The sequence below is a fragment of the Bactrocera oleae genome, chromosome 4, assembly GCF_042242935.1.
Source record: "Bactrocera oleae isolate idBacOlea1 chromosome 4, idBacOlea1, whole genome shotgun sequence".
Taxonomy (NCBI): Eukaryota; Metazoa; Arthropoda; class Insecta; order Diptera; family Tephritidae; genus Bactrocera; species Bactrocera oleae.
Window position 1 is genome coordinate 72310278 of NC_091538.1, and position 237380 is coordinate 72547657.

Sequence of the window (237380 nt, forward strand, 5' to 3'; positions counted from 1 at the left end):
CCTCGCTGCAAAGGGAACGCAGGATCCCACTTGGTCAGCGCTAGTCCTTTCTGATTTATAAAACTCCTACATCAACAGGCTCCTATAGATCGCGAAGTGTTTTTAACTTACCAAAAATTTGTTAAGGCCGCTTCCGAGATGTTTCTATCTCAATCTAGCAAAAGTTGGAGACTTGAGACGAAAGTGTTTTGGTGATTCCACCTCGTCTTTTTTCATACAGCTTTGGTATTTTGCGGTCGACAAGATATGCAACCTCACCGCATGTGAGCCTATTGGATAGTCGCGTCAAATCATATATAATGATGGTGAGATGAACCTTGCTAGGAGCAAATAGAAAATACCATTGCAATACCACTACATGAGAGATCACCCCTTGCCAAACTATAGCTACCAAAGATCCAACGTTAGAGGGAGCAAGAGTACAACGAAATACCGACTCGTAGCCAATATAATAAAATTAGGGTAAGTGTATTCTTCCAAGCAAGCTCATTGGCTTTGCAGTTTCCAGCTATTCCTCTAAACCCGGCACCCGTAATCGAAATTAGTATTAATGGAAAAAGCTTTCACAACATTAAAATAACGTAACGACGTCGTGCGTGGATAACACGAAAGGGCTAAGGATAGAAACGTATGGGATATGTACAATATCATTACAATTAAAAGTCCGCGGGTAAATGACATATCCGAAAACAAATTTATTTTACTAAAATGAAATGATAAAACTGTGAGCATATACTCCTAGTAATAGCTAAGAAATTTGTTATCAGAAGGCAAGTCAAGTGAGAAATTCCCCAATGATGGCAGATATAACTTTTGATAAAATATTTTAGAGCTATAAACAGTGCAGTTGGTAAATACTTCTAAAAATATTCTACGAAGTAGAAAATATACAAAATGAAAAGCTGTTCGATGAAGTTTGATTCGAAAACGCTAGTAAATTTTTTTAATTTTCCTTAGGCAAAGACTTTTATATTAATTTACGTATTTATACTTAACCCGAATTTGTGCGCTGCTATTCCACCTGCAGCCGCTTGCCGCGTAATTGGCAAAATGATGCGAAAATCACATGCGAAATCCTATTGACCCAGTACCACAGATCCAACACGCCGCATGCATGGAAACATCGAATTCCAGCGCACGCGCCGCTAATCCCACCACACCTGCTCTCTCAAGCGCGCTCACCACACACACCTACCGCTCAACATTTCTATTCACCACACCATATAACAAATGCAACAAACAGCGACAAAACAAAAGAAGATGCTTACTGATAAGCGAGTGATAACGGCGCAACACAACAAACACGTGCTTCACACGACCAAGGAGCCATGGACAAGTGCAACAACAACAACAATAAACGCTACTAGGTGAGATGTTAAATGAGAAAAGCAAGAGCAAGAACAAATGAAACAAAATGCATAGCAACGCAGAAGCTAATTGTGTTATTATAATAATTAAACGAAAGTGTACTTGTGTCTGTGTGTATGTCGACTGAGTGTGTGTGTGTGTGTATGCTCAAGTGTGTTTATAAGTGTGTAATTACAGTGATGAAGTGTCTACGGCGTTGCACTTAAAATAACGCTGCAATTGCTAATTACCCGATAAATGTGCACCAACAACAACGACAATATGTGGTTAGTATCCAGCAAAATGGGGACATTGCCGGTCCCAGATAATTAACGCAGACACAAGCATGAATTCGCATCGCATTTTCAGATGGCAGGGTGGCCCGGTGGTCCGTTGGTGGGTAGTCGGGTGGTCGGTTAGTGCGCCCCGCGCATTTACTAATTGAATTCAATTTGACGATTTGGAAATTTCAATAATGAATATGCCACCGCAATGAGCGTGCAATTATCAGTAGCTTTGGCAAATCACATTTCGCGAGCAATGAGCCAGACAAATTTTATGATGTAACGTCACGGTGCACAAAGCGGTTAATTATCGTTATTCCCATTCAAAAATACGGCAGTGTAATTATATTTATTGCAATTGCAGTTGTTATTGTTATTGCTATCGCACAACCGCACACACACATACATATGGTAAATGCTCAGCGACTCACCAGTGGATGCGCGAACGCTTAATACATATAATATTTTCCTCACTTTGCACGGGAAGCGGTGGCGGTCGCCCTCTAGCATAAATTAGCCGACCAAATTGACGATCTGCTGGCTGAGCTCAAATTACAAATATTCAATTATTCCGTGTGTATTCGTCCACATGTGTATGTTAGGATTAGAGGCACTAATTTTCCACACCGTACTGTAATAAGGTAAACGGTCTACAACAAACGGGCCAAGGTGTCTCTAATTTAAAAACAAGCAAATTTATAAATGTATATCCCGTTATGCGCACGTCCTCGGCAGCCAACAGCACTAATCTCATTTTGGAATACTGTATTTCATAGCAAACAGATGAAAGAATTAATGAGATAATTTGTCGAAAGATTTCGCCGATTAGTTACACTAGCAGTTCTTCAAAAAAATAAAATTTTATTGTCTCTGCCACGTTTCATTCACGAGATGCAACAATTCGAAATCCTCTTCAATTAAATACGTGCTACTTCTTTTTGGAAGGTATTGTCAAACTTAAGGTGGTCGTCTACTTTCGCGGTTTGAAAAATTGATTTTTATTTGCATTTTTCTTATGTTCTTGGTTATGAGTTATGAGTTCTTTTCTAATTTGTGTTTTCAAAGTGGCGGCGTGACGGTGTAGAGCATCTCAAAGGATAATTGATGTATGAATTTGATAAAATGTAAGTAAGTTTGAATATTTTTTAACATTAAAGAACAAAGCGATTAATTTGTTCCGCAGAGATATGATGTTGCCTTTCTTAGCTGACTACCAATATAATAGAACAGTTATTGAGAAATACATATGGTTTGTTGAACCACTCTGCCAAGGTTGAACTGAATTAAAATCTGTCATAACAAACATGAGTACAGCACTCTGGCTTCGCGTTCTATGTTCTATACCGGTGAATAGCCGTAAACACTTAACCCATTTACTTTTTTTTTTTATGCTTCAGCATGGCGTCCATCAGTGCTGCAAGCTCTCAACAATATTAAAAATTTTACATCGACAACAATAATTTGGAACCATAATGAACGCTGAATTTTTTTCGAACTTTCCGAAATGCAGTTAGTACAATTCAATTTGCAGAAAACAAAATCGATAACAGCAACACTCAGTCATCCACAAATCGACTATGATCGTGTAAAATTTTAAATGTATTTTTTAGACACTAACAAAAGGCGGAAAACAACACGAAAACAAATACCATTGTTCGCAGTCGAAGTTTTTGAAGCATACCACATAAGGGTGTTAAAAATGTATGAATTCCTATACACGCACATACACATATTTTATCGCAGTTATTAAGCACAACGGATTTCAGCGCTGCTAAAAAATACTAAATGCCGCTTCACTAAGCGGACGCTCCGAAAATCTAGTTTTAAGTGAAATTTTATTAAATACTAACTTGCTTACCATAAAAACAAATACTTTTTACAACCATTGCGTTTTGAAATCTGTTAATGGTTCTTCTAAATGCAACGCTGTTAAAGTTTACTCTCTCTGTGAAGTAAACCTCCATGAATTAAAAGCTTTTTTGGGAGGAATATTAGCTATATCATGCAATACTCATATCTAGGCTTTAAGATTAATCTGTCCAACTCCAGCTAACCAAATATCTAGTAACCGTTCAGTAAACTGAGTAGCATAACTAGTAGAGATATAGCACAAATTGGTGTGAAAGCTTGGCTAAAACCCTGTTAAGAGTGAAGTGACAAATATTATAACTGTTGCTGTATTTTAAAACTTACAATATCATATTGCCTTACCCGAACTGCGTGCGATAGGCTAATCAGCACTTCGCCAATTTTTGCCCAATATACAAGTATGTAGCTTAAACTCCATAGGAGCACTCCCAACGCCCATGCACACATACATACATATATACATGCGAGTGTTTGCCACTGCAATAAAAATTATTTCAGCTGACTGTTGAAAGCAAAAATTTTATTTTTTACCTGCGCTTTGATTACATCAACTCCTGTCTCCAACTGCCTCCACGGGCTAGCGAAATATTGGAAATTGTTCAAATAGAAATCGCGACCAAATGCAAAATTGGAAATAGGAAACTCCTTGAAAGCAATGGTTGGTACAGAATTTTCAGCCGGCGCACTTTTCGCATGCAAATGATTTTTAAATGAGTTTCAGTACTGTTACTGAGATTTTGGTATTGGAAATTTGGATTTCCATGTAGAAAGCTTTTATTGGAAAACCAAAATTTATTTTTACACATTTATTAGATCGCAGCAGTGTGCTATCCTAGCTATTGTTTCTAGCACTTAAAACTAATCGAAACTTTATCTACCAAATTCAGAATGACAACTTGCCCGATGACTGTACGTACTCGTATAGTGTAATCAACCTTCAACAAAAGATATAGGGTTATATTTATATAAATGGTCAGATTGATGAGATGAGTTGAAATACAGGTGAGTGTCTGACCGTGCAAGCTGTAACTTGAGTAAGAATTGAGTTATTGTAATGAAACTTTGTTTGTTTGGTAAACAGGTAAGATCGAGTTCGTAGATGGGCATATTCAGACCACTGCCACGCCCACAAAACGTCATTAAGCGGGGGCCATTCCACCAGAGGGTGGTGGTGACAAGGTGCAGGGGTTTGCACCCTCTTGTCCCTAGATCAGCAGGATTGTCAGCACTGGCTACATGTCGCCAAGTGGCTGATCCTACTAGGTCAAGTATTTGAGACGTTCGGTTCGAAATATACGTCTTCCATGCATATAGATATGGATACAGAGATGCATTCCACCCCAACGCCAACAATGCGATCGGCCATCACGGTGCCTCGCCTTGGGATTATGCCAACCGCGGCGCCCCGAACACCAGCCGCAACTGCACCGTCAACCACCGCTCGTACTAGTATTCGAGCCTCCGCAGCCGTTCCGTCTCCACCAGAGGCGCCCCATCGCATCCGATGCCCCCTTTGTTGCCGTTCACACAAGTTGCAGCACTGTGGGCTCTTCAAGGGCATGTCGCCGACACAACGCCAGCAGGTTGCCCAGGCGCATGGGCATTGCAACAATTGTCTGGCGCATACACACACGACGCAGGAATGCGACTCCGGTGCTTTGTGCCAAATGTGTGGCAGGCAGCATCACACGTTGCTTCACCGTACTCCGAGGCGAGAGGTCAATCGGCAGCCTGCCCCACGAATCCGCGGTGCAAACCGACCGCAGCAAACCAATCGTGTGGCACGTCGCCGAAGAACGGCACCCCGATCGGAGTCCCGTCCATGGCGTCAGCACAACGTACCATCGACTAGGCGTAGGCCGCACTATCGTCGCACGTCCGGACTCAGCAACGTTGTGGCAACGTTGCAACAGCTACAGCGACTGCTAGGCTGAACATTCGCCTAGGGGGGCCGGGATGGCTAAATGAGTTAAGCTTCCCGCCCCGAAAAACACAACACACCACTCACAAGACAACACTGGCACACATCCCATACCTGGAAACATCAAAACACCTATACACCACACAACACATACAAATGCATTACACTATTGGAAGCAGCCGCATACACACACACAGTAGGATCTCTACACAACAAAACAGTACAAAATTATCTGTCCGCGAAGCGGACAAGCTTTTGCTCTCAGCGATTGTCGTCGAAAAAACACCGGACTTGTCTTTGGCGCGTAACCGCATTTTCTTCATTTTTTTATATTCTTTTAATTACCTCTCCACTGGTATGCGACCAGGGAGTGATTGCGTGAAGATAATCTCGTCATAATTATTAATAAATAAACAGTTTTGTAAACATTTCCAAACCGGAAAAATATACAATTTTTTAATTTACATACGCGGAATTATAAAGTGGCAAGTAAGTGGTGAACTTAACACTGTTAAATGCCATAACTATTTTAATACTACACCGATAACTACCGCCGCTGACGAAACCATTGGGGCAAATTATCTACGCTTTGAAAAGCTTATTCAATCAACTAATCTATACAAAATAGCTTTCGACTGTCCTTTTTCTTTATTTCAAGATAAGCGCGATACCATTTCAATGCGAAGATAGAAAATAACATTTGTTTTTTGGAATCGAAATAAATTTTTAAAAATGGCTTGTCAAAGATCTAACATCTCTAATTATTATTTTTCAAATAAAATAACCTCCACGATTTTTTTACTTCCAAAAATATTTAGAGCTTGCGCCACCGCACTTGGGATCTATAGACCAGACCCTAACACTACGAATAATCCAAAATTATTTCAGTGCCTAAACTTAATTTTACAAAAGCTTTAAATTCTAATTAAAATGAATAATGCACTTATAGATTTTCCAAACTTTTTTTTTCAAATAGCTGAATTTTCACACTTTTCTGCTAAAAGCAGATATTCATAAATAAACCACAATTTATGTTCTGGTATTTCTAGCAACAAAACTGTTAGCGATAACAGCTGCCAGGCGGGCTGCATTCGCAACCGCCTCATTTTCAAGCCAATATTAGCTTAATTGACTGCTAACTGCTTTGAAGATGAATATCGCTGGTGCTACAGATTCACATAATTTCTGAATGTTATGCGCCATATTACCGTAATAAAGCTGAAAGCATACTGATAATGAGCAACACACACACACACGCATGGTATGGGGATGCGGTACACGCGCGCCGTAAGTAATTGCGCTTTGTCAGCAAACCGAACCGGTGAAAGCAGTGCAACAACAAGAACCTACACCAACAAAGGCATGTCGACTGTTGTTTACATGAGGAGTAAGAGGAACGCAGGATGCATATTGACAGAGCGTGGCGCGCGTCTGCCGAGTGATGGAAGAGGGTAGCCAATAGGCTGATAGTCGTTCGGGCGCTCGGCTAATATGCCACTAGACACTTTGATTAATGATGCACACATTAACGTTTTAGTTACAAGTATAGCGAACGGCACTGCAACGATGCCGTGGAATATGCTGCAGCTAAATTGGGAAAGTAATAACAACAAATTGGTGGCATGTGGCAAGTGGCGACTATGGTTGCGTCGAGTATTAAGCTTTATTGATCTGCCACTGCCTACACGACGCTAAAGTGTTATGGCTGCAAATGCTTTCCTCAACAAAGCAAAGCGGTAATTAGCATGCCACAATAGTAGGCATCCTGAGCAAATCATGCCACACACTCGCACACTTGCCACACAAAGTTCTATACTTAAGCTTTGCACGTTAACTCATAGACGAAGGCACCTCATCTGTGTTGTTGTCATTGTCATTATTTATGCACGTGGCGGCGGAGAATTAAAGAGCACTCATACGCCATGGTGGTAAAATACAGTAAACAACCGTGGAACGTTTACCTGTTTTTATAGTAAAAGTGATGAGAATAAATTTAATGAAAATCAGCCAAATTGCAAAACGGAAAGTCACAACAAGTAGGTTACCATATTATGTAGGCCAAAGCTCCGACATTCACTAGTCTTACAAATTATGGAAATTTGAACATATTGTTAACCTCTATATTTATATAAAAAATTGATACATTTTAAAATATCGGGGACAGAAATCGATATATTGGTAATCGCCGGTTAAAGCAAGTTTGTATGACAGCTATATGCTATAATGGTCCAACTAGTTTGCGTTTATACAGACAGACGAGTATGGCTAGCGCGTAAGGCTGATCATTTATATTTATAATATAAACATTTTATATGGTCTCCGACGTTTCCTTCAGTGTGTTACGAGCTTCGTGACATTAATACACCCTTTACAGGGTAAAAAATATATTATATATAAAATATATTTATAAATAGAGATATCAGAATTTTACCTACATTGAAAAATCATCCTTATACCTAGTTTTTATTACTACTTTTATTTTATTATTCGCGTATTCTCCCACAAACAGTCGATCATGGTAAATAGGTCAATTCGGTCTTTTTGATACAGTCTTCGACGCTAATGTAACCTGTTCAGGTTATAAAAATCAGTAATTTACACAAAATTTTAACTTTCTCGTTCTTAAAAATCAATCACTGTGCCACGTCAAGGCACCTTTCGCCGTTTCATAATATGGTTGATTGTGGTTCGTGTGCGCTTTATACACAATAGATTCAAAATAATTAAGCTGTTACAGATTTTCCATAAATAAAAATGAATTTATGAGTGTTTTGCCAATGGAAAAAAATTCAAAAAATTCCTATGAGACAATGAAAACGCCAAAAATGCAATCAAATGTTGAGTCAATGAAATTCAATAAATTTTCTTGTTATTAGAGACGTATGCAAGTATTAATATTTGCGATGTCTTGAGTTAACCAACGGAGAAGTTATTGATAGTTAGCCAAACGGGCCAGAATATGCACAAATGTGTGTGTGTAAGTGTTTTCTTCACATTTTAACGGCAATCGATTAGCCTGTTTGAGCTCCACTGAGCTTATATGCACACACACAGAGACACATGAAGTTTTATTCAATTGATAATCCGTTTTGTGCGCGCTCTAGCTATTGCTATTCAATAAACTTCATACAAGCACTATTTATTAAAGATATGGATAATGTGGAAAACATAAGCAACTAGTAATGACTGCTTTTTCATTATTCTTAAGTTCAAGTTTCAAGGGAATATTTAGCCCTTGAAAAGCTGGTCATGAATTTTCACATATTTTATAAGGACTTAGAGGCTTGAATAGTCTGTTTTTTATTTTTTGGGCTGCAAATGATGTTCGAAAGCTTAATTTGTATTTCAAGTCACAATAATTGTTGTTGTTTAAATATAGTGCTATTTATATCGTCTATTTTGAGGAGGCACGCTGATTTTTCTTTCCTTCTCAAGTCTACAAAAATTATGAAATTGTATTTTTATTTCTCGAGAAAGAACCAGTCGGCAGTAGAACAATAAGGATTTATAAACCAAAATTGCTTTTCAAATTGTCCATAATCTCAAAGTTATTACGGAAAACAGTTACATGGGTGACTGGGCGTCATGGTGTTGACCATTTATTTGCATTCGCTCGAGGAATCTGTCTCTTATCTAAAACCTTGCTCCATCTTTTCGTTTGCAAGGGCGTGTACTAAAAATATGCATTAGGGTAAGGCTCCGTCACAAAATAATCGTTTAGCAAGTAGTCTTCCGATTTCCCTGAAACCTTAGAATAATAGTATAGTATAAGTTACATTTAAAACTAAAAGGCTTTTGAAATCACCCTTACTCTGCTCACATCGGAATGGGATCGAGTTGAATCACTATAGCGATCGGAATCAAGTACTTGTAAAGAATATTTTGTATTTATGAATGGTATTATAGTTTCTGTGCAACCAAAGTTAACGTTCATTTTTGTTTGTTTCCTAATTAACAAATATTTCTTATGATTTCACCTTTTATTAAAACAAAAAAATAAAAATATGGAGTCCTTAAAAGTTCTCAAGATATTGCGATTTTAGTGGGAGCGGGTAACGCGGAATTATACTCCGTAGAAAAGACTTTAGAAAACACTTACTGCATGTATTTTGCACAACATTGTATTCAAAATATACCAATATGGTAAGTGTGAAAGGAAATGGACTTCGTTACTATTTAATAAAGCCTCGAATGGCTAAACACAAAATCGAATCAAATCAAGAGAAAGTGTTTATTTTTTATTTACTAAACGATAAGACATTAAATAGCTTTGACAGCTTTGTACGACTTACTGCGCCTTAGTCGCTACTAAGTCCATGTATAATCTAAAACTCATCCCACACACATACACACATTTCTTGGCATACAAACCGAAAAGGAGCAAATAAACAAAGGCCAAAGTTGAACAGAAAGGAAAATGTTTCAAAATAAATGGTCAATAAATGATAAAATTACGCACACACAAACGCGCAGCGCAGATGACAAGCAAATGTGAAAATATTAAGATAGAGAACAACAGTTAGATTCGTGTAGCGACAAGAAGACAGGAAATAGGCTGGCTGATCGACGACCGAGCACACAGCTGTGCCGGCAGTGCTAGCTGAGAGGGCGAAATAGAATGCAAACAACAACCACAGCAACAGCAACAACAACGCATATGTTTGTTTGTGCGCCTGTGCAAACATATTTTCGTAAGCAGTTAAAACGATAGACGTGCCAATAACTGGCAGCGGCCCAGCACGCCAAAGAGCGGCGGCGATAAGACGGAGTAGTCAAACAAGAAAATGTTGAAAAAATTAAGTAAACGGAAATAAATATTTATGGCGGTCAAAGTGGTCGTAACGAGGTAAGCAAACAGCCAAAGGCAGGGGGTGAGCAAACGATGCCATTGAAATATATACATATGTTTGTGGCTGTGTGTGTGCCGGCATGCGTCCAAGGAAATGCCTTATTTTTAGACAATATCCGCTTGGGAATTGATTTGATTGCGTTCGAGGTCTAACGCTGGCGATTGAATTTATTTATGCACACATACAGTTGTGGCAAATGTGTGCAATGCTGGATAATAAATTATTATTTAACAAGAAACCAACACATGTTAGAGTATTAGTTAAACGGAGCGAGCAAATATATGCATATGTCTATGTAAAATATATTGTTTATTCTAAATAAATTGTGCAACTCGAAGAATACCTGTGGTTAAGGCCACATGTGCTAAAATTAAATTTCTTAACGCATTTTCCAAAGAATTGTTTTGTTCTTACAGTAAATAGAAATAGTTTTGCTTGAATTATGCCGAAGCTTTTTGTAATATTTTAAACACTTTTGCATATTTGAAAAACTGATATTTTAAATAACTAAAATGTTGAATTGTCCTTAACAAAGAAGGTATTTCATTTATTCTCAATAAAATCCAGTGCATTTTGCTTAAAATAAAGATACTTTCAGTTTCGTGCTTTAACTCACACACTTTCATGCCTAATGCCTCGTCAATCCGAACGTTTCATTCAACGTTCATTAGCGCTTAGGACAAGCAGCATTCATCAAAGTGTTATAATGTGCAACTAAACCACTCATCACTCACTCACTCAACTATACTGCATCATTAACATCAAATCACAACGCACTCATAAATGTCTCCTTTCTGCGCCTGCCCACCGCCACTCACACTCTCCTGCCCCTTGGCTTGTGGGCCTATTGATGGCAACTGTCACAAGCTTCCGCTTTGGTCCCAGGCACTTCCAGGTTGCACTTAAGATTGCTACAGCCGGTCGCATGTGCGCATTTGCTTGCCTCGTCACATGACCGCATAATTATCCCGCGCGTAGTCATTACACTATTCGAATATCCGTGTGCGTATGTTTGGTGTGTTAATTGCATACCTCGACTTACGACGACTAGCGCTTTGGCCCACCCACTCACTCGGCTGCCAGCTAGTAAATCGCCAACAGTCACTCGCACTAATCCTTCTTGAAACTTTGTGAGTGGTACTTACTTTTGCTTTTTTGTGCGCCCTGTATGTGTGCGTGTGAAGGAATGTGGGAATATATGCAAATGTGCTTAATTGTCAGACTTCTTAGCTCATCCACAACTCAGCTGGCACTTGTGGTGTTGATTTCTCAGTGCGCATTTGTATTTAATTATACTAGTGCAAGTGGTGTTATACTGCCGAAAAAGTAGCCGAGTGTGATGAGTGTCTACTTTTCAGCTTAAAAGTTGGCTGTTAAGGCAACCACTCCATTCTGGGCAACCAAATGTAGGCAAATACCTGTGACTTACAAGTATAGTTGGAAAATTAGCTTTATCCTATTCGAATCATTTCAAAAGTGAAAAATGGAATTACTCACATAACTGTACACGCGTATTTAACCAGTTTCCGCTTCTCACAGTTAATTACATTTCTCGCTTTAATTTCGCTTGAGCTAGATATGAAAAATGATACTGAAGAGAAATGTAAAAACACATTTCTATAAAATTGGTTACTTAAATCTTATTGATGAGCAATTTTTAAAAAATAAGCTAGAAGCCAAGACAATTTTAGTTAGTATATCCCAACTAATCGACAAAATGAATAATATTCCAACTTTCAAGGAATCATGGAAACATAATTATTCATTATCAGTGCTATGAAATTTTTCTAGGGGAGTTGGTTGCTCTTTTCATTCCTTTATTCGGGTTGAATAAAACTGTGAACATAAGTAGATTAAAAGGGGAACATTTCCTTGTCATAATGAGAACCGAACAAGATGAAAATAGAAAATATTTGAAGTATTGCTTCACTTGGTTTAAAGGGTCAAGGCGGAGAGTGAAAATTCAAAGAGTACAAGGCCGGGTACTTATTTGGCAGCTCGATACATATCATAGTCAGGTTGGCACTATAACTTGGTGTTGGTCTTTACCGCGTCAATAAGCCATCGCCCGACTGCATTGCGCATGACGACGCCAGTGGCGAAATTTTAAGTTTCGCCAGGTCTGCATCCATTCATCTTAGTTTGGGTCGTTATTTTCTTCGTCGACTACCAGGGAGCATCGTATCGAACATTTTGCAAGCTGTAGTGTCTTTTTTTTAAATTGACATCATGGACAAGGCTGCGTAATATTTATATGCGTCACACTATGTTTATATCGCCGAAGACTTCATTCAACTAATCATTCTATCAAATCCGGTACTACCCTTCACCCACGCGTAGAGGCCGAAAAGCTTTCGGAGCACTTTTCTTTCGAACGCTCCTAAAGAATGTCTTATCACTGTTGGCAAGAGTGATTCTCAGATTGAAGGTGGTAAGATTCTTTCGTTATTTTGAGTGTTCAATTTCAGATTAAAGTGTTTTTCATAATTTGATTTTTATTTTTATTAGTAATAGATTATGAAGTCAACGTGACGTTTTCCAATGAGAATTAGTGCGGAGATATGTAAGATCTGCTTACAAATAAGAAAACTTCGTCCTTTTGAAAACTTACAGTGATCACACCGTTACGAAACGAATCTCCAGTTAGGCTCTTGAATGAGAATGAGAGCTACCATTTTTATTATTCTCCTCGAACATAAGCTGAGCGGAACAACGCGATATTTCCGTATTTCTAATTGTTTGATGCAGATTATATTATTTGAAATAACCTTTTCGAGGCCGCATGCATATAATATATACATATACGGTGTCTGAAGGTTTTTTTTTCATTTTGATCAGAATATTCGCTTACAAATCGCATAAATTTGAGCTTTACCTTGCACATCCATAAAATATTCCGACCATTGCCGCCATATATCGCAATCATTTTTGTAGCAACTTAAAATTCATGTGGGTAAGTCGCACCTCCGCCGATGCACAGTCGTCACGTGTCTTAGTCTCATTTACATACTCGGCGTTTTTAATTGATGGGGCTGAAACGGAATCGCTGCAAATCCAATTTTATTGAAACGGCAGCACTCTCCATGCAACAACACATAACAGCGCTGATTTGACACCGCGACATGCTCATCACTTGACACGGCATGCCACACATGTTGAAAGCTATTTACACATGCACACACACACAACTTTGTTCTGTAAGCGCGTCGCAAACAGCGTTGATCGAACTTACAACAACGCATAAATTGATTCCAATGGCTGGATCAGCGTTAAGCATACACACACTCATGCGAGCGAGCACGCACATTTCTGTTGGCTGGCAAATACAATGCATTTACGCCTGAAAGATAAATGTTTACGCTCATCTTCGGGCAATTAAGGTAAATGGATTCTGCTGGTGTGAGGGCGCGGACGCGTACGCTGGTGCACATGCGGAGACACGTATACGAATGTGTGTGCACGCAGAGGTAATGTTTGCGGTAGGCGATGTGTCATTGTAACGGCGCATAGTTGATGCAACGAAATTTACGCCGCAGTTTGTATTCGCAAATGTGCTGTTCAGTGCCATTTTCAAGCAAACACGCAAAATATATTCGATTGTTGGGACGATTTAAAGGCAAAGTTGGTGAAAATATTCCAAATAAATACCGAAATATAGTTAGTTCCTAATAATTTAATACTGACGTTAGTGTCCGAAAATAGCCCAGCTTATTTAAAATCGTCGAAAGGAATATGTAATGCCTAAAAGTATGCCTATGAAATAAATAAAATATAAATTTTTTAAGGATCTGTGAATGGACGCCCTACCAGTTTCAAGCTATATCCTTTTTATGATATTTTTAGAGGTAAAAGGTATCATTCCACTAATCAAATAAATATGAAATGGGGTCTGCTTTGATCCTCAAAAGAATATTACAATATTTTAAGAAAGCTTTCATTTGATGACTTTTGTACTTATACTTATACAAACATACATATATATGTACAAGTATATTTAAGAGCTCACTTTCGTTGAAGCATGATAATATACCATACATCCTAAAAATTCATGTTGCTGCTTCGTTTCGTTTTACAATGGAATCTGAAACGAAAGCTAAGAAAGTCCACAGTTGGACATTTTGTGAAAGGGTTGCCAGCTGTTTTAAATCTATAATCCAAAAAATTTTGGAAATAGCCAAATTATTATTATATTGATATCAGTTTAAGATGTTGCAGGTATTATATAAAATATTGCCACCAGTTTAATTTTTTTACTCATCTAATAATAAGCGTCACTGATATCAATGAAAAACTATTTGGGAAATACTTAATATTTTTATATTGTACTTTTGCAACATGTTGCTACAGAGTATAATAGTTTTTTTCACCTAAAAATAATCGAGTTAGATATAAGGTATACGGTTTTGTTAAAAACTACTAAAAGCATGATAAATCAACAAATAAATGCACCAGAGACATAAAATTTTATACTTCGGATGATACATGAGGACTTTATAGGAACCGATTTCAAAATTGGACGATTGGCGTGGCACCGCCCACATTTCGGTAAAAACTCATATCTCAGTATCTATTAGACCGATATCCATCAATTGTATATAATGGTATGTAATATTATCTTGACATTCATATGTTATATAATCGGACTAAAACCACGCCTACTTCCCATATAACACAGTTTTAAATTCCATCTGATTCTTTCACATTCCAATATGCAAATCAAGCACCAATGAATGTATCGGGATAAAACTTTGCACAAATAAGGCACTATTTGTCCTTATTACCAAAAATTTTTCAAATCGAACAAAAACTATTCAAGGCCCCAGATACTGAATTTGTGGACCCCAGTTCCTACAGCGAACAATATCGTTCAATTTGTGAGATACATATATTATAATATTTAAAAATTACAAAATAAAAGTTATAAAAAATTGACATTAAATAACTGAAGAGCTCTTTGAGGTGTCCACATAAAAGAACTTTTTAAATATAATATTTCTTCTTTTCAATCAAATAAAAGCGCTTCTCCGGCGTTGCCTTGCCTTTACGCAGACATTGCCTCAAACAGCATGTGACCATTATGTACATTATTTGAAATTTAATCGCGACTTCATCATTGTTGTTTGCTTGCCAATAGAGCGTAAGTGTCATCGACGATTTGCTGCCAATTTGATGGCTTTTATGCGCGCGGTGATGTACACTCCGTCAGCAGATCGATGTTATTGATCAAATACAAATATTTTAGTACTTTGGTTTTTGTTTGCGATGTTGCATCGGTGTTTGTGGTCAGCAGAAAGTATGTGTTTTGGCAAAAGTTTGCAGCCATTATACATGATAAGGAATTTTGTTGGAATTTTGCTGGAATTTCGATTGCGAACATTTCGCTGTCATTCCCAGGGCAACTTTCATTAGCGCGCGCTGATAGAATTTCGGCAAATTGGCAGAACGGCAAGAGTTTGTCCAATGTTATGGAAGGAGTGTGCTTGTCGAGGCCTTACACTATTTTGCATTCAATTAAAAGTTTTCGCGCAAAAGTCTCGACGCGTCACATTCACTCGAGCTGGCCACCTGCCGCTTGTCCGCCGCCTGTTGAGCACTTTCCAAGCACTTAATGTTTAAACATTAGCATTAGGAATGCGAAATGCATGCGTTTGACAGTTGGCATTTGGCATTTGGCTTTTGGCTAATTTATTTGCTAAAATTTACTGCGACTAACAAAGAAACGGGTGAATTCAGTTCCCAAAATAACTACTTTATTTATTTCTTTGTACGTTTAGTATTTTGCAGTCGTGGCTAGTACTTTTATCATGTATTCTAAAACCTGTATCAATTTCATTAAAATCTACTAGGCGGTTGCGAGTTACAGTTGTCACCAGTTCAAAAAACATAGTTTTGAGAAAAACATAGTTTTGTTATTTGTCGAATAACTCAAAAAATAATTAACGGATCAACTTGAAATCTTCAGATAATATTTTCAAGATATTACACTTAACGAAAATGCAAATAAAAATTGATATTTTGAAAATTCTGACTACCCCTAATCCCTGAATATTATACTAAATAATATTAATTAATAAATTAACTAAAACTGTTGTTGTCAGGCATACCAGTAATTATAAATAATATATATGTAAGTTTATTAAATTTGCAAACCTTACCACCACTAATGTTGAACTGATGAATCAAACGATTACACTGTTAAAAAATTATTTTAATACAGCATAAATATTGTTTACAAAATACATTTTAAATAAATCAGCCAACCATGAAACCTGTTTTTACCTGTGTTTACATTTGATACAAATATCGATTAATATTTATTCGGTATATAAATAAAAAGGTAGTTTAAAAACAAATATATATATATTAAAAAAAAAATTAAAAAACCGCAGCCGGTAGGATTCGAACCTACGCTCCCAAAGGGAATCTGATTTCGAGTCAGACGCCTTAACCACTCGGCCACGACTGCATGTTAGTGTTAACTGCCAAAGTGTACACACGAACACCAATACACACACACAGGCACAAATTCGACACAAAAGTTATAATGAAATTTAAATCAGCAGCAAAAGTAATAGTCTAAAATCGCAATTGATAACAGCAATAAATAACTACTACTATATAACTCACGTACATGTGAGCCAAGCGATAAGATCTACCGTTTTATACATACCGATAATGAATGTACATACATACCATATGTAAATAAATAAGAACGCTTAAACAACCATAAAATGCGTGGATTAAATATGCGAAATCCAATTGTTGTTGGTCAATGGGCTGCAAAAATACATGGCAACAAATACCATTGTGCGCGCCTAAAGGTATGCAAAAAAATTTTTCCAGGCGGATCTCATATTATCTAAAAATATTAAAGTTCTTCTTTATACTAGCGACAAGTATTTATTTCAAAATAAATATATATTTGTTCGTTGCCTCTTCCACGCGGCTTCAAAATCGGCTATCACACCTATAGCTTTTCAGAATTTCTATGCCCTCAAATATTTTATACATATGTATGTGTGTATTACTTCTGCAGAAATTAATCATTCTAATCTTCTGATGGATGGCTTGAATGCAAATATAATCATTATCATTAATTTTTTGCTTATTATAATCGCAAAAAATTCACCAAAAAGCGCTTTTTTCATGCCAAAGTGAGCATATTTACACAGAGTACATTTCATGGAAGTTTAGTCCTAATCAGCTAAATAATAAAACAGCTTTTTGCTTCATCAACATTTGGCGGTTTTCAATAATCAAAGAAATTTTTGGGAAATGTGCGAAAAACCTGGTTAAGCTCATTTGCATATTTGTACATGTGCACATACACCTACTCGTATTAGTCAAAAGCTTGCATGATTTAAAGCTGAAAACAAATATGTATATATTAAAGTTATTTATGTGATATTTATAAATTAATTATTTAGTTTGAAACACTTCCACATTAATTTTTTTTTTTTTTTGTACAAAAAGCATTATTTCCAAGCTATTGAATAATAATCCTCAAATCTCCTAAGGAACTGTTTCGAAGGAAAGTTTAAACGGTAAGATCTTCAAATCACAGGGTCGTATGTGATTTTGTAATTAGGCAACATGGAGATCCATTTAAAAATTTTTCCATTCATCTGATCAAATTTGACTCGGACTTATCCCATTAAACTTCGCGCGCAAGCCAAACCGATAAACTTTTTTATGCATTTTTGGTACAACAATTTTTTATGTGTGTATAAAGTTTGATCCGCCCATATCAATCAGTGAAGGTCATGAAGTCATCGAAAACTTGCCTCCTGAGTCATCCAGCTCTGCTAATGACGATAATATAGAAAAAGTTAAGGAAATAGTCCTTGAAAATTGTTCTGTTGGAAAGAGATAGCAGACGCAACACATTTTGGTTAATGTTTCAGATATGCAGCGATTCAATGCTAGACTCATACCAAAAGACCTGACCAAATTTTCGAGAACAAGTAGCTTTTAAACACAATTTAATATTAGCTGATAAACTGTTTGAAGAGAGCTCTTTTAAGGCCCCATAACTCACTCTCACCATACCTTGCATATTCATTTTACAGAAAGTATTAAAACAAAAACACAGTATTCCCCAGAACTATTTTTAGATTGTGTCATCCTTCGTCTCCGAAAAATTGCTGGTATCCTTTACGGAGAACTTACAATGCCTTGGTTGCGTATACGCTACGTTGCACCGGATGAATATGTTAAAAGTTTCCACATATGAAATATTACAATAAGTTTTATTTCATTTGCATGCGAGTCTGAAGTTTCGCTTGCTGTATAATTTGCAGTCATGAAGATTTTCTTTGCAATTTTTCAAACTTCTGGTAAAACCAAATTGGAAATTCACTTTTCAATGTGCATGCGAAAACTGAATTCCGTGACAAAAAATGCATCCGAAATGAATAAAGGCACCACTAGAAATATACCAATGTGTATGCAGATATAATTTCTTTGCGGTTGCGTGCGCTAAAGTTTAACCAGAAAAGTCGCAGCAAGCGGCGTGACCTTGCAAAGCGGCCGCAAATTTGTATGAAATACTAAACGCGGCGATATACAAAATACCAAAAAAATTGTAGGTTGTTGTTGTTGTTTTATAGGAATGAATTCATGAGAAGACTTGTTAAGCGATTTGATGTCATGCAACAATTTTAAAGCAATTTTGATGGCCATCCAATCAAACGAAGAGCGGCGAAGCGGACGCGAAGTAATGTCACTAACTAGCGCCAAAAATCAACAACACAACGGCGGCCGACTATGTTGTTGTAAAGATTAAAAGCGCTGCTTCCACAATTCGCGTGACGAAGCACCGCATCAACGACAATAACAATAATAACAACAAAAAACCAGTAAAAATTAAAAAAATTACAAAAAAATGCTCGCATCCAGCTTAATTCTCCGGCTTGTGACCTTTGTATGCCATGTAACAATGTGCGTGTGTGTGTGTGTGTGTCATCAAGTCAACCACATTGAGATGAACGCGATGATTTACCGCGCTGCACTTATGCTCTACGAATTTAGCTCGCTGCCATATTGCATTGTGTATGTGTGTGTATGCGTGTGGCTATTTACATATTTAGATCTGCGTATTACGAGCGTGCAAATACATTTTTGGCGCCAAACTGACAATGGTCGACAGCTGGCGATACAAAATTCTACACTTTTGTCAGCAAACTCATTCAGCGAACATGTTTGTTGTTCTTGTTGTCTGCTTGGTGGTTTGATGGTTGTGCGCGTTGATGACTGCGACATGCAATATTGGCCACAGCAACAACAAAAATGATAGAAAACATGATAAGCGCGTGACAGTGACACCAAAAGCAATTTTAATGAGTTCCTTGAGCGAACTTGATGAGCAAATAATTGGTTTTTCATTAGTACATATACCAAAATTATGTCACACATGCCCATCTGCGAGGGTGTGTGCGTGTTTAAAAGTTAATTTTCACAATTTTGTGGAGAATGTAAGTCAAGGCTCTGCAAAACGACTGAAAAACGTAATAAATTTTATTAATTATAATAAACGATATAAATTAATTGAGTTCATACAGTCTGCACTTTTTAGGAGAACAGTTGAAAGTATGTGTTATATAGTCTAAATACTACGGTGGTCTATGAGAAGCTTATTCCAAACTAAAACACACGCGGTTTATTTCTTAATGCTGTGAAATTCTTTGGCGGACAGATGGGAAGAAATCAGCGCAAGCTAGCAGATGATCGCACGACGTGTGTGAGAGTTTCAAAAACGATCTTGTACACAAAAATGTATACCCTGCCTGCGGCAAATCTTGACCTTCCTGCAAACTTCTCTGAGTTCGGATATGTCTGTACGTTGACTTTGATTTTTTTTATCAGTTTCCAAATTCAACACTAAGCAAGGTGCATGCATCTGCTGCAAATACGATACACTAAGAAAGACACTTTCGACTACTGCGCGTTGAAATATTGACTGAAAAAATATGTGCGTCCAGCTGCGACTCTATTAATAGCCGCTTGGAAATTCTGCCAGACCACAGCACGCAAGTGTTGATAATTGAGCTAAAGTTCCTTTAGAATGTGGCATGAAATATGTGTGTGTAAGCACAGATATGAAGGCATGCAAACGCGACCACTTAAACCTCCACACATACGCAATAACACGCCGCAAACCTTAGATATTGCTTAGCAGCATATATGCATAAGCAAGTATATATTTGTTTGTGTAAAGATATTGCCTCCAATATCCGCTTTACGCACACAACCGAAATCAATTTCTATCCAAAGTATCAAAAACAAATTCATACACCCACTGCAAACATTCTCTAATGCATACAACTAACTACATTTGGGTTCACAGTAAGCCTCGGTCAAAGCTGGCACGGCTGGTCGGTAAAGCCGCAATATGTTTGCTACTCAACGTTTGTGTATGAATACATTTTATCCCATCCATCAAGACCTGGGCCTAAGGCGATTTTCAAACGGCTTCAAATCGCCGCGAGCTAATACCGTCACGAAGCAGCTTGGCTTGGACCCTTTAGTCCGCCGCCGATAGGGCATTCAAATTTTCAAACAGGTGTGTGTGTGTGTGTATATGTGCTGTGAAATAAAGTCACGTATGCATGAACCAATTACAAGCCTATGCAAACGGCGCTGCTCTCTTTTTTGTGTCTCCTTTAGCCTTAAAGCGATAGTAATGGAAATATTGATAGTTGTTGCTTTTTTGCTGTAATGCTTCTATTACCCGAGAAAGATAGCACCAACACTTTAGAGGCGAATTCAAATTGGGTTTAGTTTTGCAAAAACAAGAGAGATGTAGAAAAATGTAGTATACATTTATGCAGCGTTGCCCTAAAATCGGCGTATAAGTTTCATTAGTATCCTATAAACATAAGGTGTTAACCACGAAAATATGTGATATAAGTATGAGAACCCTATTATTTATTCGGGCGATTAGACAAACGGACATAAAATCAATTCGCCTGGGTCACCGCAAGCATTTTGCTATATTTAACTCCATTTTTAGGTGCCACAAGCACCCGTTATATGAGCCAAACTAATAAAAGCGTTTTATAATTTTCATAATATGAGTATATATGTATGTGTGTGAGTGAAAGTGTGAGTGCTGATATGAGTGCACTCTATTTAAAATTTTAGCTTTGGAAGTGCAATAACTACCGACGCAAAATTTATTTTAACTATTTAAAACACAAATATGTAAATTATCTCTATTGTCGAGCTAATGAGTAATGCGTGTTCTTTTCATAGGCCATTGGTAGCCCAAATATTATTGTAAGCATTTTCCGCTCCATTTGATATTGAGAGTAACTAATTTTGCTGTGGAAGCAATTAAAATTCTAACAACAAATTTTCAAACCTCCAAACAATTAAGTATATATCATCCGGAAAAATGTTATAAAAACAATGAAAATTAAGCAAAATCTTCAGTTCCTTGGAAACTAGGTGAGCGCATGTGCAAAATATTTCGGAGCAGCTTTCAAAGTGAGAACCCAAAAATAATTCAAAAAAAAAAAATTACGATAAATTTCGACCCCACTTATTTTATATATAATATTTTGAATAAAATGTAAGTAATAAAGTAATATGCAAAAGCTATATTTTACATCATAAATAACTAGGTATAGTGCTGTGAAATCTTTTTGTGAAAAATACTCAACGATGTATGCAAAATTCAAGCCAGAATTAAAGTTTCAAAAGTTGTTTTTTTTTTGCTGTGATAGAAACACATTCAAGTATTTTGCTATAGGAGGGCATTGCTAATCATACAAGCTCCAAACTGACCATAATCAAAAATGGTTGAAGTTGTTTAAAACTCAAAAAAACATAGTTTCGTCTTAGTTTATTATAATTTTTTTTTTTGTCTTTTGTTGCATTACTGTTATTCATTTGAGCAAAGCATTAAAGGTTAATTTTTTTTTCTTCCATCAGTGATATCCATATTGTTTGAATATTCTAAATTCTACTAATATTTTTAAATAAAAGCTTTTTGTACACTAAAGTGTACTTGTTTCACTAACCTAATTCAAAGCTCGATCGAAGTTCGAAGCTCAAAGGCGTTATTGGCAATTGCCGATAATATATAATAATTATATGCAATCATATATATATATATATAACTTGCAGCTGGAAAACTTACTTCAGGGGAGCTTTCAGAACTTTTGAAACTATCAGTGACGTGAAAGCACAAATCAAACAATATACTTATCATTGATTAAACTTCTTCTTATTTGTTTTAGTTAGCAAAACCCTGTTTGGCTTTGACAGTCTAATCCACCTACTACATGGTATATGTATCTATCATCTAGTTTAGCTTTGAACTGTTTTGTTTATAAATATCTCTTTAAAAGTGGATTCTTATATAAATATGGGATTATTTTGCAAATATTTACTATTTCCGCTTTATGTCATTATGGCTCTAAAGTGGTGTATTCAAAAAACTAATAGCATTCAAATGCAAAAGTAAAAGTCCAGATATAGATAAACGAGTTGCGTGCTTTGCTTTCCAATCACTTACGATGTGTTTTGACCAAATTAAATGCGGCGCTTTTGACGTAAATGTAAACGTAAGCAGTATGGCATTACATCCTACATACATCTTAAGCGCTAGCAGGCGCGACATGTGCATACGGCGAACAGGTTTGAGGCGAATTCAAACTCAGCCGGCGATAGCAATAAACATTCTTTAATACACCGTTACAAGAGAGTACATGCACACACACACTGACATATGCATGTACATATGTACAGTTAGGCGCTCAGATGCTGACTGCAAGCGCTTATCGGCTACTGCGGCGCTAATCAGCTGTTACGCTGCATACTATCATACCAAAGACTTATAAGTAGCTACTTAAGCTGTTGTTGTTTTTGTTGTGTTCGTAGAGGCGAACGTGACTGAAGCGCTCGCTATACTATTTTTAGTTGTTTCAAGCTGACTCAAGCCAACTCCGCACTGGTTTATCACTGTAGCAAGTAGTTTGTATGGCAAAAGTGATTGGTGTAAATGTACAAAAGCAACAGCAAATACAATGTAAACGTCGGAGCTGTTATTGAAAGAAGCTAAAGCGTTTTTTCCAGTTGACCGCATCGCTTAAATGCGGAAAAGAAAGCTGATGTAACAACAGGTCGGGATAATGGACAGCCTTAGACTCAAGAAAACATGTTCATACAAGTATCTACTTGCTAGACTTAAATATATCATTATATTCTGCGTCGGTTTTAACACTCCCACAATAGAAGACTAATCTAGCGAATTTATTAATGGATAGTAAGTACTACTGAAAATCGTACACAAAATCATACACGTGTATTTCAAACTGTATTTATGCTCAGTGAATTCTATTCGAATCCTTAAATCGACGCACTTAATCTCTTTCTACTTTTAAGTCGACAAAAAAGTTGCTCACTTGAAATTTGCATTTTAATCAGACGGCTGTGTTGCCGAGCACCTCTTTGGAATCAGGCAATGTCAGCACTCACTTCCTCTATTACTGTTTTTTCAATAATATTTGTCGACATATTTTCATGTGCACTTAACTAGTGAATGAAATATGCATATAATTCCATTGCCACAGTGAATCATACCACCCACTCGGGGTGTATAGAGAGGTGCTGTGGACGAAATTAAATAAAAGGATATTCCAGAATGCAAAATACTCTAGAACAAACCCCACTAGTTGGTATTTATTCCGGACCGGTTGGCTAGTATTCCGGTCTAGTTTGTTTCCTGTCCGAAAATCATACTTATACTTAATTATACTTGTAGTTATAAACTAGCCCTTTTCTGACCAATAATTCACAGCAACAAATTTCTGTTCATGTTTTTTCTTCTCTGCGGGGTATCTATATACATAAATTTATTACTTGCCAGTGGAGAGCTTATTCAATTTATGCACATATTAAAGTAGGTAATCAATATACACTTTAATTTGGATTATTTAGTCACGTTCTAATCTACTGTGTTCTATTTCGGCATTCGTTGAAAGCGAAAATTAAATTTGTACAAGAAAAACCTAGCATAAAAATAATTATATAAGAAATCGGAAGATATTTGAATACTTTTACCTTAGCATTAAAATTTCAGTTTGAGTTCAGTTCAGGAACAATAGGAATAAACGTTAATTATACGAAGTGAACTCGAGCAATCTTAAATGTTCACACTGCTGTTGTTGTTAATATTTAAAACTAAGTTTGACAATATTATACTCATAAATTGGAACGATGCAAAACACATAGCATTAAATTTATATATACTCGGTTCATCTCCTTGAAGCAATTCAGTGATATTTACGCGTTAGTTGGATATGTATAAATGTTGAATTTCATTTCATTACATTTTCCTTTTCTCCACCACTCTTCAATGTGCAGTATGCTCTGGCTTCCAAGACTATCACCCTTGAAAACTCTAGATTGTTAAGTTAAAGCGTTTATCAGGTCGATTTTTGACAGAAAAATTATCTAAAAACAAAGCAATGTTTTTCATATTGTCACTAGAGAGATTTGTCGTCAACCGCGCTCCATTTATTATCTCAATTCCGTTTGTTAAAAACGTTAAATAGTTTTATCATTATTCTTATCAGGTGGTTCCAAATATGTGAATGACGAGTTATATATCGCTTTTTGAGCCAATAAAGGTCTTTTTATAAATATTGGAGTAATAATACTATTGAAAACAACCATCATATACTAAAAATTCACAAGAAAAGCTAACTCTCACAATTGCACATTTTGAAGCCAGAATGCTGAGCACGTTGACAAACAAGCCCTACAACTAGTTCACACATTTATGGATTTGTTACATAAACGAGTGTATGTAAGTAGATATATACTCATTTAATTAAGCTGGTTTCTCTCGGTCAGAAAGTATTCTACTTTTCACGTAACGGCGAATTGGACATAAAGAAGTGTAATAAATGCGCGAGTGCTTTGCTACGCAGCGAATTACGACAACTGCTCACAGAGCCAAAACAAGTCCAACCTTAACAGAAAATGAGTTATGCGCTATGTACTACGTGACGCCGGCAGGTAGTTGTGTCGTGCCAGCCAAACGACCAGGTGATCAGGCGATACAAGACAGACGATTACAGCGAGAAGTGGGCGCGCACGCGTACTTCTTCAACTCATTAAACGCGTTTCGTATCTGGCGGTGTCGCGCCGCTCGTTCGTTTGGCGCCTTTCGTGCCGCTTGCCGTTGTCCACTGTAACGGGGCGGCTGTTTAGTGTTGGATGCCGTCGCCGCGCCACACATTTCGCCTACTTGGGGTTTTGCGTATATTTGAGTGTCTGTGAAACACGTTTGCGCATTCAGTTGCGAATTTAATTTGAACCGAGGCGGTGCTCGTTGCCACTGTCTGCTTTCAGCCGCTTTCAATTGACTGTTTTCGAATTTCAATTTTGTTTTGCAACGCCATGCAATTGAATAATAAAATTTGAGTAGTATTGAGTGGAATTTGCGGTCGCATAAATTATTTGTTTGATGTGCAACCAAAACAACACAACAACAAGCTGGATGTCACTGCACACGGTGTAATTTGCGGTATCGCTGAGCTAAAACAAATAAATAAATAGAGAAAATAAACGAAATGAAACAGATTTAGATGTGAAAATCGAAATTTGTACGATTTGGAGAGCGAAAACTGCAGCTCACGCCAAGCAAACAGCCTGCCGCTTAGCCGATTTTCACCATTTCTCGCTCAAGTAAATAAATATCGATTATATCAGAAACAGCTTAAAAGCCGTTTAACTGTTCATACAAATTGGAATTTCGACGACTTTTATATTTTTGTTGTGTATGCTTAACTTGTGTTGCAGTTTTGATTAAAATAAATCGCGAAAATATTCACCTTCTAACCAACTTTCAGCACGAATATCAAAAGGCAGTAACAACATGTTTAATCTACGAAGCCAACTTGATAAGGTAAGTTGCAATTCATTGTGGCTTCTGGCTTTCAAACTCCCGAGTTGCGATATTTTATCAAAGTATTTATAGTAAGTTCACACCCATTCCACGCAACGCAACTTTGGGCTTCACTAAGAACTGTGTTCTTAACTGTGCTTAAATAAAAGCCCTCTAGGAAATACCTGCAGGAATTCTATAATTTCACAAAGTTCAAGACGGTTTCGTGTGGTCTATTCTCTGATTTGCTGAATAAAGTATGATTTGTACCAGAATTTTAAATGATGATTAAAGAGTTGTTAAAATATTTCACTATAATGAGAATTGCTTACATAAAGTAAAAAAAAAATATTGTAAATACTTACTAAATAAAGACTATTGCTTGTATTCAGATAAGGCTTAACACATAGTGAAGTGAGCGAGCAGCATACGCTGCGAGGTGAATTTGAAAGCTGAGAGTCAAAGGCATAGCTATAATAAATCACTATATATATTTTATAAAATGGAATTATAGTTTTTAGCCGAAATTCACAAAAATATGTATTATATTTCACATAATATTTTATATTGTGTAATTTTTTTGTTTCGGCTAAAAAGTATTATTAAATAATTCATAGCATATACTAATTTAATACATGTTAAGCTTGTTTAAGATTGCTTTTAATTAAATTTAGTAATGACACCTTTATTGGACACTCAGTAGAGCTTCCCACGTGGTTTTAAACATCTCTGTTAGATGACTAAAAGATATAAAAAAGTGGTTTTTAGCAACAATGTCGCTTTCTCATATTTTCCAACAGGGATTAAATACCAATCGTTGGAATGTATGTGAACGTAGCCGCATTGGAAAGTTTGCAAAACAATGCACATAACCGCTCAGCGGCAAACTTACGCGACTGGTGAAAACTTTTCGCGTACAAACGTTTCAACTCTCCAGCGAAATCAATTAGGATTCTGTTGACTGTGTCTCATATACTTACGTGCCACTACAACGTTATATAAATTATATACGTCATGTTCATATGTTAATGGTTTGCCGATAGCCTTTCAATTGCTGTTAATTACTTTGTCTAATAAAACCCAAGCATTTTATTAGCTACACACACTAACTAACTCTTGAAGTTACAAATTATTTTGTTGTTATTGAATAAACTAACATATAATACTTGTTGTTATTCAATGGTCTAACAAAAAGCCCTCTTCGATTCGCCACTTCTCTGCACGCTATATTTGAGCGCTGCTCTCTTGTCGACCTATTCGCATGCGCAGGCAACAACAAAGCTATCCTCTTTAATTCTACACTGGAGAGTTTGTGTATGCCAGACAAAAGAGGAATTGTATGCATTCAATATACTATAACGCCTAGACAACCATATATAGGTATAAAAATATACATTTTTATAGAACGTTTAAAATATAATATATAAGATACTTTGAAAAGGTTAATAATGAGGAAATTTAAAGAAGAAAAATGTGTTGAGAATTAGCAAGTCTAAATGAGCCAAAAAGGGGAAAAACTCATATAGATATTTACAAAATAATTTTAACATATTTTGAAGTCGATCTGGCGATTCGAGGTGCCGCAAACAAATACCCCTCCCTCCCGACTGTGAGGGTCACAAGAAATCACCAAATTGAAGAAAATAACTGTTTGGCGCCATTTTAAAGAACGCTATCAAGAATATCTGCATTTTTATCACAGGTTCTACAACTAGCTACCCAGTTACCATTTAATGCTTACGGTAAATCGAAATCATATTTTTGGAAACTCGTTAGTTTGACGTGTAAAGTCATTGGTATTCAAGTTCAAATTTATAAATTCATTAAGCAAATTCGTTTTTTAATGATTTTCCGCTATGTGCTTTTATGTTGTTTATGTTATGATTTCTGCTGTGTTTTATGGAATATACCGTTGGCTTTAAGCGACAACGTCTGAAACACTGAACTTGGCCTTGATTCGTATATACATATACATATACAATGCAGTAATGCAAATTATACAAGCACAGATGTTTATTACTATGCATATATACATATATATGTATGGGTCTGCACAGCTCCAACATAAAAATTTATCGAAGCATCTTTTAGGTCACAATTCGTTCGAAATTGCGCAATATTTTATTCAACTCACGACACAAATTGATTGTGTATGAATTTTTCATATTTAGCGATTGGCGAAATAAGTCCGTTTAATTTAATTTATGCATTTCGACAAAGCACGACAACGCAACAGCTTTCTCTTCTTATGTTATGTGTTCGCCTACGAATTGTGTTCACAAAGCAGCTGGGAAGGAAATGGCAATGTTTTGCTTTATTTCAAAAGCCGGCTTGCATGAGTCTTTCGTCACTTTTGATTGTATAATTTCTCACGCATTCCATCAAATTTCGCGTTAGTTTCTTCCGCTCCGCAACAGCTGAGCGAAAATGAGCACACCTAGAATAGCCGAAAACAGGGAATCCCAAACGCAAATCTAAGCCATTCGCTATTTGTTTGCCAAAGTATAGGTCCATAGATGTAGAGACTAAGCTCATTACGGCCTCAAATAGTGCATATTAATTATTTTACTAGACCTCTGGTAAAGTTCAATCGGAAATGAAATTCTACACATAAATCCGCATTTGGCGACCGGTAAAGTGTCTCATTGCCAACTCGGCTACCACAGTTTACTAATCGCTTGTGCGTACTGAATATTCGTAATATTTAATTTTTGTACTTTCAAGTGTGTTGACGTACATATTTACTCTGCACCTAGTTTCTGCGATGAATGAATTGAAAAAAAATTTAAAGGAAAATTAGTAAATTTTTCGATTACTTATTCAGATGTAGGAATACGTGTATATTCGAAAAAAAGATTCTTAACACTTTTGTTATATTTTTTTGTTGTGAGTGGAGTTTATTTTATCAGAAGAATTTTTGGTGATTTGAAAAGTAAACAAATAAGCTTCGCCCGAAATGACATTTGGTGAAGTCAACGCTTGAGCGCATATGAAATGGTGATTTGCTATTAAATATTTGATATTCACGATTGAAAGCGTTTGTAGAAATATACATATGTATCAACATAAATTTACGTTACCTAAATTTCAAATAAAAAACCATAAAAATTAGTAATATAGACAAAATTTTGACCATTTAATGTTGGAACAGTATTTCAGAAACACAACCACCGCGACAACGTCTAATAAAGGTTCTCTTGTTCATTTAATTTGAATCACTTTCACTCACCATAGGTCCATGTTCAACCTTAAGAAGAAAAAGTGAGCATAGCCAAAATTTACATTTTTCAAGCTATCAATCATTCTCTCGCGTATACATGCTACCACATGTAAACATATAAACATACATACATATATGCCTTGACAAATGCTTTGCTAATGAGTGCCGGCTCTTTAACATGTTTAAAAGCGTTTAGCTCATCATGTTTGTTTTCACATATTTTTGTTTGCTTTCAGTCTTCACTTAATTTTTGTTACTTTTCCGGCCAAATTTGCTTAAGTGACGTCATCACATAAAGAGCACACACATTTCGTACGACAATCTTAAAATTAGCGCTGCTGAAGACTGTAGAAAAAAAGTAATTGAAAACTCACTGAAGCTACTTAAAATTACCTCATTCCAATGTATAAATGCGAACAAGTGTAAAAAAAATTAAATAATTTAAAATTGCTGTTATAAGTGGCTTTCCTAAATGTTTTTAAGAAGAGCTTAACTTTTTGCTAACTCCTCATATTTGTGCCAATGAATTATACTCAATAAAGCTCATCGGCACTGTAATATAACTGTTTACGGGCGCGCGCCTGGGAGGAGCAACGAATAATCTGATCTAAAGTTTTAAGGTTTCTGCCGTCCTGAGTCTTTAAGACAACCAGTTTGATTCGTCGAAGCGAAAGAGTTTCGTCTAAAGGGTTTTCTATTAAAAAGTACTAAAACAATGACCATGCATTGACCAATCTAACCTTTGTCCACGTCGTCCCTTATAGCTTAAGTTCCATCGTGAGACTGCGATACATTTATCTCTGCTTTAAAATTTGAAGTTTGTTTATTTATAAATTAATATTATATAATATAAAACTCGGAAGGAAGGTTTTCACAGTAGACAAGTTTGAAAGGAAGTAAATTCAGAATGATGCTCCAAATGCAAATACTGAACGAAATAACTTATAGTTTTATTAATATTATTTATCAATTATCTCGCTATCGCTGCCACCTCACTTCCCAGCGGTCGCCGCCATCGCCAGTCCATTGCATTGACGTCGGCCCGCGCATGTATGGAATAACAATTAACGACTCCAGCGCCAACGATAATTAACAATTAAGGTAGATTTTTCATCACCATATAAATACAATCGAAAACAATAAAAAACACGTGCCCAAAACACACATGACCGCTACAGTAAATCCAGTCAAATTCAAATTTTCAGTGGAATTGTGGAACATCTGAATTTACTCCGCTTAATGCATTCAAAAATATGCATTTCGACTCGTTAAATTCGATTTTTTTTTTCATTTTCTTATTTTAGCGGCATTCGAGAAAGTGTTACATGCATCTGCAATCAAGTAGTTTAATCTGACGCACAACTGTAAATGTATTACGAGTATAACAACTGTTCAAAATACTACTACTTAAACTGAACTCAGCTCAATTCAACGCAACTCCATCAAATTGGTTTTCATAATGCAAATCATTATAATTTTTTTGCTCGTATTAATTAAACGAAGTTGAGGACTTAATATTAATTCATAAGAGAGGTTTATTTTTTCTTTGTTGTCAAGCGAGGAGTTTTGGTATACTATAGGTCGCGGAAGAGGATCGTAGTAAAACTTATATGTTACAAAAAATGGTCAATTCCTGAAAAGGAAACCGAAGTAATGTCGGCCTTCAAAAATATCTATCATTCACTGGCACAAAACAGCGGTTTTTAGAACTCTTAACAGAAATAACTTCCAAAATAAAAATGCCACACATTTCCACAGACCCTTGATTTAAAGACAATAAATGGCGATCGATTTTGCCCGGCTGACTGATATTAATTATGCATACGTTTTCATTATGAATCGATTGATTGCAATAATATATTATTAAGAAAAAAAGCTCTATGTATTAAGCAGTTCGGTTGCCAGGTTATCGCACTGAATTATTTATAAATGAAATGAAAATTATATATTTTCATAAATGCGTTGACCCACAGCCATTGAATGCATTCAATATAATTGCAGTGATTAATTTATAATCGGCCAAATATCAAGCGTGTGGCAAAGTGATTGAATGTAATTGTAATTTCAGCATAAAAAAGAACACACAAGTGCGGACAACTTTCCGCCGAACGAGGCGTGAATTCGTGCAATTTGTGCTAAAAGGCGCAAATATTTTAATTAGAATGAAAGAAGTAAAACTCGGTGTGATTAGCTGGAATTCACACTTGACAATTTTTCAAATAGTCACCGCTCAATTTTCTTAGCTAATGCCAACATAAAATAGATTACACATACTTACATTTGCATTGTTTAAAAAATTCCCCGCAAATTTGTGTAATCCAGAAAAACCGAAATAAATAATTTAGATAACAAAACTAAAGGCGAGTTTGACGCTTGCAAATAGTTGATTACTAATTTTTTACTAATAGTTCAGGACACAAGCCAACTAGTAGTTTCGCAACCATCTTCCAACAACGTTGTTCGGCGTATACAGAATGTTCGTGTCATCAAATATTTATGCACATTTGATACAAATATTTGTATTCAATTTCAAGTGTTTTCATTCAACAATGATCTCTCGATGGTCAGGGCAAACGTGTGTGTTTCCCTCAGTTCAAATACTTGCAGTGTCAACGAGGCAAGAAAAACTAATTTAGCAAATAACTACACAACACTTCTAATAAGAAAAACACTTGCCGCAATTACAAAATTATGCAAGTGTTTTAAGGTTGGACTATAAAGTCTGCGTATACTTCGATCTTGTTGGTATTGATTGCCGAGTATCTGGGTTGTAAGCAAACAACTGGGCTTTCAAGCTGATTATCCCAAAATGTATACTTTCAGATAATCAGAGTATTTAAAGAGTATTTGCCTGCGTCTGATTTCAGATGCTTTGTGCTAGAGCTTCCTTCAAATAAATAGTTTATCTTTAACACTGGCGCGTGATGTATTTTTGTAAAATACCAGCAGTGAGTTTCAGTTTTAGAGCAGCTCGAAGTTTATCATACTTTTTGAGGGAATGAGCAACCGTCCCAACTTGTGATGGGAAGCGTTGGAATGTAACAGTTTGGTGCGAATTTTGGTGCGTTGACGTGTTTGGCTCCTTGCTCACTCCTTTTAAAATCTGTCTGTTCCTTTTAAAATAAAGCTGTAAAGGCATTATGCAAAATGTTAAGTACAAGAGATGTTCTCATACATACACATAGCCAATAAAGTCTGCGTTTACCCGACACATTTTTTTAAGTGAAGTAAAAACACAATGTAAATAGGTAATTCAGTTCAAACTTGCTACATGTATTTCTTCTTTACATTTTTAAGTTCAAAATGCAAAAACAAAAATGTATATTCCTATTTTAATTTTTGTGATAACGGGATTTTAGTGTAAGAGCAAGTAAACATAGGCACCATTAAGTCTGCGTTCAGTTAGCTTGAATTGGAGATACAGTTACTTCTCATGAATTTGTTCGTTCTTTTTGCGTAGATTATATTGTGTTTTTATATAATTAGTCGTTTAAAGAGCTCGTGACGCGTTTTAATAATATTTAAAAAAAAATGGAAACCAAAGGAAAATAAAAAAGTCTGTCGGAAAGAAAAATAATCATTAAGTTGTGGAAAGATGGCGAAAGTTTCAGAAAAATTGGGCAATATCTGGAAAACTGAGGGACTAGTTCACGTTTATACAGACGGGCATGGCTAAATCAACTCAGCGCGTCACGCAAACATCGTGGCAAACTTATTTTACATTGTTCATGCTATAAACATACTCATGTTTACGAACATTCTTTCACTATAAATTCCCTGCAGTGAACCAATAAACTAGTTGGGAAAAATACCAGTCAACAACTAGAATTTCCTGACTAATTACGAACTAGTCAGAGAATCATATCAATCTTTTGAAAAGTTAGTTCAGAAAGAGAGCAGAGTGAAATTAGCTAATAGTTAGTGTATCTACATATCTAATTAGTAATGCATGGTATGTAACCAATATTTTCGACCGAAATCTGATAATTTACACCAATTTTAGACTGTCAAGTGACTAATTGCCCGTGTGGTACTAGTTTCAAAGTAATTTATAATTAGTTGGTTTTGACCGCAGAGTACTAGCATCACTATGGCACAATAGTAACAACGTCTGAATACAGACCACAGTCGTTAACGGCAATGCTAATACATATAACTATATGCTACTACTAAAAAAAATACTATGCCGGCAATTTTTCATTTCGGCTATTTCATCTTCATAAATACATTTGTATTTGGCCGACAGCCCTGACATTGCTCAGGGTCAGCTCGAAAAGCGCCACCACACTTCGAGCCCTATGCGGCGTATAAGGCTTGGTGTATGTGTGTGTTGATAGACGGCGGCGCAATTACTGGTTTGACGCTGGCTAAAAGTAGTATGCTTCTTAATATGCGACAGGTGATATATTAACAGCGTTCGTCTGTATGTTTGTGTGCGATAATGAATTAGCTTAACCCAGTGACATTCAGAAACAATAAAATGAAATAACTAAAAAAAATTATTTTTAAATATTTTGCTTGTAGGTAAATATTTTTTTTCACTTTTACAGGGCGCACGGAGGCAATCCTGTTACTCAGGTGTTGCTGCATTTCGGGATGAATGTATTATATGTACACCCATACATAGATCAATATTTACACTCGTGCACACTGCGCTCACCCTTTGCCGAATTTGTTCGCTTTTGTCTACGGTACACGTGGTGGCAAACATAAACAACAGCCGTCAACCAAATTAATTAGCCAAATGCAAAGCCACAAGAAAGAAAAAATACACAACAAGAGATTTAATAATAGAAGAGAACAACAACACAATTTAGAGTTTGGACTTTTTTCTTATTCTTGAGATTGTCATTTGAATTAGCCTTAATTGGCTTTAGGAATAACTGCTTTTTCAGGTATTGGAATTTACAGTTTGTTTATAGCCACGAATATTTTTCGGTTTTTGCTTAAATTTTGGTTGCAAGAAGGTATTTATGTTAATATAATGCGGCTTCACTTAATCAACCACAAGACAATTTATAGCATTTTGGCGTAATTACTAAAATACTCGTTAGAAAAAGTCATTTTACCCCAATTTTACCAATTTAGCTAATTATGTTGCCCAAAACGCACTGGAATTGTCCAATGAAGTGAGTGCGCAATGTCAATAAGTACTTATTATACTGTTATTTATTATGCCATATAATATTTGCAATATCGTTGTTTGCTCTAAATTAATTGCAAACAAACACAAAGGCAATTTAAATAGTTAAGTTGACCATTATGATAATATTTGCACAATTTATGCGTTGGAATGCACCGAGATTTGTGTATTAATGTGCAGTTAAATAAACAAGTACATACATACTAACCCCATTGAGAGCGCCCCTCGTGCATGGATGACAAAATGGATTGCCAAATCAATACACAATACAGACATAACATAATATATTAATTTACTTAGAAAATTATAGAGAGATCTGATGTTCTCTAAATTAAATATATTTTGCCCCAAAATACATAAGTATGTATGTTTGAAAGTAGATATATTTTTCATCTCATTAATGATTCAAGCAACTCACAGCAAGAATCAGCTCGTGGGGTCATGTTTGTACAAGGCCATTCACTAAAGTCTACTCTCTTCCAAAAAATTAATAAAAAGTAGTAAATAAGATTGCATATCTTAAGCAAGTTATAAATGCATTTAATTGGGCCCTCATTTTTAACAATGGAACATTAAATGTAAACTAGTAAAACTACCTTTAAGCCTGTTGTATGATATATTTTAAATTAAAATATGACAACCTACTAAATTACAACGGATTATATACTCCATATAATGAAGTCGGAACCTTTAGGGGGAGTATTGCATCGCACACCTCAAGAAATTGCTGAAACTAGCGAATAACAACAGTGCCTTTTATTTCCGACCCCTTAGTTGCACCTCAGTTCTAACACTAATTTCCTCAAAAAAAACTCGTTGACAATAGCTGTCGTCAAAATCGTCAGACAGGTGCGAATCGCACAAACTATTACAGCTGTTCAAACAAGCTGACAGCACATGCGATGCCACTTAGCACAAACATAGTCTCTGGCAAATGTACCCTTATGTTGCGCTACTGCATTTGATGATGGAATACTTCTTGTCACGTCAGATAATATTTTAGAAACTCCATAATTTTCAACAGCGTCCATGTCTTAAGTGCTCTTTACCTAATTATATATTCGAGTCTAAACTCTTTCAATTTCAGCCATTCACCATAGAAAAACTGGTCTAAAATATGTAAACAAAGGCATGCTTTTACCAGATATACGATTGTCTCTGTTAGCGAACTGTCATAAGTTCAATTTATGCAGTTGTTTTACGTTAGATTGTTTGTTTGTTTGTATCATGGTTAAAATATTTTTACTTATTAAAACTAATTCGCGATCTTAGTAAATTAGACTAGACTATAACAAAGTCAAAACATACTTACTTAAGCGCCAACTTAAATTGTTTAGCATATCAATCGAGGCTCTAGTATATATCTACATATACGAATGCTCGCTTTAATTATATTGTGTATAAATGTGAATCGCAGATAAAGCTAAAAAGTGAAAAATTATTTCTCTACGTCTGTATTTTTTGTTGCTAGTGGTCATTTTCTTCTGTTCGCGGATTTGCTGCTATGCACAGTTATACTGTTTGTATTATTTGTATTTGTAAGTGTGTGTATGCGTGCTTGTGTTTGGTTAGGTGCGGCGTTTCGTGTTTCTGGTTCAAGTTTAGGGTCAATAACACTCGATAATATGAACTAGCGGCTGTTAAATACATGCAAACGTTCATATGCAATTGACTGACGTCGCAAATCACAAAACATTAATTCCCACTTGTCTATAATTTTACAAAATACTTATTAAGACACAACACACAAATTACACGCTTTTAACGGCTAATCGCTTTCTATTACTAATTAATGCTTTGCTAATTTGGTTCCTCCTACTAAGCTATAGTATCCATATATTTATTATTATACCCTGAATAGGGTATATTTAGTTTGCCATGAAGTTTGTAACACCCAAAAGGAAACGTTGTAGGCATCTTGAGGCGTCGCACTCACTTTTAAAGTAAATTTCGAGTTAAAATTTGTTTGGACAAAAAACTATTTTTTTTGGTTTAAACTCTTCACATTTAAATAAAAATTACCGAATTTGAGTGTTTTTGACTCAAAATTTATTTTAACGCTTAAGGAAAGCATGTTGTCGTTTAAGACTTTTCTTTTAAACTCCACTTATGACCACAAAAAATGTTTAAGTTGATAACTTTCAATTGGCCAGAAAGAGGACTCTCCATAGCTTTTAGTAAACTTATCAACAAATTTTTATGAAATAAAAATTGTAACTCAAAATTTACTTTAAAAGTGAATGGGCCGTTTCTAGTTATTGAAAAAACTTTATTTTTTTCCAAAAATTTTCTTTTTTTATAATCGACAGATTTTCCTCAGGCTAAGCAAAACAAAAATTTTTGTCGCTCCACCCTAATACATATGTACTTTTATGTATGTTTTGTAGATTTTTTCTGATCAACTCTGCTTGTTCGTTTTTCCCCGAAGTGTGACAATTAAAACTGCACATAAGTCAAGTTGAAAAGGTTAGAAGCTTGCAACCCCGCTCTTTGCCTTTTCATGCATGTGTTTATGTATTTATGTGTCTAGACGACAATGACAACTATAATATCAAAGTAAAAATAAACGACTTAAAAATTTACAATCAAAAATTGCATAATACGAATAAAACAGCGCGAAGTTGGCGGAGCTTGCGAAACCGCATATTGCCCAATTGCCCCACTGCCCTGTGCCAGCTGTCATTGTATTAGCTAAGCATGAAGCTGGCTTCTAATAGCTGTGACATAGAAAGTCAATTCAAATGCAGTCAAGAGAAAACGAGATCCAAAACACTTAGAGATGTTCCGTAATTAACTCAACGTCAATATTTCAACAACTGCCTTATTCGTTGGCTTTGTGAGTGTGTCGGTACGATTATGCCATCAAAGGGGTAGACCTTCTTAAGCCTGCTTCATAACCGAAAAACGCTCCACGGTTTGCTATATAAAGAATCTTCTTTATATTTATCGAGAACTGTTATCGAAAGCTGTACCTGCGATACACTTGTAGTCACTAAAGCACGCCATTGGTCAATATTTAGAATGCCTTAACACATTTCAGGAGCCCTTCAATTAGAACTGTGGGCTCAAACAATATGCATTTTCGAAATCAATTTTCTCGATTTTCTCTCATCGCCTGTTTGGTTTATTTGTTTGAACGGCGCCTGTTAATGTCGGCTGCAACTGAAATAGGAAAAACACCATATCGATAAATGAAATTAAATATTCTATAAATGCGCTGAAGCGAAATGAAACCCAAAAACTTCTGACATGTGAAATATTTCGAAAAATCTTGACCCACTTTTTTCAAGAACAAGGCTATCGCGTTCGAAAGGAATAATTCTCGCAAAGGAAACGAAATACACAAAGTCATTACATAAAAATCAACAGTGTGTACAATAATTAAGTGGACCATGAGAAAATGAATTGCAGTGCTGCGAGCACAGTGCGTTAACTGTATTCGTGTATATACTTGTATATAATGGGTTCATATTGCTGTTTATATTATGCAGTTCAGTGAACTTGCGGCGACGACTTTCCAGAATGTGGAACTGTATTGCATTCATATAAATATGATACTATAAACCTTTGTATGTATAAGTATATATCTACAAATGTATGTATGTATATAAAAATCCTATATCATTACGCTGCGCATGCAGTGGGTGAATAAGTGAGGCATTTACAAAAAACTAGAAAAAGTTTAAATATAACCTCAATTTAAAAAATAGCCAACAGTTCATGGATTAAGTGTGAGGTGTAAAAATTAAAAAGCCAGGAGGATCCTCGAGTTGCATTCAATTTATTTTCATTTTTATTGTTTGCATTTTTTGCTTCACTAAAACCGCACAGCCGCCGCTTACTTAATCAACAGGCCGATTAACGATCGATACAGCCACAAGCACATATTAAGCACACCCTGTAGGAAAATAAAAATGTATGTGAAATGGTCTGGCAAATTGTTCCAAAACTTGAATCGCGCCTATAGAATCGCCTATAAAAAATCAGTAATTAAGGTTAGGTTGTGTCTGTTAAGTTGAAATCCGCTTAATGCCGCTGGAACAATTTGATACAAATTTATTATGCGATTTAGTTCACATTTGTAATACATAAATATTGAAAGGCGTCACACAAGATTGAATTGAACAATTTTTCGTATTAAAAAAGCAGAACCTTGAAATAATTTCGAACACCAAATCGAACCAATTTTGTAAAATTGTATTTTCCTACAGGGCATTCCATTTATTTAAAAAATATCAGAGTGCAGTAGAAGCTTGTCCTCCTTTATTGTTGTTATTCAATATTTTGTGTTTTCATTTTTTCCTGTCTTCAATTTTCGCCTGCAAAATAAGGCAAACAAAGTTAAAGGTTTAGCAAGGAAGGAGTATGAAAAATTGTATTAAATACACACCTCAATTAAGCTTTACTTGCTTTATTTTATTTTGCTTGACTTCACCTAGTTGGAATACAGTCAAGAGCAGTGTCAGCCACGACACACCGGAACCGCCTTGAACTCAAAAATCGAATTGGCGCTTGACAATTCACTGCTTATCAACATGAAGATAACGAAACTGTGATTCACTTCTACAACTGCTCATATAGCCACTATACATATATATTAATACTTGCTTGTACCACCGATAGTAAGCTAAAAGGAGATACGAATAAATAAGCTTAGCAAAACACAATGCAAAGTATAACAGAAGTAGCATAAATTTATCATAATAAGCGACATTCGAATACGAGAGCGGCACAAACAGCCTTGACAGCTTTTGGCCGAGCTCTCGCAATATTATAAATTAGTTTCTAAAAAAAACTTTAGAACTGTAAGTACACCTTTTTAGTAGGGTACCATACTTGTAAAGTTTATGAACCTCGAATTCCTGTACTATAAAAGGATTGCACTACATTCTTATCAATTAAAATGCTTTTTCCTCCAAACATTTCGTAGAGAACTATCAGGAACTAAGTACTTTAGAGCCTCTCATTTATAGTAGAAATTGTATTTGTTATAAATTGGAAAACAGTTTCGCTGTAATATCACAATTTTCCACACCAAAGAACTAGTCTAAAAACCTTTTCCTCAACAATAGTCAACACACCCAGTACTCTCGACTGATAGCCACTTACGGCAGACACTTTCGGCTGCATTTGGAAATATGTGGTTGCAAAAGGAAAACAGTAAAGCAAATCTTGATACTTTTGCAAATGTATCGAAAAGTTGGCAGCTGCCCAGAGTAACAAGCAAATACTAGGCAAACTTTCTAAAGATTTACCGCTATTCAGAAAAATGCTCCACAGCATTTTCTCTTGCTGACAGCTAAAAGTTTTCATTTTGACACTTTTCATAGACTTTTTCGTGGGGGTTATCATTATAAGTTTGTTGCGAAACTTTTTATTGCAACTGCAAGAAGATCTGTGCAATAGTATGGAAATCTTCAAGAAATTCCTGAAAAACATCACAATATCACTTTTCCATTTCCGATAGTCATTCAAAAATTTTTTTTTTCATCTACAAAGCGAAAGCAATATAAAGCGCTGAAGTATTTAATGAGTCGCTGCAATAAAAAGGGCTAAAAGGCTTTCTTCGCCCACCAAAAACCAGTTACAATCAACCCACACACACACCTTTCCACAGTCTAACAACACAAATTTCTCTTTACGCTGAACTGACAATACAGGCATACAAATTTTTAGGTACAAATGTACAGTTGCAGTGACGAATAGTATGATAAATTGAAATTGGAGAAAGCTTCACTATAAAAAGTGCATTGTGCATAAGATACTACAGGTGAGCAAAACACAGTTTTTTTCAAGCAATATTCATTGATAGTACTCTACGGTACTTGAATGATTTCGAACAGACAAAGCAAGCATCTCTTGCAGATCAATTGGTAAAAGTTTTGAACTTTTGTTATTCAGCTTAAATTAGATTGAATATAAAGACTAGGTTACATAGCCTCCGCTTCTTAGTGAAGGTCCTGCAATGCGGTATACCATTGTAAACATGATGTCTTTTGACGCTCGATAACGAGTTTTCGAAGGAGCTGACGTTCACTTTATTGTTTCTGTCGAAACCAAGACCTTCTAGACGGTCCTTTATTAATAGTTTTCATTCACCAAAACTATTAAGCCAGTTGCGCATGAGCATCTGTGCGGAAAGCCGCCGTTATGAGTGTGCAAATAAACAATCGTACGCACACACAAACGCAAAACGAACGCGCCGCATAGTCACGCCAAAAATCACCAATTCATATAACCAGCACAAATCATTTGTAAACGGAAGCGAAACTACAATAATTGAAAACAAAAAGCGAAAAATCCGCAAATCAGCTGCAATCATGCCAACGGCAAAAACTACAACAGCAATAACAGCCGACTAAAGCGCAGGGAATTCTCGGACGGACATAGTAAACTAGCCGTAAATAGTCGAAATTGGAAACGAGCGATTAAAGTGCTTGACCAGAGCAATGCGACTGATCAACGATTATAAACTCAAAAATGTTCACACACACACACGCGCACAGCATATGTGCATAAGCGTGTTGCAATGCCATGCAAGTTTGGAGAGGAGAATTGTGTGTGTGTGAGCGCGCTGAAAGTGTTGCATCGCCGCGGTGAGAGTCACTCAAAATGAGTGCGGCTTCCACAACAACACCACGCAACTCAATTTGAGTGGTGATCGCGCTTTTCTTTCGCGCGCTCATTTTACCTTTCTGCTTCGCTTAGCAGTCTTCACATGTGAAGCAATTCGGTGACTTTTTGTTTTTGGCGTTTTTTCGCGTTTTCTTTTCTTTCCTTTGCTTTCCAGCGTTTCGTCAACGCTATTGGGTTGTTGGCGTTATTGTTGTTTGCATAAATTGAAAGTGCACGCGCTGCAAATGGTTTAGTTTAGTTTGATTCCGCAAAGACATTCGACGCTTCGCCGGCTCCGAAACTGAGCCCAAGTTACCTTAATTGGCGTCGAATCAAAATACGACTTCGAGTGCTCTCGTGTTTTTTTTTTAAGTGGACGAATGATTTGGTATCGCAATCAGATTCTATAAATATTAATCGCGTTATTACCGGCATCTGAGTGCGTCATCTTGGCAATCAAGTTTAAATTCAGTTTAATTTGGTGTGTTTGCCTTTGTGCGTATACGAAATTTTAAAACAATAAATATTCCAGAATGGCTGCATCACATATAACCAATGAAGTAAGTGGCTTATGTGAGAGGTTTAACCAAAAACGGCTTTAAACCGAAAGTGAAAGTGCTTAACGATTGCCACAATTCAAAAGCAACTTCCCGTCTTACCAAAAAAGTGTTTGAGAAATTACTAAGTTTGCTTAAGGAATGCCTTAAATATTACGCTTTAATTTTAATACGAGACACCGCCTGAAAATAATACCAAATATGGCTTGATTGGTGCAAGAACCGGCAATCAAATGAAATTTCGGTGACAGCGTCTATTTCTATTCCATTTTTGGTTCATCCATTTATGGCTTGCCACTCTTTTAGTGCAACAAACCAGTAATGGATGTAGAAAATGTTGGAGTGTAGCAATATGCAAAACTACCGATCGATATAATTAATTAAGGCTTGAATGTTTTATGTAAATTTTAAAAATCTTTTAAGTTTGCGTTTTTCTTAGTTAGTTAGGTTATCCAAACCATATATTGCAATAACAACAACTATGAAAGTTCTTAGAAGCAGAGTGATCCTGAATCGTCGCAAAGACTGATTAACTCTTACTCTCAGCACAGATTTAAAAAAAAAGCTTTCAATAAATTCTTATGCTTACGAGTGTAGTCAATAAATCCAATCAAAAACTATTTCTATAAGCTTAGATACCCTTCACAAATACAAAAGGTTCCATGGAAGAACTTGATTCCGATCGTTTAGTTTGTATGACAGTGATTCCATAATTGTCTTAGACACTAACCAATGCCAAATTTCATTAAGATATCTCGTCAAATGAAAAAGTTTTCCATACAAGCACTTGATTCCGAAATGAGCAGCTTTTTAGTGAGAAAAGGTCAGGTGCTAAATTTCAGATCGGTATTTCAAAAACTGAGGGACTATATCGTATATATGCAGACAGACTGACGAACAGACGGATAGACAGACGGGCATGGCTAAATCGACTCAGCACATCATGCTGATCATTTATGTATATATTTTATAGGCTGTTAATTTCGTGGCAAACTTAATATACCCTGTTCTGAGTATAACAATCTGCTTGAAAGAATCTTTTGAAACATATCGACGAAAGAAGTGAAATATATTAAAACATATTTTTTAGCTCCAACTTCCGTTCTTATCTTAATATGAATATGTAGCACCAAACTATGATCCACTAGTACATAGTTGTGTAATTAAAGAGCTTTCATATATCATTTTCCGTTCACAATTTCACTTCCGGTATCCAAAACGGTAATGGATTCTTGATATCTTCAAATAAGCACTTACGGATTTTCGCACTTCCTTTAAAGAGACCGCAGCCACGAGTCTGTACTTGTAACACGACATCTTTAAAGCTTTCAGATGAAAGCTTATGCTCTTTTACCCAATAATATCTCAAGCAATATTTTGTGTACCTTGCGACGTTAACTTTAATATCCTCTTCAAATATTGGTCATTATATCAAGCAAATAAGCAAGCTCTTCGAGCTCAAAAGTTTAATGGGAGTTTAATATAACACTATTTCCCAAATTTCTCAAAAACTTATCAATTTTGGTGATTTCTTTCGTTTTCGCAAGTAAATCAACCGATTTTGACCCGGTTTGCGGCAAACGATGTGTTTTTCAAGGTTTAGAACTGATTAGTTTTTGGTGTTGACCGGTAAATTCGTTTGGAAGAAATTCGAAAAAAACGATTTTTAAAAATTTTTATTTTTGAGATTTCTCGAAATCTACTGGTCCAAACTTACACGAAATTCAAGTGCAATGAAACCCTTTGGAATGCCGTTTAGCTTATTCAAATCGGTTGAGCCGTTTAAGAGTTATAAGAGGTTCACATACATCCACACACACACACATACATCCGCACATACATACAGACATACGGACATCATCGTAGAAATGTTCGGGGAAGCTTCCTCGACCCTCAGAACGTCGAGATCTGTTGAGAACTCGATTTTTGCAAAATGGGGTGAAACCAAAAACTTCCCGATTTTTAGAAAATTTTCAATTTTCCTCCCCAAAAATAAAGTATGCAATATCTTAATTTTTGATCTGCAATGCTGACAAATGAGATTAAAGGGAATAAATCACATTTTTTTTTATTTTAAGAAGCGAGATTCTACAAAAGAGTTTTAAACTACTAAGCTGATTTTATTTATATTTAATAAAGCCGCAGTGTGCTGGTTCGCATGCACTGCCAGCATATTTTGTGCCGATAAGCGACTTGTCGACAGTTTCCGCTGCTTTGGTTATACTTATTTCCGTTTTAGACAAGCGAGTGCGTCTGCTGGCAAAAAAGCTTATCGCTACCTGATCGCCCCATGAACGCGTTATACGCGTTATTTACAGTTATCTAGCGTGGAAGCAAAGCTATAATAACAAATATCATATTGTTGATCGATAGCGCTCATTACGCTTCACGGGCTCGACAGCTACAGCTTATTTATGTAATACACTTATAAATGCATTCAAATATTTATATAATCACGGAAATGTCTTCGATGGAAGTAAATAAGTGACGTCGTCTTGACCGCAAAGAAAGTGATAGTGAGCCATGCAAAAGCGGCGAATATTAAACCAAAACAAAAGCGAATCGCATGCGGCAATGATTTTTGGACGCTTCAGCTTGAACGAGTGCCAAAAAAATGAAATAAATACATACAAACACACAATATGTAATGAGCCATATATGTGCATATGTATTTATATATATAATATATATGTAGGTGAATAAGTGTACGTATGTGTGCATTCGCGAAAAAAGTGTGTACAAAAAGACTTAAATTACAAAAATCATTTTGCTTCACTCGGGCAAAAAACCGCAACAACAAGTACAACAAATGCATTCGCGCACTTTCATTTTCAATTCCTACAAGTTGTTGTTGTTTCTACAATATTTTGGCACGTTTCCTAGCGTTTACTGCTATTGTATGTACATCACATCGCTGACATTCATTTGTTTTTCATTTGTGATGGCCATTGTTTTTGTTGGTTTTGCAATTTATTTTATTTTTATTTTCCTGCGCTCTTTCATCTTTTTTTTTTATAAACTCATTTTTTTTCGTTGTATTGGACTTCATAAAAACTGTTCAATTTACAAACGAATGGCTGCACAGCAACAATGCCAATAACAACAACTACAACTGCATATCACTTTGTTACTGGCTTGTCACTTTTATTATTGCTTGCTCATTCATCTACAGGGAGTTTCACTAAATTCGTTTGGGCTAGTGTGTGTGTGTGTGTGTATATAAATCAATGTATTGGGTGCAAGCATGCATGATGATGGTACCGTTATTCGTAAGGTCAATTAACTCTCATTAGCTTTAAATCACTATTGGCACTTTTTCATTTTTCCTCAAATTGATTTTTTCCTAATGTAAACATACAAGCATACATACATATGTGCATATATGTAATATGTATGTAAATAAACAATATATATTATATGTATGTAAATAATACCTAACACAGTAGGTGAAAGTATCTGAACTAGTCTAAAGTGCTAAAATATCGGTAATTAATTCTCCCAGAGTTATTAAGACCCAAATGTCCTCAAAATTAAAATTTCAACTCAACCAGCTTTTATTATTGACAATGACCAACTCAAAAGTGGTTCATTGTAATTTATTGTTCAAAATCAATAGAATCCTGCGACAACATTTCAAAAGAACTCGTTTATTCCGATGACATTTGTTAACATTTGCTCGACATAAAAATGTAAACAACTAAAGGCTCATAAATTTATGGGCAAACTTTTTCACTTCAACTTCCGTACATTTGTTGTTTTGTCTTCACTTTTTTTAAACGCCAATTGAGCTGCTACAAAGCGGACGTACGCAAATATATTTACGACAACATGAAAAATAAATTTTATTGTCCGTCAGCTAGTCAGTTGAGTGGGTTTGTTTACACCAAACTAATATGAAAACTTTGCGATTTGACAAGTGTGTCAAAAAGTAAATAAAATTCGTCACTTAGAATTAGGTACAGTTAAAAGCAAAGCAAAAACAGAAAAACCAACGGCAAAGCAATAAAAGAGAAAAGTGCTCGTAAGGAATCGGTCATTTAATTTTACATAAAAACTGTAATTTTATGCTGTCAAATTCTTTTGTGAGGCAGTGAATACATACTTACATACATACTATACATGCATACATATGTACATATGTATACTATTTGTTTTCGAACTGACAAAAATTATATTCTTATATATCTAAGGGGTTATATTCACTTGCAAGTCTGACAAAACGTGTTCTGTCGTAATTTTTTCCAAGAGGCATTTTATTTATTACAAAAAAAATAATTTACAAAATTTAATGTACTTGTATTATCCGTGATTCATTCTGAAAAAAAGTTGTCTGGCGATGAGGAAAACTATTTTAAATCTAAAAATAAAAAAAAATAAAAAATTGATTACTATAGATGAATTCAGGTAATGATAATATGAGTAGTGAAAATTTTGCAAGTTTAACTTCTGTGGAGGTTTTTGTAATACATATATTCACCAATAAAATAATGCAAATCAAAGCGATGTTATCTTTCCTCACGACAAATAAAAGTAAGAAGCTGTACGTAGAAAATTTAAGCTTATCACTCATAAAAATCAGTTATCAATCGTAAGGTATAGCGAAGTGCTCACAGTTTTTACTCAGCAGAGAAATACTCATTGAAACAGCTAAGAAAGTGTAATAAGATATTCACATTTAAGGAAAATTTATTCAGAGTTATATATCACATATCACTTAATTACTAACTAATAGACATTCAAAATGTTTTAAAAGTTAGTTCAACTCACAATTTATACTCAAACTATCCAACACATATACTGAAGTTCGGAAAATGTTGTTTCTTACCTCTCAGCTGAATCTGCAAGCACTCAACAGTAAATGACTGATTCGCCATAAATACATATATACATACATATACGTGAGCTGCTGCACCCTTGGCTTTCTGCCAAGGCAATTAAAAACTTAAACTTTTATCTCTAAAATATCATAAATATTTCTTTTAAATTTTTTTTTTAATTATTACTTGTATAAAAAATATATTGCCTGTAATAAAATTGTTTGCATAGGCAAATAAAAGGCAAAAACTGCTATTTATTATTTGTCCAGAGTATTTAAGTACCATACCAGCATTGAACACGTGACCCGTCATCGATCACTGCCAGCGTTGACAAGAGGTTAACACAGTGCTGACATTCAATTTAAATACACACAGTGTGCCGAGACTAAAATTCTTCATTTTACATTTACACATACTCACTCGTATAGAAAAAGGCACATCGCACTGCTAAATGCAAAGCGCTTAGTGTAACAGTTGTGTGATTCTAGCCATGAACTTCTTTGAGAAAACCTCGAACAAGTGCTGCAAATCCAGTCGAGCGTAGAATTGTTTGAGTTCTTCAATTTAAATCCCATCTCAGCGTCAATGTGTGTAAATTGTTCATTCGTATAATATATTTTTAAACATTAAACATTTTTATGTGATATTTTGCTATTCCACTTAAGGTTGTATACCCTTAACATTCTGTGACAAGGTTGCCTTTGACTCTTTGCCAGCAACAAATCTAGGTGTGGAGCAACATAAATGATTTTTACGCGCTTGTCAGCGTACATTAAGACGCTCCGAGTTACTGTGAAAGATAAGTAGATTTAATCCAACTGTGCGTGCGAGCGTTCTTTGATCGCGAAGTTTGTCTGCAACATGGCAATCATTACTCACTGCACTATGGTGCCGGACATAATAGTTTGTGATTAAATTTCAAAGTGTTTTTTCCTTGAGAGATAATTACTGGCGTTTGTGCTCGTGCATCGAAAGTGGCTTTAAGTTATGAGAACAGATAGTTTTAGGGAAGATCTTTAAAATTGGTGTAAATCAAGAAGTGGTGTAGTGAAGCAGTTTCATCTGTTTTCAAAAACAAGCGCTATGAATCGAAAACTCTCTACAGATCTTCTAGAGACTTACTAAAACTCTTAGAGGACATGGTTTCTGTAACTCTCAGGATTCGAACAGTAACCTCGAAAATAGTTGTGGTAAAACTGAACCGTTTCCATTACCGATATAGGAATCAAAATATCCATATGCGATATTCTAGAAGGTAATCTATTCTCGTTTTTTTGTCGTATTTTTCTGAGGTGGCCATGAATGCAGTCTTTTTTATATTCTACAGCGAAAAAAGACCTCACTAGTGTGGAGTCTGGTGAAAATGAGTGATTTCGGCTTAGGCAAAGAATATGCAAATAGAAAAAAATTATTGTTTGACGAAATAAAAAATGTATTAAGGAAATTTTCAGTCAATTAAGTAGGCGCCTTTACCACAGTGCCAAAGCTGCAAATGTGACTTGTTATTGTAGCTATGTTTGGCCATGAAAACGAGCACACAGTAGCGCGACAATTAAAAGCGTACTTGTAGAAGTCCATAAAAACACGAATCAACTCATTTGCGGCTACAAACGGCAAACTGTTATTTGCCAACTTGACAGTCATGGCCGAAGTGTTGCACAAATTTGCAGCCACCACATGGTCAGACGACTTTGTATCGGCTCTGTTGTTGCAAGTTGTACGGCATAGAACACAAAAACAATTTACAATGACCAAGCGAGCGCGAGACGCGAATTCCCAGGCTGAGAAGCTAGGCAGCTCGAACGTTGTGCAGCAAAAATTTGGCTAAAATTCTAAACAGATTATATTGCGCACAAAAATCCGCTGGCGATCAATAAAAAATATATTTTTAATTCAAAAAATGCAAAACAAACGAAAACCGGTTTGGACTGAGTCAACTGCATTTGCTGATTCTTAATTTTTTTATTAATATTTTAGAGTTTTTTGCATATTTTTGTTGTTGGTTTTGTGTGTGTTCAATTGCAACGCTGCGTGCGATCGTGTTGGCCTTGTGCTAATCCACATTTAAGAACACAACCCCAGCGCGAATGTAGCAACGAACAATAGACAGCGTCGGCCTACCGCGCAACCGCAAACCAGCAACACCTTCAACACCTACAGCAACAACAACAGCGCACAGTAGCAACATTCGATATGTGTTGTTTGATGGCGGCAACGAAAGCGCAACAAACAGCTGTAAGTGGTGCTTGTACGCCCTCAGCGCCCGACGAACATGCGCATTCGGCGCGTTTGTGTCTTAAGTCTTTTGTTTCGTGATTCTAATTATGACTTTTTTGCTACGCTGATCGCCAAAAGCGCTACCACTGACCGCAGTCACTGCGCTGCAATGCTAACGATTGTTGTTGCTTAATTTTTTTTTTTTTTTGCTATTACTTTTATTGAATTCATTGTGCAAAATATTTAAAAAGCAATTGACTCAATGATACTCAAGCATTCTATTCTAGACAAACAGCAGAGTATTAGCAAAAAATTTAAAAAAAAAACATATTAAAACAAGAATTCGTTTTTTGAAACAAACCTGAAAATAAATCCACAAAGACCTACTAAAATTACCAACAACAACAACGACGAAGCTTCACTTTGAAGGCAACAGCAGGCCGATCGCCGCATTCTGCTCGTTTGGCGCTTTTCAAATATCAATTTAGCAATTTTATTTACACAAATCGGCAACGCAGCGTTCAAGTGCTTCAGAACGTTTTCAGTCATCGTTGGGTGAAGTTCGAAATCGAGTTGAAATCACTATCGGCAATAAATCGCTTAGAGCGCTGATTGAACTTGACACACCGGTCCATGCCACAAGTGGCGCGCGAAGTAAACGTGCCGCAAACGAGTTCAAAGCGTTCTCGTTGCATTTAGCTCGCCCTCCTTGGCAATCACATTCAATTTTAAGCATAAATTAAATGTTTCTGTCATTGTGTGCGGATTGTTGAATTTCGAGTGCGAAAATATTTTTTAAGGATCTTAGACCAACTATTACAAAAATGAGTTTTAACAATGATGTGCGTGGCTTTTAAGTATATTATATAATATTATATATAAGCGAGTTTTCAAAAAATTGTAGACATAAATATTTTCTTAAATGTAAACATTTTGGAAAAAAGAATTTTTTTGGTTTAAACTCTTCACATTTATATAAAAATTACCGATTTTGACGGTTTTTGACTCAAAATTTATTTTAACGCTTAAGGAAAGCATGTTGTTGTTTAAGACTTTTTTTAAAACTCCAATATTGACCACAAACATTTTTTTTAAATTGATAACTTTTTATTGGCCAGAAAGAGGACTATCCACAGTTTCTAGAACACTTATCAAATTGTATTTAGGATATAAAAATTTTAAATCGAAAATTTACTTTAAAAGTGAGTGAGCCGCCACTAGATTAAAAAAAAAAATTTTGCTCCACCCTAATACATATCTCTTTACAATTTTCCCAGCCTCTGCTATTATTACCAAATTTGTAATGCCTCAATTTTATGCTCTTGTACTTGCAGATCATCATCACGGCAATGGATCGTTTCGTGTGGTTCGTTCTGCTCGTCGTCATGTCGCACTTGGTGACAGAGTTCACACGCGTCACTGGGTATGCGCGCGGCAACCGACACGACGTGGTTCTACTCAATGATGTAAGTGCCCACTTGAGTGCAATCGTGAACGTTTTGAGCAATTGTCTTTGTTTTATTTTGCCACTAAGTAATTGCAAGGGGGCGGTTGCAGTCATAAAAGGTTTTTTAAAGCCCGCAGTAAATATATTTTCCTATCGGATTTTCAATTATTGCCCGTCAAAGTTTACTGCTAATTAATTTAGCGATATTTTTAGAGGAGGCAGCAATATTAAAAGGGTGGAAACAGTTATTTTAGCAATGATTACTGTGTTTTTTAATGCAGCAGTAAATTAGTTCGTGCTTCATATTGATTTATGTTTGATTATTTTTATTACATTTTATGACTAACTTTGATTAAGACCGATGCACTTATATACCTCAATGAATAACTTAAAGCATAACTGCAACATATCTAGTGAAATACTTTTGACTTATTTTGGATAAGCCGGCAACTCTAATAATAGTACAGCTACTTAACGGGATTGTTTGTCGTTTGTCGTATGCGATACTTTTTTAAAGCATACATTACACAAAATTTATTACAATTACCTTTTGAACTTGACAAATTCTTAGTAAATATTTAAATCCCCCCCTCGGAGTTGCGATAAACATATTTTTCGTATTAATACTTTATAACTCTAATCTTAATCTTAATTAGCATTGAGACCACAATAATTCTTTTCTTTTTTCACATGCGCTCTTTTATAGTCTTCCGTTCGGCCGATGGCAGTGGCGAACATGATTTTTTACCCCGGCGAGGATTACGGTCTCTACGACCAACAACTATCGCAATACAACAACATATATCCAAATAGCAACTACAACAACAGATACGGCAACAATAACAATTACAATAACAACAACAATCCTAACAATCAACCAAACTCGGCCGTTATGTCGGGACCATCAGCAAATGCGGATTCCGCCGCAGTAGGCTTTCCCTTCAGTTTTCGCCCGCTAATTGACAGCATCTTCGAGGTAAGTTCGCTGACTGGAGCGTAAATTCAATAAACAACCGCCAGTTCTCAATTAAATATAATGTGCGCACAATATTTCGGTAAATTTGCTACGAAATGATAGGCATAAAGTAGTTGAAAAAACTACAACAACAACGAGCATAGTACACTCACACTGGCACCGCAAATCACTTAAAAGATTTCATTATTGTTCTCTTCCTTACAGATTCCGATATCCACTCTACGAGCTGTCAACAATCTGGTAGGGCGTTTAACCGGCAGCTATCAACACCAGGTGCCATCAATGACCGCAGGCGTGCTCAAGTCTGCGAATGACAACGCGAACCTGGACGCACTGCAGGCTCTTCGCTCACTGCCAGGCGACGATGGCGTTGAACGCGCAAGAGCGGCGAAAGCGACAACAACTCTCTACGGTTCAGCCGCGATGCCACAATCACAGCCAGACAGCAGTGACAATGACAACACCAACAATAAGGAAAGCAATCTTACTATAAGGCAGCAAAGGTCGCTGCTGCGTGAGGTGAACGCGTAATTCGGAGCGCTATTGTTGGCGCACAATCACTTGCCCAAATGAAAAAAAATAAAGGGGGAGGAAGCGCAATAACTGCCGCCATGTAACGGAGCCAGTGACAACGCATGTCAATTTCACGCCTGCCAATAAGCACGTTCTTCCAAGCAGCACGCGTTCTCCTCCCGCTCCCATCCGCGCACTTAAGCGACCTTTGTCTTAACTAGTTCATTTGCACTTCTTTCCGTCCGCCACCGACTCGGCGACTCCATCACATTCATTCATTCATTTCAGTATTCGCTCATTTGTTTGCTCGTGCCCTTGTCTCTGTATGTGTTGGGTGTTTCGTCAGGTGTTTGTTTGTGTTGTAGCTGCTCTTTGCGGCGGTTCCTTCGCGATTCGGTGTGCACACATTTGCATAAACTTGTTCTAAAGTTTGCAATTAGTTGGCAGTTTTTTCTTCGCACCTTGTTGTTGTTTTCGTGTACCGTCTTTAAAAGTAGGGAATTAAGCCAAGTGTAACGTTGTGGGGGCAACGCTGTCTCATCAACCGTTAATTGCTCCTTCTTTCACATTTCCTTCGCAAATTGCTGTACATTCACTCGGCTCAATTAAACTTTCACTTTCTATTAGCCATTTTCCTTTTTAACAGCTTTCGCACATTTCTTTCATATCATTTAATTGTTGTATTTGTCATTCGAGTTAATTGTTAAGCGCAGAGGTGCTCAAGCATTGACACTGTCTTTGTCTGCGCAGCTTTGCTTTGTAAAGTAATTTTCCGTGTTTATTTTTACGTTTATTTCTCCCAAGTCGATGTGCTCTTTGGCATACTTCTGTTCTAATAGTTGATGTGATATTACTTTAGTGACACTTTAAGTTTACCTTAAGATAAACAATGTTAATATTAGTTATAAGTTATATTTTTCATGTCGAAATAAAATATTATGTAAAATTCTGTACCAAAATAAAAGAAAGTATACTAAATTAATAAAAAATATCGATTGTTTTGATAAAATGGAAACGCTTGGCAATTGGTAAACATAAAACCAGAAAAAACGTTGACTTCGGCTGCAGTGAATATGCTAAAGGGGTCCGAACTGACAAATATGTTTCCATACGAGAACATGATTTTTATTAGTCAGTTTGTATGGGAGCTATATGCTATATGCGTTCCGACAAGCAGCTGCTTCTTAAGGAGAAAAGGATGTGTGCAAAATACCAGAACAATATCTCATCAGCTGTGTGATTAGTTTGCTTATATACAAACGCACATAGATAAATCGGCTTAGCTCTTTACGCTGATCATTTCTGTATGTATATATATATATACTTTCTACGGTCTCCGAGTGTTTGAATAGGTATGTAATTTGATCAACTGTAGATCATTTGGTCAACTGTAAAGGTGATAGGTCTAAAGCTGCTCTGACTAGATCCAATCAAATAAATAATATGTTCAATGGAACTTCTCAATTCAAGACTTTTATACAAGTCCCAGTGATACATAAGTTAACTTCAGATTTGCTGTAGTAGGAGATGTGATGTTAAATGCTGGCTTTCTCTACGCACATCATTTTTTCTTCCGACAAATAGTTCTCTATTCTGTGCCTACTAATAGTCGCTTATTTTCAATCATATTTTGCGTTGAACGCACAGAATGAGAAACTATAGAGAGCAGGGTAAGAAAGCAAGCGTATTTTATAATTTGACTTTATTGTGCGGTATTTATGCATTATACAAGAAATTGTGATCTTCAGTTACTGGCTTCTGAAGCGCCTGTAATTATGCAATGAAATATAACGATAATAAAAACCGGAAAGTAACTCAAGTTTGAGCAACGCGATTATTTCACTTAATCATAATACGCTCAGAAACATATTTTCAGGCTGCAATTTATTAATTGCAATCACTTCTTAGAAGAACGCTTTGAAGCGCATTAAATTCACAGACACGGCAGATTTAATAAAACGCTTCAAACTGTCCATAGGAATATAATCAGAGAATGTTAATGAATTATTAATATTCACACATACACACCCACATACAGAATAAAAATATATTCACTGGCCGCTTCCACAACGCAACATGCTTAGCAAGAAAGCAAACGACCTCCGATCATGACAGCTAAAAACAACAAATCAAATTAACTTCACTGAACTTCCTTCGCGTTTATTTCGCAAATAGCGAAAAACAGCAACAGTAACAACAAGAACAGCCGCGCTTATCTGTGCAGCGTATAACGTGCAGTTGTCAGAAGTTAATTAAAAATTATTAATAAAAGCGCGTAGATTTGATGAGAGCGTTGGGTGCTACGCAGCTCAACTGCCAAGTGCATCCAACAAATTGCGCATTCAGCCGTATGGATAATATGTAGGTAGACATGACATGAATAGACTTATGTTTGGGTGTGTGAAGCATGAGAGAAGCATCTAGTATGAAAGGATACAGACTACAACAGCGAGCAAATACATTCCCTGTTTGCTATTTTTGTAACCTGATAATATAATAATAATAATAAATATAATAGGAATACCAGATACCGGTGTCCAACACTCTGAGCTTTTTGCAGACTAGTAACTCATAAAAATGTATTTGATGTTCAGAAGCGCTTTTGGGAGCGGCATTATTAATTTTAATTACATTATAGTAATTGCATGCACATGCGCACATATATTTTTCATAATATTTACAACTTTTTTAATTTAAATATTCAGCGCGCATTTGTTTTTGTAAATATCGTCATGTACCGGTTGAATCGCAGTAGTCGCTGCTGTTACCACCGACGCGTGTGTCTATTGAATACGAAATTAGCTTGTGTTTAATTAATTTTTCGGCACACAAATCGCCTCAGGTCAGTAGGCCCAAAAAATGGAGATCTATGGGTATAGAAATAGACAGAAGCAAGAAATCCCCCAATAGAATAAGCATGTGTGTGTATGTAACCAGATAGGAATATTTTAGAATAAATTGACGCTCTAAATTGTAGGTTAAAAGGGGCTTTCTTTGGAATAGTTTTGAATGTTAGTACACAAAATCAGAATATGATAGCAAATATGTTTATGTTTATTTCTTTTTATATTGACAATAATGGGTTTTTTAAAGCCTATTATTCAATTCAAAATTGCTTAAAAAATAAAAAAGTAGAGAACAATTGTTTAATTATACAGGGTTTTCCAATAAGACTATTTTTATTAAAATAAAAAAAACTCTAATTGTTAAGAAAACTCAAACGTTTTTTATTTGAAGCGAAGGGCAATCGATACAATTAAGTTCTGAATATAATATCATTTAAATGGCCTCCACGACTACTTTTGCAGGAACGAATTGGATGAACTCAATTTTCGACTATTTTTCCACCAAGTCGTATGTCAGGAAAGCATGTTCAATATTGACTTCTAAAGCTTGAAGAGAGTCTGGTTTATTGCTAAAGAGCAATGACTTCAAATAACCACACAATAAGTAGTCTAATGGTGTTAAATCACAACTTCTTAGAGGCCATTCAACGTCAAAATTTCTTAAAATATCGAATCTACAAACTTTTCTCGCGATAATTCGGTTTTTGCACGTGTTGTGTGGCACGTCGCCCCGTCTTGTTGGAAACAGATGTTGTCAATATCAACTTCTTCCAATTGCGGCCATAAAAAGTTGGTTATCATCGATCTATACCGCTCTCCATTGACAATAGCGGTGTCACCAGCTTCATTTCGTAAGAAGTATGGGCCGATGATTCCACCAGTCCAAAACCACACTAGTCAATTTAGGTGAATTTAATGGTTGTTCATGAATAATTTGTGGATTTTCTTCGCACCAGAATCGACCGTTTTGTTTATTTACCCCACCACTCAGATGAAAGTAAGCCTCATCGAAGAAGAATATTTTTTTAAAAAAGCGCACGAAAAGTTGCAATTAGAGAACGATTATTTTGATAATAAATTTGAACAATTTGTAAACGTTGTTCTTGCGTATATCTGTCCATGATGAAATGACATGACATGCTAAAAATGGCCGAAATGACACTTAGAACTCATATCATCCCTATTGGAAAACCCGATACTTTGAAATTTGACTCGTTCTGACAAAAACAAAACATTTTCACATATTTTAATACAAATATTTATTTTCGCATTCGAAATAGCTACCAATTTTCCATACACTTCACGAATCTCGGCTGTGACGGCTTCAGTGCCTTCAGCAAATTTTGTTGTTTTCAGTTTCAGCTCATTTTTGAAGCGGCATTCACCTGATTGTTGGACAATTTCTACGCCATATTCATAAATCCATGTCTCGTTACCAGTTGTGATGCGTTTGATAAAAGTAGGGTCGCCAGCTAGGTTGTCAAGCATTTTTTTGCGAACTCTAATCGACGTCGTTTTTCGAAAAAATGCAGGTCTTTTCGTAGAGTCTATCACTGACACGCTTCATTCCGAAAACATTTACAAAAATGTGTTGAGTCTGATATCTCTCTGTTGTCAACACAACTAATTTCAAGAACAATTTCTTTAACTTTATCGATCGTCGTAAACAAACAGCCGCCAAGCGCACACTAATTAACATATGAATATCAAACTTCACAACAACTTAAAAAAAAGGATGTACCAATAAAGGAAAACTTTTTTTTAATTTCAGTTTAAATTGACAACTCCGGGTCAAATTTCATCATATGACATTATGGATAGACTGTTGAACTAATAATATTCATCGCTTGTTTTTTCACAAAATCTGTTGAAATTTATTGTAGTAAATTAAATTGGTTTTATCTTATTTTGACAACCGTTAGTTAAAAAAGTCCTAGCATGTGACATAGAGCGTTCTAATAATTGATAATTCATGTGCTATTTTCGACTTTTGTATACATTTCAGTAATATTATTAAACCGGAAAAGTCCTAGGGCGTAACATATACTTTTCAACTTATTTGCTTCTAAGAACGGTAGCAGTTCAGAAGGCTTAAGTATGTTATGCTAGCTGTTCGAATTTTATATAGTTGTCATTGGGTTTATTAAACCGGAAGAGTCATAGCATATGACATTTAACTCATTTCGACTCATTTGCTTCAAGAAATGATAACAGTTGATAAGACATATCATTATGGGCGCTTGGTAAGATAGGGAAAGTTCAAAAGTTCAGTGACAGACAATAATGTCAGTGAACAAACGCTGAAAAGTTCATCATCGCAGCGTAAAATTTAACGAACGATATGTATTACCAGATTAAAAAAATAAATTTTTATTTTAAAAATAAATGCCGAAACTCACCGTAACTTGAAGACTGAAAATATCAGGAGGTTACCGTTAGTCACCCAAAATGTTTACTAAAATTAGCAAATAATATATTCAACAAAATAGTTTGTCGCAGTAATTTTACGATTACTGGAGTCTATATGTCTTTGACAGTAGTAATGAGGTCATACTTGAAGATACATCATGTCTGAAATTCTACATGTAACTCTTTACATTAATCCCGAATCACCAAATTATTTATGCAAAAATATTTATAAATACTTAATTAAACAAATATCAAATCGCTTTTGCTTAAGTTTATTGTTCTTCAAGTAAATTTATTTTATTTTATTATTTATTTTGTCATTTCATTTTGTAAGAATACGGAAAAAATGTGCACCTTGAACAGTAACGTAATTTCTCGTTTTGCAAATTTAAATTCAAAACAATGCGCTTAATTCCAACTGAACCAGAACCGGATCGGCCAAGCAAAGTACGAACTTGGGATTCCAGCGTAGAGCCGAAGCGCTGATGCTTTTAAATGAGTCAAGATTGTCGGATTACATCTGATCTACATGCAAAAAGCAATAGGTACACACACACATACACTCTTCTAGGGGGCAATGGAAAAGTTGGCGAATTCAGTGTGTTTTTATGGCAAACCGGCCAAGTTTCAAGCGAAACATACAAAACACGATCTACAACCTCAGCAGCCGCCGTAAAGATAGAAACAATAATAATAACACAATAAACGTTGTAAAACAACAAGAACATGTTAATTACTTAAAGCTCTAAGCTGTGTGCAGTAGAAGCTTGAAGCTGCCGCGCCGATTCCAGTTGAAGCGCGACCAGCAGCGCCGTTCACATGTTGTTGTTGACCAATCGCCAGGAAAGTTTACAACAGCACAACCGCGGCTTTAAATCAGTGCAACACCAGCGGCCACCGGCAACGGACTTGAAACTTGAACAGTTATTCGAATGAGTACAACGCGTACGATTACAAACAATATTTGAGGAACAAATATTATATAATAGAATACTCATTACAAGTGTTTAAATAAAATCGATTGAAGTGTAAAAAGTAACAAATTATATTCGAGCATTATTTTTTCCAAAGGCGCGCGCATACAAATTCATTTTATGTATCCGCAGGAGACGGCCACCAAAACGGAGAATTGTTCGCCGCGCAGTGAATGCAAAATCAGTTGTTCAATTGTTGTGCACAATTAAGCGAAACCATTGAATTTAAATAAATATAATTCAATTGCGCAAAAGAATTCCTGTATTTGCTTTTTGTATTTGCTGTCAACGAAGCCAACAAATTAATTCAATCCGCGCATACACACTTGTCCCACCAACGAACAAACTCTCACAACAACAACACGAACGCACCGAAATGTTACTGAAATTCCTATCTCTGGCATATGTGCTACACTTGGCAACCGCCGCACCGCAGGTGAGTCAGACAATTTGAGTTTAATGAAAAACACAAACCAATTATTTAAGTTAACTTAATTGTTACTGTGTTGGTGTGGCAAAAGAAATCCAGCATTTAAGCCATTTAAATATTTTTCTTGCTTAATTGGCTTCAAAGTTGTGATTAAACAGTTTCGGTATATTTTATATCGCCTTTCCCTTGATAATTAGAGGCATACCTAGTGTTCTGTTCGATTCCAAATAATCAACAGTAGTAACCACTTAGGTTAGTAAAGCCCAATCTCTTAGTCAGTTGTCAGTAGTCAAATGGTTAATGCATTTCCGAAACATGCGAACACGAATACGGAAATCGTATATCCGTACGAGTCCACCAGCCTAATATTGCTGCTGCTATTAAATTATACCAATTAAGATAAAGTTATGGATATATAGTTGACATATGATTGTTACGGATTACCAGAAAAAAATGTTAGCCTAGATATTAGGTCTAGTAAAAATAAATACATTATTTTTCAATAGCTGGCTTTGGGAATCAATGTTACGCAATAATGCGTTAAGAAGATAAACTTTCGTACCAAGAAACCCTCTCAGATAGTTTCTCAGATTCAGTATTGTTTGAAGACGCATCAAAGTTGAACAGCTGCAGAGAAAAATACGCCATATTTTATAGTATTTTAAAGCCGAAAACGTAAGCCAAGCGGCTGAAAAGGTAAATTGTGTTTATGGTACCGTTACTGTAAGAGTCAATCATACATAGTTTTGGTTTCATTAACTCCCTTCTAAAAATGTTTATGTCAATGATGAACTACACTCTGGAAGGCCAATTTTCGAAAATATTCACCATATAAGCACTGTCTCGATTGCCCAGGAGTTGAACATGGCGCCAAAAACCGTTTAGTACCATTTAAATAAGGCTGGATATATAAAGTAACTCGATGTATAAGTGCCACACCAGCAAATAACCTCATGACTTGAATTTAATTCTGCCAATCCCAACAAAATCAAATTACTGGTGATGATAGGTCATTTATAACGATAACATCGATCGAAAACGGTCTTGAATTGTGGAGTCGGCGCTAACGGTGGCTAAGCCAGGTTTAATGGTCAAGAAGATATTTCTATTTGTTTGGTGTGTTTGACAGGGACTGTTATTATCGACTGTTTGTGCCAATAGAGACAAATTACGTTTAAAATGCCAACAAATTGTTGAATAAAACCACTCATATTTCACCTGAAACGGATAATTCTAAATATGCTGAATAAATTTCTTATCCAAATATTATTCAACGTAGAAATAATGGATTTCTTTTTACTAGACCTAATACTATTTCAGAGCCTTTTAAAATAACGAAATTGTTCCCCTTCTTCTTCTAAGTCGAGTACTTATGGAGTTTATGGAAAAGCATTTTTGAGCTATAAAGTCATTTTGAGATTATGGTTCCTTGCAGCCGAGGTTAGTCCATCAGACCGATTAGCAAACCTGAGCCATAAAACTACAGAAAATTGAATCACCAGTGGCAGTGACCGCAATATGCACAAAGATACATACCATACACATACACACATATTAAACCATATTAAATTTTTAACTTTAAAATAATTGCATTTACTATAATTTTTACACTTTTTTACAAAAACATTAAAATAATTGAGCCGTAAAACGCCAAATATTTACAATTGAACACACAAATTTTATTTTTTACATCACAGTATTACGAAATAATAGAGTAATTTATGTGAGTGCGCGACAGTATGTGTGTGTGTGTGAAAAATTACATGCTTGAGGGAGTGTGTGTGAGTATATCGCAACTTCATAATGTGAATGTAGAAAAACGGATGAGGCAAAAACAAAGTCAGCAACAACACAACCACAAACCACGGACAATTCATTATTACAATAACATAAGTTAATTAAATTTGTTCATTCGCCATTTGCAAATTAACATCGCTTCTGTCTGTAGGCAAGCAGATATTTGCAATAGTTAAAGGTATATCTGTTATTAAACTTCAGCCGTGCCAATATATATGCGCAGTTGCAATCGGTATGTGTGTATGCATGTACCTCTACATGCGTGAGTACAGTAACTCACAAAAATTATCGTGAATCAAATTATAATACTGGAGAAATGGTTTAAAAAATATCGGGTTTGTAATTAATTTTCAACGCGGATGACTCATTATCCACAGAAATTGCTTAAAAAAATTAGACAAAGAAACTTTTAGAGAGCGCCAATTATCGAATAAGATCTAGTGCAACCATAATGTTCGGAAACCTCTATAACGATTGAACCGATTTTTTCTAAATTTCGAAAAACCCGATGCCATTCGAAAATTTCCTTAAACGAATAAACGGAAGTAAACAATTTTATTTCTCATAGATGAAGATTTTATTATAAATCGCGCATTATTTATGAAGATTTGACAGTGGGATTTTTGGGAACTAAAAAAAAATACTATATGAATTGTTTTAAAATTTAGTTAGTAAACTGTTTGAAAAAAAATTTAATACTTTTCGAAATACACGGAAGACGTCTGAGACAGCAAAAAAAGGACCTTCACTGCTGCTGTGATTCAGGCTTTTTCCGTGGATGAAACCTGAAAACAAAATTCTTAACTAGAAAATTTTGTGACAAAATTTTCAGCGTTTTACACAAAAAAATTGAATTTCAGCCAAAGTCTATCTACTATCTACTAAGATTTTGGTCTGACAAAATCGATTTTGATCAGATTAAAAGACTGCTGAGTACTTTGATAGTGATCAGATCACTTTTCTCCGAGTAATTACTCAACAAATTTGGGAAATTTAATTTTAACAAAAACGCATTCGAAGTTAAGCTGATGAAACTGATTGAACTGACCGCCTTACCTTTGGAAGGCTACAACTCAAAAACTATTTTTTTGAGTTATCGATTTAGTATGTTATTTTTAAGGATATAACTTATTTTTTTAATTCTTGCATTAGGTGTGTCCTTAAAAGAAAGAATATTTTTAATTAAACTATGTTTTACTTTACTGTAGGTATTTGCTAAACACTGTATTTGCGTGTGTCTTCATAAATGTTTCAACACGGCTTTTTACCAGAGTTGGCTACCTCAAAATAACGGCTGCAATTAAAGCCAATCGACGGGCAAACACTCAAAGTTAATTACGGAAAACAAAAAAAAAATCTATATAAATAGGCATGCACAGTGCGTGCATAAAAACTTGCAAAAAACTAGTGAGAGATGAGTTTTAAATACTTCATACACTACTACAAAGCAAATTAGTAGCTCGTGTGTTTGTACTTATTTTAATTAGTATGTAGAAACAAGCGTCTGAATGCGAATGTGTGCCTGATATATACAAAAGCTACATACACACATACATACTTACAGAACGCCATGTGAAGAATAATATAAGTCCATGATCTATCCCGTGTGCAAATACTACTATGTAATTAGACATATGACACATGCACGTGCACAATTAAAACAAAACAAAAAGCATCAAAATTATGCTTATTTGTAAACAACTTAATTTTAGCGTTTCGAGTTTACACCTGTTAGACTTTTTGTTTTAATTAAATATAATTGTCACCTTTACACAGTTACTGTCGTTATTTGTTCTGTTATTATGTCAACACTGACGGCAGATATTTTTATTGCTTACCTTAGTTCATACCTATTTATTCATTATACGGCTCACAATTTTATTTAGGGTCTTTGAAGATTTAACAATAAAGATAAGTTATTGACTATAATAAGTTGACGCAGCTCTTATATCTTTAGCGACTCGGCTGTATGAAAAAATTATAGTTATCTTTAATTCTCTAAAACTTGGGTCCACTTCGTCTTTCATATAAAATTCAGCGGGAGAACTTCTTCACTGCTAATTTTTTAATAAATGAAAAGAACTCAAACGTAACGAGCAGTGGAGTGGCGTCTCAAAAATGGCTAGTGACTGTTTCTAGACGTCAATAGGGGTCTTCTGCTATGCATTGAATTTATTAGCAGTGAGTGCCACCCATACACGCAGCGCATTTGGCTACCGGGCTACCTACTGATAACTAATTGAGTTGCTCGTGCTAACAACTACTCATTCGCCTGTATATGTATATGTAAAGCTTCTGGACTGACTTGAGGGAAGTTAAATGAAATGTAAATAAGAAATGTGAAATTTCGCATGATCTTGCGAAATGCCTAAGGGAACAGAAATAAAGAGTTCTAAAAATATTTTGCGACAATCCAACCGGCAAGCAACACTCGACCTTTGAACACTCTTAAGTTAGAACCATAAATCAAGCAGCCAAAACGCTGATTCACTTGAGTTACAAAAAACCCACTACAGTAGTTATAACACATATGCAAAATGATCTAACCAGCTTACTGAAGCATTGCGTAAAATCATATACTATAAGGATGTTTAACGTGTATGTGCAATTAAAGTGAGCAAACTGGCTTTTATAGTGGTTAATTACAGAAATTATCAGTAAATTAATGCAAGTAAGCGGGGTGCTAATGCACAATTCGATTATCAGTTGTTGTAAGTAACGATCATTTTCCGTTATGGAAATTTGTGACCTAATTGCCAGGCAAGTTAATGAGAGGGAGATAATCTATACCACCTCCAGCTAACTACTACTTGTATTCTACTGGCTAACGAAATTAAGTAACCTTGGTCACCTATAATCTGATGCTAGAACCTATAAATAGTCAAGGTATTAATAGATTAATAGAGTGACGGCAAAGTCTACACATACTCCATTACAAGTTTAACTCTTTTAGACGCACATATGTATTTCGTCTTCAGTTTCACTTTCTGTATTCCATTTATATGTTGGTATTTTGACATGTTTTTATTTCTCATAACAGAATTTGTACACTCATCTTATAATGTTTACAACTCTGTTCATTCTGAAATCTCTTGAAGCTGTATATTCTCTTGCTATTCTGCGTCAATTTAATTGTGCCAGTCTATTTAACTTACACCAGTTGTTTCTTCTATTCGCCACACTCCAAGCTTTGCCAAACGATGGTAACCATTTGGTTATCTTCTCTATGCTTTCCTTGTAATAAAAAAATTGATGGGGATTGTGCGTAACCAGAGGTTTAATTTTGTGAAAGCTTTAAGAACATTAAAAGTCATTGCTCATCATCAACTTTTTTATTAGTAATTACAGCTTAAAGTCATGCACTATCTGTTCGCATACAGCAAATCTAAAAAAAAAACTTCTGAATTTATGCAAATTTATGTATATGTATTTAGATTAATAAATTTGTCTACAATTCTGCTTTCGTAATTAAAATAATTTCGCACTTTGGCTCCAGACAAACAAACATTCCATTCCAGACAAATAACAAATGAATAGTTCAAAATGTAGCCATTAAAATGCAAATTTCTGCAAACAGTCATACAAACGATTACCCGTTAATCCATAGGATGTTGAACGTATATACATATATACGAATATTAAATTTGGTAGCACATTTGTCACCTGCGGCCACTTTTTAACCTCTTTTTATGACAACTTTTTGCATCTAAATTTATCAAACAAAAGCTGAACATTAGACGAAAATTATTGCAGATTTGGCAAATAAGCTCAACTCAAACTTTGTGATACATCTGTACGGGAATAGGTCCTTGGCCGCTGTTGATGACATTTGGAGAGAGTTTTATCACTACTCGTTAGGAAAGTATGCTTGCTTCTGACCGTGTCTAGGTTTTCTCAACCGAAAATGTCTGAAATCTTCAACACCAACAAGTGTTTTATTCTTTCATGCCATATTCTTTAAAGTTTTACTACTGACGAACCAAATTATAAATACTGTAGCACTAAATTTTAATTTGAAATCATAGTAAAAGTCGTTTCGCTAAAAGCTTCAAGCTTCTACAATAGTAACTAGCTCACAAACAGGAGAAGAAGCTCCGCAAACATAATTGTATGTTTCTCAAAGACAGTTGTGAAAGTATTTCTGTGTTATTGGTATTAAATCCTATGCAGGTAACATAATATATTTTGAGAGGATTTGTAGTTAAAAGTGAGACACTACTTTCTATAAATCTGATATAGTGGATTCCACAAAAATGCAAAGCCATTTGAAAAGGTGGAACAATAATAAACTTCTCATATGACCACTTCGCATTTACTCTGTTGATTCAATTGTTATTTTATGCGTTTTGGTAAACTGAATTACTTTTTATGGTTCAAAATGTTTAATACAGTTAGTCGCATGGGTAGAGGAGCAAGTTTTCGATCCACAATACTTTGCCAGTTTTTGTCTGACTACAAAAATTACTATAAACTCATGGAAAGTGTTTAGAAAAAGTCATGTAGTTCAAAGAGTCCTTTTCGAAATAGCTGTGCACTATGTATTCAAGATCTAAGGCACAGCTTTCTCCATTTTTTGTACGACTATTTCTCACCGTTATAACATAAATTGATTAAATTAACAGGCATTAACGATTACCTCAACAGCCCTCTAAACTTGATTTGCATAAATTTAGTCGGGAAATGTTTTCTTTTCTCGTCTCATTCAAATGGAATAAAATATCTGATGAGAAAAACTGCCAACCCTATGATGAACAACCGAAAACCGAACCGCACAAACCGACAGTGTCAGTGTCAAGGAGCAAATTTATGCAAGGCGTGAAAAAGTATGAAAATGGCGACCTTTTTCGTGGCAGTCTAAATAAACACCGCTTATCATCAACTTTACGAGCTTAATTTCAATTTCAATTTAACTGGACAACGAAAAAAAAGCCAACGAAATCACCGATAAACTTTGCACCTGAAGAAAATAAAGGGCCAACGCGATTAGTGAAAATAAGAATTTCATTTCGGTTGTTGTTGTTGTACCGGTCGGTAATACACCTCATCGCAAAGCGAAAGGAATCAGAAAAATGGCCACACTATTTATAAGATCACACACACGCACATACACATGAATCACAACCTTTGCAAAATGCTAATTTCAAAATAAGTTGCGATAAAAATCTATTTGTTCGAAGAAGAAAGGTAAAGGAAAAAGCAAGAAACTCGTGTGACATCGCGGCAAGGTCAGAAAACTCAGTGTTCGCACCAGCACATAAGCAGGCACACACGCACACGCGCTGCCGCCAAAGCATGGCAGCCCAAATTGGCCGAGAGTATTTAGTCACACTTGAGCGCACTTTGAAAGTGAATGCCTGCCGCCTTGCTCCCACCTCCTTGCCACCCTTGCATCAGCACTTGCCGTTCTTGTTACTTCTGTTATCTGGTTGTTGTAGTTTAACAACAAGTAAGGAAAGATTAGGTTTCAACCCGAATAAACACTACTTTTTAGAAGCTTTGCTGAGCGAAGAAATATACCGACTGAACCACTGTTTGTGGTAACTCTTAAGAACGTTATACCATCTGATGATTCACATATTTTTATACAAATTTTTGTTATCGCCTTGTCATAAGCCGGGGCTGGATTGTCCTTCAGTGCCTAGAGCGAATGACTTTTAATAGCATAAATGGACTTATGTAGCGTGCCCGGAAACGTATTTTTGAATTAAGAAAGCAGAAAAAAGTCACAGGAAGAGAATTCTGGCTAATACGCTGGCTCAACAATGACTCTCGGTTCGTGTTTGGCCAAAAAGTCGGTCTCAATCATGCTAGAATGTGACGGTGCATTATCGTCGTGGAAAATCGCCGGAAACGCCTCAAAACGGGCAAGTTATATTCCTTATTAACCGTTAGACACTGCGGAACGAATTCATCATGAACCACACCACGGCAATGAAAGAAAACTATGATGACTTTAATGTAATCTTTTCGGCTTCGGCTCATTTTTGGAGTGCCATTCACTAGTTTGTTGAACAGTTTCGACGTTATATTCATAAACCCACGTCTCGTCCATGTCGTAACAGCTGCCAAATACACACCAATTGACATATAGAGATCAAACTTCACAAGAACATCAAAAATATTGTATGTTGTAACAATCTAGGCAAAACATATATTGATTCGGCTTACGCGGGCAGTTTATATGAACCAGTCCAAGTCATATTTGATCGGATGGTATTGGCAGTGGGCATGTTTGTAGTGCGATTGCAACCATATCCAAGCGGAAAGAAGAGAACATGATAGGAATGATATGAAATTTGATTTATATACATTAGTTTTTGAGATATTAAATTGCACCTACATATAGGGGGCGGTGCCACGCCCATTATCCAATTGTTGAAATGCATTTAAATTGTTAAATCTCATCGTTAAATTTTACTTTTCTGACATTGCTCTTTAGAAATGTATCGCGCTTTTCGGAGTTTCGAACATAACTTTATAAGAAAGGTGGTTGCGATTACTATCCGGTTTCACTAGCACAGCTTAAATTTGTTCTGTAGCTTAACTGTTGACCGAGTTATAGCACATAATTTTTTTTTGTTTTGTTTGGATCATTTACAATATCAACTCCTAGTGGACAAAGCTATTATACCCTATGCAACGTGTTGCCAGTGTATGAACAACAGTCTGTCAGAGGAAAAGTGTCACATCACAAATTAAATAAAATGTATGTATGTATGTATATGCTTCCTCGTAACTTGAAGTGCCGAGCAGAGTCTCGAGCACAAAGCCGCCGCAACAACCACGACAGCCGCTGTAAAAACTTGGTGAAAAAGTAGCAAGCAAACAATGTCATAGGTGTAAGAACATACCTATAAGCAGACAAATGTGACCCTGCAGGAACTCAATAAGCTCTATGTAGTTCAGAAACTACTCCAATTTCGCCATAAATTTCGCAGGTCGTCTACAAGTAACCTGTTTTGGTCTGGTAGTTAGATGGATTGATCATGTAATAATGCTTTTGGCCAGTTTAAAATCATGATTTTGAAACAACAATGAAAGGGAATGCTCTAACCTGTTAGTAACTTCCTAAGTGTCAGTGTCAGCCGCAAGCGCTAATGTGCAAAATGTTCATTTCTATTCATCGGCTCTCGGTGGTTTCACTACATCCTACCAGTTCGCGGCTGTGGAAAAAATATGCAGAGGGTGTCAGTTGAGAACTCATAGGACATCAAAATGTCAAATTCGTCAAAATGTCAATTTCTCTACTGGGTATGCGTATACTATTTTTGTTTGTACTATTGGGTTAATGGTTGTAGGCGTTAGTTTCAAATAATTATTATCTCTACAATGCACGAACAAAGACACAATTAATTGTATATTGTCTTTGTCTTTGCGTATGTAGTCGGCAAAGCGAAAGTGAAGAACAGGTGAACCCCCATGGCAGCGCCATTCGCTTCGTTTGATTTGATCTTGGAAATTCCAACGCGGCTTTTTTTGGTTTTCTTCTCATTTAGTTTAAAAATTTCTCTCCCTTGTTGGCAGTTATTTGCGAAATTTGGTTGCATTTAATGAAAAGCAAAAAACTAAATAAAATATTTGAGATTAAATCATTATTTAACTAATTTCATATATATGATTATTTGAAATGAGAACCGAAGAATAATTTAATAAATTAAGTTTATTTATGCTATAAATCAATGCCGTAAATAACAAGCTGATAGTGTGCCCGTAAGTTATTACCACGCCTCGCAGCGTTACCGCCATCAGGGTCACCGCCAATGCTCGGAGCACTGTCTGCAGCTGATAGCTGATAAGCGGGCGTTGGCATTTCAAATTGTAATGTTGTGTAATTAAAGCCAATGCCACCGCGCAAAACCGTTACCCTTGCAGAATTCACGGTTGCCAAATGTGCATCGGCGGCGCGTTCAGCGTCTGCTGTCGTGTACAGTGGTGTTTTTGCGTCGAATGCGTGTATTGCGGTTATGATGTACTGATTGGTGTCACCCTGTGGAGCAAAGATAGAACACTGTTAAAAAAAAACATTACATTTTATCAAAATCTGAGGTTTACAAGAGAGCGCGTTCTTGCACTAATTAACGCAAGTTCTAAAATTATAACTTTTTCGTGCTTACCTTCACAGTCTCTCTATAGATCAGATACGAATGAGATTCGTCCTTAACGGTGCTTCATAGCAAAGTTGTACGTAGGTAAGCTATTGACTTCGCTGAGATTATCAGCTGTGACTATAGGTTGTTGAAACCAAAGTTCAACTAAAGTCATGTCTATAACTCTCTGACACAAAAAGCTTCTTCAAAGAAAAATATGCCAAGAATAAAGGCAATCTTAAATATATAACAAATTCTTACATGATCAAGGAAAGTTCTGTCTGCTTGTCAAGTAGCCGTACGACGTGTATTTTGAACTCTATCAAGGTTAAAACTTCTATTTATAAGTCAATTCGACCTTGTGAAGGAATCGTGGACGTCTTTGCCCAAACTTGCCAACACACACACTTCTGAATCTCAGTAGTGGAAGCTTACATATACACTCAATGACTGTGCATTGCAAAAAACGTTGGGAATTTGTTATTCTGTTTTCACTTTCGTTATTGTAAATAGTACACATGTAACTCACCTGTTGTGGATATGTAACTTTAACTATCGGTTTGTTATCAGTGAGCTTAATTTCTTCATCGTAAATAGGTGAGGCATACTTGCCCACATGACCCCACGTTAAAGATACCGCACTAGATAACGCTGGCAATGTGCTGAGTGTGCAGAGAAAAAGTGAAAGCAACACAAGCTTTTCGGTGTTTTTCGAATGTTTATTACTCATTATCGCTACGCCGAAAATATCGAACAACCGCAGGCCAAATTAACCATGCACGTAGAACTGTGAACACACAACTAATATCGCTATCGCCGTCGTTTCCGTCAAGCGCCTACTACCAACCAATACAGAGCATTCAAAACACACAAACCCTGATTGAAAGTGTCTGCGTTTAATACGTCGAACATATGTACGGGTATTTGATATAACATTTGATCGGCACAGTTGAAAATATAATCGTGGGACTACTGTTGACCTATTTTTTAAAGAATATGAAATAAAGGATTTCCTGAATGCCGGTGCAAAGTGGTGGATTAGGTAGAATATACTTTGGATTTTAATGCAGATATATTGCAGTTAAATCAATTATTATTCAATCACTTAATAACGGTGGCTCTTTCAGTTATTCTTACTTTACGAAGTAACATTATGGTTTATAAACCATATATTTTTCCAATGGTGTTGCCACGCTGTAATAATATATTATATGAAATTAAAAACGACAGGAAGTATGCCATGAAGTTTATAATATTTACTAAAATATAAATCGCTATTTCGATATAACTGTACATAGAAATATTGAGGTGTCTGCCACCACCCATTTACGAACATTTTCTACTATCATTATTTGTAGCTTTGCATGCGTAACTAATAGTTCCAATACTTGCATTGTCCCATTTTGTTTAAGTATAACTGTACGCACCTCTTTATAATGATAACGAATTGATAGATCGACAATATCGAACCAGCTTATTTACATTTATTGTAATTGACAGAGATAAGATCTAAGTCGTACACTCATACACACATATGGTATACATATGTACAATACTATCTTTAAACATATATGTTCCTATACTGGTGCAAGATATCGCTGTAAAGCTTTCAGTCTTTTCGGCCAGTTAAGTGTGTGCGCATGTCATGACGAACTCATAAATGATAACAGTGCCCAATTTATGTTGGTCTGCTATGTACGCAGTTGTTTTGATGACAATACACCGTTAACTATCTGAATTTGTTTATTTTTATTTAAAAACTGTACAGTATTAAAATTGATTAGATTCCATATTTTTATCTTTTACTTACTGTTATATGTTTCCAGCTTCTCACCTTTAAAGATGGCAAATTTGGCGTCAATTTTGGTGGTTATCACGCTGAGGCGGGTCTAGGTGGTCTACTTACTGGCAACGCAGCGCATGGCGGCCTAAGCGCTTCGGCTGGTACACCGTTCGGACAAAGAGCTGGTGCTGGCTTAGGAGGCAGTGTAGATGGTAATATAAATACTTCATATATATTTCTTCTAACAGGACGAATTTGGTTTTTCTCGCTGAAAAAGTGATAATTCTAGTTCAAATTATGAACTGATATATTTACTTGCTATTCAATATTCAAAGCATTATTTCACCACACTCTGCCTATTTTGTGGCGAATTTCTGTATCAGCGCCCTAATGCTGTAACTGATGCCTTTCCTTAAGGAGTAATTTGTGAGTTCAAACTTTCTCGGCGGCAATTAATTATTATGTAAGCATTCTATGGCAACAGTGTGGCGCTACACATTTTATTAAAACGTTTCATGTGAAAGCAATACTCATATTTACCACATTAATTTCACGGGAATTAATGTACATGTGCCACCCATGAAGCTCCAGAAATCAGAGGCGTTTGAGAGATTTTAATTAATTTTTCTTATTAAATTAACTACTGTGTGTGCGAATGGAGTTCCATTTTATATTAGTTTTCGCATAGGAATTCGATGAGCCTTAATTATTATACAGTTTTTTTAAATGCTTCAACCACTTTCCAACCATCAGGTGATGCCGCTGGCGTACTGTACGCCGGTGCTGAGGCCAATCCACAGACCGGTGCTGGAGCCATTCTTGGCGGAGATACCAGCAGAGGTGGTTATGCGGGTTCACAAGCTTTTTCCGGCGGTAGAACTGTGGCCAGTACGAAAAATCACATCTTTCCGGGAGCTTTCAGCAATCAAGTTGACGCAGTGACTAGTGGCCCCAGTGACTTTAAGCCCGCTGGCAACTCTGCAGAGTATGATGGCATTCAAAAGGTCCGACCACCGAAGAAGTATCTCATTAAACCGAGTGTAAGTATTTGCACTGATATGCCTATCGCTAAAGCTAAACACACAGTGAAGTGAAAAACAAAATAAAACTTTAACAGAGACCTACCGAAAGAAAGCAAGCCCCTGTGTTTTTTTACCTACTATCACCTATTACTACCGGCGCATCAAATTTTCTATTTAATTCTGCTATCATCTCGTTTTTGCTTTACGCTGCAATGTGTGATGCCAAAAATGTGAAAATTTGAATATAAATAGAACAAGGCTATGACATAGTCACTGTAAGTCTTATTTAGCTCAACTTTCCACAATTCTAAACATTTGAAGACTGTCAGTCGCTAGTTAACTCAAAACTAATGGAATCCGTATCTACGTTTTGACATGAAATAAATATAATATTATTAAAGTTACTTTCTCTTCAAACATTGAATTATTTTTCATAGTAACAAATGATAGATACATATAATTGAAGAAAGAAACTGTTATAATAAATTTTCGCTTGAATCACACCTCCTCTCTTATATGTAGTCATACAGCAATAACGCAAATAAGAATCCCAATAATTCTGACCGTAAGACCACTGTCAACCGTCATGCCCCCAGCACCGACATTCTTAATCATGCTGATGAGATTTCAACCGCTACATCAGGCAACCAGAATGATGACAGCGATGACGGCACCGCCGCTGCCTCCACTGCCAAAGAACAACATAACTACGTCATGAAATCAATTGCTGCACTTGTACCCGTTGTACAACACCCGGCAACAGCCCCAAGCGCCCGTGGCACCACAGAGAGCGAAGGGAAAGCCGAGAGCCCACAGCAACTCAGCGACACTCCACAGCGAGCCGACGGTGCCGAACATGCTGCAGCGCCACCCACCATCGTAGTAAGCCGGCAACGCTTGCGCCAAAAGTCACGCACCCGACCCAATAAACGTGAACGCCATCTGCAGCGGCAACAGGAGCGCCATCTGCAAACACAGCTCGTGCGTTGGACGACGGAGGCTAGTGTTAGCGCGGTAGATACGTCGCCTACAACAAAAACCAAATACCAACAATCAGTTGTTGCTGTGCAGCAACACTCGCAGGTAGCCGCTACGAGCGAGTGGAAAACAAATCTCGAAACCACAAAAAGAATTTGATATAAATGAAAATTAAAATGTGTGCATGGGTGCTGAAGAAAGAAAATAATTACTGAAAAACGGTGATGCACGTAGTAGCGCAGCGGTGTGTCTGCTTAATTTACCGTGGTATTGGTGGCAGTCAAGTTGACTGGGGCGGTGTAGGCATTGCTATTTTAGTTGCTCATACGTCGCGTACAACCAGCGCTCGTATCGCTTGTTCCTGCCTAAATGCGATTCCCTCCTTCCCGCTTCGCCTTCCATTATCATGCATAGCGGTGCAATGTGTCAACTGCTATGTGCTCACACGCGCGCATAATGCAAAATGCAAAAAAACGTCCCTACACTTGTCATTTTATGCAAATTGTGCGGTTAAATACACGCGGTTGCCCCGCATCCGCAAGCCCCTCTCACCAACGGTGAGGCAAGGCATTGTACATGCATTTTGTGGCGTGTCGCTGTTGCAAGCAGCTTTTATTGTTTCCCTTTTTGTGTTTTTTGCTTTGTTTTTGGGTTTTGTTTGCTTAATTACTCTACTCAGTTATTGCTCACTGTTTCGCTTATTCGTTGAGGGGTAACTGTAGTTATACTTGGTGTGCTTTCAGGCTAAAGTCTTGGTATATTTTTTTGTTTAAATAACACTCGAATATATTTTTATGTGGTTATTTGGTTGTGGTTGTGCGAATAAGTCGATATTTATAAATTTTAAATTAAAAAAAAATATTATAAATTATGAAATGAAATTGACCCAATTTATCGTTATTTATTAATTTAAAACACTACTATAAAGAAATAAAGTCATATAATCAGGATAGTATTAAGCCCAATTAGCCATTTGGTGATAATTAAAAAAAAAATTAAGATATGTTTATACCCTTTACAATGTTAACGTTAACTGAAATTGAGCTCTAATTTGAAATGTGGCATAGAAGAATTTGATTGAAATTCGCTTTGCATTACTAATTATTATTGTTATGCCCTGATATATATAGGGTTTGCCACAAAGTTTGTCACACAGAAAGAAACTTCCGAGATCCATAAAATATATATATATATATAAGAGAGGGTCAAAAAAAACGAATGTTTTTTTTTCGCTTGGTAGTCCGAAAAATTGGTTGCTAAACACGTCCAAGAAAGGCTCTCCAAGTATCAGCTTTTAATTGTAACGGGAAGGTCCTCCTCTACACCGTTATCTATTTTCTCTTATGATCAGATAGAAAGATTCATATCTCGCTCTCAACTACCTGAAAACATATGAAAGGTTGAAATTGGACTATTTTAGAGCAAATCAGTTTTTTTCTTCTAAATTTTATAACTCAATTAAAAAATAGAATTTTTAATTAAAAAGTTCATAGTCTTATAGGAAATTTCTGCTCTACAAATATAGATATATATATGATCAGCGTGACGAGCTGAGCCGACTTAGCCATACCGCTCTGTTCATCTGTCTGTATATACGCGAACTACTCAGTTTGTGCGATTCCGAGAAGCTGCTCATATATTCATACAAACTCACCCATCAAAATCAAAATAAAGATGTTTTTATACCCTTTTATGCTATAAGAAATGCACCAGTGTAGGGTATTTAGCTTCGGTGCGATCGAAGTTAATGATTTTTCTTTTTTTTCTTGTAAAATTAATCTGTAGTTGAAGTTCAAAGCGCATCTGAATTTAAGTCACCGTAGCAAAATAAAAATATTACGTATACGCCGTGTACATGCAATTGCACTTGCCAAAGCCCGCTTGACAAGTGAAAATATAATAAAAATTTAATACCTGTATGTTTTTAAATATATCACAAAGTTACATAAATTTTAATAACTTGGGCAATAATAAACAATATTTACTTTTATACTTCATCCAATTATTTGAAATATGGTAATGCTGTAAAATTTAGTGTTTAATTGGGTATGTTATTAATAGTATTTTCCCTAAATATATACACAAGGACCCATTTGGGCACACATATTAGCACAAGTATATTTAGCAAAGCTTATTCACTTTTAATTTTAACCAAAGCACACAATATTACAAATGGCTTGAAAGTAAACAGACAACTACGACTTATGATGCTTTATTTATGTGAGATGAAAATAAAACTAACCCGCTCTTTATATGTTAACATAAAAACTACACTATTTATATAAATGCTTTTGATTCCGCTCTTGCCTCAGTATGCTGCCCAAGCTAGCGCCAGCGCCAACGCCAACGCCAACAGTTACAACAATGCTGGTGCCGGTGTCGCACATTCGAAGCATTTGACCAGACAGGTGGAGAAGAATAACTTCAATTTTGCCACTCCATCACCGCTACCCGACATCAACCTGAACGTCGGCCCAGCGGTAGTGAATAGTGCTTTGAACGTAAGTTTTTGAAAGAGACCTTATAATAACAATTATAAATATATATTTTTCTTTTTAATTCCGTTTAGATACCGATAGGCATTTTGCGTTCACTGCAAGAGTCATTGGGTGGACTCGCTACTGCCAAACAAGGAACGTCTGCAACATTTCACTAAATGACGAATTTCACATTTATTTATACACATGTGTATTAAAGAATTATCGATTTTATTTTTATAGTAGTTTTGAACTTCAAATAAAATGGAAAATTAAGCAAGAAAGTTATAGCCGTCGTTTTTCGACCTGGGTTCGCCTCATTTATATGTTTCACAAGTTCAGTAAAATTTTTTGTACTAGTACAACAGATTTCTACTGTTTTTTCCATATGTGTACTTGTGAGTTTCATAATTTTTTAAGAAATGCAGCCTAATGCTTTTTCAGAATAAATTGTAACGCTCCTTTTCTATACTTCGACGCTATTTAATAAAACAACCTCGAACTTTAGCCCAGTTTGAGAGTAGATAATATGTGACCCAATATGCTATATATTTTTGTTGTTCTCTCATGTTGAAGGTTTGCATTATCGCATTAAGTTTTGGGTCAAACATTCTAAGCAAACACAACCCATAAATTAGTAAATTCATAAAGTTCGGCTCAAGTGTTTTCGCAATTAATATTGTTGTTGTTAATTGTATATATCCCACATGTGTTGGTGTTATGAATATGTTTTCTTGCTTAAAAAGCATCAAAGGCAGACTTTTCGCATTCAAAGTAAATATTTCCAACACATCCAACACATTTGAAACCGAATTCGTATCCACATTGCGGTTAACCAAAATCATTTTGAATAAATAACAGCTGGAAACATCAGGATTTTTGAATGCTTTCTGGATAACAATAAAGCTCGCAACGACATTCAGCTCATTTATTCGTTCTCACAATCACAACTTAGAAATGTGGTCGCCATTAAGAGCCGCCTTAGATGCCGGCAGAAACTCCGAACCGTCGGCGCGAAAGACGGTACCCAGGAGCACTAATAGCTTCTAATACTCTGTAATGTATTAGGGCTAACATTACCACTTTCAGTATTTAGTAATCATTTTTGCTGACAGTTTCTGCCGTGACGAGCTCTCTTAGGCGATAAAGAATGCTCAAGTTGTAAAACTCACCAGCCGATGGGCGATTATATTAAAGCACATAATTTTCACTATGATGATCTCAATTGACTACTGACCGGTCACTACTTCGCACTTTTCCTACAGGCAATGTAACGCCTTTGGAATGTTTCGGTCACTTAATGCAAATATTTTTCATTACCAAAATAATAGAACGCCGCATGTGTGTACTCATGTGTACATCATTTTCATTCATTTGCCAACAACTACAAAATGTGGACAGGACATTTAAGGAAATTAATGGAGCCGCAAAACAAATGACATTCGTTGTAAGTATTGTATTTTCCACAAGCCCAGCAGAAAAGTCGGAAAAGTATTGGAAACACCCTCAGTCTAAAACAGCATCAAATTGTCGAAAAATGCCGTGAAAGGCACTAAATAAATTATAAACAAAAAGGCTTTCAAAATCTTCTTTACCAGGAAAATTTTGTACACTAATAAGTTGAAATCTGTATGTTCGATTTGGTTTCGTCACTGAGTTTTCGGCTTTAAATCGGCTAACGTCAGCTAATATAATCACTAACTTTCAAACACTCTTTACTTGGTTTTCATTCGATAAATAGCATTTAATTACATTGTCCAAGTGTTTCTCTGCTGACTTTGCACTTGCAGTTAAGTAAAAGTTTGTATTAGTCTCTTCAACTGATTTGAAACGGCCAATTGAAGCTGACATATTAAATCGATGAGATAAGTTATATTTCTTCTGTCTCCACAGGAAATAACTGTTATCAAATAAATTAACATTTTCCGACAGAAATTTTGTTTAAAAATTATAACGTCTTAGGAACGTGTAAGTATAGCTAATTTTATAATAAAAATTATTAGCAAATATATTTATATATTTTATAAATTTTATGATTAGCTTCTTCAAAATTCTAAACACTTCAAAGCTCGAACATGCCTGCGCGACACTATTTCTATAAAACACTATAAAATATTACCGAAATATAGTTGGCAACAACTAATGTCCGTGTAGTCGGAGGGTAAGGTTAAATTTGCGAGTTTTTTAAATTAATTTATGTAGACTATTTCTCATTATATTAAGAAAGCAGAATTTTCCTTCATGTTTGTGTGGAAAAAAAACGCTGTATTTTTATTAAATCATAAGAATTTCAGCAAAATATTTTTTTTTTTTGCAAAATGAACATATTTTAAGTATGAATTAAAAAAAAAAAACGACTTTCTGGATCGCTCCCATATATAGAAAAAGAAGATTTTTTTCTGAAGTATCCTTTCTCATAGCATTTTAGTTGGACAGGTCTACTTTAGCCAGAGAAACAAAACTGTTTCAAATTAAGGGACACACTTGATATCTTAAAAAGGGCGATGTTTGAGAATTTAAAAAAAGTCTACCGTGTCAATTTTTCCGAACAATGACCTACGAAAAGATTAATGAAATAATACCAGAGAATGTAAATGAATACATTTCATCAGAGAATCAACATTCTCTGATTTCATCAACATTCTCTGATACCAGATACGAATTAACAAGTATTGTTCTCTGTGAAGGTAAACTATTATACAGTAGATGTCGCTGTATATATTTCTCCAGATGCCAAAGTCTCTACAACGACTGCATTTATATGGAATTACAGCAACACTTAAAATTGTCATAATCAGCTGATTTTTGTTTTGTATTGCAAAAGCCGCAAATTGTTGGCAAACACAATCGTAAAAAAGGACATGCGCCTTGTACCATTAAATGCGAGAAACACAATTGAGGACTTCGAGAAGCGATTATAGGTTCGGGCTGCAACTTGATAGGACGTGAATTTGGAGCGGATAAGTTTTGAGGTTTTTTTCGCCAACACAACTAATCATTATAGCAAGAATGTGATTTTTCTTGTAAAAAAGTTAATTTTCGGCACAATAACTAAAACATTTTTATAGAAACTCTAACAAGTAATGGATGAATTCAAGAACATAACAAACGCATCGTCGGTAGTAAAGATCTCAGCGTGCCTGGAAAAAATTTTCAAGAAAATCGCCGAAAGTCGCGAAAAGAAAATATCAGAACAAAATATTAAAGAAATCGAGTTTTTAAAAACACAATGCAAATCGGATATTGTACAGCTGAGTCTATTAAGCTCACAGACATTTGTAAGGCTAGTGGAGGGTGGTGTTTTGGACGCCTCCAATGTGCTAACCATGCTAATTTCCATGCTGCCGAACTCCAGGTAAATATAAATTACACAAACAAAAAGCGTGCTGTCATACAAACACACAACGTCCTTAGTTGAAGTGGCACCTGGTATTCTCTTTTATATCGTGCTTGCACCGGAAATGGGTGCGAATCAAAAGCAAATGACTTCAAGGCTCTGCGCATATTTTACAGCAGTTTAATCGCTTTCATAGCATAGTTGCTGCAACTTTTTGTAATTTCTTGCAACACAATCTTGCTGCTCCTTTTTCTTCCGTGCAATTGTTCTTCCGCAAAACTACACCGCAACGTTATTTCGTTATTTCCGCTGCAGCTATGGGCTAACAGAAATGGCTGCACCTTGTGCGATTACTTTACTCATTATCGCATTGATCCGTTGCATGTCTGTTTGCATAGTTAAGAAATTTAAAGAAAGAAAGAAATTAAAAGAAGTACCATCCGTTGGGTATGGGCTAGCCATATATGTGTATGTATAAAATTATTGTTGCGAACTTTAAATGAAAAAATCAATCACTTAGAATCGACATAGAAAAAAAAACAGATAACGTCCTGTTAATCCTTTTTCGACGATCTCAGCGTTTCGGTGAACATTTTTTAATTTCGGATATTTATAATTTCCTTCACCGATAATTATTAATTTTCATAAATTTTATAGTAAATAATCATTACTTTTGAGCAAAAAACAATTGTAAATAATCATTAGATGTAAATTTTTTTTTGCTCAAAATAAAACTTATTTTTAGTTCACAGGTTTCTTATAAAGGTTTTTGCTAACTTTGTTGCAGGACTTTTTAGAACACATCTCAAGGATCAAATTTATGGTATGTTATTGCCACGCCCCCTTTCGCCCCTCAGAAAATTTTACAAATTTCGAATATCATGCGTAATTATTGAGCTAAAGCCTTGAAATTTCACACAGGAAATATGTATGTCCCGGTTTGCATGACTATTGCAAATTCTATCGCTATCGTATCCAAAGCATGCAAGTTATTAAAAAAGTAATTTTTATCGGCAAATAGGATTGTAGCTGCAACGAGCTTATCGAAATAATAATATCTTACCAAATTTTTATGGTATTCACAAAAGAGAAAAGTAAAATATATTTTGTTCTAAAAGAGCTTGAAAAGACGTTAGCAAAACACTTCATAGAAAATTGTGTTCTAAAAGTGAGTTTTATTTTGAGCAAAAAAAAAAGATTATTTACGATTTATTATAATACTTATCAAAATTAGCCATTATCGGTGAAGCAAATCGTAAAACTCGATATGTAAACATTAATACGTGATTTTTAAAATAAAACTTATAATGCTTACGATCTCTGGTATCAATATTTTTTTATTATTTCTAGTTTTTAGTAGAATTGAATGAAGAAGAAAAATTTAAGGGAATAAAGTGTATTCAGAAAAAACTAAATTCGAATTCATTTTTCAAAGAAAGACTACTGCAATTACTAAACACAAGAATAATTCTAACATAATCTTACGGCATAATTTTTTTTACAATATTCGCCAACTATTTAATATTAAAGCTGCTAATTTAGTAATTGTTTCAATTTTCTGCTCAATGCCAATAGGTACGTCATATTAAGCTTCCGTTGTAACTACTAAACACTTCGTATTACGTTACATAAATTATTGCATTACTGAACATTAGTACAATAAATGCTAAATATCAAACATTACGAAGCGACAACATTAATTGTAGAATACTGGACAGGCCGTGCTATGTCGGCTGCGCCGTCAAATTTCGACTTTATTTTCAAGTGTGTTATTAAGTATTCTGACACGTGGCATTGACTTGCCCGCTGACATGGTGACCCCATTGCAATATCCTACCACTAGTGGTATGGTCGATGACTCCAAAATACCGTGATGAATTGCCAACTCCGAACGGAAGACTAAGGATATGCATACATACATACATTAATTCATTCATACATACATACATACATACATACATATGTACATACGTATGTGTGGATAAGTATGAATATATTCATATGCTAGTGCATACATACATACACACCTGTGAAAATATAATCAAAATAATTGTCACACGGAGGGTGGTGTGTTTTGAAGAATGTTAATTCATGGGGGTGGGGAAACATAAATTAAAATAAATAAATGGAGCAACTTAATCTGATAGCCGCACGCACATTTTCTGAAAATTGAAATAAATATACATATTATACATACTTATACACTTTTTCTGTTTCTTTAAATGTTGATATTCAAAAAGTTATAACCATACAACTGAACTTTTGCGCAGAAATGCATAGTTACCATTAGCATATAAAAATTGTGATTCCATTACCAATTATTCATTCCGATTTAAAACGATTACTTTTATTTACCACAGGATATTTTAATTTTAATATTAGAACTAATTTAGATGTGTGTATTTTCTTATGCTAGTATGTGTGAGTATTCGGCCTTGCTGTGGGATATGCAATCAAAACACAGTTATGTGCTACTAACCAACTTCCGTGTATAAGAAATGGCACTGAACTTGAATTTTAATGACCGTTAAGTCAAGTTGTTAGAGGAAGCATAGAAAAAACAAAGGCAAATGCATTCAATGGAAAAACCTTCACAACTTCCTGGAGTATTAAAAAGTTATTGTAAAATAATTGTGTGTAATAAGAATAACCCCAAACCCTTCTGGCAGAAACCTATAATTTATTCATTGGCAGTAGCACAACGCCCATATCTGAAACCCGTTTTTATATATTGCTGATGCTTCGGCATCGAGATGTGACTTTAAAAGAGTTTGGCTTTATTGCATTGGAAAATATTTGAAATAATTGATTATAATATATAAAATTTTCATTTTATAGTTCCACGCAGTACACGACTATAACGGAAGGAATTGTCAGTATTTTATTGCTTGGCCTGAAGAGGAAAGTCGCTCTCTTGAAGGAAAATGAAAACTTTCAATGTCAATTTGGCTTGAAAACGCAACAACATCCACTTATAACCTTGTTGCAAAGTTCCGCTGTGAACATGAACGATGTAGCCAATAAGATTGTAGGCATTTGTAATCATCATGATCAACAGTAAGCACATATATATATACAACGTTTCAAATTAGATTTCGATTACCTTTGTATGTTTTTCAAAACAGGGTTAAAGCGCACAGTGTTGAGTATTTGCGACCGGTCTTCCTTTACATACTCTGCAACCCACAAACACTGCCCGATTCAAAGAGCATCTGGACTGGTCTATTATCTCTAAGTAAAACGAACAACGCTGCTAAACAACTCATGCAAGAAATTTTTTCTTGGAGTAAATTCAACTCGTCGACAGCGTGCCTATTCACCAGCATATTGTTAATAGAAGCTATCGAACACTGCCTAAACTGTAATGATTTTGCCACCGTTATTGATTTGAGCATTTTTCAAGCGTTAATTGTGAACAACCTCACAAAATATGGCATTGATCCACGTCCCAGTCTTCACTGTCTCCTGCTTGTGTTGCATAGTACACGCGAGCACACTGTGCACCATTACAATGTTCTGCTCATTTTGCTCGCCGAGAGTCTACATTTGCTATCTCCGAATTATCTACATGATTTGCTACGCATAATCGCGTTCATTATTGTGCAGGAATGCTGTGGGAATCAATACATTCTGAACATGTGTCTCGATGGTATCATCCAGTGGATGTCTCAGACTGCATTCATACCCGCAGAAGGTCTGGCACTAGCCCATCAAGTGGTACGCAAAATACTTGAGCGACGAAAAGAAACGGATTCGGTAGAAAAAACGAAAGTACACACGAGCGACTTGACGCCGGCACAAGTACGCTACTTCCATCCAGATATTGCAATTGCCTTCGATTTGGCTAAACTTGTCGAATCATTTGATGAATCTGAATTCAAAGATGTTTTCACCTTTGTAGATGCTCTTAATGTAAAAGCGAACTCAATGTTTTGCCAGCGTTTGCATTTGTTTCTGCGCGCACTCTTCTTGTCGCAAGAACCGTCCATAGATTGCTGGTTTAAGATTTATGAAGCTATATTAGAGATAATCAAAGTTAATAGTGGCATTGCCTATGATTTTTTAATGACATATATATTTAAATTGGCTGGTGAGCAACAACCGGAAATTCAAATGGAGTTGCTTCGCGGGCTACCAAGTTTTGCCGTGTCTAAGGTAAATTAAATATTGAAAACTTTAAACATAACATTCCTTATTGATTCCATTTCTTGCAGGATAATATACCAATGATTTTAAATACAGTACGAAATCTTACAACCGAAAATGGCACATTTTGTATGGATCTCTATCTGCGATTATGGCGCATTGAGCCACGTACATATCCCTTTTTAATTAAGTTGCTCTCAACACCACAGAAAGACCCTAGCAAGCTTTGGGAATTCGAAATAGCTAAGACACATACCATTCGAGAAATTTGCTATGAGAAGTAAGCAACAAACATATTGAACTCTAATTGCTTACATAAATGAAATCAATTTATGCATTCCTCAGACCTGCACAACACGGTTCCGATTTGGTTTCAAAACTCTCCGACACACTGAACTCGTGCACTGATGACTCTGGTGATCTGGCCACATCGTATGCCCTGGACGCTATTGTAGCGCTCTGTGATAGTCACACTGTGAATATAATTTCTACTTGGCGTGTAATTAGTAGTAAATTTAGACACGAACGTCGACCAAGGGCTCTAAAATCGCTTTATCGTTTCTTCGCACACATACCGTTGCTGCATACACCTACCCTCGAGTATGAGCAATTAGTTGACGAGGCGTTGGAACAACTGTGGCTGACTGTGAGTCGCTCCGATTCCGAACCGGAATTGCTGAGGGAAGCACTGGCTGCTTTAAAGAATTTTGAAATCGGTTCGCTACTTTCCATGCGTCACATACCTATGCAATATCGTCAAGATACACCAGGAGTTCGCGAGTTCGTTGGAGGTCGCGAGGTGGTTGACCTGCAGCAGGAAATGGTGCCAGGCGAAGTTTGGGTACATCTTCTGCAAAAAATACGTCCCGAATGTGGTGCCGCAGCCGCCGATTTAATTGCCCATCATATATACGCTGAAATAAATGGCTATCGCAGTGGCGTTTACCGTTTACCTGAAGGCAAGCCGGAACCGCGCAAATTGCAAGGACTCTTCCCACAAAGTCCATTGCGTGCCGTAGTGAACTATTTAGTGGGTCAAACACGATTCGGCGATCACGTAACAGAGCCTCACGTGGTAACAAATGCACTAAGAGCAATATCAAAGAAGTTTCCAAAACCTATTCCACCACTCGATTGGTGTTTCCTTCACGGCTTTTTTCACCTCTCATTTGAGGCAAGAAAATATTGCTTACTGATCGCCAAGAATCAATTGCTGCACTCTGGCACCGCTCGACGATTGCTGGAAAATTTCTTGGTGGATTTCGAACCGAATTGTTTTGAAGAAGACTTGTTGCTATTATTCTCTTTGCTCCCAGAGATTTCGAATGGCGTTAGCTTGCAAATTTTAAAGAACTTCGCCGAAAAAATAGCCATATACAGTTTCAAGGAATCACAACTAAGTGGTTTTACAGAAGGTAGAATCAAAAAATAAGCTATGCTAATATTTTGAATTAAATAGAATATTTATGCAGTGCATGCTAATACCATTGGAAAAGAATTAAAAAAATTAATAAATATTTTTCAGGCTGCCTTTTTGAAAAGTTCATAGACAGTGTGAAATACATATTCTTAGGCAAATGTGACATCCCAGAAGTGCTCGATATATTCACGCTGATTATTGAACGTTATATGGACTCTATGGATCTGGATTCGAGGGTAACTAGTCTTTGTCTTATGTGAATGTTTTAATAAGATTATTCTACTTTTATTCGTAGTTATTTGAGCGATATACAGAGGTAGTATCCGTTTTACATCCCAATTCCATTGATGGTCTCACATCGCCAGCCAATTGGTGGGAAACGCCAATTGGTAAACTGAAAAAGGCCACCATTATAAGGTGCTACTTAGTGTTATATAACACACAGTTGCCCAACCCATTAAAGTGGCTTGCACCTATCATAGATGCTTATTCCACTCGTCGCGAGGAGCAACCATTCTTCTTCCGTCACCTTGTTTCAACTTTATATGCCTTTAAAGGCGACGAACAGTCTTGTAACTGGATTATGGAAATGTTTTTGCAAATTCAAGCGCTCTTGGCTGAATCGTCCAACAAAGAAAAATTAGATAAAGTTTTGTATCTTTTAGATATTTTCATTTTAGCTGTAGTTGTACTCTCCGGCTGCGCCATTCTTCTTGGTAATTTGGATTCTGTAGCCACACAACGCAAAGATCGCTTTGAACTTTTCCCAGAGAGTATGCAATTTCTGTGTGAGCATATATTTTGGAATGATCAGGAAGCAAAAGTAATTTATAATAGTTTTTAATAATTTGTTAACTTTTTTAAAATATTTCTTTTCAGATTTATGAGTTTCTATATAATCTGTACAAGAACAGTGCTATTCCAGAAGCATATGCCACAATTTTTAAGAATGCTATTATCTGTTCCCGCAATAAATCATATTTCGACAACAAAGGCATTTGGACAAAATATGTTGGAATGCGAAAATGACTTTTTGAATTTTGCACATATCAAAAAATGTATGTAACTGGTGCCTAACATCTGTGCCTTACTGATTTTTACCTTTTGCATATTGCATTGTAGCAGTATTGATATTGGTATATACATACATAATACAAATGTATATATGTATGTGCACCATTGTGGTTTTTTCTACATATGTATGTTTTAATTAATATTTTTCTTAAAAGGTTTTGACAGTGTTATTACTCTTTTATGTCTGTCAAACTCAGTGCAAAATAAAAGTAGAAAGGAAAAAGTATATTTTTACCAATCCAGTTATTTATGTTTAAATTCTAAGATCGCTAAAATAACAAATTATGTTTAATGAACGCTACAAACACAATTATTTGTAGCGGTTGAAGTTAAATGAAGGGTTCGACTAAATCTAAGTGTTACAGAAAGATTGAGTAGAGGTATGCACCGCGACCTATGGTATTGTACCCTACGTGTTACAAACTCGGTGAGATCGGTATAACGTGTTCTTGACCAGAAGAAGTTGGAACTTTATACGGCTATTGACATGGAACCAGGGTGTCGTTGGGAATCACTTGTTTTAGTTTCTTCAACAAATTTTTCACCTGCTGAGGCAATTAGTCCAAATGTTAGCAATTGCCTAAAAGAATTTGTTTTTAGAGTCCTGGTGTATCTCGACAATATTATCAAGTAGTAAGGCAAGTTTGACATTGTCATATACATTGGAGATTTCCAATGCTATCTGACGCTACAAAGATAAAATTAAAGGAAATGTTATAAGTTTCAAGGTCCAGAAGCTCTTTAAAATCCCACTAAGGGAATTATTCAATTTGAATGTTAACGGAAATTTTTTGGAATAATGATGTGTAACAAAATAAAAATTCATTGCACTTAGAAGTAGTGTTGCCATATCAATTGAAAAGTTGAATTCCTGCAATAATGCTGACATATGAAACGTCATCCGTTTTGTTGTCTTCCGATTATTCGTCGCTTATTGTTTGGTTGAACTTGTCGGGATCTAAATGTGATGTGATAAAAATGTGATAAAAGCTTTCATTAGTCCAAACTACATATATATTAATGTGAGAAGTTCCCTTTTTTTTACCGTTCTAAAACGCGTTTTCAAGTGAAAGTTCTTGGTGAAAAAAACTTGTATTTCAACAGCTGGAAGTGTAAACCCCAAATACATATACTGTGCTGTAATATTACTATTACTCTAATACACTCCCAAGTTCAAAGACCATGGATGACATTAAATTAGCCAAGGTACAGATAATAAACATTAAAATATTATTTATATATGTAGGTACATATATCTATTGTTTAATGTGCCGCTCCCAAGGTTTTTTGATCTGGATGCATTTGTTAATGTCCTGTGACCAACACCGGTTGGTTAGTTGAGTCATCATTTGTAGTCTTTTAAGTATATAGGAAACTAAGTTATGTCTTGATTCGTATAAACAATTTTACAGTAATCTAGTGTGTATAATCGTTATCTACAGGTGTTGTATTAGCGTTTGCTGCAGCGAAAATCTAATAAAATCAATAATGAATGTGACAGTTATGGTACAGATGTGTTTACATTGGTATATACATTAAAAAAGGTAATAAAAAATGATAGATAGTCATTTAATCACAATTAATAAATTCCATTTTGAACTAATTTAAGCGTTGGGTCTAAACGTTTTAATACAGAGTAATGCATTCTCAAAGGAATAAGGCATACATTTCTTCAAAAACTATTATTATTTAAGATGTTTTTAATTTGTGTATGAAGTTGTCTACCACTTCGCATATGACTCTCGTTACGGTTTTCTATGTAACCAATCAATATTCCTTGAACAATGTATATTAAGTTTTCAAAGAGGTTAAAATCTCCCAACAAATTGTTCAGATCAGTCCACCATAGCATATATGTAACTGCCATACAAACTGACCGTTCAAAATCAAGTTCTTGTATGGAAAGAAAACCTTTTTATTTGAAGATATACCGAATTTGGGGTAGATTATGGTACAAGACAACGCTTCCATCTCCGAAGAAGTTATTCAAATCATTATAATATATAGCTGTCATTGTTGTTGATGTAGCGGTAGAAAACGTCCCTTAAGTAATTTGTAGGACTGCCACCGTGTTGGCTGTCGTTCCGGTAACGTAGACCCGCCGATAAAACCAACATAAAGATATTTATAAAGGATCTCTTTTCCCATATTAACCAACCTTAGTCCAACTTAAGGGTTACTTGGAGCAAAAGGCTAGAAAAAGCTATCAAAGCGTCTTCCGTTGGATGTAACCTTTGGCCGGTTACGGTTTCGGATCTACATAGTTATACATTTAATTACGATAAAAATGAACCCCTGCAAGGATTTATCTAGAGAGCGTAAAAGCACCCACTATTGTACATAAAACATTTTTTCACATGTTACCCCGTTTTGCCCATTCTAAGACTTTGCCCAAAAGACAGACTTAGTTTATTCGTTGTGATATGCATTTGTAGATAGCCGTTATAGAAGCTATTTTTCGTTCCCGTTAAAAAGTTTCGAAACCTTAACTTTAATATTGCGATTACAAAAATCTTGCGCGATTTTGGCACACATTTCTTGGCATAAATGTGGTCAGTTCCACACCTATAATCAAATATTTTAAAAACATAAGAATTGATTAATATTTCATTGGAAATGTTATTTATTTTAAATTTTGTACAATACTATTATACTCTGTGCCACATGTTGCGCTCTAGTATAAAAATTTGTTTTTACTGTTATGCGCATGTCCTAGTTTGCATATTCTATACCTCAACTTTCCATGGTAAAACAGTATTTGTTAGCAATATAACACTTACCTTTACTTGTTATGAACTTGAATTACATAAAAATTTTCTTTATATTAGTATTACAATATTTTATTCATAAAGGTATTTATGGTAAATTATTGGCAAAGCAACTGAAATATTTAAATGGTTTTTGTCAGATTCCGCTTCCAGGAGAGATGCCATTTCGACTGGAAATTTCCCACTTCTCTATAGAACTGGCGCCTCAGCGACTTTTGCTTTCCATGTAATTATTGAGTTCGAGTTTACCGTTACAAGATGACACAACAGTCATCGGAAAATCGTGCATGCTTTTCATTGAAATAAGTTCGTTTGTTCGCTCCTCTCCCATAATCGGGTATTTCAATTTAAAATAACACCCAAACCGACCAGTGCAATCACTCCCACCTCCACAAAAGCTGTGCCGTGCTTGTGTTTTCAAAAGTGAAAGTACTTAATTGATTGAATTGGTCGATACTTACGTTTTGTTAGCTTAGTTAGCGCTTATATTTTGACTACTCCAGCGGTAATGCCCTCGGTCATTCTTGCCAAAGTTGAAGTGAATTATCACTTGTGTATCTGTAAGCAACTTTTTGGCTTTAACTCCTCTCTATATACACATGTATGTACATATGTATGTTAATATAATTATTGATTAAATAAACTGCTGACCAAAGTGTGTGCAAATATTGTGAAGACGTGCAAAAACATTTGGTTTCTGTTACCAAATTGTATCCTAAATTGTATACGGACAGTATGGATTTTACGAAATTCATGAATAAGTTTAATGAAGTTGAACGCTCACTTTCACCAACATCTTCATTACGTCTAAACTTTGACAACATCTCGCCGGAAACTGAAGAACCGGAGGAGAATAAACGCATCTGGGGTGTGCCCGTACCCCCCTTTGTATCTGAGAAAGTCGTCTCGTGGATTGAGGAAGAGTTTAATGAGCCGCCTATTTATTATAATGGCAATGCAGTGATTCGAAAGGTTCGTAAAGGCATTTTTTTGATTTGTTTGAATGCTTAACGTATCGATTATAAGGATCTTGATTGAAAATCATCTAATATTATTGATTGATCGATGCTGGATTATCATTATATTTGATGATTTGAGTTTAAAATCAGCTGTAATCAAGATGAAAATTTGACTTAGGAATCCTAAATTTGAAGTCATAGTGATCGAAAATATAGCATTAGTACTGAAATATGTTCGATTTAGTAGTAAAATATTTTATTATTTAAAATTGGGATTGATCATGGTTTTTATAGCACAGAAATCATTTCTAAATTTATATGAAGTTTAAAGCTTTAATACCAATAACTATAATTCCTACCATTGAATATATGAACATATGCGATAGTAGAGCAAATATTCAAAGAATACTGATAATAAGTGAATTCCGTCGCTATTTTAATGGTAGACCGAACCTGTCGGTTTATTCTCTCTAAAAGCAAAAATATTTCTAGTACTAGTATTGTGGTAGAAGTAGTACTTTTGGCAGTTATTCATGGTCATTTTGAAATTGTGAGCAATTTGCATGCAGCTTGTGTGCCAACTGCAAATACCATACTTGACCGTTGCGACTGAACATTCTGTCATCAAATTTGCATTTTTAATCCACTTTTACCATTTGCACCAACATTTATCGCCGAACACGAGTACTAACTTTGTCCATACACTAGTATTTACATATCTTCTCACGTGCATACGCACATACTACACACACTTTTCGAACCCACTTCCATATTCATATTTCTGCCGAGTATCCTTTTGCAGCTTTCATCAATAGCTTTAAAAAAATTGAATCACTTTTTTTGATAAAAGGCTCATAAATTTTCACTGCAAATATTTTGAACCATTTGAAGTATTCTGCTAGTATACAGCTGTAGAGGGGACTTTGCATATACATATATACATATGTATATAAATCATACTTGTATAATATAACAATATAATAGTATAACTACTAGATACTTTCACTTGTAATTTTACCTTTCTATTCTATATTCTGAACTCCATTGTACATATTACTATTTTCAACACCATACTAGTTATGTCTTCTTTTATACTCACGAAACATGTTGCTACAGAGTATTGTAGTTTCACTCACCTAACGGTTGTTAAGAGCTCCTAAAACTGAATGAGATATCGTACATATGTATGTATATATAAATAATCAGAATGACATGACGATTTAAATTCTGAGTGACTGTCTGTCCGTCGGTTCGTACAAGCGATAACTTAAGCAAAAATTTAGATATCTTGACGAAACTTGGTCCACTTGATCTTTTGCAACCAAGGGAGATTGGTATTCCAAATATTGGGCCTAATCGGAGAATAGTCACGCCCAAAAAATTAAACGAAAACCTATAAAGTGCCACAACTAAGCACTTAATTAAAATACAAAACTGTGTGGTGTGCAGATCATCGAAATATGAATGGCCATCTATGGCTTAAACTTTTTAAAAAGTAGGCGTGGACCGCCCTCTAATAAGGTTTAATGTATCTCACATACCTCACAAACTGCCAATGCTTCGCCAAACTCTGTAAAAACTGATGACTGAATTTTTACTAAAAATACTCCAGTAATAATCATAGCCCCCCAATACCTTATAAACGAATTTCAAATTTCCTTTTAAATTTATAGCGTATATATCAGTCAATAAGAAAGATGTCTTAGCAAAATCAGGTGAATGTATAATATTGGATATACTACAGCTTTATTCTGAAAATGTGTGAAATTGGTCCACGAATTACCCTAAGCTATACGCTATATATAATGATGTTCGTTATTCTGGCAAACTGTATGCCACATATGTCGGTTATGTGTGAATGAACTTCATAAAATTGCTGCAAACATTTTCTTGAGTATGCTTGCGTAATGGCAAAGGTTAATACAATCACTATCCCCATAATAGAAGATAAAGTGATTTTCAGCAATTTTGAATTTCCATCAGCATGTTTAAGTTGGTGAAAATATAGGATGATATCTTAACCATAATGTGGTTTAGCGCTGAATATGAAAGAAATTAGTCTAGACCTTGCTCTAAACTTCACCTCCAATTATTTGGTTGATTTTTTCCGCATATAAACAGTATATTAAATTTAACGCTTTAGATGTTAATTTAAATACTTGCGACATGAAGTTAAATGTAGTAATTAGACTAAGTGAGTCTATGATATATAATATAAGCAATTTCTGCTTAGATCCTTGCAAATTGCAAGTGTATAAAATGTTACGTTACATTTGAACTTAGCTCTTCCTTACTGGTTGAAGTTAAGTTCTTATGTATTGAAGGCCTGAAAGAGTTTTATGAAAAAGTTGTATTTATCGTCCAAACTTTTAATATTTAATTTGAAAACTTACTTATACCGCAGAATTCTCTTTTAACAATTTGTGCTTTTGATTATATTTTGTTTTAGGTGGAAAATGTGCGAATGATCGACCGTTACAATGCCAAAAATCCCACCGTCGGCACGCTCTACTTGACGGCAACTCATCTGATCTTTGTTGAACCGGATAGCAATAAAGAAACATGGGTATGTATATGTATATGTATAAGGGTTGAACTTATTAATAATTATTTTAAAATGTATCATAGTTAAATATGGTCTCTTCGAGGCTTCATTGTACATTTTAACATTCGGTTTGTTGGCTAAATAAAAAACATTTTGAAAATATTTGAACAAAATTTTTTCCTAAGCAGAGCTTTTGTGACCCGAAAAAGTTTGTGATTCGAACTGAAAAGTCACATCTTAATATCAGCAATCAACTACCATATAAAGATGTTTTAAACCGTTGGTTGTTGTTAGAATTTGAATCAATAGCAATCATTTTAGATTAGATCTTCATATTTTCAAGATTTCCAAGCAAGTTGTGTAAAATAACTATAGCATGAAGAATCTAGAGGTTGGATTATTAGCAAGTAAATTAATTACTTTTTTATGTTTTCCGGTGATTTCATTGCATTGTTTACAAATAAAAATGTAAAAACAGGAAACTTTGTGAAATAAAAGACTCAAATCGTTGCATGTTTCCTTGAATATGTGTGTGGCGGCCACCACTACACTCACACGTCAAATTCCCATTGTCCTTGAGGCCACAAAACTCAAGTGTACTCAAATGGCGGGCGAAAATGTTAAAGAAATCAAATTGTAGAAACAATGAACACGGCATGTGTAGATTGAGTGACGCGTCGACGTCTCTCAGCTGTGGCATAGCCCCTTCTACTGAGCTCACAACTTTTCGTTTGGTTTGTTTTCTGCTGCGCTAAGCTTTTTGCAACAATTTTCTTTTTGTTGCGGTAATTCTAGTGCCAAGTTTGATCGTAATGCTGCCAAATAGGTCAGCAGCAACATGCATTGCAGGACGAAAGTAATTTAAAGTGCTGCACAGGACACTCTGGAAATCTTCGCAAACGAGCGTTGTGCTTCTTACTCTTGTATTTGAATAATTTATCTGCTTGTTGCGGCCACTGTTATTGTATAAATAAATGCGGTATTGATTGGAAGGCATTGATGACATCAGATTTAGGGAAGGAAATACAAGATTTCCAACAAAGTCATTAAAAACCACCAGATAAAGTTTTCGCGTCCTAAACAAACAGCTGCCGAACGCACACTTATTGACATTTGGAGATCTAGCATGACACAAACAAATAAAAAGATTGTAAAAATCTAGGGAAAAAAATATAGCTACGGTTTTCGCGCGCAATTTATAGACAAGTCTGGGTCAATTTTGATCAGATGGTATACCAAAAATACACATTTTCTAATGAATTGCAGATTTCGAATTCTCCTCTTGTGTAATATTTTGGGAAAACTGTTATTATTTTGTAATTTATATTTATGACATTGTATTCAACCGCGTTTCGAGGATAAACCTAATTAAAAGAATTCATGTTTATTGTTGTTGTTGAAAGGCTCAAATGTTCATTTTAACTACTTTTAACGCTTGAAGCCATGAAATGGCACACAATAGTGCTGCTTTTTGAGCAAATAATACAATAATACAAACAATATCCCATAAGCGCATGAATGGAACATTAATACGACGCAACAACAAGTGGGTGCATATGTGCATACGCTTGAAAACATACTCAGCACAAAATCGTTTATTTGCGGACGTCATTAAATCCTGCCGCTTAGCTGGTTTGTAATTTTGCTCAAAAGCAACCTGAACTTATGGTATTTGCTCGCTGCTTTTAACTATTTATGTTACGTATACGCGATGGCGTTCATTGTTGCACTTCCACCAGAGGTGATGATAAAGCAAGCGTTTGCTTTTGGTGTAAGAATGTACCGTTGCGACCAGATTATATGATTTTTTGTGTTTTAACATAAATGAAATATTTATTAAATGTATTTGGATTGTATTCCACAAAGTGACTTATAATATCGACTGATTTGGAATTTCCTGAATTTGTAGGAGAATTACGAGCAATATTTTGAATTTTTTAAAATACAGATTTCGTTTTGGATTGCTGTCTTTAATCTTTTATTATTATTTTCAATATAGTTTGTATGATATTTTTGTAGAATTTTTGAAATCAGCTCCCCGAAAAATTTTCTAAATAATTGAAACTGACACAATTTTATATTTTTATCCATGATTCAATAATATAAGGTTGTGCCGATAGCGCAAAAACAACAATTTGTCAAATGTAATGGCAGCCATAATGTCAAAATTAGCAGTTTTGCTTTGTATTGCTTTGATTTAATGAATCAAAAATACATCAACCAATAAAAACCGTTTTTTGAGTGATAACCGAATACATATAGATTGTAAATCACATACAATTATTAAAATGCAGTTTTTTTGACATTATGAATACAAACACTTCTTTCGTAAGAGTAAGCACGCTCCGCTAATTGAATCATGATACTATCTGATTCTTACTTTAAACAAACTTTTTTCTTTTAAGTGAAGAACAATTACTGTTTATAAGTATAAAAACAAAAAATAAAGATTACATTATTACTTGGTATTTATTATTGTACATACATATGTACTCGTATGTAGATAAAGTTATAGATTTTTGTTTTATCCACCATTCACAGATTTTACATATGCACATTGCGAACATTGAAAAATTACCCTTGAGTACAACCGGTTCACCACTATTGATACGTTGCAAAACTTTCCTATCGGTGACATTTGTAATTCCAAAAGATTCTGAGTGTCACGATGTGTACACATCATTAATGAAGCTCTATCAACCCGGTAAGTGACATATACATACATACACACATATACCTACATACATATATATATATATATATATATATATATATCACGCTATAAAGTTTTTATTAAGGCAAAGCGCAAATATGTGTTATGTGCTTTTTATAACTATATTTTTTTTTCTACAAAAGACACAAACCTTGGCTTTAACATCCGATATCAAAAGTAAAATTACTACTATAAAACAGTATTTTTTAGTTTTCCAGTACTCAAAATAAAATATATGTAATCTAAAGCTTTAAAAAAGCTTGTTTTCTAAAACAAAAATCCCTTTAGAAAACGAATCAGAATTTATTTGCGTACTCAACGCACATCCTTAATACACAAGTCAGATATTAAACGAAGTGAGAGTGGTTTCCAGTTGAAATATGAGCGATACCACCGTAATATGTTTATATGTGTGCATGCTTACAGTTACATATACATATATGTACGAGTATATGTATAACGGTTGTGCTTTGCTAAATTCTCGCATTATGGTTCATTAATCTAAATAATGAGTTTTTAATTGCAGTTTCCATTAACAAATTATACTGCTTCAACTATCAGCCAACCAAAGATGATTTTCCAAAGACATCCGGTTGGGATTTCTTCAAATTGGAAAGCGAATTCAAGCGTATGCGAGTGCCAAACGAAATTTGGACATTATGCACATTGAATATGAACTATGAGTTATGTGACACGTACCCACGGCATATTTACGTGCCACAAGAGGCCAACACAGCCATGTTGATCGGCAGTTCCCGTTTTCGCTCCAAAGGTCGTTTACCCGCACTTACCTATTTGCACTCGAATAAGGTGAGTAATTATTGTTAAGCAATGTGTGTATAATTTTAACTAAAATAAGTTGCCATTAAATAAGTTACTATTTTTTATACTCGTTAAATTGACATGTAGAAGAAATAATATGACATCAAATTAAAAAAAACATCTCGTTTGTCCTTAAAGTGCCACCACAGATCACTTTGTGTTGCAAGATGTGTGATATGGGTCACCTAACCAGAGGACAAGTCACGCGTTTGTGGTCCAGTTCTGTCATTGGTCAATGTGTCTGCAATTGGATTCGCCTTGCTCTCAGTTGTGCTTTGACTCATTTTATTTCACTTTGCTTGTGGCTAACTAATAAATTACTATTAAGGAAACCAATTTGAGATGAGACCTACCCTATTTAGCCATACATACTGCTTACAACCGTTTTCGAAATCTGTAACTTACATACATACATATGCACATATACATGCATAATTGTTTATACATTTAAATAATAATACAAAAATGGCAAGCGATGCTAATTATATATTTATAAAGCAATGAAAATTTGTGCAACTACTGGCCTTGAAAAATTTGTAATTAAAAAACTAACAAATTCGCACCATAAATATTAATTATATATTCAGCTTTTGAAAGAGTTTTGTATGTATGAATTTATATATATACGCCTGCAATGGCGATATCCCAGCAAACTTATTGCCCACATCTCAACTTCAATGTGAGCTAGAAGCAATAATGAAAAGCTATAGGCCCGGTTGTTGTTATTATTATTGAAATTGTTGTTGTTGTAATATAAAACATTCATAAAACAGCAACAGGGAAACTCTGCCGAGTTTAGACCTTGGTAGAAGGTATTAACCGGGTTCGTTCTCCTTACGTGGGCAGGGCTGTTTAGGGACCGCTTCTCAACTTCCTCAACAAGCACAATCTTAATAATAAAATTATTACAACGTTTAAGTTCACGTTATTATAGGAATCACTACTAAACTATTTTATTGCTTTTTTGTTGTATTGGCTTTGCTGGTATATTTTAGCACAGACAACTAAGTAAATATTCGTTGCGGAACTAACTTTTGTGTTATTTGCTTTTCCTCTTCTTTTTCTCTTTCTGTTGTTCGCATGCAGGCTTCAATCTGTCGTTGCAGCCAGCCGCTTTCGGGTTTCAGTGCACGCTGTTTGGAGGATGAGCAGATGCTGGAGGCAATTCGTAAAACAAATCCAAACACCGACTATATGTACGTTGTGGACACTCGACCCCGTGTAAGTAGCCTTTGTACCATTGTAAGTGTACTTTTGTATGTGCATATTCATGCTAGAAGTGTTTAATTTGCGGAACATATTTCAACAAGCAATCACAAGTGCAGACAGACATGCGCCATTTATGTAGCTACCGCGGCGGTTGGTGCATCAAGTGCTCCCTGTAGGATGTCGAGCACTTAAAACGTGTTCGCTTCGTCAAATATGTATGTACATGGTAAAATGTACAAAATTTTTATTTCGCATTTGCAAATAAATTATACATATGTATACGAGGTCTCGGTCTCGTATATATATTGTATATGTATCAATCTGCTCGCTTATTCAAAAGATGCAATACTATTAGATATTAGTTTTAAATGGATATTATTGTTGTGGTAGAGCATAAAACTTTACTCATCATAGCTGAGAGTCTCTATCAGATATGTTTCTGGGTATATTCCCATCTCTTAGACCTAACTAATGGCCTTCACTTGCATATAGAATATCAATGGCTTTGGATAACATAACATTTTCTGAGATCTAATGAGTGCTATGTCTATTATAACAATATTTTTGGGAGAGGTCTTGTTTAGAAATCAAAACTTGATTATGCAGCTATATAAAAATTTCACCAGAATATTTAATCAGGCACAGAGTTTAGTTGAATTGTTTCAAACACAAACAGTCGTGAACTGAATATATGCAAAACCGTAGAAAGGATCCGGGGAGGATAAAGTACGCAAGCCCCCTGATCCATCAATAGTTGCAGCAAAAAATCTGCAAAAATTGTTGCTGAGCACCGGGCCGCCCTAAAAACTCCGGACACGGGAGGAATTCTCCCGATCTTCCTCCTCTCTCTCAGACTAGAGATGCGACTACCAGTGCGCTTAATTTCGATCGCCTCTGAGCTGAGTCATATTGTTAGCAATGCTATTATTATCCATCATCATTCTCCAACAGATAAACGCAATGGCTAATCGTGCTGCTGGCAAAGGCTACGAAAACGAAGCTTTTTATGAAAATATCAAATTTCATTTTCTCGGCATTGAAAACATACACGTACAGCGTACCAGTTTGCAGAAATTGATTGAGGCTTGTGAACAGAAGACACCCACAATGAGCGGGTTTCTTAATTCTTTGGAATCATCTGGTTGGTTGAAAAATATTCGCTCCATTTTGGATACTTCCAGGTAATTGGAATATTTTTGAACCCACTGCTACATCCGCAGTACACAATTCACTTAATCCAACTAATGCAAAACTATTTTTCCGAAATTTCCTAGCTTTATTGCGAATGCGGTTGATAAAGGTGTCTCGGTTGTAGTTCACTGCTCGGACGGATGGGATCGTACAGCACAGGTTTGCTCATTAGCTGCGTTGATGTTGGATCCTTATTACAGAACTATTAAGGGATTTCAAGTAAGTGTTGAATTTGAGAAATATACCTCTATTGGGTTTGTTTTTTATCATATATATTTTAAAGGCTCTAATTGAAAAAGACTGGCTAGCATTTGGACATAAATTCAGCGAGCGCTGTGGTCACGTGCAAACTGATCCGCGTGAGGTCTCACCTATTTTCACACAATTTCTAGATTGCACTTGGCAACTGATGAGCCAACGTAGTGATGCTTTTGAGTTCAACGAACGCTTCCTGCTTATCCTACACGATCATGTGCACTCGTGTCAGTTTGGAACATTTGTGGGCAATTGTGAGAAGGATCGTCTGGATTTAAAACTATCGGAACGCACATTTTCCCTATGGGGCTTCATGGCTAATCATTTGAACGAATATATTAACCCACTGTATAAACCTGATGTCGATAAAACTATTAAACCCAATCTGCAACCGCAATGCATCAAGTAAGTAATGGCCAATATTCAAAAGCGCAAAAGTATGTATGAATATCGCTTAAAAAAAACTCTACCAGATTCTGGCGCGGCATGTTCAGTCGTTTCGAAAGTGGAGTACATCCACGTGAACCGCTTAGCGACTTGCTGCTTGTGAGCAAGGATCACTGTACTTCATTGGAGGATCATGTGCAACATTTAACAAAGGTGAACATTGCATTTGCCTACACATGTGATTGTGTTGCTCTGACATTTGATATATTTATATATGTTTATAGCGCATTGCAAGCTTCAAAAACTATATTTCTAAATCCGCAAAGAAATTGCAGGATGCCACAGCTAAATCCTATAAAGAACCTGTTTCGGAGATCAATGACAACAAGTGCGTCAAACAGTTAGATACAAGTAATATCTAAAGATAATAATTATATTTGCAATTTCTACAGATACAATTACGACAAAAAGATGAGCGAGCTATCTTCGGCTGATGACGATCATCCGCTTAAACCAGCCGGAATGTCATTTGCAAATCTTTCGGTAATCATTTATTTATATATATGAGACTTATATAACTCATCATATAATCATTGATTTCAATTGTGATTAGTTGAATGAACGCATTGACTCCACGAGCATTAAGGAGGAGCTCAATTCGGTGGCTGTGGATTGGAAATCGATGCGCAGCGTGACGGCCTGCTCATGCTCAACACCATTCGATCAGTTCAGTAAGAAGGTATGTACATATGTCATGGTCACTCAATGTTACAAGTTCTCACCTAAGTATATTTCGTTTTTACACTTTGCAGACCCATTGCTGGAAGTGTGGCGATATCTTTTGTGAACGTTGTATTGACAAGAGCATACCTTTGCCTGGACAGGACAGCGGGAAGCCGGTGCCAGTGTGTCGTACTTGCTTTCGGCTTGTTCAAAAGACCAGTCCATGAACTCTCAGTGAAGCGCGAGGCTCAGTTTACAGCTAGAGCGAGCATTAAATAAGTATATAAAAATCCTCGGGTGTGTTTTGTGCAATGAATGTTGCTTATATAGTCGAGACTTCTGTGTGTAGCTTAGTAAGAGTGCGTGTTTGTGAAGATACAATATTTGAGCATTAGGCAATTCAATCGTAAGCAAGTCGTGAAAGTACAAGCGTAATTAAAATATAACATAAATTACTAAAAATAAAATAGTTGAGGAATGTTGCGAATGAAGCAGCGCAAATACTGTTTAAACTGAAGGTAAAACGGTAAAAGAACATTTGAATTTTAAAGTTTGTTGCATTTCTAGATTATCGCAATAAAATATATAAATCAAAATTAGAAAAACAACCATAATCTGTTAAACGTTCGCCTAAAAATTCCAATATATACATGCATACATATACATATATGTTATAAATTGTAGAAGTATTATATCTAACCGAACGCGACCACAACACACCCTATGACCAGAAAAAAGAAATAAGAATGTGTGGAATTTAGAAATAAGAACCCAAGTGCTCTCTATCTCCAATATTAAAAAGTGTATGTAAAATAGATGTATTTTCAGTTTAATATGTTGGGTTCCACGTGAGGCTGATTTCAAAGCATTTTACAGTTTTACTGTCTTCCAGTATCATCCGAACAAAAATAAAAATTTTCTAAAATAAAAACGCATAATTTCAAAAGTATTAAATATGCAATTTAAGAATATTCATATAATAAATACCTTCGGCATGCCTGAATCTATGCAAAAATCAGCGCTCAATATAACTGAAGTCATATTTTCTTTTTATTAAATTTCTTATATTTTTAATTCTCACCTTAAAAGAATTTAACCAACACCGACATAATCAAAAGTGCACAATTTTGTAAATGACGACAATTATTTTAAATTCGAGCATAAATATTGTGTATGGTAGAAATATACGAATAGCATTTTTAAGTTCCCATAGTTCGATTACAAAGCTCCTATGCACATGTTATGGGACAAAATATTATATTGTATATGCATTTATGCATAAGACAAAAACAATCAGTCATTACTCATTGTCTATCACATGATTGTGTAGTTAAAAAAAATTGTATTATATTGAAAATTCAAAAAGAAACACAATAAATGCTTAAACGCCCAAAACAAAAATTTTAATTTTACTCATAACTTAAATAAGTTTATTACAACATTATTTTACACAAGTGTGTATTTAGTTGTGTGTTAGATGAAAAGCGATTAATTTTAACAAACTGTTTAATAACCGATTTCAGTTGGTTTTATGCGCAATATCACAGGCACACTAGTACAGGGTAGTATGGACACTTCGGTGACCACTGCACTGACTAGTTCAGGTGGAGTAATATCGTACATCAGATTCAAGGGTGACATTTTGCCCTTCGTCTGCCAATTCGCCAGGCTGCACTGCGCGCTTCTTATTAGATCATCAGGATTGCCCAGCTCATTATAAACTATCGCATCTGTTTGTGACCGTTCGCTGAATTTATGCGTTTCGCAGCACACCAACACAGGCACATTGAATGAGTGTGCAACTAGTGCAACTTGTGCGGTCCCAGTACGTGCCATAACATATCCATTAGCCAGCAGTGCATGCGCCCCCAATAACACTTTAGTTGATTCCGGCATAACGAAGCTAACAGCATTGATAAGCACATAACTGCAAGGGATTCCTTTAACAGTGAGACGCCGCAACAGCTCTTGACCCTCACAGAATGGACGCGAATCCACTACGATGACACGGAAATCAACACATCTTCGTAGTGCTTCCTCAAAAATATACGTTATCAACGACGAACTGTAGATAAAGAGAGATTATGCGTAATACAAACATAAACGCATACAAGTATTATTCAATTTACCAGCCAAATGTGAGTATAACATCGCCATTTGAGATTTTTTCCTGCACAGAATAGCTAATCGCTTCGGCCGCTTTGCCAATTTGATTTTCTATATAGGTGTCGATGAAACGGCATAAATTCTCTTTTAGCTGTAAACACAAGACATGTAAATGTGTAAATGTCAATGTAGAAACTTGTATATACAAGTGTATGTTATTACATCTGTTTCGGGTTGATCAGTTGGCAATTGCGTCAGCACATGTTTAATGTGTTTGTATGCATTGCTAACGGACACTGCAAGCGGTCGGCATTTTTGCAAATGTTCCACACTGTTCGTGATTGTCGTTTCTAAGCTACGTGCAAACTCTTTTTTTGGCGGCGTCTCAAAGTCTCTAATAACCTGCAACACAATATTCAATATAACGATATGCTAAGAACATACATACAATAGCTCACCATTTTCAGCGCATTGAGAAATCCAATGCAGCGTGCATTTGAACCGACAATTGTGCGTTGAGCGTACTGCTCTCCCAGACGAGCGATACTCGGATGTATGTGTGGATTGTTGAGAAACAAATTGGTCTCTTGTCTTGATTTTTCCAAGTGATTGAAGAGGCGCACCTTGCAATCATTTATGCGACGAAGCTTTGTCATAGGACTAATGCTTTTGGTTGGTGAAACACTAGTAGTATTTACTGTGGCCTTTACTGACGCATCTGTTGGTAGTTTAGTAGCTTGCTTGGCGTTGACGGATGTTGGTTTTACTTTTGGCGTCATGTTTTTTTGTGCGACTGCCTGTGCTTTAGCTGCTCTCTGAGCTTCCTGTATAGCACGTCTTTCAGACTTACTCAAAGCGGATTTTTTCTAAAAATAAAAAATATATATAACCATATTGAACTCCAAAATCTATAATTAAAAGTGTAATCAAACCTTATCGTCCTGCAAGGTGTTGGTAGATAAGCTTTCTGTAATTTTAGTGTCATCCAATTTCGCAGTTATCTCAGTTATGTTGGATGCTTTAACCTCCTTCAGTGCTTGTTTTGCTTTCTTCTTGGCCTCACGTTCAGCTTTGATTTGCTCACGACTTTTTTCAACAGCAGCAGACGGGCGAGTCTCAATTACATTTGAAGAAGGTTTAGGAATTGTATCCTGCTCTTGACTAACAACGTTTGTTACGGACCTACTTACAACCGGTGCAGTTATTTGTGCAGCTTCTGAGTTGGTGCCCAATGTCTTTGCCTTTTTCAGTTGTTTTGCCAATTTTTTAGCTTCACGTTCGGCCATTATCTCCTCACGAGATTTTCCAACAGAAGAAATATTGGCAGGAGCAGAGTTTGCTGACATTGCGATTTTTATGATGGCTTCCTTTCCAAGTCCTGAATTATTTTTATTTTGTGAATTTGTGTTTTGAATATTTGTTAGGGTTGTAGTTTTTATTTGTGGTTGATATAAAATATTTGAGGTATCTAGAATGATTTCTTTTATTTCATTATTTGGAAATTCATGAAACTTCTTTGTTCCAATTTTTTCAGAAATCTCCACAGATACGGATTCAGAAGATGATTGAGAAACTTCTATGGGAGATTTACTATTTCCATTAGGTATTTGATGAGCGCTTAACTGTAGTCCTAATTGATTATCTAGAGTTCCGTTTGCCTTCTCTTCAACTGCTCCCAAATATTCAGCTTTTGATTCAGAACTACTTATATATTTTTTATTTCGTTTACGAAGACGCTGACGAGGTCGTTTCTTCTTTTGGTTTACAGTAATTCCTTCACTCGTCTTATCCTGGTTTGCAAGTAGTACCTGCGAATTTTTCTCATGTTTAAAAACATCGCAAATATGTATGTGTGTGTGTGTAGTATATGAATTGCAAACAATGAATAAAATTGAAGTAAACAAATGGAAAATGAAAATTTTTGCCAAAATAAAAGCTGTGGGCTAAATGTGGGAAGAGAAAGTAGTATGGTTATGTGTGTATGTACCTTATGATCCTGAGTACCGGACATATTTAACCCTACTCGTTTAAACGACTTAGCAGTGAAAATATATAAAGAACAAATAAACAAATATTATTTTTTCATTTTTATTGATGAAACTCTCGCAAAATTTTTGTCAAATCAAGTCACCAGTGATTGATCAAAAATATATCCACGCCTTGGTGTACCCACAATAGGCACACAGTCTAAGTTAAATCTAAATAACGCAAACGACAAACTTACCGTTCAATTTGCAAGTATATAACAATAATTGCTTTATTTATTAGCAATTTATTTTTCCACCAGTGATTTTAACTTATAAAATGTAAGCAATTTGCTCACGACAGCAAATGAAAATGTCAAAATTTTATCCCTGGTCAAAATATACAATTTATAAATCTCACAAAATCTACAGGGTAGTCCTCCTTATAAAAGTTATTAAAAACAAAGATGCCAGAAAAATATTTTCAATACTTAAGCAGCTAAAAATAAAATTAAACGTTAAAACCTTTTCTGCAGTAGAATTGGCAATATATTTATATAGATGAATGCGTATTGTTTTATATTTTAAGATAAACTTTTAAAAAGAAATATAACCCGAATATTCTTTGCCATCATCGTTGTTGAGTATAGAGGTGAATTTTTTTGATCCTATAAAAATAAAGTGGCAACTCATACGGTTGTCAGCTGTCAGTTGTCAGAAAAGTCAAATCGATTTAATTAAAAAAACTTCATTTGTGTTTGGATTTTACGATTAAAGCCAGAAAAATGTCTGCAATTCTCTCACAAGTTTTTCGTCGTCAAATTGCTATTAGCTTAAATAGATCCCAGGCTGGAGTTACTGCCGCCACCGCTGGCGACCACTCAGGTAAATTTTTGGATTTTTTTTGATTTAGTTCAGGTTACCAAGTAGGAGGTTATGTAATTTTTCTAATATGTAAGTTAGTAGTTTATAAGTAAAAAATTTTTTCTTCTAATAGGTGGTTACAAAGTTTGGAAGCGTCTCTCATTCCTCGTTGCAATTCCTGCTGTAGGTCTTTGCATGTTGAATGCATACCTCAAGCATCAGGAAGAGCACGACCATCCTCGCGCGGAATTTATCAAATACGAGTATTTACGTCGTCGCGAGAAGCGTTTCCCATGGGGTGAAGGCAATAAAAGTTTGTTCCATAACCCCCATGTCAACCCACTGCCCGATGGTTATGAGCATTAATTTATAAAGCACAATAGCGCGTAGCAAAACTAGGGAGGAGCATACTACCGTATATCTTGAATGGACCAGCTCAATTTACTCCGGGTATATTGTTGCTTTGGCTTACTGTCATTTTATGAAAAATTGTATTCCATCAATGATTTTATTAATAAAAAAATAATTCCATCGTAAATTGGGATGAAAAAAGCAATAATTTTGTGGCAATCACCGCGATAAACACTAATATATATAATATAATATAAATTTATAAAATGGAAAAACCCACCATGCATACCAATCATTCATAAATAATACAAATACCAATAATAATTAATGTACTTAGTGTGTACAAATGATATTGTGTAAGTATATATTTACCATATTTCATTTCATAATATTTGAATGCAGAATATATTACATTTTTATTTAGACGACTTGGGGAAATTTCCATCCTTAATTCGTATGAATTTTCCTTCATTAATCCGTATGCGACTATCTTTAGCCATATCAACTGCTTCAGCTTTTGTTAAAATTTTTTGTATCCGAACACTTTTTGCACCTGCCTTCGTTCTGACAACAATATTTTCGACGCTTTTTACTGGATATACTCCATCTTTCTTAGGTATTATAGCTTTAGAATCAGTGTGTTTGCTTCTTGAGCTTACATTTTCCAAGCTTTTTGAAATTTTGCTAGTTGTAGGGGTATCATTTTTATAATTATCATCGCATGGCCCATTCTTCTTATTTGTTGTAAGAGAAACTGAGGTAGGCCTACCTCTTTTGACCACTAAATTCTGATTTTCAATAACCCTTGTAAGAGATTTCTGAGATGTGCTTCGCTTCGCATTCTGAGGGTTTCTGTTGGTGGCTTTACCGCGCATTGGAATGATTTCATTTTCAAGAACTTTCACTTTTTCCTTGCTAGGGTTAACTTTACTTTTTTTTATAACGGGTTCTTGGTCTTCGTTTATCTCAGATAAGACTTCTGCAACCATCTCCTCGTCAGCACTTACGAATTCTTCTAATTTTAGATACTCTGCCTCATACTGTTCCTCGTCTTCTGTTTTAGCCATTTTGGTTTCATCAAAGTTCTTCTGCTTTTCATTATTTAAACCTGAAAAATGGATCAAATTAAATACATATACAGTTGTATATAAAAAATAATAATTTTACTTTTATTTGTGTTAGTATCCAAATTATCATCGTCATCATAAAGAAATTCTTCAATAGTTTCTTCAAATTCTTCATCGCTATAATTTTTCTCTCGTTTTGTATTCTTTTCATCTTCGTTATATGCTGCTACATCAGTGGCGTGTGCGCTTTTAACGTGATAATTTTGTTCATTATATGTAAGGAATATCAAATCGCAGAATTCACAAGGGAAAGACTCATTATTGGCATGTTCCATAATGTGTGATGTCACTGAATTTACATCCTCAAAGGCTTGTTGACAGAGAGGGCAAATCAAAGTATCGGTAGCATGTACTGTTGAATGCATAACAAGCTCGTTACAAGTCCTATACACCTGGTCACATTCGTTACATGAGTACATAACAACACTTTCCTTGTGGGTGCGCATGTGACGCGACAAATGATGTGAAAGCAAATATGATTTCGGGCAAAACTTGCAGGGAAAAGGTCGGCTACCTGCATGTGCAACCAGGTGACGAGCCAATTTCGATTGTGTGCAGAAACTTTTATCACAATATTGGCAAGGGTAAGGCTGTTCCCTCGAATGAACCACCTGAAATACATACATATGTACATACATTACATTTACTGAGTCTAAAATGGTACGAAAAACAATTTAAGTTACCTCATGACGTTCCAAACCTTGCTTGAAGGCAAATGCTTTGGAACACACCTTACACTTAAAGGGACGATTTTTCCGATGTCGCTCGGCGTGCTTTTCCATAGCATCCTTCGACAAGAATGCTTTCTCACAGAATACGCAAAGAAATTTAGGTATATCTGTGTGTATTTTTTCATGCCTTTGCAAAAGTGCTGGTCTAGTGAATCCTCTTTCACAAACGGTGCACTTGTACTTTCGTTCACCCGTGTGTATAACTGTATGTTTTTGAAGATCATATTTAGAGAAGAACGAACGGTCACAGTCTGTGCATGGATAATGTCGTTCACGTGTGTGATTTACTAAATGGATATCACGCAGTTGCAATAGTGGGAATGTACGGGAACAGTATGGACATGGAAAAACATTTGTCTTTACAGGTGCTGCGTTTTTTATAGGATCAGATTCATTTTCATACGGCTCATTTGGATCCAATATTTCGGTAACAATGGAAACGTTACCGTCCTCATCATGCTTTACTTCCGGTAGCTTGAGCCGTGGTTCGGCATCTACGTCAGCTTCTTTATTGAGTATACGCATCGAGGATTTATTTAGAAGTTTAGGCTTCTTTTTTATTATGTTGGTAGAAGTACTTGCTGGAGTGACTTCATAGTCTTCAGTTTCCAGTTTGGTAAACTCGCCATCTTCAGAAGCTATTAAGCGTTGTACATCGTCAAATGAAATCTCTTCATTGTTCTCTACTTTTGTAAGAAAGCTAAATGTTTCTACATTTTTATTCTTTTTCAAACGAGCTGGAACTGGTGGTTCTGGTAGCGGAGCCGGGTTTGAGTTAAGAATTTTTCTGGGAGTTGATACTGACAAACTTGATGATTTAATATTTGTTACTTTCGAAATAACTATAGCAGTACTTTGTTGTGACTGTGATGGTTGTTGAGATTGCTCCTTACTAGCAGGGTTTTTCATTTGTTGAATGGGTTTTTTATTTTCCTTGTGCGTAGTTAATTGTTTTTGTAAAAGTTCTGGCGGTATTATTGGTTTCATTAAAGGGGAAGGCCATTCGCCCAAAAGTGGAACTTGACTCAACAGATTTTCCGCCCTTTTACACATTTGTTTAAAACGGTAGCAATAGTCAAATGTCAATCGGCATTTCAAACACACTGTAGAGGGCATCCCGTCATTGAGAAAAACCTAAAATTATTTATTACCATTATTTAAGATAGGAGGAAGTTGAAATTAGGAGAATATTATTGGTGTGCAAAATATTGCCCGAATAGATTTGGATGATGCTGTTATGGTGAAATTTGTATACTGGATAAAGATCAAGTCCCGTTTCGGTTATTTTACGTTTATTCAACTTATGTTAACTTTTTTACAGTTTATTGCAATCTCAACATTTAAATATAATACAATACCGGATATTTCACTTAATCTTTTTTTATTTGCAGTTACAGAATGAATCAAATGAATTGAAAGTAAAAATAAAATGTGTTTCCTATATCATGCGGTAAGCCCCAAATGTTGGAATTGCACTAAGTTTTGTATATTACATTAATATATACCAACATATTATTATACGCTAGGGTTTTGTATGATGCGTATAATAACGTTTTTTTTAAATTTTAATGTAATATACGAAAGTTAGTGTGCTTCCAACATATGGGGCTTAACGTTAAAAACTACGTTATTCTACCAGAGAACTTAAACAAGTTTGTTGTTTTAAGTTCTCTGATTCTACGTTCTCTGGCATTGTTTTGTTCTGATTCCAAGATTGCGCGGCGTCTCACGTTTATCAGCTTTTGTTTATTCTTCTTTGGGTTTTAAATTCGCTTGCAGTATGCAACGTTCTCTGTCTGCATATCAATACATTTGATTGCATGTAAACGAATAAGAATAAAATGAAAAGGTCTGACATATGTCTGTAATAACAATGTATATTTCTGAGCATTTAATGCTCAGCTCTGTTCGCGCGCCACTGTTAAAAACTCTTCTTCCGAGCTAGCTGAGGTGAAATCCACTCAGCGAGGTTTGTGTGGTTGGTCGACGTTCACATTGTGACTCTTTTGTCGTTTATTATCGACACATTCTCGAGATCAACTCGAATCGATTTTTTTCAGTCATTCCATTTCACAAAATTGTCGCAAATGATTGTGCGGTTCGACTACGCGACACTTAGACCGTATCGCATATTTTATTTGTATGTTGGAATGGTGGTATCACATTTTGTTTAGAAGGAATTACCATGAATGTATTACAAAATATTTATGAATTAATTATATCTTGTTTTAAATAAATTGATATTCGACTTCAATCCTTTGCGTTTAAAAGAAATATAAAAATATAAACGCCTCTTAATATATTTAGGTAAATGTAAAAAAGTAAAAGTAACTCAATTTTTTTATATATGAAATATATATTATTATTTTTGAGTTTCTTACTTTTATTCTTATTTAACATTTTCCAAAATATTTCTATTATTCTATGCATAATTGCATATTACATACAAAAAATTGGCAAAAAAATTCAAATCTCTGAACGAATCGTATATATTCATTTGAAAAAGAGCACTCTGCCAATCTTGAAAAGTATTTCAAAATGAATAGGAGTGCAGCTGCTACAAGCACAAAAGGAGACAAAAAAAGTCCGTGTGTGAACCTGCACTTAGATTTTGACAATTCACACGCTTATCCGCAATTGAACCTTTTCTATATTTCTACGTTCTCTGTCTGCTATTGCTTTTGTTTGTAATTTTGACTTTTGAGTCAGTTGAGTAGTGGAAGTGCAGTTTAGTGATAAATTTATCCCTGTACTGACCTCAAGTTAAATTACGTACGGTGATGATCGAAAAGTGGTATATCCATTTTTGGTAGAGAATTGTTTTATTAAGACTAATAGTTGACTAAATATCTCAATTGGGAATGAATTAAACGAAAATCTTTCATCAAAGCAACAGCTGCCGCGCGCAGGAGCAAAATACATCGAATACAATAAGTGCTGCAGTTTTGCTGAATGCATTACCTAGCTTTAGGTCACTCAACTATAGCTTGCCTACAAAGGAAATATAAACTACGCAGATTTTTAATATCAATCAAAATTAAGAAGTAGCGCTATACAAAACGTTAGTCAAAGGAAAAACCGACTAAAAAAAAATATCCCTACTGTTCTAACAATCGTATCGAAATAACGTGATGACGGACGAGTGTATTGCCATAAACTACGAATACATAAGGAGAAATGAAAATACAAGCATGTTGATGCAAAATATAGATAAAATAGATGCACAACCAACGGGACGAGAAAAACCCACTGGCAGTGCAATTAATTCATTTGGAGTCAATAATGGCAGCAGTGGAGTAGGTGAAGATGTTAGTGCAGGGTATGTATTAATAATGCAGATAAATAGTAATCTCAACAATTTTTTGAGCGTTATGTGTTAGTCAAAATAGCTATTCAAATTTTTATTTTAAAATAAGTTCAACATTTTTTAAATGTTGTCACTGTTTTGTGCCGCGTGTAAGATATAGTTTGCTGATATGTTTATCTAATAGTATATTAAAATTAAGTTTTTTTTTTATTTATAGTTTTTTCACTATAAAGAAGTTATTGCACGCTTTTGCGATCTAAATTGAAAGTAAAATATAACTATTAATCGCAATTTTAGCAAATATTAAATTTTCGGTTCACAATATGATATAAAAGTAAAGAACCAAATTTTTTGTCTGCCAAAACTATTGCAAAGCTAGAACTTGAACTTTGTATCAATAAATAATAATAATATACGTGTGATAAGCCTTGTGGTCTAACATTTTTTTTATATTGTTACAGATTCCACAAATATACTGCGTATATGCCTACTGAACGTCACGCTAGCCAATATAATATGAATCATAAGAATCGGGGTCTTGCTCTAATTTTTAATCATGAAAGTTTTGATATACCATCTCTGAAACCTCGTCAAGGTACCAATGTAGACTGTGAAAATCTTAGTGCTGCTCTGAAGAAATTGCATTTCCAAGTTAACACTTTTAAAGACTGCAAATTGAGAGAGATTCTAAAGCATGTGGACCATGGTAAAAAAAAAATTGTTACATTTATTTTATTCAAATCTTTTATCAATATCTTCTTTTCTAGCTGCCTCTCAAGATCATACTGATAATGACTGCGTCGTGGTGGCCATATTATCACATGGTGAACATGGATATCTGTACGCAAAGGACGTTCAATACAAATTAGATACCATTTGGCACTATTTTTCGGCTCATACTTGCCCCACTCTGGCCGGAAAGCCTAAATTATTTTTTATTCAAGCTTGTCAAGGCGACCATTTTGATCCTGGGGTTTTGATGTGTAGAACCGAAACTGATGGCGAAACATCAATGAGTTACAAAATTCCTGTACACGCTGATTTTCTCATTGCCTATTCTACCATACCTGGCTTCTACTCATGGCGCAATACTACTAATGGCTCGTGGTTTATGCAATCACTAGTGGAAGAGCTGAATAACAATGGCAAAAAACATGATATACTGACATTACTAACATTCGTTAATCGGCGTGTTGCTGTCGATTTTGAATCATGCGTTCCAGATTGTCCGATAATGCATCAGCAGAAACAAATTCCATGTGTTACTTCGATGTTAACGCGTATATTGCGCTTCACAGACAAACCATCTAAAACCACATAAATTACACATTAACATTTGGACATCTGCTGCAAATAGCGGAGTGTGCATCTCGATTAAAAGAAGAAAAGTATTTTTGTAGTAATGTACAGATGTTACATTACTTTCGAACTGAAAGAAGTGGATACATACATAATCATTTAGCAATCATTAATTTATGCAACTGCATACAAACACCTCAAAAGTGTATTAAAATGCAGAGACTGAACTGCTTCCCATATTCATTGCTTTAATTTTGCCATTTATTGAAATTTATTGTATTTTGAATAACATACAAATGAGAGTAATTGTATTTTTAATATAAGATTGAATTGACTTGAATTAAGTAACGGTGTTTTAGCTATGCAAAAGTTTAGTTGATCCGTTTGATAGCAATATTTTATAGGTGTGCGTCTTTGATACAGAGCAAATTATTGAATGGTAAAATATAAAATGGCTAAGATTGGCAAAATATAATTTTTTTAATGTATTAAAAAAAATTTACCAAAGTTTGCGTATGAGTGCCACTTTGTTTGGAAGTGTTTAAGTGGTCTCAGAAAGCTCTGTTCCTCACGTACGATGACCTATTCATGTCTCGGCTGCTATATTTACCACTTCGTATCTCTGGATTGAAACTGATTTGCAATTTTTAGCATATTCATCAAAATATTCAATATATAAATATGTTTTGTTTTCAAAATAGTAACTTAAAGCGCGCATGTTCTGCATTTTATACTTCTATGAAGTTGTGTTACACTAGCACAGATCAAAACAAATCTAGTTATTTAGAAACAAACCAAAGGCTCTAGCTATGATTCCGAAAAATATATTTTGCGTACCTATGATGTTCGCTTGTTCACTTTATTGAAAAATAGATTACTTACTTCAATAGAAGCAACTGCCATTATTTCCACCGACAGTGGGAGTAATGATTTAACTGGAGCGTCCTTCGCGTAAATGTTAGTTAGATCGTCTACTCCTTGAGTAAGGCAGAAGCGACAAATGGCTTTTGTTTTTAACTCTGCTGTTAGAGCTTCTCGTTGCACCTCACTGGTTGCCATTGTTGTAATACAATTTTACTGAACTTCACAGGATTAACTTTTAAAGAAAGTGATATTTCGAACAAATTATTTACAAATTAATGCAATTTTTGTTCATTCACAAAAATGGTGGATGTTGGCTTAGATGCAAAAACTTGTCAAAGTGTGGCATTTCGAAAAGTCTTCGAAAATATTCGTAGACACAAAATTTCGATAATATGAGTTTAAATCATTACTATTTTCTAAATTATCTGTTGTATTAATATGCATAACATTGTACAACATTTAATATCTCAAAAGAATTTTGAAATTCAAATTACAAACTGTTGTATTAAAAAGTTTAAATTTTAAAGTAAATATTATTATTCTCTGGTGTATAATGCTTCATTGCACACAGCCCAATCGAAATGAGTTATTTCACTCATGGATGGCGCTGTACTCGTTATCCGATACAAATACTAAATTGCCAATATATTAAGGAATAAAGTGCATTAATTTGAGGTAACTCAAGATCTCATAAAATACAATGGGACAATACTGATATAAAATACAATGGGATATATACATATGTAAAGTTAGCTTTTATTATTTTGAATACCTTGATATACAACTAGCATTAAGAATGATTACTTTTGATTACACTCCTTAAATGTATTCCAACTGCTGATGTTGGAATCAACTCTGATTGCTCGTTTGACAATACTGCGGATATATTTCTGACATTAGAGCGGCATTTGTTTGTTTGTTACATTACATATTAGTGAATAATATTAAAATAAAAATTCATAATGTACAATGGTGAATGTAGCATACTTATAAAGGATATTAAACCTGGATTAAAAAACATCAATGTCATTTTCATAGTATTAGAAATTGGAACCGCCACTGTAACTAAAGAAAATAGAGAGGTGCGGAATTTTAAAGTTGGTGATCATTCTGCTTGCATCAATGTGTCCATTTGGGATGAGCCAGGCAAACTTATAGCACCAGGTGATATCATCAAGTTAACGAAGGGATATGCATCAATTTGGCGTCACTGTTTGACACTTTATTCTGGAAAGAATGGAGAAGTTTATAAAATAGGAGAATTTTGTATGACTTTCAACGAGCAAATAAATATGAGTGAACCCAAACGACCCGATCAACAGCAACAACAATCACAGGGTCTAGCTGGTATTGTTGGGAATCCTCAGTTATTGCCAAATACAGGTGTCGCCACGGGTCCAACAGTTGGGCCAAATACTACTAGTGTCGTGGCATCCACGCAACAAGTGTCTCAAGCCGGCAGTAATGGTAGTCTTGTAACTTCGAGTCAAGTAGGGCAAAGATTGATTGGAGCTTCTTTGGGAGGAGGCATTCAACAAGCGGGGGGTACAACTACTGCGAAATCAAGCAACATTCAGCAAATAGGACAAACACCTCAAAAACAACAGCTTACTAGCGGATTAAGTGGCCAAATGCCTGGTAATACAAACGTCAGCACCTCAGTGCAACCAACAACACAAGTAGTGACTGTAGCTACTACAGGCGTTCAATCACAAAGTAGCAAGCCAAGCCGAGGAGGACGCACTGGAGCAACACGTTCTAGTAACCTTAAGAATGAACGCAGATGAAAAATACTAATATATTTATAAACGTATTTTTAACTTCTAAACTTGCATTCATATACATAATGAAGAACAAAGTTAATACTTATTCAATAAAATATAGCATAATTTAATTCTTAAAATTCAATCTTCACATATATATAGTTTACGACAGCACTGGGTTATATATTTGGGTAGTAACATTTCTGAAAATCCACATATTTTTTTTGGACGAATGAGATAAGTCAACAAATGTAGACTGAACCAAGTGTGTTGAATTTTCGGATCTTTTGGATTAGAGCCCATAGCAAACTTATCGTTAAAGTGAACTACATCTATTCCTTCCTTGATAAAACCTCGCAAAGTATCATTTGATATAATGCTGTTTAGGGTATTGGTAAATGTATCTATGCATATCCTTGTTATATATTGATCTAGAGCAATGTAAAAAAATAAATTTGTGAAAACAATATTTCGAGTATAAATATATGGATTTGGAATATATACCCCTTATAAGAAAAATTAATTTCGGCTTCTCTTTTTCTTTGGTCCAAGAAAATGCAGTTACAGTAATATGGGAATCTTCTGACATGTCTATCACCGTTGGTTTATTTTCTTCTAGTTCCCTGATACGTTCTGGTGATGTCGATTTAAGTAACTTAAATTAACACAAATTCATTCTTTATTTTAGATTGCACATAATTTTACCAAAGTTTACTCACCAAGAGTTCTTTTGATTCGTTAATAATTCGGAGGGTAGAATACACAATTCCACACCAATCTTCTGGAAAATTGCTTAAACATTTAGGGCTGGCCAGCAATAATGGTGATTTTCGATCCTGTATAAAAATGAGATTAATTAAAACAAAAAATATATTAATATAAATATGTATACCAAATGTTTTTCCGCGAATTCCTCCAAAGCTACTGGTTCACCGAAATTGTTTAATAACATGATTTCTCAACTAAATATGAATACAGTAATTCAAATTATATCAATGACACTGTAGCACTGAGCACCCGTGCTCAGCACACTGTTATTCACAATATTCGTACGAAATACTTTTAAATACGAACTTTTTTATTTATGAGTATTTCCATTTATATAAACTTTCGAAATCCAATACAAAATGAGTGGGGTTGGTAAAATTTCCGTAGTTATTTTTAAAATGTTCAGTACATTTACATTAAACGTATTAACTATGCGTTGTATTGAAAGTAAAAATATTTATGTACATGACATTTGTGAACTATTCTTTTCATATTTGCGAATGCGATGCTCATATATATGGATATTGTTTTGTTTACGTGTAGCTTGTGAACAGTTGAGTAAAATTTTTTATTACATTTTGTAAACTATGCGGCTTTTGCTTTTAATCGCTTTATTGGCTTTAGTGCCAAAAACTTTATCAAAAAAGGCAGAAGTTGACAAAAAACCTGAGTGGGCAAAAAAGGATATTCGTGATTTTACGGATGCTGACATGGAGCGTCTGCTAGACCAATGGGAGGTTAGTAAAATTTTTATAGCTTTTGCAAAAAAATATAACTTTGGCTTTGGGTGAAATATTTTCAGGAAGATGAAGAACCATTAGAACCCGATGAGTTGCCTGAACACTTGCGCCCTCAGCCAAAAATTGACTTATCTAATCTCGATAGCAAAAATCCAGAAGAGTTCTTAAAAGCTTCTAAAAAGGGGCGTACACTAATGACATTCGTTTCTGTGGATGGAGATCCAACACGGGAAGAAGCTGACACAATTACAAAGTTGTGGCAGACAAGTCTATGGAACAATCACATACAAGCTGAACGATATATGGTGGATGATAATAGAGCTATATTTCTTTTTAAAGACGGTTCTCAAGCTTGGGACGCAAAAGATTTTTTAATAAAACAAACGCGTTGCAAAGGAGTTACAATCGAAAATAAAGAATATTCCGGTGAATGGAGCACCAGCAATGACTCTGCAAAAGAAAAACAAGAATTATAAAATTATATTTTCCACTTTCTTTAGAGATTATCTTATTTTAAATAAAAGCTGTTTTCAAAATACGTTTAAGCTAAAAATGGAAGTTCATATTTTTGCAAATTAATAAAAATGTATTTGATATCATTAAAATTACGGTAATATGTGCTATAGATATAGTTCTGAGTAGATTTTGTCTTCAAATTGGTTTTATGTATTTTTTAAATAACTTGTAGTTTCGTTTTCCAACTCTTGACTAACACTATTGTGAATCTGTCTTTAACTCAATTGCACGTTTTAATGACAGTTTCGACCCTTAAATTTGACCGATCCGGATTTATTTTCTTCCACTAATTCAAAACCATTCCGTTTAGAGAATATATATAAATTAATAGTTATCATAATGCCCGTTCAAGCGAAAATAGGTCCATCAATTTTGAATGCGGATTTGGCTGACCTGGCTAATGAATCGCAAAAATTGCTAGATAATGGTGCAGATTATCTCCATCTTGATGTAATGGATGGTCACTTTGTACCGAATCTAACTTTTGGTCACTCGCTAGTCAAGTGCTTAAGGAATAAAATTAAGGTAAATCCAATTATTATTAATGATATTTAATTTTTATACTTGCATGTGTTTCTTATGAATAGAAAGATTTTTTCGAAACTCATATGATGGTATCCCGCCCTCAGCAATGGATTGAACCTATGGCTGATGCCGGTGTAAATCTTTATACATTCCATATAGAACCAGTTATGGAAGAAGTTTCAAATGTTTGCCGAAAAGTACGTGAATCAGGAATGAAAGTAGGATTAGCTTTGAAACCAGGTACTGAGGTACGTTATTTGCCATGTATATTTTTTCAGCAAAGTATATATATATATACAAGTCTTATGTTTGTTAAATATTAAGGTCCAAGTTGTTGAAAGATACGTTGACATGGCCGATTTAGTTCTAATAATGACTGTTGAACCGGGATTTGGAGGGCAATCATTTATGGCAAATATGATGCCAAAAGTAGAGCGGCTACGTAATCATTACCCTAATCTAGACATAGAGGTGGATGGTGGAGTTGGTCCAAATACTATAGAAACTTGTGCGAAAGTAAGTTTTATACTATTTGCATTCACAAGGCATAACTGTTTAAATCGTTGAGAGGATTCAAACGATTTAAAGAGAAATCATAAATCAGTAATTAAAAATCAAAATCACATATCACCAAAATCGAGCAAAGCAATTACGCCTTGTCAGAGTTAAAAACAATTAATAAATAAAATAAAAATCTTTTTAGGCTGGCGCAAATATGATTGTATCTGGAACAGCCGTTATACAAGCTCCTAATCAGCGCGATGTTATAAACATGCTTAGAGACACAGTTAAAAAATACACTAACAACGCATGCACACATGTACATTAAATATATGACTGGTTGTTTTTTACATATTCGAGAAATGAATAGTGATAGGTGCCTCATAAATGTGAGATACGCTTGCGGATTCATGTACATACATACATATGTTATTTTTACAAATACACTAACTATATATGACTTGTTGTTTTGCACATATTCGGGAAATTAATAATAACAGGTGCCTCATAAATGTGAGGCACCCTTGGAGGTTAAGGTCTGTTATTTTTACAAAAACTGCATATTTTATAAGAATTTTATAGAATAATATTAAATAAAAAATAATAATTTCCAACAAAATGAAAATTGCCTTTCATTAATAAAACAAAATTTGTTTGTGCCACTTATTTATTTTTATTAACATTTATGTATGTATATATTCAGTTTTTATTCCTTTATCTCATATATGGTATATGTGTATGTAAGTATTATATCTATATACATAGATACATATATTATATACTTTGCATTAAAGTATGCGTTATATTAGTTTTTGTGTTCTCTTATCACTTGCATTGTCATGTGTTTATTAATTCGCTCTGAACTTTTTTTATAACTATTGATGCAAGCAGGTGTACCAAGAGCGGTTTAATCATTATTATCAATTAATATGTATAATATGAACATACATATGCATTTTTAAAGTCACTCAAGTAAATTTATTTTGACTCAAGCTCTGTTATATATAGGGTATATATTGCAAAGCATTTCTTATTTTCATATTATTGTCATCACTTGTGTTAAAATAAAAATATGATTAATGAAATTCTATTCTGATTATATATCACTACGTCTGAGCACATGCATATTAAAAATTAAACATACAAATAAAACAGATTTCTTCTGAAGCTCATATGGAAATATTTTAAAGTCGCTTAAATGCGAAAACTCGCAATACAAATAAAAGTTAAGGCAATCAGTTCAGATTTACTATAGCACATACGTATATATATGTATGTACATATACTTTCTGAATAATTTTGAAATTGTTGCATAACTGATGTTAATTTTGACCTCTTCCTACATCCGTGGTTTGGTATTTGTGCATTTTTAACAAGTGCGATTATGTTATTCTATTCTTATGATGTTTAGCTTCCAGCATGTAAACAGTATTGTTTCTTATATGCAAAAAAAGTTAAAAAACTATGCTGTTGTTGAGAAACAAAAATAATAATTTATAATCAATATGGGTGTACTTCCTATAAAAGTAATATAATTTGTTGTGCTTTATGCAAATTATTTTATTGACTTATTGTAAACTTGCGGAATAGTTTGCCTAGTTATATGCATGCAGGTTTTGCATATACATATATGTGAGATTTTAACATGAGTTTGCATGACTGAGTGCATAAAAGGAACGAAAAGAAATGTTCAATTATGGGATTTGAGAATGTACATAGTTAAATAAAATTTGTGTGTATAAGTACATATGAAAGTATGTATGTATTGGGTTTGTTTCAACATACAATTTTACGTTTGGAAGTGTATACTCGTATATGTAAGCATATTATTTCCATTTTTGTCTTAACTACATATGTATATAATACTATAAGTTTTATAGTTTCACCTTTGTTTTCGACATCATCACTATGTCGTATGTATGCAAAGTATAAAAGTAAAGCAGTTTTTGACTTTATCAGAATGATCACATTAAGTTGTTTTCTTTTTGCATTCACTACTTGTATGTTTTCTTTATGTTTTAGTCTAATACCATTGTTTATATTCATATATTCATTTATGATATTTATGTATGTATGTATAAGTATATGTATACTATATCTATGTATAACTATAACAATACATGCACATTTTTGTATATATATGTATTTGTTTATAATGGATGATTGTACATAACATATTTTATTGTCGTATTTGGTTTTTTTTTGTATATTATTTAATGTTTTTTAATCTCTAAAACATGCATGGTAAGCTTTTGCTGCACGCATTTCTCAATTTTGTCTACAATTTCTAACATACAAACATGTACTTTTGATATATTATACTTTAGTTACAATATTGTAATTCTTTGCTAAGGGTATAAATATTCATACATAGTACTTGCGCTAATTGGAGTATTAGTTGTGTGATAGCAAACAGTATATATGCTGGTAAATATACCGCCCTTATAAGTAAATATGTATGGGTGTGTCTGGCTCCTACTTTTATTGGTTATATGCTTCGTACATTATTTATGTATATAGTCCCACTTACAGACATACATATGTATGTATGTCTATATTCAGCATGGAATTTAATCACAAACAAACAATCTATTTTTATTTTGTTATTTGCCATAAATCGTTTGAAATTTGCGCCACATATTTTAAAATAGTAAATATTCACATTCTTTTTATATTCTTTCTACCACAAATTTTGCATGTATTATAGAATATAGTATATGTATATGTATGGTTTATACATAATATACATATATTTGTTTGTGTATATATAAATTCAAGTATACAACACTTCGTTCGAAATTATAAAGCTGTGTGAATGTGCGTATATGTGCACTTCATTTCATACATGTCTACATACACTTGTACAATCTATATGAAAACATACATACATACGTTCACATATGCATACAATAATATGAATTTTCTTAACTAAATTTCAGCCAGGCAAAACAGATAAGAAGCGGAAAAGTCAATTAAAAATAAGATAAATAAAAAATAAATTTCCTTGATTTCTTTTATTTCAAATACAAAATTTATCGCTCTACAAAAAGATTTATGATAATTTTTACACATATACATAAAATCCCCCCTTTAAAGTTATATGCAGTTGAAATTAGACATCAAGTGTACTCATCATTCATACAAGTTTGCTGTGCATGAGTTCAGTACAACGTGCCGTATAAGTAACAGAGAATTTATAAGGTACTTGTATGCATGCTGAAGTCATCAATTGATTTGATGTATAACTTTAACTGCGTATAACTTTTCAAGTAAGGCGCCAAATTTTGTATTAGGATAACCTGTAGGTTTATTTGTTTTGAAGATAAAAATTGAATGCAAAAGAAAATAGAAATCATATTTTTAGGGCAAAAACTGAAACTTCAGTGGATGTTTGCAAAAAATAATCGGTCACCATAGTGTATCATATGTGTGCTCGTATACGTTGCTGTTAGTTGTTCCTTGGAAAATTGCATTTAATAGTTCCTTTTATAATATATATGTATGTAAAATGTATGTACATATGTATAACGTCATTCGTGCGTAAAAATATGTGGTTGAGTGAGGTAAAAATCAGCTTTGTTTATTACTTATAGACTGTGGTTGCAGCTCCACATGATACTATGTATTTCTTTTATGTAATTACATTAACATCTAATTGTAAATAGTATAAGTATATGTATGTATGGCTAAATTAGCATTTATATATATCGTGTATATGTATGTATGTATATATAGACAGCATGTATATATTTAATTAATTTCATATTGTTAAAGCTGAAACCCATGCATATATTTCATTTAGTTTTTCTCTTTATTTTTATTATTTTACTAAATAGAAGCTTACAACAAAACGTCGCACTAATATTCGTGTGTTACAATTAATTTATGTTTGTTTTATTGTCGTTTAATTGAAAATAATATTTTCATAAAAACATACTTTTAATTAAAAAAAAAATGGTAGCATTTTTTCACGGACAAAAAAATAAAAAGCGATTCGTACTTCAAATAATTTAAATTATTCTCTTAGCATAATGTTGGTATTCGCTTACAAATTTAGTTATTTACCGTACCATTGTTAGCAAAAATAAATTTTCAATTGTTTTTCGCATTTTAAAATGAAAAATCGCTATTTTTAAATTTTTTTTTGGCCTCAGCCATGCGTGTGCGCATGTACGCAAATTATCTGTTAATGTATAAAAATATTTAAAATCATCACTCCACCTTATTATATAATACAACTTATGGTATTCTACGAATTACAAATTTATTGTCTTCGGTACATTGTCTTTATTTGTTGCATTCCATTTCACCGCTTTGGTTTTGAACTTTATTTTATTGTCTCAATTTTTATTAACATCCAAAGTTCACACATCTAATAGGCATAATTCATTCAGATAGCACAACGCGTATATATGTTCGATTTAGGTACACATACATATGATTGTGTGGATGTGCGTAGAGTATGAATGCATGTGGTTTATGTAACTTTTCTACTTATTAGCTTATTTCCATTAATATACAATAGTTAATTATTTTTGAACATTTGCTCACACAACAATATTACAGTCATTGACTACATACCTCACTACTTTGTATAATATATGTATGTATGCAGTTTCTGCGTCTTACATTAACTAATTTACTTCATGTGTTCTGTATTTTCTTTAATAATTTGTGTGGTATTTTTGCAAGGATAATAGCTTTTTTGCACAGTTTATACGTATACACATATAAAAATTAACTATATATTTCCATTTGCTTATAAAAAATATTTTCTTATCATAACTTTTGTATGTACATATGCATATGTGTAGGTATTTATGCAAATGTGTTTTTTGTGTACATTTGCTCATTCATAGACATGTAACAATTTCACGTTTACATATATGTATGTAGCATATAAATGTGTGTGTATAAGTATTTCATATATACCTATATATACATATATATATAAGTGTGTGTATGTGTATATTTGAGTGGGTATGTTTCAAATTAGAATAATTTTTTTTATTACTACCGTTTTGAGTCGCCGCACAGGCACATACACACTAACATACATGTCAAATGTTATCTTTGATAAGAGAAGTAGATACGTATGTGCATATACATATATGAAAATAAATCATAATCGTCAATTGCATCTTTGCTGTCGCAGCATAAGTATCCACTTCATTCATTACAATACTATGTAAAACTTGAAAGATATGTCAATATTAATTTGTTAAAATGAAAATATGGTGTAAAACTTTAAGCGGTAATAATAAACTACATATTCGTATATACACATGGTGTATAAATATAAAATACTTTTTGTAACTTGTTGTCCATTGTATGTTTGTATGTATGTATTAGTATTTCGTAGACCCTTACGGATTTTGTCACATTTAAACGGTTCCCTTCAAGAAAACGCTGTGAACTTTGTGTCCAATTGACATTTAAATTCGGAAATTGACTTGTTCGCTTAATATGTGTGCATGGTGGTAACAGGTATTGCCCCTCAACACTTTGCCGCCTAATACTAATGTATTACATAAAACTTGTAGTACTTGTATAAGCATAGCTGTTATACACTCTTTGCCTAAATTTAATTTTTTATGTAAACATATTCCATTTTTCAAATGGCAATATGCCACAAGGATATGAATATATATTTGTTGTTTGTTAAATACAAACGAATCGCAACTAAACTATATTGTCTAACACTTTGTAGAAATTTTTCTCTATGTCTAATTTACATATAGTATATATGTATTATTGTCTATCAAAATTCAATATACTTATTTTCGTATATTTTGACTGCCTTCCTTCACGCTATGGTATAAGTAATAATATATATTGAATACCAAACTTACAATTTAATGCCTTTCTTGTGCTGATTTCTTTCACTTTCACTTAAATGTTTAATTTAGGTTTTCTTATAATTGTCGTAGTAATCAATGTCCATTGGACTCCGATTCTGATTGTGATATGGTTTTTTGTTGCGTACTGGTCCAGTTGCTATGTTTGACAGAATATCTGGTCCGCCTGGATGTGCATCATATTTAGACAGCTTCTCTTCATTTTCAGGTTTTGAATATTTAGCCATTTGCTCCTGTATCCACGGCACATACTTAATCACATTCGCATATACGCCTGGCAATTTCGGATGTGCACACATTATGCCCCACGATACGATCCCACCCACAAACCAACGATCCTTTTCACCCGGATAAGGGCAGAGGAGCGGACCTCCGGAATCACCCTGACAATTATTAACTTCATTGATATTTATATCGGTATTTTGCATTGGATTCGTATACCTGACAAGCATCCTTTCCTCCTTCCTCGTAGCCGGCGCATATCATTCCATCCGATACTGTCAGATTATCAAGCCAAACATCGCATTGCTGACGACCAATAATCGGGACTTGCACTTCATTGACAATTGGTTCGTATGTGGATTTTGCTGAAATACGTATATTTATGAGTTAAGTTTTATAAACTGATCTAGACCTTCCCTTGACGATGATTCGGTTTAAAAATACAAATAGTAAACCACAATTGATAAAATTTTGTAAAAAATCTTTTTCGATCCCTTTTTGGAACTTCTTGCTTAAAGTGCCTTAAGGCGACAGCAGTTTTCACGGTCATAACTATTGTTTTTCATATCTATGATTATAAATAATTATCTTCACTAGCTTTTGCTCGAGTGCAAGGCAAGTACAATTGTGGTGTACCACTTGGCAACTCCATACAAATATTACATTAAATTTCAATCGTATAGTTAAATATAAATGAATCATAATCTTACGGTCTTTATTGTCCCGCTTTCCCCAACCGATCACTGTGCACATTTGATCCGGCTTGAGTTTAATTCCGGGTGGCGGCAGACAAACAGGCAATAAATGCTCATGGAATGCGACTCTAGTGGCCAACTGAAAGCGTATAGCATAAATATTTACATTAAAATGGCTTCAAAATATCTTACGATCATTAATTACTTTGCATGAGTTTAGCTTACTTGAAATAGTGCTATGTCATTGTCATGTGTGATTACGGTATTGTAATGCGGATGTGGTATAACTGTTTTGACTTTAACCTTTTGCCCCGTGTATGTATAAGAGTTTCGGCGCGTTACACCAAGTTGTATGGTCCAATCTTCAAGGTCAATGACGGTATGACTAAAAGAGTTACATACATGTATGAATTATGGTATGTGTATGTTGCCAGATGCCTTTATTTAATTTATTAACTTACTTCCCTATGCAATGCGACGCTGTAAGCACCCATTGATCGGAAATTAGAACTCCCGCACAGTAAAATATTTTTTCGGGCCCTCCTAAAATTGCGGCCAAAAATGGCCAAGTGCCTGGATTGGCCTGTGAGCCACCAATGATGCGGCGAGATGGTTTGTGGCGTCCACGTTTAACTTTTCCGCACTCTAAAATATTAATTACATTTCAAAATTACAATGGAAAATCTATTTTCGACTGTTTGCGAAATTCACCGTAATTTGCACAAGTTAATTCAGCAACTGGATAATCCTCATCGGGCGAGCAACTTGAGAATTCCTGCATCAAATTTGAATGTTTCTTCGCATACATATTCCAAATATCAGTCGATACATTTATGGATGCCATAAGCGATCGGTGTGTTTTGAGTGTTACCACACTCGTGGCATTAACGGCACTGTAACCCAACATAGAGCATACGGCTGAAGGAGATACCGCGCGATCCCAGTTCTTAACACAAGCTGGCGTCCACATTTGTGTGCTTATACGATAGAATTCCAACATGCCTTTACCTAAATCGCCATTACGATCGCTTAGACGAACTGTTGAGAAGAGCAAATGCATTTTATTTTGGAAATTTTACTATCGTCGACTAAGCACATAATGAAGCTTGGAACTAACGGACAATTAAAGGAAACAATACCACAAAGACTCGATGGTAGTCGTGTTTTCGCAAATAAAGGAGGTTAGTTAAGTATTAAGTAATTTGTTTCTCTCTTTACGACATTGTCTGAAGCCCACTATATGCTTAACCTTGTAGTAGAAACTATGTTTACTTACTGCAATTTCGTTCGTCTTGCCCATAGGGACAGTCTATTACGCCGTCGCATACGTGATTTATACCTATGCAACGATCATCGCCACAATAGATCTCATCTTTTTGGCACCGTTCACATTTGGCTTCGTCTGTCTGGTCGTTACAATCCAAATGACCATCGCATACGTAATCTTTGGGCAAGCAGCGATTTTGATCACACTGAAAACCATCGCATTTGGGATTCGTCGATGCTATCATCACCTCACGCACTTGGTCGAGGCCAACACAGTCTTCGGGATTTTCGAAATCTTTAAAGAGCTTACAATTCAAATATTCAGGTAAACTGAGGCCGAACACATCAAAGAAGAAACCACAACGACGCATAGTTTCGGTGCACAAGGTTTTACATGGTGGCACAGTTGCTCCGGTCGAACCGCACTTGGGTACAAATAGGGTGCAGAGAAATAGTGAGACTAATTCGTAACATCGCACATCTACCAGTGCATCGTAGGCATCTAGATCCTGTAGGTAATCATTAAGTAAAAGTAGATGAAAACATATAACAAAAGGTATTACCACTTGAGTTTCCAGTTGCCCGAAATGTCCAATGTAATTGGGGAACACGGTGTAGTTGTAGGGAATTTGTGGACCTTGACAAAACTTGACTATGATAGGTAAACAAGTACCGGGTGCGGGGTTCTTTCCATAAATCGAAGTATCCTCCACATGGACGGTGTTTATAATCGTTTTGTTGACGAATTTTATGGTTGGATAGGCATTGAAATATGCCGCCAAGCCACCAGCAATCACCAATAAAGCGAATGCGTTTACTAATACTTGCCAGAGGCGAAACTTCAGCCGACCATTGGTGATATAAGGATTGGAGCTTTTGCGACGATGGATAATCTGCTAAAATAAACATAAATTTAGGAAAGAAACGGAGCTCCAGATTATATTGAAACTTTGTAGCCAAATTTGTACTTATGTAATATCTAATTACCGCTGTTATATCGAATCGATTGAAGTATTAAGTGTTACAAACTTCCGCTAAGTACTTACCTGATGCTGTAGTGACATCGTGTTGGGCGCTCCATTTTGGAATCGTACAATTGTTTGTAGGCTAGCCGGAGTGGACACGCATTTGGTAAGTGGCGACATAGGAACCGATTGTTCCATCTCTTCGATGGTTTCATTTTGCAGTTTTTGTTTATAAACAATTGGCGCTGGAACTGGAACAGAATCCAAGATTAACTACTTTGCTGATGGTGGAGTTTAAAAAATGGTATATTATTATTAATTTAAATCACTAACTGCCCAAATTTAGCTTTTCTCGGTCTCTATAAAATCCTAGGACGCAGAACTTAAAGGTCTACTGAGTTAAATTCAGAAATTAATTTAACATTTAATGGAATAGCTGTGTTTTTTCCTAAGGTTTTTGGATTTGGCTCGCTAAGTCTAGATTTCGATGAAATAAAAATTTAGTTTTGACTTCAATAAATAAGTCTGTTTAAGGTAGGGCCCTGTTTTTAAAAATCATAACTTTTAAACAGTTAAAAACAGTTACTGAATTTATTACACCGAAACCGGTTCAAATTAATATAAATTTTAGAATTCGCTTGCGCAATTTCTAAGTTGCATCTGGAGAACTAGTCGTTTTATTAGACCCTTTATTCGACTGCTAATATGTCAGGATACGATCATACTTTGGATCAGTTCAATGGTGTTTTATGTTCGATTAAATGGTTAACTTACCGCCGCACAACCTTTTTACAGAGAGCGAGGGTAATAAAGGAGCTTCCATTTGCTTTGTATTGTAACTTGGACTGGATGTTTGACTGAAACTATCACTGGAAATATTGGAATCCTGACGGCAGCTGTATTTGTTACGTGGAGGTGGCAGCACAGGATTTCCCATTCCACTGGATGTTAGCGCAGCAAATCGTGATCCATTTAAATTAAAACCATCCACTGAATCCTGATGCGGAACACCCATACCCAATCCCGCACCCGCACTGCTCTTATTGATACGTGCAGCATTCTGAAGTAGTGGTACATCCATAAGATTTTTTGAGTTATAACCAGGACTGGAAGTGACGGAAAAACTGTCACTGGACAAATTGGAGTCCTGCCGTTGATGTAGTTTTGGGTAAACGATAGGGGGAGGTTTATTTTTACCAAGCTTGTTCCGAACACTTAGTGCTGTTGGTGGTTTCGACGCGGACGATGTTGCTTCCATTTGCGTACCATTATTGATATTATGATCGAAACTAATTTGACCGCGCGTTGGCGGTATCGGCGGTACTGGACGTTTTGGCTGTTGATAAACATTGGCTGCATTATGTGTAAGCGGTGAAATGGCATTATTCGATGTAGTGGCCGATCCTGACAGCAGCGAACCCGTAGAAGAACCCGAACCAGCAGACACCGTAGAGGAGGTGGACGTGGAAGCCGATACCGTAGAGACAGCATTACTACTACCCACACTACCACTGCCGCTGCCACAACCGCTGCTTTGTAGTGACTGCTGTGAACTGTTTTTACTGCAGGGTGGCGGAATCTTTGCTACATCTGGATACTGTTTTCGTGTTGGAACTATAGGCGGTTTTTGCTGCACCAATCCGTTGTTCATTTGAGTATTCGCATTTGGAGAGTGCCGACTAGGGGGCGCATTGTTATTACCAACCAAACTATTACATCCCACATGAATACGAGTTTCATTATTATTTAAATTATTGTAATCGTTCATAGCATCGTTAAGTAATGCTCGTTCCATTTTAGGGTAATCTTTGGATACAGAGGACTCACTTGTCTTCTCTGTTGGACAACTATCCACTGATGATTGGGTATCAACAGATGAGAAACGGCTGCGGAAGTCCGCACTTGTCGAGGAGGAGGCGAAACGTTCACTATGACCTGAACCGTAGCCAGAAGAGAGGGTGATGGTAGAGTCAGCCGTACTGCTGGATGAGCGATTTGCACGTTTTACAGCGTTACTCAATTCCCCAGTAAAAGCTACCAATGTCTTTGCTGTGAATGCAGCATTTAGTAACTTACCACCTGCCGTACCTTCGGACGCTGTCTTTGTGGTGACCTTGACAGGTGTCGATGTCAACGACTCGTCAAATACAGAATTTTCCAAGCTCATTCGATCATCATCTGAAATACCGCCAGCATCTAGGCCTGAATCCACGTATAGCGGACGTGTGGCCAGGTCAACAAGCAAGGATTGTGTTTGTGATTGCAATTGACTTTGTATTTGTGCCGGGTCCACGCCTACGTTTCCGCCACCAATGCTCGAGTTGTAATAAACCGTGTTGCTCTGTTGCTGATGTAGCCGATGTCCGGGTGAAAGGGTTTGTGTTTGCGGTGGATAAACAAAAGCGGTGCCAACACTGATGTGTTGTTTATCTTTGGTTGGTGTTTGACTTGCGGACGTGGGCGTGGGCGAATCAATTGCTGCGTTCCAAGCGTAATTGCCACGAAATGTTCGCTTCGGGACGGGTGGGGGTGGTGTATCCGGTACAATACTTGAGTGGGCTGCTGTGTTCGGCAAGTTCATAGGTTGATTTTTGGTGGCACTGTTGCCACTGTTGGTCACCGTATTGTATGTGAAAACTTTTTTCTCTTTGCCATTCACCTGAAATCAAACGTATAAAAAGATGGACAATGATGCGTGAATGAAGAATTACATTTCACATACAGTTCAATATGTTTACGTACGTATGTATGTACTTGTATGTATGTTGAAATGGAGATTTGTGTTAGCGCACGCATTTGAATATCTGATGGTATGTATTGCTTTATTATGTAAGTATATTAGCATTCTGTTTTTGCGCATGTATTGGAGATCAGAGTGTACCTGATGGTGATTAATGACTTTGGAATCATTGTTGATTTGAGTTCAGGCCATTAAGTAAACAAATGTTTACTTAGACTTGCATTGGGCGGACTTTGTCCGAATAAAAGTAATCAAAGAATCAGAGAGTCAATGTTTTTATTTCGATGCTTTATATTGAATTTGGATAACGGTAAATATTTAAATTTTTTCTGTATTAAATTAAGAATTATGTAGACGATGTGGCATAGTGATGACACACAAACCACAGTTGTGACCAGATCAGGGTACTTAGGGATGGTGTAATCAACCAGGATTGAAGCTTTAACTTCTGATTAGACTTTATAACGTTAAATCAATTTCTTGTCGTGCTCATGCCATTTGGTCCTGAAATTTCATCTGGATCTTAAACTAACTTAACATCAAGAACGGTTGTGCAAGAAATACATATGAATGGCGATTCAACACCTAACATTTATCGGAAGGTATGATATGATTTTTCGTGATAGAATTATACCAGGGACATTTGACATTGCTTGCCAAGAATCGACACTATTTGATATTAGACAGGAATAAAACCTAATAAGTTATATACACACTATACACGCAAGAATAAAAAATCCCTTAAAAGTATATTCATCTAGTACAAATTATCACTCGGTGGATCGTGAGTTCAAATCCCGAGCAATGCAGCATTTTAGGTTGAAGAGAAAATATAGTATCAGATGTAGATCTAGATGGGTGCGAGAAGAGTATTGACTGTCTATTTATATGACTTTGCTGGAAAAGTATGTTCTATATTTTTGCTATAAATTTCGTAGGCTCTGCTCTCTTTTTTACCAGGAATAACGTTGCATGCATCGGTTAATTGCGTCAAATATGCTTTGAAGTCATATACAAGTATTTGTGATTGTGTATGTAGCAGCAGTTGTAGAGTATGCGAAAGCGTTATTGTAATTTTTCGCATTATCATCAACTGGGTGGTTGGCATAGTTTGTGCGTGTGTCTGTGTTTGTAAGTGCGTGGAATGGCTTCTCTTGCAATTGGCCAGTTGCATTCATTGTACTTACAAGGCTTGAAAGCGGCAATGATGACATCGATTGCATGTCCTGCATCGCCAATTGACCAGCTTTATTATGATTATAATTGTATTGCGGCAACTCGGGAATGGCAACGGTCAGCGTTGGTAGTGTGCCACCAGTTGCGGTCATCGCATTTAATTGTCTTGTCTGCATTTGCATTTGTGAATGTGTTTTTAATGATTGTTGTTGTTGGTGCTGCTGTTGTTGCTGCAACGGCGGCGTGTGTTTCTCCTCTAACATTGGATAGTAGTGCGACGAATGCCGACGCACCACTACATTGACGGTCGTCGGCAACAAAGCCACCGAGCTGCATTGTTCCTGCTCTTTGTCATAAAAATCCAAGAGAGAGTTGTGCGGCAGTGCCAAGCTGGAGGCACGTTCCGATCTACGCAAAACATTACATTCAGGCGCGTCACAAATGTTGGTTAATGATTGTAATTTTGTTATTATTGACAATAAATGAGCGTAATTAGTGCGAGTTGATGCGAAAAATCTCACCGTTAGACAGTAGTACAATAATGTTTTGGTAATGGGAAATTATTTAGCATAAATGCGCATTTTGGGATAACTTACCGTGAACGATTTCGCTCTACAACGCCACCAAAATGATTCTCGTTGACGCTCAAATGCTTCTGATTAATTGACAGTGTGGCGCTCATGTTTTTGCAAATCGTCATCAATAATGTTTAAAATCTATAAAAAAAAATATATATAAAGATATTTCCAAGCTATATAAAAGATAATATGAAAATATCATGTACTGAGTGTTAATTAGCAATTGCAATGTGTTATAAAAAGGAACTCTAGTACCAGAATGCACTTTTCACAAAATTCATGAGCAAAGTTATTCTTCCAAAAAATCTTGAAATTTAAGTGACTTTTTCCAAAATCGTGTATTCGTCAACATATCTATTTACAATATATTAAAAATAAAATTTTTAACCATATATGTTTATGATGTGATCAAATTTGACTAATACTGTCAGAAAACTAAATTTTAATGTATTTTAGTACAAATATTTTTTATCGCTTTCATAACAGGCTCCTGTGCCATTAGAAGCATGCCAACGCTTAATCCAACTTTCCATACACTTGTTATAAGCCTCACTTGGGATGGCGTTCAGTGCCTTTAGCGAATGACTGCTAGTTACTTCAATGGACTCATGGCACGTTCTCCGAAATGGATTTACCAGTTTCTAAAACTGAGAAAAAAAAAGAATCCGGCGAATACGGTGGCTGAACAATTACTCCCGTTTCGTGTTTGGTCAAAAAGTCAGTGACAATCACGTAGACGCCTTAAAATTGTCAAGTAGTATTCCTTAAAAATCTTTTGACTTTGTGGAATGAATTTATGTTGAACCATCATTTCAGCATCATTTTTGGAGTGCCATTCGCTAGTTGGTTGGACAATTTGGACGTCATATTCATCAACCATAATCATAAAAAGAAAAGCGACAGTAATTGTCAAAACGTTTGGTCTTAATCATGCCCTTGTTAGGTGATACAAAGTTCGCAAGAAATTCTTAGCAAGTTCTATAAGTTGTTTGTTAAGAATTTGTATATCAAGACCTTAAAATTTATAATTTCATTTATGACTTTCTCGATTTATAAAATATTTAATTTATTTTATATTTATCAAACTTTTTTATTATTGAGAAATATAACCAAATATACCCAACTTAGCCATAACTAATCAAGCTTCAATCCATTTCCTTAATCATCAGCATATTAAATTGGCTATTAATAAGATAACTTTTGCACCTACTTTAAGTGAAATTGCTCCAAAACACAACGCATACTTGTATACTGAAGTGTTCAAGTTATTATCGCAATAAAGCGTAATAAATTATTCCATGAAAAGAAAAATCGGCGAATATTTTTAATATTTTAAAAAGGCACACATTTATGCATAAATAATCAAGAACCAACGCATGTTTGTAAGTGTATATTAAATGCCACATATGTTTATATACTCGTAAACACACACACCTGTTTATTGTGTACTCATCTAAGTATACTATGTGTGTAGGTATGTGTGTGTTTGTGAACGTAAGCGAGTAAATTTCAAAATAATGGTAAACATTTAACGATAAATAACACTATTAGGAAGCCTAGAGAATGCAAATAAACAACCGTTAGAGCTTAAATGGGTGAGGGTGTGACCACTGTTGCATGACATTAAATGGTCACAGTGACAGGCGTTAAAATGTGCGACTACCTATGTGTATACCGCAGGAATGAGTGTGATAAATAAGGAACGAGTGTATGGATACATTGAACCCCATAGAAAAATGAACTGATTTCAAATATGCCAAGTAACGGCTTACAATTCTTTGCTTTTGTTGCATATCACTGACTATGAACTGCGTAAGTGGTTCGTTTGGAGAAGAATACGATATTCATACTAATCAATTAATAAATTAATTTTAGGGACGTCAGACTATAAGAACGCGACTATTTCAGTGTAAAGCTCAAATAAGCTCAGTTCTAGCGTTAATTGTGCGGAACGAATAGTTCTAAATTAATATTGCTTCATTAATTACAAAACTGGTAGTCAATTTCCAAGTGGTGTAAATATAATCACTTCCGAACCAGTTCGCCTCACTCGTTGCAATGTAGAATATAAGCATCAGCAGAATATTTTCTAGGTTGAGATTTTCAGGAAGCCGGAATTTCTATGCGCACCAATGCATACATATATGAACACAAGTTGCTATGTCCTCGCAATGCCGCTTCAACCAATACGCAGTTGTGTGAATGTGTTGGGCCTAGGGCAACACGATGGCACATAACAATAGATAAATTTATTGAATCCGTGAAATTAAGGGGCAAAACGACAATGTCAGCCGTGCCAGCGTGCAATAACAAATTATATATTCACCATATCACTTTGGCCACGTTGTCTGAAGGTCCATCTGCAGCGTGGCATTCTTCGTGGCGCCCCGAATGCTCATGCGTGTTTGCCTATGTATGAGTGAGCGTGTGTGTCGATTGTGGTTGTAAAATAGATAGTCTTTGCACATTACGCAAATGGATTTAATAAGCACACGAGAAGTTCATGAATTACATAACTATACATATAAGAAAGACGCTTCTGAAAAGAGTGCGTGTATAATTACTTTTATAGCAGTGTGTAGTTTTTCATCAATGCAAAGACAATAATATAAAAACAAGTAAGGAGAACTAAGTTCGGGTTTAACCGAACATTTTATACTCTTGCAACTTGCAAGCAATAAACGCAAAGGAACACCTTCAGGTTTTGGCAAAACTTTATATCAAACTAAGGAAAGTATCGCCGTGATGTCATTCATTTAGGAAAAGAGAATATACTGTTATTAGAAAATTAAATAAAAAATGAAATGAATTTTATTAAGATTTATTACATATTGATTGATAGATGCGGTATAAATTGAACGGTTCGAAAATATTTATGTTAGGTATATGGGTTCTAAGCGAAGTGTTGACCTGTTTTTACCCTTTTTTGCCACATGTCATAATGTGATTTTGACAATTTTTGTTCGTAAGATGAAATGCCTTGAGAGCACTATTTGTGCAAAGTTTTATTCTGATAACTTTATTGTTGTTTGATTTGTATACTGTAAAGTGAAGAAATCAGACAGAATCCTATTTCGCTCATTTGTGCAGTGTCAAATAGAAGTGTTTGGGTAACCACACACATCAAATTTGGTTTAAATCGCCCGAGTAGTTCTTGAGATATAGGATTGTCCAATACTTGTCCAATTTTCACACCAGATCCTAAAAAGTCTTTTTCTACCATCTTGGTTGTGAAATTTAACGCTTGTAGTTATTTTTTATTTATTTAGTGAGTTTTCGTTTAATGGCGTTTTGTAGGCAATGGTCCGATTCCGTCCATTTGGAATGACACCCTCTTGGGTGCCAAGGAATATGCGTACTAAGTTTCATCAAGATATCTCAATGTTTACTCAAGTTATCGCTTGCAGACGGACGGACGGACAGACAGTCATCCGGATAACTTTCTCGATTACATACAACCGTTAGGTGAACAAAACTATTATACTCTGTAGCAACATGTTGCAATTATTAATTTTATTTCCAATCCCCATGGGCAATAATTATCATAAAATCATAGGTTTAGAAACACAATTCGTTCACCGGTCCTGCTCTCACCTATATCATAATATAGCTCCACCTAAATTAATATACAATAAAAATGTATATATATTTGGTGAAGAGCTAAAAGCAACAAAGTCTTCATTTATCTATATCAATTTATTTGGACCCAATTAAAGCGAAGCTACTAAGCAACGCAATTACTCACGTCGCGTCACCGCTTACATTACAAGCACATTTTCTTCGCACTGATTCGTATATGTATGATTAAATATGTATGTTGATAATAAAATTCTTAAAAATTGTGAAGAACTTAAGATCTGGTGGGTAAGCTCACATACAGCGGGTCCGTAGCAAGTAGATTCGTTTAAGGAAATTTCCAAATTCACAAACTTGACCAATTTGAACTAAACTTAACCAAATCTTTAAATAGTCCAATTGAGTTACAACCACTACATATCTTCGAACCTCGTAATTTGTAAACAGCCTAATGGTTAAATAATGCATAACTCCAATATTAAATAAGGTATTTATTATACGAAAGAGTCTCAAATCTTTCTCTAGCTTCCATGTACTGAATATGAAGATATACGCCATGCTTATGTAAGATTTTTACATTAATCGGTAATAACTTGCTCTAATCATGACAATAAAAAGTGCTTTGTAAGGGTATCAAAAATAGATTTAACACAGTTTTCTGCTTAAATTTGAATTGTCTTTAATGCAATAATAAGACAGCGCATGACATTTGTGAGAAACACAAAAAATTTATTAGCATTTGCTTGAAGTATGAAAGTCTCGACTTTGTAGCATAACTTCAAGTCGTTAACAATAAGCAAAATGATTTGTCGATTTTTTTCTAGCGCCAATTAGCTTGGGACAATATTGTAAACACTGCTTTAAAACTTGGTGTTTTTTTAGTCAGCAAAAATACTAACTCATTTGTTACTTTATTTGGGCATCCTGGTTCGTTTTCTGATTCCAAATATAAATATATACAAGTATATGCATATGCAAATACTACAAACGACTTTAGCCAATAGGCAAATATAATGATTTCCTGACAAAAGTCGCGCAATTACTTGCTGTGGTCATTAGGATATCGATATTGCTAATATTGCCAACACTCCTGTCATAGAGGAGTTTCGAAAAAGGAGAGGAAAAAGCTGCACAAAGGGAACATGGCAAGGGCATACAGAGAGCAAGATAATTGTAAAAAATAGTTAATAATAAATTTAAAAAAAAAAATTGTAAAAACCAAAGGGAACTAATAAATACTTCCGGAGAATATTACCTGCAATAATCACGCAAAGTTGCAAGATAGTAAAGTTTACAACAGCCTTATTTAAATAATGTCATTAAAGCAGTACAAATGAAAATTGTTTATCGCTTTCTATGCGAATTGCTTTGGCGTCGGCAAACGGTATGTGACTTGAAAAATTTGTGGACACAGCAATCCAATGAACAGGACGACAGTTGAAAGACAACTTCAGTGTTAACAAGTTTCACATGCTTACGTATTTGCATAAGAGTGTGTGTATATATGAAAAATTAGTGTCACATTAAAAAATAATAAATTGTAAGAGTTATCAAAAATCCCTGGAACACTGCATTCAACTAGAAAATTTTCTGCCATTATATGCTGTGCGTTCATGTGTACTTGAGGGTCACCCAGTATGCCAATGTAAGTAACTCGAGCTGGAACAGTCTTGATACACTTTGATAGAATGCAAAAAAATGTAAATAAATAGATTCGTCACACTCTAGGTACGTCAAAGTTCATCAATTTACCAAATAATTTGAAACACAAGCTGACTGGGAAAACTCTTACTGATGCCGGTCATATTACTGCTGAGGAATATCAAATATCTATATCTAAACATGTATCTTTCAAGAAGACAGAAAATCGATTGATAACACGAAATGTGTCCAAATCTAGAAATATAAACATATGTATTTTATTTAGTTATGTTGGCTGCAACTTTCCGAACCTTCTTTCGTTTAATATTACCAGCAAACTGGTTTCCATTTGACACCAAGATGTAGCACTATCGAACTTCGATTTTAGTTGATGATTTTAAGCTTTAAGCAGCGAAGTCTCTGCGGCACTTCACTTGTGTTTATTTGAATGAAGTAAATGTGACAGAGCAGACAAGTGAGTGGGGGAATGCTGTATGAGCCAAACTTTGTGCGTCGGAGTGTAAGTGTCGTCGTAGCGTAGCAGAAATGTTGTCAATTGAAAGCGGCAGCTCAAACATGACAAGAATTTTAAATGAAAGCTTAAGTCCATCCAAAAGTGTCTGCAAAGAATTTTTTACCCATGCGCCCGTATCACTCTCATAATGCCTACACAAACTTTCTCTCTGGTCGATTTGGTATTCAGCAATGTTATGTGTTTCTGCCATTTTTTCTATGTTTGTTTGCTTGCCTATTTTTTGTCTAACGGTTTGTTAAGCAGTGAGCTCATGTCCTTGCATTTATTCATTATCTACGTTTGTTTCTTACATACACATATATATGTATATATAATATATCCTGTCGCGCGGACCTTCTAGTCCTCTATTAATATATTTACTGCTTATGTATGTATGTAGGGGCTGTCGGAACTTTTTCAAGGCGAGGACACATTTTGTACTATTTGTCCTTTTCACAGACTACATACAGACATGCCTCATATAATTCGGGGAATTTGTTTGTCAAACAAAATTTAGTTGATGATATTCAATTGAAAATGCAAATCAAATTAAAAATACATATATACGAGTACACATATACAAATGTGCGAGTGAATGTTTAAGCGACTCCGTCGGGTCAATTTCACAGCATCTACTCGACAATATATAAGAAATGAATTCGCCGATGGTTGAGAGGAATCAAACCAAAAACCTCTGAAATCTAGTGGATTTAATCGAAAATCAAAATTTACCTACGTACTTGTATATATACATACAAGTATATGTTATATACATAAGTAGTACAAGGTAATATGAAAGAAAAGGAAGCTATTGGATGACATACACCAGTACATATGTAGATCCAATCTTACGAAGAGTAATTAATTTTTCTTCACCTACTTCTTCGCCCTGTAATTCACACCGAATAAACTTGTGTCAGTCATGTAGAGAGAAGCGGTTTTCACGAACCTGAACTTATACTATATATTATATAATAATAGTATACGTTGGCCTCTTTGTTGCAGGCCATGCCGAACACTGAGATCTAGATACTCATTTGCATGCCAACACCTGGTCAACGTATAAGTAAAAGTTTCGTAAAATTTTTTTTGATCGTGTTTACAAATAATACAAAAAATACCAAAATATACAAACACTGCATTTGTTGGTTAAAACCCAGACGCACTCGCCAACAGAAACTATTGCAACGATTAAATTTTGCATTGAATAAAAATTACTCATAGCGTGGTAACTTGACTAGGACCACTTTACATAAAATTTACTTTTATGGTATACTCGCACTCGTATACCGCGACATGTTGCTACAGTGTATAATAGTTTTTTCACCTAACGGTTGTTTGTAGCACCTAAAACTAATCGAGATAGATGGAGTGGTAATGGTATGAAAGGGCTTCAAAGGAGTCGCCCACCTTTAGCTGAACTTCTATACCTCAGAAACTAATGTACTAATTTCGACATAACTTTACACATGACAGTACGAAATTACAAAATCGGACAACAACCACGCCTACTTCCTATATACGAGTATACTCACTTTACAGAATATAAATCAAGCATCAATAAAGTTATGCATTTTATTTAAATGTCACAAAACTATAAGAGTCAAAACCACATATTTATACAAATGTATGAATTTCATCGTATCAAAGTAGTTTAGTTTTCAATTTATTCAAATAAAAAACTAGAAAAAACGTTAACTTCAGTTGCACCGAAGCTTAATCCCCTTTACAAATACAAAGGTTTTTTACAAGAACTTGATTCCGATCGTTCAATTTGTATGGCAGCTATATGGTATAGTGATCTGATCTGAAAATTTTTTCGGAGAATACTTTGTTGCCTTAAACAATAACTCTTGCATAATTTTGTGAAAATATCTCGTCAAATGAAAAAGTTTTCCATACAAGTACTTCATTCCGATTGTTTAGTTTGTATGGCAACTATATGCTATAGTGGTCCGATATCGGCGGTTCCGACAAATTAGCAGTTTCTTAGTGAGGAAAGGACAGGTGCAAAATTTCACATCGAAATTTCAGAAACCGAGGGACTAGTTCGAATATATACAGACAGACGAAAAGACGGACATAACTAAATCAACTTAGCTCATCATGCCGATCATTTATGTATATATTTTATAGGGTTTCCGACATCTCCTCCTGGGTGTTACAAACTTCGTGGCCAACTTAATATACCCTGTTCAGGTATAATTAACTAACAGACTAGCTCGGAAATACAGCTAAAACTTAAAAAAAAAATCTCTTACAGATTGAGCTACGAGAAAACAATCGCATTTTAACAAATATGTAAATATATATATATATTGTACATAAGAACACATTTGTCAAAATGAGCAAATAAATGAAAAATCAAATCGCATTATTTTCATGAAATTACTCATAAATGCCTGGCTTATGCTCCATTCACACACATTTAAGCATTGAAACACTCTAATTTCTGTGTTCGTATTTTTGTGTACTTGTCGACAACCCAAGAGCGCTACAGCTAATACAATTTCAACACCGCTTGGAAATACATATGCACATATTGTTGCATATCTATGTATAATATATATGAATAAAATTGATCAAAAATAACGTCACACCCACGCCTTTGTTCAGCGCTAAAGCCAATACACAACAATCGAGGTAAACAAATTGGAGCAAAACAAAGCATTTACTGGTGCTCTAGGCAACAAGCCAGCCTCTTTTGTAAAATTATAACTCAAAAACATTCATACATACGGTAGCAGTGGTAACACTTTTCCAGCACTGAAAAGTACTTTAAAATATCGATAATATTATACATGTAGTCCTTGGCCAAGTGGATGCAAAAGCTTTAATCCTGCTTAATAACTTTGAATCTATAACAGCAAGTTGCTGGCTTATATATGCATGCCAATAAAAAATAAGCGTATATTTTCATTTAATTTTATTAAATGCTCGCTTCATTACTAACATCGCATCTCCGCTTATGAATTTTATAGCACGCAATTTCACGCAATTGTTTATGTGTGGATGTTTACCAGATAAAAAATCATTATTCATCTTATTATTTCGAGTTAGCCATCGTTCATGGTTGCATATTTGAGCGGTATTTCTTTATAATAAAAAACAAATGCAAATAAAGACAAGCATCAATGTTTGCCATAACAACGTTTGTAATCGCCAAGTAGCATGGCGATGAAAAAAGTAAATCGTAATAAGTCATTAAATGAATAAGAGTTATAACTTTTCCTTAATATCAAAATATGGCTAATGGAAAATGAATAGAAATCAACTACGCTCAATAAGAACAATAGGGATTGTCTGATTTTTTCTTAAAACTTTTAATCGAATTTAAAGCCATTAAAAATTAGTAAACTAGTGAAGCATTTAAATGCATCTAGTTCACACACTCATCTTCAAGCTAATAATCAAATTGTAATCAACCCTTACTGGCAATATTAAAGAAATTATTAATAATTATGATTGCGATGTATGTATCTTATTTAAGCCAATTAAAATTGCACACTCTTGGGCATACCTAAATGTTCTGCATAAGTAGGGACTACAGGTCGTATGAGCAATATTCGGAGTGTGTAATAAATTTTTATGAGGAACAAATACAACACCATAAACAATGTAAGCATTAATTACTATGATTGATATTTATAAAAGGAATTAAGAGCCGTTCATTGTTGAGCATTTCTAACGAATTCAATTGAACTTTTCCCGTAAACACAAAATTATCCAATCTACTCGAATTCCTAGTTTATTGCTTGGAATTTCTAAGATTGACGAGTATGAGAACATTCCCTTAAGAATGTATAAAGAGATTCAAAGTAATGGTCGGTAAATTTTTGAATATGAAAAATGTAATATTTGATTATCTTCCTTTAACTAATACTACCGCTATTTCTCAGCGATATTTCTATACTGGCGTATAAGAATGCCTTTTTGTGGCAGCTAAATTATTTGTAATTAATTGTCTTTAATAATACAAATGCTCGTAAATATCCATTATCGCTTGAAATATCCGAAATGTATTATCGTTTCCAGATTTATCTCAAGTGATTATTTGACAATTGCGTAGTCATATTAAATGCATATATCGACTATAACTCAAGCGCTTTGAAAAGCTCAAACTCAAGATATGGCTTGCCACACTAATACATATGGAAGATAGTTTTAGACATTTATTTACTCTTCAGTTTCATGATACGCTTTCTTTTTTCGTCTGTAAATATATACGAATTTCTGCGCGCTCAGGAGTACTCGTATTTGTGGTATGTATTTGCGTACAGCAGCAGCGTAAAATTCCAAGATAACGCAGCACGTAGCAGCAGAATCATAAACAGGTGGCATGCTTGACGGCATGTTGAAGGATATTTCAAATAGTCTGAGATATCGCGTAAATTCGGAATGCTTGCGCCTGAAGGTATCCCCAAGCAATGTTGCTATTGATTTTTAACTTCATTATGACAATAGAACATTTTGTTGTTTCTGCACGAACACTCGTTTAGGCAAATATGCTACTATAAAATCTCTGTGGAGGTATGCACACGGTACACACTTACTTACGGTGCGGGCAAATGTTTATGTAACTTCGAAAAAATATGTCTGCACAATATTGTGTTGCTTTAATTTGCATGGATACGAAGAGCATGTACAGACACATACAAACATATATGTATTTATTGTGGGCATTGTTGAATATGTAACAATACTTTCAAAGGATAGCAACGATTGCATGCTGCGAAAGATTTTTTATACAATGTAAAAGTATTTGAAATCGAAATACAATTACACCTAAATTTAAGTATACTCGTAAGTATATTATTGACTAAGTGATTGGCTATTCAACTCAGGTTATGTAAGTCACAAATAACATTTTCTTACAGCTGATGATACAGATGTAAAGATTTGGTGTCCTAACGATGCTGCCGACCCTTCTAAATACTTGTACATAATGCACCAGCTATTTCATGTCTTGTCCGTTAGTCTGTATTATTTTGCTTTTCGCCAGTTCTGCTCAAATTTATCTTTCTGCATTGCAAACCATTACAAGCAGACTGCCCTCACATTCTCCAGAACTAAATGTACTTTTAAATTATTTAGTCTGTGTGTATCTTCTGCCTTTTAATTAGGTAAGCGCATACGAGTACATACATAATACTCATATTTTCCCCGCATGCGTACCCAAGTACTCAAGGCATTTGCTCCTTTACATTCTGACGAGTTTTTTCACATATTTTTATACAATACACAATACACTCTCTTGTCTGCTAATGTAAATAGGCTGCTTTGAGGCATTCATTCTCCCATTTGATAGGATTGCATCTCATTACAGTGGTAACTAAGGTGTAAAGTTAATGACTGGAAAATTAGAAAAAGGATGTAATCATTGTACACTTATATGTAGTTGAGGACTTATACTCACACATACACAATGGTAATTGTCGTTTTCATAATGGCATTGTGATGATATGAAAGAAGCAGACAATAGTCAGAGATGCATAAACAAGCACATGTCCATGTTGCATATCAACCGTTTCAGCTGGTAACATAGAGCACTATGAATCCCTGGTGTGAACTGATGAATTTTAAGAGGATACTTTGCATTGCGTTGAAACGAGTTGAATAAATGCTTTATATCACAGTTCATAGACGCATGGCAAATGAAATGATGTGATAAGTAAACAATGGAAATATGAAAAAACGAAAGTGTGCAATTTCCAGACACAAGCACGACAATGAAGGAAATGAACGAAAAGTATAATGAGGTGGAAAGTGCAACATGTTGTAAGTCATGACATAATTGATTACACACACCAGATCGGTTTTTATGCTCTCAGCTGACAGCAGGTATTTGCTCTCTCCGAGGAAAATACAGCAATTAAAGTATATTGAGTATTGAGTATATAGCTATATTGATAACTGATGTGTTATACAAAACAAATATATATATATATATAATATAAATATATAGGTTATATAATATATATATATATATATATATTAAACTAAACTTGCGAACGTACATAATAATTAGGAACCCTCACAAGTTACAGCAATGTCATCTTAACATGCCAAATTTGAATCGAACGGGCCTATTTAACCGAATCGATAAGTATTTGATTCCTAGTTTGGTACCACTTATTTTTATGTTCGTATGAAGTTTGATCTGCTTGTATTAAATGTCAAAATACGTAAAAATGTAGGTTTTTTGACAGTCCGGGTTATCAGATTAGTAAAAAGTCTCTTCAAGTGGAGCCTCCATTTTCCACATTTTCATAAAGTAGTCACCATAAACAAGTAATCCCCTGCTCAGTTTTTTTAAATTTTAATTTTAACAATAATTTTTTTAATTGAAAATTTTTACTACTTTTAGTTAAAAAATTAATAATTAAAAAACTCTTTTTGATTTTTTAATGATATTTTCAGGAGTTATAGTTCAATACTTTTACTTTGAGAAAATATATATATTTTTCATATTGTTAATTAACTTTTGATTTAACAAATTAAAAGTTTAATGACTTTTCCCTTTTTTCAGTATTTAGCAATAAACATTAAACATAGCATCTATGGTATGAAATACATTTTGTTTTAGAAACACTTTTGTAAATCTCTTTGTTTAAACTGTAAATTATTGTATTTTAGTACTTCAGTAGTTGAGTTAATTTTCATATTTTTTCCACTAACCCTTTCGATTTTTGATACAAATTAAGAAAGTAAAAAACAAGACCGAAATTTAAGTTTTCGAAAAATATACTTGTATTTCTTCTTCTACGCTGTGTGCGTATGTGTGAGCGCGTCTCTTAAAGAACTCATATCTGTTTGTTGTAGCAACAAACATATTGTACACATTCAACATTGCCGCAGTGTCACTTTTGCTAAATGGATGCGCGTTGGCCAATATATGGGGAGAGTTTGTAAAGAATGCCTTTCAGATTGTTGACGCGCACTGAAAATGAAAACGATGCCAAACATATCAAACCGGAAACGAGATAGTCGTACAAAACTGATGGGCGGAAGAATTCACAGAAGAGACCACTGAAATTGAAGTGGAAATGAATATCCTCTCAACCCTGCTGCAGCAGGCAATATGTAGTCATGCAGATTATTGTGCTATCAATGTCTTTTTCATTTCTATATCTATACTTATACATATTATATGGATGTACATATGTGCGAACTCTGGATGGGCTTCATTAACTAAAGCAACAAATATCTAAATGTTTCTTAGTAATGGAATTTTAGACCATTGAAAATTCTTTGGTGCCCTATACTTTTGTTTACATTAAAGTGGAATATTTTCTAATGGAAGTGTAAAATAACGAGTAATGGACAAACAGTGCAGGTAATAGCTCCGTTTTCTTGATTTTATAGTAGAGAGAAAGTGTGCAAAAACTCAGAGAGTTGATATAAGGAATAGAGATACATCGAAAACATTGCTCTCAAATTATCTTGTTTACAAATCCTAAGAGATATTTTGAGACCCTGAACAGGTTATATCAAGTTTACCACGATCTACTTGACGAGAGGAGTCTTTACGAATAAAACAAGTTTAGCGTGCAGAAAGTTTTCAAAAAACAAAATATCATGTTAAACTTACGCTTTCAAGGTTTTAAAGCGGTTATCCTGGCGACTAAGTTGTCAGAGCCAAAGCAGGTCATATGGAAGGTTCACTACTGAATTTTGGAGAAAGAGAGCTCTTATTTTAACAGCTTTGTCTACTTATATATTTATACAGGATATAAAAAGAGTTAGCTGACATACGGAGCATCAAAAATAATTGCCATTATGATACTACTTTCCGTTCGATTAGGCCGAAGTGGCAACTCCAACTATGTTAACGCTAGAGGAAACTTATCATTAAAGCGAAAATTGAAATACAGAACACAACAAAAAAAAATACCAACAAACGGATGACTATTGAAAGGAAGCTGGGCTAAATTGGTAAACCCTTGCAAAGCTAACCGCAGTCGTGTGGAGTGTGGCGCTCCGCTGAAGCAATGCAAATTTCCAATAAGCAACGAACGAAGGAGTATAAATCCAAATTTGTTTATATTTGCATTGTTGTGTTTGTGACTGAGAATTGCTGAGTATTCAGTATCTATAAATGCAGCCCAAGTAAGTATGCGCATATACGAATGATCATATTCAGTTATATGGAAGTGACTAAAATGACTTAGCTTGCTAAGATAGCACTCAGAACTTCTGCGGTTGAAAAAATCTCGACGAGCAAATAAGCTCAGTACATTGAAATGAATTTCCTAAGTTTGTTTATCTATTCCATGGTATGTAAATCATAATACTCCCTCTCATATTGCATAACAAGAGGACACAGACATTCACCAAAGTCGAATGGAGATGGCCAAACGCTAAGTACGCTTAGGCAAAGTACACAAAGTACAGAACTCAATACAACAATGCAAATGGCGCTGACGATGCATTACTTGTTGTCTGTAGGCTCCTGACTGCGTTCATCCATTTACTGGCTAATGCACCAAATATTTATATTATATATGCACTACACTTTCGCAGTTATGAATCAATGCGTCTCATCAGCGCTTGGATGGTGAATGCATGTGAATGCAAAGCATTTCCTATTACCGCTGAAGAATTCTGCTGATTGTTGGCATTTGGATTTTCAGCCCATTCCATAAAATCAATATCACAAGTCCATGTTGCAGCTGATGTGGGAAAAGAATGCATCAAATTTTTGTGGAAAATGAAACTTTAGTGGAATGCACACATTGCAATAATGTCGACTTTGCTGGTTACACACATCGAATACGTTGTTTGCAGGGGAAAATGAAAACGAAAACAAAAAGAAAATACAGTCATAAATGCAAGTATAGTATGTACCGTAAGTAGCTACTAATGAATGTTCGCGCATTGCGTTAGATTGAAATGGCGGCTCTTGCCGGGGTATGGAAGCCTTTTTTACATAGGTTGCTATATATCTTTCTGGTTCATTCTAATGTTGTGAGGGCCCTTTTAATATAATAATTGTAACGTTTGACAGATTCAGATTCTTTATTCGAAAATAAAACCGCTACAATTAAGGAGAAGAAGGAGAATTGCTTGTTATCTAAGAATATGTTAGAGTGGAACAAGGCTTTCACTCAAACTATACAAGAATGATCGAAGACCCCGAGAAAACTTAAATTAATTGTCGCAAATAATTATTACGCTGGCCGAGGGCCGGTTTATTAAAGGGCACACTTAGTGTGACAGCTTAAAAAAGTAAATTTTTGGGAATTAAAAGAAATGGTGTATCAATTGTTAAAAGCTATCATCTGTACAAATGACGCAATTTAGAAAAAATATTTGAATTCTACGCACAATTTTGTTCAAACTATCGTGTTTCACTCGTTTGTTTTCGAGTAACTACTCAATTAAACTTGAAAACTGTTGTTTTGAGAAAAACGCATTTAAAGATAAACTGAATTTGTAATGAATTGAATTTGTATACTCTGAACAGGTTCTATTAAGTTTCCCACGAGGCTTGTAACACCCAAAAGGAAACGTCAAAAACCCTATAAAATAGTAAATACGCGAACTAGTTCCATAGTTTTTGAGATACCGAAGAAGAACCGATCGGACGACTGTAGCATATGGCTGTCATACAAACTGAACGATCGGAATGAAGTGCTTATATGGGCAAATTTTTCATTTGAAGAGATATTTTCTTTTTTCGAAATTTGGCATGGAACTGACGATTAAAATCTAGTTCTTGTAAGGAATCTTAGTATTTGTAAAGTGTATTATAGTTTGGGTGCAACCGGAGTTAACGTTTTTTCCTGTTTTTTCTAATTTCCCCCAAAGTATTTCCCTTAAGAATAGATCCACCTATAAATTAGCGGGGAGAGATGATTGCTGAAATCTCTAGGTGGTTAAATTAGGAGGCTGTTTGAGCGAGTATAAGGCAAGTACACAGCGATGATGGTAAGATCCACCATACAGTGGGGGACTACACTAAAGAAGTGTCTATTGGATTTGATTTAAAAATTTATTTCACTTAATACGCAACAGCATACATGAAAAATTGTTCGCCGCCATCACCAATTACGAAAATTTATAGGAATATGGAACTTGTCTGGATTAGTAACTTCAGTACGATGGTTTTTCTAAGTCATAAGCTAACTGTTAGTCACATTCGAAAGATAGAACTTTTTACTTTTTTTCAAATCACTAATGCTAAGCTTGAATTTATTTTGCTTAGCATCCTTTTGATCGAAACTTGAAAATCTGTCGACAACGTAGAGTTTAGTAAGTAATTAAAAGTCAACTCAGCAATCCTCTTGATTTTCTCACCATTTATAGTCTTGATTAAGTCTCTCATAATCAATAAACACATGCCAAGAGACTAGAACTTAATTTCCTATCGAGTTTGGATTTTAATTTCATTTTTGATACCAACACTTGCTTTGACAGGCGAGGAGCTATCGCCGGTTGCGCTTCTGTGCTAGTTGGTGTGATGCTGCATTAATTAAAACATCGCTGCATAGAAATCGATAAATATTTATTCAACCGATGCACACAGCTATGCGACATACTTACCTGTCTGTATGTGTACGCTTCAAAGTACATATTTGTGTGGAAGATGTGTCAGCCCCTTTCGTTTGAGGCATTGGATGCACATGCCACGTGCTGCATGAGTATTTTGCAAGCGCGCGTTTAACGGTTTTTATTTATTTACCGGGATTTCACGCTCGTTTACTTCTGGTCGCTTTCTTCCAACTACGGCACCCCTCTTTAGTGCTTAAGCCTTGGCATTCGTTGGCCCGGGTGACAAAAGGCAAACAGGAGTGACCTACTTTTGCAGCAACTATTGCAAAATATGCAGTTGTAGGATAGGGATAGTCACATGCAGCAAGCACACACATACGCACAACTATACTCAATGAGGGGGACGACATGAAGATAGAAAATAGACATTTTATTGGTAACAACAAAACTGCGTAAATAACTGGTGTTGATGGCTCTGCAATGCTTGGTAATTGCTTTGAGAAATAATAGTGAAAATATTGCTTTTTTGTAATCGCACCTGAATTTCCTCTCCGTGTTGCATTCAAAAATGTAGTAGCAGATATGGGCATATATAGAGGCACACGCGCATAAAACCTTTTATTAGTTAGCCGAGTGTGGTGAATTGAAAATTCAAGGGAAATATTGAGGATATCGCTTTGAGAACTAAAAGTTTCCAATTGCACCACTCATTATCCGCAAAAATGTCACATTATACAGAGAAGTATTGTAAATCGAATAGAAAACGTAATGATTTGTCTGCCTCCCTCTGTTACGTTCCATGCCAACGCTCCTCACCGTTACTTTTTGTAGAAACCCTTACGGATAGAGAAACTATATGACATTTGGAATTGTAACATCTTCAATGTCTTCAGTCAATCATTAGAAATATTTCAAAAATAAATGCTCTCCTCAAAAAATTATGAATTCCCCAAACCAATGAGGATGTAATAACCGAATCGTATGATTTTGGTAAACACATTTATTATTCAGCTAAAGTTTCAATAACATTTTTATAAAACCTCGAAAACTTCCTACATAGTTGTATGTATTTTTGTATAACTTCCCACTTACGCATTGGAATCTGCTTTGACGTTTCAAATAATGTACCGTTATGAGTCTATATATCGACCTGCAGAGAAACAGAAAAAATAGCAGAAAATACAAGATGAAACTAGAACTTTCGAACTAAATTCAAACTAGTGAGAAAATACACAAAATGTATACCAATTACGTAAAGAGTTAAGAACGAGACCTTTTGTACGACTACGACAATACCGACCATAGTAAAGAATACACTAATGTAAAAAATTAATTTCAAACAACTTTTGTCTGTTTTAGATTAGTATGCGACTGCCATGTTTCTAAGCGAAGATTAGGACACCATAAAACTACGATCCTTGATTTACAAAGAAATAACTTAAATAAAAAGTTTTATTATTTTCTACAATGTTGGTACTGAAAATTGCAGCGCTTTTAGTTGTCACGTCCAAACTTTTCTTAGTCCTGTTTGCAGTTTCAGTTTTTCTTTCAAAAACAAGAACAATCAAATATAAAATCATTTGTCTATGAGAAAGGTTCTTCAGTTCTTGAATTATATGACAATTATATATATCATAGTGTGTGTGCATCCGCACCTGCCAATGTGTTATAAATATTTATGTATGTAGATGTATTATTAAGTTGTCCGTTATTTTCCAAGTTAATTTGATTTTTTGCAAACGCCCATTAGAGTTAAAATTTTTGCCCTTGGGACCTAAAAGGATCCAACGCATACAAGCTCTTTATATAACATTTAAACCGTGCCTAAATCATTTTACTTCTCCCATATATTTTATATGGAATTTTGTGATGTTTTGCAATAAATTTTTATCTCCAAATCAAATAAATCCACAACTTTAAGAAAACGATATTCTACTACAAAATTCACGATTTTTTCCATAAAAACATTTTTTTTTTAAGTTGTACGCATTTAAAGCTACGCATCAAATGTACTGTATTCGCACAGTACACCATGTCGTATAAGCAACACAAAATTTATACCATAAATCACTTGTACGAATGCTCCGATCATCTGATGTATGATCTTGATTGTGAATAACTTTTAAAGCAATGTTTTTATGGAAAAAAATCGCTAAAAACTCTTTTGGACGGAATATCATATAAAAAGAATATCACTTTTTCAAAGTTGTAGATTTACTTACTTAACGCAAAAAAACAAAAAATTCAATGTTATATATATCGGAAAAGAAGTATGATTTGATTTAAAAACGAGTCAGGAACTACTTGAACTCAAAGACAACCTTTTCACGATAATAAAGTGCCCTTGTGTCAAAAATGTATAAATGCGAACCGACACTACCTTTAGCCCCCATATACCTAATATGGAAATATCCTAAATAAGAAATATCAAACATCATGTTAAGTTTATAGCGTATATCGGCCAATATGTAAGATATCTTAGCACAATTAAGTGAACGTATAATATTGGTTACACTATAGTTTAATGCAGAAAATGTGTAGTAACGGTTTACAAATTACATCAAACCCCATATGCTACATATATAATGATTTTCGTTATTCTAGCAGACTTTCTGCCGAATATATTGGTCAGTGTCTGTGTCCCCAAGCCATAATATTCACGATAGAGTGGTTTCCATCAATTTTGACTTTCCAACTGCTGACTTTAAAACGTCTCTGTGTGACCTCATATCTAATATAATGACTTCCGATTATTTTGTTGATGTTTTCTTCTTATAATATAAAAATTTAGCTGAAAATTTAGTACTTCCAAAACCTGAAGTTATGCCTCTGGCTTGAATCTTTGCAAATTAAGAGAGTATAAAATGTTGAAGTTACCTCTTTCTTACTTGAAATTTATAAAGTAAGTTTGCGTTCTTTTTAAATTTGAATTTTGTTTGTCTTAATAATGTAAAAGATATTGTTAAAATTTCGGATAATTCTGCGTCTTATCTTTCCCTACACTCGGCACTGGTGTACCTCAGGCAAGTATCACTGTAGATGGATCACTGGTTTCTTTCATTTGCTAAATCCACGAAGTCGGCAAATCGCTTACTACAAGTGTCTACCAAAATACTTATGTATGATTTACGCTTTCACATATGCACCAAATATAGACACACGCTGCGAACGATATGCAAATATTTAGTAATCGCAAAACAACTAAAAGAAATGCTAAAGGGAAAATGTAAGCCGACAAAACAAGAGAAGCGGCAAACGACTTCTAACGCTCTTCAAAAGAGACATCGATTCCAAGATATTTTAATTTTACATTTTTGGTGTTTTTGTGGTGTTTCTAACGTTGATTTGATTTTCTATATTTTCTCAAGCTGTTTAACTAATAACTGTATTCTCTCGGTGACAGCATTCTGCCCCACTTCATCAACCGAAAAACTCCACCACTTGTGTAAGTGTGCGTTTGTGTTGCCTGTCCGCGCATTCAAATGCTTGCCACCATTTTTGAGGTTGTTGCTATTTCCTCGCCATTATTTTTCCTGTTGTCATTGCTGCTTTTCGTGCGTCTGCTTTTGGCCGCATGTTGTTGTTATTGTTCGCCCATGTATATGTAGGTTCTAGCATACAGTGTGTATGTATGTGTGTAGACAGGCACAAAAAGCAACGGAAAGTCGCTGTAAACGAAAGAAAAGTGCGTAAAAGTAGCAAATCTACGCTGCGTCAACAAAAGTAGGCGCGCGAACAACGTCTCACACAACCAAACGCGCCGAATACATGTGCGTACGTACAGCTCGTCGAGTTTTGAAGTAGGTGTTGGTACAAATGGTATAGTGTGAGCAGTTAGGCCTCTGGCCAACTCGCAAGGTGATGTAGTAGGCACCTACATATACGCACACCAACACACACACCAAGTTGTATATCACACTTAGATTGTTTAGAACAGCAAAAGCATCTATTTGACACACACATACACACACAAATATGCATACACAAATACACTGATATATACATACATACGTACATGTGTTCGTGTTTTATTTCGGCACCGTCAGTGCGACTCCTGCTGCTGCCCCTCGGCGCACTCGCTGTTCCGGTGTTCCGCGGCTCTGCTGTGGCCGTCGTTCGCCTTTTCTTCGTTCTTATCTTCGGCTTCTAATGCTATTTGCGGCGCTGGAACTGCTGGAGCTGCTGCTGCGGCTGTTCTGTCGGTTACTGCAGCTACTGAGGCTCGTTGTTGGCGGTTGTCGATTGTCTGTTGTCAGTTGCTGTTGACACACTACGGTGTGTGTGTGGCTTGGTGCGCACACTATCGCAAAGCGCGACAAGTTCACACTGTTAGAGTATTGGTTTGTACAATTTTAGCGCTGATGCTGCCACAATGTCGCTGCGTGTGCGTGTCGGTGAGGCTTTAAGTATTTATGCCGGCACAGCGCGTGCACTGGGTATTAAGGCCCGTGCTCGGATACTTCAGTCAGTTTTTGTCACTTTGGCTGTGTGTGGCGTTGGCGCTGATTGCTGGTATGGAGTTTCAGCAGGCTATCTCAACTTGTATTTGCATGCGCTTTTGTTTGTGTTATTGTATGCGCGTCGGAACGTTTTATCCTGCCGGGCGTTTTCGTTTGTGGGAGGATACCAATTTTTATTACTTAAACACACAAATATGAAGACAAATACTTGCACTCCTGCAAATGCTGCCAAAGTTCATTTCGGTTCAAAGTTATTTCTTCATCAATTTTACGTTGTTTTTTTTAATATCAAACTGAGTCTTAGGAACATAAATTACTTACTTATATACCTGTGGGAGCCATGCAGTACTTGCCATGCTTTATACTTGAAAATCGGTAATTACTTTTTACATTTATTTGAATTGTTCCCTTTTTATGATTTATGCTTCACTGTGTGTTTCTGTTTTTGTGCTTTACAAATATATTATGTTTCTTTTTACAAGTTTCGTTGATTTTGGCTGCCTGTTTGCTTTTCTATACACAAAGTGGTACTTTTAGCTCGAAAAGTTTTGGTTACTTTTCATTAAATCATACGCACGCAGACGCTTTCCTGCGCCCTTTATCGAAAATGTATGGAACATATACTTTTAACTTAGGCAACGTTTATTTAATTTGCAATCTAAATTTTTGGGAATTTCTTTGAATTAATACATACTGATATCTCCAAAATAACTTCTCAATTATATGCAAGCATATATGTGTGCATATTAATGTGTTTATATGTCGGTATATTTATAAATAACCTATATATATTTTAATTATTATCATAAATTATTGTCAGCGTTACAACTCAGCTACTTTTTACTTGTTTTATTCAAATTTCTGTTCTTAACGTAAATTGACATTTTATTTTTATATGCTCCAAACTGCTTGTCGAAATTTCCATGCAATTTACTTGCAAATACCAAAAAATATTCACTTTCGTTACACTATTCAATATTCAGTCTCGCATATTAATTAGTTTCCAACGCGTGGTGTTTTGGAACGGTAACTAAATGCAAACCGTTTTTGAAATTTTCCATTAGAAACTAATAATTTTAAAACAGTTTTTTTTTATTTCGTTCCACTTGACATTCCACAATCATTGCCGCCAATTCCGTGAGCCCTGGTACAAGTTCAAAACTTTCCAAATTTACTGCCATGATTTAACACACACACGCACACGCACTTCAGTGTGTTCCACACCCTTCGTAAAGCCCTCATATAGTAGAGAAATTCAGAAGTTATTAACTTCAATTAGAATTAGCGAAGCTCATCAGCGACTCGACATTATCTTGCAGTTGTGTTTCCATTTCGTTTTTGCTTCACGCTAACTACAACTGTTATTTGTTACGTTATAATAGTAACGGCAGTATTTATAGTATTCGTAGTAATACCAGTGTGTAGTTTTTCACCAATAGCAAAAAGATTCAATAAAAGGCTTTTGACCAAAAGCAAAAAGCTACAGCTTTAGATGCTGCTTTAGGACACGAACTAGCCGTGCACGTGTTTGGCTACGACGTCTACGACAACCGCCTACGCACTGCAACTGATTTTACGTTATCGTTGTAGTTTTTACCATTTACAGTTGCCTGGATAGAACAATCGTTGCTCATTTGTCCTGCAAGCTGCTGCTATCAGTTGCTTTCATCGCCCTCATTTAACATGACTGTGGTGACTTTCTACACAGCTGATGGCTCTTAACTATTGGTATTCTCTTCATGTGCTCTCTTACAAGACAAGCGTCTGCTTGTAAATGTTTATGCACAGGCAACATGAGTTGGCAGGAAAACTTTCTGGTTTAGAACTAATGTGATTTCATGAACTTTTGGACCATAAAAAAATCGAGTTTTATTATTTTGATCTCCTGTTTTCAACACGGAATAATTCTATTACAATATTTTACGCATACTAGTCTTTTACATTTTGCGTTGCAGATCTGAAATATTGCACACGTGATTTTCTCCCCAAGAATGTGCTCATTTGTCAAGTTCTTATAACTTAGTTTTGAATATTCCCGTATTTCTGTTCATTTTACGTTCTTTGAGAGGAAATGTTTCACCTGGGCTAAAATAACGGGTCTCAATTCAAATTGTACCTGGGAAAACTATTATCTAACGAATGTATCTTGACTTTACGATTTCGTATGATCCACCGCCGAGTTATGAGGAATGCCGCAACCCTTTTTTTCGGAGACACTTTCGAATAATTACTGCCATTGCCGTATTTTTTAATATTTCCCCATACAAATATTTCCAAATGTCAACTATAATGGTAGTTTTAATAAATAGATTTCAACTGTTTCATCAAAAAAACAATCACAAAAATGTGTTTTTTTTTACACGAGTTAACCCTATTTGCCCTCTTAAGTAATAACTCGGTTGAGCCTGAACGCGACTTTGGGGGTTAAGTTACATTTATGTGCATGTATGTTTGTAAATAAAAAATCAATTATAATGAACTCGCAAGCGAACCTGGGAGACAAAGAGAGTAAGAGAGAACAATGCGAGTAAAGAAGTTACATCCGCTGTAAACTTTTTATTCACCTCGCTCTCATGAAATGAAAGCGAAAGGTTCGGTGGTTCGGTTATTGTTGAGCCCTTGTGTAATTTTTGTTTTAACTATTTCGTATGCTAGCCCGAGCATATATATATGTATTTACATATATTTGTTGTTGTATGCCAGCCAGGTGACACTAAATGTCGTTACAGCTGCTCAGGCTATACCAATGATCTATTACAGACACTACATAACTGCCGAGGCTGGTGCTGGTAACGCACGGCAACTGAGGCGAATCGCAGCGAAAATGAATGTCCGAAACTCACTGCACTTCCTAGCGCCTTCATGTGCACAAATGTGTCGTTGCCAAATCGCAGGCTGTGAATACGCTGATGCTCGGCAAGTAACCAAATTCATGCCACGCACCGTTGTCGGTCCGATTAGCAATGCGATGGCCCAGAGGCAGCTACAAGTTGCAAGTTTATTGCCAAGTACTGACAATAAGTATTTAGTATATATTTGCAGCAGTGACAGTGTCTACGTCAAAACAACAACACTTGCAACATTTTTAACACATTGCTGTATGTGCGAGCCCCCATGCGAGAGTGTGTGTGCTTGTAGGTATTCTTGTATGGAGATAGCAGTAGCAATAGCAGACACTGTCACAACAGTGACAATAGCAACAACCTCGTCTTCAGTAAGCAGCTGGTCATAATGTACACTTGCCACACACTGCACATACATGGTAGGCCCCAGGCGCTTGGTGCCATTGTTGCTACTTTTTCTGGGCTATGAGCAAACACATCCGCTTTTACGTTTGTTCTGCTTGCCCACTATTCCACCATTTTATTTTATTTTACGTTATTTCATTTTTTTATTACTTGAAACTCTTTTAAGGCGCACATCGTACTACTTGCATAATACATGGTTTGGAGGATGGAAGTGTACTGGTATGAGCAGCTCTACATACATACTCATATGTAATATGTATGCAGAGAAAGTTTGCAGACATTTCCCTCGTAAATATATTTACCAATATTAAATGAGAAAATCCAAGGTAAACACGCATTTATATGTTGAGTTTTGAACTCTATGCTTGTGTTCCTCGTGCATTCCGTGAAAGACGAGTAATTTGTGGCTTGAAATTTCTTCTATCGTGTTCGCAATATCATTACTAAAAACACTATTTATAGTTAATACAGTTATGTAACATATGGAAATCAAATTTATCAGCTATTTTGGCATTTCGTCACATTTACCTTTCTTAATTAAAAACAAGAAAAGAACCGAAGCTATAATACAAATATACAAAAGATTTTATAAAGAACTTGATTTCAATCGATCAGTTTATGTGGCAGCCACATACATACTTATGTATTTGCTATAGTAGTACGATCTGAACAATTTCTACGGAGATTCGATTATTGCCTTTAACAATAATCCGTGCCAAATTTCAAGAAGAATTCTAATCAAATAAAAAAGTTTTCCATACCAGGATATGAGTTTAATCATTTAGTTTGTATGGCAGCTATATGCTATAGTGGTCCGATATCGACGGTTCCGACAAATGAGCAGCTACTTGTGGTGAAAAGGACGTGTGCAAAATTTCAGATCGATATCTGAAAACCTGAGCTTGATTCAGTTAATATACTCTGTTCAATGGTTCAACTAGGCGTATGAATAACGAAATATGGTAGAACCGCTTAGGTTACTCATACGATATGACAACCAAAACAGCAAATGACAAGGCTTTCTTTCGATATACGAGGGTGGTTGAAAAGCGTTTACAAAAAAAATATTTTCCCATAATTTTAACAGTTACTTAAGTTGAAATTGGGAACTACAAATTAATTGCACTCGGATAAAACGCCGGATTTAAGTAACATACATTAAATCCTTAATAGTGTTTCTTATATAATTTATAAATTATTATTAAAAAAATAAATTTATTTTCGAAATAATGAGAGATTTTCAGCCCCAAAAAAGAAATAAAATTAAAATAAGAAATAAAGAGGGAAGTATACTCTATACTCTTACAAGTATGTGAAATTGAGCTAAACTTTCATTAAAATGTCCTGTTTTATATTCCAAATTTCAATTGATTTCACAGAAAATAGTATATGCATAATTAAAGTCCTGGGTGAATATCTTCATTTTGATTCCGAATCACGTTACTCTAAGCGAAATATTCTCACATCAGTTTATAGGAGTATATCTATTACTAACCAACATCTTTGGTATAAAGTCAATCAGAACGACAGAAATAATTATAATCCGTATACCGATATACTAAACGAATTTCAATAACAATTTCATTATATTGGAAGAGGGTGACCATGCAATTATAATTTCTTTAAAATGTTCAAATCAGCAGATTTAATATTTTAATTATTGTTTTTTAAAAATAAACTTTTCTTAGGAAAAATTCACTTACAATTTTAAAATCGAAATATAAATGAATGCTCAGTTTAAACTCTGTTGTATTCTTTAATTTATTATAGCCACTTATCAGCACAGTGCTAACGGATTTTGTTTGAAGTATTAAATCTCCGCACATAAGGCAAAAAAACTTTTCACTGAAACTGTTAATTGCTTAAATGAAACTTCCACTAGTTGACTCCAATAGGAGAATAATTCACTTGTCTTGCCAAATGGATAATGAAAGTTGAGCCGTGGTTGATTGAACGGCTATAGCCAGTAACGCAAGTACGTTCACAAATATGTGTATGTTCATACATATGAATCAATTACATACATACATATGTACATATGTATGTGTTTATAAATACATTCATATAGATGAGAAACGCAAATGAAGAAACGTACGAAAATGTAAACAAACTCGAATTCTTGGCACATTTTTTAGTCTTGTTTTAATTTTTTTGGCAAACGATGATCCAATGCGATTCATTTTAAGTTAAGCAATAAAAATGCCGTAGAAGGGTTACTGGGAAATTACGATTAGTCTCTGCAAGTCAACAAGTCATAATCGCCACCACACTACTTTCGCACACCCTCGCATTCCCAACATAAACCACTCAACTTAAGCGTATTCGCACTCATAATTTCGTCGTTTCGAACTCCACCGTGTTTGTAATGTAATAATTTGCTGCCACCCCAAAGCAAGTGCTTATGTTCAGAAGTTATAAACACGCAAAGTATTTGAGTAACTTCCATTAACAACTACTCATAGTAAATGGAATTTTTCAAAAAGCAAAGTTGAGAATAGTCAACCAATTGTAATAAGCTAACACTGCAGAATGACTTAATGGGGATTTCCTAAAATTGATATTATGCAACTATGTAGCGATGTTTTCTCCACTTTTGCTGCGATTAAAAACGATAGTAGGAGAAGTTTACGCTTACATCTACTGCCGTATTATACCTATGTTATGTATATATTTTATATATTTTCCATTATTTATAGAGAGCATTTATTTTCGCCTTTGCTCCTCAATTGGGCATCACTAAATGTATTGCGACTCATAACATTTAGGCAAAAACCAGCAGCAGCAACAAGGAGCCAAAAAACTAACTAACTAAACTTTTACTAAGATTTTTTATGCAAAATAGTATTTACAATACATGTCTTTATTTTTTCAAAATACAAATTATTTTTTATAATATCTCATACATTGGCGCGACGATATTACATTCAAGGGCGTAACAATAATAAGAATAGTATGCACAATTTATATACACATACGATATGCTTAATAATAGTATTAATATATTGGAAACTCTTTATCTATTCTGTAATGCCAAGCATAAAGGCCACCAACAATATCACGTATCGTATGAGATGGAAACTTGTTGCACATGTGTTGAACGGCTATTTGGGAGTCGTTGCCTCTTCGGCAAAGTACAATTATCGGCAGTTTTTCATCAGCTAATTCATTAGGAAATCGTTCTATAAATTTATTGTCTAAAATTTCCTTCAGAGGCACATTAACAGAGGACGGCAGACGACAGATCTCGAACTCGTTTTGTGGTCTCACATCAATTAGAAGATGAGGTTGCGATCGCATATCGATATACTGACACACATCTATACGTTCCTCTGATGGAATCAGCTGAAGTGGTTGATTATCGTCAGAAGCGTGCATGCTGCAGAAATGTTCATAGTCGATTAGTTGAGTAATCATTGGATTCTCTGAGCATACTTTGCAATCACTACTCCTGCGACGTAGCTTTATATTTCTAAATATACCATTTATACCATCGAAGATTAGTAGTTTTCCTGCAAGTGTTTCACCCACACCAGTGGCAACTTTAATTGCTTCCAAGGCCTGCATAGAACCAATTACTCCAGTGATAGCACCCATTACACCACCGTCTCCGCAGTTTGTTACGGCATGTGGAGGAGGTGGCACAGGAAAGATACATCTGTAACATGGGCATGTATCGCCATAATGGTAAACAGTTAGCTGGCCATCGAATTGCAAAGCACTGCCCGACACCAAAGGCTTATTTAAAAGTACGCATGCATCGTTTAGCAAGTAGCGTGTTACAACATTATCTGTACAATCCAAAATCACATCATACTGCTTAATAATATCTAGCGCGAAACTGCTGTCCAACATTAGTTTGTGCAAATCGATTTTGCAGTTGGGATTAATTTGCTCTAAAGCACGTTTCGCTGATTCTACTTTCGGCAAACCAATAGTTCTCTCATTATGCAATGTTTGTCTATGTAAATTGCTCCGATCAACTGTATCATAGTCAATTAAGCCCAAGCGACCACTTCCCGCAGCAATAAGGTATTGCGCTGCTGGGCAACCTAGTCCGCCCATTCCTACAATAAGAAATGAAGAGTCTCTCAGCTTTGTTTGTGCAATAACGCCAAAATCAGGGAGTATCAGTTGACGGCTGTAACGCTCTATTTCATCATTTGTTAAATCGTTAACTCGAGGTGTGAAAATACTATTAGATGCTCCTTCGCTGGCCACATTATCTGCTGCATTTGCACGTTGAGCTACCTGCAAATCTTGAAGTTGGCGTGTTTTGTCCGCCAATTTTAGACGGAGACTGCGAATCTCCTCACTCAAGTTTGCCAATTCAATTGCAACATTTTCCGGATCAGCTGCCATTTTATAACATAAACACTATTTTAAAATTATCACAAGCACTTGACCAAAACTTTATTATTGATAAGGCAAACAGGAACAAAAACATTTGTTAATTATGGCAATAAGGTTGCCATATTTACGTTTTCGTGAAGTTAGCGAAACAATTTGATTAAAAATTACTTTTGCTATAACTAATAATGAAGTTTAATTGTTATAATTTAACTATGAGTCAATATAGTCATAATGTAAAGTCTTGAAATTATTTTACAATAACGTTTAAGGTTTAGGCTACAAAAAATCCTTATGCGGGAAATATAGAATCTACGTTCTCTATGATATATTCCTAAGCATAGGGTAAATGACAAATGTCAAAAAGCAAAACACGAATGTCAATATAAACGAAACGTCAGATTTTTTACTACTCAAGCGAATAGACATTTAACAAAACTAAAGCGGCTTGTCTAAAATTTGTGAATACTACAATATTTGGTGTTTTGATCAATTTATTGCGATATTTGCCAAGAACTAAAAAAATACTAAAATACGTTCATATACTTTTTAAATTTAAACAAAACATAAATACAGCTAATCCTAATAGTGTATATAAAAAAAAGAACTTCTGCGGAACGCGTAAAATAAGCCGCAGTTGCTAAAATGGAGAACATTAAGTCAAATTTTGATAAAATAATGGAGAAATTTAATGACAGTATAACACATTCAGCGCCAAAAAAACTTAGTTTCGAATATCTAACCGAGTCCTTGAATGATTCTGGTACTTGTGAGTAAAAATATATAATATAAATTATTAGGATATATTTACTATATTAAAAGAGCTCATTACAGTACCCAAGAAACGACGCCACGATAACTCTAATATCAGTTGTGACGATAGCAATGCATCTGTAAGCAGTATTCCACCGAGTCCTTGGGAAACACGTAGAATTAAAGCTGATTTAATTGAAGCCAAGTCGCGAGTAAGATTGCTGAGCACCACATATAAGTTCTGTATAATTTGAATTATTTCATTCTAATTTTCAATAGATTTCTAAGTTAAAGACAGAAATAGAGCGACAACATAAACTAAGGGCCGAAGTAGAAACGCTTTATGAGAGTAAAGTAATGGAGTTGAAGAAACAGTGTGACTTCTCCGCTAATAAAGTTCAGGATGTCGAGAAGCATTTGCAAGTTGTGCGCAAACGTGAACATGGCGCCAAGCAAGAACTTTTGCGGACTCAGCGGGAACTAACACAACTAAAACATCGATATGAAGAGGAATTGCATAAACTTCAAAGAGATAAATTAGAAACTGAAGATCACTCACGGCAAATACAAAATAGCATGGAGAATGAATTAAGCGAATATCGCCGACATACAGATAAACTAGAAATGGTAAATATGAATATATAGTTTAATATACCCTCAAAATCATCAAAAAATTTTCATTTTTAGGAGTTGCAATTATTAACCGATGAAATGACTAATTTAAAAAGCGTCCTCAAAGAGTACAAACAACATTCATCGTCTTACGAAACTCTCAAAACAGAACATGAAAAAGAACAGCAAGAACTGGAAGTAGCCAACTCACGCATTAAAGAATTGGAGTACCAAATAGCGTCTTATGAAGATTGGAAAGAAATAACAAAGGTAATAACAAAATGTTGATTTTCAATTATAGATTTTTTATTATAAATTTTTTACGTTAGAAATCACAAATCCGTTTACTGAGCATACCAGACATGGATAAAGAACTGGAACGTTTACGCACAAATAACAAAAATCTACAGGAATTGCTTGGTAACAAACTGTTATTAGAGGAGCAAGTGCATGATTTGAAGACTCGTTTAGCACGTGAGGAGGGTGGCCGCAATGAGGCCGTGGCTCTCCAAGTAAAACTCTCACATATGGAACAAGAGCTCAAAGACTGGGTTAAAGTTGCACAGGACCATTGTCTGCCTAACATGTTGGTTAGCCCGATGGCTCTGCGATCACGAATTGAGCAGTTACTACAAAACGACATAATCATGATAAGCGAAAAACGAAGCACACAATCTGAAACTAAGTCCATCAGATCTGACTTACTTGATTATAAACAGGTAAACTCGTATAAGGCGTGATTTTTAAATTTCCTATTCCAAAGAGAATCTACTAAACTCAACGAATTTTATACTTTTAGAAATGTGAAATTTATGTTAAGAACATAGAAGAACTCAACGTGGCGCTGAAAAGGCATAAAAATTTCAAGGAACGCATACAGCGCAAATTGTTTTTGGTATCTAAAGAACGTGATTGTTACAAACAACTGCTGGAAAACTTCGAAAAGGATCTCACATGTAAGAATCACAATAAATATACAAAATACAAAATTAAATATGTCCGACTTTTCCAGTCTCCAACGCCAATCATGCTGTAGATAGTGGTAATGGCGATGTACAACTGCGTTCAAGATTGGATATGTTAGAGAAAACTTTGGTAGGCTACAAAGACATGTGCTCCAATTTGGAAAAAGAGTTGACCAACGCCAAACAACTACCCGTTGCCGATCAGTCTATTGAAAATGTTATCAGCACTGAAACCTATGAACATACAAAGAAAGAATTGGATACGATGAGATTAGAAAATGAGCGTTTGAGACGTCGTAAAGAGGAATTGGAACTAGAACTGGAACATCGTTGCTTGAAAGGTGACTTCAATGTGGGCAAATTCAAAGTGGTGCATTTGGCGCAAAACCCCGCGGCCGAGGCATACGAAAACTCCAATAATTTAATTGAAAAATTACAGGCGGAGGTAAATAAATATAGCCTTTGATTATTATCTACTCTTATTTTAATACTTACAAATGAAATTCAGATCGAACGCTTAAAGCGACGCAATAAGAAATTGGAGGAAGACAACGAAGTCACACAGGCGCGTATGAATGAGACAACAAATATGACCATCAATATCAAAGAAATGAATCAATTGCGCGCCGAACTTGAAGCTACCAATTCTAAAATGAAGAAGATGAAGGAGGTCTATAAATCCGCAAGTATGGAATTTCGGGAAGTCTGTTATTTACTCTTTGGCTATCGAGTTGACAGATTAGGACTAAACACAAACTACAAGTGAGTGGCTGAAACTATATGAATGATTCTGAACTTAATTTATTTGCCTAGAACGGACTTTTTTTTATAACTCACATTTGTAATTTAATTTTTCTTTTTGTTATCAATTTAGGCTATCCAGTATGTATGCAGAAAGCCCTGATGATTATCTCAACTTCCGTTTGAATGAATCGAATAATGCTTTAGACATGCTCGAGACTCCCTATTCAATAACCCTAAAACCATTTATAGAGAGCCAGTTAGTGGGTAATAAATCGTTACCGGCATTTTTGAGTGCTTTAACGCTCGAACTATTCCAACGATCTACGATGACCATGTCGTAAAGCACATGCGATTGAACTGTCATCAAAACAATAATACCCACTCACGCAACACTTTACAGCCTATCACATGAAATCACATGAAGGAGCCCAAGTTGCAAGGCGTCGAAACAATATAACTTACATACATACATACGTACATATATATACATAATTATTTTTCGGCAATTTATTTTTGCTATGTAATGCATCTTATGTGTATTTAATAATAATAATTTGTTTGGCTCTAGCCAAGCTAAATGCTCGTGTGCAAACGTTGTATTTGGTTGTCAAAGCGAATCATTTAGGTTGGATTATATCCGTAACGTAATCTAACTTTGCTGCTCTTGCATCAACTATTAACAAACTTAAGCACACAAATATAAGTGACTGCCTACTTCTACAAAAGTAGCAACAGCGCGAACTGACTAGCGTTTAAATAATTTCCTAGCCAGGCACACATTCCATTCTCAATTTCACTTGGGGCGCCTATAAACAATCCGAAATCACACTTCCTCGTTTTATCGCGCAAAACCAAAATTCAGTTAACATATAAAAAAAAACTTTAAAAATAGATATTCGCACGTCATCAGCCGTGAAAAAACAAGAAGCTGTGTGTACATACTTCAAATATAAAGAATTCTTAAAAAAACACTGCTTAGAGACTGCATATTTTTTTACTTACACAAGATCATTAAAATTCAATTAGGTTTGCGCAATCAGTCTCATAGTATATTTTTGGTGGAGCGGAAAAACAACACAAATTCTTCTAGTTTAATGTTTATCTTCTTTTCTGCAATGATAAGAACGTGTCGCGAATGCGAAGAATTTTATCGAGCGCGTTATGGACCGGCGTCGGCTAACAAAGTAACAATTATACTAATAGTTAAGGGACAGCCACACACAGCCTCTTTATTTCGGCAGCACTTTTGCGTTCGCCTTCGCTTCGTCATTCGATTCTTATTTGCGCCATTGTTGTCCACACTAGCCCAAAGGAAAAGCACAATAACAAAATAATAACAAAGCGACAATAAAAAAAAAAAAAATTAAGTTTACTCAATCTTAGGCGACCGACATGAAGGCGTGTGCCACTTACAATCGATTTACATACGTATTTGTTTTTATATACATATGTACGTACGTGAATGAGTATAACTAATCTACATTTGTATGTTTTTACTCATGCATGGGTGCACGTATATGAGTCTGTGATTTACTTTGAATAATTGCAAAATCAAAGTAAAAATAGAGAGATTAAGCCGTTATATTCAGTAAAACTCTGCATTCACAAATATGTAGTAGATATTTTATATTAATATTGTTAAAGCGTTAAAAATACTTAATAATGATGCGGTACGGCAGGAATACACTAAACAGCCAATATCTTACCAACCTGATCGGGAGTTTTACTAAAAACAGCATCTGGGTGTTCAAACCCATTGGCTGGATCATGAACGCGGTCGTAGATTTGCTTGTATATGGCAACGATTACACTGAATGCTCGCTTTCGGACTGCATTGCGATGCGCGCTGGACATTAGCAACTGCACTTGTGGCAGAAGCAGCATCTCTGGCATTTCCAAGAAGGCATCCATTTTATTCATGAATATTTTTAAAAGATTTGCCTCAATCTTGGTGTGGTTATTCTGTAGTATGGTGTAAATGGGCCCCAAATTTAAATTGGCTACCAGAGATGATGCTTGTTCCGAAATTAGTGTGTCAATTTGAGCATCTGATTGTGCCTGTAGACGCTCTACACGCTCGTCCATGTATTCATAAACTGCGAGCGAACTTTGCATGTGATAGAGACAATTTAATAGGTATACTGCCATGTCGATTGTGGGTAAGTGTGAGGCAGACTCTTGCACGGACTGCAATAAAGGATCGATAACGCAGGATACGATCTTCGTAATATCAGTTTGCCGACCGTCAACCATCGTTGCCACCGATAGTATTTCTTTGAGCATATTTAGTAGGCGTCCCACACTCATTGGTGGTATCAAATCTCGCTGCGGTGGTTCAATGCCTAAGTTGGCACTTGCTGGTCTTTGCAAAATGCTACGCACTTGATTGGAGAGAGAATTCAAATATATCTCTTCACTAGACTTTTGCAAATCAATTAGCGTTTGCTCGAGTGTTCCACCTTTAACGACCTAAATGAGCGATAAAACGTAGTCATATCAAAAATCAATATGAGTCATAGAATTAACCTGTTTAATAATTTGCTGGTAAAATCGTAGCAGGTTGGAAATAGCAAACAAAACGATGGTGTCCTTTTCTGATGTCAGTATTGTTTCTACACGCACTTTCAAGGGGTGACAAACTCCATCGGCTATGTAGGCTAGTGCGGTCTGTGTTTGCTCCGACAAATCTGCAGTTAATGGAAAAAATTATTTCATTTTATACAGTCAATAAAAAAATGGCACGTTTGTCACAACCATTTTTATCACACTTTTTTATGAGCATCGATAAGTTTTCTTTCTCATTCGGTATCGCTTGGTGCAACCAGGCAAACATGTCGCCTATATAACGTTTGGGATCATGGGCATGTAATTCAATAGGCTTTAGACTACCATTGGCGCCACCTTCGGTCAAAGCTTCGATAAAGAGTCGAACCAGCACGGCCCGCCGAACAATAGCGTATTCATCAACAACATACCTAAATGAAAAATTATGTATAACTTTAGTATTATAACTTTTTTTAAAACTTATGCTATATATACTTGAAAAGAACTGGTCGATCTTGAAGTCTGCTCATTGCCTCAACGACCAAAGAGCCGATCTCATTATTTTCCAAGTTTCGACAGTGATTCTGTGTCCATCGATATAGTCGTTCAAAGGCGCCCTCTTGATGTAACGTCATCTCTTCCATAATTTCTAAAGCAGCCGTTTGATAGCCACATTGCATTAGTACGCGGCAATCGGCATGAATGCTTTGTACGCGATTAAGGACAGTGAAAAATTCAGGAACGATTTGTGCGTCTTTTGTGGTGCCATATAAAATTTGATGTTCTGGCACAGTTAGTTGGAAGCGCGCTAGAAAAGCTTCTGCTATTTGTTGGTCCACTTGTAGATGTTCACGTTCAGTTTGCAACGAATTCGTTTGGCTTATCAAGTCATGTGTTAACGCTTTAGAAGATTCCAAATTGTATTTCATAGTCTGCACGGATTTTGCCATAGCGTCTAAGTCTTCGCATACTGTGTCAAGGGTATGTTTTACTTCCCGAAAAGCTTGGAGAAAACTCTCATTTATACCAACAGTGCGACGCTCGATTTCACTGCGAAGATTTCGCCTATTTTGTAGAGTGTTTTCAAGGAAGAAATTTGAGAGATTACTCAAAGCATCCAAGGTATCCTGTTGACGAAAATTTTTATTTTTGTTTGCGAAAATAATATTTACTTACTTTATCGGTTTCCAACCTTGTTTCAAGTATTTTATTTACACGTTTTTGTATTCTATCCTCATTTTGGGCATCTTCAGTAGAGGTAATCATTATTAACGATATACTTTTACTTTAAAAAATATAAAACTAATAATGGTAGTAGTAGTTAAGAAATGCAACGTCAATGAAGTTTTCCTCCAGTACCCGTTATAACAGCTGTTAGTGATGTTGACTTTTAATTATGTACATACTTGTACACACATTCAAACATTGAATGAAACAAAATAGTATCTCAATCATAATATATTTTGCAGACAGAAAATATGTATATAAATGAGTATTATAGTTTAATTAATATTATCAAAGTAATGATTAGAAGATACTCAAAAAAAAACTTAAACCGATTTACTTTGCTATTCACAGTGCAGTTATTTTCATTTCAACCCATTTCATGCTCCGTCTAAAAACGTCATACGGAGTGTTGTTCAGTGAAGCCAGAAGGGGTTGTTCAGAGTAGGGTGATGAATGAATGCTCGACAGCTGATTTTTTGATCGGCTTCATAAGAAAACAAACTTTTTCATCCTATCTATCATAAATAGAATTCAGAGCAGCATTATTTCATTAGAAGTTAAAAATGAGCAAAGCTTTACAAAGCCTAACTGCACAGTACACGGATTCTGAAAATGAGGGCGAAGTGGAAGAGGACAGTCCAGATTCGTCGAATTCGCAAGCATCTCAGGTAAAACAGGAAACTGTCTATGCAAAATTTGTTTGTGTAGGTTTCATGTTAATTTTTTCCCATCCTATAGGTTATTATTCCAAAACAACCAAGTCCAAAGGAAGAAAAAATAGAAAATTCGCCTAATCAAAAAGAAAATAAACGCAGAAAACGTAAGAAGTCGGTGCGGCGTTTAGTTAGTTATCAGGATGACACAGTAATATCGGATGATGATGAAGACGAAAGTACATCATCGGAATCAAGTAATCACTCAGAAGAAGAAAGTGACCACGATGAAACTAGTTCACATAGTAATGCACAAACATCAAGAGAAACCACAAACAGTGTGCAAATGGAAGTTGACGAGAATAATGAATTGGCCAATGAAACAAAATCTCCAAAAAAAGTTGATAAGCTCAGTAAATATGCACACTATGGATTTTCATTACCTCCAGAGCCTAAAGCAAAGCCTTCAGCTGAATTAGTTGATAAAATAAAGCATTTATATGACAAGATGGAAACAACCAATATGGACATGAACCGTGTTATACAGGGCCGCAAGGAATTTCGTAATCCAAGTATATATGAAAAACTGATACAATATTGCGACATAAATGAGTTTGGAACCAATTATCCACCTGAAATGTATGATCCATTACAATGGGGTCCTGAAAGTTACTATGAGGAATTGGCCCGTATTCAAAAAAATGGAATGCTCAAGCGACAAAAGGAGCGCAAGGACACAGATAAAATTGAACAAGCAACGGCTTTAGCCCGAAAAGTCGAAGAAGAAGCTAAGAGACGGTAAATATATAGTCAGAAATTAAGCTCAATAGAATTAATGACATGATTAAATTTTTTTAGAAAATCAAAGTGGGATCAACCAGCTGCAGCCGTTAAACCTATTCCGCCAACACTAACCACCACTGTTACTGGTACCAAAGGTACTGTAATATCGGCTTTTGGTTCTCTGCCGAAGAAACCCGCAGTTTAAAATAAAATAATAAAAATCAAGATTGAGTAAATAAAACCTTTTAAAAACTTATTTTGAAACAACTATTTAAATTTAATTTATGGTAAACAAATGTTTTTCTACTTCACAACTCAGGGTTATTATAAAATAAGTACCTCTTCAATTCGCTGCATAAAAAGGAGAAGGCAATTATTTCATTTAAGTATTAATAAATGCATGTTCAGATAGCATTATAAATTTCATTCTATATAACTCAATGTTCTCATGCAATTAAGATGCTAAAGAAAATCCATATATTTTAGGTGTTAAGCATTATTATTTATCTATTCAAATCATTAATATATCACATAACTGCATTCTGCTTATTTTGCAATTTGAAATAAAGTGGTAACAACGAAAGAATTGGTGTGTTGGTAGCACTGCATGCCTTCGTTTGCGGCGAAACAAGGCGAGAATAATTTGGTTGTCGGTTGTTAAGCTGTTGTGCTTAATATTTTATTTTCTATTTAAAATTTATTATTTTTGATTGGATTTAGTAAAGTTTTCGCGTTTAATTTTAAACAATTTAACACGGTTGCTCGTGGGTCGTAGTTTGTTTCGGTTTAGCAAGTTGCATTTATCAAATACAATCGTTATAAAGTTCGGATACAAATGTGAGGTGAAATAATTGCGAAGTGAAAAGAACTTGCTATTACGGGTTTCGAAAGGAGGCTGGGGTGTGCAAGTAAAATAAAAAAATTACTATTCTGTTAGTCTAGAAATTTATAGGCTGTAATTTTCGCCTACAAAATAGGGATACATTTACTGTCAGTACTGCACGAAGCCTGAATAAATGTATGGTCATTAAAATTGTGTGAAACTTGCAATAACCTACAAGTATATGTACCATTTATGCGTTCAATTTAATAACTTTTTTTTTTGGTGCGAAGTTGTACCTTGTGAAAACCACACACCGCAGGTGTCTTGTTATTTCAGTGTCCAAAAGGTAATTCTAAATTGTATGTGCTTTCAATACCTGGCAATAAACATATGTAGATAATAAACAAAAATAAAATGTGTAAGATGTTTACATCGTGCTGCCTCGATTTTAAGATATGTTTAGGGTGGTCTGTTTGACAGAAATTAAATCTTAGTAATAATAAAAAAAATAATTGAAAATGATTTTACCGTTACATGTACAATTACGTTTTCTCTTTGTCTGTTTGTTCTTTCAATATCCTAATAAAGTGGTGCATTAGATATCCAAAGTTATATATAGTATATAATATACATAGTATATAATATATATTATAATAACGTAATTGTACATGTAACGGTAAAATCATTTTCAATTCTTTTTTTTTATTATTACTAAGATTTAATTTCTGTCAAACAGACCACCCTAAACATATCTTAAAATCGAGGCAGCACGATGTAAACATATTTAAACGCTTGTCCCATTGTGCACTGAACATACCTTCATCATCTCTTATTGCTATAATTTTTATTGCCCATCATATACCATTTTTCAGCATTTCGATTAAAACTTCAAGAGAATGCAATTTGCATCAATTACCGAACCTCGCATTTGCAATTACTAAATACTTCGGCGTAGACTATATGCTGACAAAGATAAATTAATTTAAAATATCTTGGACTATATTTTTTAAACATACATACATACTTCCATATTGAAATGTAATCATTTATAATTTTTTTTCTTTAATTCCAGCTTCCTCTCCGGCCTATGAATGAAACGAACAAACTAGTCACTGTGTTTATGAAATGTAAAGATTGTGAAATTCCGCAATTGCTTCATATTTTGTCTTAAACCGAAAAATATCATAATCTTGAACGTTAAAGAAATTATGAATAATGACTGCTATTAATAACTAATTGAACAACGAATTTATTAAGTTTCAGTGTCCGGAAAATTAACTTATATGGCATTTTTGATATCTGAAAGTGCACGCCGTTATTAATTTTTTTAAATCTTTTGTTTATCAGTTTATATAAATACTTGTAGTGCTCTCACTGCTTTAGTTTTGCAAGTTGTAATAGATTTCAACATTCAAAAGAAAAGAAAGAAAACCATTTATAATATATATAATTCACGGAGCAACGTTAACACATTATTTGAAGTCTATTGATAACATGGCTGATTCATATTATCAGGTAAGAACGTGATTAATGTAAAAAAAATAGTTGTTATATAATATATAGAGTGATATGTTACGCAAAAGAAAGATATTTAATTAGTTTTTCTACATGTTAAATTTCTAAAGATTACACTGACACTCACAAAAGTTTGGTTACTCTATTCCCCTACCATCCTATCCGACCGGGTTATGTTGACTTCCTTTGGCGGTCTTGTACATACATCTTTACTTATGTACGAATACGTATTGCTCATATGTGTTTTTATTACTGCACCTTTTTTTTTAATATGTGGCATTTCAAAACCGTTTCCCTTATTGTATATGGAAAGCGTAAATATTTATTCTGAGACAATTGCGAAGAAATCACAAACATAACAACAGTTTAATTAAAGAACACACCTGAATTCATCTCGAAATATGAAAAAATACAGTTTATTCGAAAATGTATGTAATCTGTGCGTATTTTTATTAACTAATAGTAATTATTGCAAATAATTGAAGTTATAGGTTTATACTTGTATGTATTCAATGTATGTTTTTAAATTCTACTTATATCAATTTTACGAGTTGACAGTCCTTGGCCGGAATAAAGTCTGGTCCGTTCCGGTTACGTAGACCCGACTGTTGTGGGAATGGTTGTTTGAATGATTGATGAACAATGCTAATTCATAATATGTTGTGCCTGTTAGAAGAGCTAAGGAAATGTTGTTGTCTGCTCTAGATCTGTAATTTATATTACATATAAAAAGAAGGGTCGATTAAACATTTTCAATTCCATTAGGTCAACAGCCAATAAGTTAAGCTCATTTCGTTTGCTAATCAGATGTTCATATATACATAAGTACATATGTGTACAGCTCTACACCTACAAGCAAATCTAAATCGTTTTATCACCATAATTACTTGATAACATTCGTCAAACCCCGAAAGCAACGCACTCATTGAATGTTTTCAAAAAATTTCGCAATATTCCTAAAAATCCTCCACCATTTGACGAACGAAACCAGTTTTTAATTTTTTATCAGCAATGATAATGACCGAGAGTAGGTTGCTCGATTGTTGTCGCTGAGTAAGAGAGGTACTGCTTGTTCTTTCTTTTGTTGTTTGCATGCTGAGCTCTTTAGCCGTGGCAACAGATTTTTTAAGTTTTTGTTTTTAGTGGTTGTTCTTATTTTACTCATTAAATTTTGTTTTGTGTGTTTCACTTCACTCCACTGAGGTCTGATCAAATCCGATATTCTTTCAGCGGTCAATGCCTGCCGCGGCGAGACTGTTACTGGCCGGCTGGTTAACCTCGTTTAATAATTTCGGATTTTTACTACATACAAACGTGTGTATGTATGCATGTGATTGGATTTTGCAAATCAGTAACTCCAGTTGTAATGATCTCAGGGGTGTTGTTATACCCTCTACGCATTTATAAGTCTCCAGTACTTCTTATTTAGCGACATGGTTAAAGAAAAATTGAACTGAAGCGGTTTCAGTCAATTAGATCAGGTTTTGGTAAATACCTACATTTATGTGTATGTAGGTTTGTACCAAAATAAGTGTATACTCATCCATATTTGGATTATAGCGAAGTCTTTCCGCTGCTACGGTTACAAGTTTCATACTATGTACTGGTATTCAAACTGTAATGCATAAAAATATTTAGCACATTCGCTCGCGGTGTACATCCCAGGTATTCCGGTCTCATTTCATGCAAATGCGAGTTCTTGCAACATTGGAAATTGGGACGAAGTCATAAATGTTGGTCGTTGACAAACAGCAACAAGTTGCAACTTGCTATTTCATTGTGCCGCAATATTATACAGGGTGAGTAGTTGTTGTGGCCTCTTTTTTGACTTTTTACAAATTTAGTTTAACAAAGTTGGTTTAGAATATCATGGAAATAGGTTTAGTTCAACAACATTTCAACACAGTGGTTCGTAGTTACGAATTCTAGTCTATTAAGCTTGGAATTGTTACATTTTGTTACATTTTCAACAAACACACAGACATGTTGTATCTACTAGAAATGCAAATATCTGTTCCGCAAGTTAAAACAGCAGCTGATTGAGCGATCCAATCCAAGCCAATACTGCTTCTATTGAATCTCTAAGGGTTAAAGGTGAGACACTGCAAAATTAAATAAATTATTCAGCAACAATCAGCTAAAAATATCAGATGAAATGAAAAAATCCGTATAAATATGTGCTATGGCACCACTTATGTACACATGTATGTATATTGTATTGACACTGCGCCACAAAATCTTTCGCGCAAAACGTATGTTCATCTGATCAAATTTGACGCGGATTAGTTGATTTAAACTTCGCGTGGAAACGGAATCGATTTACAAATATTTCATAGGTTGGTAAAAAAAATTTTTATGTTCGTTTAAAATTGTATCTCCATATGTCATTTAGTGTGCTTTTGGCAGCTGCTTGTTAATGACGCGAAAGGTTTCTTGGCGATATTTACCTTGCAAAAAAGAATAATTAATAACGAATTTGCTTGAAATCGTGTGTTTCGAATGGAATCACGGCTACGGAATTGTTTAAAATGTTGCAAAGCGTTTTGGAGAGCCTACTTTATCACCAACACAAGTATTTGAGTAGCACAAATTCATTGAAGTTCGTGAAGTCATCGAAAACTTGCCTCACGTGAGTCGTCCATTTACCTCTGTTAATGACGACATCACTGCTGACGAGACATGGGTTTATGGATATGACGTCGAAACTGTCCAACAATCTTGCTTTGACAACAATAATTTTGAAAAATCATATTTATCATATAAATCTTTATTTTCATTTTACGTTACAAAAAATCATCGTTACAAAAAGCATCGAAGTAAACAGAGAGACAAATGTAGAAAACATATGTAATATCTTAATCAAACGCTTTTTATGGGATTTTTTCTTTTAAATTTTCCAGTTCACAATCTCTTTTTAAGGATCAGCAAGAATCTGCCATAGTGGGGCGATCCCTTCTGCCATCACTTTTCGATCCTAGTGGAATCGCTCTCTCCGTTTCTCACTTTAATTATCCGTAAATTTATACAAATGATTGCGAAAATAGTCTAACTTGATACTCATATTTTCTTCAAGAATTTTTAAGTTTCCGGAAAAGTCATAACCTTCATAAAATCAGGAAATTTTGTAGACTGTGAATGAAAATAGCTCCACGTTTGATTTTATCAAAACTTCCGCGTCTGAGAGTTTTTATGCGCAAAAAAAAGAGCGCAGAAGCCTTATCAAGACTGGTAAAGTTAATTTTGTTACTAATAAGGCTATAATTGGTCAAAATATAAGAAATGAAAATATCACAAAAACAGCAGCACTTTAAATAATTTCAGGAACAGATTCATAATCTGGACACCTGAAACCAACGAAATTTGTTAAGATATCCAGTGCAACAAAAAAAGATAGCTGATTTTGTAGTGTTGTGTTATATGTATATGTATGTAAACGGGTATCTGTGTCTGTACTGTGTAGTTTTAAAAACGTGCAACACAAAATTGCAATCATCTTTGGAAGCTGCAAGTGATCAACTTAAATGCTCAGCTGTTGCTCCGTTTTTTGCACTTGCTTGGCGGAGGCAGAATCAAAGCGCAGCCACAGCAAAGCCACAGAAAAAAAGAGCAGCAACAGCGACAGCTGCTGCAGGGAAGATGGTGATGAAAGCGCCAGCAGGGGCGGCCTAATCACCGCAACTATTCGCAATTGAAGGCAGCAAGTTGCAATGCGACGCGCCAAGCAATTAGCTGCTGATACGCTTTGTGTTTCAGCTATAAAAAGGCGCCTGCACACATCTGTCTTAAAAACACTGGTGTTGGTGACTTTTAGCGATTCCATCGAAGGCCCGACGAGCGAATATTGACTTTAACGAATGCGAAGAGTTCAAACTCTCCGTTTTCACATACTAACTACCGAATACTTGCTAATCGAAAGATGCCAACATGGCTGTGTGTGTGTGTGTGTATATATATATATATATATTATGTATACATTGTATATGATGTAAGCATGTATGTGTTTCCCGCGGTTTTGCTGAGCAACAGTCAAGTTATTGACCGCGGAAATGTGTTGCCGTTGTTATTGTTGCAATTGCATTTGCCGTTGCAGCGATTCGCGTTGCAACGGTTTGATTGCTACAAATGCAATTGCACCGCTTTCATCAAATTCACGCCGATTTCTTCTGTGTTGCCACTTTGCTCCCATTGGTGTTGGCGCATAATTTCTTCATTCAACAAATGTTGACTTTATCGATTTGTGTTGTTTGTTACCGTTCGATTGCTTGCTCGCTCTTTTGGTCATTGCCACTAGATAATCACATATCTTCATTATTATTTTGACCGTTGTATGTAGATATCATTATAATAATCGAACTTATTCAGTAAGAAAAAAATACTTGAATGTTGTAACATATCGACGTAACCATGGTTCTAAGAAAACTTTAAGCATGCTCTTAGCCGCAGTATGATTTATAAAAATAAAAATTTCAGCCAGTATCAATTATCCAAGAAATTTAAATTAATAATAGCCAAAATAGTCTAATGAATAGCGAAACTTGATTTAACTTGTTTTCTGCCGACAACAAGATTCAGTACGAGTATTTTACAAACCTTCTTCAATCTCTCTTTAATTACTCATACCATACCGAAGAACTGAAGAAATAAGATAAAATCTCGAATTTCTATCTCCTGATCCTGGATTTTTCCATCTTTTTTCTATATACCGGCTGTGCGGGAGGCTCTCATTGGTGTTCCTCCCTACTTAAAATTCCTGACAAGCTCCGCCGGTTTGGTCTCAAGTAACCACTCTCCGCACCGTCAGTGCCTTCTTTTGTGCTTCGAGCAACATTCACACCATGGAATCGGCATACTCTCCGTTAAGGAGCACAGTGTCGTCGATATAATAGCAGTAAACGTATTAGAACGTTTTTTGAAACCCGCTACAATCTATCCTGACTCAACTAAGAAGTTGAAGAGGCTTAAGGCCAAGTTATTTGTTCAATATGTTGCCGATTACATGAACGAATATTTTTTATTAAAAAAAAACAATGTTCCTTCCATTGTACGGTTTTTTTTTGCATTTTTAAAATAATTTTCATTTTCTGCACTCATTTCTTTATCTTCATGCCGTGTCAGTCCGCTGCACAGCCAAGGTACATTCATACAAACATATGTAAATGCATATTGATGTATATGAGAGAATATCGTAAAATTTCAGTTGGTGACATACGCCTGCTGCCGAAGCTGCAGGTATTCGTATTTTAAAGTTATTGGATATTTTTATTGCAAGCTCTGCCACATCGCAGCCATTGTAATAATGACTGTCTCTTATCATCGCATCGCATCGCATAATCATTTTCATTTCAATTAAATACACTGCTACAATATGAATATACTTTAATTGCTTTCAACCGCAACTTTTTCTCAATTTAGAGTTTTTTCATTGCTTTGCAAAACAAGTAAGGGAGCAAAAGTACACGAGCGCCTGTAAATTCTGACATATTTCTTCGGGATATTCGGTTATCTGTCAAAAAAACTCATCGAAGGGATATACTTCAGTATGTACAGTCTCGGACAAAATATTTGCAACTAGAGGAAGTCATAGATTTTTTTCTCTCACAATGACATTTTTCCTTTGAATTGCTTTTAAATTTACAGCATTGAAGTTACATACATATGCATTTTGAAATGTTTATTGCGATATTTTTTCCTTTTGGCGGTTATATATGAAAACAATTCAAAATGTGTTATTACCTTATTAGCAAACGTAATCAATTAAGACGATTACAGTTGGCTAAGGACCATATAGAATTTCTGATAAGCAGGTGGCCAAATTTAATTTGGTAGCAAGAGATGACGTGTGTTTCGTTCGGCGCACACGAAACAAACAACTTAAAAATTCATATTGTCTAAAAACAGTCAAACAAAGGCACTATCTATGTTATGGTCTGGGCATGCTTTTCAGCTTCTGGTTTGGGGCCACTTCATCATATTAATGGTACCATGGATCGGTACATCTACAGAGACATTATGAAATCTGTAATACTTCCACATGCTGATTGGGAAATGCGACTAAAGTGAGTCGACTCTAAGCATATGGCAAAGCTCTGAAAATTATGGATCCAGAGGAATTAAATAGATGTAATAGAGTGGACCCCACAATCTCCAGATCTTGATCGCATTAATGTGGCAAATGCTGATCAGTTTCTCCAAAGAGTCCCGGAGGCATGGAGAAATATAATCCAAACCATAGTGGATAGCCTAATAACCAAAGCAATTATTAGAGTAATGGGTTTGCCACAAAATTTTATTAAAAAATCTTTGAGTTGCAATTTTTTTTGTCTTATTGAATATAGATGTGAAATTTTTTTTAAAATTTATTTACTATACATTAAACAAATAAACTGTAAAATTTTAATAAATTTTTTATATTTTTAACTTATTCAACATTCAACGTTTAAAATAAAATTAAAAGAGTAGGTCTCCTGCAATTACGGATTGTGTAATCGACAGAATTTTCATTGTCATATTTCAGTTGCAAATATTGTCATATTTCAGTTGCAAATGTTTTGTCCGCTACTGTAAGCTACATGTGAAGTTATTTGTTCTTGAAAGTAAAGGAATCTACTCAAGATCATATGAACTGCAATGGCAATGACTCGAGCATCGCACTATCTATCGTTCTAACGTCGATTTCGAAACAAGTGGGAATATAAGAACGTTTGTTTTTGGAAATAAACGGTTTATTGTGCCGCTCTTGGAATATAATTAGGACTATGACACAAAAATTAACTTGAAACAATTCCATCGAAATGACGTGTGTATTAATTAAATCAGCAAAAAAAGTATAAACACGTGTTGGGTCATAACTCCTGGAGGAGCAAATACATTTTCCTACGTGCACTCTCTGAGGATGCCCTCTCTGAGCTAACCATGTAGTTTATTTCGTACACTAATTACATTACACTGAAATGAAGAACCGTTGGGTTTTTAAAACAATTGCAGAATACCCATAAAAGACATTGCGATTGGGTATAATAAAATAAAATGGCGATTGTCACTCGTATGGCAACTGAGCGTTGGTGTTGCGTTTTTCTTTTGACTTGTCTCTTTAAAAACCGCTATGAGTGTAATTAATTTTGCATGAAGCTTGATTTCTTTGGTCTGCTGCGGCAGCATTACATAAATTTCGCTTTTTTTAATCATTTTCACAGCATAAAGAAATATGCGAAAAAACACGCGCTTAAATATTAAAGCAATTGCATATGTGTACATATGTATGTATGTCTTCGATGTATGTAATAGAGTGTGTTTAGCTTAAATGATTTTCATTGCATTTCTTTTTCATTAAAATTCTCAATTAGACGCATAGGCGAGGCGGCTCTTTCACTTTTACTTGCAAAATTTTCTCTAAAAAACAAATAATTTTTTTGTGTGTGCCACAAGAGTTGAAGGAACTCCCCCTAAATTGCCGTGATTAAGCTCATTCAACCCAGCTTATGATGCATTGGCAACATTGCTATAGTTCCATCTTCTAACTGCCTTCCTTTTCCCCCATGCATTTCGATAAGCAAAGAATTGCCTGCTGTCATCACCTACAAGTCAAACCATGTATGGCTTCCCGTAGGCTTTACGCTAATGAGGGTAGATTTAATAGGATGGTGGCTGTCCTCCCTAAGTTATTGCACCCGTTGCACATACACTGTGATGTGCGAAGAGAAGCTCGAGTCTTCTGTATTTCGCTTTCGAATTTTTCACACAGTTCAAAAGAAAGTAAAAACGTCTGTCAAACAGCGAAATGGCGGTACAATTCTAAATCGGCTTAGTGGGTTCGTTTCCATTTTTGTACATTTTATCGATTTGTGAAAATAAATGTTGGTCAGTTACGAGCATTCCAGATCTCAGGGGGTTACAGAGAGAGTATGTACGCTCATCAAGAGAGCTTAAGTTTACATTTAGGTAAGCGAGAGGCTTTTTATGTAAAAGTGCATACAAATACTACTCTTAAGACAGAAATGTTAGGAATCTATTTTTTGATAAGAGTTGTCACCTGTTAAAAATAATTTGATAAATTAATCCGATAACTGAATTAGTGAATATGGCTCTTAAGCTATGGAGGCTGAATAAAGCTTAGTCTTACCAACATTTTTGAGAAGGGTTCAATTTCAATTGAAATTTACAATGTGGAAGTGAAACTAAACATTTCAGAAAGATTTCTGCTGAATATTTAAAAATACTTTCCATCGCATGAAAGCGTTATATACACTTGTGAATTTCAAACAATCTATTTTTATTATATAAATATAAAATGCACATATATTTGAATATTTTCTCTGAAAATTTGAAGTTGATTCGTCGGCTCCCAAAACTAACTAAACTAACTAACTAAACCCGTTTTTCTGGAAACGCTGTTTTCACAGTCGGTGTGTTGAATTGCACGTTTCACATGACCTTCTTAGATACATAAGTATATTTGTCAGGTTATGATAGAAGGAATACAATTTTTGATAATTTCGAAGTGTAAATTTTTTCACAAAAAACTATTTTTTTGGGAAGCTAGCATTTTGTTAAAAATCACAATTTTGACTGTGATCCTTCGATCATTATCTATATTAATTTATAGTAATAATATTTTTTTTGTTGAGTTTTTAGAGGTTTTCCTGGAGATCGGCTACGGGATCAAGGGAATTCTATTTTTTTAATGAATCGTCGATTTTTAAAGTACTTAATATATTTTAAAACGAGTTTTCCAACTGTGAAAAATAAGCGCATTAAACCAACTTATCTCTTTTTCTTATGCGGATTTCTTCTAGCTTTCAGAACTATCTGGTTGTTCCGTTAGTAGGCAAATTTTAGATATCTCAAATCGATGTTTTCTAAATTAGTTTTCATAATTTCATCCTCATTGGGATGCGGAGGCATTAATTTTTTAATGATCTCGTGTTTATATAGAAAACTGAACTATTCGATGAATGATTTCGAAACATATATATATGTAGGTGACAACCGCAACTATTCATACTGAGTTCCAATAATACCCAAATAGTTCGGGGCATTTCCACGAAGTATTTATTAATTTGGAAGTTATCCATGTGGTTTGATTTAATTGCACTGGCACTTTCTGCTGAGGAAAAGGGAGAGAGAAAAAAGAAAACAAACTGCTGTTTATGTGGGTCGTGAATATCATCGTTTATGACATCTTTATAAATTTCTATGAGCTCTTTTAATTGGCATATCCACAAGTAGACAAATAAAATGTATGCACATACATCTGCTGTATGACTCTGAGCCGATGTGTGTTCGGGTGTTTGAGCATGGAAAATGCAATTGCAACATTACAACAACAAAAGCGTGAAATCAACCATTCAGTCGCGTGATGAATGATTAAAGTTTATGCTCATACAATAACTCGTTCGTGGCTTTGTGCAGCGAGCTCACACACACGCACTGAAAGGCACATGGAAGCTTTGTGGCACTGTAGCTGCAGTAGTGGCTCCAGTGAGTCTCCATACCCACACACACACACACACGTATACAGTGGTACCAACTAGCGGTTGTTTTCCGAGAATTGCGGTATGACAAACTACAACTATGATAAAAATATTAACAAACACAACTGTAACAATAAAAAAATAATAAAAGCACTTAGACATCATCTATCATGTGTAACCCTGGTGGAATATTGAGATTATCTTAAATTAATATAGATTTTTGCAGTCCATTATTTGTTCATCAGGTCTTGTACAGATAACATAACTGTTAGCCCTAGCCTTAGCTGTCAGAATTACTTATAAAACCACACCTTTTTCTTAGTTCTTTTAAATAGTTTTGGCTTAGATCAACCTTTAAATTCCATATCTAGTTTGTTTACTACTCTCGCTTTATTATTTGACAACTTTACTGTCACTGTATTTAGAGGCTTTACTTATATTGTACTTGGCTTAGCTATCTCTACTGGGTATGTGTCATGTGTAGGCTTTTTTGTCATATTGGAATGCAACGCCATACAATCATTACTTCTCTTGTGGCACGCGTCCGCAGTTTCATCAGCATTCTGAAGAAATTCTTTGAGAGCGCTGTGAAAGTACAATAAACTGGCAATAAAACTTCATGTCACTAAATTCTAAAAGCTTACAACGTATCGCCAGCGTAGTTGCAGGTGTTAAGAGTTAATATTATTGTTATTGGGTTTTGTTTTTATAAATGCTGTGGTTTTTTATATCAACACAAACAAAAAAAAGTATTAATAATACTCTGTAAAATCTTAAGATTCCGTTTCTAATAATATATACTTATATTATATATAAAAAAAGCGGTCGTAGCGTACTCCCTAGATCACCAAGAAGGTCCTGCATTTGCATGACGACTTCAATTTAACCCATTGGCTTGCAGTATTTTAAGCACGAAAAAGGTCAACTTCAATTTTAGAAAGAACTCTGTCAAAGCAAGCTCATTGCTCCTAAAATTTGCTGAAAAGGGAACCAAAGAGATTTTCTGTTGAGCATAACATTACAACTCCCCAATTTTTGCTTTTTCAACATACCTAGTCCTAAGATATGTAAGACATGTGCAACCTCGATAAAAATATGACAATTTATATTCTTTTGGTATTTATTTAAGCAGGCTGACATTCCACTTTAAAATCGTTTTTATTTTAATGCGGCACTCAAAATTCCGATGCCTTTAAATATAAACCCATTCACTTCTCAGCAGCAGTCACGCCGTCTTCCTTTATCTATAAATATCCCTTAATGCAGCGTAAAGGCTAGCACAAAAACAATGGCTTATCAAATTGTGGCTTAAGACACTTGCGAGCGTCTGCATACGTAAAATACTTTTAACAACGTTATTTGCTCTCTTACTCCTCTGGCATACAGAAACAGCGTACGTCTTGCTTTGGAGCTCCTCTCTGTCTGTGTGACGGCACTATTGTTTCTCGTACGCTTAGCTCAGCTTGACTGGAAGACGTGCTCAGAGTCTAAATTTGTTGTTTTGAACTGTTTGGTTGTTTTCACTGCTCTTTCTTTCTTTCCTCATTTCACAATGTCTGCTTTGTCTTTGCTTTTGTTAGTATTTTCTTTCTTCCGCTGGAGATATGTGTACGAGGTAAACGTTTGTCCACTGTTTGTGCTTTGATAGACTCTGCTTGGAGGTACACACGAGCATGATGGTGTGACTGTTAGCATTACTCAGGCTTTTTGTTGTTGACTTGGAATTTAGTTGGTCTCGTGTAGCGTTCGAAGCCGGTCGTCGATTGGCGGCACTTGCAGCGTACATATTTGGCCTTCATTCGGTACGAAATCTTGAAACATTACAGCCACATATCGGCTGGACGCTCGCTTTTACGGTTAAAATTTGTAGTGCGACCGTAGTTGTTGTTGCCGTCTCCGTCACCGCCACCGTTGTCGTGAAAGTTGTGTCTACTATTACTATTTATTTATTATTTGGTGGTGTTATTGCTATCTGCATTCAATTATTCACCAAAGTGACACTCATGCATATGTGTTGGTGTTGTTGTTGTCATTATTAATATATTTCGTGAAACGGCCGTTGTCATTCTACGTGAGAATGCGTGTGCGTGCATGTATTTGATCGCCTGCTGAAGCGCTCCTGATGACGCATATTGCCGTACGGTGGTAAACTCGAGTAGGAATACCTTAAAAATCAACGCGAACGCACACACAATACAAACGCAAATGCTGCGTGCATTCCGCATTACAGCCCACGGTGAAGTGTGTCACTTGAGTGAGTAGCAATAAAAAAATACGAAAATGCATTTGATTCGGAGAGCGCCGAACGCAAGCTGCTATCGGGAAATAAAAATGCGCAAAGTTCATGGTCAACTGTTGTCACAGAACGCAGCAGCAGCCGTGTTGGCATACGCCCACGCGTGCAATTTCGTGTTTGAGCAGAATCGTGTTCATAATATTTTCGACTAGTGCAACGAGTCCACTTAAAAGAAAAGTTTCGCTTTATTAAACGCTGTGCGATAGTGATGAAAAACTCGTTCTCGGCCGCAGAACGCGAAAAAGATAAAAAGTAAGCGCCATTTATAGATTAAACAAATGCACACACATCTCTTTTCGCATTCCTTTTCGGCTTTATTGCTTGTTTATTGCCATAAATATTGTACTGCCAAATATTTACGAAAAATCAATTCACGTGTAAATGTACATATGTATGTATGTATGTGTGTGTGTAGTGGTTGTGTATACATGTTTTGGTTTTAAATTTATTCTCTACCAATTCGGACACCTTGCATGCTGACGTGCAAAACAAGCTCATCGCAAGTAGGCAATGGGTGCACACATACATACCTACATGCGTACTACATACGACATGCCAACAACAACAGTCGCAGTAGAATTGGGCACATTTTCGGAATATTTAGATCGTTGCTTGCACTTTTCACCGCTTTGGCTTGCACTCGATAGCACCACTTGCACTCAAATAAGTTCGTTTGTCACACATTTCTACTGATATATGCACCTACAGTTACATAAATATATGTTTGCTGGAGAAAGCCAAGAAAGATTTTTATTGTTGATGCTAAGATTGAATGTAAATAGGTAGATTGTTGTTGTAGCGGTTATCTAGGTGCGAATGTAAATAGGTCGAACTCATCAGTAGCAACATCAGCACTCTGAAGAGTCCTATATTGCGAATTAAGGCTAAAAGAAGCTTTTCGCATGTTAAACACATCAATGCTGTGGCTATCAGGTGTTAATGGTCGTATCGCTATAAAGACGCTAAACAACGGGAAACGATTGACATACCATAAACATTGAATTGAACAATTTTATAGCATCTGATCAAGTGTGAGCCGGCTTGACAAGAATACAAATCTTTATTATCTCTTTCAAAATATACTCCTGCGCCAATACAGGCATTTCAACGCTTAATCCGATTTTCCATACATTTAAGCCTCGGCTGGAAACGCCTTCATTTTCTTCATCGAAATTTGTTTTTTCAGTTTCGGCTCAGAGCGCTAGTTTGTTAGGCACTTCCGACGTCATATTCATAGTAAACTCATGTGTCGTCACCAGCAATTATGCGTTTAATGAATGAAGCGTCTTCAGCTACGTTGCCAAGCATCTCTTTTACGTTCTCTACTCGACGTTGTTTTTGCAAAAGATTCGGGTCTTGTGGTACGAGTCAAGCATTGACACGCTTTATACCCAAAACATTAACCTAAATGTATTGAGTCGATCCATAAGACAAATTGAAATGCCAACTCGACTATTTTCAAGTACGATTTCTTTAACACTTTCGTTGTTATCGTAAATAACAGAAGTGGATGGATTTTATCGATTCAGTTTGCGCGTGCAGTTTATGGTTCAGTCCGTTTAATTTTGGATCACATGGTAATTCGCTTCTTATAGAATTAAAGAAACTGTTTATATACTTGTAATGGTTTTTGACACCGGAAGAATCATTAAGATTGTAGTTTTTTGGTGTTATCTCTATTGTATTGAAAAAAGTGCTTCGGGTTTTTAAACGAATCCGTATAGGGTTAGGTTATCGATTAATGATCGTCGTGATGAGTAGTAGCGAAGATGCTTATGTCTGAATGATTTGGTTTTAATTTGGCGCACATGATTCTATATCCCATATTTAGGAACCAATTTTTTAAATTCGGTTGATTTTTTTTTTGCACTATACATATATTTTCGCGTATGTCGATTCTTCTTAATTTTGTAATGGATGCCACATCTGAAAAGTAATTAGAATAAAACTCTATTTGCAATATGAAATATAACGTATTACCATCAGATGCTAGATCTTATTTTTCTTGTCCATATAGAGAAGACATCAAGATCTGTTGATTATTTTCAGTAGTTGCTTTATTTTAACAATACAATGGTAATTGAAACCATATTAAATCATGTTAAGACTGACAATGAGAATAGAAATTGCAAATGCTCTAATGTAAATGCTTCCCTGATTTTCATTAATTCCAATAAGAATTGCAATGTTATCATTTTGTCGACAAAGTCGGTAATAGTTGAGAATGAATTGCACAGCTATCACAAAAAAACCACATTAACTTAACTACAGACATCCATAATACTTATGTACGCCAGCTCTACTGTTTCGCTTGAAACAACTGAATTACGAGTATGCAAGTGCATTAACGTTGGGCAACATTTTCCCATCCATATTGACCAACATTCTACTCTACTCTACTTACCTATTCTCCTCCTAACAGAGCCCATCACATGTAACAATGCTCATCAAATGCTTCAGGCGTCTCAAAAAACTAGCGCTCGTCTCATATAAACGTTGCAACACAATCCAAAGCTGGTGGAAGATACGAATAAAAAGAAACAACAAAAATAACGTGAAATCAGTAAACAAAAACTTAATTTATGCAACATTATATGATTACTTGTATACTGTTACCGTTACGTTAACGTTCTCTACTAACTCACTGTTACGGTTAGAGTAAGTACGGACAGGTTGCTGTTAATAGTTTGTGGCGACTTTTGTCATTGTTTATTTGTTGTTGGGAAATTTTGTGGCACTTGTCGAGATTATAAAATTTTAGACGCTCCGCTTGAAATGGACTACAGACAATTCCATAAATATTGTATATCGAGTGAAAACTCGTAAGACATTTGCTTTTGTAGTGTGTTTCTTTGTCATATTATGTTTTTGTTGCACAAGCACCAATGGGTTGCACCAAAGATGTTGCAGACTGTTATGGTATTTGCATATGAATTCGTAGTGTTTAGTTTTTAGTATTTTCGGTTTAATTTCATTCCGTTGAGTAAATTATAAGAAGAAAAGTTCGAAGAAGAAGCTTTGTTGTAACATAATTTGACATGCGCCAAAATGTTTGCCGGCATTAGAAAGAATGACTTCACATGCAGCAACTGATCATTCTCATTATCACAGATTTTACCTACGATCGTACATGAAACACAAGTAGATTTTTCGATTGAAACTTAACTTGAAAGAGAAAACTAGACAGAAACCGTTATTAATTAGGCAGATATCACATTCTTGTCGTAGTTTGTAGCCGCTAGTTATTAGAAAAAAACATTATGTTACGAGTAATACTCTTTTATTACTTAACAGGGTTTACTTAGCGCTCGGTAATCTACTTGTAGGTATTTTCATGAGAGTGAACATCGTATATTAAGTTTGCCGTGAAGTTTGTAACACCTAGAAGGAAACGTCGGAGACTGTATAAATTATATATAATACATACATACTTATATAAATTAAATGATCAGCGTGACGAGCTGAGTCGATATAGCCATGCCCATCTGCTCCTTTGTCGGTACCGCCGATATTAGACCACTATAGCATATAGCTGCCAACGGACCGATCGAAATCAAGTCCTTGTAGGGAAACTTTTCTTTTATTTGACAAGCTATCTTCACAAAACTCGGCATGGATTATTGACCAAGGCACCAGTAGAATCTCCGAAGAAATTGTTAGATTGGACAATTATAACATACAGCTGCCATACAAAATGACCAATAAAAATCAAGATAAGGACGTTTTTCTTGTTTTTATCTTTGAAATTAAGCTTAATAATCATTTCTATTTACTTACTAAAAGTACAATTTTTCTCTTTTCTTTCAGGTTTGTATTTTGGTGTTCTCAAGAGAGGAAAAATGTAACGATGATCTTCTGTGTACTAACAACATTCTGCTCTTTAAAAACCAATGTATAAATAATGCAATGAGTAAAATATAAAAAATATATATTAATGAAAGTTAAAAGGTGCATGCGATCCATGCATTGGGACCAAGTATTGTTCTCAATCGAATAATTCTTCGAGAGTGTCACGCGATGCATGGATTCTTTCTGCACTTTTGTGGCTTGCCTTTATACATATGTATGTGTTAATATTATATTATACTCCATTTGTAGCAGGAAAATCTCAATTTTAATATGAAAAAAAATTATAGACGCTTATGGGTGCATAATATTCAATGAGCTCGCTATTTGTCGCGTTTGATGTTTATTATAATTTTTCTATTTTAATCAGGTCCGCATGTTCGCCTTTCCAATGTGTCTTTTTTTTATCTTGTTATTATTATTTGTATTTGTTTTCTTGTTTTCGGTTGGTGAATTCGCCTATTTGTCCACGAAGTACGCGTATAGCTTTAAGACTCAATGTCGCCCGAAAATTTTTCCTACCAAATCGACGCTTTACGAACGTCAATACACTTGTTTATATTTTATTTGCCTTAATTTCGCCTTTTCTGCGCTGTTAAATTCGTCAATTGGGTTTTTCTCAACATTTTTGTTTTCGTCTGTTTTTTTTTTGTTTTTTCTTTTTAATACATTCGAGTGTTATTTTGGGTGTCTGCCCACGCCTTTATTACAATTTGCGCTTCGTAAGCGTTTTCACACTTCGTTTTGTGTATTTTTTCGACGCTGGCGGATTCATTGTTGCGCGTAATTTGCGATTTAGTATTGGTTTGGACAATTCTCATTACAACTGTATGGTTAAATCAAAATAATGAAGCGTTCATATACGTCATTTGTTGTAGTTTTACCTCTTAGCACGTACGTTGCTGTACAGTTTGTCAATTTGTGGCGACAACACTTGCGATCGGCGAAAATTTGCGTTGCGGAAGACATTGAGAAACCTTAAGTGATTAGTGTATACATAAAAATACATACTCGTGTATACATAAAAATGTGAGAGGTTTAGAAATTATTATCAGTGCTGAAAAGTTTACTTAATTTTTTATATGCAATTTTTTGATTCCGTTTAGAAAAACAAAATATTACTAACCACACAAAAAAAAACCTCAAAAGCTATAGTTGAACCATAAAATTATGTCCAAAGTGCTGTGTTTATTACGTTTAAAACTAAAAATAATTTCTACAATACCAATTGCTGTGATTAAGTTTGAATTATGACGTCCATTACAATGAATATGGTTTTCTTAAAGGATTTACGAACGCGCATTAAAGGATATATACACGTACGTACAGATATTAGTACTACTACTAATATTATTTTTAGCTCATTTCGTTTTTGTATGAATATAAGTAAATAATTTTTTACAGCATTTTCGAAAGCTGCACATATTTTTATTTTTCACAAAATTTTATTTTTAATAATCCATTGTGAAGCACCAATATATCTTTAAAACCGGAAGTATGTTGGATTTGTAAAAATGTGCATGAATATTGATTGGTTTGAGATCTTGCTGGACTTTTACTTATTTTTTTTTTAATACTTTGCATTTGAATTTGGAGTAAAGCTGTTTTCATGTTGATATGTCAAGCCATACTGAACAAAGATAAAATGATAATTTGACACTAGACTTAAAAAACCAGAATGACAGAAAGGCATAGATTAATTGTCCGTTAGTTTCGAGATTCTTGGTCAAGATCTCCCTTTTATTTGCGTTATACGTTTTAGTTTTCTTCCAAACCGTTGACAGATTCTATGAGAATGCGAGTTCGGCTGTCGACCGCGACGTTAGATCATTAAGTTTGAATAATTTTGACGTTTTTCCGGTTATCTTAAGGGCAATAAGTAAGTGTCTTAGCTAATACTCGCATAATGAGCATTCACATTTGGAACAGCACCTCTTTCTTTAAACACCGAACTTTTTCTTGTAAAAAAATTAAAAGGAAACCTGTTTGGTTTAATTCCGCTTTTTTATAGTCCAAATTGTGCAATAATAAAAACGGTCGCACATAATAATGTGTCACAGCTGTTCTTGCATCCGTACACTAAAACATGTGTCCATACATATGTTGCTTAGTGAATTGCCACATCCGTAAATGTTTCTTTTTGTAACCCATCGTAAAAAGCGAAATCAAAAACAATATTTATTTTTATTGCTGTCGTTTTCTTTGCAAACATGAAAAAATCTTTTACACTTTTTAAAGTTAAAAAAAATATATATTTCTATATGTACTGTGTGTAATTTATAAATTTTAAGTTCGATGTAACGGATTAATGCCATTTGAAAATTTTTATATCGTTGCACGCATACATTTACATATGCACTATATTACTAATCGGACGAGAAGCTCGGCGAAGCCCCAAGCGAAGGTGTAAACGCCAGTTATTTGTAACATTAATGTTACACTTAAAATGAACCACCCTAACGCATATGCACAAATTCATACATACCTATTCACATTTCTAGACACGTGTTTAATCAACATTTCCATAGAAAAAGTTTTAATTTCTGAAATAAGCAATTGTAGAAAAATTAATACAAAAGTAACAAGCAAATTGATGAAAAAATTACTTGGATGCATGTACACACATACATATGTACGAGTGTATGCCTGTGTATCGTATGTAAGTGTTGGGGAAAAGCGCGCACTGCATCAGGCACGTTGGCTCGTGTGTGTGTATGTGCCTGCCATCATCGCATCATTTGCATAAGTGTCTGCGCATGAGTGGGAATTTATCACAACACTTCCTCCAAAAGCTGATAGAGGGCAATACAGAGCTGCATTCATATACCCCATGAATGTACATATGTATGTATGTATGTGTGTATGTATGTATGTCTGTATGTATATACAAAGTGTTTCGAGTCATGTAATGCGGATGGTAAACAGTGGAAGCTATAAAAGTGGCAGCCCCATCGGGGAGCTTAGAAACACTGCGCCAACATCTCTAGTTTACAAACTGTAAATATGTGAGTGCATTGATATTAGGGTTGTACTTATTTGTACAATGAGTTTAGATTTTTTTAAAATAATCTTCAACAGTACATATAAATAAAGCCTTTTGTATCTAAAATGGCCTTTTGTATTATATGGGCTCTGTATATGAAATTCAACTGCTAATATGGTAGTAAACTAAAAATATTTGAGTTGGCTAAAAAATATTCAATTAATATTAAAAATATATATATAATTTCTTTATTTTATAGAGTTTTTATTCATGTTTTGCGAAGAGCTTAACTTTCAAGGGTTACCCTATTGTGAGTATGCATGTAAGAGTACATACATACATGTAAAAAAGTGATATAGTAATTTCGCAATGGTTTCAACTATTGTTACATGCAATAATCGAGCTACTGCAATTTCGTTCATAACCTTACTTATCGTCTCTGCTTTTGTCTTACACCTATAAAAATTATGAATCTGTGTGTGTGCGCGCTTTTAGTTGGACGAATAATAACTATACATATATTATATATACATAACTATGTGGTTTATGGGAGATTTTTCTGATGATTTCAGGGAAAAGCTGATCTCTTTACCAAACGTATTTATAATAGCGTATTCTCAGAAACAATTCATATACTAAACTTTGATTAAATTAGTCACTTGCCATTACGTAATGTCAATGTACATACCAACACACACACAAATGCGAACGTACGAGTATGAAGATGCACACATTATTTTAATTTAACTTTTCCCAAACTTATATTACTTTAATAATTTCCTATTTATTATATAATTGCATTACAATTTTGAAGTTGTTGTAAATGAACTGAATGATAACTAGTGTTGTTTAGATTACATTCAATTGCGTGCAGTTTAAGACTTCGTCAGCAGTTTTCCTCTGCAAGTGCAGTCATTATAAGTTAATTCATACTAAATTACCTCCACCCATATATATGTATATATGTATATATTCAGAGTAATCCCATTACATCATCCATTGCAAACAAATTTTCACTTATAAGCATATTTACCTCTCTAATAAGAGCACCGACTGCACTGTCGGCGATGTTGTGGCGTCTCGGCTCATATTTCTTGGTGCTTCTTGTTTTCATTCATCTGTTTTGGTGCATCGAAATTAACCTAAATTGTGACAGCGGCAATTGCACCACGACGGGTAAATATTAAATTTCTCAGTACAACGTTAAACACTCTTTTGTTTCGTCTCTTAAAGCTTGGCTGATTGATTGCTTAAGACGCAGTTGTAAACTAGAAGATTACATACTTATGCGTTTAACCCAATTGAAGCACTCGTTTAATTTGCAAGTGTGCAGGTACATTACTATAGTACAGGGTGATACAAAAGCATTCTACTCTAATGCAGACAAAATGCCGTGCCACGATGGCAAAGTTTGGCACTGCACAATACTAAAGTACTTAAACTTCGAGCTTCGTTGATATTAAAGAAGGTACGAAGAATTGTTGAAAGTGCTGGTGGTGACCTAAATATATTTATGAATATAAGAAATCTTTTAGTTTAGTTTCAATTTAGTTATTCAGGACATACCAACTGAACACATTTAATCCGGCCTGACAACAAAAAAAAAACATTTTCACGTGTTTTAACACAAATCTCTTTTATCACCTTCAAAATAAACTCCTGAGCCAAAATGTTCCATACACTTGTTGTAAATCTCGGCTGATTAGGTTTTTTCGGCTTCAGCTCAGCTTTTGGAGCACGATACGCTAGACTGTTAAACAGTTTGAACGCCATATTCATAAACTCCATAAATGTAGGGTCCCCAGCTACGTTGTCAATAATTTCTTCAGTAGAGTTCGCTACTCGACGTCGTTTTTACAAAAGATGCTGGTCTTTTGGTTCGAGTATAGCATGCTTTATACCCAAAACATTAACGAAAATGTGTTTAGCTGATCAATAAGAGATGTTGAGCTCCTCTGCTATCTCTCTGACGCTAACTCGATTTTCAAGTTTGTTTCACTCAAATACTTGTGTTTATCATAAATTAGACTCCTCAAAACACTTCCGCAACATTTTCAACGATTCGGTAGTCGAAATTCTATTGAGAATACAAAATTTCAACCGAACTCTTTGTTAAATTTTTTTCATGGTAAAAATCGCCAGACGTCGTAAACAAACAGCTGTCTAACACACACTAATTGATATATGGGGATCAAATTTCACACGCACATAAAAAAAGATTGTACCTATCTGGGACCATATTTTTTTTTAATTGATTGGTTTACGCACGCATTTTATATGGACCAGTCCAAGTCAATTTTGATCACAGAGTTACACCGATCGAAATTCTTACCAAAACATTTTATGCATCCATTGATACGTAGAAACACTAGTAAGCTTGTTTTGAGCTTTTTTATAACGGTAGTAGAGCAAAATTTCTTTGAGTTGTTTCCACAATGTGTATCAAATGCATTAATTTGTATAGAAAAAAAAAAAAAATTTCCCGATTTTTTCAATAGGTTCCACTGGCCAAACTTTAATCTCTCTAATAAACACGGCTGATAAACATAACGAGGAAGCGTATTTAGTAGAGTTTTGTTTATTTATTTTTATAAATATAAAGTTTTATATATACCATATATATATATATATAAATATATATATAAGTTACATGTGTGGTTATGAAAGTATCCTGCTAGGTGGGTGGTTTTTTGCACTGATTGTGTCAGTTTATGTTTTCCTCACATGCCAACTTTCACTGGCATAAATGCAAAGGTTACCCACAAGAAATGTATGGCTTATATGTTCGAGCAAAACAAATTTCCAATAACTTGAAATGAGTTGTGAATCCAAAGTTTCCTCGCCGAACTCATTCACAAGAGTTCAGTTGTTTTCCTTTACAACATTTATTGTCGGAATGATCTCACGTAATTTATCGTTTCAAATACTAAAACTTGAACAAAGTTTTTGAGATATGACTATCATTGAGAAGCGATGACACCTTTTAAAAAATCGATGCTCACCATGAGTAGTTTTAGTTTTTTCGTGACATTGAGAAGAGGTTTCTTCTTGGTTAATTTATGATCCCCGATGTATTTTTGGAATCATACGACATCGAATAGAATTGAATGGGGATCCTGCTTCGCCTACTTTACCAACAATTTTCCTGCAGGGCAGAGATAAGTATTCCACTTATGAATGTGCCAGTGTGTGCGCATTTGTGAATTCTCCTTTGCCTCCACATTAACGAGAAGGTGCTTGCCTGCCGCCAATGGCGATTTCACATTCTTACGTGCGAACTAACGGCAGTTAGAATGTCGTTCAAAGGAAACGATTGACAGAACGCGCACAGTCATATGTAGATTCATTGGCATATCGGACGTATCGCCGCACTTCGCGCCGTCAGAAGTATTAGTTGATATCTGTGAGCTGGCAAAAGTCAACAAATACTACAAACACCATTTTAGACAACAAAAACTGGCTTAATTAATAAGTAAATAAAAATATATCAAACTTAATGCGAGTTGAATTATTTGAGCTGCCGGAAAGTGCGAAAAAGGTGAATTTTTCACTTGTCGCGTTGTTGGCGCCGCCATTGTATGCCCGATCACGGCTAATAGAGCTCTTGATTCGTTTGCTATTGTTGTTGCGCTGCCTTATCGCTTCACCATTGCTTATATATGGATAGAAAATGAAATATTTACCTAAATGCGAATACAATAAATGAAAATATTGTGCAAGTGGAAGATAGAATAAACGAAAAAGCACGTCGAAAAGTGGAAAAACAAAAATGTAAAATATTATCGCAAGAGTTTCGAGTGAACGAAATTCAGCGACTAGCGCAAGACGCCGATGAGACGGAGCGAGAGAGAGGGGCCTTTCGCGCTTCATAATCTGAATATTACGATTACGATAACGATTTTTTGCTTGCGGTTTGTCGAGCGCCGTGTTTTGGTTAATTGAATTTGCTGCGTCTACACTATCGAGTGAAAATTGTGGTAATACGGACGCGCCGCTAAACAAAATCACGTAGTGTCGCCGCATTGTGCCAAGTGTTTTTTACTCTTTTGACAGTTGGCTAGTAGCTTGGTGGCGTCCAGCTTTCAGTGTGCAACCGGGAGGCGCAGTGAAGAGGTTCGCCGAGGTTTCGTCGGTCTCTCGCTCTTGGAGGTGTCGCGAGCGCTAGTGATAAGCGCAAATACAGCGATAATGTAATTAAATACTTCTTATTTCTTTGTGTCGGTGGCTGTGAAACTAATTAAATAATTGTGTGTAATTCAACGTAATAGTGCTTTTTAAAACAGTTATGTGTAAAATGTCACTACCGGCTCAGTAGTTGCCTGCGGCCTGCTAGCGGTCCATGAGCTCACTTAGAGCGTGTGTGCTTTAATTATGTCAAGTCTTCATTGATTAATTTATTTATACACATTTTAGTCGATGTTTTATAAATAACCGTAACCAACAAAGAAACACGACAACAACAATACACATGACCACAAAACGCAAAAACCGCTAACTATACCGTACACATCGAGCTGCCTGCCAACAAATCTTGCTTCCGCTCCTGTTGGCGTCCCTTCCGGCTTCGCCTGCAGAGCCAAGTGCTCAATGGGTCGGTGTGGTGGCGTAAGTGTGCACAAAATGTTTGTGAGTTCGCTGATAGCCTTGTTCGTCCACCGTTCAGCCCCTCCACTATCTCCACCTTGCTGGTTCGTCCTGCTGTCCTTTGATTTAAATTACTGTCGGAAATTTAATTGTTGAGCCCATGAAGATGACGCTGATGCCGGGTTCCTGCATTATCAGTCGCCTTTGTTGTGAAAAATCGAATGTTGTCGGGAGAGTGTTGTGGGCGCGTTGAGCGATTGTAGATGAAAATAGTGAGCAAATACATACAATATATACCTTCATAATCATCGCAATATAATAAAATTGGATATGACAAAATTGATATATGTATGTGTGTATATGTGAATTCCTTTGTCAGTGGCAGAGTGTCAGAGTTAAAGCCATGAGTAACACTTTTTTATGTTGCTTCGCTTTATCAGCTTAACGTAGTCGAGAGTGTTAAAGAGTGACTAACTTTATCGGGTATAGATAAAATTGGGCGTGTGTTCAACTACAAGCATACCTATTTGAGTAAGCACGAATTTATTTGTATACTGATACAGAAATAATTACAATTGTTTGCTTTGTGTGCCGAACACCGTTACTGATGAATATGCAACAAGTGGCTAAATTTTGTGCGTACTCAACCAAATTCTTAGTTCATTAGGCTCTGATGTCAGTTTTTTGGCGGAATAAGCAGTTCAGCTGAAATATTCTTTCATTTTAGGTTACAGCATATCGTGAGGTGTTGAAAATATATAATATTTGAGCTGCCAAGTAAGCTTTTTGCAACAAAAATGAGCGCTGCAACACCTTGATGAAATTTTTGATCATAAAGTGTTCTACTTAAAATTAAATTCTATGGCAAACACGAGATTTTTTGATTATAAGTATTTAAAGCTATAGTATCTTTAAATATATTGTATTATGAGCATTTTTTTATGACTTTTGTACTCAATTTTATGACTTTAACGGCATGTAAATAAATATGTGATAAACATGAATTATTTATGTTATAAATATGGATAACTCTTGCATTTGCTGTCACATTAACTCTAAGCGAACTTCTTTTCAGTTTTCTCTGTAGCAAGAAATTGTAAAACATTTAAATTTGTATGTAAAAAAAAAGAACGTTAAATTCGCTTGCACCGAAGCGGTTATAGCTTCCCTTCACAAATAAAAAAGTTTTCTTTACAAGAAATTTCGGTCGTCCAGTTTGTTTGGTAGCTATATGCTATAGTGGTCCCATATCGGCAGTTCCGACCAATAAGCAGCTTCCTGAGGAGAAAGACATGTACAAAATGTCCGATCGATATCTCAAAAACTGAGGGACTATTTCGCGTATACACATACGAACATGGCTAAATCGACTCAGCTCGTCACGCTAATCGTTTCTATACGTCGGTTCTCCGACGTTTCCTTCTGTGTGTTACAAATTTCGTAGCAAACTTAAAATCACCTGTGCAGGGTTTAAAAACGCATAACGATAAAATTTTCGACATACATATGAAATATACATACATACATACATATAGAGGCTTTGCACTTGATTTTACATACACATGAACAAATATGTATGTAAATAATAGTTTTTCACAAAAAGCCGTATCTTATCAGACGCGTCTTTCCGGGGGAATGTTGTCGTTCGTGTTTCTGTTTTTTGTCATTTGTTTTCTGCGACATTTTTAAGGGAATTAGTTTGCATGAAGAATTAGATGCATGACTCACTACAACTATTGTTGCCGTAAATAGAAATATTGTACTCTTTGTTAGCTTAAATTAATAAGAAAATAGAAAGATGTATTGTATTACTTGTGCTTTTTGCTAAAAGAAAATTTTTAAATGTTTTCATTGGCGATATTTATGTGTCGTATTGTTTGCCTTACTTTCTTCAGCCATAGTTAACCAGTTGCGCTGACAAAAGCAGCGAAATATTTTAATAAAACATTAATTAAACCCAATTGAATCTACCTTTTTTCGCAGAAGGCAAATTTACACACACGCATGAAAAGACATATATGTACATACCTTTATATACATTCATGAATAAACATTCATACCTTTGTATTTGGTCAGGTATGTATGTATGTATGTATTTATGTATGCGCAAATGGTACACAAACACCATCAAACTCGCCTCAATTCGCTGAAATGAAATTTGTGCGCACCCAGCAACAAGAACAATTCAACAAATTAAAATGTCAAGAGATCCGAGTTAATTAATTCGAAAAGTCAAATTAAAAATGAAGAACAATGAAGTGAGAAAAAAACAAAAAACCCGACAAACAAAATAGAAGAGAAATTTCGAATAGTTTAGAAAGTGAAATCAAAATCAAAAGAATGCTAATAAAAATACGCACGTAGACCTACTTCCATACATACATACGCGTGCACAGGTATTCATATTAAAATGAAATTGCGTTGATAGTAACGCCGCACGAATGTCATAGAAAGGAAAAAGCAATAATAATTGAAATGAAGTTTTAGCGCCATAAATTGAGAGTGAAAAGGTTCCATTTATAAACCGATGCTTTGTGCACAAATATTGACAGCGCATGTTTACATACATACATTCTATGGAATATTTGCACCTATGGCTGTGTGTATATGTAAATATGTATTATATATATAATTACAGTGGGACACTGAGGTAAACGTGTTAACCGATGTTTTACACGATTCACTAAGCGACCGTTTGCTTTCATGCAAAAGTAAGGTGGCACACCTGTCAACATATGCAGTGTCGCACAATAGGGGTGACATGTGCGGGAGGGGTGTAAATCATGTTGTGAATAGCGAAAGATCTGCATTAGAAAGTTATTGTTTACCTGAAATTAGAAACAGCCAGAATGGAAAACCCCATAAAGCGAAATTTAAAGATGAAAGACGTATTAAGCGGTCTCAAACCTTCGTTGATTTAATATAATATAAAAAAAATATTTGGTTTTTAATTAAAATTTTGGTTGTAAATATATTTAAATGTAGGTAAAATCTAGCCTTTCAATACTTTCAATTTTGTTTTTCGAAAATAAAAGTAAATTCCAGGAAAAGACCCCACATGCTGGTAGTTGCGTTGTTTTATTCGAGAATGTGTTTAATACAAATTTTTTATTTTATTTACTTTTAGAAATTCACAACTATCTTCAATATTCGTTCTACATGCTTTTACAAATTTCAAAAAGTAATCGTTTTTACATATTTCTATATCCATATATAACATTTTTAACTACAAACGTATGCATATACGGTAGAGTTGTTGAATGTTGTATTTGATAAGATAGCTGGTTCACCAGATAATAGACCCTTCAGTTTGTTGACATTAAACAACATAACTGAAGTCGCTCCGACTTGGCAGCCGCAATAAATGCCACTTCTGTCAAGATAGGTGATTAAATTTCGAAAAAAAAATTTTCTTATTTGTCTCTTGTTGTAAAGGTAGGATTCTAAATTTATATGAAAAAAGAATATGTTCCATTTTGTGTGTCTCCACAAAGGAAAATTGCAGCTCAGTGTTGTATTTTAGCACCGTTGCAAAATAGCGTTGCCAAGCACATTATTAAGGGCTTTTATTCGGTGAAGATTTTGAGGGGAAACTACCCGTTTGCTTAGGTGCGCGTCAGATGAGTACCCTGACACCTGTTTCATGGTACACTACACCAGTTCAACTTGAGTAGAGTGCAAGGAAGCTTATTTAATGAATGCACTGTCTTGTTTCAGTGAGAGTTTCACTTACAATTCGGTCTATCTGCTTGCTAATTGTGTAAGTAGAAGTATTTCGCATTGCTACCACGCGCAGATTTCCATTTCCATTATTTACTGTTAGGCTTCTGAGTAAGTATTCATATGTCTCGAGAAGTGTTTGTGGCTGAAACACACTTAATCTTGCATTCATTACCTCGTCGCTTCGTTTGTTCTTGCATTCGTTTACTTCTTCATAGGAGTATGCATATTTTATTTCTACTTCTCAACAATATTTTAATTTGAACCCATTGTTTACTTCAGTTAAAGTACTTGCAATTTACATGTGTGCTTACATATTTGCATAAATGACTGTGGAAAAAATTTCCACACTTTAATACAAAATAAGACACAAATTGTCTTTTATTTTATGAAGTACAGCTTTGGCCTTCTGTTTGGAAACGGTTGACAAATAAATGAAATAATTATGCATTTGTATTTATTGTGATTCACGATAAAATTAATTTTACAAGTATTTACCTGGAAAAGCTTAGGTAACGTGTAACGTAAGATTATAATTGTTCTTTCACATTTTCAATCATAAAAATGTAGAATGTAATAATGTTTACCTTTTATATATATATTTATTTGCTGTTTAAAAACTTCCAATTTTGTGAACGATGCTGTATATTTGTAACACTGTAAATTATTTATTGTCACTAAGGTAGGATGTTGGCAAACGTGATGCTTGACTGAGTTAGCGATAATTTCCTAGATGCGCCCTGTATTAGAGTGCGGTATCAACTCGTATGTCAACAAAGACACCACCTACCATTTTTGAAGAACTCCAGATTTTAATAGGAAAAAAAATAATAATTTAAAACCTAAAACTGAGCACGTAACTTGTTCCCGTTGTTTGATAAAAACAACCTTGCAAGTCGAATTAAGGTCGCTTAATAAGGAAAAAAAATCTTTTATCTCGATTTTTATCGTTCAGTTTATATAGCAGCTGTATGCTATAGGGGTCCGATATCGGCGGTTCAGACAAATGAGCAGCTTCTAGTGGAGAAGAGGACGTGTGCAAAATTCCATCGATATCTCAAAAATTGAGAAACTACTTCGCGTATACACATACATACAGACAGACAGACGGACATTGTTAAGTTGATTCAGGTCGTCATGTTTATCATTTCCATAAATGGTATTTTATAGTCTTCGACGCTTCCTTCTGGTTATTACAAACTTCGTGGCAAACTTAATATACCCTGTTCTGGGTATTTCTTCAATTGCAAACTAAAGATCCGCGCATCCTAATATTCTTGTATATACGAGTATGTATATTATACTTGGGTACATAAGTTCGAATTAATGTTACAAATAGTAACAAAAAGCAGCATTGCGGAGTACAACAAACTCATTAAAGTATAGGAACTAAAGAAAGCAACAGAAATAGCAAAACAAAAAAGAGAAGTATACAAACGTGCTTAGCAAATCCCCACAGTACACTAAGTGATAATTGGAAGTTCACCACCCAGTTTTTATCTGCAAAATTAAGTGTTTTTTGATACTAAGGTAACTGAGCTGTCTTTAGTTAATTCTAAGTACAAACTTCTTAATCTTATTTATAAGTACTATAATGAGAACCTACTTGTATCTCCGTTGACAGTTGAGTGTTTAGCAGGGTTGCAAATAATGCATTAAAAAGATAATTTAGTCAGATCAGGGATTAAAAAAAAGTGTGATCCCAAAAACCGGATTAAAAAGTAATAAATCAATTTTTAATTCCATCTTCCGGATTAAAAAAAATTAATAATAATAATAATTTTGTCGCTTTGCGTACTTCATTCAAAATAAAAAATTAAAATTTCAAATTTTTTTCCCAAACATCGGGATTAAAAATAATAATAATTTTAATTAATTAAGAGCCTAATTTACCAAGATTTTTTTCGTAATTTCGGACGATATTTTCGTGGTCTGTTAGCAAAAAGTTTAAGAGTTAAGCTTATATATTTTTTAAGGGCGAATTCCTTGCACTATATATTTAACCGCATCTCAGAATTTAGTATATTAACCATAATCAGAAAAAAAAAAATTCATGACAACTTAGGCGCTTGAATTAATTTTTTAGATCGAAACCTTCGCTTTGTCGTTTAGTGTATATTTACTAGCAATATTATTGTAGCTTTGTAAAGGAAACAAAAACAAAAACAGAAAAACATTAAAGAAGCAGAAGATGTTGCTTTCAGTGGCAATTTTTGCTGTTGATTAATGAGCATTGTTTCGACTCGCTTCCTCTTCATGTGATTGTTATAGCTTATTCACGTCAAGCAAGATTTTCTTAACCACACAAATAGGTAATATGCACATGTATTCGCAAGCAGTTTTTAACAATTAAACGCATTGTGTTGTTGTTGATAAGAAACCGTATTAGGCACGGTTAAATTTCACAGGAAAAATCTTCCAGTTTTCTGCCGATAAAACCATTATTTTTCGACAATTTCCTCGTTGCTTATTTTTTGTTTTAAAAGCTTCCACATCGACCCGCTGCTTTGGCACAGTGAAAGTGTGCCCTTTGGCCGAACTAATGCCGTGGGAGTTAACAGGAAATTATCTCGTTAATTTATAGTACAAATATCTCAAATAAATTGTGTAAAATTTATAAAGATTTAAAAATTGTAAAACACCGACAACTTGAAAACTCAAAAACAAAAGAAAATAATCGCTAAAATTCGTCACTCACCAATAATTGCAGCAACACATACCGGCGGCCGATTTTCGGAGTAACTCAGCATAGGCAGCACATATATACGTACATTAAACTCAAAATTCTGCCACATGCATGCTTTCTTTCTGCGCGTCAAGGCCCACCTCAGTCTGCATGGACCGTCGGCGACGTCGGCATCGAATACACCGCGCTCCACTCCACCCGCCACTCCTGAGCCACCATACACGGCGCCGTCCATGGAGCTGCAACGTTCGAAATCGCTCAAGTGCATACGCGTGCGCAAAGTGTCCAAAGGATCGCTGAAGTCGCTGCGTCGCGGCACCATTTGCGTCACGGTCAGCACGCACGCTTCCTCGGTATTTTACAGTGACGAGGTAAAGACATATTTCTAGACAATTTTTATTCGTTGGTATAAGCCTTCTTGTATTGTGGTATATCTGTGGTATGAGGTGCTGCTGTGAGGTGACATTTTCTTCTTCACCCAACGCACTCATTGCAAAAACATACAAAATATAGTGAATAAGTGTATTCAAGGCGTTGGAAGCCTTTGAAGTGAAACTAAATCGCATAAAGCGGCATATTTGGCTTCGTTGCACTTGTGTGTGTTTATTGTTGGTTCAGCAATGTGTCGTTTCTGTTTGTGCGTTTTCATTACATATTTTGTTTTAATGTTAATTTATTGTGAAGTATTTCTTGGCCGTGAAAATCAATTCAATTATTCCACCGTTTTTGTTGTTGTTGATGTTGCTCATTACACCGTCGTGCGTTTGGCAAAGGTTTTACGTACATTCGCCTGCTATTCATTCCACCGCCAGCTTTTCTGACCATTTGCAAACATTTATAAGCACATCAATATACCTATACTCCCATGAGCACATATTCTTTATATGTATTTATGTATGTGTGTGTTTAACTATTGTATTTGTTTTTTATTGCATTTATTTCCATTTTCGTTTTATTAACTTCATCGTGCTGGAATTACATTAGCTTGTACGTATACAAGCGGTGGTATATGTGTTTTTGTGTGTGTTTACGTTTGTTATTAATACCAAGTGCATGTTACCGTTTTGCTGTATATGGTTCAAGTGCCTCTGCAATTACGTGTACACCTTCGCCTAACGCTGTGTCTGTGTCTGATCGATCGTCTTTAAAAATATTTTTATGCGTTTACATATACTTATATACATAACATAATATAATATTCACATGCCCGTATGAATTTCATAAGAAATAATTTCTTAAGCTATTTATATGTTTGTGTAAAATATAATTTATCTTTTCCGAATGAAATAAATTCACGAAATGAATCGTTTAAAAAACATTGTTTAATAGATCGTCGAACTTTCGATTATAAATGGTTTATTCAGTTGGTTGAAGTGGCCGAATATATAATTTTTTTGATCACCAATTTGTAGGTTTTGGTTAGGTTAACATCGTCTTATTGAATGTGTTTAATATTCTGCTAGAGTGCATTCCGAAAACACACTCCCTAAGGCTTGGGTTATAGTGTCCGTGTCTATATCTTGAAGGGCTTGTTGGTTATATGCCTTTGGAGCGTCATTGCTTAAGTGTCGAAAAGTGTTTTCATTATGAAAATTGGTATTACAATACCAACAAATAACTATAGTTCTTGAAGCAGAAACGCCTAATCATGAATAATTGGAATTTTTAAATCTAGCCCAAAAGACGCCAGTTAATTAACTTCATATATTGAAGTATAACATTATACTATTGATGAAATCAAAAATATTCAAGTTCATGCCTTACATTCCGAGCCATAAAAATCCGTTTTACTTTTCAAGAAAAAATTTGGCGATATTGCCATAGCAACAACGTTTGCACCAAAGCATTACTCTTTCCGTCGATCACGTGCGAGTTTTCATTGAAGTTTTCAATATTTTTAAAGCAGATCAAACGCAAGGGAATTCAGCTTGTTAAATTGAGATTTGCAACCAGAAAGAGCTTTCTCTGGAACAGAACATTTAAATTTGTGGAAACTAGTATTCTGCCTATTTTTTTTATGCACCTGCATTATGGTTTTTTCCAAATATTATATTTCTTTTGCAGTTATAGCAATATAACTATTTTTAATTCAGTTACTAACATTTAAACGTTATATTTATTAAAACACACACATTACTGCATAGTTAAAATAACATGTAATAATTTTTTTATACTAAAAATAATAATTAATTCTACCTTTTGTTTTCTTTCTTCTCTTCTAGGGTGACTACATCAAACATCCCGTCCTTTACGAGCTCAGCCATAAATATGGCTTCACCGATAATCTTCCCGAGAGTGCATTGCCTAACCGCCTCGAGGAAATCAAAGAGGCGATACGGCGTGAAATTCGCAAAGAGCTGAAAATTAAAGAGGGTGCCGAGAAGTTGCGCGAGGTAGCCAAAGATCGACGCTCTCTGAACGACGTGGCTTCAATTGTGAAGAAAAGCAATAGCAAATTAGCCGAGTTAAAATCGGAGTTGCAAGAATTGGAGAGTCATATTCTTCTAACGCAAGGCAACTCCGTGAGCAATGGTAGAGGTACGTACATTGATAACTAATTAGATAATACTAATAAAAATAGTGTAAAAATTTAATACTAAGTAAGGTTATAAAGGAGTGGGCATGGTTCAATTTCAACTGATAATCTTTTCGTAGTCCACAAAAATTGGTTTAAAAATTCCTTATGGTTTCACCCTTCGATTAAAAAATAGACAAATATTTTTAGTTGATCCGTCGAACTGCTCAAAAGTCAATCTGGAATAAGGATCCTTTACATATCGTTTACTATAGGCAACACAGAAAGTAAAACTTTCCAAATCTATAAAACACCAACAATGCGCCATTGGCTGCTCATTCATGAAAATGAACTCTTTGCTGCTTAAGGCTAACCAAGTACACATATTGGAATTTTTATGAATTGGAGCAACAGTTGGCAAATGGCCAAGCATAATTTCAAATAGTCCATTGTTGCTGTGACCTCGGATGTGAAAAGGCCTCACATATGTGTCTGCCTATTCATGATTTGTATGAATAAAAAATTAATTGAAGAAATGGTGGACTGGACGTATCGTTGGCTGAAATACTGCATAACACGGCGCAATGTTGTATTTGCATGCGGGTATTATGTAATTCATATTTCGTCATCGCTTCTGCTATTCTCGACATGTGCGCACTGGTAATTGTAATGGCTTTTACATTCTCGCACACAAATACGGAAGTTTTGTCATTCTTTTGTGATACAAAACTTTCAAGCGGTGAACACGAAAATGGCTTTGCGCAACATATTTGCTCTTAAAACGTGCGGTCTGTGGATTATTTCGACTAAAGACTGATCAGAAGTAACAGACATTTTTACAGATTCGAATGTTTTAAAAAATATTCCAGTCATCCACAATATTTTTCGCTGAAACATGGCGAATAATTGACAATAATTGAAAACTGCAATCGGAAGATCGAGCACTAATTATTTAAATATATTTCAGTTTGTGGTATAAGCTTTAAAGTTCGTTCCAAAACATAACAGGAGAGCTTCCTCAAACTTTCGTTGTTGATTTACGTGAGTACCTGCCGGCGACGGCCTTACCTCACGGTGCTCCAAAACACAACGTATCAATACAATGCGTTGATAAGCGTCCCAAATAATACGAGCTATTTGCAAGTATTAATTTGGTTTCCAGTGGCAGTGTGTCTGGGCCCACACTACCATCTTGGTAAGATTCGAGGCCGACCTAAAACCTCTTCCTTTTTCGAGTACGGAACCCAGTTGCTTTTTGCAACTTCTTTTTAGAACTGAAAAAACAGTTAGGCTGAATTTTCAGTTCTTCCTGCATTTAGGTTTCAACCACAGCCGCCACGAATCTCCCCAAAGGGGCCATAACCCAATGAGCAGATTGGATCGAAGTCCAAGGGCTATCTGCTCCCCGTGGTACCAGAAAGTCTCCGGTAAGACTGTGTAGCCAAAACTACTGCCAGTTGAGCAACCCATTACTCAATGACTGGTGACATTTGTCGCTTGAACTTCAAATGTCTTTTTATTTGGAATTTCATTTAAAGTCTATAATATCAGTTCAATCAGAGTATTATAGCACTATTTCTGACATCATTTACTATGCTAATAATTCTGGGAAAAATATATTAACAGTCATAGTGCATTTGGCTTTTAGTCGCCTTTTACGACAGGCATGCCTTACCGCGGGTAAATTTTTACCCCTACCCGCAGGGGGAAGCTTTCTCAAACTGTCAACTCCACATTGATTTTAAAGATACGTCATCAGATAAGTCAGGTAGTTAAGGCGTTAACTAAATCATGATGTTTAGTACTCAGCCGTACTTGTTTAAGCCTAAGAAATTTTAATATATTGATTTTGTTTCCAAAAACAATGTACAATATCAAGTTATTACTGGGCTATTGTAGAAAGCATTTATGCATTTACGCAACTCTAAGAACTTTTCATTTGATTATAATTTGTTGGAGTTATTTTTAACTATAATCCTTCTTGCATTTCCCTTCAGATGGCTACTCCTCGAATTTATCCACGCCAACGTCAACTTTAGGCGGCAGCGTCAGCAGCTTGGGCGGTGGCAATGGCGGCCTTATTGGTGGTGGTCACGAACAGCTTTCGACGAACGACAAAATGCTCATCTCACTCGAGAAGCAATTGAATATCGAAATGAAAGTGAAGAATGGCGCTGAGAATATGATACAGTCATTGGCGAATGGCCATCATGGGCGTGACAAAAAGCTCTTGGCTGAGGCGCAACAAATGTTGGCCGATTCGAAGGCGAAAATTGAGTTTTTGCGGTTACGCATCCTCAAAGTAAAGCAGAATAAGGAACATGCTCACAAATTGTCCGCACAGGCAGCAATAGCGGCCAGCGGCGATGGGGAGAATGGTGGGCAGCCGCAACGGCTGGAGACAACGCTCGAGGAACGCATCGAAGAGTTGCGGCATCGCTTACGCATCGAGGCCGCCGTCGTGGATGGAGCAAAGAATGTGATACGTACCCTACAGAATAACAAAGTGCCCGATAAGAAGGCGTTGCAAGAGGTTAGTGGGCCTTAAATTTCTTAGTATTCTTCTAAATATTTTATTGATGTGAGATGTTTTTGGATTGGTTATAGGATATACCCTAACATTTTAGTATTGTTTATGATCGGTGGTAAATTTTATCACGTGTTTGAATAATTCGATTTATTGCAGGTGCTTTTATTATAAAGTTCCAAAACTTTTGAATTTTGCATTGCTCAAGCTTAAACCTTAAATTATTGAAGAAAATTTATTGCGCCTATTGTTTACAATTAACAACTACAACTATAAACATATAGTTACTCTAGAATTTTTCTGCCAAAATTAAGAAAATTATATTTTCGCATTATTTTCCTCATCGCAATGGGATGTTCTTTTAAAGAGAGTGTGATTCATTATTTTCGGCGTCTTTTGTAAAAGTAATTCCATGTGCAAATACATCTATATTTCACTCTGCTCTCTGTTGGTGGCACCGAACAAGAATTGTGCTAATTGCTCTGCTCCATTTTTAATCGCGCATATTTTCGTGCGATCGCCAACAATTACACGTCAATTGAGAGTAGACCATGTCGTCCGCTGCAGCACACGAACCTTGGCTATTTATCTCGCGGATTTGTTACGTTGAGGAAGACGCATAAATTATGCACACGCCTTTGTGTGTGTTCCAACATATCGGTATATCTTGGTTTTTTTCCCCATGCTATTTATATTTCGGCCAATTGACGATGCCTTTTAAAAAATGAGAAGAAAAATGTAGTAGTAGAGTAAAGAAAGAAAAACATTTTAAATAAAAATACGGAGCTTCAAAATGATTATGCGGTGTGTATATATGGGCTATATACTTAATATGTGTAGAGGTATGAAATATTTGGCACTTGAATTCGACTATGACACTCTAATTAGATGACGACAAATTGGCTACGCTTGCGATGCAACAGATAATCGCGCAGAATATCAAGTAGTTTTGGTATTTAATAGACAGATAACTAAAACTTTAATAAACAGAACAGAACAGAATTTCAAAAGTTCCAGGACAGTTAAGTTTTCCAAAAGTTGTTTATGAGAAAACATGTTTAGATTTCAGATTGGGAAATCGCTAAAATAGTATTCGTTATTTACTAACTATCTCTGCAATTATAAACCAGACTGGATTGACTTTTAAAATTGATAGACAAGTGTAAACCTCGACAAAAATCGGAACTAATGCTAAGAACAATTTTTTGTGGGATATGACGGTTCCCATTTCGATAGGTGGCTGAGAGCACACACAAACACAGCTCTATGCCAACTAACCGCTGGCTTGTGTAGCGTATTTGATTTGTCTGCTCTCGGTTGCAGTATCAATTGCAAGAGCTGGGCTAATTTATTTATTAAATGTAGATGCGTAAATATGCTTCTATGTATGGCATCTGGCAAACCGTTCATTGATTCCTATTCCGCTTGATGTGAGATGTTTACCTTTCGTTACACGTTCACATTGCCAGTGTGGGGTTTGTAACACCTAGAACAGTTGTGACACAGTTAATTGCTTGCGTTTGTATATAAGAAGATGTGTTCGTGCACTTTACGTGTCGTGTTTATTATTATGACCCACTGTGTTTAGCTTGTTATTTGTTATAGGCTTTCTTTCAACTCCGTTCTATCGACCACATTGCGGTGGCGGTTTACACGCCCTCTACATCCATTTGCCTGCACCAAGTGACCTACATGTATATAATTAAGTGAGTGCACTTATGAGTTTGTGTTTCAAGCAATTTGTTGTTTGTGTGAATAATGAGGCAACCATTTTATTTTGCTCATAAAGCTTAAGTAACAATTCTACAAGTATATAGGCATTTACTATCTCTTCATAAAATATACTGCTTTGTGCAGTTTTCATTGCTTCATTGAGTTCGTCGTGCCATCCACAGCAGTCCAGCTGTTAGTAGCTCTAAAAGATGTACTTTGATGCCGAGACTTCTGGCTTCTATGTTTTATTACCTACGCATTGTAATAAAGCGGGCACTTGTGAACTTGTGTACTTAGTCCAACAATTTAAATTCACTTTCTGTAATTATGTTGGAGAAGACAATCAAAGAAAGCACCAGATAAAAATAGTGCGATCAATAAGATTTAAGAAATGGGTAGCCACAACAGCCTTGTTGCACTTGTAGTAAGTAGTTTTCCAGCTGATAGAAGTACTGTAGTTTTTGGGTTATTATCTATACTTTTAATACTAAGTTTTTATTATTTGTAAATGTTTCAGCGTGCGAACATTAAACAAAATAACCATTCACTGACAGATTTTATTATACCGAAAAGCTGTTTGAAAGAGTATGAGCCTACTGAAAACTTAATTCTATTGCTTACCAAACACATGTTAAACAGGATTCTTCAGCTTTTATTAAGAGCTAACTGTATGCTCTTTACTATTGAAGGTCTTTTGGCATAACGTGATCGCTAGCCACATTGAGGAAGCTTACAAGCCTAGTGTTACCATCTTGAGAGTTTTTTAACGTTATAGATCAGCATTTAACAAAGGTGAAATTTTTCTAAGATACTGTGATGCTAAATGGAAAGGATATGATATAAATATTCCAACATTATCTTCAAAATAAAGCATTTACCGGATAAAGAGAGCATTTCTAAATAGATCCAATTATTTTAATAAAATTTGTATTTATATTAGCATTGAGATACTTCAATTATCTTAATTTGCATTAGCTCATATTTTTCTCTTAGAAGAACACCATCTCACTAACGATCTACAAGCTAAACTCTCTACAAGTATTTCCTTTTTTCTATTTTTATGGGCGCTCATATACGATTTTCCTATTCACATCTCACGAAAATGAGAAGAAAATTTCTAACAAACACATATTTTCACGGCGCTTTTCGCTAACCAGCCGCCTGTTTGACGTTGTTTCGCTTGTGAAGTCGATCGAGCGGACAGTTGGCTGGTTAGTTGTGTTCGTGCCGTGGTGTTGTTGAGAACGTTTTCATGTCCGTGCTGTGCGCCGTCTTGCGTGTTTATGCGTTTTGTGCGTAATGTTGTTGTTTAACATCCACTATATATATATAAGTAAAATTTAAATAAAAATTCTCAACACAACAATACATAGCTTTTGAGTAAAAAGGAGGACCAAGCATCACATACCTACATGAAGCTAATGTTGATACGCCTTAGTAACCGTTACCGGCAGCTAATTCAAAGTGAATGCGAATAATCGAGTGTTTATTTACTGTGTATATAAGAAAAAGTGATCAACTCTCATGCTGAAGCCGTTTATTTATCATTAATATGTGCTCTTAATTATTTTGCAAAAAGTTTATTCAAAGTTGCGCAATCGGCTGTGTTATGTGCATTATTTAGGCGATATGAAGATATCGCTGAAATGCTCTCCAAGGTGTGAAAGGGTTCTTTCGTTCTTATATAATACATTTATGTATGTCTGTACAGGATGTGGCATCGTCATTTAATAGAACACGCTCAAGCTCTTGGTCGATCATATGCAAAGACGCCAGTTTTTATAAATTTACATGCGTTGTTGGCGATTTATTTTCGTTCGCGACCTCAAAAGTCTTGTTACCGCCCATCCGTTGCACCGCGAATTCGAAGCATTTGCACCTGTAATGTAAATATGTAATTGTGCGAGCCATAAATGCAATGCCGTTGACTTGACTGCGCATAAAAGATGTTTTTCGTGGACTATACTAGCTATTAAAAATGTTTCGGATCTTTTTTTATATATATGTACGTATGTAGGTGTAGAGTATGTGTGTGCCCATTTCGCTTGCCAGCGTCACAATGTGTCGGTCGGAAACTTAAAAATAAAAATCTTAAATTGTGATAAATTTATAAAAGAAAATTATTTAAAAACGAGAGTGTTTTTTGCACCACGAAGGCATCAGCGAACGCTGTGCGTGCGTTTGTGTTAGCTGTCGGACGTTGTAAAATGTGTAAAGAATAAATAAATTTGTATTTTTAAACGCATTATTATAGATGCACAAACAAAAGTAGTTGGCAAATATTTTACGCACATATTCAGTGTAATTTAGGATGCGTGCTGCTTGTAGTTACTCACAAATTGCATGTAAAAAGAGACCAGTCTCATCTACAATAAACCTGTCGTGTGGGTGAAATTATAATCATAATTTTCTTATGATAATCAATATTTTGCTCAACAAATCCAACAGAACTTCTCGATATGCAATAGTTTTGTATACACCACATACAGCCATCCGATATTGCACTGCTATGTTTTTCTTTGCTTTAAAAATCCTAAAACCTTTAAAAATCCATTTATCGTCTCAATTCGCTGAATTCCTTTGCAATTGATTCAAAATTGTTTAAAGGCCGCGTAGATAATATGAACGATAAGTCCATAACGCATGTAGTTTCGTACTGGAATGATAACTTAAGAACACCTCTACATTGTCTTTTTCATAATCATATTTTATTTTTTGATTTAAGGAAAATATCGATTTCCAAAAGTAGTTTTTTGCTTCAATATACCATACGAGCAGTAGATGATTACCTCTTCAAAGCAAACAGAGTTGATTAGTAAAAATGAAGAACTGTTAAGAAATATATTTCATCCAGTAAAAATGAATTATTTCATTTGGTGTTTTACTAGTAAATATCGTATATGATAATTTTTATAATCAATTTTTAGGATCTCAAATCAAAAAAATTTATTATATATGTATGTATATCCTTTTATGAATGTGAATAAATGTGTTTCCGAAACGGCTTTAAGAAACCTTTGAAACAACGACAAAATTCGTGAGTGAACGTGATTCAATGTTATTCAAACGAAATTTGAAAAGAGTGAAAGTTGAAGTCACATGCTGACTTAAATATCGAACAAAGTTCAATATACCAATGTGTGATAGCCGTGGATCACCTGTGATTTTCCTCCAGCAATCATGAGTGATACCGGTGATCGCGATCCGCCGGGTAAAACACCACCCGAAATAGCTAGCAACGGTAAGCCGCAAAGTGGTGAAACGCAAGACTCGTCTCGACAATATCAACGGCGACCGCAAGCCGCTAACCCTCCTAATGCGACTGTACTGCCACCGCAACCGCACGAGCTGACCGCCGAGTGGACGGTTCGTGCGCAGCTAACATTTGCTCGAGCCGGCGAAAAAGTGCAGCGCGAATTTAGCTCAAACGATCCAGTAAATCCTGTGCGTGTGGTGTACAAATGGTCTGCATTTGACTCACCACTACCGCCGGACGATGATGACGACGCCGACGTTGACCTCTTAGACGATTCTTCGTCTTCAACTTTGCACAAGCGAAACTCATTTGCCAGTCGTGGATCACGTCAATCTACACCGCTAAAGGTGAGCCACATCGCATATCGATGCATACATACACAAATACATAGAAACTTTTGTACTCATAGACCACACAACACACCCGTCGTTGGCAGCAACAGCCGCACGAAAGTTTTCGTTCGACCACTTCATCAACCAATGCTGACCCAGGTGGAGGCGATTCGGCGTTCAGCGGCTCGAATACTTCTAAACAACGTCAACGACCCTACCAGCGGCAAACTCCAACCGCAAGCGCCAGTGGTCCGAATACAATGGGCGCTATTTACGGGACGCGCTGCCGCAGTACGTGCAACATTGTCGTCTCAGCCGTTGCAGATTTTCTACCCACAAATCATGAAACTAGCGATGGCGTGACATCCACCCAAACAACGGCAAATAAAGACTTCATGATGAGCAGTGGGGGCGGATTAGGAGGTGCGACGACACATGTCAAAGCATCAGCGACAGACTTTATACCGGAAGAAGAAGCCGATCCGTTTGTATTCAATACAACGGCGTCGTACACTGTTCTACCTCAAGCGGTAATAGTTAATTAAAAATGAAATGAAATAAATAAGAAAACAAGCAAGGGCATCCAAAGAGTCGGGGCGGATGTAACTATATGTAAACTTGTAAAATCATAAAAACTTTCGACGTATTCCGTGATTTCCAAATATTTAAGCAGCGGAGGATTTAAGTAAAGTGTTTCAACAAATCAGTGGGCGGGCGGCAACCGGGCTGTTTTTTTCATCCATCCGTTTTTGTGCTTCAGCGCCAACATGCATCCGTTAGTGTATATTTTGCGCTTAATCCATTTTAATCTCCACGTTGTCTAAGCGAATCCCACATTCCCTCTGATCGACACTTACCACACCGCTCCTCGCCTAATTAATTACTCGCTCATTGCGTGCAAGCAGCCACTTGAAGACAATGAATATTTATTGGACTTTGTTTTTGTGGCTCCTCTTTCGGTTTTTTTCCCCCTATAATTTTTGCAGTGCTATTGTTACCCTTCCCCTCATCGGCCAAAAGTGCCAAACAAAAAAATAAATGGCTCGCTGATTCGATGATGACTTTGTAATCACGTTAGGAGTTCATTCGCTTTTGGCACAAAAGCCAAAATGTATCCAATAGATTTTTATGAATCGATTTGATTCTGTTCATGCAGTTAACAATCTGTTCTAATAGCGCTGTGCAAGTGTCTCATTGATTGTCTTTAAGCATTGATTAATTCTTTGGTCCTCCGCCGACTCTGTGTGATACCATCAGTATGTATTTGGAAAGCGATACGTGTAAATTATATTTTATTTGTTGTTGTTTTATGTATACATTAGTCCATCGATTCTACCATATCCACTGGGTCGAAGAATTTCACCACAATCGGTAAAGTACTGGCCCTTCGTGACGCTTTCTCACAGACAAGCGATACGGAGACAAAATATTTTGAAGAGCGTGAACGTGAATACGAACGTCGCCGGTATGCTAATAGCCGTAGTCCGATCGATCGTCGAATAGGACAGCATCAACAGAAGGAACGAAAGTCATATGAACAGCGTCGTGCCACCACAGAAGGTTTACTTCTATCTCCTAGTGGTCATTCTGGCGGCGGTGATTCCTATGTAGACGAGGCAAACTCATTTATGGTAAGTTCACTTCGATGATGGTTGGAAATTTGCTCGGACTAATTGACGTTTTTACTTCACTTGGACTTTCCTTAACAACAATATTAGCTTTAAAAATTCCTTTACTTCAGACACTTCTCGAAATGAAGCTAACTAAATATATATATATTATATATATATTTTTTTTTTCAAATACTTATCCCTTTCTATCAGCATTTGGCTAAAAAAAATAATCTGAAATACTAGTAGCATCCATTTTTGAGAAAGACAAGAATGTACGGCAGACTTCTCTCCAAAAATATGCCAAAAATCTTTATACAAATATCTAACTGTATGTTTTCTTTAGCCTTCGTTTTTAACATCCCCATCGCATACATTCAAATCTGCCTCTATGCCGCGTATACCAACAATGCCAGAACAGACACGATCCCAACAGGAGCAACAACAACAAACACTTGCCTCCAAGCAAAAGTCAAATTCAAATGAACCACTGAAGAAACCGCGAACGGTACACATTGATGTCTATTGCACAGGATCTGAAGATGAAGAAGAGGAAGAGGAGGGAGCTGAAGGAGAAGATGAGGGCGATCATGCCGATGCCGAGGCATCCGCTAGCTCTAATGAAGACGATGAGAATGCAAGTAAACGTTATGACTTGGAATCAAATTCCACACCACAAACCGTTTTTGACAACGAACAGCTGTTGCTCAAGCACAGGCGCATTACGGGACAAATCCTGCCACGTCGCTTACAACAACCATCAACACGCGCCGATCCCCAAACCACGAAAGTTCCGAAAACGGAAAACACAGGTGACTTGGATCTTGGACATGCCATAACCAAGTCCAGCACTGCTGAAGAGGTATCCGAATCCAAGCAATTACTATTTCGAAAGCACATTGGCGATCAACGTGCCGCCAAATTGGCAGTGCTACGTCAAAAGTATATGCGTCAGCCCAGTGACGATGCCATCAGCTCAAACTATCCCAACTCATCGCGTTCGACGGTGCGCGACGCCACGTGTAGTAGCATTGCTTCGAGCGTAGTCACCTCATCCCAAACTGAATATCCAGACTCCCCATGGAAGGACACTGAGGACCAAGAAGAAATATACTCACTTGCGAAGTCGGACAGTTTTGAATATGAAAACACCACCGATCGGTTGCGCATAAAGCAGATGGAACGCTTCTGGTCGCGCACATCCTCTATGGATGAGCCAAGCGGTCAAGGTCAAATGTTATCAGGCTCTCCAGTACGTGGTCATATGCACGGAGCTTTCTTACAACCCATATCGGAAGTTAGCTCACAACGGAACTCACCATTTAAGACGCCCCTTACACGCTATGACCCTTTGCCTTCCGATTCTGAAATGTTTTCGGAAACATCTGACATTTACTATACATATCCTGGCGCAACTGCAACAACCACTACCCTGCATTCTTCGCCTGCATACCTGGAGCAAACATCACATTTTCCTCGCAATCGTCCCGGGTTTTTGCAATTTTTCGGCCCATCTACCTCACCGAATCTACAACAACAAACACGTGTTTCGTCCCAGTCGCCAAACACTGCACGCGAGGTGACATCACCACCGCACGCCCATTTGCTGTACACAGGTTATCAACCTTACCTACAGCGTTGGAAAAGCGAGACGCGTGATAATCTCTCCACACAGGACACCTCGTCGCCTGCAGATCACAGTAGCTGTGCTGGATCACCGCCGCTAACGTCACGACAAATTTCGCCAGCATTTCAAAGAAGTGGCAGTGAGGCTCCGCCAACAACATCTTCAGCGGCGACATTCCAGCAGTCGCCAATGATTGCGCGACGTTTCGAAATGAAACACGAAAGCTCTGCAATAAGCGAAGCGTCTACAACCCACTCTGGCTACACGCCAGAGCACTTGTTAAAGGCGAAGAAATTCGGAACGGTAGTAAGTGCAGCGCGTAAGCCGGGTCATCATGTGGGACCAACAAAGAATCCGAGTTGTGCTTGTGAGAGCTGTCAGCGTTGGCTTGCCGAACGTTTTCAGGTACGCGGACGTGCTTTCTCTTTGGGAGAGCGTCCTATACTGCGGCGTCCCACTTGAGGGAGTGGATATCATAAATTAAGAATGAATGCTCACTGCCATATATTTAATTAAGGTTTAGTCTTAACGGAACTTCAAACCCAATATTAAATTGCATTTATGTTACATAAATGATTAAAAAAAAACATAACGATTAGGTGTCAATGTAATGCTGATTAATCGTAAAATGGTTAAGCAGCTTTCCAGCACATTTCAACCTCAATACATACCAAAATTAACTTTCATAGAATCCGAAATACTTAATACTCATTTATGTACCGATTGTTTGTACCTATAACTTAAAGTGAATTACGTGTAAAACTAATATTTGTGTAAATGTTAAGAAGAAAATGGAGAGACTTATTAAAGTTTAAACAAAATGTTCCTCAATTTCCCAGCTGAATTGTAAAAGTACCAAATAAAATCTAAATTCTTTATATAAAATAGCTTTTGTACTTTTTATTTGGAAGTATTCAGTAGTTCGCAGATCCAGAATGTTCGTAGATTTTCCAAAAATTTTGGAGCACATTATAACTATCTGAACCGGGTTTTTTGGGGGCCATCCGAAATACCGTTTTCATGAAGATTCTTGCCAATGAGTACTGTACAGGAATGATGATTTCATCACTGAAGAGCGATAATTTTGTTTGAAAATTGATGATTATGTTCTTGATCGCTATACTGTGAATTCTTCACCATTGGCAGACTAAGTTTCGCTAGGTAAGTATTCAATATAATTAATGTTTGTTCACAGTTATTGTTTTAAAGTGAATTCATTTACACTAATTTCAAACCAGGTCTTGTTTAGCATTTTTAATTATATTACCTCCGTGGTTTTAGGTTTAAGTGGTATAAAATATAGTAAGGTAAATCAATCCAAAAACAATAATTTATTCGTTTACTTATTAAACTAAATATTATTCAAAAATTATATGATTTATAATTAATATTTGGCATTCTGTATTCTGCTAACAGGCAAACATACGTCTTAGTGAGTCTTCACGTAAGCTGGATCTCCTAAGGCATTCGCTTGACTTGCGACGTCTGGAATTGCCCGTGGATTCACCGGCCGCACACCAACTAAAATCGGAGCTGCAGTCGGTACAGCAAGCTTCGTCGCCAATTCCAGTCACTTACACATCTCTGCAACCCTTTCACGGCGGTCTTTTGGGCGGAAAACCATACCAACAGGTCTCGTCACTCGGCCGTTGCGCCAGCGTATCCGGTAAGCTGGAAGTGCGTCTGATGGGGTGCCAAGATTTACTCGAAGACGTGCCTGGACGTTCGCGACGCGATAAAGATAACAATTCCAGTCCGGGAGATTTGCGCAGCTTCGTTAAGGGTGTAACGTCCCGGAGCAGTTCGAAAAGTTATTCAGTCAAGGATGAGACATCGTCTGAAATAATGGCTGTCATAAAGCTAGATAATATAACAGTGGCGCAGACTTCTTGGAAGCCCTGCTCGCAACAGGCTTGGGATCAGCGCTTCTCCATCGATCTAGATCGCTCGCGTGAACTGGAAATCGGAGTTTACTGGCACGACTGGCGCTCCTTATGCGCTGTAAAATTCTTGCGTTTAGAAGAGTTCATCGACGATGTGAGACATGGTATGGCACTGCAATTGGAGCCGCAAGGTCTGCTATTTGCCGAAATCAAATTCCTCAATCCGATGATATCGCAAAAACCGAAGTTGCGTCGCCAGCGTATGATATTCAATAAACAACAAGTGAAGAATATACCACGTGCCAAGCAAATGAACATCAATGTGGCCACATGGGGTCGTTTGCTGAAGCGCAATACACCCTCCAGCTCGCACCTCGCCACCGAAGGCACAACGCGCGGCAATTCACGCGACAGCGAATCACCCATTTCACGCTCACCATCGTCCGGCACCATCGATGCCGAACCCGAACCGTATTCACCCGGCCAGCAGGCACGAAATTTGGAATATGATCCTGAAGCGGGTCTGCACGATCACGTCGAAACACCTGGCGAATGCCCTGATCCCGAAGTGAGCGGTCTGAGTGGCATGCGACCACTTTCGATGCAGGGCATTGCAGTGCTGCCACCGGAAGTGCCTTCACAAACTACACAGTCTTCTACACAACAGCAGCAGCAACAGCAACAGCAGCAGCAGCAACATCATTTGTCTACGAAAAACAATAATTTGCATTTGCAGATCGCCGGGAAGCATGGCTCAATGACGACTGCTGAAATTGTCAGCGGCTTGTCGATGGGCTCGAGACCCACTTCGAAATTGCCAACACCCACGCAAACGCAGCCGCCACCCATTCCGGCAACCGCGCCACCTAAACTCGATCCAGAGGTAAGTGATAATGTGCAAACAACAACAACAAAAGCAAATGCTTTACTCATAGAAAACATCGAAAATTGTATGAACAAAACTTCAAGCAGGATTTTGTTTACTGTTGTAGTTATTAATTTGTAATTTTTGTTTAGTACTCGTATGCCAGCTATATATTGCTCGGTTCCGTTATGTTAGCTTATTGAGTAACTGTGTGATATTTTGCCGTTTTAAGTGGAATTGGTGTTTGTTGTTGCTCTTGTATTAGGCTATTGTAAATATCTAGACGTGTTGAAATCAGTAAATGTAACGGTGTTGGAATATTGTTGAAGCAAAATTATTATTTTTTAACCATTTAACAAAATTGAACAAATTTATAACGAAATTAATACATTTCTTCAAATTAAATAAATATGTAGACTTTTGGCTAAAAACTTATTTTAGGTATTTTCTATAAAAGTTTTTAATTTCGAAACTAGCACTAAATGAGCAATTTTGACTTGAGAACTGTAGATAAAATTCAATACTAAATCTTACGTTAGACTCGAACTCAAAACAGGACAATGGCGGTTTAACAGATGCTGGCGGTAGCTCTTAGTTGCATGCCTCATACATGATCATATTTTTCATGTCAACTGCGTTAAGTACCTATTAGTAATCATGGTTAAACTATGGAAGGTTGTTGGCAAAAATGTGTCTACGAGCGGTCTTTGGCCCGAGTGTTGAAACTTATCAGCCACTCCTGGCGGCCTCATAAGAAATTTAGTTGCAAATTTACTTTATTTTTTTTACGATTTGCTTAGGCCTAAAAGCCCTTGAAAATAGAGTAAGTCGGTATATAGTAGGTTCAGTTAAAATAAAGCCTGATGACAACTTATTTTCATTCATAGTATATTTATTGTAAATTTATCTCAAATACTGAGGCTGGTGTTTCAGAAGCCATCAAAAATACCAAACTCTAAACTTATTTCGTTGCTTCTTCGATAATGATAAGGGTCTCTAAAACTTTTGAATACCCATTCAAACTGAGCGATCCAAATCAAATCCTTTTATGGAAAATGTTTTTATTTGACAAGACGGAATTCAGCACAGATTATAGTCCAAGGCAACGCAAGAAACTCCGAATTAATTATTCAGATCGGACTACTTTAGCATATACTTAGCTGTCATACAAACTGACCGATAAAAATCCTGCTCTTCTGTGAAAACTCTTTCTTTTGTGAAGGTTATTATAGTTTTGGTGCCACAGAAATTAACATTTTTCTTGCCAATAATTTTTAGCAAAAGTCCCATATTTTCATAGAAAAATTAACTGTCAAAGGAGGCTCAGATTAAATGTGATTGAGACCACTACACGAAAGGTGTTTTCATTTACAATTATCAATAGTTAAACCATGATTGCTAAGTGCTTCGACTTTCATTTACTTTATAAATACAAACATTTGTAAATATATTATTTTGAAATCAAATCTATGCATATTATTGAATGCAATATATATACATACATATGTATATACCCGTATACTTTAGTTTATTACATAAATATTTCGTTTATAAATCTGTAAATTTAAGTTAGAGCTAAAACACCCCATTGTCTCTTCGTTAGCGATCCCCGCCCCCTCATGCATTTCGTACGCATTCTAGTTTTGTGTCATTTTTTGTGTTTGCGAATATGTTTTCTTTTTTTTTGTTAACCGACGACAGTTACAGAGCGCATTGCGTGAATTCGATTTCCTCAATCAAATGGACTCACAGCCCAATACACTGCAACGGCCGGTGCATCAATACAATCGACAACAACAACAACAACATCATGCGCAGCAGCAACCACCAACGCTGCAACCGAAGCCCCAGCAACAGCCCATACAGCAGCAGTACATTGCCTCGGCCGCCCAGCAAACACTCCAGCCATATCATACACCACTGCCCACTCAGCATCCAATGCCGTTGCACCAGTACCAACCACCAGGCGCTAGTGTTCAGGGTCGTCAGCAGGGTTCAATGCCAACAACTCCCGAAGCCAATAGCCAAACGGTGGCGCCACATTTCGTTAATGCAGCGGTGGCGAATAATAACAGTAAATACCATGTGCCGCATGTAGCACGCCAAACTAGTCAAAGTAGTTTCAGAAACCAGCTGCCGCAACAGCAACCGCAACAGCAACAGCAACAAAACTACAATACCAATAATAATAGCAATGCAAATGCGGCGGGTGGTGGCATGGCCAACATGTACCATCGTCCAGTGCTGGCCATGCCGCCGGTGATATTGATGGGCGGCGAATTGGGGGTCGGCGATATGACCAGCCCGATAATTGAGATGCCACCGTCACCAGCGCCAAGCGGATTGCCGATTGTGGAGTATCCCGATGACGATGAGTATGCGGCGCTCGATGTTGCGGCGACGAGTTACAGCACCGGTGCCGGTGATCGTTTCTGTGTCGAGGTTAGGATTTATATTATTTTTGTGTTTTTTATGTTTCATTGCTTTCTTGCACATTTTTTGTTTGTTTTAATAGTTTACAGTTATTTATGTTTGACGAGTTTTTCTTCCATACATACATACGAGTATGTACGGTTTAGGCGAGGCTGTAATGCCTGTTCGAATTTTTTAACTTGTCCAGCATGTTATTTACACATTTTCAATGTAACTCTTTAATATTAAATTTAAAAATTCGATTTCGGTTTTATGCTCAGCTTCAAAAATCACTAAACATTTGAAAAAAATTTTTCCTCCAGTTTTGGATTTTACTTTTTTTCGGTATTATATTAAATTGTTTTTTCGTTTGCTTTGTTTTTGAGTATATTTTTATCTTTATGTCTTCCGTGGAAACTTTTAACACAGTCAATATTTTAAACACGAGCGAGCATAGAAAGTAACACAAAATTCGAATTTTATCACTCAATTTGTTTATACATATTTCAAATATTACGTTTTTACTTGTAAATAATGTTGAACAGTCCACGGTTGTACTTTGTTGTTTATCTGTAAATAACCTCACTCGAAAAGCTGGGCTAGAAAACCACATCCTTCACAGCAGTTTGTGCTCATCTCTAAATCCCTTGTAATCACTTGTAATTAGCGTCCTAACTCCTTAAATGTTGCGTATAAATTGTTGAATTATTTCAAATAACCTGCACATAGTTATATAAGCATTGCATATAAATCACACGCCAGCGCTACTACACTCACACACACTTAAGTTTTGAAATGCTATTAATAATTATATAATATATTAATATCTGTGATGCTAAAACCGTTTCCGTCGAACTAATTCTTATTTTTATATACATTTTTATTTTGTCATAAAAAATCTGATTCGAAAATGGTGAAAATTTTAGAAGCCCTAAATATCTTGAACTTAATATATGGTTACAGTTATGGTTTGTATATAAGTAGTCACAAGGCGAGCTTCCATTGTGATTCAAACCGCAAAAATACTCAAATGAAATCTGCGTAGCTGTTGCATTTCGTATACCTATACATATAATATAATATAATAAATTACATACGGGAGGCTTATTTGCAAATGATTATTTTGTTTTACAATTTTAATGCCAGTACCGTTAAGAGGTTACATGGGTTTCGCCGAACAAAAACCGCCCTATTTTAAATAATTTTTTTTTTCATATAAAAAATTAAATATTTTATTCAAACTTTTTATTTCCGAAGCTACATATTTGATAAAGATTTTGTGAAATTTTCAAAGTAAAATATTCAAAACTCGGTCATTACAACGTCATTTCGGGCAGTCCCTCGGAAAAAAGGTGTTTCCGCGTTGACAGCAGATCAATAGTCAATTTCTCACAGGATCATCAAAGGTAAAAAAGAAAAAATTACGTGTTTGAACTAAGACCATTAACTAGGTATTTGGATGAGAAACAAAACAAAAAGAGTAAAAATTGCTTTGACGTTTTTACAAAAACATGCAAATTTTGGCGAAAATTTCTCGACGTTTTTAGTTTTTTTAATTGTTGTAAGTAAATCCTCCGCGACAAGACCTTGTAAATTATATCTCAAAGACATGTGTAAAATTTCATTACAACAAGATTGTTTGAGTATTTCGTGTGAAATCTTGACAACCGACTTGGAAAACACAGTTTCTAGAAAAACGAATTTAAAGTTTTAAGTGACTATATAGCTGACCTCAAGCGCGCAACTTTTCAAAGCTGTAACTCCAAAACAATTACTGGTATCAACTTGAGAATTTAGGACAATATTCTAGAGATATTATAGAATAATATATATAATATAGATAATTAAAAAAAAAATGTTATTTTTTTGAAGCAGTGAAACCCATGTAACCCCTTAGTATTACAAATAAAAAATTTTTTTAAATTTGCGTTTACTATTTAAGCAGCGTGTTGCAAACGAATGCTTAACTCGGAAAAATTATCCATGAGGTATATAACAACTGATTATATTTCAGCTGTTAAACAAATAATCCATTTTGTTTGTGTTTTGAAAGAGAGAAAGCGTTTCACCAAATTTCTTTGTCCTGTTTTCAACAGAACAGCGCTTATACTAGGTTGCTGTTTTAATGAAAAACCGCTAAGTAAAACAAAAGGACGCTCTATAAACATCATACATGTCGCATACAGGTCCTTTCCATTCGAATATTTTATACACCGCGACACATAGCTTCGGGTTTTTCGATCACCTAATACGTCACTATTAATGCCATAACACCTACGCCTTGTCAATCTTCAGTCTTCTACTTTTATGTTGCTGTTAATTGTTTATGATTCTGTTTAAAAATAACGAAATGCAAATAATACAAAATATTTATTCCTCGGTTGAGAAAGTCTTTGCAGTCGTCAATATTCAGGTGTGAAGATGCCGCGTTCACTTAATTTATATTCAATGTTCCAATGTCAAAACTGTTGAAATCGGCATTTTGCTCTATGAAATCGTCTTAAAATCATACAAAATATACTAAGTGTAATGCAGTCGACGCTGTGACGACAGCGAATGAATCGGCGACCACCGCTCGCCCACAGCCACACAGCTACAGGCGGAAACAGCACTCTAGCTATCAAAAAAGTGAAATTATTTTTATTTCATATAAATTAATACAATTTGTTGTTGCGTTTTGAATGGCGTTCTTAATTAAAAAAAATATATATATTATTGTTTTAATAAATAATATATTCATCATCTCTATTTTCCTGAAACTTTTATACATTTAACTTAATTCAAAAGCAATCTGCGTCTTGTATTATACGTGTGCATATCTGAAAAAAAATATTACTTCTCTCTCGTTAAGGCATTTAAAAACAAATATTTAAATATACATGCATACGTGCTTTCCGTTTAGGTGCGACATTTTGAAATGACAAGTTAAAAAGAGATGGGTCAAAAAAGCACTCGAACACAAAACAACACAGTGGCCTTCAAAGAAGAATTTTTAGTTATTTTCAAAAGAACCATCTTTCTTCCGCAAAAAATTAATTTAGAAAGTAAGAATATACGCGTACTTTACGTCCGACAGCTAATTTTTGGCATTGTATTTCTCAAACATATACAAAAAATACTCCGGTGAATTTAATAATAACTTCACCGGAAATCCATTATTTTTTGTTTAAATATTTTATAATATAATTCTTCAATGTATTATTTTTGGAATTTTCAACTGAGTCACTACACCCCAGGTCAAAGAAAATCTGGTGTATTTTACGTGATGAGAATCCCGGGAAGGCTGTTTACTTTTTGCGTTGTGAATATAACCAAATTAGGTTGCCGGGAACATATTTGGATTCACTGTTACTAGCGCCACCGATCGTTTTTATACAATTTATTTTATGTTTCCAAAACTAACACGGTCAGTCTGTAGTCGGGGACTCCAACCAAGCACTGATTAAACAAAATGTTTTTCGACCTAAAAAAACTTTTTTATTGTGTTATTTAATTCTATAACATCTCTAGAATATTGTCCTAAATTCTCAAGTTGATACCAGTAATTGTTTTGGAGATACAGCTTTAAAAAGTTGCTCGAGGTCAGCTCAGTTCAGATAGTCACTTAAAACTTTAAATGAGTTTTTCTAGAAACTGTGTTTTCAAAGTCGGTTGTCAAGATTACTCACGAACTACTCAACCGATCTTAATGAAATTTTACATATGTCTTTGAGATATAACTTACAAGGTCTTGCCGCGGAGGATTTACTTACAACTATTTAAAAAACGTCGTGAAATTTTCGCCAAAATTTGCATGTTTTTGTAAAAATGTTTACCAAAAATACAATTTTCACTTTATTTGTTTTTTCTTATCCCGAAACCTAGTTAATGGTCTTAGTTCAAACAAATATTTTTTTTCTTTTTTACTTTTGATGATCCTTTCAAAAATTCTGCTGTCAACGCGGAAGCACCTTTTTTCCGAGGGACTGCCCGAAATGACGTTGTAATGACCGAGTTTTGAATATTTTACTTTGAAAATTTCACAAAATCTTTATCAAATATGTAGCTTCGGAATTAAAAAGTTTGAATAAAATATTTAATTTTTATATGAAAAAAAATATTTAAAATAGGCCGTTTTTTGCTCGACGAAACTCATGTAAGCCCTTAAATCCCATTAGAAATTGAGTAAAATTGTTATTGTACTTGGAACTCGAACTGAAATATTTTACCGAAATAACTACAAGTATATACGAGCACATTTATTTTTATTGTAATCCAGAAACCAACTCACATTTACTTTAGGGCTAAGACATTTACCTAAATCGATTTTATATTCAAATAAGAAATCATCTCCATTTAAATGCACAACACTGTCGATATTATAATAACCGCCTCCACTTTTGTGCCGCTCTTCTACGGCGCTCGTTTGCTAATTCTTCTTATTTTTTTTTTACCGCTTCTATGCAGTCATAATTTCCCTGTGACAAAGGCGTATTGAGTGAAGAAGTTCGATTGGCGGTGGCGTTTGTCGCTCTGCTTTAGTTCTTCAAGATCACGGTCGTTAACAGTACAGTGTATGAGATTCTTTGCACTCGGTATTTTGTTGAATTTTTCGCAAACATTCAAATATTCAATAATTAAATTTTCGTCTCGCACTACATAGCGGCATACATTTAGGCGTCTCTCTCGATAATTAGTTTGTAACTAGTTTTTGTTTACCGTTCGGGTCGCTAATGTGTTGTCTGTGATCGTTAGCAATTGGGATTGCTGGAAATGTTGCCAACATTTCAATTAGTTGCAAGCGTTGTTAAGCAGCTGTGCACCTCCCAATTGCACCAGTATCAAAGCAATTCCAAGTCGAATAATAAACTGCTGAAATTCAAACGTTCGGCATTGACATCAGCGGCCGCCCTGCTCTGCCCAACAGTCTATGCTGCTCATGCTCCACCAGCTTTATTGCAGGCCTCCGCTGTAGGTTGCATATTTTTCTCCCACACCCACACAAGTGCGTCGTAGTATTATGTGTGTGTAAAAACTGTGATTACAATAAAATTACTAATAAAGCTAACTAAGAAAGCTAGTACGAAAACAAAAATTAAAAAACATGTAAATTATTAATAAATTAGCGAGGTGATCTACATTAAAGATGCTAAACTTTGTATTTACACGTTTTTGTTGTATGTGTGTTTATGCTTTTTTTTTTGTTTATATACATTTTTGTGGTCATATTTGATATATTCGTCACCTCTCTTCGCACCCATTCAACGTTTCTTCACCGTTTTGTGTTCCTAAATGTTCGTCTGTTCTTGTTCTGTACACATGTGTGTGTCTGTGTGTGTTTATTATTGTACATCTTCGCATATTTCATGCAGAATTTAAGATCAGCATAGCAAAAACAAAAGACACAAACTGAAAAACGCCTAATTTTCTTTTGCCTCTTGTATTTTGTGCATTTATACCGTTCGCAGGCGCATATCAATGTTGTACACATAACAATTGAACCTTTAACAACAACATCAACTACAACAACAAAAAGCATACACATTGCCGATAGTAAACAGAATGAGATTAACACTTCGCCAACAACAACAACTACAACAGCCACATCGGCAACACTAACTGATAATGAAATCGAAACCGAAATCGAACTTGAAACGAAGAGTCTAAGCGATTGCATAGAATCGAATAATAGTTCACCTCGAACTGAATCAATCACAGTGACGGAAGTGCACGACTATACAATTGAAAGTGAGAAATTAGGAACGAAAAGTGCTAATGAAAAACCAGTGCAGGTAAAGTGATCACTCGGATACACACATTCCCATGTATGCGCCGACTAGTGTTCGCCACTACCCATTTTTACTGCAGTAAACTTACAACCACATTCTGGTTGTGTTAAATTAGTATTTGAGAGGCTTGACAATCTCCCACAAGTAATTACTAGTTTGCAGTTTTTGCGTGAGAGTAATTCTGAGCTTACACCGCGTCTACCTTAAAAAAATGGGTCTTTCTACCAAGATTTCTGTGCAACATATCGCAATAGGCACCCATTTTGTATGCCTTTCTTCGTTTAATTTCATGTTCTAACGCTTGGATCATTTGTTGAAAAAGGTTAAATAAGTTTGCACTAACCTTTTAAAATCGGTACTTTTGTAGCGGTAGCATCAGGAAAAGACTCCTCCGTTCACGAAGTTACCAAATTGTTTCGGTTGTATGAAAAGCTTCGGCATTGAAAATTGAATCGTGCCCGCTAAATTGTATGTAAAGGAACATTATTTTAGATTCTTCAAATTCGAAATTGCACCAAATGACTTATAAACCGTTTGAACATAAATTTATAAATTCACAAGTTTCGTCTTTTGTCTTATGTGCTATTTCAATAGTCTTAAAAAATACGACACGTGTAATATTTCTTCACTTCACCAGCTGGTAGTGAAAAATTAAGAATACAAAAATGCCACGGGAAAGTGACAAAAATAAAATGAAAGCTTCTTTATGTTGAACCGCCGGCATTTTGGTTTACATTGCAACCACAGAAACAACAAAATATTTTTATATTTCACTTTTTTCCATTGTAATTTACCTGAATATCGTGGCTTTTTATTTTATTAATTTTAGACACTTCAACGTCAACAATAAAAAAGTAAACAGATTCAGCTGATAGAATGGCACAATTAAAAAAACATACCTCACCGTGTTGTATTTGTCGTATTTCAATTTTGCATGGAAAATAACAACAGAGTTGATATGATAGTCATAAAAATATAAGACAATGTGACACGTTGTGAATACCCTAAATATAAATTGATACGTTACGAATTTGCAATGTACTTAAAAACAACTGATATATATACTTTTTTTTTAAAGCGAAAATAATTGCAAGCTCCAAAATTGTGTATGCCGTTGACGCACTGCGTTGCATTAGAAAGTTCTATAAATATGTATAATATATGTGCCTTAAGAATCGACAAGTAGGCAGCTTTCCGCTTCGCTGTTGTGTTAAAATGTTCTATATATAATATATAATTTTTAATTTTTTTAATTATTAAACGAAAGCATTGCCTTAGAACCTAATTGAAATTACGTAAATATTTTGTTTTTAAACCAAAGTGTGTACTAATTATGATTCGTACCTTTTAGATTATACCACAATTTGGCAATTTATCAGTCAATAGCAACAGCAACAATAATCAACAACAAAAGCAATATGTGCCCGACTCACCGATTGTACAGGAGCCGCCAACACCCACCGTCTATGGACAGGCTGCGGTGCAGACGCCGCATTTCCCACAGGCTGCCCAACGTCAAAGCTATGCAGCACCACCTGCATCCGCTGCCTACCAGCAGCAACCCATCTACCAGAATCAATACGAGCTCAACGCGGCTGCAATGCCGCCGCCGCCAGCCGTGGGCACAGGTGGACGTCGCAATGTGGCACGAGGTTTACAGTACCGCGACTCTGCTTACGAGTCACGCCGCCAATCGCAGGCCATCGGCGGAGGCGGTGTGCCGGCAGGCTTGCTGTCCATTGAGAAGTTCCGGCTGCTAAGCGTGCTGGGTCGCGGACACTTTGGCAAAGTCATATTGTCGCAGTTGCGCAGCACCAACCAATATTATGCCATCAAGGCGTTGAAAAAGGGCGATATTATAGCACGCGACGAAGTTGAATCGCTGCTGAGTGAGAAGCGCATCTTCGAGGTAGCCAATGCGATGCGTCATCCATTTCTGGTCAATTTGTACGCGTGTTTCCAGACCGAAGTGAGTTGTTGCTATTTTATGTTTAGCGATTATAATTCTTCTTTTTTTTGTTTGGTTTTTGTAATGTCGTTTGATTGCATTTGCTTTTGCAGCAACACGTTTGCTTTGTTATGGAGTATGCGGCGGGTGGTGATCTGATGATGCACATTCACACCGACGTATTTTCGGAGCCGCGTGCGGTCTTCTACGCCGCTTGTGTTGTACTTGGGCTACAGTATTTGCATGAAAACAAAATCATATATCGTGATTTGAAACTGGATAATCTACTTTTGGACACAGATGGTGAGCGCATAGTCACGTGATAAGCTGCTAAACTTCATGTTTCCTCTAATCCAAACTAATTTTAGGTTATGTAAAAATTGCTGATTTTGGTTTGTGCAAGGAGGGCATGGGCTTTGGCGACCGGACGGGCACTTTCTGTGGCACACCCGAATTTTTGGCGCCCGAAGTGCTCACAGAGACGTCGTACACACGCGCCGTGGACTGGTGGGGTTTGGGCGTACTGATATTCGAAATGCTTGTCGGCGAGGTAAATGAGCTTATCAACAAACTTTGTGTAATATATAAAACACTATAACAATTGCAGTCTCCATTCCCCGGCGATGATGAGGAGGAAGTTTTCGACTCGATCGTTAACGATGAAGTGCGCTATCCGCGATTCCTGTCACTGGAGGCGATCGCCATTATGCGTCGGGTAAATTGAATATAGATTACAATAATACTTGTGCAATTACAAACGGGTGAACATCTTTTATACACATTTTAGTTATTGCGCAAGAATCCAGAACGCAGATTAGGTTCTTCGGAACGCGATGCGGAGGATGTGAAGAAGCAAGCGTTCTTCCGTTCAATCAGTTGGGATGATTTGTTGCTGCGTAAGGTGAAGCCGCCTTTTGTGCCGACAATAGTAAGTATTCACCCTAAAATGTATAAGATAACGATAAAAAATAATTAAAAATTTTCTTTCACAGAACCATCTTGAGGATGTGTCGAACTTCGATGAGGAATTCACCTCTGAAAAACCGCAGCTGACGCCTCCAAAAGAGCCACGACATTTGACTGACGAAGAGCAACTGTTCTTCCACGATTTTACATACACAGCCGACTGGTGTTGATATCTCGCAAATGCGCAGCTAAATTCATTGTAAAATATAGAGGAAAGCAACTCATCTACGCCAACTTGGAGAGCGAGAACGGTGTAAATGAATTCTCCCCTTTGGAACTATGGAGGAGAATTGTTGGTCGTTTGGACACTTATTTTTCAGTTTGAAATATTCGATTTTGTAAAATGTTTCGCTCTAACTTGTTCAAATGTTTGGTGTGACCATCGTTGTTTAATTCGATTTTGTATTAGTTTAAGTAAACAGTAATTTGAATAGAACACATAGTTCGGCTAAGTATACAAAACAATATGCATTATTACATAATAAAAGAAGCATGTTATTTAATAGAAACGTTATTTAAGAGAAAGTGAAAAATTATTTATAAAAAAAAAAACAATTATACATACATATACATATACTATATGCGAATAAACATACAAAAATATATACATGATTTATGTAGAGTTCATTAAAATATTAAAAATCGCGAAATTAAAGTTGGTTAAACTAAAAAGGATTTTCATTGATTGCTTTAATCAAATTTATAAAGAAACTCAACTAATTAAGTGAAGCTATTTTTTTAATGCTTGCAAACAAACAACCGACTAACAAAAGCAGCTATTTGAAAAATGTGCGCGTAAGAATGTATACAAAATATCGCGCGAAAATTGAAGAAAACTTCTATGCATTTTATTTGAAAAAAAATTGTGTAAAATGAGAAATGAAAGATTTTTAGTAGAAATAAAAATATTGTATTATGTTGAAGTCAAGAAATGTCTGCATGCCTTTAGACTAAGTGGAGTTTAATTTAAGTAAATTGTTGATTTTAACAAAAATTTGGATGCTAGACAAAAGTACATTTTACCGTTGCAAGTTTTTTTTTAGCCCATTTACCTAACAACTGGAAAAGTAAACTCGTTTGGCTAACAGAAAGTAACTGAGTTAGCAATTCTGCATAGCATCCACAAACAAAAAAATTGTTGTAAATATTTTTTGTCATTCTTACAACAAGTTTTACACACATACACACATGCATATACACAAGCAATAAATACTAAAAATAAAGTATGCGATAAATACGTATATAAATATACATACATAGCTATTTTCATATTATAATTATATACGGAAAATATGAAGCGAACATTGAAATGATACTGAAAACGACTTTACCAAGTCTAATCCACAATATAATCTTATATGTAAGGTTACGCTTTTCTGAATTTATAATGCAGTTAAAACAAGTAAAAAAAAAGTAAGCGGAAAATACAGTTTCCGTTTTGAAGAGTTCTACAAAAATTTGCTCAAAACTTAAACATAGTTTGCAGTTGTGGTAATAAAAAGCTGCAATTCCAAACTTAATTTTTTTGTTATTTTTATAAAGTAGAGCAACTTAAATTTTGAATTTATTTTAAATAATACTAAAGGTGCGACGAATTAAACGTCGTTGAAGTATTTTGCCCAAGAATGATATCAAAAATTAAAATTTTACCTTATTTACCGTTGGTTTTCATTTGTAGTTATAGACTTTCGATACATACATATTCAAACAACTAAACGGATTATTGTAAAATTTAGTGAAACTGATTGAAAACACTTTTGCTTGCTTTAAGCTATTTTGCGTATCTGCTTACACATGCATTATAATACTGTATTCATCATCTGTTTGTAATCGCATTATTTATAATTATTGTTTATAATATACATTTTCCCTATTAGTTATTACTTTGTTTTTGAATAATTTTAGTTTCTTATTTTAATTATGCTTAAACACTTATCAATGAAAATATTAATTTCAATTGTAATAAATACGTATTAAATTAACGGTTATTTTTTCAATGAATCATGTGTGGAAGTTGTTGTAGCGTTAAAAATTATTTATAAATACATAGGGGACCTTGGATATCAATATAAATATATATATATACCTATATACTCGTATAGGAATCGCCAACAAAATCTTTAGACATGAACTGACTGTAAGCACTGAATTGAAACAAAAACACAAACAATGTGCAATTAAACATATTTATTTTCACAAAAGTAAAATTCTTCACATTAGGTGTTAGAAGATGCGTTAATAGGGTATATTCCACCATGTACTATTCAAAGCTGTACATGCTTCGGTGGGTACATTGCGAAAGTGATAACCGGTGACAGCCTTATTTCCTCCCCAATTTGTTAACTTGCCAGTGGCATCATATAATTTTACCAACAACCAGAATTCGGTTGGACGAAGTGAATTGGCCAAGTTGCCATATGAAATGACTAAATCCCAACCTACGTAGCCGCCGGTTTCAGCTACATAATTGTGTATCAAACCCTCTACATCGAACCAACCACGTTGTGGTGCTCGTATGCTATTACCAGACAGCAGCAGTTTTCGATTAATCATAGGACTTAGTGGTACAAAATTATACGCCTGCAGTGTACCACCTAAAGACGGGGCCAATAGATGACCAGCTTCATCATTTTTGTCCCGCTCCAATTTTTGTAAATGTTCAAGTACGGCTTGAGGTTCTGGTGACTTCTCGCTCGTCAAATGTTTATGATGTATTTCAGCGTTCATTGACACAGTTAAGTCAATTGTTGAACCTTTCTTTAACTTCGAATAGGACTTGATGGCAGTTTTGCGATCATTAACCTTTACTGTTACATAGTAGTCATCTTTTACGATATCGGTTATGTAATCAGTGATGAAATTGAATTCAGTGCAGGCCTCATTGGAGCCGCCATAGTTCATTTGTCGCTCTATTCGTGGATATAAAACACCGCATCTCAGTTTTGATTCCTCGCTACAATATGATTTTGGATTGACTAGAATCGGGCAAAAAGGTGGTGTTTGTTGTACTTTTCGAATTATATAATTTTTATCATTCAAAAAATACATGTACTGAACGCCATCGATTTTAAATGGAAACGATAAATGGTAATAATCTTCCCATAGACCCACGGCATGCACCCTTCCCATTTTGCCATTTGGTTTAAATTCTTGTATGAACCAATCCTTTTTAGAGTTGTTCAAGCCATAATAGTATTGCTTGCCACGCATAGAAAATGGGTAATATTGTATAGGCTTTTTTCTACATTGTCCGTTTACGACCTCCTTACCCATTTTACCACCGCTGACGACTTCCTTTGTAGACCATCTAGCAGCATCGCTTAGGTAAATAAATTGCCTACCGTGAATCGAAAACGGAAATCCAAGGGTGTAATATTTTGGCCATTTTCCTTTATCAGTTTGTTTACCTACGGTTCCAACTGATGTCAATTGTTTCATGTACCAATTTTGAGATGAAACAGTCAGTACAAAATATTCACGATTAACATTAACTGGGAATATAAGATTGGGTGTTGAATCCCAATATCCCTTGGATGTCTCTTTACCTAAGCGTCCGCCGGTTAAGATTTCTTGAATAAACCAATAATTCGTTTCGGTAATGGCGTACAAATATTGTTTGCCTTGAACATTGTAAGAGAATCCCTTAATATAATAATATACGAATTTCCCTTTGTCTGTTTCCGGGCCAAATGTTCCATCACGTAATAATTCCTTGATGAACCAATTATACCCACCCAAGGCGAAAAAATAAGTTTTACCATCCATTTTGAGTTCAAAGCACAGTTCGTATTTTTCCGAAAAGTAACCGTTCTCGGTTTCATTCCTGATCGCCACTCCAATACAACTGACATTAGCAATCGCTAAAATAGCATATAACAACAACAACAACATTTTATGATACCACCAAGGTGTTATATCAGTTTTGACTTTCCTGGAGTTGAAAAATAAATTAATTTTGTTACTACTCTATCACTGCAGAGTTTCACACTGGCTTTAAACAACTTTGATATTCAGCAGGTAGCAGTACCGTTATCACATTGCACGTAAATTTTGTTACAAAAAGTTAGAGAAGTGCCGTCTTCTGCTAAACTCTCGGAAAGGAGCAAAATTAATGTTATTTCTGCCGTAGAAAACGGTTTTAAATTTTCGAATTGCAAATTTATTTCAAGAATTGGTTTCAATTTGCTAGTGCTGTAGCTATTCAACCGTTCTGGCGGAATAATGAATTAATGTTTAGGACCGTAACGAATATTAAATTTGTAATAAAAATCATAATGAATTGTAATGGAATTTAAATGTTTTCGATAAAGTTAATCGATTATTTTTCGTCGATAAAAAATAATAAAAAATTATGAATATTGTTATAAACAGTAATTTAAAGTGTTAAGAAAAATCATATAGAGTTCTAAGAATATTTGCTCAAAGCGAACATATTAAGTGTGTCAGTTTTATTTAGTTTTGAACATTAAAGTAACTATTACTAAATTAAAACTATTGAACATTTTAACTGTTCGAAACTATTATTCAATTGCATTTTAACTCATTTTATATGAAATTAGTTTTTATTTTTTCAAACTTAAATAATGGATAATTTGGATAATTAGTGCTACAATAATCCATTCCAAGGCCAAAATTTCCGTTACAAAAATGGCGGACAATACTTTTGCTTAAATCAACAAGAATATATAAATATATTTTATTATTTGGTAAATGATTTCTTTTACTTTTTGAGTATTTAGTGTTAAAAAATTATGCCAATTATATATTTTAGAACTTTTTTGATCTTGCAAATGAAAAAAAATAATAATAAAGTTGAAATTCATTTAAAAATACAATGCTATAATATTATAATTACGTGCCTAATTGCATATGAATGAAAAACCTCACACGAAGTGTATTTAAAAGTGCTAAATATTATATAAATCCCTTGAGAAAATAAATTACAAATTCATATGTAGTAAGAACAGTAACTCCAATAAGGCCATTAATATTTTGCCAGTTCAGACCCTATTTATAGAAATATATACATATTTAAAAAAAATAATAATAAAACATATTTTTACACTAAGATCATAAACGTATTAATTAAAAAGGATTAACAAATAAATGATTGTGTAATTAATAAAATTATAAATGCTTCATTGTCATAAATTGTGAAAATTAAATTTTCATATATGTAGTCATTACGTATTAATAAAGTTAAAAAAGTGATTCATATTAACACCAAAAATAGTTCCTATTTTATTTATAAATAAGCATAAAAACCACATTGACAATTTTTTTTTAACATTACATACATACAGTGAAGGAGAGAGTCTCTGCTACAATTTTTTGCAGATATTTTTCTCCAACAATTTATTACAATCAGCCCCGGGCTTCGCTTTTATATTTCGGAGACCAGTTACCGCCGAATGAATTATGGTAAGAAAACCACCGTTTTCCACAACAACTAGACGTGGGACGTGGTGTGTGTTATTCTATTTTTTGATTACCCCCGAAGATATTTGGTAATATAGAATATTTGATGATGTATCGCAAACGGCAAGTGTAATGTATGTACTGAAATATTAAGATAAGCTAAGGATCATATTTTCTACAATAATAGTTTACTTCTTTTTATCTATCATCCAAACACAGAAATTGTGAAAAAAACAGACTTGCCTTTTTTTTAGGAATTTCTGAATATTTTCAATATCGAGGAGGTTTAACGGTTGACTTGACAGAACAGGAATAAATGCTACAAAAGCGTCGTCACGTTTTCCTTGTAAATAAACTAAGTTCAAATCAGAATCATAACATTTTTCCAAATTCGTAACTCGGCTATCTATTAATACAAGATTTACATTATGTTTATTTTTTATTGCCATTAAAAGTCATTGAGCATATTTACCACATTGCAAGTCCAAAAACACTCGAGCGCCTAATGCACATTTCACCTGGTCCTTGCTGCCTAGCACTTGGAAATCTCGCAGCTGTAAAATATAAACAAAACAAAAACAGTTTCAGAGGCTTTGTTTCGCTGCGCGATAAAACTGTGGTTAATCACAGCTGTTCACTACGGCGCTAACACCAACCGTCTCAACCAAATTCATCGCAACTCTAGCTGTAGCTTTAGTCGAGTGTATGAGATTCAAATTGCAGCTGCTTTTCCACGCGCTGAAACTTATTCCGGCGGCTATAACATCAACCTTGAATTATAGATTAGCAGTTTATCCCAGAGTATGTTTTGCCAACTAAAGTACTCCTTACTTTACTTTTGCACTGCTATGCCGACGATAAGCGTTGCCAGCGCGTGTTGTTGATAAAAAAAATTGCACATGTTAACAGAATATAGCATTTACTTGTAAATTTCGACTTACTTTATTTTCTTGATGAAAATATGCTCTTCAATGTGTGAAATGATTTTTCGATATGTTAAAAATAAAATACTGAATTTTCGAATTTCTATCTCAAATAGTTTTATAGTAACAAAATTCGTTAGTGAAGCAGTTTTGTTAAATCAGTTTAATCAGTTTATCTTTCAAATCGTTTTTCTCAACTTATCACTGCAGCGGTGGGGGAACTTTTTTAGCGTCGCCGGAGATCGCGTGTACTTTTTTCAATAACCGTGAGTACAAATAGTTGAAATTTTTTTTCTTTATATCCCTACCTTTTGAACATTTTTGTTTCCTAGAAAATTTTTCGGTAAATGTATAGTTTAGTTATCCCAACTAAGGAGGCCTCAAAAATGACATTTTTTTTAAATCGTCTTATTTTTACGCGTAGATTACAAATCCGTGAGCGGAAAGTGAATGTTTTCAATATTTCTATTACATATTTTACATTTTTTCAAAAAAAAAAAAAATATCAAAAAAAAACGTTTTTTTTTTTTTTTTTATAAATATGCATTAAAAATAAAAAATTGTGATACATTTAAATTAATTGTTTTATTTTTTTCTTTGAAAAAATCACATATTGTTCAAGTTTTTTGGTGTATTTACTCCTCTTCTTCATAACGTTTCTGAAAATTTATATTCAAATATCAATGTTAATGCACTTTTATTGTGATATTATTAATAACACATACTCTGCATCGTGATGAAAATTATCATCGAGGTGGAGAGCAGCGAAAAGGAGTTTGACGCGATTGCATTATGAACACCCCGGTTTTGGACCGACCAGGGTTATTTTTTTGAAGCGCGGTCGAAGACCGCCATTGCGGAAAAGAGTTCAACGATCTACGATATTCGTCCATACCATCAGATCGAGGCGCAAATGAAAATGTGACTGTTACATTTCTTCTGTATATTTTTTTCATAAGAAAATGTTTAATACGCTCAACTGGTAATTACAGCTAAGTGATCTTAATTTTACAGAATTTTGCCGCTACAACAACAACAACTAAGCGACTTGAATATGTGATATGTGCAAAGTGTGTTAAATAAATTTTGAAAAATATACATAGATATGTAATCTACGTGTAAAAATAAGACGATTTAAAAAAAAAAAATATTTTTGAGGCCTCCTTAGTTGGGGGACCTAAACTATACATTTACCGATTTTTCCATAACCATCTTACCACTAGTAAATAGGTACCAATATTGGTGTGAGTCAAATAGAATCGAAAAGTCATTAACGGATCAATTTATTTGGGCATGGGTGATAAACAAAAACTGAACTCTCTTTTGCGAATTTAATATGTTTCAATATTTATGAAAAAAATTAAAATGTTTTGTGGGTTCGTCACACCCATTTCCACTTCGCTTTATATGTGTATTTATGAACGCGGTTGTCGCTGCCGCTATTTTTACTGTTACTTTCGACATAATAACGATCTAAAAATAAAACAGCACCTGATCGGATGATAAGTACATATGTACATACATACCTGCGAAATAAGTATAACAATACCATAAATATTGGCAGTCATTCCTAGAGCTTGCAACCAATTGCGTGCGCAACCGCAGTTGCACTTGAACTTGCAAAGCCATGCAGATAATTAAGAACATTACAACATTTCCAGCCGCATAACGCCAATAACACAGGCAATTTAAAACAATTTTCCGACGCTTCACCAAGATGAAGATAGGCATGTCCAATGGAGGGAGACTTACGCATAGGTATGAATGTGTGCAACGCAATGGCACGTACGCTCATTACCGATCTCGCTCGTGCTACAAAGGCAACAAACAAGCGACCGCAGTAATAAGCGAAACTTCTGCGAACATTCACTTTTTGCGATTTGTCTTCCACATTCGAAATTACCTTGCCTTCGCCGCATCCCAGAAGCCAGAAGCCTTTATGGAGATTTGAGATGTAAAAAAAGTAAAAGAATTGCTCTTCGAGATTCCTGTCGCTTTGCTCTTAGTTAACGCAGAATCAATTTAGATTTTTTAACTGCTGTCCAATTAGAGAATGACAGTTGGTTTTGGTATAAATAAGTTTGTCCGACCGTGGACAAGACAACAGTACGCTTTGCGACAACCAACGTGTGCAGACCATTTCTGAATAAGTTCTTCATTTGCAAATTTATAAGAGACGAGAAAATGTTCAAATTGGTAAGTGGCACAAGCGCACCTCAAAATAGATTAATCGTTAAAACAAACTCTTTTCCGATAGGTGGCACTGTTTTTGTACGTAACCGCCGTTGTAGGCAAAGTGACCGAAAAACCTGACGTCTTGGATGCCGTAGAAGACACCGAAATTCATTTGATCCCAACACTGCAGGCAACTTCGATAGTTCAGGAACCCACATTGGCTAGAGTGGGCGATTTGATTCACAGTGTGCCCACCGCTGTTTCTCATCAGAGTTCAACCATTGTTCACGACCGCGCTAATGTAGTCACACCGATTGTAGCACCAGCAGTTAAGACACACATCACACCGCTTATCAACTCGTACGTTTCGCCATTGGCACGTTCTTATCCCAGCGTCTATCCGTACAGTTACTATTATGACTTCTATCCTTATAGCTACAAGAGTATCTACTTAGCTTGAACTGTTCGTAAAGAATATTAATATATTCATAAAATTGTCCGATGAGAAATTGAGTATAATGACATACATATGTAAGCTCTTATTAAAAATAAATGCTTTTAAAATAATTTCATGGATACCCTTTTTCGCCATGCTGAATAGTACGCAAACCTCACAGTTGTATCTTACATATTGTGATGAAGGGAATGACGGATAGGTAAGAATACTAAAGAACTGTTTTAGTTAACGGAGGTCTTATAAGAGATATGAAAGAAAACATCCATAAATATGCTTATGGTGGCTTCGGCGATCATGACTTTCGCCGTATGGTTTCATTCTCTTATAAAAATTTAATGTTTTAATATTTATGTGAGTATATGTGTGTGCGTTAGCTTGGTGTTGAAAGGCTTCGTTTAATAGAAACATTTTGTTAGTCATATTATACGAAGTCCTTGAAAAATAACACCAAAGTGTGCAAAGAACGTGGTATGCATTTTCCATCGTAAATCCACCTGAATGAGCGCTTTCTAATTCCAAGTCACACTACAAGTAGAATTATCATAAGAGCGAAAATTAACGGGCAGGTATAAATTGAAGAGCAAAAGTGCAGCGCAACAGCCACACTTTGTGGGCAAAGTCATAAAGTTCCATAATTTGCGTGCGATATTTTATTTTTCGCGTATTTGTTTTCTTTATGCCACATTCATTCGAGCAAAAACGTCGACGGGGTGTGAATTTAACGGCACAAAGCAGACGTAATGAAATGCTGCAATGCAAATACATGGTATTTTCACGACTGACATCGTGTAATCACACACACACACGTGTCACATATGCATGCAACAAAGTGCAATTCGCGGTCTGAATGTATGCGTTGTGAACGAACTTTGCTGCCTATATATACGAAAACATATTTTTTTCGCTAATAAACTGAAGCTCTGGTACATTGCCCTACGGCCTTCGAAGAGAGTCAGCGTTTTTCCCAACGGTTTGCAAGTATTCGAGAATGCTTGTGCGTCGTTAGTTTTTTAAACGAAAGCGCATTTTGCTTGACACAAAAAGTGCTATTAGATATACATATGCAAAGACCTTGGGGTATCCATTTAAGTATTTCTCAAAGAACTCAATATTTGGGCCAACAAAACTGTGTAATAAGACCTGCACCAGTGCATTTTTGTGTGAAAACAGTGTGTATGATTAGTTTACAGACAACCATTCCCAAATTCACAATGCTTGACAAGCTTTTCCCACCAGTTAGTGAACCCGATATAAGAGTCTATTTACTTTTGGATGTCTAATCCCACACATACGAGCACATATGTATGTACTTACACATACGCATGTCCAATAGCAGACATACATTCGAATGAGGTTAATTAGCATAGCTGCCTTAGGTGAATTAATTTGGCCTGTTGCGGAGACAGGTGTCAATTGGCTGTAATGAACGGAAAATTTCAAAATTCATCAGCATAAGTAAAAATACTGAACTAACGGATATCATAAGGATAGGCAGCATTCGAGGATTGCGCGCCTGACATGGATCTGCACAAGTGTACGTGTGCACAAAATCATACGCGCGCATTTAGACAATTCTAAATTTTCAAAAACCAGTTGCGTCCGCTAATCAACGCTTCTTCATTGCGTCAATGAACACCAGTTAGTTTTTTCAAGGGCATTTGTTTTAGCGCTTGCTTGCAATCAAGGTTGTTAGTAATGGATACTCCCTACATAAATACTATACAAACATACATATGTATGTTATTTGGAATCCGCACGATAAAGTTTATGAAGAAGTAAATCTCGTGTCTAAGAGTATTCTTCTGTTTGTGGACTAGATAACTGGATTTGTTTATAATTTCAGAAGTTTTGAGAATTGTGCATCGTTCAATTGCTGTGATCATTTAATATCTAAATCTTTTCCAAATGGTTAATTTACAAAGTAATTGAACTATAAATTATGAAGCTTTAAACTTCATTCAACTAAGGATTTTGTTGTGTCTATAATTTGTAGAATAAACGGGAATTCACTGAAGATTCACAAATATCTGGAGATCTACTCACACATCACTGATAATTTAAGCTAATAGATAGTGGGATAGCTAATAGAACTACTTAAGAAAAATAATTTGTTAGACCTGAAGATTTGTGTTATTTTGCGTTAGATGAAACAACTTTTGATGTAATAATGAAGCGAGCTGTCTGCTAAACGTAATTCCAACGTAAACCGTTCGCGTACGGTGAAATTGAAATTAGTTTATATACCATAAACATAGCAATAAATAAAATCCATTCACCGACCGACTTCGCGCTTCTCTACCATATTTTTGCTCTGAAGAAGCTTCTAAGGCTTCAAAAAATTAAATTTCTCCAAATATCTTGCCAGTATTTGACAATGAGTATTGCTAGAACATTGAAGAAATGTTGCTTTGAAGCAACGTTGTCTGTCTCACATTGGTAGCGAGTGACCCAGGTGGTTTGATGTGAAACCGAATTGTGGTTTCCTAATTGAGTTATAAGCAGGCCAATTATGACATTTCCGTGATCATCATCCGTAGCCACAAAGCGTTCGTTGTCTGCTCGTGTGGCGACTGAATGGCCTGCTGCTACGTGTGTTTATATTCGTACAAACATCGGTTATGTTTTGGCTGTTAATACTTATAGACGTGCAAGCAGGTATACATTGTTTTGCAATTCAGTACAAGAGACTACATAAATACGGATGAGATATACACAGCACAAACTGGTTTAAAATCTGGCCAGCATATCAAGTATAATGAATTTTGGTTAAAAATGGAATTATTTGAATCTGTTAAATATCATTTATCCCAGGATGTCTGGGTCTGAAACATCTCGGTAGTTTTACCTTCGGCGAAGCAGAAGACATAGCCGAAACTGACATTAGCCGTCTCAACAAATTTGTAATAGGCTTAAAGCGCTTTGTCGGTTTGTAAGGGTCTTATGATCCGGTATATAGCAGTTTCTAGGTACTACAACGGACCGGCGTTCTAAGCTGTCCAGGTGAGATCCTTGTTATCTTGTCTGTACTAGTATTTATATAACTGGTGTATTTCTGACCGAAAACCATTAGCTGACTGGTTCACTGACCGACTTGGTGTTCGTTCCAGTTGCAATATACATAGTTTATAACTAGTTCATTTCACTGTAGGATGTCTTTAGTAAGCTCCGGAGGCTGCAAGTGCGCTCATTCATAAGAACAGAACCTAGATGATACACACATCTACCGTTTTGTATATGACAATGTTATTCTGTGTAAAATTAGTAACAGCTCAATTAGGTCGATATGCATAATAAGTTTGTTTGTTGTTTTCAATCTGTCCATTTCCTAACATTGACACAAACAATCATTATTTTGAGAGGGTTATTATGTCAATGCCGAATTTCATTTGAAGGCCGAAGCGTTGGCATTAATAAGTGTATAAAATTATTAATAGTGGTCAAATACTTGTGTGTGCCATAGTGCGTAACTACTATCCTAAAGATATTAGTGAGTAAAGGGGACAATGAGTAGCAACCTTGTTCTTTGCGCAATACGAATATTAACTACCA

At 35.4% G+C, this 237380-nt stretch overlaps 23 protein-coding genes, 2 long non-coding RNA genes and 1 other non-coding gene across 57 annotated transcripts; 15 read left to right on the plus strand and 11 right to left on the minus strand.

The window, feature by feature from the left end:
- Window positions 1-4812: 4812 nt before the first annotated feature.
- On the plus strand, window positions 4813-5662 carry LOC138856957 (uncharacterized). The gene has a single exon (XM_070108082.1). The coding sequence runs from the start codon at window positions 4817-4819 to the stop codon at window positions 5432-5434; it is 618 nt and encodes a 205-aa protein (XP_069964183.1). The 5' UTR covers window positions 4813-4816; the 3' UTR covers window positions 5435-5662.
- Window positions 5663-16655: 10993 nt separating this feature from the next.
- Window positions 16656-16737, minus strand: TRNAS-CGA (transfer RNA serine (anticodon CGA)). Its single transcript has one exon. It is a non-coding gene; the product is annotated as a tRNA-Ser (tRNA).
- Window positions 16738-23520: 6783 nt separating this feature from the next.
- LOC106620646 (kinesin-related protein 6) lies at window positions 23521-52663 on the plus strand. 7 transcript variants are annotated; one of them, XM_036367418.2, is made up of 5 exons: window positions 25294-25970; window positions 26135-26190; window positions 50073-50204; window positions 50892-51161; window positions 51366-52663. In XM_036367418.2, exons 2-5 carry the CDS (start codon window positions 26161-26163, stop codon window positions 51690-51692), a joined length of 759 nt encoding a protein of 252 aa, XP_036223311.1. In that variant the 5' UTR covers window positions 25294-25970; window positions 26135-26160; the 3' UTR covers window positions 51693-52663. The 7 variants fall into 7 exon arrangements, with proteins under 7 accessions (XP_014094706.1, XP_036223311.1, XP_036223310.1 ...); XM_036367417.2 differs by having other exon boundaries at window positions 25295-25970; window positions 26085-26190; XM_014239231.3 differs by lacking the exons at window positions 25294-25970; window positions 26135-26190 and adding an exon at window positions 23521-23541.
- On the minus strand, window positions 38279-62272 carry LOC118681728 (uncharacterized). Of its 2 annotated transcripts, none has more exons than XR_004977434.2 (3): window positions 61969-62272; window positions 38923-39159; window positions 38279-38851 (listed from the first exon to the last, which is right to left on the minus strand). It is a non-coding gene; the product is annotated as an uncharacterized lncRNA (long non-coding RNA). The 2 variants fall into 2 exon arrangements; XR_011396049.1 differs by lacking the exon at window positions 61969-62272 and adding an exon at window positions 57667-57806.
- On the plus strand, window positions 57817-74761 carry LOC106616505 (uncharacterized). The gene is made up of 7 exons (XM_070108531.1): window positions 57817-57964; window positions 58036-58339; window positions 70044-70212; window positions 70754-71040; window positions 71545-72105; window positions 74313-74501; window positions 74570-74761. Exons 2-7 carry the CDS (start codon window positions 58280-58282, stop codon window positions 74654-74656), a joined length of 1353 nt encoding a protein of 450 aa, XP_069964632.1. The 5' UTR covers window positions 57817-57964; window positions 58036-58279; the 3' UTR covers window positions 74657-74761.
- LOC106616586 (uncharacterized) lies at window positions 67773-69061 on the minus strand. The gene is made up of 2 exons (XM_014233345.3): window positions 68747-69061; window positions 67773-68117 (listed from the first exon to the last, which is right to left on the minus strand). The coding sequence occupies exons 1-2, from the start codon at window positions 68945-68947 to the stop codon at window positions 67800-67802; spliced, it is 519 nt and encodes a 172-aa protein (XP_014088820.2). The 5' UTR covers window positions 68948-69061; the 3' UTR covers window positions 67773-67799.
- A 2506-nt stretch (window positions 74762-77267) lies between the features above and the next one.
- LOC106627903 (focadhesin) lies at window positions 77268-84680 on the plus strand. 3 transcript variants are annotated; one of them, XM_014248231.3, is made up of 9 exons: window positions 77268-77488; window positions 77546-77832; window positions 80653-80871; window positions 80940-81969; window positions 82029-82240; window positions 82306-83375; window positions 83486-83616; window positions 83676-84203; window positions 84260-84680. In XM_014248231.3, the coding sequence occupies exons 2-9, from the start codon at window positions 77561-77563 to the stop codon at window positions 84407-84409; spliced, it is 3612 nt and encodes a 1203-aa protein (XP_014103706.2). In that variant the 5' UTR covers window positions 77268-77488; window positions 77546-77560; the 3' UTR covers window positions 84410-84680. The 3 variants fall into 3 exon arrangements, with proteins under 3 accessions (XP_014103706.2, XP_014103699.2, XP_069964636.1); XM_014248224.3 differs by having other exon boundaries at window positions 77268-77449; XM_070108535.1 differs by having other exon boundaries at window positions 77268-77832.
- Window positions 84681-85408: 728 nt separating this feature from the next.
- Mtmr6 (Myotubularin related protein 6) lies at window positions 85409-99427 on the plus strand. Of its 2 annotated transcripts, none has more exons than XM_014247528.3 (13): window positions 85409-85660; window positions 90631-90747; window positions 93268-93430; window positions 93966-94249; window positions 95348-95482; window positions 96422-96651; window positions 96745-96880; window positions 96945-97321; window positions 97390-97516; window positions 97588-97691; window positions 97756-97846; window positions 97917-98042; window positions 98116-99427. In XM_014247528.3, exons 1-13 carry the CDS (start codon window positions 85637-85639, stop codon window positions 98251-98253), a joined length of 2052 nt encoding a protein of 683 aa, XP_014103003.1. In that variant the 5' UTR covers window positions 85409-85636; the 3' UTR covers window positions 98254-99427. The 2 variants fall into 2 exon arrangements, with proteins under 2 accessions (XP_014103003.1, XP_069964637.1); XM_070108536.1 differs by lacking the exon at window positions 85409-85660 and adding an exon at window positions 87460-88194.
- Window positions 99405-102506, minus strand: eIF2Bdelta (eukaryotic translation initiation factor 2B subunit delta). The gene is made up of 7 exons (XM_014247515.3): window positions 102357-102506; window positions 102120-102167; window positions 101065-101940; window positions 100591-100998; window positions 100355-100534; window positions 100156-100283; window positions 99405-100091 (listed from the first exon to the last, which is right to left on the minus strand). The coding sequence occupies exons 2-7, from the start codon at window positions 102141-102143 to the stop codon at window positions 99533-99535; spliced, it is 2175 nt and encodes a 724-aa protein (XP_014102990.2). The 5' UTR covers window positions 102144-102167; window positions 102357-102506; the 3' UTR covers window positions 99405-99532.
- A 287-nt stretch (window positions 102507-102793) lies between these two features.
- levy lies at window positions 102794-103519 on the plus strand. Its single transcript, XM_014246942.3, has 2 exons — window positions 102794-102981; window positions 103094-103519. Exons 1-2 carry the CDS (start codon window positions 102882-102884, stop codon window positions 103324-103326), a joined length of 333 nt encoding a protein of 110 aa, XP_014102417.1. The 5' UTR covers window positions 102794-102881; the 3' UTR covers window positions 103327-103519.
- pita lies at window positions 102848-111042 on the minus strand. The gene is made up of 4 exons (XM_014246845.3): window positions 110658-111042; window positions 105122-106303; window positions 104479-105049; window positions 102848-104419 (listed from the first exon to the last, which is right to left on the minus strand). Exons 1-4 carry the CDS (start codon window positions 110832-110834, stop codon window positions 103728-103730), a joined length of 2622 nt encoding a protein of 873 aa, XP_014102320.2. The 5' UTR covers window positions 110835-111042; the 3' UTR covers window positions 102848-103727.
- On the plus strand, window positions 107876-110119 carry Dcp-1 (Death caspase-1). Its single transcript, XM_014246880.3, has 3 exons — window positions 107876-108488; window positions 108938-109182; window positions 109244-110119. Exons 1-3 carry the CDS (start codon window positions 108301-108303, stop codon window positions 109795-109797), a joined length of 987 nt encoding a protein of 328 aa, XP_014102355.2. The 5' UTR covers window positions 107876-108300; the 3' UTR covers window positions 109798-110119.
- Window positions 111043-111546: 504 nt separating the features above from the next.
- LOC106626981 (uncharacterized) lies at window positions 111547-113555 on the minus strand. The gene is made up of 4 exons (XM_014246905.3): window positions 113295-113555; window positions 113122-113238; window positions 112907-113057; window positions 111547-112833 (listed from the first exon to the last, which is right to left on the minus strand). The coding sequence occupies exons 1-4, from the start codon at window positions 113352-113354 to the stop codon at window positions 112544-112546; spliced, it is 618 nt and encodes a 205-aa protein (XP_014102380.2). The 5' UTR covers window positions 113355-113555; the 3' UTR covers window positions 111547-112543.
- LOC106626974 (SOSS complex subunit B homolog) lies at window positions 111602-112542 on the plus strand. The gene has a single exon (XM_014246891.3). It carries the CDS (start codon window positions 111602-111604, stop codon window positions 112424-112426), a length of 825 nt encoding a protein of 274 aa, XP_014102366.1. The 3' UTR covers window positions 112427-112542.
- A 130-nt stretch (window positions 113556-113685) lies between the features above and the next one.
- boca (LDLR chaperone boca) lies at window positions 113686-114515 on the plus strand. The gene is made up of 2 exons (XM_014246919.3): window positions 113686-113907; window positions 113973-114515. The coding sequence occupies exons 1-2, from the start codon at window positions 113758-113760 to the stop codon at window positions 114384-114386; spliced, it is 564 nt and encodes a 187-aa protein (XP_014102394.1). The 5' UTR covers window positions 113686-113757; the 3' UTR covers window positions 114387-114515.
- Window positions 114516-114657: 142 nt separating this feature from the next.
- Window positions 114658-116077, plus strand: Rpe (ribulose-phosphate 3-epimerase). The gene is made up of 4 exons (XM_014237014.3): window positions 114658-114951; window positions 115014-115199; window positions 115276-115467; window positions 115655-116077. The coding sequence occupies exons 1-4, from the start codon at window positions 114766-114768 to the stop codon at window positions 115778-115780; spliced, it is 690 nt and encodes a 229-aa protein (XP_014092489.1). The 5' UTR covers window positions 114658-114765; the 3' UTR covers window positions 115781-116077.
- A 1570-nt stretch (window positions 116078-117647) lies between these two features.
- On the minus strand, window positions 117648-161787 carry Corin (corin serine peptidase). Of its 5 annotated transcripts, none has more exons than XM_070108546.1 (13): window positions 161309-161787; window positions 128971-129090; window positions 128386-128782; window positions 125233-127117; window positions 124540-124709; window positions 124057-124386; window positions 123504-124002; window positions 122939-123265; window positions 122689-122872; window positions 122453-122612; window positions 122243-122366; window positions 121752-121897; window positions 117648-121693 (listed from the first exon to the last, which is right to left on the minus strand). In XM_070108546.1, the coding sequence occupies exons 2-13, from the start codon at window positions 129072-129074 to the stop codon at window positions 121358-121360; spliced, it is 4662 nt and encodes a 1553-aa protein (XP_069964647.1). In that variant the 5' UTR covers window positions 129075-129090; window positions 161309-161787; the 3' UTR covers window positions 117648-121357. The 5 variants fall into 5 exon arrangements, with proteins under 5 accessions (XP_069964647.1, XP_069964648.1, XP_014085998.2 ...); XM_070108547.1 differs by having other exon boundaries at window positions 124060-124389; XM_014230523.3 differs by having other exon boundaries at window positions 124057-124389.
- Window positions 133750-134614, minus strand: LOC138857139 (uncharacterized). Of its 2 annotated transcripts, none has more exons than XR_011396137.1 (3): window positions 134501-134614; window positions 134281-134424; window positions 133750-134206 (listed from the first exon to the last, which is right to left on the minus strand). It is a non-coding gene; the product is annotated as an uncharacterized lncRNA (long non-coding RNA). The 2 variants fall into 2 exon arrangements; XR_011396136.1 differs by having other exon boundaries at window positions 134481-134614.
- Uba4 (Ubiquitin-like activating enzyme 4) lies at window positions 155726-157345 on the minus strand. The gene has a single exon (XM_014236145.3). The coding sequence runs from the start codon at window positions 157242-157244 to the stop codon at window positions 155880-155882; it is 1365 nt and encodes a 454-aa protein (XP_014091620.2). The 5' UTR covers window positions 157245-157345; the 3' UTR covers window positions 155726-155879.
- Window positions 157654-160902, plus strand: Mad1 (Mitotic arrest-deficient 1). The gene is made up of 9 exons (XM_014247367.3): window positions 157654-158001; window positions 158067-158197; window positions 158265-158612; window positions 158673-158867; window positions 158927-159316; window positions 159397-159553; window positions 159610-160007; window positions 160071-160324; window positions 160437-160902. The coding sequence occupies exons 1-9, from the start codon at window positions 157878-157880 to the stop codon at window positions 160645-160647; spliced, it is 2208 nt and encodes a 735-aa protein (XP_014102842.1). The 5' UTR covers window positions 157654-157877; the 3' UTR covers window positions 160648-160902.
- Window positions 161788-161869: 82 nt separating the features above from the next.
- Cog6 (conserved oligomeric Golgi complex subunit 6) lies at window positions 161870-164289 on the minus strand. The gene is made up of 5 exons (XM_014247379.3): window positions 164027-164289; window positions 163346-163977; window positions 163061-163281; window positions 162833-162993; window positions 161870-162775 (listed from the first exon to the last, which is right to left on the minus strand). Exons 1-5 carry the CDS (start codon window positions 164114-164116, stop codon window positions 161993-161995), a joined length of 1887 nt encoding a protein of 628 aa, XP_014102854.1. The 5' UTR covers window positions 164117-164289; the 3' UTR covers window positions 161870-161992.
- A 211-nt stretch (window positions 164290-164500) lies between these two features.
- LOC106627314 (SAP30-binding protein) lies at window positions 164501-165769 on the plus strand. The gene is made up of 3 exons (XM_014247389.3): window positions 164501-164745; window positions 164816-165528; window positions 165589-165769. Exons 1-3 carry the CDS (start codon window positions 164641-164643, stop codon window positions 165716-165718), a joined length of 948 nt encoding a protein of 315 aa, XP_014102864.2. The 5' UTR covers window positions 164501-164640; the 3' UTR covers window positions 165719-165769.
- A 377-nt stretch (window positions 165770-166146) lies between these two features.
- Window positions 166147-226840, plus strand: Pkn (serine/threonine-protein kinase N). Of its 10 annotated transcripts, none has more exons than XM_070108542.1 (14): window positions 166147-166682; window positions 167409-167851; window positions 197461-197807; window positions 199659-199974; window positions 201949-202484; window positions 212433-213782; window positions 215466-216206; window positions 221624-221947; window positions 223296-223913; window positions 224006-224195; window positions 224261-224442; window positions 224500-224607; window positions 224680-224820; window positions 224885-226840. In XM_070108542.1, the coding sequence occupies exons 3-14, from the start codon at window positions 197544-197546 to the stop codon at window positions 225026-225028; spliced, it is 4914 nt and encodes a 1637-aa protein (XP_069964643.1). In that variant the 5' UTR covers window positions 166147-166682; window positions 167409-167851; window positions 197461-197543; the 3' UTR covers window positions 225029-226840. The 10 variants fall into 10 exon arrangements, with proteins under 10 accessions (XP_069964643.1, XP_014101419.2, XP_036223398.2 ...); XM_014245944.3 differs by having other exon boundaries at window positions 215472-216206; XM_036367487.2 differs by lacking the exons at window positions 166147-166682; window positions 167409-167851 and adding exons at window positions 179071-179869; window positions 184570-184782.
- LOC106626596 (mucin-12) lies at window positions 205377-211903 on the plus strand. 8 transcript variants are annotated; one of them, XM_036367644.2, is made up of 5 exons: window positions 205377-205483; window positions 207119-207794; window positions 207857-208309; window positions 209102-209410; window positions 209736-211903. In XM_036367644.2, the coding sequence occupies exons 2-5, from the start codon at window positions 207372-207374 to the stop codon at window positions 211476-211478; spliced, it is 2928 nt and encodes a 975-aa protein (XP_036223537.2). In that variant the 5' UTR covers window positions 205377-205483; window positions 207119-207371; the 3' UTR covers window positions 211479-211903. The 8 variants fall into 8 exon arrangements, with proteins under 8 accessions (XP_036223537.2, XP_036223541.2, XP_014101911.2 ...); XM_036367648.2 differs by having other exon boundaries at window positions 205384-205483; window positions 207203-207794; XM_014246436.3 differs by having other exon boundaries at window positions 205397-205849.
- Window positions 226841-230069: 3229 nt separating the features above from the next.
- Window positions 230070-231104, minus strand: Tsen15 (tRNA splicing endonuclease subunit 15). The gene is made up of 4 exons (XM_014239434.3): window positions 230933-231104; window positions 230749-230830; window positions 230520-230682; window positions 230070-230417 (listed from the first exon to the last, which is right to left on the minus strand). The coding sequence occupies exons 1-4, from the start codon at window positions 230948-230950 to the stop codon at window positions 230336-230338; spliced, it is 345 nt and encodes a 114-aa protein (XP_014094909.2). The 5' UTR covers window positions 230951-231104; the 3' UTR covers window positions 230070-230335.
- Window positions 231105-232932: 1828 nt separating this feature from the next.
- LOC106625018 (uncharacterized) lies at window positions 232933-233894 on the plus strand. Its single transcript, XM_014245156.3, has 2 exons — window positions 232933-233395; window positions 233457-233894. The coding sequence occupies exons 1-2, from the start codon at window positions 233384-233386 to the stop codon at window positions 233832-233834; spliced, it is 390 nt and encodes a 129-aa protein (XP_014100631.2). The 5' UTR covers window positions 232933-233383; the 3' UTR covers window positions 233835-233894.
- The last annotated feature ends 3486 nt before the right edge of the window (window positions 233895-237380 follow it).

What these genes read in the sequence shown, in the direction of transcription:
- LOC106620646 (XM_036367418.2), top strand. Translation starts at nt 26,161, where the DNA reads ATGTTTAATCTACGAAGCCAACTTGATAAG. An exon ending in TACGAAGCCAACTTGATAAG is followed by an intron (nt 26,191 to 50,072) that starts GTAAGTTGCAAT and finishes TTGTACTTGCAG; the next exon opens with ATCATCATCACGGCAATGGA. An exon ending in TAATTGACAGCATCTTCGAG is followed by an intron (nt 51,162 to 51,365) that starts GTAAGTTCGCTG and finishes TCTTCCTTACAG; the next exon opens with ATTCCGATATCCACTCTACG.
- Pkn (XM_070108542.1), top strand. Translation starts at nt 197,544, where the DNA reads ATGCATGCTTTCTTTCTGCGCGTCAAGGCCCACCTCAGTCTGCATGGA. An exon ending in GTGATCGTTTCTGTGTCGAG is followed by an intron (nt 216,207 to 221,623) that starts GTTAGGATTTAT and finishes TACCGTTCGCAG; the next exon opens with GCGCATATCAATGTTGTACA. An exon ending in CGATCGCCATTATGCGTCGG is followed by an intron (nt 224,608 to 224,679) that starts GTAAATTGAATA and finishes TACACATTTTAG; the next exon opens with TTATTGCGCAAGAATCCAGA.
- boca (XM_014246919.3), top strand. Translation starts at nt 113,758, where the DNA reads ATGCGGCTTTTGCTTTTAATCGCTTTATTGGCTTTAGTGCCAAAAACT. An exon ending in GTCTGCTAGACCAATGGGAG is followed by an intron (nt 113,908 to 113,972) that starts GTTAGTAAAATT and finishes AAATATTTTCAG; the next exon opens with GAAGATGAAGAACCATTAGA.
- Mtmr6 (XM_070108536.1), top strand. Translation starts at nt 87,958, where the DNA reads ATGGATTTTACGAAATTCATGAATAAGTTTAATGAAGTTGAACGCTCA. An exon ending in ATAGCAATAAAGAAACATGG is followed by an intron (nt 90,748 to 93,267) that starts GTATGTATATGT and finishes CACCATTCACAG; the next exon opens with ATTTTACATATGCACATTGC. An exon ending in CCTATTTGCACTCGAATAAG is followed by an intron (nt 94,250 to 95,347) that starts GTGAGTAATTAT and finishes GTTCGCATGCAG; the next exon opens with GCTTCAATCTGTCGTTGCAG.
- LOC106627314 (XM_014247389.3), top strand. Translation starts at nt 164,641, where the DNA reads ATGAGCAAAGCTTTACAAAGCCTAACTGCACAGTACACGGATTCTGAA. An exon ending in CGAATTCGCAAGCATCTCAG is followed by an intron (nt 164,746 to 164,815) that starts GTAAAACAGGAA and finishes CCCATCCTATAG; the next exon opens with GTTATTATTCCAAAACAACC. An exon ending in GAAGAAGAAGCTAAGAGACG is followed by an intron (nt 165,529 to 165,588) that starts GTAAATATATAG and finishes AAATTTTTTTAG; the next exon opens with AAAATCAAAGTGGGATCAAC.
- Dcp-1 (XM_014246880.3), top strand. Translation starts at nt 108,301, where the DNA reads ATGACGGACGAGTGTATTGCCATAAACTACGAATACATAAGGAGAAAT. An exon ending in GGTGAAGATGTTAGTGCAGG is followed by an intron (nt 108,489 to 108,937) that starts GTATGTATTAAT and finishes ATATTGTTACAG; the next exon opens with ATTCCACAAATATACTGCGT. An exon ending in TCTAAAGCATGTGGACCATG is followed by an intron (nt 109,183 to 109,243) that starts GTAAAAAAAAAA and finishes CTTCTTTTCTAG; the next exon opens with CTGCCTCTCAAGATCATACT.
- Tsen15 (XM_014239434.3), bottom strand. An exon ending in GTTTTTGGACTTGCAATGTG is followed by an intron (nt 230,683 to 230,748) that starts GTAAATATGCTC and finishes TTGTATTAATAG; the next exon opens with ATAGCCGAGTTACGAATTTG. An exon ending in CAGAAATTCCTAAAAAAAAG is followed by an intron (nt 230,418 to 230,519) that starts GCAAGTCTGTTT and finishes TTAATATTTCAG; the next exon opens with TACATACATTACACTTGCCG.
- pita (XM_014246845.3), bottom strand. Translation starts at nt 110,834, where the DNA reads ATGGCAACCAGTGAGGTGCAACGAGAAGCTCTAACAGCAGAGTTAAAA. An exon ending in AAGGTTTGGAACGTCATGAG is followed by an intron (nt 105,050 to 105,121) that starts GTAACTTAAATT and finishes TATGTATTTCAG; the next exon opens with GTGGTTCATTCGAGGGAACA. An exon ending in GGATACTAACACAAATAAAA is followed by an intron (nt 104,420 to 104,478) that starts GTAAAATTATTA and finishes TCCATTTTTCAG; the next exon opens with GTTTAAATAATGAAAAGCAG.
- LOC138856957 (XM_070108082.1), top strand. Translation starts at nt 4,817, where the DNA reads ATGGATACAGAGATGCATTCCACCCCAACGCCAACAATGCGATCGGCC.
- Uba4 (XM_014236145.3), bottom strand. Translation starts at nt 157,244, where the DNA reads ATGGCAGCTGATCCGGAAAATGTTGCAATTGAATTGGCAAACTTGAGT.
- LOC106626596 (XM_036367644.2), top strand. Translation starts at nt 207,372, where the DNA reads ATGAGTGATACCGGTGATCGCGATCCGCCGGGTAAAACACCACCCGAA. An exon ending in GTCAATCTACACCGCTAAAG is followed by an intron (nt 207,795 to 207,856) that starts GTGAGCCACATC and finishes TTGTACTCATAG; the next exon opens with ACCACACAACACACCCGTCG. An exon ending in ACACTGTTCTACCTCAAGCG is followed by an intron (nt 208,310 to 209,101) that starts GTAATAGTTAAT and finishes TGTATACATTAG; the next exon opens with TCCATCGATTCTACCATATC.
- Rpe (XM_014237014.3), top strand. Translation starts at nt 114,766, where the DNA reads ATGCCCGTTCAAGCGAAAATAGGTCCATCAATTTTGAATGCGGATTTG. An exon ending in GCTTAAGGAATAAAATTAAG is followed by an intron (nt 114,952 to 115,013) that starts GTAAATCCAATT and finishes TCTTATGAATAG; the next exon opens with AAAGATTTTTTCGAAACTCA. An exon ending in CTATAGAAACTTGTGCGAAA is followed by an intron (nt 115,468 to 115,654) that starts GTAAGTTTTATA and finishes AAATCTTTTTAG; the next exon opens with GCTGGCGCAAATATGATTGT.
- Cog6 (XM_014247379.3), bottom strand. Translation starts at nt 164,116, where the DNA reads ATGATTACCTCTACTGAAGATGCCCAAAATGAGGATAGAATACAAAAA. An exon ending in CAAGGTTGGAAACCGATAAA is followed by an intron (nt 163,978 to 164,026) that starts GTAAGTAAATAT and finishes TTTCGTCAACAG; the next exon opens with GATACCTTGGATGCTTTGAG. An exon ending in GATCGACCAGTTCTTTTCAA is followed by an intron (nt 163,282 to 163,345) that starts GTATATATAGCA and finishes TTTTTCATTTAG; the next exon opens with GTATGTTGTTGATGAATACG.
- LOC106616505 (XM_070108531.1), top strand. Translation starts at nt 58,280, where the DNA reads ATGTTACTGAAATTCCTATCTCTGGCATATGTGCTACACTTGGCAACC. An exon ending in CTTAGGAGGCAGTGTAGATG is followed by an intron (nt 70,213 to 70,753) that starts GTAATATAAATA and finishes TCCAACCATCAG; the next exon opens with GTGATGCCGCTGGCGTACTG. An exon ending in TAGTGAATAGTGCTTTGAAC is followed by an intron (nt 74,502 to 74,569) that starts GTAAGTTTTTGA and finishes AATTCCGTTTAG; the next exon opens with ATACCGATAGGCATTTTGCG.
- eIF2Bdelta (XM_014247515.3), bottom strand. Translation starts at nt 102,143, where the DNA reads ATGTCCGGTACTCAGGATCATAAG. An exon ending in TTCTCAATGCGCTGAAAATG is followed by an intron (nt 100,535 to 100,590) that starts GTGAGCTATTGT and finishes ATTGTGTTGCAG; the next exon opens with GTTATTAGAGACTTTGAGAC. An exon ending in GTTATACTCACATTTGGCTG is followed by an intron (nt 100,092 to 100,155) that starts GTAAATTGAATA and finishes CTTTATCTACAG; the next exon opens with TTCGTCGTTGATAACGTATA.
- LOC106627903 (XM_070108535.1), top strand. Translation starts at nt 77,561, where the DNA reads ATGGATGAATTCAAGAACATAACAAACGCATCGTCGGTAGTAAAGATC. An exon ending in TGTAATCATCATGATCAACA is followed by an intron (nt 80,872 to 80,939) that starts GTAAGCACATAT and finishes TTTTCAAAACAG; the next exon opens with GGTTAAAGCGCACAGTGTTG. An exon ending in CAAGTTTTGCCGTGTCTAAG is followed by an intron (nt 81,970 to 82,028) that starts GTAAATTAAATA and finishes CATTTCTTGCAG; the next exon opens with GATAATATACCAATGATTTT.
- levy (XM_014246942.3), top strand. Translation starts at nt 102,882, where the DNA reads ATGTCTGCAATTCTCTCACAAGTTTTTCGTCGTCAAATTGCTATTAGC. An exon ending in CACCGCTGGCGACCACTCAG is followed by an intron (nt 102,982 to 103,093) that starts GTAAATTTTTGG and finishes TTCTTCTAATAG; the next exon opens with GTGGTTACAAAGTTTGGAAG.
- Mad1 (XM_014247367.3), top strand. Translation starts at nt 157,878, where the DNA reads ATGGAGAACATTAAGTCAAATTTTGATAAAATAATGGAGAAATTTAAT. An exon ending in ATTGGAAAGAAATAACAAAG is followed by an intron (nt 158,868 to 158,926) that starts GTAATAACAAAA and finishes TTTTTACGTTAG; the next exon opens with AAATCACAAATCCGTTTACT. An exon ending in TTGAAAAATTACAGGCGGAG is followed by an intron (nt 160,008 to 160,070) that starts GTAAATAAATAT and finishes AATGAAATTCAG; the next exon opens with ATCGAACGCTTAAAGCGACG.
- LOC106626974 (XM_014246891.3), top strand. Translation starts at nt 111,602, where the DNA reads ATGTACAATGGTGAATGTAGCATACTTATAAAGGATATTAAACCTGGA.
- LOC106616586 (XM_014233345.3), bottom strand. Translation starts at nt 68,947, where the DNA reads ATGAGTAATAAACATTCGAAAAACACCGAAAAGCTTGTGTTGCTTTCA. An exon ending in AAGTTACATATCCACAACAG is followed by an intron (nt 68,118 to 68,746) that starts GTGAGTTACATG and finishes TTTGCTCCACAG; the next exon opens with GGTGACACCAATCAGTACAT.
- Corin (XM_014230523.3), bottom strand. Translation starts at nt 129,074, where the DNA reads ATGACGATTTGCAAAAACATGAGCGCCACACTGTCAATTAATCAGAAG. An exon ending in GGCAACTGGAAACTCAAGTG is followed by an intron (nt 124,003 to 124,056) that starts GTAATACCTTTT and finishes GATTACCTACAG; the next exon opens with GATCTAGATGCCTACGATGC. An exon ending in GCAAGACGAACGAAATTGCA is followed by an intron (nt 123,266 to 123,503) that starts GTAAGTAAACAT and finishes TCTTCTCAACAG; the next exon opens with TTCGTCTAAGCGATCGTAAT.
- LOC106626981 (XM_014246905.3), bottom strand. Translation starts at nt 113,354, where the DNA reads ATGTTATTAAACAATTTCGGTGAACCAGTAGCTTTGGAGGAATTCGCG. An exon ending in ACGAATCAAAAGAACTCTTG is followed by an intron (nt 113,058 to 113,121) that starts GTGAGTAAACTT and finishes TGTTAATTTAAG; the next exon opens with TTACTTAAATCGACATCACC. An exon ending in ATTAATTTTTCTTATAAGGG is followed by an intron (nt 112,834 to 112,906) that starts GTATATATTCCA and finishes ACATTGCTCTAG; the next exon opens with ATCAATATATAACAAGGATA.